The sequence below is a fragment of the Ammospiza caudacuta genome, chromosome 5 (genome assembly GCF_027887145.1).
Source record: "Ammospiza caudacuta isolate bAmmCau1 chromosome 5, bAmmCau1.pri, whole genome shotgun sequence".
Classification (NCBI taxonomy): Eukaryota; Metazoa; Chordata; class Aves; order Passeriformes; family Passerellidae; genus Ammospiza; species Ammospiza caudacuta.
Window position 1 is genome coordinate 42,137,266 of NC_080597.1, and position 288,358 is coordinate 42,425,623.

At 38.5% G+C, this 288,358-nt stretch overlaps 1 protein-coding gene and 1 long non-coding RNA gene across 2 annotated transcripts; both read right to left on the reverse strand.

The window, feature by feature from the left end:
- Nucleotides 1-21,502: 21,502 nt before the first annotated feature.
- On the reverse strand, nucleotides 21,503-226,596 carry TRHDE (thyrotropin releasing hormone degrading enzyme). Its single transcript, XM_058805431.1, has 19 exons — nucleotides 225,785-226,596; nucleotides 220,082-220,355; nucleotides 187,847-187,973; nucleotides 147,508-147,662; nucleotides 141,797-141,910; nucleotides 130,453-130,590; nucleotides 114,262-114,327; nucleotides 96,800-96,865; nucleotides 94,256-94,443; nucleotides 75,186-75,274; nucleotides 65,701-65,834; nucleotides 65,547-65,602; nucleotides 48,658-48,805; nucleotides 46,457-46,554; nucleotides 45,858-45,965; nucleotides 34,235-34,402; nucleotides 33,575-33,715; nucleotides 27,168-27,249; nucleotides 21,503-25,299 (listed from the first exon to the last, which is right to left on the reverse strand). The coding sequence occupies exons 1-19, from the start codon at nucleotides 226,594-226,596 to the stop codon at nucleotides 25,156-25,158; spliced, it is 3,108 nt and encodes a 1,035-aa protein (XP_058661414.1). The 3' UTR covers nucleotides 21,503-25,155.
- Nucleotides 226,597-284,648: 58,052 nt separating this feature from the next.
- LOC131558433 (uncharacterized) lies at nucleotides 284,649-286,614 on the reverse strand. The gene is made up of 3 exons (XR_009274815.1): nucleotides 286,505-286,614; nucleotides 286,038-286,090; nucleotides 284,649-284,824 (listed from the first exon to the last, which is right to left on the reverse strand). It is a non-coding gene; the product is annotated as an uncharacterized LOC131558433 (long non-coding RNA).
- Between the last annotated feature and the right edge of the window lie 1,744 nt (nucleotides 286,615-288,358).

The following is a 288,358-nucleotide window of genomic DNA, read 5'->3' on the forward strand; positions in this document are numbered from 1 at the left end:
ATAGCTCTCATCCTTGTAGATACACTGCAGACCATTAAAGCTGCACAGAAACGGGGACAGAAAAGGTGTTAACTCAGAACACACTGGTTGCTGGTGAAAATTTCCTACCTGGATTTTGTTAGCCAAAAGGGAATACAGAAGAGGGCAAACATCATCGATTGGACAGGGGAGCTTCTGAGCGCCTACTGAAGGAGCTGCTGTGCCATGGCTCTACTGGGCAGTGCTTCTATGCCCAAAGCCAAAGTGATTATCAGATCCATTACCATTTTAGGGCCCAAACTTCTTCTTTTAGTAGTCTTTCATAATTTTAAGAGGCACGACTATGAAATATTACTCTCTCCGTGCTTGGGTCACTGATCTGTGCTTCACAGCTTCCACATCAAAGCAGTCAGACACTATTTCAAAATATGTTGTTATAGTAAAATATACTTTCATCAGAAAAAAAGAATTTGTCTAAAGTTACAGGGACCTTTCAATCTGATATGCAGAGGTTTTGTGGAGGCATGGGAGTTATGTAAGTACAAATCACATATCATTAGAGTCATACATATATATATATGCACAGAGTCCATAGTATTTTTTAAAACCCACTCTTTAAACATGTCCTTTTAAAGTTTCTGCTCACTCAGGACAACGTGTACTGTTCAGCTGATAATTTCACTTTGATTTATTTGTTATTCTGCTCCAATCCACTGCTCCTCAATTGCCATGATATGCCTGTGTGATAATGCTGTATATCTGCAGGTTAGATAAGTTGTACAGTATATATCTTAAGGCATTCATACCACAGCACTCCTCTAAGATCATACAGCATCTAATCTAAAGTCTGGCAAAATCAGTAGGACTTTTGGCAATTAATTCAGTGAGGTCTGGAACAGGGAATAAGTACAAAGACTCTTTAAAAGATATATTTGCAAAGAAATTACTGAAGACATCCATCATAGTGTTTGAAGACTAGGCAGTGAAAAGATGCAAAATCTGTATGTTTGATGACACAATTAAGAAAAAAAATGCAAATAATAGAAAGAAACAGGGTATCTAGATTCCTTTAAAGGAGAAAACTTTTATTCAAGAGTGCAACTCTATCTAAAGCTATACTGAATTCATAAAATAGAAAACTGCAGTATGCATAATATTTTCATTAAAAATTAAAGTCTATGTCAAATGCATTCGGAAAGCATTTAAAAATTACATTGGACTTTCCCATCATGTCTGCCTTGTCTAATGCAACATGTATCATTTCATTAAAATTAAGCACATAGCCCTCCTCTCCCTGCTTTATCTCCTCCTCTCTGCTTCTACCAGTGTAGCACCACTCATGCTAAGATTTTCTGATCTAAGAGGACTCGAATTCAAACCTCCTTAGGGTATCAAATTAAAGAGCTGTGGTTGTAATTTCTCATTCTACAGGGGAAATAGGATCACGTCGCAAAGAGCATCCTTCTTAGCCTCTCATTAACACGCAAAGAAATACTTGCTCACACTAATACAATTACAAACACTGGCTAATCTGTATTATTGTCTTTCCCTTTCACATCTCCTTTGGGAAAGTCACTGTCTTATTCTATATATTTTTATATCCTGAGGGGTTTTTTTCTATTTAAGATGAGATTGAGTTCATCTTCTGCACAAACACTTTATTTACAGTATTTGCTCTCTTAGGAAATTATATTAAATTTAAGCTCTGTAGCTGATTAGCCCATATACACTGTAGAGTATTGCTTGATGTACGCACAAGCACACACTTATACACAAGGAGATCTTGGCTTTGCTACATATTGGTAGAAAAGAAGTAAATATTGACATTCTAGTAATTTCCCAAAGTGTCCAGTGAGGATTGGAAAACTGTTGTGACTTTCACAGTACAGAAAATAAAATTTAATTGCATCATACAGAAGAAAAATAATAGAGTTATCCCCCATCCTTTGGCATTATGTGTGCTGTAACTAAGCAAACGCATACATCACTGGGCTTTTTCATGTTTAATGGTGCAATTGCATCCCATACTCCTAGAAAGCATACAATTATAATATTGTATTTAAAAATCCAAGACATAACAAACAAATGAACAAATAAACCCAACCCCTACAAATAACCAAAAAATTCAAACAAAAACAACAACAACAACAAAAAAAACCAAACCAAAAACACCCCCAAACTAGAAAGAATCTCTTTTCAAAACCAGCAGCATTTTTTCTGTATTATGTCAGCCTTTTCCAGTATAAACGCATGGAGTCTTTATAACATGATTTTGCATAATTATATTGCTGTATAAAAGACCATACCTTCTTGCTGTGCCCTCCTGCTTTAAATCAAAGCAGAAATTCATCCCATGTACCTCACTTTGATGATACAATTTGTCATTACAGCTGTAACACTGCTGTCCTTCTAAGCATCCACTTCAATTGTTATCATAATTATCAGCCTTTTTTGTGCATTTTTCTCCTTGCCAAAAGTTATAGAACTGTCAGATAATTTACCTCCCCAGCTCCTGCCCAGGCCCCCAGATCTTGCACAAACTGTGTCTCTGTGCCTTAGGTCACTCTTTCCTCCAAGTGAAGTGACTCTGGAGCAGGAGCCAGGTTCATCAGCCTGCAGTTCATCAGCACGATCAGCCAGCTTTGCCTACCTCAGCCCTCAAATGAGGCTACCTGAGCTTTAGCTACCTCAGCTCAAAATGCCTTGCATCCCCTCAAACTCCTCCTGCATCGTCCTGCCATGCCGCAGGGCCCAAAATACACTAATGGGAGCGTGACAGAAAAGAAAATGAGTGGCCTGGCAGGCTGGAACAGAATCCTCACATTATTCCAGATATTTTCCTTGAACAGAACCAAATGAACAAAGCAAGCGAGGAGTTATTTCCTGCAGCCATTAGCATGCTACCCAGAGCCCAGAGGAGACATGAACCCAGTCTACAGAAAAATGAGAATGACTATAAAAATAGGTGGGATCTGGCCTGGAAGCTAGGCGCCATTCCCTGGTGCAAATGCTTTCCCCAGTGTGGACACAGCGTAGACATAGAAGATGGCTATACTCCATCATCCAAGATGTGAAGTTTTCTTGGAAATCAGGTTGAACTGCTGACTGAGTTATCTCCCACAGAGGCATTTTGAAACAACCTCAGAAGATGGCACATGTGAAGAACTGTATGGATTTTCTGCAAGGCCCTCAAACACCAGCAGCTTCAGAAACCCTCAGAGGTAAAATCTTTGGAAAAATTAAGAGCAGTAATGGAAAAGTCACTATTGGCCTTGACATCATTTATTTCCTCCTGAATCCTTTATGAGAAAGCTCCAAAAAGGCTCAGGATCTCATCTCCTCTATGCCCTCCTCCAGGGAGGTATCAGTCACGGAGATTGTTCCTGGTGGTGAATTGAGAGCACCTTTTGACCCAGAGTGAATTGTGGAGGTAATTCCTGAGTGTGTGTGTATATTACAAGAAGATTCAGAACAATCTCATTCCTAATGATATAAAAATAAAGACAAACACTATTTTTGTTATTATTTGAGAGGACCAGCAGCTAAAAAAATAGTCGTTTACATTTTTGCACCTCTCCTTTCAAGTGCTTAACTGAGGGAAAATGGATCTTGGGGTTTAATTTGAAAACTGTGAATAATGAAACAATATTGCAGTAGTTTGAACATAAATTAAATTTTTCTGCCCTCTATAATATTTCCATACTGGTTTAATCACACCCAATGTCAAAAGATGTTGTATAAATAAATGGTGACATAGACGTAGAAATCAAAGGGCCCATTACATTTACAACAAGCAGTGCCTATGTAAAACATATTTATATTCATCAAGGTAAGATCCAATAATATTCTGAATACTTAGGATATCGTAGTTGATATTCATCTCCCCACATATATCTGTATTCATCTGTTCTGTACCTTCCTGATTATCTAGTCTTTTCACACAGGCAAAATATATAAACATATATGAGCACCTGACCTAATTTAGATATCCACATTACAATCAGATGAAAAACACTGAATTTTTCTCATTTAACAATGGAAAGGCTGGATGATTAATTCAATTTTTTTAATTGTCCTGTTTGCATAGTATTAAACTCTAAGTGTGCTAAGCAACTTCACAGCACACAGTCACAACAAAAAATCAAAGTTTGATATTAAACTTTCTCTCTATATAAAATCAAAATAAGTTCTAAGACCTTTTTTATTATCAGTTTTAAAGGAGTTTCTGTGATTACTTATCCTATATAGATTTAGATCCTTAAATTTAAAAATAACTTTTAATTTGTGTTATTCTTGTTTTGGTAACTATGAATGTGACAGAATTGTTTTGTGCTCTTATTATCTTGCTAATATGTTGTGCCTTTTATGGTTTTAATTTTTCAAAGCAGTTGCATATGCAAGCAGCCTATGATGAGAGCCCTTTCAAGAGAATTCCCCATCATTTGTCTAAACTTTATTGCTCTTTGATTCATATGAGGGATTCATGTGGGAAAGCTTTCCCTGAATTCCTTCTGGAGAAATCTGAACCAGAAGATGCACTTCAGCAGCTAACAGGCATTTATCCCATGGGAGCAGACCTGAGCTACTCAGAAACAAATTTCCTGCTGCATAGGTCCAGTCTCTCTGCATAGAGCTGCTGCTCCTCACACACACCCACACCCCCACACAACTTGTCAGCCTTAGCCAGTGACTCACCGTGCCACATTTTAACACTCTATACCTCATGTGATGCAATTCTGGACCAAATCATTGTTCTCCCTTGTGTATGTCCCCGTGATGAACAACTCTTTGGCATTTTAACCTGACAAGACAGAACTTCAGTTTTGCTTTACCGTAAGTAATTTTCTACAATGTAGAATGGAAAAAATAAAAGGATAGCAATCCTTTTATGAGCCCAGAAGCCAGAATTCAACCTTCATTTTCCGTTGGTTTAAGTATTTTTTCCCACTTGTGTGCCAAAATAACTCATTTTGTAACGTGATGATAAATATTTGCAATGCATTCACACTTCTACCTGAACTTCTGAAACACTTTGCTTCTTCTTGCTCTGTTATCCTCCCAGTAGTGGAATATATTGCCACTGCTGCTGACTGCATTTTTATTCTCTCCTGTCAGGACTCAGATCACTCAAAATGTGGCACACTGCAGCACAAATTGTGTCTCCTTAAAGAAGTTGATCCCTGAAATCTAATTCTGCAAGCTGACACCCTTTTTCCTATGTTATGCATTTTTAACATGATGGAAAAAATGTGCAGTGCTGTATTTTGACAATATGGAGGTACGTTTATCCCACAGGTGCCTTCCTTTGGCACTTCAGGTTGTAATTTATCTCATTTGATTTCTTCTGCTCCATGTGATGGAGAATGTGAAATTTGATTCTTGAGGTTTAGCATTTTTGTTGCAGACAAGCTTGATAAAGACTGTGTTATTACTTTTAGCTTAGACTACTAAAAGGATTCATGTACAGTACTTCAATCACTCATTATTTTGCCTCACTCTTTTCTTTGATTGATTAAATGTCTAGTATTCAAAAATGCTACATTTTAGGCCTACCACTTATTTTGACTACAATTCGTTGTTAGGACTGATCATTTCATAAATATTGATTGAGCAAGCTGCTCAGAATTCACAAGTTAGATGGTAGTGGTTCTGTATAACTCTGCTTCCAGAGAATAAAGGTACATTTACAATTAATTTCGTTGGGAAAGAAGTACAACAAGCTTCACAACCTCTTTTGAATATCATGATGGTTTTGCCCAACAAAAGGCAAGTAAAGCACTACCTTGGAAAACTGCTCTCTTAGAGTCCCATTATATGGACAAAGAAGGAAGAGAATACATTGAGAATTCTGTGGAAAAAACTATGCAGGATCTGCTGCTGGAGTCCCTACAAAGTATAATAAAAAATGTGTCCATAGGCTCTTGTTTAATTACACCAATAATAGGAAGTAAGAGTATAATGCTAAGTGCTGCAAGGCTCAAGATTTCTTTTCATAAAAGTCCTTCTCTAGGGAAGAAGAATATAATTAAAACCTTAGTTTTTACAGAAAGTATGGAGATCTGAAAAAACATGGGAGTTGGAAGGAAAGTCATTATTCTTGATCAAAGTTATTTGATAGAAAATTACAGTCTTCCTTTGCTAAATGTGCCTGCTTACGATGTGAGAAAAATGACTATATTAACTTTTACTATGCCATCTTGGCTTAAAAGACAATTGCTTTCTCTATTGCTTGTGATTAAATATTCTAAAATATTACTCCTGGATGCAGATAATATTCTTTTGGTGAATTGGTTCTGTCTGGTAACGCCAATCACTGGGAACATTTTAATGACTGCAGATATAACATCATCCTCACCTGCAGAGGCAATGTCATCAGCTACAATGACATCTACCGACTTTGGGGAGTTTGGATTGCAACACATGGCCTTCACCAGGTGTTTGTTGATGTAGGCTATAAATATCCAGTGGGCTCTCTTGGTTATTTCAAAAAGAAAATGTGGCCTTGGGCTTTTCTGTACTTCACAAAAGGTGAATGAACTTCCTAGAAGACTAGCCCAAAAAACATACCTTTGAATTTACCCTGAAGCAGAAGTGGCATTAATTGAAATGATAATATTTGCATCTGAGTCCTCAAGGACAGTAATTTCTAGCCATGAGTCTTCCCCAGAGACTGGAACAAGAAGGATTCAATTAAGAACTTAAAAACTACTATAGTATGAAACTAGACTAGATTATTCTAGAAATATGAGCTAAAGATTGCAAACTTCATGTGAGAATTGCCTGTGAGCAGTCTGAAGATCCTTGGTTCCGAGGCAGCAGGCAGAAAAGTATCCACTTATTTGTTCTGCTATGAAAGTGACATAGTTAGCTTAAAGCTGTCTATAATAACACTTGTGTAGCTACAGTGTAAGCATACACTTTGATAGGAAGCCAGAAAGAGTTTTTAAATGAGGGAATTATCATAATTTTGATAATGCTTTGAAGTGTTTCTCTGATCAGGCGGCACTGCTCTTCCCGTGAGATCACTAACCACAGAAATTACTGCTGCTTTGTCAAGACACTCTGGCTTGAAAAAGAGAACCACGAGTCTGGAAGAGGTGTTCTACCATTGGATTTCTTTGTGTCCATCTTTCCCAAGGAAAAATGTACACAGATTTTGTAAGTATCTCCCAAAATTGTACTGGTTTCTCTTCTGCTGTAGGGACCAATTAACTCCTGGGAGTCACCCATGCCAAAAACTGTGCGAGTAACAGATGAAAGTGTCAAAAAATTACTATTAGCTAAGGTGAACCAGAAGAAAAGGTTAACTGCTATTTCCACTGCAGAAATATACCTCTGCCACCTTTTTTATTGAATTATTTGGCAAATTGTAGAGGCATCCAGCCCTAAGGCTGGGAAGCCAGTGTGCAGACAGAGAGCCACTAGCAAGCCCAACTCCCCACAGCACCCTGTGTCAATGACAGACACCAGCTTGTCTGTGTGCACACGCTGCCAAAGGCTCACCAGTCACCAGCAGGAACTGATGGTGGGTACTGCTGGCAGGAGAGAGGAAGAGGAGACTTGAGAAGGACGGTACTAAAGCAGTTGCTTTTTAATTCCATCTTCTCTCACAGCCTGGTTGGTGCCCTGTGCCTCTCTGAGGATACTGAGCATGAGTTCCCCCCCATCTGCAGCTAAAGCTTTTTTTTTCAGGCCTCTTCCAGCAGATGGAAACTGCAGTGGCAGCACTTTTTCCCAGCTTTGACTCTTCCAGAGACATTGCTCAGTGTCCTTCCCATCTTCCTTGTAAGGCACAATGAAAATCCCTCACATTAGAAGGTATCTGGGAAGGTCAACCATCCAAGTCAATTAAACTGTGCCGCAGTCAGCACAGCCACACATAGATCTTGTATGTTCCTCCTTCTGCTAGAGTTACATTCTCCGAGGCTAATGCCTCTGCCAGTGATCAAGCATGTGAATTATTTTCATTTTCTCCAGTGATTTTTATTGCACCTTCTCAAAAAATATATTACCTTTGGCTCAAGCTCTGGATAGAGTGTCAAAGATCACAGATCTTTTACAACAATATTTTGAAACATTAATGCTAAATACTGAATTATTACAAAAAATAAATGTGGAGAATATAATTACAAACACAGTCAGGATGTTATTGAGTTCACTCACCACACATCTGTCAGCCCCAACTCCATCATGAGTGAGAAATCTCCAGGGCAGCAGCTATTCATCTATCCATCCATTTTCACACCTTCTTTTAGCTTTCGACGTAGAAACAGCAGCATTAGCATCAGCTGATAAAGACATCATGATGGTGACGGATGGAGTTGCAGAAACTTACACTGGGAATTTGACTGATCTCAGACATTTACATTAATTAAATAAAGAGGCTGTATTCAGCCAATATCTTGATTTCCCTTACCAAAAGACTCTCACTGAACTATGCAGTCATTTATCAGATGATATGGTAATTGAAGTAGTGTCAGCAAGGCATCTTGGCAGTCTTCAATGAGTAGAGTTTGTAAATTTTTGCAGAAATCCTGTTACTGCAGCCAGGAATGCCCACAAAAAGGCTGTACAAAGCTGGTAGGCAAAAATATAATTTTTATTCAACCTACTGATGGATTTGGAGAAAGTGCCTAAGATTTCTGGCACAAAATCCCTTCTTTAATTTTGAAACAGAACAATTAGAGGTAAGTTTAAATTGCTGCTTAACTTAACTGTGCCAATCAGTGAGACTGGGGCAATAGAGCAGTTTGTACCTGTGGGGGAGGAAACAGTACCAACCACTCAGTCCCTTTGAACAGTGCAGTCCTTAAGCTAACAAACCCATTATAGAAGAGTGGTAAAAAAACAAAACAGGCAGTCAGGCTATGAGCTGGACTGGAGGGACCACAGTAGTGCACTGTGTCAACAAATGTGCCTCAGAGATCTGGGGATCCCACTAAATCCTTCAAGGACCAGTCATGTCCCTGTTGCACTGAGTGCATCCTTTTGGAGAACACTTTGCATGGACATAAAGAGGTTGGGGATGTGTCAACCTTCTGTTTCAAGGTATCAGTGACAGCTGGATAACAACTGCATCAGCGTCAGCCTTGCCTAGACACAAGGAAATTTCAGCAGAAATGAGCAGGAAATGGCTATTAAGAGTGGTACATAGCAAATCATCCTGCCCATCACAGCATGTTAAAACAAGAAAATTTTGAATTTGCAAACCAACTTTTACCAAAGACTCTCTGAACTCTTTCCCACCTTTCAACACTCAGATCTCCCAATATCCCTTGGGGATAAAGTATTATTATGCAAAGACTAAATGACTTGAATTCTGCTAGGGATAAATGATTTGCCTCAAGACAAAGAGCAAATCAGTGGCTTTGATTTATAGCTATGCTCTGTCCTGACTGCAAGGGAAGACTTTTCTGGATTTGCATAGTCTCACTGAAGACTCCAGCCCCAATGGAAAAGAACCAGTACAGGATCAGAATCCAGCAGAGTGTCAATACTCAGTTTAGGAGTCAGTGGTCACCTTTTTTCTTGCCCAAAGTTCTGTTTGTGGAGTAAAGCCTGCAATGTATTTGCATTACGCATTTGACAGGAAAATTAAAAGAATATAATGAGAATACTAAGATGTGATAATGTATGTTTATATGCATTGCCACTCTTCTTAAAATTGTGTTTGAGCAATCTAGCTCTAATATTTCTTTTTTTCTATAGAACTCTTTGCTGGCTAATTTTGCAAGTGTGTCTGATCAGGCTCATTTAATTAATCATTTTTGTTTGACTCATTAATCTCTGCCTCTCCTCTGAAAGATAATCTGCATTTAATGGCTATGTTATGTAATAGGCAGCAAGCCAGGAATATCTTGCACACTTTCAGAAGGCAATATTGTAGTGTGTCACCAGATTTATCTATGCATCTCGATCTCATTTTTAAGATGCTCAAAGTGCTAGCTACAATCCATTTCCAGTGGCAGATGTCAATCTACTCTGCTTTTAGCTAGCAAGCGAATGTGGTTGATGTTTTTCAAACATCTTTTAGAGACACAAACTGACAGCAGATGGGGAAATTTAAAGATGTAACTGGGCAGTAAATCTGACCCACTATTGATTTTGATTCACCTTTTATAATGTTCTTTAGACTGGAGAGGCAATAGCAGGTAGACCACTCACTTGGGTCTGGCATTTCTTTTTTTACCTTTGTCCCATTATTCTTTCTGGAAGATTCAGCCCATCTATTCTATTAAATTTTGGACAACTAAGCTAGGGGTGCCTCTCCCTTGCCCTTCTTATTGCCCCTAAAGGCCCATGTTATCATAGCAGATGTAAGGATACAAATAGCAAACACACAAATGATCAATGTACTTCAAGATAACGCTGCGAATATTCTTCCTATAGGTATTAGGATTCTTCTTGTCTTCAGATACAATCATAGAAACTTCCTCCACTTTACTGTACTCATAGGCTGTTTTAGTGATTGGTCTTTCATTTAAAATTTTCTAAATTTTCCTATATCTACAGATAAATACACACACATTTTATTTTCATGATCTCTTTGCCAAGGACTGAATTTCATTAACAAGTTGAGATATGTAATTGGAGGAATCAATTGCCATCTCTTTAAATCTTGTTTTATTTCTCATCCTGAATTCATTCCTATTTCTTAAATTCTTTCTGAGAATGACAAATTATATCCGATTGTAGTCAAACTAAAATTAGTAGACAAAGATTCCTTGCTCAGTGAAATTATGCTTTACAGTGTGATCTCATAAGGTACTTGCTCATTTTGCTACTACAACTCATTGTGAACTTGCACTTTCTTTGCTCTGACAGTTCCTCTAGACTGTGTTGCTCTGATACTATTTAGGTTTCTCCATTCTACAGAATAACTAAGTAACTGAGCTTGTAAATGGCTTTTTCCAGGAGAATTAGCCCAAAATTAGAGCCGAATTTTATTTCCTGTCCATTACAAAATTCATTACTTGGGGTCCCATAAATTTTCCCCATTCTCACAGTTGTTAACAAGTCCCTCACACTGCACATTTCATTAAAAGACTGGTTTATTCCTTCCTTTCTGAAAAATCATTAACAAGATATTAAAATTTGAGCAAATCCAGATATCCTCTAGATATCTCTCCCAAGTCTTACAGATTGACACTCCTCCTTATCTTTTGTTGACAGTTTTTCAGACAATTTCACTCTGTGTGAACAAGTTCGTTTCCTGGTCAAATTGAATTAATTTGGAAAGCTGCTGTCTAATGCTCTATGAAAATCTAAATACCTGATAGCTATTGGTCTGAATTCATCCAATAATCTTGCACTTTTATCCAAAAAAGAACAATCATTGGGTTTATCATGCAAGATCTGTACTTGGTAAATTCACTTAGTAAAAGCTACTTAATGTTCTTTCTTTCATTATCCACCCCAACTCCAGAAATGCCTTTTTTCCCCAACACTTTTGATTTAACAACCTAATCATCAATATTAGAGTTATTAAAGGGCAACACTCTGGCTATCTAAGTATACATAATTGTTCTGTATTGCCACCCACAATTTTCTGAAGCCCAGCAGTAGGTAATAATTGTTCCATTTCTATTCTTTCACTTGTCTACCTTGTTTCAATGGTTTGAAATATGTGTAGAGGCTGTGCAGCCTAAAGCGGCTTTTTCCTTGGACAAAGGCAATAATTTATCTTTATACATAATTTCCAGATTATTGACACTGTATTGTTCCACTTCCATACTTCTCTCTCTCAGTATCTTTCTTCACTAAGTAGTCAGCTGTCTATTGCCCTTTTCCTGTATCAGATTACAGTTGCATGCTAATCCATTTAAGTCCAATGCCTTTATTCATCATGATGAGTATTTCTTTTATTTGTTTTATATTCCTACAATATTTTCTTTTTTTTCTCTCTTTTCTTCTTTCATTTTTTCTACAGCTACCTTGTTTATAACTTATTGCCATATGGCTGCACTACAACGAAATCATTATGTCTGCGACCACAGAGAGCTTAAATACTACCTAGCTCTCTTTTTATAACACAAGACATTACAAACTGAAAAGACAACACAATATAAAGGATTTTCTGTATCAAATAGCATCTTCCCTTGCATGACCTCAAAGATGAATGAAAAAATTATATTATTCATGAATAAAGCAAACCAGAGCCTTGTTCAGTGACTGCATCTGCTCTCTGCCCTTGGAGCACTCCTGGAGTTACACTAGTCTGTTCTTGATATATATCATCAGTAAACAGACAAATCCTAAATACACACTAATCAAGTGAACAAAAGCAAGTATCTCACATAATAAAAAAGGTTTAAAAAAAATCTGGGTTTAAATCAGATTAAAACAAAGAATCAATTTTTCTACTCTGCAGCAATTATCCACTCCAGAGGATTGTCATCTGTCAGAACAGACAGTGTCTGTCTTCAAACATATTTTGATTGGGATTTATTGCTTCCTATCTAACACAAGTGACAGAGCTCTGTGAAAAAAATCCTAAACTCCTACTGAGGCTCCCTTAGCTTGATGGTTCGCTTTTTTCATTGAGGTTCTGTCCAACTCCCTGAGCTGGGCTTCAATTATTAATTTAATTAACAGTAAATGCTGTGAAGTTTGTCCCGCAAGCTCATCTTTCACTTCAGGCTATGCCTTAACATTTCCTACGTGCATTATCCTACTACCAAAATTTATTATAGTCAGCATTTCTATCCACCTTAACGCACTAGTTGCATATTTTATGATGAGATTTGTTGGTTTTTTTACCATGTTGACTAAGGGATCCTCAACAACCAGCTCAGATGCAGGCTGATCTATCTAGTAGACAACTAAACTTAGCATGTCTGACACACACTGCAGGAACCAGGCTCTTTGGAAGGAGGAGATTGCACTGCATTGTCTCAGCTGTTCAAATCTCTCCAGCTCTGCCAGCATAGGATTGGACAGTACATTAATTGAATCATTACTTTGAGGACACATGGTAGTCCCAGCTGTGCTTTCAGACCACTGGATGCAAGTCTTCTGCCACCAACTCTGACACAAATCAGAAGTTGCTAGCACAATGCAGAGGAAGTGAATGCACTGACTATTAGGAAGACAAACTCAATCTTGCCCAACTGAAAATGAGTGATCTCTGTTTATTTGAGCTTATTGCCTTGTCTGTATATACCTGCACTTTGTTCAAGTTTGTAGAGCAAATTAACGTGATGCACTTCCTTTAATCCCTTTGTTTTAGCCAATCTCTTTGTTTACACCAATTTCTGAAATGTAGCTTCTATATCAGAAGATGCAAGTTCAACATATGTAGAGGGGAAGTAGTAGAATTCTGTCCTTTTGTAAGCCTAGACAAATTATTTAGACCCTTAAAATATTTAGCACCATTTTATACCCAATTACAAAGTACAATTGCTGAATGCAAGTGAAATGCTTTTAAAGTTGCAATTGCATTTGCACACGTAATTTTAAAAATATGACTTTCATTTTCCCACTTATTATGTGTGTAATTTTGATTACTTAGCCTCCATAGAAATTCCATGCAGCTATATCAACTAAATATTTACCCATGTTAATTTATTATGCACACAAAAATAGTAAAATGCAACCCCCACCCATGCCTTTGAAGTTTTTATAGTAGACAAGGTCACAGAAGAATGAATTATGTACAGAGAGATGCAGAAAGAGCTTTTATGAACCATGATCCTGATATTTTGTCATTAGTTTTTTATTCATCTGACTATTTTTCCCAGGTTGAACTAAGAGTTACTGAAAAATATGCTCTACAATAAGGAGATTGAAAAAGAACAAAAAAAATTCCTGAGTCAACCATTTATCTCCTACTGAACTGTGTGAACTAAACTTAGTTCAAGCAACAGCTCTCCCTAAGCAGTTCATATATTTTAATATGGTACAAGCACTCTGGATACATGGTGCAGTTTATGGCTTAATTTGGTTTAAAACTAAAGGGAAAAATCCGCAGCTGCGGTGAAATTCTAACCAAGGCTTCTGACTCACCAGCCTAAACCAGGCACAATAAGGCAATGTGGAAGCCTTCACCTTTTACTGCTTCTCAAACCCTTCACATTTAGCTGTGACAGTCAACCAGCATTTCTCTTAAGCAGAAATAACATCTTACAGCTGATGGTAACTGCAGGAGGACTATTTTTGAAGTGCATGTTTCATTAATCTTGTCCAGTAAAAATATTCAGCTCTCTCCTATAATGGTGGAGATTATCATTAATTGGACCTGTTGATGTGAAATAACCCTCTGTAGATAACTTTTAGTCTTTTCATTCAGAATTTAGTTTTAAGTGCCTTCTCTGTCAGCTTTTCCCAGAGCCACAGTCCCCATTCTTGCTTTTTTGGGTTTTTTTTGTCCTCATTTTTGATCAGGATCTTCCTCTGCTTGCCCTTTATAGCTACACAGATCTTCAGAAATCAAGAAAGAACCCCTCCTCAAACTGCCTGCACTCTCCACACTGACATGGTCTCCTTTGGAGGAATGAACCTGTGTTTGGGGTTACTTACCTGCTAGGTTTAATCTACTTTTGATATCAACCATCTAAAACCCTATAGGCATTTTAAATGGACATAACTACTCTGATTTCCACTGACATACATATATGAAAATATATGCTGATTTTGTGGTAAGAATTACATAATTCTGTGATCTCCATGAAAATGTATTTGAAACATATCAATTAGCCAAGCAGATGAGTGGGATGAGAAAAGGATGAGTTACATACATGACTGTACAACAGAAACAATCTACACTTTTGGTATTAACTGTAAAGAGTTAATGGGTCTAAAAGTGCATCTCTGAAAATCGTAACATTTCTTAAAATCATTATTTCATCTTTTTAAGGGCCAGATTCACATTTGTGCTTGTGCCTATTGCAACCTTTTGACAGTTTTATTGTTGAAAAATTCAAGGTACATCTCATAATTGTACCAGGAACATGCATTTATCATTGGCAACAGCTCTGTGCCACATGAAATGAATTACTGTAATAGACATGTCATGTAATAGCATCTTATTATCCTCTCCCTCTTTCTCCTCACCTTCTGCAATGAGCAGGTCAAAAATGACTGTAAGTGGAACAGACAAAATGACTCCTGAAAAAGTTCAGTAAGCAAAATTATGCATGCTAAAAATAACGCTCCAGCAGTACAATGAGTAATTAATTCTAGGTCCAATACACTACATAATGAAAGCCCTAATGCTGCTGCTCAGCCCTAGCAGTGCAGCAGGGAGTGAGGCACTTTGGTGGATCAGGGAATGAAGGCCAGCACCGTGGAAGACCAAGGCCCTTTATATCCTTCTGCCCTGGTTTCCTCACTGCAGCCCTCTTATTACTGCTAAAAGGTAAGGTGATACAAAGGCAAAACATTACAAAACTCACCTGGGCTCTCTCTGCTGTTCCTACAAGTTGCTGTGGCCTGAGAAGCAGAACAACAGGACCATGCCAGACAGGCTAGGAGGTGACACATGGAATGCGTGCCACGAGGATCCATTGTCACCACGACCCTGCTGATGCAGTTCTCACTGAGCCTGGCACCATTAGCCTAGGTTCTAATGGGATAGCTTTGGACAAATCGACACAGAGAGGAGAGTATGGGCTAATTTGCTGCTTCAAACAATAGAGAGGAGTTTCTATAGTTTGGCATCAGCCCCATGAAGCAAACAGCCCACTGGTAGGGTGCAGCATGTCTCCTTTTAACCTTTCAGGAAATTTTAGTTTAATTCAATTTTGGCCACAATAAATGTGGATGCTAACTCAAAGATTGCATTTCAGCATAGTGAAGCTTTAATTTCCCAAGCATACCCTCATTACTTCACATAACTTACCTTTAATACAGTTTTCTTACAAATATCTTTGTGCTCATTTTCCCATCCTATCTGTAAGACAGCCTCAGTCACGTCACTCTCAATACTGTACCCCTAACATGAGGTTTATGTGCTCAATTCTCAGAAAAGATGGGACTGTCATCAGCTCACTGAATTGCTTCTTTCCACTTTCCTAGCAATATGCAGCAGAGTGCAACTCTGAGTGGTGGCTTCCACGCTGAAGCTGCTGCTTAAAGGAACTAGATATATTTTTGCTATGAATAGAAGGAAGTAGCAAATTAGCCAGCAAAAGCTGATTTTCTGTCTTTAAGATAGCAAATACTCCTAAGTCAATTTACAAGCCAAAGGCTCTAGGCTTCTTTTCCTCCTACACCCTGCAGCTCAGCTGAAGAGCTTCCAAAGAAAACAGGTCCCTTTAAAGTTCTGCTTTTACTGAAGACCCTGAGCTGAGAGCAAATAAACAGCTCTTCATTTGGTCATGTATGAAAATGTTCAACTTGAAAGCAGCTCAGGCAGACTGAAGTGCTGCTGATTGCAGTGGCCACACTGGGGAAGAAACAAGCATGTTCTCTCTGATGTTTGATTAGGAGATGTGCTGCCAGTGGGATTTCAGAGGGAAGTGCCATTTCTCTCTCCTCACATCCTTCCAGGGATGCCTCCAAGGTGGTCATGCCCTTTTTCTCAGCTTATTCAACAGTCACAGAGAGAGACATGTAGCAGAAAAGGGAGGGGCAAAGACCTTTCTTCAGGCAGTACATCCTAGCCTCTCATATTTCATCTTACATTCCACTGTCTCCTCTCTGCTGGCGCCAAGCCAACTCCTTAGGCCCACTGAACTCCTGATCAAGACCTTAACACAGGGAAAAAAAAAGGGCATGAAAGTTACATTTACATACTCTGCTGAAATACTGGATGTTTGAAATTCTAGCCCCAGCATAATACAGTGAAGTGTATAAAGGTGGGATACTATAAACACATTAATTTAGGCCACAGCTCTGCTTACCTCAGTTCCAAGCAACAAAGCTGCCTATTGTGCTTTGTGAAATCAGTACCTTAAAAATTCCCTTCAGCTTTTTCAGACTGAGATGTGCAATACAGAAAAAAAAACATCTTTATTGCTAAAGAAAAAAGGCATTCTGGCATTGAAAGCTGTATTTTGAAAAATACAGGGCTGGCTTTTACTCCCAGTGATGTCAATGTCAAAGCTCCAATTGACTCCAGTGGGAACATGATTGTATCCAATGGGTAAATAATTGCACATATTTCACATCTCATTGTTAGTGAAAACTGTTCTTCAAAAAAGGAAAATAATAGCCTGGATTCAAGGACTCTATTAAAAAGTCATTTGAACTGCATTCTAGTTGAAATCACTTTTACCAATGAAAATATCTTTTTGTTTATTCAAAATTTACATAATTAGAAAAGCACAAGAGACTTTTCTTTTTTCTCCAGTCAGTCCTGTCAGTCTTGAAGTGCTTAAGAGTATCTCCAAGCCCAGATTTTGTATCTTTCTTTGGTTCTCTGCTTTCTACTTGTCCCAGAATTTTAATATGTTTTGAGAAATTCCTCATGTCAAGAAATACCTTCTCTTGCATGGTTTTCATTGTAAAACATCAGCATATCTACTCAGTCATTAAACTGTTACCTGAATGAAATGGGAACACAATCAAAAGGTTGGGCATTATTTATCACAGCTATGTCTCCACATCAGAAAATTAAGACAGTGATGAATTACATATTACTATACAAAATTTTATTATCAGAGACAAAATTCAAATTTGTTTTGCTTAAAATACAGAAGATCAAGTTTCTCTTAAAAAGAAATTCCATTTAGTCAGTCCTTAGAGAGGAATAAAAATTCTATGTTGAACACACAGCAGTCCCATATTTATGTAATCATTGTTAAAGGCATGTAACAAAAAACACTGTTCTCATAAATTCATATATTTTATTTGGCTAATGGTTTCCATTTCTGATCACTTCTATATTCACTAATTAGCATTGTAAGAATAATTCTGCTTTTATTCAAAATGCCTAAAAGGCTCCAAAAAAAATGAAACTTTGTTCAGTGTGGCATTTTAGATATACTGAAAATCAGTAAACATCTCCCTTTGATATGCAAAATATATCCTTTTCTGTGAAAAAAGAAAAAAGAGAGAGAGTAGTTGGCTCTATATAAAGCTGTGATTTTAAATTCAGCAAAAACATATCACCATATACTGCACCTGAAACCTGTGCAGAAACAGGTTTTAACCTAACTCACATTCCAGAAACACTAGTTCAGTCATATGCAGGAGCGTATGTGAATATACATTAATTTGAAGTGCATGATTAATCCCACAGACATCAGTGGGACTGCCTACAGATATATATATAGTGGAATTTTGGTCAACACAGACTCACATCATGCCTTACATCCAACTGTTTTGCTGAGTTGAAACTGTTTGGGTAAGATCTATAAATAAAAATAACCAATGAATAATCTTTCAGAGCAAAATGTCCAGAACTAAAAGCTATACATGCATGTACACATGGTACATAGAAAGAGAAATGTGATATTATGCAATCATCTGTATTTTCTCTATATGAAAATGGCATTCAGATCTGGCAAACAGACATTTATGTGAAAACACTGGTGAACTGTATCTAAACAAAGTCAGTTTACATGACACCTCTTACATAACAAAAACCTGAACTCCAAAGAGTACAGATTTGAGAACTGATGGAAAAATATGTTTTTCTAAGTACAGTATTGAGAATTAATCTAAGGTTGAGAGAGAATTAACAGAGGGACTCATCCATTATAACCAGCATTAACAGCTGCAGGATGACTTCTTTCTTCTCAAGGTGTCAAAAGATCTTACATGTGGAGTCTTTTGGAAAAATAATGAAATTTATCATCAGTCCTTGCTTTTCAATAATAGGATTCATTTATGTCATTGCGTGTGTAGTTAGTTTTTCAGATAACTAGTTTATATTTATCTTCTGCAAAAATACAGCAACACCTTTCAGTAAAACATCAGACAGGGAGATACAATCTGTTTTTATAAGGCTGTATGTTTCACCCACACCAAAGCCTACTATCTCCCAAACATAACAATAACAGCAAAATTACATTTACACATATAATAAAGCTGTCTTTATACAGGATAGTTATACAGTAATTACAATGATTTTTCCATTAGGAATGGTCAGTTTGTTTTTTCTTCACTGAGTGTCTAAGTCCAGCAAAGTCCATCTCTGCTGAAATCTACTGTTCGCAGGAAAAAGAGAGGGTAGTAGCCACAGTCTTCACAGTACAGTATTCTACAGTTCTCCAAAAATATTATAAAGCTTTATCATGTTGGAACTAATCACAAAGTATTATTCTAATGAAAAGACAAAGGAAAATGTAAAACATTTGTCATGCAATATGTGCTACTGAAACCTAGATACAAATACGTAGAATATCCTGTACAGCAGCCGACGCGCCACCTCCGGGGCTGTCTTGGGGCAGTGGGGAAGATCCTCAGCTGGAATTCACATCAGTCACTTCAATGGATCTACCTCACTGTGTGCCAAGAGAGGCTCTGCGGCCACACACGCTCCACCAGTCTGGCAGCAGAGTATTTTGAAATTACAGAAACCAACATATTAAGTGGAGTGAAACGTATCACAAAGAACTGAGACTGCATCTTGGTTCCTGGCCTGGTCCATTGTACCATGGCTATCCTGATCAAGCAAATCCAAGTGACACTGTCCAGAAAACACTGGGACACTCTGGCAAGAGCCTCCTGGCACATGACTGCCTGCTGCAGTACGGCCCCTCTGCCCTCACAAAGCTGCTCACCTGTGTTCTCTACCAGCACTGCTGCGATGCTCTTAGGAAACGGTACACATGAAATAAGCAAAGCATTCTGAAATTCTGTTTGGCAAAGTCACACTTACTTCACTAGTTAAAAATCAGTCAAATATATATGCCTTTTCTTCTGAGAAATTACATTTGGTCTGACTCACAGCACTTCTCATGTGGGTGATTCTCCTTAAACACATCTCAATGAAACTGGCTCCCTATGTCGTTTGAATTCCAGCCTCAACTCTGTTACCATACACAGAGATCAAGCTCAGAACCCCCCTCCACTGTCAACATGGACACAAGACAGAGCTAAGTTTAACCAGGTTCTTCAAAATATACTTGATTTTAAAATTCTGCCCAATGAGGGCATGTGGCCTTACTTAGGCAAAAAATTCTTACTTCTCTTCCTGCCCACTGAAAACAAAATTACTCATGTCAGCATGGACTACTTGCTTAAGTCAGAGCGGTTTCACTGAGTTTCAGAGCTGGTATTAAGACTGGCAGAACCTTGCAGAATTGTATGAGAAACAAAGTGACCAATTTTTTACATTTCTGTATGCAAAAGGGGTGCTGCACCATCACTGGTGCCATACAGGTTTATGTAGGCATCTGATTGGTGGGTTTTTGGTTTTTTTGGTTTTTTTTTTTTTTTTTTTTTGGTTTTTAGGGTTTTTAATGGTATGAGTACAGTTACTATAATAACTGGAATTATTACCACAAATAATTTGTAGTACATCCTTCCAGCCCACCTGTTAGAAAAAAACCCAAGAAATTCTTGTTACACTTTCAAATATTAACAAAAATATCATAAAGAAACAGTGTCTGTGTTCCTATTCATACTTGAAAATTAAATATTTGACTGTTTGAAAATACTTCTGAAGAAGGGACACTATAATATTCTAGACCTTTACAAACATTTTGGTCAGCATTTTTCGGCTGGGGTGGCCAGAGCTCAGGGCTTATGTTTTTTCTGAGCAGTGCGGGTTCATTAGCTGGACCTTTGCTTTCTGCTAGCACAAGGCAATGGCATTCATCTCTGAAGATCACCCACAACCTATACTCAGACAACGGACCTTCTGTCTGTTCCATACAGCTGAAAAAAAAGTTGGATGGAGCCCTTCTGCATTTCAGCAGTTCCCAGCTGCTTTCCTAACCCGAGTGGTCTGGCAGCAGTGGCAGGTGATACAGCCAGCAGTGGTCTGACTGCTTCATCCACAGCTGTGCAAACAGACTCTCTTCAGGCTGCTCCACAGCTGGATGGTCCTTTTACTCCTTCATATACATACTGACACTGTGGCTATATATCCTGCTTAAGGCAGGCAGCCTGATATGGTGAGTACTCATAGCAAGAGGGAGTATAAGCTGATTATATACATTAGCAGTTTTCAAACCCACATCCATTTTCCTCTAAGAGGAAGTTGCACATTTTCCTAAAAGTCTATTTTCACTATCACTTATGATCATGTGGAAAACCAAAACCTTATTATCCAAGTGTCTAAATAAAGGCACCCTCTCCTGCAAATATTAGCTTTGCTTTAGTCTATCCAAATTAGATTTTTATGGGAAAAGTATCTCTATGGAGGATTTTAAATACACACACACAGACACACACACCCCCACACACCACACACACACTTTTCATTTTTTATTACTTACTACTAAAGACTTAATTGTATGCCTCAGGATCTGTGCTGTGGAAGCGCCCTTTCGCATCAGGGCATATTTCCTTTGGCACCCTAAAGATCAGTGGAATATCTACAACAGACCAAAAACGACACAAAATTCACCCTCAGTTTCCAGTGTAATATCAGAATTCGTGCTATATTCACTGAAAAGATAATCGAAGGTCACAAATTTAGATGCACTTGAGAACACATGCAGTTTTTTTTTAACATAATTAATGTCCAAGTACTCCCAGTGATAGCAGAAATGACATGTCATTTCAGAAGAATGCTTTCACAGTGTTCTGCCCTTGTCACAATTAGTAGCTAGTACCATTTTAACAGCTATTAGCAGTGGATACATGAATAATTCTACCAGCTACAAAGTAACAGGCCAGATACTTGTAGTGGACTATTTTATAAAAAATAATAGCTGTTTCGTTATGCTGGCATAGAATCATGTCTATTCATATGTCTTCCTATATGATTTAGGAAACCATATCAATTAATAACTACAAAGGATCCTGAGTCATACAAAGGCTGATTACAGATTCTACACTCATCAAATCTCTATAAAATGACACCCATGTCCATGCCCACACAGCATTCACATTTTGCACATTCTCCTCTCGCTAGAAAGGACAAAGTTAAACACTGGATTAGAAAATGCTTTAAAGTATGGAGTACTTGGCTTCCTAATCACAATCCAAATCATAAAAATGAGGACCATCTTTAGACATGGACAAGGAAAGAAAAGGACTGATAAAAGAGAAAGAAAATCAATATGATAAATAGATTTTTCTACTCAGGTTGTATTAGAACGTTCCATAAGGAATCAACTATTCTTTAACACACAGCTGTGTGAAACTTCTTTAAAAAAGGTTTCTAAAGACATGTAATAAAACGCAGGATGTTTGAATATTGCAGAAAACAGTTATGGGATTTTTTAGATTTAATCCATTTAAATTTAATCCTGATTCAGTGTGAAACAGCAAAATACAAAACATAAAAAATAAAATAATAGAGAATTATAATGGAAAGGCCAGTTCAACCTTAGAGCAATAATACTAACATTATAAGAATACAACCATTATATAAGCAACACATCAACAGGTATGTATAATGTATACACTTAGGACTTGATATCTGTGGTAGACCAGTTGCTCAAGGCCACTAAAATATCAATTTACATCCAACACCAGCTAAATGTGCAAGAACTTTAATCCAAATGAGCAAGAGCGGGAATTTCTGTGCAGTGTGCAGAACACACAGGCCGTAATGAACTTTTGACTTTGGAATATACTGTTATCAGTGGGAAGACCAGAAACTTTTATGTGCAAGTTGCAAGGTATGTGGTTCCATCTGTGGTTCTGGAAAAGAAAAGTCATCAAAGACAATACTGACTAAAATTGTAAAGGTAGAGACCATTTCACACGCTTCTGTTCTCTGAAATCTTCCAAGCAATTCATATTTGAGGGCTTGGCTTTCCGCACACTCTTTGGATATCACAATTTTGGCCTTCAGGGTAGAGGTTATATTAAATAGTATTTGGCTTGCCTTTTTATTATTAAAAAAAAGTCTGCAAGTGATTTTTCTCAGAAGAAATTAAAAATGTGACGCTACATACTGGCATTAAGGTTGAGTTTGGTCAACCACATAAAATAACACTTTTCACTTTTAAATGCCTTTCATAAGAAGATATTCAAGTGCTTTGCTAACATTAGTCAAGCCTCACAACACCCCTGTGAGGTAGGTAAAATACAAAGGAGGAGGAGGATTTCATTCAGCTTTAACATGATAATGTCTCTGGGCAGCAGGTTCACTAGCACTGCAACATAGCACAAAGGTTTAGGGCTTACTGCTATAAGGCAAAGAGTTAACAGTACAAGAGCACAGGATTCCCTCTTCTTTTGGTTATACATGAGTCAAGCTAATGTGCTACACAGCACTGAACAGCTGAACAAATGCCCACACAAAGATTTCATGCACCCAATCCACAAACAACAGCCTCCAAAAGTAAAGGGCACACAATGACAGGTGGAAGATCGGTACAACAGCTCTGTTTTGGGATGGGTCTGCTAGTTTTTGAGGAGCAGAATACCTTGGGAATGAGAGCCCAGAAAACAATACTGTCTCCACATAACTCTGAAAATATCTGAAGATGGTTAGATTTGGTTCTTTTCACATTAATGTTTCAATGCACAACTTACTGGGGATAAGCAACTGCAAGTGTAAAGTATGTTAGTTAATTTCCATGCCTTGTGGGGGCAACAACAAGATAGAATGGCTGCTCTCTGCTTTGGTGGGCCATTTGTTCCCAATGTACACAGCCATGATGTGGTCAGATGGTTGGGATAGCTTGCCCCCATCTACATTATACCTCTGAAGCTGCTGCAATCAGACTCCTGAAAACTATTCTTGTGGTTTTTTCCTCCACAGAGTAGACATGAGAGAGTATTTGGCCCCCACCAGTTTTATGCTCAGCATTTAGCTTCAGAGTGCAGATAGGCATTGTACAATTCCACTGTGTCACTGATCTTTCAGATTAAGGATTGAGAAGAAACAAGCTTGATTAAGAAAAATGTCATTCGTGAACAATAGTCTACGTGAAGTACAAGGGAACAGAAAGAAAACCATGTTCTTAGTATTAGTCAGTACAAATAAACACATGTACACCCCCCTCACTTTCTCCATATTTCACTTTTCAATGGTGACATAAATAGTACATTCTATATTTGCAAAAGTATTGCCCATATAGAGAATCTCACCTGTCTACCATAATAAATCACTACAGAGACTGGTCTACCACATGAAACACAGCCCTCTTAGGTAATTTTAAGTCTTTGCATGCAAGATATCTCCCTTTTTCCTAATTTTCATTTGAATCTTATGTTTATTTATAACACGTGTGCACTATGAGCTAAAAAACTTACTACTGCACAGGCTTGGTGACCTGGGTGATCCATTGTGAGTTTCAGTGCCTTGTAAAGTAGCTGAGAAGAGGTGGTTCATGGATTCTGTGATATCACTGCAAAGCTCCTGCCCCAGCAGGCGTTCACAGTTGAAACTACACTGTTTCATTGATCAGCAATGAACAAACGTAAATTATTATAATGTAATGATGATGTCCTTCTCATTTTCTCTCTCTAACCCTGCTCCTGGCCCTTTTCTATTTCTCCTCCCTCACTATTCTTCTATGCTTATTTAAATAAAGGAATGCGGAGACTGCAGATACAGCTGGTAACTTGAAAAATGAACTGGCATCTTTGTAATCATTAAGAGACAATCTGAGTGGTAGACAAACTGGCAGCAAGTGGGAAAGTTGATTTTACATCTCATACTGCCCCAAGCTGGAAGCCTTCTGCATTTCTTGTTCCTGGCTTTCCTTTTGTCCATTGAAACAGTGATTGTCGTAGAGTCTTTGTGCTTTGTATAATGCCCAACTTTGATGTAACCAGAACTCACATACAAAATGTGGCTGTTATACATAAGCATGCTAAAATACAGGCAGAGACAGTACAAGCATGCACAAAATAGTCTTTGAAGGGTTTTTGTTTGGTTTTTTCCCAACATTTACATGCACCACTTAATATCATGTTTGGTTGTGTACATTGAGGACTGGGTTTCACACGCATTCATGATCTTCTCTTCTGAAAATCTTCTTGACAATTTAACAAGATTTCAGTGTAAAAAGCAAAATCCACAATGAAAAAAACAATAAACCAAAAAACCTTATCCCTGCAATCTGATCTTGTCTTCATGATTTTCATATTGAACACTTTTAAAATGTCTCCTCTTCCTCTTGCAGTGAGTCATGTTAAATGATTGGCTAAAAAGACAGACTACTGTGTCAAGGATTTTCTTAGCCACTGGAACAGTTCTTCCTTATAAAGCCTTTGCCACCGCACATTGGCTTCCACTGTTTCGACAGCACGAGAGAAAGAGACAGCAGCTCCCCCTTCGTAACTCTTTATAAAGTTCTTTAGCTGGAAATACAAGTTAACAGGTTAAATTTGCAGCAACTAAAGAAAGCAAGAATTTCCAGTGCATACAAATAAGTCAGCCATTTAGGACAAACTTCCACAATCAATGTAGAAGCAAATGCAGTATCAGGTAGAAAGATTTAATAGGAAATATATTAAGACAGCAAACTGTCAATTAGATGTGATGCAATTGCTTCACATTGCACTGGAAGATATTGATATGTCAGTGCTGGATCACATTAATATAATTACCTCCTTCCCTCTTGCAGCTCAACTGCTGCACTGCGTAGATGGCTGCTCTAAACTTTTATTTGTACCTAAAAAACCAAACTGGGAACACTGGAATTGCTTCTAATTAAGGTTTATATGCAAATATCAGTAGAAGGCAGTACTGATGCCCTCTGGTTTTATCAAGCTTCAAAACACATTAATTTTATTTTGATGTGCAGATCCCTTTTGGTTATATAATACAGGTCAGTTGCTGAAAAAAGGAAGGGATGGTTACAGTGAGAAGAGAATGGCAAAATAGCAAGTAGGCATGCATTTGATCATCTTTGAATGCCTGAAACATACTCCTTCCCTTATATGAAAACTTTGACCTTTTTTTCTGCAGATTGAAAAGGCTCTTGTACTCTTCTTGTGTATACTCAAAGTACAGCACCGGCACTTGGATTATTATAACCAATGGTGCTGGCAGGTTTTCAATTATTGTTGTTCTTTTCAAGTGAAAATTGAAAGGCTGATCTGCACAATAGTTTGCAGGTTATGTTGACTCGTACAAAATTAGATGGTTTTAGCAACACTTGCGAATAACTAGTTTATTTTTTTCTCCTGGTGACACCAAATTCATCTCGGTTCCTAAACTCTGACTTCCAGCAACATCTCTGTGCCTCGGCTCAAAACTGAAAAGGTTGATCCTGCAACTGTCTCATTCCCATCACAGTTAAAAGCATGAAAAGGACCTGGAAACTATCAAAATCAGACTTTACTTGATCTCTGTACTTTTTATACCAAAATGTTTACAATACCAGTTTCTTTTAGGGAAGTATAACCAGGCAGCTTACCAATCCTGTCATGAAGGTGGAAACTAAGAGTACAGAACACTTCCTTGTGCAGGGCAGTAACTCAAATATGACAAACAGTGTCATTCCCACCTGAAGGGAGGAAATCACCTGTGGCCACTCCCTAAGCTACTGAGGCCACTAGACTTGAGTGCAGTCAAATGGTTGGATGCAAAACATCAGAGCACAATCAGAGTTCACATATTAGAGGTTGTGCTGCTTAAGAATCACTGTATCCATTTGGAGCAGCATTGAGTAGGTGCTAAAGAGGGTGCAGCACAACTGTACAACTACCTCAGTCAGAACCAGTGTTAAGTTAAAATGAGAAATCTTTCCCATCTAAATAAGAAGTACAAATTATTGTGGTGTCATTTGGCCAACATATTCAGTTAGCAGATTTTCTCACATGGAAAATACTCTGAGAAAAACAGAGAACACATGGGCAGCTTCTACTTTCAACACTGATGTTCTCAAGGACTGCCCTCTGCAGCATAAGCTAATGAAGATAGAAACATCTCATCTTCAGTTTCTCAACCAATAGTGAAGAGAAAAAGACAAACCTTCATATCCAGCCGAGCACATAAAACTGCCTGCACAGTACCCCTCCTGTGACACCAACTCTACACACTTGTGCTTTTGTGATCTGCTCCTCATCCTTGTGCTGCCCAACAGGTTGGTGCTGCACAGGCAATTGAGCCTTAAACTGCAGCAGAGAGAACAGAGTTTCTGGACAACTGTATTATTGTTCCTGCCCTGCTCCCTGCTTGCAACGAACACAGCCTCACATGACAGAAGTAGTTTAAAAATTACCTCTCTTAGTTCTCCTTCAGTATTGAGGAATTCCGTGACCCCACTGACAAGCTTTGAATTCATAAATAATGCTTCTCCATACCTGCAAGGGCAAAAAGAAGATGCATAGAGAGTTACTGCAAGAGCCAGGTCAACTGAAAACTAGGATGTAATCTTCTGTAATCAAGAGAGAAGGCATAGGACTGATTTTGGGAGATCAAGGGAATAGAACTGGAACGGGGTACTGGTATTTCAGGCTGAAAACCTAAACTGAGACCTTCTTCTAGGCTGACATGTTTCTAATTATTAAGTCAGATGCTATTAAGCAGAATGGCTATAACTACAGGCACAGATGAGTGCTCCAGAGAAGGAGAGGACCAAACCACCTCCCACTAAATGGAACAGAGGGAGGAATTCATGGCAGTCTATAACTTCCCTATGAGGGGAAGAGGAGCGACAGGCACTGATCTCTTCTCTGTGGTGTCCAGTGACAGGACCTGAGGGAATGGCCTCAAGTTGTGTCAGAGGACGTTTAGGTTGGATATCAGGAAAAAGTTCTTCACCCAGAGAGTGGTTGGGCATCAGAACAGGCTCCCCAGGGAAGTGCTCAGAGCACCAAACCTGTCTGAGTTGAAGCAGTGCTTGGACAATGCTCTTGGGCACACATTGGGAATGGCCCAGTGCAGGACACGGGTTGGACTCAATGATCCTTGTGGATCCCTTCCACCTCAGCTTATTCTGTGATTCTGTGAAATAAAGCTCAAAATACAGGTGCCAATGAAGGAGCGGAGCAGCAACTATGGAGAATTATTCTGAGGAACCCTTCAAGCTGTACCATTAAATCAGACTTTTTGATGTGCTGCAGCCTTCTGTGTATTTTGTATTCATCCATCTCATCTACATTACAAATAGCCTCTCAAAAACTGAACTGCATCAAATTTTCTTGTTCCACTACCTGATAATTAAAATAAATAATGCTGATAGGAATAATACTACTAAAATAATCCCCTGGGCCACAACGCAGCATTTCAAAGAACCAGCCTGGAATGAAAATTTGAAAGCCTGGGCAAGGAATATTTAAAGGATATGCAGAAGCAATCAGGAATGACATTTGGCAGGCAGTTGCTTTGAAACTGGCTATTCAAATCCTCCTTTTCACTTGTTTTTCCACAAGTTTTTCAATCCTCCATATGAAGCACTATAGCACCACTGACCTAGTGATCACTCCTTAAGTTTTACATTTTATGTTGGAAATAGTTTAGTTTGTGGAGTTTGTTGTTTTGGGGCTTGGGGTATAATTCCACTGGAAACCAGAAGTAAGTCAAGTTATATATCATTCAGCATAGTAAGAGGCACTTGACAAATAGTTACCCTTATCCTTATCTGCATGTATGTCCAAAGCAGTATCTAGCTAATCTAAACATGACTGGTTTTAAGATAGGGAATCCAGATCTCCTGTCAGACATGTCCAAGTATTACCAATAGACTTTACTGAAATTATGTTCATCTGGGGGAACAATTCAATTCATTGTCCACTTTTACAGACTGATTTATAGAAAGAGTTCAAAATTCAAAGTGAAACGAACCAGCACAGTCACAGCTTTCTGTTCTGCTTCTGTTAATCCCAAATTGATTACTCTCAAATGCTTAGGTACTCTAAGCCACAGTTCTTTCAAAGGGGAGAAAGAAAGAGAAGGAAAATCAAAGCAATAGGTACAGAAAGATCAAGAGGGATCTCTCTGAGAAGATTCTGTTTTAGGGAATGCTTACACTATATTGCTTGCTATCTTGAGCTCTTGTGAGGAGAAACACTGTTAGAGGTATCAAAAACTCCCTGACCACTAATAAATGAATTAATAATGGCTATTTCAGCAAGTACATATCTTTTCCCAAAATTTCAGTCACACTGGCATATACAGACATCCAGAGGGAAGTAGGGATTTCATAGTACTTTAAGTACATTTAGGCTTTCTAACAAAGCCCTTTATTACTACAGTCTCAGACATAACTGACTATTTGGAAAATGGGAAGCTCCTCTTGATGGGGTATTTTGACAAGGTTACCAATCCACTTTAGACAAGCAACTTCATAAAAACAGCTGCAGGAATTTTATTTTTCTTACAGTCTACTGTAGCCACCACAGTGCTAACAAGAAGTGACAGAATTCCTTCCACTAAAAATGATACCTTCATGCACACCTGTGCTGATTACTGCCCATTATGTATACTTGGTAAGAAGTCAGCCATTTACAGCAATTTCTACAGAAGCTCTGCTGATGAAAAAGCTAGAAAAGTCACATTCCAAAACAGTATTTTGCAGGTGTGAAACATAAGAATAAATAGGAAAAGTGTTTGGTCTTACAAGTGTCAGTCTTGTCATCCTTCACAGGATAGACAACAGAACAAGAGATTCAGGGCCTCACATGCCTGAACTTCAGGGAAACATTCTGCAGACACAGACTCTCCAGTGCACCTTTCCTTCTGCGGACGTAAACCCTCCAGTGCCCCATGTTTGTACAGGCTTTGCACTTGTGCAATCTCTAGAGGCAGCATAGTCCATTTACTTTGGACAGATATAAATGCCTTCCCAAATACTATCAAGTTCCCAAATGCTGACAAATGATTCAGCACTTGAGAATGAAGGAATTCTTATAGGCATCTGATGTATTACATTTTCACACACTGACACGTGCTCACAGGATGAAAATGCTTTAGGAGACAAGGTAGTGCATGCTCAGGTAACATGAAGTCAAGCACAGTATTTTCAATTCTCTTTTTCAGAGTTGTAGCACAGATTAGTCCCACAGATTTCTTACTGAAGACTTGTTTAGGCACCTCAATTTTTAAGTCACCTGTGTAAATTATACGAGTGACTTTGAGGACGTTATACATCATCAATATGCTCTGGAAAATGTGAATACAAGCATACTGGAAAATATGAAGGATTAAAAATATTTTGTGGCAATTCTAACTCCCTGACATACTATGTTTAAAAGAGGAAATAGAGTTGAAATTTAATCCCCCTCAGCTATTTCACTTTACTATCTGAAACATCAACACTTTTTACACTAAATTAAATGGAAAATACCACTGAGATATCACCTTATTAAATTAATGTTTTATACAAAGTATTTTAAATGTGAATCAAATTAAATAATGAATTATAATCATAGAAAAAAAGGATGCCTTGGGACAAAGTCTTCTTGAATCATAGAATCCTAGAATAGTTGGGGTTGGAACTAAAATCCAGTTCCAATCCCCTTGCTATGGGCAGGGACACCTTTCACTAGACCAGGTTGCTCAAAGTCCTATCCAACAAGACCTCACCACTCTCACAGTAAAAGAATTCTTCCTACAATCTGATTGAAACCTGCCCTCCTTCAGTTTGTAGCTTTTTCCCCTTGCCTTATCTCCACATGCCCTTGTAAAAATCCCTCTTCAGCCTTCCTGTAAGGACCCTTTAGGTATTGGAAGGTGCTGTAAGGTCTCCCCAGAGCCTTCTCTTCCTCAGTCTGTACATTCCCAACTCTCTCTCTCTCTTCATAGGTCAGATACATCAGGCATCATATCATCTTTGTGACTGTCCTTGGCACTTGCTCCAAGAAGTGCACGTTCTTCTTGAACCATAATTCCACAATAAAGCTTGTATTTTTAAAATACAAATGAGCTGTGGTGAGCTCATGTCAGAAACCTAATCACAGAATCACAGAACATTAAGGGATTAGAATGAACCTTAAAGATCATCCAGTTCCAACCCCCACCCTTCCATGTGCAGGGACACCTCCTGTTAGACCAGGCTCCTCAAGGCCTTATCCAATCTGGCTTTGAACCTTGCCAAGGGATGGTTGTCCAACCTCCCTGGACAACCAGTTCCAGTGTCTGTTCACCCTCACTGTAAAAATTTCTCCCTAATATGTAACTTATTTCTTCTATTTGTACCCATACCCATCCCAGTTCCTGATGAAGACTCCCCCTCTGGCTCCATGGTAGGCTCCCTTCAAATACTGGAAAGTTGCTATTAGGTCTCCAGACAGCCTTCTCTTCTCTGGACTGAACAACTCCAAGTTCCTCAGCCTGTCTTTGTAGGAGAGGGGCTCCAGTCCTCTTACCAACTTTATGGCCTTCCTCTGAACTTGCTGCAACAGCTCCATGTCCTTCATACTCTGGGGACACTTGAACAGTACACAGCTCCCCAGGTGGGGTCTCATCAGAGCACAGTAGAGGGGCAGAATCCCCTGCCTTGCCCTGCTTTGGGTGCAGCCCAGGGTTGGCTTTCTGGGCTGTGAATGGACATGGCCAGGTCATGTTGAGGTTTTTCCTCAACATCACCCCCAAGTCCTTCTCTTGAGGGCTGCTCTCAAATCCCTTCTCTGCCCACCCAGGGTGTGGGTGTTCCTGGGTTTGCCATGACCTTGCATGCTATCGTGTCACTGTTTCCCTGAACAGTTAAGGGGCAAGGTATTAACCAGACTCTACTCTCTCAAAGTCTTATCTAAAATGTTTTAATCTATGATTACAAACAACATTACTTTTAAAATATAACATGTATGTACAGCTTGCATTAACTGTTTCATTTCACTGCACTGAATCTTTTGGTCATAAAAGAAATTCAAGTGGATGTCATGTTTAGAAAAAGCAACAGCTACAATCTTTTTGGTGGCTCTGACTTGTGTTTGGAGATCAAACTGAATGAAGGTAACACAAAGAGAGTGTCGAGCAATAAGACAAACTCTCTGTTATTTTCATTTAAAAAAGGACAGTAACAGGTCTTTTATTAGGTCTTACTGATTGTTATGAATCCAGACTACACAATGATGCATCCCAAACAAGCAAAATAAGTACAATTCAAATTCTAGGTGAAGTTAAGCTATTTTAAATTATAACCCAAAAGATTTGGCATGTGGCAGTTTGTTAAATATTTTCTATTTGTGTACACTGCTTAACATTGTCCATATCTAAAATCACAGGTGTTAGCCAGGGTGTCAGATAAATATACTTACTAAGGCAGGACACAACTACAGCATATGTGTTTGTAGCAACACAAATTGTGATGGCTTTATGCCTAAACTCTGGATAAATCCCTGGAGGAACCTGAAAAATTATTTGCTATCTGAACTGGCTCGTGTAATAGTAACACATCTGCCATCCAGGTTCTATCTAAAAGTACAGTTCCTGGAATAATCACACCAAAAGCAGAGAATTCTTAATTTTTAAACTCTTCAGCACTCTTAGAGCTTTTTTGGAAATGGCTTTCAAGAAGTATGCTTCTTCAATATAAATTTCCAAAACCAATTCCAGCTCAAACCTATTTTCCTAGATGAACTTCTAAAATCTCACTATACTACTAAGTATTATCCAAAACGGCATGAACAATATTCTGAATTTTTAGGAAAACTAAACTCAGTGTCTGAGTTTCTTTGACACTTACTTTGATGCTGTAAAACCTGTAGGAAGTTAGCACCTGTACTCATCAAGCACTGGGATTTAGTTGCTTAAATACACCACTTTAAATATACCATTTCAAATATTCTGTGGTACAATAGTTGGCTCCTCACAAGTCCAGAATGGAACAGATCTGCAATGCCTTTCCTGCCAACACCAAAGGTGTGACTTGGCATGGGATGCCTTAAAATCTTGGACACCTGCCTTTCAGAATCTGAATCTCATCCAAGCTGTGGTCCTTTTTAATCTGTCAGTATCAGATGAGCTGCTGTGCAATCTTTCAGGCCCTCAGGCTGTCCCTACAGAACTACAGAATTTTGTGATTCATTGAATTAATATCAAAATCTTCATCAAAAAGGATTTTAAAATGTTGACTGGGCTTCAGAGTAGGCGCATGTAGCACTTGTTCAAAGAGAAAGAGAAGCAGGTGTAAGGAGCAATCTTGTCTCCTTTCTGTTCATCTATTTTTAATTCAAAATATTGCTCCGTTATTACATGAAAGTCACCTAAACACAGAGTGGAAAGAAAGGGGATGACACTATCTTAACATCCTTTTGAAAATGGAAATGTTTCAAAATGTGCATTTTTTCCACAACTGAAATAATATTTTTGAAAAGAGTATTTTTTCTATCCGACTTTAAATCAGAAAAATTTCTTGGGAACTGCTGTTTTTTCTCTGTATAGAAATAGGACTGCAGCACTTGACATATAGATAAAATTCATAATCATAAGCACAGACACAATACACTAGTATACATACAGATGATTGCCAAGAGACAAATGTCTCTATGCATGTGTGTGATAATCCATGAATAAATGCATTTATGACTCATATGCAGCTATTTCATATTTAGAGACATCTCTATTCATGGATTAAAAGAGAATGGACTAGATTCAGGAACTTACAGAAATACACACCTATACAATACTTATACATATTATAAAAATATAAGAAAATAAAAATAAATTAAGAATTTTTATCTATACCTAGCATTCAGTATTTTCCATTTCTCTCTGAAAAACTTCCAAGCAAGATCCCTTCCATGTGGATTTCGAGCTACGTGGATTATCACATCAATTGCATCCTGATCCAGAACAACTTCAGAGTTGAGAGACAAATTCAAAAGTCTAGTGGGAGAAACAAGAACATTTAATTTCACAAACACATTGTCCAACGTCAGTGCATCAGAAAACTTTTGGAAAAAGAAGATCTCTGCTGAATTGTTTAAGTCTCCAAGTGAGTTCAGTGGATTATTTCTATGATTCCAAAGACTGGACACATTTAGGAATCAGAAAAATCTTGATGTAAAAAAATTTCAGGAAAAGCTGAGTGCAACTTTACATGTGCATTTTTACTGATCTGTAAGATCAGATTGGTCAAGACATGGTAAATAAAGGATACGGTAACAAAAAAATACCCACAATTATTACAGGATTTAAAACATTTCCAATGAAGAAAGGAAAATCTGGAACTGAAATATGTGTCAGTTTTCATATGCATTAATGCAAAAGTGTAAGATGGTTTAAACAGACAGTAAGCCTGTACTTGAAAAGCAAATTTCTGTCCTTTAGATGAAAGCTCAAGTGATGATCCATAACTGTTGAAGTGATTATTAGTAACAGATCCAAATATTGAATAATTTTTACCTGTTAAGCAAGTTTCTGTCATCACTGCAAGTTAAGGCTTCTAATAGTATTTTCTTCTCAGACACTGCTGTGGTAGAATGAAATTTCATCCAAATGAATTCCCATACGTCTTCATCCATCAGTGAAACTCCTGTACAGTAGACAATGTCTCTCACATTGAGAGGGATTCTACAAGAGAAATCAGTATTAGCATTTTGGTAAACAAGCAGCCTCCTGATATTGGATACAAAGGAGGACCATTTCGGAGATTTCAAATTTATTGTCCAATAGTAATGGGCTTTTTAGAAAATTACATTTGCTTCTCTTTACTGCTGCCAACACTTTCCAGGCCATCCTAATGGGCTTTCTAAAGGGTAGCATTTTCTTCATAACACCATCACATTGTCAGAAGACTATAAAATATGGTCACGGAGTTCATCAACTTATAATGTGCCACATAACCTACAGGTAACATAAGCTCTCCAAATTACTATGGAGATTATCACTGCTGCTGGGCTCTGTGCCAAATCTGCTCTTCCCGTCTTTTCCACTGTTTTACAACAGGACCTGAGCAGCCAGAAACTCTTTCTTGCTTGGGCTGGAAAGGGCTTCATCTTCATATAGTAACATACAAGTAAGAAAGGAGGGGCTGTGACAATGATACTAAAATATTATATTGTCAGGAAGAAAGATTTGGGTGTTTTTTTTAGCATATAATACCAGTACAGAACCAACTGTGCCATAGAGAACTGTAATTACTGCTAAATTAGTATCAACTTAAACTACAGTTAAATTACCAAATTCCGACCTAGTGTATATACAGTATGTGCATATGTACAGTGTTCTTCTAAAAAGGTCTCATCTGGGCTTTCAATTTCCTACCTTGCTTATGTTTCCTATACAAGCATAGAAGCTGAAACATTTGTACCATTGACCCATTAATTCAGGTAGGAACTGTGGGCTGGAAGGACTGTCACTCTGTGTTTGGCTAGTACAGACACAGCAGCAGATGTACCAGAAGTGGATGTCTAACCCCAGAATGGATAGCACTCCTCACTTTCAAAATTTACAGTAAAATGTATCAATTCAATGGGCTTTCCCAGCTAGCCCTTTTTTACATTCTAAGGGCCAGCACCAGCAATTTTAGCAGCAGTGTAGTCAGTAAGCACAGGATCATTGGCATCTCTGGAAAGGAACGAGACCTTAAGACAAGGGATGGAGCTCATCCCATGATCATAGCCTAGATGTCACCACTTTCCTTGCTAAGAAAACTCTACTGCCACCAAATCAGTAGTACTATACTTGCAGTGCTGCAGCAGATCTAATCAAAATTATCCAACCAACTGCTCCAGGGAAAGTTTTAGGTCTGTACCTATAAGCTAAGTAATTAGGATAATGTGAAAAACTCAGCCCTTACAAACCAAGACATCGAACACAAATACTGCTTTTAAAAGGCTTACTTTCAGAAACTACAAAATGTACAGCTATGAAACACTACCAACTTCTCCTGTGAGAGGCTTGCAATCAGCACTGTAGACAGGGGGGTTCCTTTTGTGGAAATGAAAATTGCTTATGAAAGTGCAAGTGTCCCCAAAGTAATTTCTCTTTAACTATTGCTCCTACATAGAGTCCTCTAATTGAATTTTGTCCATTTGTGGGGATTTTTGCTTTCTCACTTGTCCAGTCATTTTGGGCGTGCATTCTATCATTATCTAAATATCTGAAATCTCTTCAGTTTACAGGTTTTTTAGTATTATAGATTCCTGGAAAATTGCAGTTCCAAGGCACTAGATCAGCATGTGGATGTTTGTCCCTTGTATTAACCAAATCAAGTGCATAAAATTACCGTTATTTTGGTACTGCTTGGGTCGTAACACTGCAGAACACATCCTGTCGTTAGTGAAACCTCATCTGTGCATTCAAGGCTGCTCTTTTTTTTAAAGAGCTAATATGATTGATGGATACTTCAGAAGAATAAAAATAAACGTTTAAGAGCATCACTTGAAATGGCTTTAATTTGAATACTGATCCAATTTATTAAACTTTCTTTTTCTTGCATTAGAGATATGATGGTGAGAATGAAATGTGTAGTTAGTCAAGCTCATTTAAAAATTAAACACTTTAGGAGAAAAAGTTAAAAATTAAACAGTTAGGAAAAAATGAACTAAAATTGTGCTATGCCCTTACAGGGATTTCTTTCTTTCAAGAGTGAATTATAAAGCTCTACAATGAGCTAAGAATAATGTTCTAAGTCATAATTAATTGGTATATATTTGCTCCTATTTAAAGTATGTTCTAACAATTGAAGATACACTTATAAAATTGGACCATAATTATTTATCTTCTGAGGAAATTGTGTTCTAATTTTTTAAATGTAAATGCACGCAGATTAGACAGTTCTTTGATTAAGTAACAAGTTTCAACACCATTTAGGGTTCTATTTGACAAAGAAAATTAATCAGGACCATTATTCTTATTTTTGCAACAATTTAACATTTAACTTAAGCCTATTTTTCTTGATGACTATATTTATAATCTTGTTTAATAGGTTACAAGGCTAAGATAAGAAACAAGAATGAAGTATTAATACTTTGTTGGCAGATCTGTAATACAGATTCTATTACAAAAAAGAGCACCATATAGCTTATTTTTAAAAACTTCAATCCCAAATCTTATACTCCCATTCTCTATTACAAACTCCAGGAGTCATGCTGCGGGCACCATTGTGCAGAAGGAGGAGGAGATGATCCTCTGCCATAGCACACACCCAGTCTATAGAGAGAGGGCAGAACTTTCCCTTGAAAATTGAGGTACAGAGCTGTGATGGGCTCGACATTCAGGCACCTGTCCCACCTAGAATTCAGGGGACATTAACTGAGGATGCGGCTACTCAAGGTGTCTGGGGCAAAGCTATGTACAGTCCCTGTCCTGTGCTCCCAAGTTTCAGGTATCACATGGGTCTGACAGAGGCAGGCAAAGAATACATCATCCCTCAAGTGATGGTTACTGCTATTGCTCCTTCCCATTCCCACTGCAGATCCCCCACAAGTGAACATGCAACCAGCACAGTCAAGCTCTTCAACACTGACTTTAATAACTGAGTGATGAGTTAAGTACTTCTTTCTGGCACCAATCCCTAAGTAGATATGTCTTTGTCCATTCTGGACAGTTTTTGCAACAAAAATATGGTCATTTCTGATCATAAAAAAAATAATGGTCATTTTCCAAAGTTGTGGAGACATCATCCCTGAATGAGAAAATTGGAAGCTAATCTATCGAAATTTTAAAGATTTCAAATTAATTACTGCTAATCCGTAATCACTACATATAGGGTCATTTTACTGTGGTGACACACAGAAGTCAGAAGACAAAAAATACTGTCTGAACCAGCTGCCCCATAATGCCCTGCTTCACCTTTTACAAGATGAAGTCCTCTCTCTATTTAGACCCAGATGGTCTTCCAGAGTGCTAAGTCCTTGATTAACTCATGCACTCAACAGTGAGTTTTTCCTCCTTAAGTTTTATTGACTTCAGTGCAAGATTCTACTCAAATGTTGTAACAACCTATTAATTACTAAATCACTTCAGCAACATTGGCTCACATTAGCTGGCAAAGCTCCAGAAACATTTCAAAATGCATGAATAGCTATGCCTGACTTTTTTTCAGTAATTAAAGCTTCTAGGGGTTGCAAACACAGAAGAAGGGATTCACTTTATTTTTTTACATTTATCAGACACTCATGTGTGAAAAACATTAAAATAACTCTCATTTTTTCATGTTTGCTGCTAACAACTTCCAAAAATAGCTGCTAGGCATCAATCCCTTGAAAGAATCCAGTGCCTCTTCCAAGAAAATAACAAAAGTAATTAACCTGTTGGCCATGTTCTCACAAATACTTATGTAGGCGGTTAAACTCAAGTATATTTCTACGTTGTTGCAAGACAGTAGCACTACTATGTCCACATGAAACACAGAAATAAAATTATCTATCACAAGTAATTACATAGAGAAATAAAGGAGAAAGAAAAGGAAAGAAAAAAACGGTTGTTTGGAAAAACTTTTGATTTTCTATCACCTAGGCCAGACTTCATTGAAATTACTTCAATTAATGACTGGTAATTTACTACTCCCTCAGATCTACGGGGAGTTTTGTTTAAAGACATGCAACACACTCCTATACATGCCTGCAATTGTTTTTCTGGTGGCATTTCCACTGAGTTGTTAGAGGTGCAGGCAATTAAGCACACTGCCAGCTCAGGCAGGTGGATTGATATGAATCCGTTATTCCTTGTAGAGGAAACACAAAATTTCCATGAACAAGTGTGGAGGTTCACAATGCCCAAATTTGGCTTACTGGTTATCACTGTCCTTCAAATTATGTGATGGAAGACATTTACTTCACTATTTACACCTTTCTTAAGATGATAAAGAATTAACTAATGTTCCTAACCATCATAGCAGCATGACAGAAGTGAAATGGAGAACAGTAGCCACTGAAAAAGTCCATATCTACATTTTTACACTTTAAAAGAAGAGATGAGGTTGTTTAGTATTAGTGTGCAGAGATGTAAGATCCTGTTTTCATTACTTAGTAACCAAAAGTGGTTCATTTGTAATTCAAACAACACACAGATGTGTTCTGACTTAAAACCCACAGACAGAACAGGAAAGTTCATCTCTTCTTCTCTTTTCAGAGATCTCTGGTCTGTAGCAGGGCACCTTGCCCCCCACAAGAGCTTATCTGTTGCTTGTTAACCAGTCAGGTAACTGAAACAGGAATAGCTGTCTTGTAGTGAGTCCTTCTGGCATCACAGGCTCCAGCAACTCACAACTGACACCTTAATGTTGATGTGAGATCCAGAAGAGAAGTTAGATTTTCACTGACAGACACCTCACTTTACAAACTATATAAACTACACCAAACTCCCACAAGGCAGAAATCCTCTACACATTTCATGGAAATGTATATGGTTTTTCCCATGAGAAGGGATGCATGCTTCCCTATTACTCCCACTGAGACTGAGTGAAGGAATCTGTGTACGTTGTCATTATTTCAGTAGTAAGTTATATTTGACTCCTAATAAATACTGTATCTTTTGCTAGTTTTATTATAGGTACCTTGATGTCATGCACTGGCTTATGTCATGCTGTAATCTACTAGTAGTTCCTTTTAGTTTTATACTGTGTAGTAACTCTGATTAAGATCTTTTGTCTTTTATCTCCTGTCTGTTCAATAAATAATTAATTTTATTAAAATAGATCTGATCTGCCATCCTTAGTACTTGTGGGCCAGAATAATGTCTTAATTGAAACTGTTGCCAAAACCTGAGGCTAAAACAGGACTTGTCTGAAGCTCCCACTGGTCCTGTGACATGGCTATTACAGTGACCTGAGGAGGTCTTCATGGTGAGAGAAGGACGAGAATCTTGTTTGATGATCAGAAGGCTGGATTTATTGATATATGATATATAATACATTATAACTATACTAAAAAGAATAAAGAGAGAAGTTGCAGAGGCTAAGCTAAGAATAGAATAGAAAAGAATCCATCACAAAGTTCTGTGTCCAGGGAATCTTTCCCCGAGCTGCTCCTGTGATTGGCCCTTAACTGTACACATGGAATATGAACCAATCACAGGTGCATCCTATTGCATTCCACAGCAGCTGATTATCATTGTTTACATTCTCTTCTGGGGCCTTTGCATTCAGAATGGTACATCAGTCTCTACTTCTTCCTCATTCACAAAGACAGACAAATGCAAACTTCATTAACCCATGGGTTACTGAATGGATGCTGGCTTAGCCTAATTCAGTGCAACAGCTTGCACTCCTCACTGCAAACATCAGAACTGATCAGAGTGATTGTGACAGAAGATTAATTGTACAAATAGTGAAAAATGCATTAAAGCTAAAATTACCCCAAAATCATATGACATCAGCATCAGTGAAATGCATTTACCCTAAGTTTTCTAGGGGTATTAAGGTGATTAATTAAGGCACTTTGTTTCCATGTAAATGACAGCAATAAATAGCAATGGGTATGTTTCTAAAGAAGTTAAAAATCAGAGCAAAGGAAAGTGGCTATGACTAGCTGGGGCCTTCCAATAGGTCTGGTATCATCTCACAGAACATGTGCACATAACTGTGTCCCATGCAATACTATCATCTCCCACTGTTCAGTGCTGCATGTCAGCACAAGAACAGTGTCACCACAGCCCTACTAACAGAACCAGCACTCCTTTTTCTGCTGAAGGCAAAATCAGCTGTCTCAAATTAAAGCAGCTCTCTCATATATTCATATTTACATCATCCTGTTTAACTTTGCCCCAAGCAAGCATACATCCACAGGCAACTTTGCCAGCAAAAATGTATATGTGGCAACCTGTAGCTGATGTATGGTAAAAGTAGCTGGGAGGTAACTGTGCCTGCACCCACAGAGATGTTTGTAAAAACAGCCTCATGTCTATTGGTAAGTTACACTTGGAGCCATCGTGGTGTGTATTTGAGTATTAACCCCTGTTATTACTTGTCAGGACTTTACATATTGCAGCTCTCCATGCATTCTTTCCTGAACTTCAGAAATACATGTTTACTCAACCTATCCAAAGGAAGTAGTCTGAAAATGCTAATCCTCTCAGAAACATGTTTTTCTTTCAGAATAGATGCAGTGAAGGTTAAAGGGGTTAACAAGGCTGATTATTAAGCTCAGGCAGGCATTGAATGGTAATTTTGTTAATTTTTTAGGCTGAACCACAATGCTGCTATATCTAAGGAGTGTGAATAATGTATTTCTTCACACATGAAAGCTCCACAGGGATGAGCTCAGTTAAATTAAGGTAGAAGCAAACATCTTTATTTTCAGCCAACAGTAGCTTCTCTTGTACAACATTCTGCTCTTGACTGAATCTCAGTAACTTTACATTCTCGAACTACAAGGGAAATTTCAACATGGTTATATGGTTTCTACTCTGTATTCTTCTGAACATCAGCATGGAAGTTTCAAGGGTTTTCATTTTTCCAGTACAGGAGCAGCATATATCCCAATTTAAGACAGTGAAAATGATTGTTTTAAGATCACCATCAAGTCAGAAGTAAATACAGCCCTTCAAGCAATGTAATTTTAAAAAAAGACTAAAACTACTTAAATTCATTGATTACAACACTGCAAGACCTACTTTGAGGTCTAACCCCAGATCTTCAGTAGAAAGAAATAATGACTATTTTTTAACAACTGCAAGGATTAAAACATACCAATTCCTAAACCAGCACAACAAGATGTGTCCTTACAATCTCTTCTGCTTCTGATGCTATGTGTTTGCCTTGCTCCTTGTACAAACAAATTTCTTTCTCAGACTTCTTTTTTTTCCATTGCATTTTGCCCTGAAAAAGTGATCATAAGCAATACCACCTAAAGCCCCTTGCACACTAAGTATTTCTGGTATTTTTGGTGTTTCTGGTATTTCAGGTATTGAAGCTCCTTGTCCTTCAGATGAAGGCTCTCTCATCTTTAGACTGGAGAGCTGTATCATTTCTCTTGCTAATGAAATAAATTCCAGAGGCTGATCTGAAGCCACAAGAGGAAAGTGTGTTGCAGTATCTTAACACTGTCCCAAACACCTCGCAGACAGGTCATCAGGCTCGCGTTCTGCATTGGCACATACAGGGCTGAGGTATAAACCAAAGCACAGCAAACTGCTGGAATCTCAGCACTACTGCTTGAAATGGTGTTGAAGAGCAGTTGTGCTGGAAAAGAAAAGGAGCAGTCATTTTCCTGTTTTTTTCCTGACAACATTGAAAGGCATCTTTTGCAAGGACCCCATACTCTACGATTGCCATTTATGTACTCATTTGATATAGGTATCCTTCCTACTACCTGTAGTGCTGGACCCTAAGAGGGCCCACTCACACTTCAGAATCTCATGTTAAGAGGCTCTTCACAGCACAGTGGCTGCTGCCAGCTGCACTTCAGAGGCCCCTAAATCCCCCTGCAGGAAGCATAACTAAGCATCTGATTCTGCTCTATGAGCCAAGCATTCACAAATGAAGCAATACCTAAGTCACTTTAAAAATTCCAGTCTTCACAGCCTCTCAGCTGACTTCCACTTTCATGAATAGAGGCTAGTGTTGTAGATCACACATAAATTGGGATTTTTCACTAATTCCAGAAGAAAATCTGCAGCACTATAGCTGGAAATCTAAGTACTGTTTTTCAAACAGTACTGAAAATACAAGAAGAACTCTGCTCTTGCACCAAGAATGACCATTATTTTACTTGGTGAACAGTGGCAAATTATTTGCACAGTAAAGAGTATATAATTACAAAATGCCAACAGTATCTGATATCACGATTACTTCACTTTCGTATCATGAAGAGTAGATGGTAATTCATTTCTGGACCTACCAGATTGAATGTAATTACTAAAAACCACAGCAATTGTAAGCATATGCCAGTAAAACACAGATGTTACTGTATTACCTGACATTTCATCCAAAACCAAGTATTACAAGTAAAACATTTCAAAAGGACATCTAAAAAGTCATAGATTATTAATGTGGCTAAAAAAGTTATGAATGTTAGGATTTCTTCAGTATTATTAATAGCACATTCTCTCTTATAGTTATTTCAGCTTTAATTGCAGTAAATGCCAGGGAATCAAAAACCTCCCTTATATGATTTACTGATTGTGCATTTATGTGGTATTTAATATCATATTTTAATTTGATACTCACTTAATTTTCACTTGATTAAAATCTTGAGACACAAACATAATTTCACTGTCTCTACTGCTTTGAAAAATTTCTGTCATCTTCCAGAATAAAGTTTCTGGGCGGGAGGATGGGTGGTAATGTTGCAAATTAACCTTTATTTTTACTGTCACAGTGACACTCAAATTGTTTCTATATATAAAATATCTCTGAGCTCTCTGGAACTCTGTTTTTGCACTCTGGCTATTCAAACCCACCAAAACCAGGCTTTCTGCAACCATCAGTCAATTACATGGTCTTGTTTCAGAAAAGGGAATGGCAAACCCAACATTATTTGCTGATAAGGAATCGAACAGGCAAGGATACACAGAGTTTCTGTATCTGTCACCAACTTTCCTCACCAGTTTTCAGAAAAGTCTGGAGAAAGAGGACAGTGAGTTTCCCCTTCTTTGTGAGGAAGCAAGGTCTGAGGGAATCTTACAGGTTCTGAGGAGGCTGTTTGCAACAAATTCACAAGCAGCTGTTAAGGGCATCAAATTGAGCAAAACACTTGATTGATGACAAAGAATACAAACTAGTACCTCTTAGATATGCTCTATGCATATATTTTGTACTTATCTTGCCCTTTGCACTTGAGCTAGTTATTGCCTCTGAAGTGCTGAAAGAGGCAGAAGCATGACTCAAACACCATGCTAATTAAAATCTGATTGTGGAATCATTGGTTTCTTAGTAAAAAAGCAGGAAAAAGAGCCCTTGCTTTACTTTCAGGTTTCAGTCTGAGTTAGCTTAAACCGAGTAAAGGTGCTGTGGGATAGTTCTGATTCAACAGGATCTGAACATTCCTGAGAACACTGACAAACCCTATGAATGTTGTTCATTGTGTGAAAAACAAGCTGATTTTATGTTTACTGAGCTGCTATTACTAGTGGTGTTTGTAATGTTGTTTCAATGTAAGTAGATAGGAAATAAGTTTTGTACATATATTAGTTACATGCAGGATGTGAGACTGTTCTGAGAAAACTGGGAAATTCTGGGGCGCAGGACAGAACAAATCCTACAATCTTAAAAAATAAATAAAAGTGTGTCTCTATCTTCTTTGCCAGTTGTGCCCCTATTTATGAGCTGACTGTCAATCTCTATTCTGTAATTACATTATTTGCTGCAGCCATTCTTCAAAACTGTGCAGTTCCTTTGAGAAACACATTGCTTTAACTTAGTAGCTATTCTCCTCTGCCCTGCTGTGGTGCTTTTATCATAATACTCATGATAGGCTGGCAACCACAATCTTCTGCTACCAAAAATGGCCCCATTGAAAGGCTAAGATGAATCTTCAGACAGTTCCTTAAATTTATTCCTTTTCTCTCTTGCTACTCTTAGTAAAGCAGTAAGCTTGTGTTTTGTTATGTTTTTCTTTTCTGATGCCTCCTTTCTTAATCCTATTGGAAAGACACAGGCAGGTAGCTTTGCAGGGTGACAGCTTTTTAAACAGTGAATAATCTACTGCTGTGCATGCTAATAGGTAATGCTAGGTTTGATTAACTAATTTTGCAAATGAATATCTAAGTAAATTACTTTTGCAGACTGTTTCCAATGATTCTTTCTCTATAATTGCCTCTTTAAATAGCTTCATACTGATTGTTGCTGCTTATGATAAGAATTCATATAAAACCCTGGGGTATGTATTTCATAGTAAATATATCTGGTGTCACCTTACACAAGAAAACCTTCCACCTCACACACACCTTACTTAAAGGTATCCAGTAACAGTTTCAAGCTACTATTTTTCCAGATGTTTCAAAGTCATATAGGAAAGTAATTTCCTTTCCTGGTTGGTTTTAAAAGACACTTGGACACTTATGTTACTGAGTATGCCCATACAGGATTTTTAAAGATTACAAAGACAGACAGACAGAGATAAGTTAATTGCAAACAAACACTGATAAGTCCAAGAAATCTCTGAAAAATCCTGCTTACTTGTATGGCTAGAGAGATCTGATTCTTTTGACAAGCTAATACAAGACTGTGACTAAAAATGAGAGACTTTTTCTCTTATTTTTTTCTTTTCTATTTGAAAGTATAATATTCTCTTTAAAACCAAAATATTACGTCACTTATAAATGTATACAGTGTAAATATTTCACATAACCAGAAAATCCACTATTCTTTCTAAAGAAGTCGTGATCTTAACCTATACTCCCCACCGACCTCATTGTCCACAGATCACTACTTAAATATTTGAAATTTCAGTTATTTCATATTTCTTAGATGCTTGCCTTTAAAACATAAACTTCATACACAATCCATGGCCCATGTTCCTTTACCTCAGCTGAATAAACCTGTGTCTTGGCAGCCTAACTTACACATTTGTTGTCAAACCACTGCAGTGCTGCTTATGCTAAAGGCATCAACTGTAATATTATCTGCCCTCTGAAATCTTATACAAGCTTTTCCATGTATTCCTGAATCACATTAGTTTTCAAGTCTTCACCCTTAAATATTTTGTAACATTTCCCTCCAAAACATCTCCTTCCTTATTTCTCAGTCCTTCTGTCTCTAACTCCCATCACTTCTTTAAATGTTTAGCACCTTCTGCTCTCTTACCTCAACACAGGTTTCATGTTTGTCTGACAACAAGGTGTTCGCTCATCTTTCTTCCTTTAAATCATCCTTAAAACTTGCCTTCTCATCTTCTAGCACAGAATTATCCAACAGTAATTGACCGGGAGTGGGCAGAATCCCCTTCACCCACTCATATATGCAAAGTCAAATAATTTGTTCTGAAACCCCACAGACATTTTTAAATGACAGCCAGCAACCTCTGCTTCCTCCAGTAACAAACTTTGCAGAAGAGGGCACAGCAGAGAAGGCAGGCAGGAAAGGAAGAGCTGCACTGCCTGTCAGTAGGAGAGCTGTGAGATACATGTCAGCTCCACTTACCGGTTCCTATTGCTGGAAATCCAGTCTGAGATTAACGTTGCAGCCTGCTGGTGACAGTGTTTGTTCCCGAAGCTGCAGGCCAACATGATGACTTCCCGACGCAGCTCTCTGGCCAAATTAAAGAAAGCAAGAAGGCTGCTTTAACAAATGTGTTTGAGTGTTTGAAAAAAATACTTCTTATAACAAGTGACAGCAACCAGTAGTTGGGCAACATATCAAAGACAATCTGGCTTTAGAAATCTCAGCGTTAGTTTAATGCCTGCAACAACTAAAGAAAGGTCATGGATCAAAACCAGCCCCCATTTACACTTAGGCACTCTTCCCGACCTCTGTGGACACATAAGTACAAGTTCTTAGAAATCCTCAGCAATCAGATATTAAGCTGGGGCTTAGGAAATCATGTTCTCCCAACTTAAGAAAGAAGAATTCATCTTACAGCATGTTTGTACTTTCCCTGCAACCCAGAATGGAAAAAAACAGAGGGGTGACAGAGCTAAGGAATTACAATTGATTATGCTAAACATTACTAATTTTTAGGAGGGTGCATTTCTATAATTATATTTCTCAAATAATCAATAAAAAGGTAAATATAACAGTACTCATGTTGGTATGATGCTTGAACAAGTGATTTGTTTAAATTGTTTGTTGGCCATCCAAGCTTCAGATACATTGATGCCACTTGTCTTAAAATATATTCCTGAGGAGAAAAAGAAAAGTACATTTAACGTTAAAAATAATTTATTTTACTTGAAACTGAAATACTGCTGACTAGTGAGGTCTGGTCTCTCTTTGGACCCTCAAATAATGTCCAACTCCAAAGACTTAGCAAAGCTACTTGTCCACTTACAATCTTCCTTCACTGCTATAGTAAGAAGCAGTATCTAGACGAGCTACTTGATTAGATGCCTAGTATAAGACAATTTATTGTTATAAAATCCATTAATTTATCCAAAAGTTTATCACATGCTACTTTGAACTCACAATGCACAGCTGAAAAATTACAAGGGTGTCAATAGCTTAATTTCTACTTTGTGGCCAATCTTGACTACACCTTACATGTTCACTTTTAAAAGAACTCTGTTTTAATATCCATAACCGTGGTCAAAACATTATGTGAGTACAGTCAATTGACTTCAGAATATGCAACAATGTGGCTGCAAATAAGCTCTGTAAACTTAATGACACTCTGCTTTAAGTTTAGGCTCCTGGTATGCTTAAGGAACAAAACAAGCACAAGATATATTTTAGCAACTTCTACTTTTCACACAGACAACATATTTACATATTCTGACCAGTTTTGAAGAAAACCATTGTCTGTGTATTCAGTGTAATCTTTTTCCAGTGGAATTCACCAATTTGAAAAAGAGAACTAAGATATACAGAACTGCATAGGAGAGCATCTATTTTATTATTACAGATGCATAGGCATGTATATATGTCAACACAAAAGAAGATTCATACTGCAGCTTTCTCTAGCAGATATGTTATTCTGTGACTAAAAAGACTTTTTATTTTCTCTGCTATCACCTCAGCTTTCAAAACTCCCATCAGTAGTGATAAAACATAACCCAGCTGTGAATTTTACTGGTTTTATTTATTAAAATTGTGTTTTCTTTATACAACCAGGTTTAAAAGTGAAATAGCAATGGCAGACTCCCAAGAATTTTTCTTTACAGTTAATAGCAGACTAAATATGAAAATTATTTCAACTGCATTTTACATTAAGGCTCTGGTTTATATGTAGGCCTTAGCATATGTTTTACAAAAATAATCTTCCATGTCATCAGGTAACTCTGTGTATATGTATGCGGTGTGTGCATGTGTGTTTATCTATATATCTACATTTGTATTAACATCTACATATATACATACAGTCACTTCTAATTTTCTTCTCTCTAAGCATGGTGTCTATGGTCACATACACACAAATATGCATTTAAGAAGCAAAAAGCATCCTTAGGCATTTCAGGCTTTAAAAAGCTCCTTCATTTGAAGGCTTTACAACATTACATAAAGCTACCGTATGCTGGCTGTTGAAAATATGTAGACTACATAAAATTCATAGTGAATAAAAACCCCAAGAGTTCATAATTGTCACTGGCTGCAGTCAAATCTGTGTACTTCATAAACCATGCTTCATTGTAGCTACAGCTAAATGTTAAAATATTTGCCATGTCTATCTTAATTATCTACTATGAGCTGTTACTGCTGTCCCTTTGGACACAATTATGAATGGGCTTTTGACTCAACGGTGATCTAATTCTTGTTAATTAAGGTAACTGCATTGAATTCACCATGGATTTTGGGATGAAATAATGACTGCAAATGTTTGCTTCAGTTGCATGTATTCTGCTCAGTTGTGCCTACATTTGCTGTTCTTGCTGATCTTGGGCATCCACCTAAATATCACCATGGGGCTCCTCGAAAGAGAAAATCTGGCAATAGAATACTTTGACTCTTCTAAGTGAAATACTTTATTTGTCATAACATTTTACACAAGGGATAATTACCTTTCCTTCTTCTAGTCATATATGCCTCAAACAACAGTTATCACTGTTCAATTGCAAATGAACCAAAGCTTGATAATCGCTATGTTTAAATAAAAAGTAATTAAGATGAAAGTTAATATCCCTAGGTCATTAACAGTATCTCCCTGGGGAACAGTTCAAATCTTGGCAATAAAATGAGAGAATAAGAGGCAAAAGGAAGAAAGGCAGGAAGGACAGACAGACGGAGAGAGTAAGTGGAAGAAAGACAGGAAGAACTGGAGGAAGAAAGAAAGGAAGACTGTATCTCTTACATTGAAGATATTGTAGTTTTCTGTACGGTCCAACAATTTATCTAGAGGATAAAGAGCTCGGCTGGCAGCATGCCAAGGCAGAAAATCCTTTTCCTCTGAAAGGTACCTCATAATCTCCAAAGGAATATTCTGAGGCAAATAACCAGCTCTGCACAATAAAAGAAGTTAGTACTAAATTGGTTTTCAGAAAATGAGCATAAACAATTTCTTTTTTCTCAAATGAAATTAAAATGAAGAAAAACATAATAAACTCATCACATTTTAATGACATAAAAATCAACCTTATAAAATACCAGCAACTTGCAGTCTCTCCCAACACAGAGAAGCATACTGACTTGATGAAGTAAGGTATGAACACACATGAAAGAAAACCAGACAAGCTATCCCTACTTTGAACCAATTCCTGTGGCTATGAAAGACATGAATGAAAAGTAATTGCCTTTAAGGAAAAGAAATCAAAAAATATCCAAAACAAAAGGAAGGTGCTACATTGTTGATTTGTCAGACAGAAAGCTGTCTGCATAAAATCAACAACCAAAGGCATTTTGCTTGAGAAAACATTTCTACTGACCATCAGCAATTGAAAATAACTGGGGCTGAAGAAAAAGCTTTAGTGTTATTCTCCTCAGTCTTTTCTCTCTCCTCTAGAACTTCCTTGTCTTCTATCCACCTTAAGTCACTTTGGAAGGACTTATCCAGTGACATCACTTTGGTTCAGGATGTTCCAGCACTTTGCATACAAATTACGGATTTTTTTTTTAGGTGTTTATAAATAAACCAGCTAAAATTTTGTCCCATTTTTGCAATCATAAAAGACCTCCCCCTGCATGGGAAAGAGTGTACAGGGGGATACAGGAAGGGTTCTGAAATAATAGCATTACATGTAAAATGCAATACAGACACAAGAATTTGAAAGGTACTTTAAAAAGCCAATACAGAAAATGCCTAGCTTTAGCTTTTGCTCTCACTTTTTTTTTTCAGAACAGCACTTTTTTCTTAATTATCCAGACTGCAGAAACAAAGTGCAACCCTGTGGGTGTGAACCTTCCAGAAACAAGTTGTCTATTCTTCTCCTAATGCAGGTGTTTAAATCCAAAAGGAGTTAACTGTCTGCCTAGAGAGGAGATATTGATTCTCTTTTCATTAAATAGTTAAAATCAGCAAGGTAGATTCCACAAAGTTCAATTTATTAGGCTACAGTATAATATAGCTTCATAGACTAGGTTTTCTCCTTCACTGCACATGTTCCCTTAATTTCCATCAATGTGGAAGAAATGCAAGCATATAGCAAACAAATAATATTACACACATTAGTACAGAAATTAACCATTTCATACATGTTAATATAATTTTTTATCTCTGCTGTAATAACATGTAAAAACTGCCTCACTGCTTGAAATAGTTTGTTTCCTTGCAATGTGCACCACATCTTGCAGACCTTCATTTTTTACACTCTCTGTTGGAAGAATTACACTCTGTTCCCTTCATGTTCTCAGGAAAAAAGTGAGTGAGTTCATGTAACAGATTTCAAAAGTATCTATCCCACCCTCCAGTCTGCTTTATGTCATTTTTGTCCACATTTTATCAGCTCTGTTTTCAACTCTGGTTCCAGCACATACTCAAGCACGAAAAACAAGATCACTTAAGGCGCCCACTGTGCCAAGTGAGGAACTGAGCAGATATGAAATGAAAATGGTAAAGCATCTAGAGTAGGCAGTGGACAAAGTCCAATGCATCTGAAGATAGAAGGCTACTCCATTTTATAGGTCTTGTTTCTGAATCAGTAGAGTATCATTAAGAAGAGTTCTATGTCTTAATACTTTGTAAAGATTTCTAAACATAATTAATGGAGCCAGAAGCGTATTGGACTGACTGCATTTAAAAATCTTGGAGGTAATGTTAGCAAAGAGGTACACTAGCCTAAAGTGGCATATACATCATAAGTTTCTAACAGAATTTCTGTTTAATTTACTGATAATGTGGTTTAATTAAAAAGTGTGGAGTAAGGAACAAGAGAAATAGCTCTAGGAAACATGCTGCTTAGGGAATAAATAGATTGATGTTTATTATAGCTGCACTAATGGACATTTCAGTTCATGTTTTGAAATTAAATTTACCTACACTAAGTACAGAAAGGAAATCAACACTGCGAAACAAACAGATAATTTCTTTTTAAGCTTAACTTCTCCATAAAGACATGAGTGAAGTCAGAGATTGATCTCTTATTCCTGAGCTCAGAGTTTCCTGGTGAGTTTCAAAATCATGATTCTTGGATGACAATAGTCACCCATAATCTTCACAACACCTGTTACTCTCATCTCTCACTCACTTATAACTTCCAAATTTATCAGACTATTCAATTATGTCTGTCTCACCCCATGACTCTCACTTTTCCTATTGTTTCCGTGAGACTACTGCGCAACTTACACGAACAGACTGTGGCAAAGTTAGCTTTTTTTCCTGTTTATTCCTGACCCTCCTTTCCTTTCTGGGTATGACCCTAGAAGAGCTCATGCCCAGTGTCATCAGGATCACCCTCTCAACCCCACATCAACCAATTGGTCCTAAGAGAAGGGATGGGGATGAAGGGAGATGAACGACTCTTGGGGATGAAGGAAGATTGTTGTCATTATTAAATAAATGACAACAAATTCATCGCTTCAGATAATGGTTTAGAGGAAAAGTGGTGATGGCTGCTCAACTGATGTTAAACTCTTGAGTCAGCACATGCTGGGCAGTCCAGATGCTAAGATGAACCTTTGAGAGAACTTTAGCAGAGACATTCCTCAAATCCTTTGACAGTGGCAGTTAAGACAGCAACTTTCCTGAAGAAAACGTAAGTGCTTCAGGAACATCGCCTTGTCAGAATGTTCTTTGTACTTTCCACTATTTTATTTCATGGATGCCCACAGAAAATCATGATAGCCCTATTCTTTTACCCTAGTCATTAAGCCACGTTTATGAACTTTTTACTCCATATACACTGCACTCCTAGACTATTTGGCATTAAATAGCTTCTGTCAAGAGGTAGTACGTACATTTATTGTTTCACCTTTTTCATAAAAAGTGGTATATAATAAATTATAAATTATTAACTATATACTACAGTTTTCATAACTTGAGGAGTATTTTCATTCAAAAAAAAAATCTAAAAAACCAAAAAGGAAAGATTTTAGTAAGGGTAAGGCCAAAACACTAAGGCTGCTAATTTTTACATTCATAGTTGAGAAAATAGGATATAAAGAAAAACTCTCACCCTAAACTATAAAAGGTATAAACTGTGTATAAGAAGTCCAAAAATTCAGATCACAGATCTAGGACCTGTGGGAAGCATCCCAGGAGGTAACATGACTACCATGACAACCAGGTCAGCAGAAGACAGAACCTCGATAAAGCAGTGTGACTGTGTGGTCACAGAATATTAGAGCTATGCTCTAATATTCTGCATCTTCACAAAGCACAACAACTGGTTTCTTAAATTCTGTATTTTAGTACAGCCTCAGTCTCAGTCTACACTAAAAGCTTGTCCAGTCCTAAGAGAAACTTCAAGACTCCTCTTTCCCAGGGAATACTGCATTCAGCAAGATGCACTGGGCTCACTTGAACAGTGGCAAACCAGACAAACGATGCTGGCATGATTCTAGGATTCTCCTTCACTAACCTCAAAAAACTAGGTTCAAAGATGGTTATATAGGATCTGGTCAGCAAAAGCATTTCTGGAGTAGGACAATAACCAAAATGAGGGTAAAAGGCAGAACAGAAAATGAACCTGTTCTATGCTTCTCTGTGAAATCTGTTTGAAAAACACCAATCTGTGGAAATGTTAAACAGAAATGTTTCACAATCATTTTAGCAATAATAAAAAACCTAAAAATATCAACCTTCCCATCAAAAGCAAAGCTGTAAAATAATTTCCCTGACACATAATTGCCTAGAAATATTCACTCAATAGTACTACAGAGTGTAAGGCTAGTACATACTGTACACATGCAGCTTGACTTATTACTCTCTCTTTCAAGAAAGTCGCTGGAAGGTCAATGATAGAAATCCTTATTTTTCTTGTGTCTTTTTAGCCATCAATCATATTGCTATCTTTAAGTCCAGCAAAATTACTATCAGATATTGCCTGTCAAAGTCCAAATGCGTAAGCGACAGGGCTAAGAGAGAAGGTTCTTTTCTAGCCTAGTCATCTTGGAGGAAAATCGAAATATTGTCTGTCATTAGGGGAAGAACTGATTATGAGCTATACTGAAACGAGGTGACAAGCATAAATGTCACAGAAATGCTGTGATGTCCAATCTTATGTCTAGTCTGAAACAGGCTCAGTTTTTTGTAGGTATGTCTACAGTAGCCAACTGGGAATCTTAGCAAGCATGTATTTCTTCCTTTAAAAAATTACATAGAGGAAGAATCTGGGATAATTTTGGCAAGCATTTTAACAGATAAATTAGTTAATCAAACAGTGTTTGTGGAGAGTTTAGTTCAAGCATGGCTTAAAGAAAAAGGCCATGAAGGCATACACTTGAGAGAAAAGTAAAAGGTAGTTGTAAAGCAGTTCCAAAAGCAGTTCCCAGGCTTGATTTCTATAAACAATTAGGCTCTCTCATGCATCACTTTATAAACAATAAGGTTCTCAGGCAGTCTTCCCATAACAAGCAAAACACCCTCTCTAGGAAAAGATGGCACCCTGGGAACAGATATGGAAGTTTTGGGAACCTTTCATATCACAGTGGGAACGCTAGTTCTGTTTTTAATAAACAATCATAGGTATTGTAAAACAAAAGGAGTGGTTAGAGTTTTCTCTGTTAACCTATCGTGAGCTTGGATTTTGCAATATGCATGAAGTTAATTAACACTGTTATATAAAGTGACTGATCGATCAATAAATCGGAGTTCGATGCATCAACTGGATGGTCATCTCCCCTTCACTTCAATAAGTGTTGATACCTAAACAGTGGCTGAAAGCATACTGATGTTCAGGTAAAACACTTCTCAAGGGCAAGGTTAAAAAGTTTACAAAATTTCATCTATAGTGCCTGGAATTAAAAGAGCCTTAAGAACTCATCTAGTGTCTTCCTACCCAAAGCAGATTCATACCAGTGCCATTCCTGACAGATTTTTATTTTTTTATATAGACCTCTAGCAATGGATATCCTAGGAACACTACTATTTCAGTACTGTTCTGTCATGAGGAGATAAGAATATCATAGTTCTGCTCTTTTGCCCTGTAAATATTCATAGAAGAGTACCAACAGATCTATTTCATGTTATATATAAAATTATTTGTGGTTTACATATCTTCAGTATAAACTATGAAAAGCAGACATCCCTCTTAACAGTATTTCAGATTAGAGAGTTTTGATCTGACATCATGGGTCATGCAGAAAGCAGCCTAGACTAAAAACAGCCTCTACAAGCCCTCTCTAATCCAACTTTCCCCATACTGAGTCATTTGAAACACATGACTACAAAAGCAAAATTTAACCAAAAAGATCACATTTTGATATGCTTCATTGCTTTATCAATTTCTACGTAACTGTCCTAACTCCATCAGTTTACCACCACGTGAATCATTCTGTAGCCACCACAACACACAAGAACATGTGTTAGAAACACAGCACCACATGAGTTTTGTCTTGCTATCTAAGTTCCTGATTTCATAGTTGCCTGCCAAACTGAACAGGAGAACAGGAGAACAGGAACGTGGACTGGCAAAAAGATCTGGTTTAGTTATTAGACAGATTACCTCTATATAAACATCCTGGTTCAGCAGGTTTTTCATGCCAAAGGAGACTGCTGATGAACTGTATTGAAAATGTGGTCTATCATTTTTATGGAAGGACAGAGGTGGAAAAAGATTTTCCAGAACTTATATTTAAGTATTATGTGGTTTATGATATCATATCATATAATATCATAAGCACCAGTGCTTAGCAAGGTACTATCCTTCTTACACTGAAGAAGTTGCTACAGTAGCCATTGCTAAAGAGAAAAGTGGTAATGAAGAGAAAAAGAAAGTACTGAACATGGTAGTGGCATATCCCTCACAAATAATTCCCAATAAAAATTTCATGGCAATCAAAAATAATCTTTAAATTACATGAGGTTTTAATGAGTCAGATAAAAGCAGAAGATCTAGATTATATTATGAAACATCAGTGTGTACTCAACTGCATTCTGACCTTGATTTGTTCTTTACACTGAGCCACTGAACTTATGGACAGATCCCAGCACATTCATTTTCCCCTTAGGGACAAAGTACCAAATGGTAGTGTAATTGCCAAGGGAAAATTATTACTCTGTTCTGAATTATTTCTATCATAAATCCAGCAGCAGTCAAACAGACTCTGTCACAAAAACGACAGGGTTGCCGTACAGTGATGAGAGTCCCACATACAAGGGCACCATAAATCCTTTAGTCCCACCACCCAACAAAGACATTATAAGTCATGTGTTTAAATCAAAATTAGAAAATCCAAGCTGGCAGCAAACTGGTCTGCATTACAGAAACAATGAAAATGAGGTGATTTACTTGCTGCTGGTTTAAAACTCACCCTGCCTTGTCTTGTTTCTCAGAAATGTGTAAAACATGACTAGCTTTTTGTCTGGGTAATTTTGAAGGGGTAAAATGCAGCTCTTCAGAACACAGATGTGCAACTCAGATTAACATCAGTTCTGTTTCTGTGCATGTGCAATATATGAATAATTAGACTATACTCATTAACTCCTAGAGACGGTTTAAAGCAAGTTAGGATTCTTAACAGTTGATTCATTCTTTTATCTTAACAGTCAGGCGTGTGGAATAGAATAACTCAGAGAAACTTGGCACCAATGAACATCCACATATAACTTTATCTGCCTTTTTCATTTTTTCAGGACCTATCAAGGACTAGTGTCTCTACCAATGTATTCAGGATATTCTTGTCCACAGTACTTTAACAGCAATTCCTTGATAGCTGAGTAAGAACATGTACGTTGAACCTTGACATGTCAAAAAAGCTTTGGGCAAGGCAACTCATAGAGCTGGGAAATTAACTCTTGTAGTCACAGACATCCCCTTCAACTCCAGCAGGGCTAGAAGTCAACGAATTAAAAAACTTAAGATGACTGGTACCATGTTCAAACACAGAAGCTGCAGAAAGAATGTTTTATCATAGAAATGGACAATCTGTAAAAAAGGCCCTGTGATCTCCAGTATCAAAGAATAATCTGCCTCATACTTCCCTCCCAGGACTGAGCTGACTTTACATCAGGACCATGTAAGGACTTTATTTTTCTAAGATGCCAAAGTGACTTGATGGAGACATTATGATCTGTACCAGCTATGGACCTCCACATAAACAGGAGAGGAATGCATATCTGCTCTTTGATGAATACAACAGCAATTTTTGGCTTACAAGATCATTTTAAGAACTACATTTAGTTAGCATTCAATGTCTCCAACATTAAAAGATTCAGAGAGTAAGACAGTTTGAAGTGAAGCCTGCTTCTTATTATGCTTTCTCACATGCTAAATATTTAAGGACTCTTCAAGTGACATTCAACTCCCCACAAGTGCATTTGAAGCATCCTACAAAGAATAGTTCAAATTCAATGCAATTATCGGAGTATTATGTGGCTTAAATTATCTTGCACAGTTTTAGAGTTGCCACATAAGCAAAGACTAATATTAATTTCAATTACTCACCTCTGTTGAAAACAGAAGAAAACCTCAAATTTAAACCCCTCTATGCTTGTAAAAAAATTCCTTCAAATTGTAGTTCACAATCTCTCCTTTCCTCTTCTTCTCCATATGAAAGAAAAATGAATTTAAAAGGAGAAATACAAGAAGAAAAGGAATAATCTAGCTGCTAAAAATTAAGGCTATGCAATAAGGTATGTCATGTTTTTCATCATCATGAAACCATGATTTTTGAGAAGTATGTAATTCACAGGGTTACATTAAGTAAAGAAATTTGAATCTATTTCAGGGGCTAATAGACATCAATTTCAGATGACTCAATTATTATAAATGTTATTTATTTTCTTTCTCGGTGATTTTTGTTGGGAAGGGTAGAATGAAACAGCTCTTCTATTCATTAAGTTGTCAACAGGTGATGATATCTATGAGAGCATGTTTGAGCAGAATCAAAATTGAATTAGTTTATTACTATGCAGAATACTTTTTCAACACTCCCTGTCTGCCTGGTCTAATGTTTATAATTTGCATATCAGTCACCCAAGTGAAATATGTGTTTAAAAGCTAGAAACTTCATATGGACAGCACAGAATTCCGATCCTGAAAACACACACATACAATCCATATTTTGTTTGCCACAATATCTGCAGAATTGGATATTCCTTTTCTAAAAGCAATTCCCAATAAACATATTTATAATAAAAGATTCTCTGAAATTCTCTTAAATCCTCACCTATTCTCTTATCTCCACTTTGCAGAGAGGAAGAAGACACAAACAATTTAAGTTATTTTACTAAGATGACCTAGGAAGACTACAGCAGAAACAGCATCCCAGGTTACTTCAGTCCCTATGCCTTAGTCATAACACAGTCCTTCCTGTCATTTATTGCTTGATTTCTGGATAGAGAAAAACACACTTCTAGCCAGATAGGAAGGTGCTAATCTATTACAACATTGCAGGAGACAGAGCATACATGAACAAAGACCAGACCTCCTCTAGACAACAATCTTGGTCAACAGCTATCAGATAAGCTCAAAAGTAGGATAATTTCTGAGAGGCAATGGTGCAGTCAGATCAAAACAGGAGGCAAAGCAGTGACTAGCCTGTCAGACTTCTTTCTTTATGCTAGTGAGGCATCAGTCTTGTCTTTTATAACTACAAAAGTTGGCTTATGCCTTCATTCATATACCCTTTGCTGATGCTAGGAAAGTCAAGGTATTTAGCACCTCCAGCTTCTCAGAGTGCCTTGATTTTGCTACCTTAACCAATGTAGCAGAAGGATCTTTTGCTCTGCACACTAGGGAGATATTTCCACTGTAGGTCTGTCAGACCCATAGAAAGGTAAGTAATCGGGTTCTGGCGTAAGGGGTCAAAAAGCTGCTTGTGTTGAGAGGACAGCTGAAGGAGGTAGAGACTAGGGCTGATCAGACTGCTGTGGGGAAGAAAAAGGGCTATGTAAATGATATGAAGTCCCAGGGAATGGATGTATGCTTGCTATGAGAAGATTGGGTTCCCAAAGAATGCAACAGGTTTTGAGGCTGTACAAAAACTTCCCCCTACCCCACCCACACATATTCCTCAAGCCAAGCCGTATTTGCAGCTCTTAGCTCTGTTTCCAGTACTTGAAGTTGCAAAGAAGCCTTCAGCAAGCTCCACTCATTAATTCCTCTTCTTCTTTAACCTCAGACTCCAGTGTTTTTTGAAGCATAATTCAGCATAATTCAGCATAATTCTGGTTCAATTAATACTCACAAAACAAATTTCAGATACTGTTCCCTTGCACTCTCACTACACAGCAGCCCCTGGCAGCTGCACTGCAAAATGATACATCCATACCAAGCTGACTCCAGAGACCAGCTTGAACTCTGAGACTAAGACTATGTGGTAAAAAGAGAATGAGTTAACACCATTAGCTAAAAATAACTCTGTCACTCCCTTGAAACCAGAGTCAAGTCTTCCTGATAGTTCATTCTGGGTTTGGCTAAGAATAGAGTTAATGTAGCTTACAGGACAAAACAATTACTGCTATAATTAATCAGAAGTACCAGAAATAATTTTGGCAAATTTTGCTGGGATATGACTAGACCAAGACCTTCCCTCTGCACCAAACACTTTGCAGTGAGATCTACGGGATTGGTTGTAGTACATGCTGAAGAGCCTTCAACTTCTTCCCTGATTCTCAGCAGGTATTTGTATCTTTCAAGACACTCTCACACCAACAGCACCAACGCTTTCCTGGAATGTGCTGTACAATTTGCTTTACTGCCTTTAGCTATGTAACAGGATCAGATGCACAAATTACACACATACTACAAAAGCAGAATTGGCTTTTAGTGTGCTTAGTTGCAGGAATTGCTTTGGTTCCTCTTGTTACAAACACATGCAAATGTTAGCTGAAATATGTATGGCCACATAAAGCAGATACCAATGCTGTGATATGTCACAAAACATACGGACTGACATGCAGCATATGGAATGAATTATAGCTACCTTAAAACAATTGAAACTTTCTATTTTCTCTAAAAAAGGCACATCTACTTTGGCCCATTGAGAGAGTATTTATGTCAAAAGAAACCAAACAACTTCTGTTGGAAACCATATGTAAATCAATTGCTAGTGAACCATCACCAAAATTTGCCTGACAGTGAATAAGAGTTACTATGGCATCTGCTGAAATAATTCAGATGAGGCCTCATTTATTAAAACAGTAAATCTATACCACTATTAATCAAGCGTGATACAAAGTATTGATCTATAACTCCCTTAGCTCATACTCAGAGGCACTAATTAAGGGAGCTGCATAACACATCTTGTTTTCTTCAGAGCTGAACTATTAGAAAATGCAATCATGAGTAAAGATGAAGGCTAGAGTAGAACTGCAGTTGACTAATTTAAATGGATCCTATATGACTGTTTCTGAATAGCCCAACAAAACAAAGTCAACAACCCTGAATGCGGCTGTTGAAATTTTGAAGCATTTTGAAGTACATTAATTGCAATGAGAATTTCTATCTTTGTCACCTACTTATTATCCAGACCCAGAATTTCACATGGACCCTCAAATGCCTTGACTTCTCCCGGCATTACACTGAACAGAACTTGAAGTAGCACAAACAAGCATAACATGGAACCAATTAGCCCACATATTTTGGAGGACTTAAAATGCTACAAGAAATGAAATCTTAATCTCTCTGAAGGGAAACAGCAAGGAAGATCATTTCAATTCCATAATTTAGTTTTGCAATACATGTATTTCCACCAGACATTTCAAGAATAATTCTGGATTTTTTATGGAAGTATATGAACTGCAGTCCTAGTGATGAGTTAACTATCATTTTCCAGAAATAAGAACAGCTAATCATTATGTGGGTTGGTGCTGCCTCAGGTAGCTGAATGGATTTTTTTTTCCTTAGTGTCAAGATTCCACAGCCAGAAATCAATTTTTTAAGAAACAATAAAATAGGGGGTACTAAAGACATGATTTTACAGATCCAAAAACTATACTTGATTAAGCAAGACTTACTTTTTAAATTAATTTCTCTCTAAAAGCTGATGAGAAAGTGATCTGGAGTCACCATTAGCTTACTTCAGTATTTTACTTCTGGAATCAATCTTGGAGTCAAATGCACCAGCTGTTAAAGATACATTTATGTGAAGGGAGATAACTTGGATTTATATTTTGAAAACTAGGTTGGCACTGCCTTTTCTCTTGCCCTCAGACACGGGTTTTATAGAGTCAGCAGAACTCACAGCTTGCAAAGAAACAAGCCACAAAGAATTGTTTAACAACAGGAAAACAATCATCATAATTCATCATTTATCTATTTGCACCAGGATCCTGGTTTTGGTCTGATGTAGGAAATTCTGACAGAACACTTATGAAGGCCATCTACAGCATGGAAGTCACTTAGTTCACAGAAAATTCTGAAGGTACATTTTTTCCTGTTGCTAATTTCTGATACAGATCTCTGTATTTGTGAAGCCTACAGGGGCTCTTTCATTGAAGAGAGTATAGCTCAACCTGCCCTTAATCTGTGCATGGCAATGGACAGCACTCCAACACAGTCATCCATCCTTGGAGCCTAAGAACAATTACCAACAACACCACTTTGTGCTTTCTCATTCAGTGCTTACAGAACTGGAAACAACAACAGTGATTTTAGATGACAGTAAAAGAGATATTCACAGTCACATCTGATTCAACACTGATTAACATTAAACATTAACCAGACCTATTTCTTTCACATAATACTAGACCAAGGCAACCAGTTTAATGAGAGAAATCTTTTATGAAGATTTAGAGCCCATCAAGGAAGAACCAGGGATGACACAACACTCCTAACATTAAGTGAGTACTTTATCTTATGTGGTTAAGTGGTTTTGAGCGGTCAGGTGTATGTTTCTTTCATGTCACAATTACAGGTCTATCTTCGGGATGTCTAAAGTAAATTGGGGGGCATCCCACCTCATATACTCACTAACTGACCCCTTATCTTAAGGAAAGAGAAAGACATGAGAAGTTGACAAGGTTATTCACACTCTTATGAAACAGTGAAACTTGTGTTAATTATTTTGATGCTGCTTATTGGAGCTACCAAACTTGCCCTCTGCTCTGTCTAACCTTAGATAAGAACCACAGTTCTGTTTGTCTTCTCATGGCTTCTGGGCTTTTTCAGTCAACATTTACTAGCATCATTTACTAGAATTAACAAATTTTTAAATTCTACTGAAACCTCATGCAAACAGAAAGATAAAGAATCTTCAAGAAGAAGGGAAGAGGGAGTGTCAAGGTGCTATTCTATGTTCTGCCAAGGATACAGCTTTTTAAACCATAAGGGTATGTGCATGCACTACAGCCAAGAATTATGCTTAAAAATCTGAAAAACAAACAAATTGTAACTTTCTTTTGTCGTTTTTATTCCACTCAACTCTCCTTGATGAATGTTATATAAACCAAAATACAGCAAGAAGGAAGATGAAGGAATGCATTTCCATATAAAATGGACCCAAGAAAATGCAATTAAAAGCTACAGAGTTTTAAATATTCCTTGGTAGCATCATTTCATTTATGTTGTTGATTTTCAAGAAATCACTGTGCTGGTCAGTAGAAGGATAATAAACATTTCAGAGGAATGAAATCAAAGACACCTTTAAAAAAATAAAACGTGCCATTCCAAAACAATTTATATGAGCATTTTCTTTCATTTTTCTCAAGTTTTAAATATTATTAAATTTTACTATAGAGAAGAGTGGCACTTGTTCCACAAACAAATCAATTAGCTGTATAATGACACAGAAATAATCATATTAGGACAGACAATATTATAACAGTGGAAAAATTCAGTCAAAATCTTTTGGTATTATCTGCATCAAGTAGGAAGTACTTTAGAAGTTTCTAAGGAGGACAGGGTATTTTGAAGAAATGCAGTCTCCACAGGACAGTAAAAAAAAACTGTTTACATTAGAAGCAATTTTTGAAAGGACCAGCATGAATTTAAGAAATTATGTTTAAATTTTTGCATTATTTAGCATTAAAAATGATAGCTAGGGATTAGAATTAAAGTATGTATTCCACAGTTCTCTTCCCTCTCTCAAAACATACATGCTTATAGTTGTAGACTACAACAAAACACATCACTGCAACTAGGGACCAAAACTGAGGACTGAATTACTGTTAAAAACAGCCAGTCTTCTCAGAAATCAGATGTGAACTACCAAGTACTACTTCTATGTCTGGTCAATAAGGTTACTGACCTTCTCTCACGTCACAGGCAGAGACAAGTGCACGTGTTTAATGTCCCCATCACGTAATGTCATACAGGCAGGGAGAAATGCTCACTGTGCATTGGACACGACACTGAACCAGCACAGCACATCCAACTATGGTACTGCTCCAAAATAAAGTGGGGCAACTTTCTGCACTGCACCTTGCAGCCAGGGGAGGGAAAGCTAAGCTGCTTTTAGGCTGATGGTGGCCTTTTGAACAGTGACTTTTTCAGAAAATTGAAAGAGTCTGTGTTAGTCTGATAGCCCTCAGAGCTTGTTTTAGGATCACTGCCGTGTCACATCAAAGTCCCAGATGTGGCAGGAGAAGCTACACCACACTGCAGCATCAGGGTTCAATTCCCATTGGCTCTCCTAGCAAGAGCTTTTCCAACTACTTTCTTATTCTTAATTCTGATGCTTTGACATCAAGGCCGGTCCTCAACATCCTGTTAAGTGTCTCTTAATGCCTTTCTAGTCCTATTCATCATAGAGGAACATAGCATGTATTAGGCCTGGTCTTTTTTTTTGGTCTGGGGAAAAGGAGAATGAAAATACAAAATACCAAGCTTTTCCTAAAAACTTACCATACTCTCAGCCAGCCAATCATAATAACTTCAGCATCATTATAATTGGTTTTGGTTTTTTTTTTTTAATAGGAAGATGATAGATAGTCTTAGGTTGAAAGATGTAGCTGGAGGTGTGCATTCTATTTGCCATTTCTTAGAGGTGGGGCAGTTATCTTCTGTTAATTGGGCAGTTTTCTTTGTCTCTTCCACAGACCAATCCTCCCTCCAGGAAGCATCTTCTGTTAATGGGCCACTGAGTGTCACTGCATGACTGATAAAATTACATCATCCCATTGGGAGCTGCTCCACCCAGGGGGAGGAGCCAAGCATTCCTGCCTACTATATAACCTGAGATCTGGAACACCACAGGCAGCCTTTTCCCACCGGATTCCCAGAGGAGCAGCTTTCTTCCCCACTGGATTCCCAGAGGAAAACCAGGCCCATCTACACCACCACCAGACCTTCAGAGGAAAACTCCACCCTTCCACAGGATCCGTGCTTCAACAGAACCACATCTGTCACTGCAGGAGGACTGCAGCCACCATCCAATTGGACTGCTACCAACACCCTGACCAAGACAGTGTCAGGTCATATTCTGACTCTGTCAGTGGTTTTTTTTTCATTTGTATTATTGCATTTGGGGCTTTTTAGTTTTCCTAGTCAAAAACTGTTATTCCTATTCTCATATCATTGCCTGAGAGCCTCCTAATTTCAAAATTATAGTAATTTGGAGGGAGGGGGTTTACATTTTCCATTTCAAGAGAGGATCCTGCCTTCCTTAACAGACACCTGTCTTTTCAAACCAAGACAGATTAACAATGTAATAAAGATCAACAAGAAGTATACCCTACATGGCAAGTTTAGCCAGGTCCACATATCTTATTGCTACTCTTGAACTACAGACCATAAATCTACTGTTTGCAAACAGATCCAAACTGGCTTGTAAGGCACACACTCAAGGTAACACTATTGACAGGACTCTGGAAACAGGAGTCTAGCTGCATGTCCCTATTGGAAGAATATTTCCTCTTAAGTGATATCCATGTATGCACATGTGTCTAGATATACATATATAGCTCCACTACTTTTTTCCACAGTGCATGAAGACCAAATGCAGCAGCAGTCTGCTGCAGACCATCATTAATAAAATAAAGTCAAGGGTTTTTTTAATGTGAAATCTTGTGAAAGACTTCATAAGGTTCTAGTGTAGTTACCTCTGAAAAAGGTGCTGGCTCTAGTATTCCCAAGTATCCCCATAAAAGTACTTCAGCAAATTAGTGGGGAATGCACTACTCATCTAATCTTTTGAGTGATTTTTAGGTAGATGAAACTTGGTCAGACGATTCAGGTTGGGTCTTTAATCAAGACCTCACCTTAATACTCTATGAACAAGACATCCTAGAGCACTGGCTCAGTACTGACTCCAAAGAAAACCACTCACCTACAAAAACTGGCTTAAGAAACAGCTTTTTTTAATGATCTAGACTTTCAGGGAAGTCTAGACACATCTGACTGCATTAAGTGCATGGAAAAAGAAGGTGATGTACTGGCTCTATGTAACAGCATACTACTTCTCTGAGGTTTCAAAATTAAATAAAATTTGAACAGATTATGAATTTACTCAACATCTGGTAGTTCTAATAGTCTAAATATTTCAGAATAATCTGCAATAGTCTTCTAGTCAGAGAGTACACAAATCATGACCTACTGAATAGGTCAAATAATGACCTTTTCATAGTTTTTACTGTTACCAATGGGAAGATGTCACAAAGCAAGAATGAAGGGCCATGCCAAAAGCAAATGGATACACCTCTCCTCATGATACCTTCTTCCCTACTACATCTCTGGATTGTTAAGTAAGGGCTAATCACTACTTCATGTCAGCAGCAGGAACAGAGTGGTAGGGCACGCAACTGTGTTTTTACTGCAGTGATGCTAGAACATCACTGAGCTGTGACACTGTGACTGAAGCCCAAACAGCCCCAGTGACCATTTGTAGGTAAATGTAAAGACACTAGTATCAGGAATTCTTTTCATGCTCCCTTTGACATGACAGCGCAAGTAAAATCCCATTATTTGCAATTTTACAATTAAATCTGTTATTATGCAATCAAAACCCTATGCTAATGCTATGTTCCCAGTACCTCAAAATCAAAAAGCTACAAATGTTCCACTATTTTCCTCTCATTTTACACTTTCACTGTCAACATAATTGCTTTCAAAATGGGGACCAATCCATTGCCTCCATTTATAAAGAAGGAACTACCTAACCAGCACTGTATGTGTTAATTATTAGCTCTCATCATAATAAAACAAAAACTGTTGCATAAATTCCAGAAATGCTCAATGGAACTGCTTTTCCATTATGTTTGAAAAGCACCACAGAGGAAAAAAGGGGTCTGTTCTAGCAGATTATAAAAAAAGAAAGATACTGGAAAAATGATATAATAGTTCAAGTTAGGGCAAAAAAATTACTGAAGCTTGAAGGTGCCTTCCATCTCAAATTAAATACAACACAAGGATCAGTGGTAAAAGAAAGGAGAGGTAGGACATCTGGGAGAAATGGAAGAAGAAACCCTCAGTCATTAGAGAAAGAGGAAAGAGATTATTTATCTGCAAAGTGTTAAATTGAACTTGCTGCAAAATTGATCAAATCTCTTCAGACTCGGAAATACCCTACGGCAATTATTGATCAAGAGTAGTGAATGTGCTACAGACCATTTTTATGAGCTACACAAAAAAAAAAAAAGCAGAGGAGGGAAACTAAAGTGTGTTTAAAACACACTTAACTTTGAAACACACTCAACTGCTAAGTTAATGGTTGCATGAGTTATCGCAGCAGTGTGTATGAGGATAGATGATCTTCAGGAAAACATACCTGGCTAGATTGAATGCATCATCAATCAAGCCTGCTCGATTACTGACAGAGATAACCTGTGAGGGGCAAGCACAAAAATTGAACAATTTAAGGTGATGAAACAGTGAAGGTTCATCGATGAAAGCAGATTTTAGGGATGAGAAGAGGATCTTACCTCATGGTTCCTTGTTAGCTGGTTAATTAGTAGCTTCCAATTCCTAATATCATAATTAACTCTGAAGTAGCCAGTCTGGTTGATGTTCCCCAGCAACCAACTTGCCTCTTCCAAAGCAGGAATTCTGTGGTGTTCTGGAAACAAAGAAGAAGAAGGGAAGGGGTCTTGGTTTCAAATTTAAAAATTCTAAAGGTGCATCTGTTACATTTTCTCCTTCTTTAAATATACGTGAAGGCAGTAAAATTAATTCAAAGACTAACAAAAATATCGTGTTAGATTAATAATTTCTTTCATCTGTTCTGACATAGAGAGATGCCAACTGACATTTCCATGTAAATGGGGGCCATTTACACACACAGAACTTCAAGTGTGCTTTTTCTTTCCTGGCAAGTATTATTTTTATGAGAGGTACCCGCTTTAAGTCTGGTACCCTTATTCTGGCCATGCTTAAATAGTTTTCTACAATTGTAACTCAAAAAACTCAATGAATGTGCTATAGAGAGAAGAGTAAAAAAATTGATTCTTAAGTGTTTCTGCATGTATTTGATTAAGTTTTTACATTGAATTTTAAATTAAAGTACTTCCAGTTGAACAGCTTCTACCTACTAAGCACTGAGAGCTTCCTCTTTAGAGCTGGACCAATTAACCTTATATCCCCTAAGCTGTTCTTCATCTTTCCCCTTGTTTTAAGTAATCACTTTAGGGCTGAAAGTCTAAATTTATTACTGTTTTTCTGCAGTCAGGCACTCCACAACAATTTGCAGAAATAGGGATTTCAAAATTTCAGCAACAGAAATGTCCTGAACTCACAACATGCCCTTCTTTTTTATCAGGCACAAAGCATCAGGCTTCAACACCCCTGGAAGAAGTCTTCAATATAGTAAATGATTTTGATAAAACTAACCATGAACAAGAACTCACTAAAAATTCAGAAACACATTTTTCTACCAATAAAATTATTTTTTACACTGTTGAAGGAGTAGTCTTGTCATTCATTAAAAAAAAATAAATAAATACATGAAATTTGGTATAAAATGCAATTCCATTAGAGAATTTTTTAGTGTGCTTGAACTCCCTGAAGGTAACAAATGGGAAAAAAGTTCGGAGTAAGGTCTTTACAATTCACTCATACTATCTAGTACATAGCCTTCCCAAAGAAATTTATTTGTTTTAGTCCTTCTTGTATAAAAGTAAGTTCTGAGGAAATTATAGTTAACTAGGGCTACAGATAAAAGTTGTGCTTCTCCCTTGACTAACAGCAAGCCCACAAATAACTACTACTTTAAAGTGCAATAAGTACAAAGATCAGCAAGACCCGAATCTTAAAAACACATATGTTTAAATTCATGGACCTTCATTATGCATATGGATTCAGATAAAAAACTGCAGGATTAAAATAGATAGTCCTCTTTTCCCCTAGGTATTTCTGAAACCATTAAAAAAATACACTTATTAAAAATATTAAGCCCAGAATAATTCCATTGTTGCCTGTTCCATTCAACTGTCATTGCTCTTTTATCTGTGGTAAAGCACCAAGCAGACACATTCTTTGGGATCCAATATACCCTGCAGAAATAGAACTGAGGAAATCTGAATTGAGTCCTACAACTCTGTGGACTTCCCAGGTGTTCGTACTGTCAAAGTACCTAAGATGCTTCTGCCAGACAATCTGATTTGGAACAAGGCTGTAACACTTGTGTGTCCTTTCCTCCACAAGGAGCAGTACCAATCAGTCCTAAGCAAATTCTCTTAGACTTGCTTGCTGCTCTATTTAAATCCTTTTTTCCTTGGGTCCAAGTCAGATCCAACCCATTGCTCCATCCTATTAAGAGAAGACTTGAATCCTGTTCCTCAGTAACCTTGTGCCACCTTAATGCAGTACGGCTTTCTGCCCATGCTCTTTGGTTGCAAACTAACTTTTAAATGCCACCAGTCCTGAAAGCAGCTGCTTGAAACTAGCTAATCTTTGCACCTCTACAATGCTACCCAAAAGCATACCAAATTGGCTATCAGCACACATTAAAAAACAATTGGGTAAATAAACACATTAAATAGAAATTTTCAAAATCTTATGCAATTAAAAAATTCATGCACCTTTTTTCCTTCGGGCATTTGTATTACATTTTCACCTCCAAAGTGTGGAAATTACTTATGCTTCAACAGAGTATTGAATGATACTTCCCAGCCAAATATGACAAGTTCAGAATAAGCTATTTCACATGTAACAGCTATGCAACACCCCCAGTATGTATCACTATAAAGGGAGAGAGTATCTATCCAAATCACTATGGCATTATTGCCGTTTCAGTCAGTTTAAATGCAACCATAACCTCCTGCTATTATTTTTCAATAAGACCACTCATGTATTGACCTTCTCCTGAAATAAAGGACAGAAATCTTTCACACTTTCCCAACTTACATAAAGAGGTGGCTATTTTACAGGACTGCCTGATACATGTTCTTCATACAGTTCTATATAATTTACTATAATTTGATATTTTTGTCTGTCAGTTCTCATGCTTTCTTACAAAAGAAATTATTTATTTTGGTAATTACAGGCACTAAACATTTCTATACCTGGGTAATGTTTCCACTCACAACAAAAACTTTTATTAGTTTTCTGTTAAAAGTATTATAGTTAGCAAAAAGGTAGTAACTCAGTGTTAAACCCTACATTAAACCATTCATTATTTTCTAAACAACAACAAAGATTTCATTTGGAATGAAATCCATCTGTGAAGGTTTTAGTTCACCTCTCAAAAGTCAATCAAAAATATATATCCCATTATATGTGAGATTAAAGGGCATTTTCTTAAATCGTCCTCCATCAGAAACTGTTTTTCCATGGTCATGATTTGTCTGGATGCCTCAGAAAATAACACGGCTCTAAAATTTCTAGTTTTGCCACATACTTGTAGGAAATATTTAGGAGGAAACGTTTCAACTTATTTGTTTTGAGGTAAAAAATTCAGTTAGGGTCTCATTTTTCTCCCCAGTTTTTCTGCTCACAAAGTGTGAGATAGTTACTCCAGCAGGCGCACGTAGCTTGAAGTTCTGAGCACTCCCAACAATTTCAATTCCATTAAAACCAGCATGTGGGGCAGTTGTGGGAGAAGGGCACCTTTCTGCAAGAGAGTACTGCCAAAAGTATGGGCTAAACACAGTTCCAGTACCATCTCAAGTCTTTTGACTCACAGTTGTTATTTTAACTCTTTACCTTATACAACTCCTAGCATACTAAGAAATTGGTCTAAGCTAGTAGAATCCCTACTGAGGAAATGAACTCCATTTTGCTGCAAAAAACAACTGCACAAGTATAGCACAATTTCTTGACAACAACAGCAAGCAAAATTTTGCTGACAAAAAAGTTTTCCATGAGGACTTTCATAATAATTTATACTGGCTTTACTAAATCCTGCATATCTTCTTGCAAGAACTTTTCATACAGGGAGAAGAAGAAAACATTCTATCTATCTCACTTGCCATGTTGACATAGCTCTATGCTGAAAGAAAATATTTTGGTATAGAGATTAGCACAATAAATGGAGCACATCAGGAAATATGATCATGTTCCATCTCACAAAACATTTTCTTCAAATTACCCTTCTATCCATTAATAAACCTATATGATGGAACTGCTAATGACTAAGGTGATGCACAATGTAAGCAGCAGTCTTCTGCTAGGATCCTCAGCTGTCAGAATAAGGAGAATGATTCTGACTCATTTTGTCAAAATTACACAAGATTCCAAGTCCTGTATCTCTGGTCCTAACTACAGCTGGCTGAGGCTCAAAGCAGGACCTGTATGTTGATCTTTTTTCACAGTGCTTCCCTTCTTCCTACTTTTGAAACATGAAGGAGTGGAGTCTAGAAGCAACACAGGTAAATCTCAGCAGCTGAGTTTCAGAAAAGAAAAGAAAGGGTATTTTTCTAAAGCTGAAGCTAATGCTCTGCTCCCCAGTAGGCAGCCAGCAAACCCCAGCTCAGAAGCGTCTGACTTCAACAAAACACTTCCTGGAGGAGAATCTGACTGTTGAGTGGCTTAAAGTAGAGATTATCTAGTAGGAGGTGGCAAAGTAAATTGGGACTTGCTGTTGGAAGGGAATTACCCTTCCAACCCTTGAACTTTCTTTCCCCCATCTCATGGCAATCCTGAGGAGATAGTAGGAGCAATCTGAACAGCAGTCACTTTAACTGCGGCAGGGAGGTCTATCTAAGGAGTGTTTCCTTGGAACATAACAAATCAGTTAATAAATAGGAGGTGGGGATGGAAAGGGCAGGGACTAAAGCTGTGTCAGCTAGTTCAGCAGCACTTGCTGAGTTGCATGGAAATGTTTCCTATTTGGAGACTGAGCACCAGAAAAATTATTCCCAGGGAACAGCAAGTATGTGTTTTTCCAAAGCCCTGCTCACCTATTGGAAATGGATGCTAGCTAAACCTCCTCACTTGAGGTTAAGGTCGGTTCTAGATTTGGAGAAACATGCACAGGTAAGCCTGTGCTTCCACACCTAGTACAGCTTCATCAGAAATCACCAACACATCCCCACAAGCCCTGCTTAGCAGTCATAAGCATGGAATGGGTCCAAAGCTGGTTCCTGGCTTTCTACCCACTACTGATTTTGAACTGACCCCAAAACGCTATGGATACATGTTCACTGATCATTATAGCAACTACAAAAGAGGCAACTTATCTAGGAGAAATAGAAACAAGCCCTGAAATATGACAGAGCAGAAGTTTGTAACATCAATGATTTCCACAATGCCAGTAAAATTTATCATTCAGCAGACCTGCAAGATTGAGGCACAAAGAGCACTGCAGCCATCTTAGCAAGATGTTTCCAACCTCAGCATGGATAGGAAGCTCTAGCACAAGATTTTCCCTTTGTGACTGGTTTACAGTTACCTGAAGCAGAACAGCCTCATCTATGGCCATGGGGAGAGAACAGGGAAAAGGTGGTGGTGACCTTTGTGCAGCACTCTGAGAGCAAATGAGACAGTTCCACTTCACACACCAGACAAACTGAACCCAGTAAAAGGACCATCATCTGATGGCTGGTATATGAACTGATGAGCAGAAATACAGTTACATAAATGATATGGTTCATTGGGTAAGGAGAAGAGAGACTGGCAGAAGCACTTGCAAAATGAAAAGCTTTCAAAACTATGCCTACATTGTGCCTTCCACAAACAGGTGGGAAGAGCTATATTAGATTTGAAACATCTTGGATATTATGCACTATGGATGCGACAGCCTGGTCAGAGAACAAGAAAACTAGATAATTTTTCCCAGAATCAGCTTGTGAGACTTTAAGGAGTTGAAGATAAACGATGATAGCCTGTTATTATAAACAACCTGCAGGTGTTGTTTTCCTACTCTGTTTTCCTATTTTCCTCAAAGATTGTTTATAAGAAAAGTGTCTTGTTAAATAACCAATCAAGTGAAAAGTATTAATTAATTGGCCAATCTAGTCTATCTGTATCAGAACAATGTGCAAAAAAAGAGAATCCAAAGTAAAACAACTATGCTTGGCAACAACTGGCAAACCAGCCTTCTAGTAAGTCTGTGCTGTTTCTTACTTAACAGCGACAACGCACCTTGTCAAACAAGTTGCCAAGGCCTGGCACTGTCCTCTCTACAGGATTTCCTGCAAAGGACAATGAACTGCGACTCAAAAAGACACTGTGCAGCTGTAATTTCCAGTGTGTTCCTTCACTTCAGTGCTGTGAAGAACGGACAGACCTAGCATTGTTGCCAACAACTGTGGTGAGATGCAGTTATCTGAACTGATCCTGCCCAGCATATTGAACAATCAGTGATCTGCATGCTCACTACCCCTGGCATGTAGCCAGAGACAGACAAGATGAGGAAAGAGCAGCAACTCAATCATCCTAAATTCATGTCAGTCTCACAGAGCTGGAGAGCAGCCTCATATCCTTTTGTTCATGAAAATACCAACAGGTATCCAAAACCATCTTGATGAGGTCACAGACACAGTGGCAGAGAGGATGCAAAAATCAACAATTCTTGCTTTTGTCTTTCTGGATGTACATGAAGGAAAAGCCTCTTACATCAGCAAATAACCATTCTTGGTGAGCTAGGGCAAGGCACAGGGTTAACTCCTGATGGATACTGTTATTCGAAATATCACCAAAAAAAAAAAAAAGGAGGAACATGTTTTGATGTATTTTTATATGTAGCTATTTCAAAACTGCTGTGGTTTCATTTCTATCAGGTAACCCACAGACAAGGTTAATTTTATTGGAAGATTTAAGTGATATGCCAAGATATCACAGTGGTAGTCATCAACTTGAATCCTTTTCCCTATTGGCAGCTGAAATTAGGTGTGTGATCAGTAATAATGACTATGTTGGGTTTGCATGGGCAGGTTTGGTAGCAGAGGGGAGGCTAGAGAAATGCCATAGAGGCGTGAGAAGCTGTCAGAAGCTTTTCCATGTCCAGCAGAGGCAATACCATCTGGGTCCAAGACGGACATGCTGCTTGCCAAAGCTGGGCCAACCAGAATTGGTAGTAATGCCTCTGTGACAACAGATTTAAGAACAAGAAGAAGAAAAAAAGAAGTTATTGCTCAGATGTAACTGTGGCCAGAGAAGAGCAGGGTGAGAACGTGTGAGAGGAACAACCCTGCAGACACCAAGGTCAGTGGAGAAGGAGGGGCAGGAGGTGCTCCAGGCACCAGAGCTGGGATTCCTCTGCAGCCAATGGTGCAGCCCATGGTGAGGCAGCTGTGCCCCTGCAGCCCATGGGGATCCACAGGGATGCAGAGATCCACCTGCAGCCTGTGGAGGAGACCCACACCAGAGCAGGCGGATGTCTGAGAGGAGGCTGTCACCCTGTGGGAGGGACAGTGGGAGAAACAACATGTGATGAACTGGCCATAAGCCCCGTTTGCTTATCCCGGCACCGCTGGGGGAGAGGAGGCAGAGCTAGGAAACAGGGAGGGGTGGAGAGCGGGGGAAGGCATTTTAAGGTCTGTTTTTACTTCTCATTACCCTGCTCCCATTTCGAGTCTGCTTTGCTGAGACAGTACTTGGTGAGGGGTCTCTAACTCAGGCTTTATTAAAGATCCATGAACACTTTTTTATATTCTGTCTCCCGTGTCCAGCTTCAGAGGGGAGTGATAAAGTGAGTTTGGTGGGTGCCTGGTGGCCAGCCAGAGTCAACAGATCCCTGAGTCACCAGAGAGCTGTTCATTAGCTCCTGTCCACTCTTCCAGTCACACTGGAAGCTCCTTCAGCACAACAGTTTAGTCAACAAGAAGGAATTGCCTACTCTTTCCTAAAAAGGGCACAGAAAACACCCTCATGAATGGCATTTATTCCAAAATTGATTTGCATATCTGCATTTAACTACACGCACTTGAAGAACAATGTGACCTCTTCCAATCTTCCAAATATCCTCTGCAGCAGCTTGTTTCACCTCCAGCTTGCAGACTTTTTCCAAGACTACCCACTGGGACAATACTGAAACTGTCCTCTGTACAACAGAAAGTCTTCAAAATTCTTCCAGTCCACAAGAATCAAACCTGGAAATTCTCATTTGGAGTCTCAGAATTCCTCCCTCATCCCCATGAAACAAACGTACCAGCTGCAGAAAAACTCCCAGGAATCATGTGTACCAGCCTCAATACATAGCAGCCTAGATCACAATAAGTAGAAGCAAGAGGACATTCTTGCTGTAGTCATAAGTTTACAGTCTCATTTTCAATGAGGTACAGCAAGTGAATAAGTGAGTGAAAGTAATGAGGAAGAACAAGGATAATGACAATAGATCACAGTGTCATTGATTTGCTACACAGGAGACTGATGACTCAGAAAGGTTCCTCTTTAATTTCTATATAGTAGCCAACCCAAAATAATTGCTCACACTGGCCATCATTAATTTGTTGATTTCTTGAAAGCATTCCAACAGAAGCAGTAGATCTTAAAAGAGTGGGTAGCAGTTTTATGGACTTGTTCCTCCACAGCACCCTGCAAGTAAAAGGCAGTGAGGAAGCATCTATGTAGATAATAGTAACATGCTGAACTTTGAAGGAGGGAGTGAAGGGAGGGAGACATGCATGTGCAACCTAATGAGATGGGATCATCAGCTAGCTCTGAAGTTAGTGGGAACCTTCCTACTAACTTCAATGAGAGTTCAATCAAGCCCTAAAAGACAAAAGTAGAACAGGTCATTAAGGCAGACTCTGATTGTGCAAACAGGTCTTGAAGTATTCTGGAAATGCTAATGTTAAAAAGTATAGCCAAAATAGTAATTTCTGAAAAGTAAGAGAGAACCTATATGCTTTGATGAGAGCATGTTCTCTAGATATGAAAATTGCTCTGGCTGCAGGCTAGATCTGCTAGATCATTCTACCACGGGAGCAGCATAAAACATGTTACTTTCTCATAGGCTGCAAACGATCTGGCTAACAGCACATACCTTGTACCACTACAAGGTTGGGGTACTCAGATTTCGGCTGACCATACACCATTCATTTCCAGTCCTTCTGGCTGCTAAACTCTATGTGACTAACATATTTTAGTAACTTAGGAAAGAGAAAAAACATCTCACACGGGCTTGACTCCCCTCTCTCCCATTTATTTTCTCTTAGAGGGAAATCTCTATATCTTTCTAATTATATAAGAAATGGTCAGTTCTCCCTCTACAGTCCACATGTCAAGGGGATGCATGCACCCTTCTTTTCCTTTCTATATAATAATTCCATTCAAGTTCCCACATGTCTTCCCTCACTCTCTTTAATTCTAGTCCAAAACTCTCAGACAATGTAGCATGAAGTGCTAAGGAAATAGATAAATATTTCATGAAATTTCTTTGGTGGGCTTCTTTTCTTAGGTGATAAAAAACCACTGGCATCTAGCACTCACTCTCCTCCAGACAGTAACTAATACTGTTACAATCATCCAGGAACTGAGGAGGAAGAAAATAACGTAGCAAGCACAACATTGCACTTTTGAATTCCAGCATATGGTTTTCTAATAGAGAGAACAAATATTTTTTATAGATCAATAAGGACAATTTTAATGACAGCAACCATTTCTTAGGCCTGGTTGAGACTATGGATCAAGTTAAAAATGCTAGAATTCTATGTGTTCTAAAGCATACTCATCATATCTGCTTCATTATACAATATTACATTTAACTTTTACCCATCAATAAAGTGAATTGCATTCATCAGTGATTTGATATGTTTTGCCAAATATAAAATACTTAGCACTTTACGTTTCTGTGTAAAAGCTTTACATTATACTGTCTAAATTCTGCAATATTATAAATCTAGATTGTTGCTTATCCTTCATCCTCCTCCCTCCCTTCCCAGCTCTGCTTTTTTCACAATCCATTTTAAGCAGTTAAAACTGGGTGCAGAGCAACTAAACAATTATCTAGGATCAATTCCAAAGATACATTTGAGGAAAACACAAGTATGCTTTATGAGATTCCACCGGGAGGAAAGTTTATTTTTACCTGATTTGTTAGACACCCATATAATTGCCTCTGATGAGATGTGGCTCGTATTTCCTACTGCAATTGTTAATGGAATCTGCCACAAGTAGCTGCAAGACAAAGGAGGGGGAATCTAAGAACAAAAATACTGAACTGATTCTTCTTACAGCAATCAGGGATCATGTCAAAGAAATCAAAACACAATCTCAGTAGCAGTGTAAAGATCTGTGAATTCTAACAAGTTACTTTGATTTTGAAATGCATTTGCATTAGCAATAAAACAAAGAAATATAATTTATTTTAAAAAAAAAACCAACCTAGATTATATTTCCCATTTTTTCACAGTCTATCATCATATGAGGACTTTTTAACAAAGCTTTTCCTAGTTTAAAAATCCTTTACAAAAGAGGAAATAATGATTAGTCATAAAAAGAAAAACACTTTTTTACATTTACTTAGAAAAAACCTCCACATAAGACATGATTTGACTTATAGGGACTTCAAAGTTAAAAATACCATACTCTTCTAGCAACTTCTTAAAAAGCTACAATGGGATTTCACTGCTGCTGGTTTAAAAAAACAAAATGAATGGGACAGATCTCCACTTCTTGGCACCATTTATGACCACCTATGCATATGCAAACTGGGCAAAACATATTACATGTGGGTTTGGTGATACACCGGTATAATCAGACCCCATCTTCCCTATAGAGTACTACAAATTGTTTCTCATTAGAAGTAAATGTTATAAATAACATCTTTATGCAAATAAACAGAAATTGACTGTATGAAGTGAATATTTTTTAGGGACAGATGGAAAGGATTATTTCCTTCATGTCTTCATCATCACCTCTACTTCTTAACTCTCAAAAGTAGCATTTCACCAGTCAGTGAAAAAGTAGGTATTTCCCTCACAGGCCTGCCGTATCATTTTGTAAATCAGTAAAGGGGAAGCACTCAGTAATGGTACAGGTAGTCCCTTTGCCTGAGGTGCCTTACAGATGGTCCTTGGTAGGTGGTCAGTGGTAGTATGTGTGCACTTAAGCAAGGCAGCATGGCAAGAGACTGGCCCCAACTCATATATCACCATATAGCACCACTTTGATACCAAGAATATAATTTTAGACTGATTGCATTAAAATGTTGAAAAGATGAGTGCGGGCCAGTTCTCTCCTGCTAGAACACAGCAGTGCAAAACTAGCCCACTGTACTGAAGAAAAAAATTAGGTATGTTCCTTTCCACTCACCCAGAAGCCTGCACCATTTAACTACAAACACCACCCAAATATTCCACAGCCACAGTCAGCATGGGCTGGCTTCCAAGGGTTGCCTTGCTGCCATGACTTGGGAAGCTGGGGGAGGGACAGAGCCCCGCCCCGCCACCACAGATGGCTCACAGCTCCCCACCCATTTGCAAAGAGCCCCCAGGATACACAGGACATGCACTGCTTAGAACACAATTGTGTGCAGGGAAACACTTGTCCATACAGCAGAGATTCAGCAAAGATGGGAGGTATTTGGACAACCATACAGCTGGAAGAGCTATGAGTGACACTAGAAATAAAACGTGGCATTTACTGCCATATGAAAGAAGAAAACACTTTCCATGTCATTTTACGTTCTCTGAATGTTAGTACCATGACACGAGGAAAATAATTAGCTCTACTGCACTGAAGATGAGCTCCACATAAGCACATACTCTGGCAGACACTTTTTGTTCTGTGTCATAATTAAGCTGTGTCATTTGAAGATTCTCTTGGCTTTATCAGTCTGCCTATTTCTTGGGCTGGATATTATCACACTCCACAGCACAGCCAGCAGAAAAGGATGTCCACTGGTGCTTTAGTGCAACAGAAAAGGATGTCCATTGGTGCCAGTTCCCAGTCTGGGGATGTTACCTTCATTTCTGGCTTAACTAATACTCTGGACTGCGAACTGGATTCTTAAGATACAGTGTGTGCTGTGTCCTGCTGCTTCAGCTGCGGCAGCAGTAACTCCTGGGTTCAACAGGTGAGGGCAGTCAGGAAACGCTGTGAAGTGATGCACTGAAGTGTATTCACTACTGCCCTAAATACCTTACATCTTACTAGAAACACTAAAACCTACCAGTGTTTTAGGGTCTGTCCATAAAAACCTCCTAGTAAATACATCACCTTTAGAAACACACCCAGTTCTAAATACTTGTCTCTCCAGAATGAAAAAGATCCTAGCAAACTATGATTGAGAAAAATAAGGCAAAAATTAGCATGGAGTTTCTACATTATGCAAAAAAAAATAAAACTGTATTTGCATGGAATTTTTATGACACCTCAACTCCTACCGAAAAAGCTAAACTGCAAAATAAAAGATGCTGTGAGCTGATTTAAGCACATATATGCACACCCACAAATATTCATGTATGAACAAATTCATGGACACCTGTTATTTTGAGAAGGAGCTTCACAGAATGGTATTCTGTACACTGTAATATCTACACAGAGAACAATTTTATCCTTCCTTATAATATTTTATATTGCCTCCAATTGAGGTAAATCCTGCTGAAGTAAAGACTGATCCTTCTCTGAAAGGGGATCTAGCTGAAGAACAAGTGTCACAAAATCTACCCACCAGATAACATGTTGGATTTAGTTGGGAATATTAGTACTGGCAAATGTAACTTTTATCTACCCAACATAAGAGACCTCCTGACATTCTTAGTGCTTTTCAGAACCTCCAAATCTCACTCCCTTGGTTAGTGGTTTCCCAGAGGAACCACAGGTGTCCTTTTAGCAGACATCCAGGAAAAAATAAACATTTTTTCCTACTTAACTGCTGCTGTTTTCTCTGTTTATCTGTCTTCTCCTTCCATTTTTCTTCATTCTCAGAGAAACTTCTGCTGCTGTTGCAGAAGAAGCTGTAGCTAACTTCTGTGTATGTGAGGGCTGGGAGCATCTGGCTCACCTTCCAAAAAGGTGCCTTCCATTCATTGTCTCTGAATGATCTGTATGGACTGTGTTCTCCAGGTATGAGTAGAAAGAAGCAAACTTTTCTTGTGCTTTTCTGTCAGGGGTCTTCTAATTTACAGAGCAAAGAGGAAAAAGGGGGCCCACTCTCCTGTTTTCCTCCTGCTTTGTCTGAGAGTTGTGCAGACCCTTTATTTATTCTTTGTATATTGAGAGCACCACCAACATGCTCTCAGTATGTATCTAACTGGGGAAAAAAGCATCCCATTCCACCTGGCCACCTGCTGCCTGCTGTGACAAACGAGCTGCAGTGACAATAAGAATCCAGCCTTGAGGGCCCAGTGACCAGGGCAGCAAGGCTTGACACAACCCATTTAGTCCTCTTACTGTCACGATTATGTCTGCAGGACTCAGATGCCTGTACAGATAGCCCACTCAGTCCCTGGGTGAAATTATGCTAATGAACTGTGTGTTCAGTCTGCCTGAGATGCTGCTCAGCTGCAGAGGTGTCCCTCATAATGCCTCTCCACAATCAAACCAGATCACTTTGACGGGCAGCTAAAGGCAAACCTCTTATTGGGGAAAAACTAAGGGCTATTTCAGGAATTTAAAAAAAAACATCTCTGAAGCTGAGGAGGAGAGCCACCTAAAACTAGAACAGACATGTTAACATGAACTGTGCTAAACATAACATTGTTCAATCTTCAAGAAATGTAAGGAAAGGGGAATCTTGTTGAAAGGTAGTATAAATATACCTTTTTTTTGCTGATCTACAAGTGATAAACTGCTCATGTGAAACAGTTAAACTCAGGTTGACAGGATAATGCACGAGGGAATGCACTGGTGGATTTTTTTGTAGCACTATATCAATGCATAATACTGAAGCTTATTCATTCTGCTTAAAGATTGGTCAGAAGGACTTGTTTCACAAAGTATCAGAATCTTGCATCAGTCAAGGTACATGCAATACTAGAAACTAGCTAATGCAATACTAGAAGCAAAGTAATTATGCACTGTGTGGATTATATAGATTTTTTTTTGTCTTAAACATTACATAATGACTAGGCAGGCAGTATTAGTATACGTTATCTCACTTGCAAAATTATCATATTTTTTAAAAAATTATCATATTTAAATTATCTCACTTGCAAAATTATTGTATGATTACTTGCTTACGACTTGATTTTCAGCAAAAAAGAACTGAGATCCCTTTGTGGGCAAATCCTGAGACCATAAAACACTAAACAATCACAATGCCTCACACTATTGCCTCTTATTAATAGTAATATTGTAGTAACATTGGGTTTTCAGTGGCTTCTTTGCAAAGAGCTATGCAAAGCCAGAAAAAGGGCAGTAGTTTATTTCCTCTACTTACAAAATAAAGATCTCAGGTAATTAAAAACAAGAAGGTAAGGTTCCTAGCATTTCAGATTTTGCACACCTTTTCAACTATTTTTTCATATTAATGAAATGTGAAATGTTTTTGCTGGGATGTAAATCCATACAATTTCAAGATTCATCTTCCCAGTAGCCATAATGTACCAGGCTTCCACACACTGCCAGCAGTGAATACCACATTCTTCCAGTGGCATTTCTCCCTTCTCCCCTACATTCAAAACTAAACAAAGAAGTAGATTTATTCCTAGTCATTACTCACAGAACAATGAAGGTACCTGCTCAATATTCAGAGGCTTATTATCCTGCATTATAAGGAGTATACAAGCAATGTGGCTGTTGCACATAAAGTGACAGAACATCTGTAACTGAAGTACCACTGTAAAGTTCAGCTTACCTACATTTGAATGGCAGAGAAAGTGAACAACCACAGTCTTCTTTTATTCTGCTTTTACAGATCTCTGGTTTAAAGACTTCTAATCTATCCTGCTGTTCTTTACAAAGAAACTGTACTTAATCCTTCTTATTGTCCACCTCTGTATTTTTTTCTACCTATTATTTCAGGTTAGAAAACCAAGCCTTGCTTCAGTGCTTTGAAGGCATATCTACAAGGGATTAAAACTGGCATAATTCTTTTCTTTTCTACACACTTTATCCTTTTAAAAATGCTCCTTTTCTACTAATCCTTACTGTCCTATTTACTTGCTTGACCATGTCTGGACAGTGAGCTGATGTTTACACAATATTACCTACCACAGGTCCAAGATCTCCTCCTGAGAGAAAATAGTTTCTTCAGAACTCACCACTGAGTATCTGAGTTAGAACTGCTTTCCCCACATGTATCACCTCATTAACAACATTAAGCTCCATCTGCCTTTTTATTACCATGTCAACTAGCACTAAGGAATACTTCTGTCATCTTGGTAAGTAATACTTGTTTTTATGACACAAAACTCCTATTACAGAAAACTCTTGACACCTAACTCTTCCACACCCTTTATCACATAGCTTAATAAGGAAAAAATTTAGAGCAGGTTTCTCAAGAATTTCATGGGCTGTGACCTTCCACTAAGAAATTCAACCATCTAATTTTTCACTTTTTGCTTGTATTTCTAAAAAGTTCTTCTCGCTTTTCCTGGTACAGATTAATTTCTTTAGGAATATGTAAGAAGGAAGCTGGACCTCAAAAACCACATAAAAACCCAGTTAAATTACAAGAAGCTACATACATCTATATTTAGAAGACATCCATTAATAGTCTTTGATTATATATTTAGCCAGGAAATCAAAGGAGAAGAACTATGGCAAGGCAGAAGAATAGAACAATGCACAGATTTAAGGAAAAAATTTACTTATTTAGTACATCTAACAACAGAAAAATGAGGGACAAAATTGAAAAGCTTTGCACAAAAGCAAATTAAGTGATTTGGCTCTTAGCAGGATATAAGGATAATTAAAGTGAGGTGGCAATCATAAACTTGAATTATAGAATGATTTAGGTGGGAAGAGACTAGAGATAAAGCCTTCTGCTCTAATGTGATCAGAGCACAGGAAAACAAGTCTCACTGTAGGTAGAACATGGTATCAGAAGAGCATATACAGCCTGTACATTCAATGGCATCACACAAAATCAATCAAGTCAATTGAGGCAAATGATTTGCCATCTGCTTTTTTTCCTAATCTCTTCCATTTCAAAGCTGCTACACAATTACTTTCAGAAAATCTTAACACCAAAAGCTGTATGTATTTTCAAATACCTCAGCAGGCTGAGAAATGAAATTGTAAGTTATCTTGGGCTGGAAGAACAGCAGTCATGTACCCATCAGCTGGCACAGGTGAAATCCCAACCACCACTCTTCCATGACTCAGTTTCTCTGGGATAAATTCAGTTGTTCAAGGTGATGGCAAATGAGAGGGTAGGGTATTTGAGACCTCTGCTATGGTCTGTAAGACAATAAGGATGCTCTCGCTGGTTGGCAGCACAAGGTAAAGTAAGATACCTGATGGCACCTTGAATGGCACCAGTCACACATGCAAGCAACTACATGGGCCTTTCCATCCACTCAGTGTTGACAAAGAGACATTCCATAATTAAACATGAGCTTCCCTATGAATTTTTTCATTTCTAAGTGAAAAAGGCAAATTTTCAAAACCAAGCTGCTTGTAAGAAAAAGAAGGATTCAGCACAGATTTTTGAACACAGCATTTTAAAAAGGCACTGCTGCAACATTTTATAAGTACTGTTTTAAAGAAGAACTTTCAGTTTGCTGATTCAAAAAATTGCAGGGAGAAGTTGGAATTATTGAAACTAAAATATAAGGTAGTTAAATTACAGAATTGAAATTAATGTTCTAAACCAATTTTCCCCCAATTTTTGCTTTGAGTTTTGTCCTGATTCAGTGCAGGGAAATGTTTTGATATGTTGAAAATTTCTGTGGGATGGGAATCCATTTCTTGTGCATTGGTAACACTTACTAATCTTTGTTAAGTATTTTGAGAGCATAACAATCTGAAATCTCATATCACTGAGGGATATGATTAAAGCTATTTAACACAGAGAGGAAGTGAGGCATAAAAATAGTTTTAAGAGTAAAAACCATAAAAAAGAAAATCCAAGATTAAAACTGACTGGTTAAGACACCTATCTCCTTATTTTAACCCACTTAATACCCAAAATGCTAACTCTGTCTCTTTAGTTAAAGATAACAGCGTGGTACATCCAGAGTGGCTGAAGATCAGAAACAACTCCTTGGCATTAGTTTCCTGTTCTCAGCACTCTCCAGATGGAAATCCTGAAGTCTCATGCACAAACACATATGCTCAGCTGAGCAGCCCTGAGTCTGAGAAGGGAACAGTTTCCCAGTGTGGCCCTTGCAAACACTGGTGATTCCCTGAACAGGTTAGGATGCTGACATTAGCATTTCTTATCAAGGGAATATATTGTTATGAGTCATCTACATGAACTCATATGCTTTGATTTCAGACACAAAAAAGCCACAAAAGCAAAGTAATGAGAAAATCTGACCTTTTGAAAGTAAGTAAATTTCACAGAACAAAAACTAAGATTTAAAGATTTGTATTTTTACTTCAGTTAAATACCTGACTGATCCTGGCAGATATATTTGTATATCTGAGACATATACAAATAGTGGCAAGTAAAAGAAGCATTTAGATGGATGGCTGCAGATGTTTCTGGCTAATGACCTTAATGCTTATTACAAATTAAAAGGCATAGAAAAGTTGGTAACAAACTAAATAAAGGATTGTGTGATATTTGGATACTAAATCGGTAGAGAAGGCAGACAGTAGGGATCTCTCACTTTTCTTGCCAAGACAAGTACAGTTTCTATTAGCAAGATTAGCAAGGTTTGGACTACTACTTCATAGTAGCTGGTAAGGGGCTATTGTTTTGACTGTTACTGAAAACAGTTTTGATAAAAAAGGGATATTTTAGCTATTGCTGAGCAGTACTTATACAGCACCAAGGCCTTTTCTGTCTCTCACCCCACCCTACCAGCAAGGAGGTTTGGAGTGCACAAGAAGCTGGGAGGACGCATGGCTGGGACAACAGACCCCAAGTGACCCAAGGAATGCTCCATACCATGTGACTTCATGCTCAGTATATAAAGCTGGGGGAAGAAGAAGGAAGAGGGACATCACAGCATTTGTCTGTCTACAGTCCCAAGTAACTGTCAAGCATGATGCAGCCTGGCTTTCGTGGGAATTGCTGAAAACCTCCCTGCCCATGGAAAGCAGTGACTAAAATCCTTGGTTTTCTTTGTGCATGCAGCTTTTGCTTTCCCTTTTAACCTGATTTTGTCTCAAAGTTTTCTCACTTCTCCAATTCTCTCCCCCATCCCAACGCAGGGAGTGAGCAAGTGGCTGTGTAGGGCTCAGATGATGGCTGAGGATGAACCACAACACAAGCCAAAAGAAAGCCTTTGTTTTCACTGTTAAGATTGTGAAAGTTCAAAGGTAAATTGTTAACAGAAAACCTTATGGTGTATTCAACTAATCTATAAAATCACGAGCCTTGTTGCAGTGATACCTGGAAGCGTTTCATCCTACGCTGAGAGCACAAGCACGTGTAAGGTGGTCAGTGGAATAGGAGTGAAAGCTATTAAACAGTAGAACAGCTTCAGAGCTTCCTACTACAGAAAAAGATTGTACAAGGAGCAGAACTCAGTAGGATACAATTTTGTAAGCCACACTTTCTTGAAAGATTGTGTTGGGAAAGACAATTTAAAAGTATCATAGAGATTTTCCCAGGTTATTATATAGTATAGTATCTCATTCAGTAAGGAGTAATTCAGGTTCCAGGGAAAGCTCATGTGAGTATCACAGGAAATCACACATTTTTATTAAGTGCAATTCTACAAGAGTGTTAGTTCAGTTTAATGTATAAGGAGCTGACAATATATTCATGTTGTGAGTATCATTCTCAAAAGACCGAGGAACACAGAGATTTCATTAGATTTAATACATGCCAGTAAAGTGATTGCAGGCTGTGCCCAGAGGCATAACACAACAGAAGATGTTATTCCCTCTTTCACAATTATTACACTTCCTACACTGAGACAGTGTGTCAAGGGATTCCTTGTACCCTGTGAGCATGGAAGATGGCAGATAGGAAGGGAAGATTTCACTAACTTTGTAGCAAAGACAAATAGAAATGAAAGATTGATAAAAAATAACTATTTGAAATAACGGAGATCCCCTTAACATAGCTTGAGGTACTCACTGGTCATCTGCATATGCCCAGTGTGACCTTAATTCCTGAGTTCAAATTGAGAACAAGGAGTTTAATACAAAGAACAGTGAGAAACACATGAGAAACACTGGTAAAGGCAACTGACTAAGCTGAATTCCCCTACAAGGAGCATGAAAAAGCTGTCAACACCAGACTTTTTCTTTCATCAAGGAAAAGGTTGCAGTCAGCTAACTTGAAACCAGAAAGGACAGTATCTTAGTTATACAAACAGAAGAAGGCCTCCTGATGTCTGAAATGGACAGGACTTTCACAAATCCTGTAGGTAGACAATTTCTGCCTGCAACACTGTGTGCAGCGCAGAAATGAAACAGCAGGGCACAGTAATAGTGATACACACCACATTAATTGTAGGATCCACAGTTTGCTGGGTTTAAGCAAAATGAGGAAAGGAAATGGTGCTGACATCAGGATTCTGGGGTTACAGGGGTTCTGCCCTCACCCAAGACTAACAGACTGGTCAACAATAAAAAGGTCAGGTAAGGAAAAAAAAAAAAAAGAGAAAGAGAGAGAAATTAATAACACCGACTACATTAGCAACTGGAAAAAGACTGGAAGAAAAAGGTTGTGGAAATGCTTATTCTAAGATTATTCTACACTATGCTGGTCAGGAGTTTTGTGCTCCTTTACAAAATTTTGGTGGACTTTGATGGACTCTGAATTAAAGACAGTGCTCCAGCATTGTCTTTAAGGAGCTCTATCTGGCTGTAATACAGACTAATTTTTTCAGTCAAGAGTCCAGATACAGTGAATGTACGGTGCAATATAATATGCTTACACTATTGTGTAAGCAGGTAACAAAATTCCAAGTGAGGCACACAGTATTACTCAGAAATTATTGGTCTTCTTGTTACTATCTAAGCCAAACACAGTCAAAATCCACCTGAGTTTTTTGTATCAGTTCTTCTCTTCTTTCTTCCTAATGCCCCAACTATGGAGTGATTAAATTTTTCAGCCAGACCAACCTACCATCCAGAACAACCCAACAGGGTCGGGTCATGATAGGTGCTGCCAGGCAGATAATGGCTCCACCACCAGGTGGCTCTGAATGGGATTCACAGCTGAGGTGTCAGATTTTGAAGAGCATTTCAGGTTTTTAATAGAAGTGAACTCAGAAGATGTCTCATGGATGAACAGTAATCAATTTCTAGAGCAGTCTTGCCTCTTAACTACTAAGATTTACCTACTTTGTCTAAGGCTTTGATTGGATGGGCACTTGAATATAGATAATGTATATTTCAAAGGGAAGCAAAACTCTGGGATTTGAAAGGTATTTGGAATTGTGAACCTATTATAATTTTGAACACAAATTATACTTAGCTGCACACATGAAGGAAACTATGAATAATCTTTATGGTTTGGAGAAATATTTAAAATTGCATGAGAGTGACTAGAAAGATCATATTCTAGTCTCAAAAGAGGCTAGCACATCTAGGATGACTTGCTTCTGATTTTAAGCTTCTTTATTTGCAGGTCTGCCTCAATACAGCTGCTAATTTTATATCTTTGTCTATTACATATGCTTTCATTTAGCAACATTATTTAAAAATGCAATCATGTTAGTATACTCTAAAGGAAAGGTTGACAGCTGCTTCTAAGAGCAACTACTTATACAATGGATGATGGATTGTTTGGGTTTTTTTCTGTATTTGGACCTAAATACAAATATATGGAGAGATAATATGTCCAATGTCAGTACAGGATTGCTGGAATGTATTTTAGAGGAATGAATTTTAGAAGCATTTATTTTAAAACAATAATTGACACTATAATTCATCTGTAGTCATAACAGTGATTAACATGTTTAATAGCAATGTATTAAAGATGCAGATTTTGTGGTTTTCCTTTACTCTGCCAGAGTCCTAATTCCTCTGGATTTTGCAAGAGTCTTTGGAATAATTTTTGGCAATAAGTAAATCCTAGAGCAGGAAAAGGGAAAAAAAATACATTTTCCAGGAGTATTATGCAAAATACAATGCCCTTACCAATGTAATGACAACACAAAGTTTCAGACATAAAAAAGATTCACTGCTGTAGCAGCAGCCCTAGCTTGAAAGAGCACCTGTGTGGCTCTGCACTGTGGGTCTGCCTTAAGATGACAACCTGCATATTCTGTTAGAAAACAGCTGTATGTCTTCAGCCATCCTGTCTAAACTTCATTATCCTTTTTTTTTTAAGGGTAGACACAAGGTAATTTAAATTACTAAATTTGATTTAAATTACCAAATTTGAAGGAAAAGAAAAAAGCATTGTCTGATAATAACATAACATAGCATAGCTAATATAATTATCTGATTACTAAACCTTCTATAAAATTTTGTTTAATATTAGCTAAATATTTCATCCAAAAATAAACTATAAATGAGACTATTATGAATATTGTGAAGCCATCTAAAACTGACTCATTTCAGTGCCAGTGCTGGCAGCATACCTTACCAAATTTAGAAAAATGATGCAGGCAAAGAACCAATACTACAAATTCTTTGTTAGCACACACTTTTTCCTCCCTGCCTAACAGTACCTTTTAAACTAAAACACAAAAGGCTTCATTTTCAGAAGTGACAAGCAGCTCTGAGTGCTGAATCATAGATGGACACAAAGAAGCTTTAGCAGTGTTAAGTGTCTGTCCCAAGAGCTGCCGCTTTACCCTGGAATAAAGGCTCTCAATCTCTTCAACATCCTCTGTTCTGCCTTCAACCAGTGCAAAACACCCTTGCAGAATTGCACACAAAGTGCTGATCATGCAAACCCCATGTCTGTGCCGTCCTTCACCCAGAAGCATAACCCCCTGACCAGAGCACAGATCTGAGATTTCTCTGAGCAGAGCACAAGGATGTGTTATGGACTGAGAAGGATCCACAGGAGTAAGAGACAGCACTTCAGCTATGTTTACAGTCCTCCAGTATGTTCTCAGAGACTTAGTACCAAATTTTTTCAACATATTCCAGTGCTCAGTTCTGATTTTTCCTTTGAATACTGTGAATTTAAGCAAGATTAAAATATAATTCCTATGATGTTTTCTCTTTCCTCAGTAAACTTCCTGAGAATCCCCTACCAAAGTATCTCCTCCATAAAACTCAAGATTCTAATATTGAGTGTAAAGGCTCATGCAAAGGGATAAGAAAAGAAAGCCATTATCAGTAACTTCAAAAAGCAGGAGGAAGAAGATATTAAAAATGGAGCATGTTAGAAGTTTTATCCTCTGATCTACAATGGTGAACTCACATCTCAGATTCTTCCAAAGCCGACAAAATACGCCATTTATCCAACCTCATCCCTCCTATAAAACTTCTCTCTGCCAATGCTGTCTGGGTCTTCCCCAGTCTGGTCTTTCCCTCACTAAAGCCCTCACTTTAAATCCCTTTTCCATTTCCCTATTCCATATTTGCCTATTCCAGCCACATAACTTTAATGCTCCAACTTTGGCTCACACTTGCACCCTGCCATGCCATGTTACGTCTCCTACCCCCTACAGGTCAAGCAGCTCCTTCCAAGCACCTCTATCCTTATTCTCCTCTTCATCTCCCGAAGACTCCACTCTATACTAAAACAGCACTGCCCTCAAGTACATGCTCCTTTCCTCAGCATGAAATTGATTTAATTAATGTGAGTCAATTAACTAGATTGGGTATCTAGCAATTCCTGAGAGTTAATGTTAGCAAATAAGAAGAGGAAAGTGGCACATTCTGCACTGACAATAAAATACAACAGCAGCTTTTCTCTGTCAGCCTAACTTCTATCAGGATATAAGTGCGGCCACCACACAGGAAGCAATGACACAACACACTAATTTTGTCTTCTTTAGCATTCTGCAAATTCTAACACTGAAAGTTGCCTGTATACTGCACACCAGAGTGTCCTGGAAGTTTCCCAGTGAGAAGATGTTCTTGCAAATAGAAGCTGTGAAATGGTTTTGGAAATGAAGTGTTAAATTATAATTGGCATTTCTGCTGTCTTTGATAGCAGCATAATCTTGCTGGAGACACTACCACAGATATGTACTGGAAGAGATTTTAAGAGTATTTTCTATTCTGATTTTTTTAAAAATGCAACAATCAGAAAAGCCTCTAAAAATGAAAAAGCAGGACAAAAAACCAGGATGTTCTAGTGGCTTTTACAGAAAAGAAAAAACCCTATTGCAACAGGGAGCACACAGCCCAAGAGCTGGGCTAGTAAACACAGCAATGTTCCATCACGTGCCCAAGGCAGGCAGGCTTGCTCCAGGTCACTCACCAAGGCAGCCCCTGTGCCTGTTCCTATGGAGAAGCAGCACTGAGCACAGCACTGTCCTCTCTCAGGCTGCTGGGATTAAGGACTGTCCTTATGCACATCAAAGGACAAGATCTATTGGTGTCACAGAGCTGGCCTCTACTCCAGTGTGCATTTCAAGAGAGGGAACACCCCACGCTTTCCCACTCTTCTGCAAGAACAAGTATTTTCAAGTCCCTGCTTGACTAGCTAAAAAAAAAATTGTTAAATCAATATCTGGCAGTGTTCACACAGAGTTTTGTGATCCACTGAGGACTCTTGATTTTTTTCATCTCATTCCTGTTAATTCCATTTTCTCTGTGCCTAATACACTGGTACCTTTCTTTCCTGGAGCCTGTTCCCTTCATCACCTTTACAGCAGAGAGACATTTAGGTCACTAGGGGTACCACACCCACTCCCTAGGTAACAACACAATAGTTGTTTCTCTTAGAAACACTGAGTTTATAAGAAAATATACAGGCACAATTTCAGGTATAGTAAAGATGAAAGGCATAACAAGAGAACACTCAAAGGACCCGAGAAAATGGAAGATGAGAGGATATTTCTCAGAGACAGGGAGGTAAATGAGCACTTTGCTTTCTATTTATATTTTGTTAGCCCTCTTTTCTCAGTTTATGGAACAATATTTGTCCATATTATGGTCCTTTTTTATTACATAATTAATACTATATATGCTACATTAATCTGCAATTGCTCTAAGAACATAGCAAAGATACTAATCAGCATTGTGCTCCCTTGTGCTCCTAACATTTTGGTTTGTGTTTAACCAGCTCCTTAGCTGGTAAGTGGACAGAGTAAGTTCCCCATAACTGCTCAAATAATAATGCTATACAACTATGTAAGAAGACACATGGCAATACCCAAGCACAGCAATGCTTTCACTATGAAAATCATTATCAGTAAAGGGACAAGCACAGCCCTTTTTCTGCAAAGCCTGAATAAATAAAGGAGCTTTGTCTAGGAAATTCAGAAGAGACTTGAAGGGAAATAAATTCTGCAGTTAATCATTCATCTTGGAGTGTCTGCTGAGCAGCTCTGCAGCCCACTCTAAAGCCTTTCAGCTGTGGCAATTACTACAGGGTGTTAGACCCAGGGGTCTGTACAGCTCTGGTTTTGCTGGTCATGTCCATGGCTTGCACTGTTCAACTGAATTTTCCCCAGCACAGCTACACAGAGAAAGGCACTCCGGATTACCACGCCACAGCATGCATGCATATCCTGTCCATATCCCAATCTGTACATCTTCCTGTTTTTCTCTTTCCACATCTAACTGTCTTCAGTGCCTAGCAAGACATTCCCCTTCAGGATATTGTCCTGAACAAGCAAAGATTAGCTATGCAAACTGCATGTTTGATAAGGACACCATATAAATGAATATTATTCCAGCAACATTAACTTAATTATTTTGATAACATTGGAAAGGTTACGTCTTGACTTTTACAGAGACAAGCTCTGTATATTTTCAGAGGGCAAAAACAACCAGAAATCTTTGGTCTGCTCTTCAATATAGTATATAGAAGGTTTATGGATTTCATCAAAACTGGTTAGTTTATTGTCTAGACCACAGATTATTTTTCATAAGATTTTTGTCATATCTGTGAGCTGTTTTGTAATGATGGATGAGACTATTGCCTTAAAATCATCATTTTCTCTAAGCAGGGAAACCCACTGAACCCTGTCAGATAGAATATCGCCTTCTCCCCTGGAGGCTTATAACTAAGGGCATAATCTATTCTCACATGGGTATACAGGAGTCCAGGACCAAGCTACACTTAACTAAAGGGTTTTTATCCAGGGATAGAATATGAATTATACAGTTATAATAGGAGTTTCAAAGTTTTGCTTGCAAAAGCTGAAATTGTTACTGAAACATTATACCAACCACAGGCTTTGGCACTCAAATCAAAGTTGGTGATTTCAGCCCTTCTAAGGAATGATGTTTCTAGAAACAGTGTCTTCATTGTTAGTTTTGTTTTATATAAAATAAGAACAGTGGATCATGTGAAGGTGTAAGTGTCAAGTAAAATCTATGCTCAGTTTACAAAGAAGCGAAATTGTGTCCCTTCTATAATTTCAGTCCAAATGCTAGAGCTTAGCAAGCCATACAGTCAATTATATGCACAGAAATAAATCACAGTTTCTACATGTACGGCTCTTGAAACACATTTTTCTTCAGGTATAATGACAAGGAGCACAAATATACAGGAGATTGGAAAACGTGTAATCACTCTCTTCTGTAGAAAAATTAAAAACACTTATAGTAATGGACTAGGCATCAACCACTGCCAAAGGTATCAACAATTTTCACTTTTATCATTTATCACTTAGAAAAATCTGCTCGCTGCTTCTGTCTTACTCTACATGACTTCAGAGTTAAAAATTAAATATGCAGCTGCACATTTCATTTTTAACAGTTAATTGCTGCATAAATACACAGCGTAAAGCAAAGACACTTTAAAAACCACAATGGTTCCAAAATATTCAGTTGCCTCTTTATTTACATTTCTTATGCAGCAGATACATTTGAAAGACCTACTCTGAAGTGACTCTTTCTACAGTAAGGCAAAAAATTTAAACTCCTCATCATTTTGAAAGCAATAGAATTGACATTTATTGCTGTGCCATACCTAACTACAGCCCCACCTCTGGATAACAAAAGACTACGGGTAGATGGATGCTTTAAGAGCCTTCCCTAGAGCCCTCCAGTGTGTACTGTGTTGTCTGTTTAGATTATAAACTCCTGAAAATGCCTGGACCTGAACATTTTTTCTGTGTTTTGTGCAGATCTACTTCTTATGGTGTTTAGAATGATCATCACGATTAATCCATAGATAAACTACCATAAGGAAGCCAATGTTGCCTGCCCTGCAAGAGCACGGCCTCAGATGTGGCATAAATACCATTTGCTCTCCGTTATTTACAGCGCCTATTATGGCTCCCCAGGGAGACATGAGTCCAACGCCCAAATTCATGGGTCATGCCGGGGAGGCAAGCACCAACTTTATTAGACTGTGAATTAGGCCACTGATCTGTAACACCCACAAAGCTTGCATGCTGATGAGATATATATATATATATCTCATCACCAGACATCAGTAAACCCTTGCCAACTCTCCTGACCAAAGCCACCCACAGAACAAGCCAGAACACTGCAGTGCTACAGAGGTAGCAGTGCTACCTCTCCCCTTGGTGAATCTGTAGAAAAACTGAGTCATGTCATACCAAGTTCAGCCCTTTCAATATTAAAAACCAAGACAGAGTAATGCATCTCAAATTATCTAATGACCACACACTAATGTGATTTTCCCGGTCTACTGCTTTCACAATAACTGAAGCAACAGTCACTTCAGCAATGGAAAAAAAAAGAAATAAAATAGCCAAACAACTGAAAAATATCTAGGTCACTACCAACTAAAAGATTAACTTTATTCTTAGTATCTCAACCTTTTTTTTAGTTAATTTGATGGTATGAAATGACATTATTGACACATGACCATTGTGCATACCCAGCCGCATGTGCCTGTGGGCAGTGCATGGATGAATTGCATGGCCAGTGTTATAACACTCAGACACCAACTTACAACTAAGCCATAGGACTTTAGTGTAAGTTGATGGATGATTTTTGAAAGGTGAATGGCAGAGTTAAGTTTCCCCTTTTGCTAAATATATATGGTTCCTGTTCTTTGGTATTTATACTTATGGAACATGACTTTCAAATAACTTCACCCGGGAAGCGGCAAATTAGCTCTGTGTCCTAACTGGCTGGAGTAAACAACCCATCTGTAAAGCTTTCCTTGAGCAAGGGGTTTCTTTTCTGTTTGTGCTTAAAAGAAAATGGAAGCATAGAAAAAAAACAATCCAAAGGGGGAAGAGACCTGCCAAAGGAGATACATATATGTATTGTACTGACTGTTAGGGTACTAAATTCCTGGCAGGGCTCACATGGATGTCTTTCTCTGTGCTCTCTCTAGCACTAAATCTTATTTCCAATGTTTAGAAACAAGAATTGTAATATAATTTGTGAATAAAATCTCCTAAGAAACCCAGTAGAATTTTCCCTGGTGGTATTGCCCTGGCCATTCCACATATGACAACATACAGTTTGAATTACAAATTAATGTCATGTATGAAAATAAAACTAAGTCTAATTCTCACCTGTATTGTGTTTCCATGGGAAGGTTTTGGTGTGTTACAGGGGTGGCTTCTGTGAGAAGCTAACAGGACCTTCCCCCATGTTCAGCAAAGCCATTGCCAGCCCCAGGAGAGACCCATTGCTGGCTAAGGCCAAGCCCTATCAGTCAGAGTCAACTCACCATATCACCCTGGTATCATTTACACACCCAGTAGTCTTTACTCATACATTACAGTAACAGTTACTTCAATCAATATTGAATACCTAAAAAATCTATTTTTAAAAGTCTCTACAACACTTAGAAGGCTTAACATATCTGTTTTAGTAAATAAAAAAAAATAATAATTGCTGTTCTGAGTAGTAAAATCCACTCGCATTACATTACACATATATAAACTTGCCCAAAAGAAATTTTCAAGAGAGGAAGGGAGAATTTCTCTCCTGCTGCAGAGCTGTGAGTCATGAACACTTCCAATAGTCCACATTCAGTTGTTTAATCTCTTTTTCACAAAGGAACTAATTTCAGCCCAGAATTTAGACAGATGCTTAATGCCCTGTTAGGTTGTTCCAATACAGCTATTGGAAAAACAACTATTTGCTCTGTGTCATGTTTGAGTTCCATAGTATTCAAGTTCTAGAAAAAGATAATGAACTTCTAAATACTTTCCAGTAAATGTTACTATCCTTTTAGGCCTTCTTCAACAGGAATATTCTACAAGCTCCAGATATGTCAACCAAAATTTTGTATTAAATTTTATTTTTCAACAATTTATATCTACTGGACTAACACAGAATATTCCAGGTTAATAGTGTACCCTCTTTCACACTGAGCATGAACAGGTCAACACAGAAACTTCAAAGGCCATCTTGAAATTCTCTAGCATCAGCTAGCAAGGGCTATTCTTGGCCTTAAAATATGATGCCAAAACTGCTCGAAACAATGAGGATTCCCCAGGATCAGGCAGGAACGTTATCTTGTCTTTGGGATGAAGGAAGCATATAGGGTCAGATGGGAGGAGGAACAAAACAATCTAATAAATGGAAAAGGCGTGGAGACAGGGACGCTGATTTCAGACAGTGTAACAGTTCCTATAGGACCAGTTCAGCTGCCTCCAAAAATGAAAGAGCTGGAACCCCTTGCCTTCTACAGAGGTCCAGTTCAGCTCCTGACTCCTTCCCAAGTCAAGCAAGGTCTGTAGCTGATATATATTTACATCTGCCTACGCAGTGTATGAGTGTCAAGAGGTTCATTCCACAAAATTTCTTAAGAGCTATCAGACCTACCAATCACATTCCAAATTACTTCATGGAATGTGAAAAAATCAAAAGAAAAGAGGAGGAAATAGATGAGTGATGCAAGACACTGCCACAGAGAATTGTCAGAATGGAACTGGGGATTTTTTTCCAATTCTTTTAATTAGCCTCAACTTTACTACAGTTCAAATTAAAGTATCACCACAGGCTATTGACCCCAAGCAAAGCTAAGATTTCGAAAAAAAAACATTTGCATAAAACTACACATATAAAATACTTACTTAAACAACTACTGCATCTTGAAAGATAATAATTGAGAAATACAAGTACCTGGTGTCCCCACGGGCAGGATCCTTGGGTTTAGTATCACTGTCATAAACAAAACGCTCTTGGGAGATGACTATGATGTTGTCTGTAGTTTCATTTCCCAAGATAGTGATAACAGGATAACCCATCTGTAGTGTCCACTGATCCATTACCTCTTGGATATTTACAGATTTTCCAACCCTTTTTAAAGCCTTGGAAAAAAAAGAAAAGTTTCAATACACTGAAGCAGTATTAATATGTAAAACCTTTTTTTTTTTTTTGTCCCAGGATCAAAACTGTTTTTGGAGGGTAAAATAACCATCACACATGTATGCAGATACACACACACACACTTACACCCAACACACAGACACTACATAATTGAACTTAAGGCTCTCACTACATAATTGAACTTAAGGCTCTGTGTATCTTTAAAATAAATGTTGAGTAATCTTAACAGAGAGGAGAGTGACAGTCAGAAAGTCATGTTTTCCACATCATTCAAATACATCTGCTGAAACAGAAGAAATAACCTGCTTTACAGGATTTTAACAAGGGCCACAGAAATACAGGGTAGCTATTCTTAACCAGCTAAGGTTAAAAAAGACACAATGTTAGTTGATCTAGGCACTTATTATAAGGCATATTTGAAGGGCCTTAATTTCTAAAAATATAGTGCTTCTCTGTTCTGAAAATCAAAATGACTAGTTATTTGAAAATACTGTCCCTTATATCCAAAGTGAGGCTATGTATACCAAGATATCCCCTGCTGCTTCATAAACTGCACCTGTTAGAACACATGGAGGACTAATGTGTTCATATTTGATTCCATATGTCAATAAAAAGGCTGTTTTACAAGTGGATTTTTGTCTGAAACACAAAGAGATACTACAGCATCGTGGGAGATGAGACTGCATATGAGGAGAAGGAGGCATCATTTGTTCTGCAGTGACAGACATGCTCCTAGCTGTCGAACAGTCCAAGACCACAGACTGAGCAATCTCTGATGAATACAAGCAGAAGATGTCTTCAGAACTGAAGCTGCAGTTGCACTGCCCTAGGAACAAAGGGGCTGGCAACAAATGCATTTACAACTGAGGCAAACAGAATTATTAGCTGCAACAGTAGCTATGAGCATACAGTATAGCTACAGTGGTTATGGACCAGAATACAGTCTCATTTTTGTTCCACTTCATTAGCTGCAGATTCTGCTGTTCTTTCAAGACAACATTCATTCCTCTGACCTCCCATGGCCCAGAACTGTCCCAGAGGCTTTAACAGAGGCTGGAAAGAAAGATTTCTTGTGGTGACATTCAGCTACAGATTAAGACACAGATTTAAAAGCCTGACTGTATGTCACTTGTCTCAACTCTCATTAGTAGTCAGTACAGACAGAGGACTTGGTTCAGTTGCCCACATGTATGTGAATAATGACATTTGACCTTTACCAGCCACTTCAGAAGAGCAGAGATTTCCCCATATATCTGATGCTAAATTGGTTAGACACACATGAATGTCTTAAACATCCTACTGTACCTAATCTGGCACTAGTTGCCTATATTTGAACAATTATCTCAAGTCTCTAGTCAACAGTCAGTGGTTCAGGCTTATTATAAAAAAATCATGTAGTGGCTAGCCAACTGAATTACTTTCTAAGCTCTGCTGACTATATTGACTAGATTTCTGGGAGTCCAGTTGTTCCTGTTCCTGACTAGTGTCAAATGACATGTCCTAAAATACTCAACGCATTCTTTCAGAACCATTGTATCTACAACAGACGTGCTTCTCAGCTGGCAGCTGGAAGCCAGGTAGAATAAATTAAGGTAAAAGCTTTTAAAAGTCTGTGATTCAGCAACTGAAGACTCAGTGAGAAGAACAGGATCTTGGACATCTAGTTTACATGTATACACCTGCTTGTCTAGATGCCTTGACCTCCAGCTAAATCCTAGTTTTGGTGTCAGTGGTTAAAACTAGATAGTGATGTTTTGTATGGCTTGAACTGGTACCTGTGTCAAAACTCTCTGACTGTACTCCACATTGTCCTCCACTCAGTCTATTTCTGGGGAAGACTCAGACTAGCTCAGACTAGGCCCATAGGGGAGAAATTCAGGGACACTTTGCTCATCTTAGAAATGATGAGCCATTGTGTAGCACTAGACCAGGTTCTAGAACTCAAGCCAAACCTGGATATATAAGTCTCTACAGCATGCCAAATATTACAGTAAATAGTTCTCTGTTTACATCATACTTTGAAGCTTTAATATTTTTGTCCTTCACAAAAATCTTAACTCCATACAAAATCACAGACGCATGTGATGGAAATGCCAAAGCTCAGCACTTTCATGTGTTTCATATATTCTAACATAACAAAGAATAGAAATGCTGCAGATCTCATCTTTTTAATATGGTTTCCTAGTCTAACTCAAATGAAATTTCTTTGCATCAGTTTTGATATTTGCTCTGTGGTTTGAAGATCTCAGTGTGCACTATTCACTCCTGATCTCACCAAGAAAAACACCATAGCAAATTCCTATTTCTCCCGCAGTGCAATAGATTAAAGCATTTTACCTTTGACAATGTGTTCCAGAGATCATTTCTGGCTGCATTGCCATACTTGTGAATGGTTAAATAGTCCTGCAAAAATACAATAAAAATAAAAATCAGTATTAAAATACATAGGCCAAACAACTGGAGCTGTGCAACACTGCTATTAGGAGTTAAATCACATCAATGTTTGCATTTGTTAGAAATCTAGAAATACACAATATGTTTATCCTAAGGGAATAAATAAACAGTTTCTTAAGCTACTTTGCAATGCAAAATTGTTGCTAAAAATTAAATGCTCTTCCTTTTCTGTGTAAGTCATTTCAGAAGCTAAATATCTTTAATATATATAACATAAAGCTCAATATCTTTAATATATATCTTTAGAATACATGTCTAATCTTGGGAAAGGTTCCTAGGTAATTTCCAGCAATGAAAGGAGAAGCTGTTAAAAGACAGTTCCAGTTGCTATTTTAGCTGGTCATTCTGCTTTGTCTAGTGTCAAAAATTTGTGCACTTGGATGACAGTTGGATTCATTACAGAAGATTTAACTGAGCAATAGTCCATCTGAACTCAAAACTCTCATCTAGGGAGATCCTGGCCCCCCAGTGTTAAAACACATAATGCTAGCAACTAGGGCTGCAACAGATTATCACAAAGGCTCTCCACAACAGAGAGCAGTGGAGGACATATGACAGGAATCTGACTCCATGCTTGTGCACAGGAACTTACATGTGTGTTTTCAAGCCACCTGTGACTCAGAGTCTGAGGGGGTTCTAAACTGAATGCATTCACTTATTCCACCACAGTTTCAATAGCTGAAGGTCCATTGTTCTCCCAAGAAAGATAATTCTCAATAAGCTTCCATCATATTACAATAACTTCCAAAATTAATAGTTTAAGCATACTACCAGCTTGGGTCTAGGTCTTTCACGCATAAAATACTTGCTTTTTAAAATGACTTCTGGAGAGACAACACTGTTGTTTCCCACTATCCCATGTCCCTTGATAACAGTTCATTCAGTTACAAAAGTGAAATTCAGCAGCGATTATTTGAATAATATACATTTCAAGCATTTGATTGGGAGAATTAAGTGAAAAACACAGATCAGAGGTTGTACATCAACTGGTTCTCCTACAATTGAATTTCTACCATCTTCACTTTGCACAATGGTAGAAGACAAACCCTAATTTACTGCACAATGATAAAACTAGGACAAATTTGCTGACTGTGTTATCTGTGCTTTGTGTGAAGTAAGATACTTTGGGAATAATTAGTATTTGGAAAGCAAATTTTCTGATACACAAATTGTAGCACCTGTGACAGATTTAGCTTTTGTCAGCCAACTTATAGTGAAACAAACAACAACTCCCATTTAATCACAGACTAAGAAGGCTAAATGAGAACACTGACTCTTTAAATGCAGTGCTGAGTCTTAACAATGTCATGAGACTAACTCAGAAAAAAGACAATATTATACAGGCTTCCCCTATAGCACACTGTGTTTCCATTTTGTCTAAAAATACAGAACCATTTAAGGCACAGTGAAACATTCAACAGCTTCCAAGGCTAAAAAAGCTGAATTGCAAATTAGAAAGCTAAAATGGGAATAAACAAAAGTGGGACAAGGTAAATAAATAACAACAGATATACAATCCACATTTTAAGCAATACTAGAAAATGCTGCATATATTGGTCCTTCAGAGAGATGCTGTTAGAATCATTACAGAGCAAAAGAAAATGGGTGGAATACTTGAGGACTTCATCCAGGCAATACCTTACCACTCTACCATTAGACATTATATTTGACTTCTACATTTTGTGTTCAGAAAGACTGCAGAGTTTAAATGCTTCTTCCTTTTCTTTAGGGTTTGGTTTTGTTCATTTTTTTTCCTCCCAACACATGGATTGGACAGTTCAAATGTGGCCTGTCACTCAGTTAAAAATTTATTATCCTCCAATCTAACATGTTTAGCTCAGAAAGAAAAACTAAAGCAATCCTAACCTTTACCATGAAATAAGAATACACAATAAGAAACACAATGTCTTGGTACGTTCCTTGTACCATACAGCCTAATCATCAATTTTGTCATTATTTCATGAAAGTTGCATCAAGAGCATAAACACAACATAAAACTAGGAGTGTTATCAAACACATGCACAAAAATCAGTCCTAAGTGACAGTGTGCATCAACATAGGCTTTCATTAGTAAACCGACATTGCAATCTCAAATCTGAGTGTGCTTTCGAAAGCCACAAGAGCATAAGGCTTCTGAAACAGGTCTCATCAAATATCCTCTTATTCCTAGCCTCATATATATTTTTTTCAACAATAACCAGTAGAAAACACCTGAAAACAGGATAAAACTAGAAAAGCATACAGTGGTACCTCCCACAACTGCTCTTCCATCACCCAGCACTTCACAGAACCAGAAATCCTAAGCAGATTAGTATCCTTGCATTTAATAGTTATCTTCTGTGAATTCGGCTGGTTGCTTTCTGAACAAATCAGCATTTGCAATACCTTATGAAAAATCATTTCTCACTTCAGTGATGTGTTGTGTGATACCTGTTCCAAATACCTGCCTGTCTACTGGTTTCGTCTGCTGTTTCCTATTTCTAGCATTAGAAGACATAGTGCATTACTGTTCCCCACTTCACTCTCCCCAAGCCACTCGTGTTTTTACAGATCTTTATGGAATGTGTACAGCCTTTATATTGAGAACTCTGCCAGATCCAACCACTCCCAGCTCTGCTGCAAAGTTATACTGCCACCTGAGCTGCTGACTCCAAAGGTAGTTTGGATAGCTTCTGACCCTGCCTGAACTTTCGTTACCAGATGATGAGTCTCACTTCCTCTTCCACTGACAGGCATTCAGCTTAAAAAGGAAAAGACATATCAGCATCAAATACATATCAGGAAATAGTAAAATAGGAGCCAAAGATCTATACATACCCTTCTTGTCTATTCTAAGGATGGAACAAGCAGGAATAGAATCCATTTTTCCATCTGGGGACACATATCTAAGTCTTAAGCAGCTTGCAGAGGGGCAGAATACACGCTCTCATTCACTGTAATTCTCCAGGGCTGGAGTATTAGCCACCCCTTTGCCTGTACATTTAGTAGAAAAACCAAAGCAAACAGAACAGAGATGCAAGCCACAGAACAGAAAAGGAGGATGACACTGAAAACACAGCTGTCTGAATCTAAGCTATGCTCAGCACAGCTCCAAAGGAGGTGAAGTGACTTAAAGCCACTTATTCATAAACACATATGCCCAAAACCATCTGGCTGCAAGGCTGCTTCCCGTCATAAACTTGCAAGTCTATCACTGACAAAAGCTGTTCCATTGACTGGAGTATGCTGGAGCATGAAGATATGCATTAGCCACCTCCCTGTCAGCTATAGCCCTACAGTGTATGTGAGCACAAAAGGTGGCAGGCAAATCTCTTTAACAACTCAAAGACTCAAGAGCGCTCTTCTACAACTCTTCCATTCTCCTTCACTGTAATGCTGCCTCTAAAGTTTTTCATTGTCATGAAGAAAGTAGGAAGAGTTCACAGACCCTAGGGCACTGTCACACAACATGAAAATTAATCAAAAACACACAACCAAATGTAATTAGCTGGGTTTACATTTTCAGCACGCATCCTCTTGTAATAGTCTTCCTAATATTTTCACTTTAAAACATGAAGCCACTCTTTGCCAAAAAGAATAATGGAATGTGATCCATTCACATCTATCAATAAAAAATTAATCAGACAATGCAGTTTTCTAACATGTTTTAGTAAGCCTTAACATTAAGGAAATAAATAAATAAATAAGCAACCAAGTATCCTGACTCTGTGATACCATGAAAACAAAGTCCATTTATTGCACATCCAAAGGATAAGATCCTTCCAAAAATCCCAACAGATTTAGACTACAGTATAATGTGTTATCAAACAGTAATCCTAAACCCCTCCCAAAATAGAATTAAAAGGCTCAATGCTTTTGAAATTATTTCTTGTAAACTGGAGAAGATAGATTGAACAGTAATAGGAACAGTGAAAAATGCTAAAAGATTTTGAAAGATGGTTTCAGTAATGCTGTAGTGATTAAGCTTTCAGATCTTTTATTGTATTAGATATTTCTAAGAAAAGGAGATTATTTAAAAGGGAAAAGTCTTTCATTTCTTTGCAATATTGCCTATTAAGAAAGCCTCTTGGTTGCAAAATAAATTAACTACCCCACTATCCAAACATGATAATGCTCACAACTAACAAAACGCAGTGACTGATAAATACAAAACAGTTAATACCAAAAAGTTAAGCAAGTATAAAGGAGGAGTAAGTCTCCAAACATGTGCCTTAGTTTCAGGGGAGATTTTACATCTATAAACAGAAACCAAAATATCAGACCTAGGACTAAATTCCTTTCTCAGTTAATCTGTATGAAGCTGATTGCTCAGCTGAAGGAACAGCTCCAGACTTACATGAGTGATGCTGAGATCTTAAACAGATTGAGAAACTTCATTTTTCTCCTAAAGAAAACTGGAAAATTCCACTATATGAGGGAGGGAAATGTAGCAAACTATTTTCATCTCCAATTCTTGGCTATTTTTCTCCATTCCCAGGGCTCAGGTAAAGCAGACCTGCCTCTACCTCCCGTTTTTTGTATTTCATTCCTACTTCTCAGTACACATCCTCCTCCCTTTGGCCTACAATATGTTCCTGTTCAGTGCTTTTATACATGACTGCTGTATATCACTGAAGATTTAACACTAAAAATAAAACCATTTTCTTCAGGTAGAAGTCAGTCTCTAAGGCTCCAGGTATCAAATCCAGCATGTTTGTTTTCCTAGAAATTTATATACCTAACCTTAAGCCAACAGACACCATCTGACAGATGCTGACTCTAACATGACCCTTTTTCTTCCCTTCCTTCACACTGTTAAAATCAAATCTGCTGTCACACATTATCTTAACATTGTCTAACATTCAAATAAAAAAGCTTGGGCCAGGATCAGAGTAGTGCACATGGCCGCAAAGGTGAGCAACAAACAAGAGGGAGTGTGAACCAGTGGTAAAGGACTACCAGCAAACTACAAAACTCTGAAGATTCCCATAAGAGAGGAAGCCTACTGAATAGAAAAGTTAAAATAGCCAACTACATTTGCAGTATTTTTCAGCTTTACAAGAGACTAATCCCGAAGAAACAGCCATAAGGAAGAGAAGTGATCACCCTCTCGGCTGTGCAGTCAGCCAAGCAACAAAGGAGTAGGTAAATTCACCTTACTGGTCATGGTCAACACTGTGTAAGGCAAATTAGTTGGTGGTTAACTCTATTTGTGTCAAGAATTAATTTGTACAGTGAGTCAAGCTGCAGAGGTACCTCCAAACTGAAAGAACAGCTGTTATCAGACCAGTTGTCAAAGCACTACTGCAATGCCAGCCAAGAAAAAAACTGGAAAACAGGTTTTTCCTGGACAAGTAAGCCAAACAACTGCTTCACTTTCAACACGGTCTTACTAGAAGTGCCCAAAACTACTTTCAGGCAGTCTAGTAAGAAACTGCCAACATACAGAATATACTAGAGTCATAGAATATATTTTCATCATAGCTTCCACCAGAGGATCAAAAATGTTGATTTTCTTCCTATACTTTAATCTATAATGGCATTAAAATGTTCTTCCTATGAAAACTAAAGTTACTCAAAAGCCAAGAATTTAACTAACTAAAAAACATTTCAACTCAAAATAACAAAAAGGCAACATCAAAATTATATTGAAATAGCAAGCTCATAAGGAATATAAGGTAATGCCTGCAGATAACAGGCCTGACTATGTAGATAGCCCTTACCTAGTATTAAAATTATCACATCTGTTACAGTCACAGCATCAAATGCATTCCTGTATCTGCCTTGAGCACCACAGTTTGATGATACTTTAGTGGTACAGCCAGACTAAGCAGGTCTCACAATCTTTGCTGTTCCTTGGACCCATGCCCCTGTTTCTGATGCTACTTTTCAGATTAGAACTCCAAAATGGCCTATATAGGAGTGAATCTAGCATTCCCCACTAATGACACCCTTCCTTCCTTGATCAAGCTTACCAAGGAGGACTCCAAACTCCACTGGAATAAATGAAGTGGTGTTGGGTGGCCATGAATGGAGGAGAACAAGCAGCTGGAGGCAGCATTGAGGAAAACAGAACAGTGGTTTCCTAAGCCAGTGGCCTGTCCAAGTATGTGCCAAGTATCATGAAAGAGACTGGACAGAAAGATACACAGTGATGATTTCAGAATATAGCTAAGAGAAAGATTATCAGTGCATCACATTTAAGAGGAACAAAATTTTATTTAGAAGTGTATTTCTCTAAAAGTGATGCTCAAATGTTCTTTTTAAATGTTTAAATAACAGTTGGTAGTGTCATTTCTCATCCATAAGCTAATTTTTATAGTGAATTAGTTAACCTTCATTAGAAATCATGTGTGGACGCTGCATTCAAAACTGAAGTAGACTAAACTCAGAAACTTAATAAAAACACTACAATCAGAAATCAAAGAAATCAAAGAAAGGAAATAACATTTAACTTCTGTTTTTAAAGTGTCCACATCGGGCTACCATGAGGTTCAACTAATTCAATTGTAATTACCACCCTCTGCAGTTTTGAATGAACTTTTGTATTACCCTGTTTAAAATGTCTACTACCAGGAGCTTCTTAGACAGCTTCTAGTTCAAACTCACAAATAGGTAAAAAGAAGCTTAAAAAAAGCCCAAAAGGTGTGCAACATACTTCAAAGCCATCATACAAAAATTCACTTCAGCTGTGTTTTGCCTTCTCTTTGGGTCACTATTTCAGGGAACACATAAAATCCTAGGGAAGAAACTCAGTGGAATCCTATCACTGTACATCTGCTGAAATTCCAGCCCTTAATTTCCAAAAGGTGCATTTAGACTTTTTTCACGTACAACAGTGATATCATGCTGACAAACCAGCAGCAACTGGAAAATATCCAGTCAATATGTAATATCTACAATTAAATCATTATGTCTAAACAGCAAGCTATAACTACTAATCAGAAAGAGTTAAACTGGAACCACACATGGAAATAAATCTTAATTCTCTCCGGAGCCAATGATGCTGAATGGGCCACATAATTATAGCATTTTATTTTGTCCTTTTTTCCTTTGTAATTCATGATACTCCCATTGATGCTAATGATAATCAGATCAGCAGAACTGACATTTCTGGCATTATAAGGGCCAATGGGAGTTTTAGCATTGATTTTGTGGGAGAAAATTTAGGGCAAGGTTGAGAATATCTCATCCATTATATTAGAAGTATAACATTCATTTAGAGGATCCAGACAGGACCTGTGCCCTGTTATATGCAGGCTGAGATACAGGAAAAGCCAGTAAAAGAAAGCAGGCAAGAGCCGTCGTTAAGTCAATGGGATTGCTTTCTTTGCTCTACCCACTGCTGGTTGATAAGAAACCAGTATTATAAATTAGAAATAAGCCAACTAAATTCAACATGGCCCTTCATTTTCATTCCAACACAAGAAGAAAAACTTCAAGTGACTGTAAAGAGTTCAATTTTTCAATTAATAATCTTCTGTAGTGCAACTCCATGAACCCAATGTAAATGGGGCATCTAAAACTGAATAAAAATCTGTATTCTGGCAAATTTACAGCTACTTTAAAATATATTCTGCTTTGCTGAGAATCCTTGATAAAATATGAGAAATATTAAATTGAGAGGTTTATTTCCCTTGTAAAATTCAACTTCACCTTTTAGCTATGAATATGAAGAGGAGGGTGGTTCCATTTTGAAACACAGCAGCAACAGTTGCAGTGTGGTGGCAAAGCAGTTTGTAAGTGAAGTCTAAAGGGAACAGTTAGAAGGATTGCGAAGTTAGTGCATGGCAGAGTCAGATGGTATCTGCTGTGCAGGGAGAAACCTGCTAGTATATGAAGCTTGGCTTTAAAGAAAAAATGTATTTGATATATTATTTGGTAGCAGTACTGAAATACTGAGCTAAGGACAAATCCTACAGAATAAAGCACTCTGAAATCGAACTGCATACATTTGACTGAATTTGTACATTAATTTAATTCTGTCTTGTCTGGTTGTATAATACACTTCAACCTAAAACCACACATTGCTCAAAAATTATACTTTCAGTGCACACAAAAAAAAAGATGGAAAGTTTTCCAAAGATATTTAGATGGCACATGCTAATAGTGACAGGTTGGCTGCTCATTCCTCTGCATTAATCTGAACTATGACCAAGAATTGCTAACCAGGCAAAATCTCTGCTGTACTTTTCTGTAATAATTTTCTCTATATAAACACCAGACTTGGAAAAAAGTTATTGCTCTTTATTATGAAAAGGTGTCCGTAAACCAATCAAGAAAACTTTCTGCAAGCATGTCACCGTGTCTAGACCATAAGGACCTGCAACACTCACACATTAACAGTGAATAACAGATAGAGAATCAATGAGCAAATGTTTCTCATTTTGCAAAACACCTTTACACAATTCAGTACCTAGAGCTGCACCTTTTTTTTTTCCAAAATATAGACACCTTAAAAATCATTAGCCTTTACATCTGGAGACATGTGTCAAGTTAGCCACAGTAACTTAGCTTTAAATGCATGTAGGGGAAGGAAAAGGAAGAGGAAGGGGAAGAGAAAAAAGGGAGGAGGAAGAGAAGAAAGAGATGATAAAGAAGAGGAGAAAGTTTTCACAACAGCATGTTTTGTCCAGCACAGATTCAGGATATTTTTTTCTGAATGTCCTCCACTAGACTGAAGTAGATTGATCTATTTGTTTAATTTCCAATATATATAACATGTTAACTAGGAGTTCAATCCAGCTGTATTTGTTCTGAAAATATCCTCACTGACTTCTAAAGACCTAATGGAAATTCTGATTGCATAAGAGCAGCAAAATCACGCACAAAATTATTCCCTTCCAGTGCCCTGTAAAATCCACTGAGCTGCCTCATAACAGAGGTAAGGCTGGCACTGAGCTGCTATCAGGAAAACAGTGTAATTCTATTCCAAAAGAAAACATTTTTGTAAATAGCTGCTGAGTCTGCTGACATTATCTGGAAATTCCTATCTATCACTCTTTCTCTTAATAATTCCTACAATAAAAATGAAAGAAAAAACAGTCATAACTGAATTTCATATGCAACAAAAAGAAGCTCACTGAAGTCACACCAAGTGAATAGCTATGCAGTATCTGTAACATGACTGACTCTAACATTGGTAATGCTGTTCCAAGAAAACAAACTTGGTTTATACACAGTGTGTATACTAATTTTTTCTTTTTGTAAAAGCTTTATCGGCACAGCAAATTAACATTTTATCCTAGCTGAAGAACACCATGACTTCCACCTAATGAAGGCAATACCATCCATAACCTTGCTCTGAACCCAGGCACTAGGGACACTGCTGGCTTTTGAGGTTCAGCAGCAGCCACCCTCACCACATTTTATGTTCTTTGCTGCGACCTCCAATGTGGGCAGAGTGTAACTGTGTGAACTGAAATCCTGTCTTCAAAGAGTACATCTTAGATAGAATTCTTCTCCAAAATTTTAGTCAACACCAGAAAGTACTGAAAAATACCACTTCTTTTTTTTTTTTTTTTTTTTTAATCAGTGTGTCCTTCCATCTGCTGTCCCCATGCACTGGAGCACAGCTCTAAAGGTCAGAAGGAAAATGATCTTGTTTCAGGAAAATGCTTTTTCCTAGCACTGATCACTTAGATATCCCAGGAGCAACAGAGACCCTCTCTCTCCCTGCACCAACCGCTCACAGCTGCTTACACTCAGAGGGAGACTCAGGCCCTGAAACAGAAAGCAAAGAGCCCATGTCTCCCTTCTCCTGGCAACTCCCACAACTCGGGAAGAAAACTGTCTGATCCAAATGCTCCAGGAACATAAAGCAGAGCAGAAAGATGGAAAGGAGATAATTTAACCTAACAGGAATATTCTGCTAATGCACCATTTCAGGAAAAAGCTCCCTTTGCAGAGCACCAACGTTATATGGGGCAAAAATCCACCAGCACACATGATGTGTGGCTGCTAAAATTGTGGGTGCATTGTGTTCAGCCTTGCCAATGTTCTGCTTTCCAAAAGGTTAATAGTTAAACTGTAGAACTGTAGATAAACCAAATACCCTCAACTGTGTCTGTAGATCAGCTTGTTGCATACCAGGACAGCACTGTGGTCTCATTTGTAGCAGAGCTGGACTCTGTGACTGATCCTGATGTGACAACTGTTCTGAATATCTCATGTGGTTTATAATGCTAAACATTTTAACAGAATATCTTCTTGGGTTTCAAAATAGATATCCAAATTTCATGGCTCTTTTTCATTTTACTCACATTGGTCCAATTTCCCTTCAGATGTACAGGCACTCCATTCTCATTAATCTCTTTAAAGAAATATTAGTTGAATGATCAACATTTTCTGGAGGCTCACCTTGGTGTCTTCACAGGCAGAGCAGCTGCCACATAGTTGACAATGATGGCAGTGGAAGCTGTGCTTTGAACACATAAATTCTTCTCCCTAAGTGCTAAGACTTGGGAGTTTTGCATACTTCACACCTATGTAAATTTTAACGTCAATTTCTCTGTGCCTAGATCTCCACCCTAGCACCATGCCTTTCTTCCCTATGAGGTTTCTGTCCTCTACATTAACTGTTGGTGATGCACCCTGACACCACACTGGATGACATTTAAGAAAATTGAATGTAGCAATTAGGAACTGGGCTACAAAGCAAATGAGAAGTATATGAAACTACTGAACAAAAGAACAATTCAGTTAGCATGGTCCACCCTGTGAACTGAATCAGACATTGTCCTATGTAGAAAACACTGGGTACTTGCATAATTAAAAAAGTGATAAAGGTGCACACACAGGAAAAAATAAAAAAAAATGGAAAAATAAAATTAACTTTAGCATTTCTCAAAAATTTTACATTTCAATTATGCAACTTCAAACACAATTTTCCTTTAAGCATTAGCATTTTGCTACATACACTATACTCAAATACTCTTGGAGTTAGAGGAAGAATTTCCATTTTTGGAGTGATATCCAAGTCTGGCCCTTACTATGCTATAAGTCTTTAACATTTTGAAAGGAAAAAAATATTGTGACACGAAAACTTATGGAAGTTTCTTATGCAAGAAACAGACCTACTGTCTTTTACTGACCTGTGCAAGTCAAAGTCTATAGAAATTCAGCTCATAACGCTGAATTCATTTAACAAATGTAAACTAAAATCCAGAGTGATGTAAATTAGAAGCAAAAGACATACTGAGGGGGGAAAAAAGGTGAAAGATGCTAACAATCTCATAGGACATTGCACTGTAGAAAAAGAGATGTCAGCTCCTATGAGATTTCCCATGATTTCTGAAGTTCTCCCTTTAACATGCTCAAGTTCTCCAGCTGACAATTCTCAGATAAAGGGACTGGTAACAACTACCTCAGACAGTTAATTGCCAGAACATCTATGGTAATACTTTGATGTTCACTAAGGTCATACACTCTGCTTTTCTAAACCAGAGGAGGTGGGTGCAGAATCAGCTGAAAAGTACTTTACTCAACACCTAGTAAATGCACCAGCTACAACACCAGAGGTACTGTAGATGTTAAGAGGCTCCTCCTGGGTGGCAAAATTTACATCCTTTGACTGAGCAAAAGAAGACTCCAGGTACTTCCATGTGCACTGGTGATCTGCAGGTAGCATTGCAGTTTACTGCTTCATTGACCTCGATCCTAAGATGCCTGATTTTTTGTTTGTCTTTGCAGATTTTTTATGCTTTTACAGAAAATTCTTGAAAAGAATTCTCTAATGATGTCTCATTAAAGACAGCAAACAACTAACTGTAATGAATTGATAAGAAAGATATAATAAATAGGTATTATTTGGGTACACTGTTTAATACGCTATGTAAAAAATAGATTATCATGTAATACCATGGAAATAGATGAAAGTATTTCATGCATTACTATTTCGTGCACATGGTCGATGTCTAAAAAACAGGAAAAAGCAGTGTGGATGAAAGGAAGTTTAAATAGCCAGCAATATGATACTAGGAAGTAACTGAGATCTGAACCTTGCTGTATTTAATAGCCTGAACACCACACTTCCCCAGACAGCTCCTGTGAAAGACCGACTAATTTGTTTCAATACAGTGGCCATTCTACAGCACCAAAAGAGACAGTGTCTATCCAAAGCACTGTATGAAAATCCCTCCAAATGTACAATGTGAAGCCTAAAAAGTAGTTAATTTATCACAGAAGCAGAGATTCCTACAGTAACTAATTCAAACTGCTGATGATGCACTAAATCAGGGTGAATGATGAACACATACATAGCAGCAAGTGAAGTTCAAAAGGATACAGATCTATGTGATCAATGAGCTGTCACACAGCAAGTGAAATGCAGTGTTGACAAATGTACAGTAATAGAGATGAAGCTCCAAAATAATCAAACCAAATATAAGAAAATAAACCAGTGCAGAAATATATCTCATTACAGCACTGGAGGTGCCTTTTAAAACATATCTACCAAACATTCAAATCACTGGTACTTCTCTCTCTATTTAATTTGAAAAAAATAAAAACCAAGCACTGATTACTTGAAGAGATGCATTGACGTAACGCGGTAAAATCTTCCCAAAAATGCAATCCAGTGACACCAGACACGTAAGAAACAATTTGTTTCAGGCACAGAGTTGGAACAACAGCCTACAGAAGAAAATCTCATACAGACCTAGTATCGTATTGCACATTACCACCCTGAGTGATGACTGAATGATAAAGCCAACTTATGGCTTCTACCTCTATCAATTTGTGTAGATCAGAAACATAATCAGAGCAAGTGGTGTTGACCAAGTCTCTTCATATACTAACCAACTTCTTACCTGATTAATAGCTTTTTGACTGAAAAGCAACATAATTTTGTAAGAAGAGTACTGGCATTCAGTGATGTGCACTTCTTGAATTTTCCTGGGGCATAAGAAACTGCACATCATGAAAGATGCCAGAGCCTTTACAAAGACATAAATCACCTGCTGTGAGAAGGAAGGATTTATTAGACATTTTCTACAAAAATAATAGCTGTAACTTTCTCATATGCAAGTGTTACCAGCTGTGGCTACTGCTGTCATTATTCAATTATTCATTACAGCCAATAGAAATATATTCTCTTTTGGTTTTGCCTGCAGAGTGGTACAGTGAGAATTTTCTGTCTTTAACTAAATCTCCTGTTTGAAATGCCATATAATTCAAAACATCATATCTTTGAAGGGCTTTTCAAAAATCCTGACTTCACTAGTCTCTTGGATGCAGCTTTATTGTATAATCAAATGCCCTTTCAAGTATATTTACCATCATAAGAACAGTCCAGTTATTTTTGACAGATATGAATCTCTACAAAGACATCTACACTGTAAAAATAAGCACTTCTACCAGAATTTTACTTCCTTTCAGACTCCTTAACAGAACAGTTTGCTAAACTGCTACAGATCACATGCACATTTGTACATTTCCATCAGATTATATTTATTGGTAAAAAATATCCACCAAAGAATCTCATTCTCCTCCATCAACTTTTCTCTGCTTTTTAATGCAATTGTTTTATTTGACAAATAAGGGATTTTTCACCCCCAGCCTGTCTCCACCTGCTATTTAAAAAGTTCACATGCCAAGTGAGTAAGAAAAAACAAGCAATTAACAAATAAGGTAGCAATCCTATTTGCTTCTTGTTCTAAACCTTATTTTTTCCTCTCCCTAACCCAAAGTTAAGTTACACCTTGTCTGTTGTAGTGTTTCCTATATTAAAGCTCTAATTCTTTAGCTCTTAATAATATGATGAATCATGCCTTGATTTGGATGAAACCACAAACAAATCCAACACAAATAAAGAACTACACATTTTTGTTTATGCTACTTTATAAGACCTCAGAATTACTCTTTTTTATCATCTGTTAAACAGTTAAGGACATAGGTAATACATTAAAAAGAATTGAAATAATACTGGAAATCTAATAGAGTGGAGAGGTAACAATAGAGAAGGTTCCTGGAGTGTGTGGAAGTTAACTTCCAGACACAGCTGCTGAGCAAGACAACTAAAAAAGCAGCCCCGCAGGAGCTCTTGTTTGTGAACAAAGACTGGTGGGTGATGATTGGAAGGCATCATGGGCTCAGCAATTATGAAATGACAGAGTTTGAGTTTTCAATTCTTGGAGAAATTCGGAGAGGGGTCAGCAGAAATGCTACCTCAGCCTGTTTATGACACTTTTTGAGAGAGCCCCTTGGGTTTTTGCCTGAAGAGCAAAGGAGTCCAGGAATGCTGAACATATTTAAGAAATCCTAAAGGTGCTGGAGCTGGCCATCCCCACATGCTGAAAGACAAGCCCGTGGGGAAGACCATCAGCCTGGCTGCACAGAGAGCTTTGTCTGGAGCTCAGATAACAAAAACAAGTTTATGACCTTTGGAAGAAGGGGCAAGCAACTCAGGAGGACTACAAGGGCATTGTGAGGTTATGCAGGCAGAAAACTTGAAGAGTCAAAGCCAAAGTAGAACTTTATCTAGACACTGCTGTAAAACACATTAAAAATATGTTTCTATAAATACATTAGCAACAGAAGGAGGGCTGAAAATCTCCATTTTTGGCAGAATATAGGGAATAACATTGTGACAAAGAATGAGGAAAAGGCTGGGGCACTTAATGCCTTCTTAGTCTCAGTCTTTCATAGTAAGACCAATTGTTCATTGGGTACCCAGCCCCCTGAGCTGGAAAACAGAGACAGAGAGCAGAACTAAAGCACCAAACATCTGAGGGAAAATGGTTGGCAGTCTTTTACACCACTTAGATACACAGAAGTCTATTGGAAAGGACAGGATCCATCCAAGGGTCCTGAAGGAGCTGGCAGCAGTGCCAACCAAGTCACTTTCCATCATTTACCAGTAGTTCTGGCTCACTGGGTAAGTCCTAGACAACCAGAGGTGGGCAATGTGACACCCATTTACAAGAAGGGCTGGAAGGATGTTCTGAGGAATGACAGGCCTGTCAGCCTGACCTCAGTGCCAGGGAAGGTCATGGAGCAGATTGCCTTGAGTGCCACCAAACGGCAGATGCAAGACAACCAGGGCGTCAGGCCAGCATGCTGTAAGAAAGGTCCTGTTTGACCTACCTGACCCCTTCCTGTGACCTGCTTTGTGGATGAGAGAAGGCCATGGATTTTGTCTACCTAAACTCACTAAAGCTTTTGACACCTTTTCCCACAGGATTCTCCCGGAAAAACGGGCTGTGTAGGTCTTTTAGAACTCAGTTACTCAGCAAGCCATTAGAATGACACAGGAGGAATGAACCATCAAGTGCATTTTTAGAATATTTGTTATCTGAAGAGAATTACAAATAGTAGTAGTATTCAATTTTGCTATTCTACAGAAATGACATTTAGTTGAATATTAGAGTTCCATGTTAAAACAGGATTCAAGACAACATAATTCAAAAACCCAAATGATGGTACCAAGCTAAAGAGCTAAAATGCCTAAACCAGTGTTAATTAATCCTCCGGTTTCCCTTGTCATTAGCAAAGATATGGCCCCCCAAATATACAGTGCAGGAACAGTATTTTGTTAATTTGCAAAATGCAAAATATTAAATGACTGACAGATATTTCCCACTGTATAATTTGTAGCTTATGAAAAACTTATGAACTTCATGTTTTATTTTGTTCACCTTGAAAACATACACATGGAAAATCTCTATCTGGATTTCAAACTGATTTTAGTTAAAATCATCATCTTCCTACTGAACTGATGCCAAGACTTGTACTAGTCAGACTTTCACAGTTAGATTTTTCATAGACTTTCATTAGTAAACAGAATGGTTTCTATTCAGAGCCAAACTACTGAAAAGCAGAATAAGAAACCATTCAAATCAAAAACCAAAGCTCCATTACAACTTTATGATAATTATGATTAATCCCTGCATAGCTATTCTTTGATCTGAGCTTTTTTCTCAGTCTATTTCAAGATAACTTGCACACTGTTATTTCTCAGGCAAATGTAGAAGAAAACAGAAAAACACAGTTTAAGATGTACACACTAAAACTTTTCCTTTCTAAAACCCTGAGTGACATACTCCACTGGGAAAAAGTGCTACTGAAATCTTCTATGTCCAAACAGAAGTTTCTGGCTGGAATATGGAGTTTGCTAGACTTAGGACAGAAGTCTTACTGTGTTAAATGACATGATGGTTTTACCCTTGACATACACAAGCCTTTATGAAGGAAACTTCTGATTTAAAAAGTTCTCATCTGGATGAGAAATTTATCTAATTGATCTGACCTGGTGTTACAACTAATCAAATGATCAAGGTGGTCCTATGAGTAAGTTATGCTACAAACCCTGATTGTACTGTAAATTGTCCAAAAAGCTGCATTTCCTCAGCAAGTTTCCTTTCATTGCCTTTGCACAGAAAATATCTCTCTGACATGACCAATGCATTCATTTAATTTTTGGTTTATATTTTATCTTCCAATTTATTTTGGTTAGAGGTAGAATTATTCTGTTAAAAAATGACCTGATCCTAGATGTAGTTTATTTAAATTTCAAAATGAAAAGCTTACTAAGAACAGATAAGATTGATTACTCCTTCCAACTTAGCATAATTGTATTTCAGGTGAACATCAATTTACTTTAAAGGACACTTCTAAGTAGCAGGCTGTATCATACATAATTCATCAATCACAGCTGCCTGTAACATGATTTACTCAAGCAGATTTCAATGGAATAGAGGGAATTGCATTGTTTTTTATGCTTTGGCTTGTTTGTTTTTAAATAGTTTACGAAACACTCCTTTGTCCTGAATTATTGCTGAAAGGAGTTCATCCTTGGTAATCAGCATGTTGAATTTCTTTCTCTTTCCATAGAAATGTTACCTCTTCAAATTTCTTTTAAAAGACAGAGTGAGTTTTCAAAACATCGTTAAGGCAGAGAGCACTCCATGCTTATTGAAGGTAAAAATAAAGCTCAAGGATTTTACTACGGAGGAAAGCATGGCAAAATATTTATCTGAAAAGCATTATTCATTTTAGGGCTGTTTATTTTCCAGCTGGCTTATATTGTTATTATTTGTTAGACCAGTGAAACGCAGGTGAAGAGAAGTAGTTACTTCCTCAGCTAGTCCTTCACATATTTGTCATATGGATAAAGTGGCTTTTATGTGGCACTCTACACAAAACTGTATGCCAGTTGAAGTACAATCACTTCATATATCAAGAAATATAGGTGAAACTGCATCTTCAATCAAATTCAGCTTCAGGGACATGGTGGTACTTCAGATGGTCCTAAGGTAAAGAAATATTTCCAGAAATTGATGCAAATATAGCTTCAAAAGAAAAAAGAGGGAGCAAGTGAAACTGCTAGAAATACACATCTACAGAAAGATGGAAATGCCTTTACTTACTTGTAAGCCCATTTGAAACACAGAGTGACCCATAAAGCCAGCCAACATTCGAATCAGAGCTGCACCCTATGGGAAATAATAGAGAAACAAAGTTACCAGTTTTGAATTCCAATATAACACAATAAATACACTCAGAAGCAGGCATTTCCACCCAACACTAATATGCCTGAAACCTGTAACTTATACAATCTTTATTTCTGCTAGAATGAAAGAGAGAGAGAGAGAGAGAGAGAGAGAGAGAGAGAGAGAGAGAGATAAGATAATGCAAATGCTTACTAGGAGAAGTGAGGAGGCAAAGTGATAATAAGTGTTAATAAGTGATAATAAGCATTAATATCCTGCCCCATATGTTGAATAAGGCGCAGGTCAAACAACACACTCTCCCTACTGCTGGAGCATGCCTGTGTCAGTTCCACTGGTCACTGACCCCAACCCTTCTATGCACTCAACAGAAAGGCCCAGTTTTAACTGAGAGCAAAGAAATTGTGTCAACTGCAAATTCCACCTCAGTGATTATCCACAATACTTTTATCTCCATTACACTATTGTACATCAGGATTCAGTGATACTACTTCCCTTTGTAACACCTTCAAGATCTGGGGACTAAAAGCAAATAATTTCCATTAGAATTTTATAAGATGTGGATATATATATTTGACCTATTAATAGTCAGGTTACTTTCCAGACTATCGTGCAAAGATACTCGTACAGCACTCTTTCTCTACTTATAGCAGTTCTTAGCCTCTTCCTCTTCAGGCAAAGCATAGAGATTTAAAAGACAAGTCATTCTAAATCCCAGTACTTACTGCAAGAAGCAGACAGATACTTGCAAGAGAGCTTTTTTTAACCATCCTTGTGTCTTCTCACACACTCTCAGAAACACAGTTGCTGTGTATTTTCCCTTTGCCCAAGTGCTCTATTTCAAGCAGAAATAACTTTGCAGATGTGATCATTTGGCTATAGTATCTGATGTGACCATTTAGCTATAATATCCCACTTTACAATATAATTTCAAGGCAACCAGTCTTCCAATCCCAATATATAAATGTTTTACTTTGTACTGATCACCATACAAGAGGGAGGACACTTGTGATTGCAAATCCATGAATTAAAGGCTTTAAGAAAACATGATGCTAGAACTCAACCACCTCATCTAGAGATGAAGGTCCATAAATTAGGTTAACACTCAATCAGTCAATAATAAAGAAAGAGGGAAGATTACTTAGATTCAAAAATCTACAGATTCTAAAGCCAAAATGACTTCTATAAAATTTGTTCTGCATTAATTTAGTTATTTAGGCAAAAAAACCCTATGGTTTCTCTTTCTATTTTAGAAAATTCAAGATCTGAATAATGTTTCAGAGTACTATCTAATGTGTAACAACTATTGTTTACTCTCACAGTAAAACTACACACCTCTTTACTAATTGGAAGATATCTAGTTTCATTTACTTGAATTTATCTAGCTTCAGCTTTCAAAACAAAACTCTATGTCTTTTCCTGCTAAATTAAAGTTCAGGATAGTCTGGAAATTTAACTTTTGTCCAATTTTTAGACCATTTTACACATGTTCCACTGATTTTTTTTTATACAGTGACTATTTTTAAATACTGAATGGATCTGTAATAAACAACACTTGAAATAATGACATAAATCAAAAATATTTGTAAATTATTAGTAAGTTGTAAGAAAACAAAGTCCTTGAAATAGGCAGCAAAACCCTACACTGTATAGGTTGCAGAGTAACTGAGCTGCTTTTAGGAATTGAATAGTGAATAAACCAAAAAATGATTTTTGCATTATTAACACTAGGGTATGTTGTTATGGTGGTATATAATCTTACTGGAAGACAAATCATGTCTGGAACACATTGCAGAATAGGAAGTAACACCTTTCAAAACAGATTATTACCTGTGCAGACAATACCATAGGTCAGGAAACATTATTGCCCTTATATTACTAGAGAAACAGATTGAGTGAAGTTCTCAGAGACATTTAAGTAGATAAACAGTAGATAAATCTGTTTAGGCAGATAAAGATTTTTTTTTTAAATCTCATTAATAGGTAAATCCTACTTATTCTGTCAGTAACTTGGTCAGGGCGATCCAAAACATCTGTAGCAGAAACAAAAAACCCATGAAACATACCAGACAAAATCCTCAACAACATGACATTTTTCCATTCATCCCACATCTTTTTTCCTACTCACTATTTAATATTCCAGGATGCCCTGGTTTCTTCCTCACAATTAAACTTCACATAGTAATGAAAGACATATATAAGCACCTTGACTCTACTGACTTCTGTAAAAAGTAAGCAAGCTAATAGAGTCTTTTTTTCTATCCAGAGACCAAGAACTATAATGTACATGTAAAGAAATTACAGAATTCCCCTCACAGGTAACATTTAGACACATGTTGGATGGCTGGTCATATTATACAGCAGACAAAATAAAACAGCAAGTAAAAACTGAATGGAGAGTCAAGGCACAAACACTGGACTATTCTCTCAAGATAGATCTCTTTTCACAGCTACTTTTCTACCAATTAATTACCTTCAGGAAACTCAGAAACCCTACTTAGAGCTTACAGAACAATAGGCTTGTCACAATTCTGCCATCTTCCCCACTCAGGGAAAGCAAATGCTTTCTTGACTTGTTTCAGGAAGGGAATGGATTCAAAAAAGCAAGGGAACCTTAAGAGGGGCAAAAGTGTCTTCAAGAGATGGGAGAAGAAACAAGAGCAAATGAAGCCCTTGGTGTGGAGGGCAAATAAATTGGAGAAAACCATTCATTTCATCTTTCCTGAACTTTTGAGAGTAGGCAGAACAGAGAACCATAATACATTCATAAACAGCACAGAAGCTCTCCAGAGATTCACAGCTCTGGAAAGCAGAGCAGGATAAGGCAGCAAACACTGGCACTCTGACTAGGGAGGAAGCAAAACAGGTTTGCAGGCAGAAGGATAAAAAGCAAGAGGTATAGAGAGTAACTGGCATAAAGAAGAGTGGCTTACTGAAAGGAGAAGCTTGGAAGATGACCCTAAACAGAGGGAGGTGGGAGGTGCAGAAGGTATGTGCAGTAAGTTCAGTTACAGGAAAAACAAAATACATAGATGGAGTGCCACACCTTCCAAAAGCTTCTTGACCTAGACCTAAACCTACAGAAAAATCCCAACAAATCTGTCCTGCTGGAGTTGATGCTCTTTGGAACCTATCGGCATCACTCTCTGAACACCCTGACATGCAAGGAGCCTGCTCCCCACTTGAATCTCAGAGCCACTTCTGTTTCGCCAACCTTTGTCCAATAGAGGAACAAACAACACAGGATGTCTTGAGAAGCGAACTTGCCTCTCCTGCTGGGCAGGATGACTGTTTATTGATGATTTAAGTGCTTTCCTCCAGGCAGTGGATGACTCAGTACCTTGTCAAGAGGTAAAGCACACTGGTTTAAGAGGTCTAGTGGAAAGCAATTCTTTCCTATTCAAAAAATGTACCTAGTTCCTGTCAGTGTAAAATCTGACTTGCCTTAAGCCATTGTACCCTATCTTAATTTGTCTACCCAGACAAATACACTAGTTATTCATCCAATGATTAATGGCACCACCTGGGTCTGGTGAAGCACTGCTCATTAGCAGATCTCACTAAGATTAATGCCAATATTCTGCAAATTAAAAGGAAACTGTGGCACACCCTAGTGAAATCACTTGCCAAAGATCACCCAGATCCTCATATAACCTATATGCTCCTTGTATAACCTATGATACAGCTGAAGCTTTCTCAGCCTCAGCATTGATATTCCACTGCTATAGGAAAGGAAAGTAGAACATGTTGGATACTTCAAGGAAATTAGGTACATAGAGCCCTTTTTTGCAAAGTGCTCTTGGGAAAAGGCTCACTCATGGACAGTTAGCCAACACTGCCTGAAGGGATGAAAGTTTATGCACTTTCTTCCTCTGAAGAAACTTGGATACTCACAACCTGGTAAAGACAAGCTATAACCAAACTTAAGAAGAATTCCTCTGTACGCAAACTGAACATGTCTTTGAAATCTAAAAAATGCAGAGCTGAGCTAAGGTATTCAGTCCAATTTTCTCCATGTAGCCTAATTCTCTCCATGCCAACACAAAATGATGTGATTTTATCCTTGATCTCAGATTAGTTTTAACTAATTTTTAAAGACCCACTTCTACATCTTGATCCTCTTATGTCGTTACAGATCACAATTACTGTAAGTCAATTTAATTCTACAACTTATTGAATATCTCAATTTTATTATACTTGAAATTCCTTAATTAATTGTTTCACTTGCAACTTACATCTTGTAAAAGTTTTTTAATACAAAAGATAGTACTGAATGGAATTTTATTTAACAGGAAACAAACTAAGTCTTATGCATGAACCCACAAGAACATGACTACTACTACAATACAGTACTGTGACAGAGCCACACAGGAAGTGATTCACTTGATTCAATGCAGGTATTTGTGGCACCTGTGACTATAATCACTTTAGCTGTTTAGACTTCCCTTAGAGTTGATGGGCTTTACGAGTCACCTCTGGATGCACTTTAGCTAATCTTAAAGTAAACCTCAGGTGGGGGGAATTGTACTCTAAAAGCACTCACCTCTTGTAATTCACTCCAAAAGCAGGCTTGAGTGACTAGCTCATATGTACACATCTGTGCTGCAGACATCTAAAGTGCAGTGAGATTCATTCAACTGCACTGTCCAAAAAGACCATACAGAGATTGATTCCATGTTCTGGGGGAACTCCTGAATTGTGGAGGTACAAAACCAGTGTGATCCTTTCATATATATAGTCAAATAACAATCATCTCTCACTTTATTCTACACACCATAAACTTTTACTTCAGAAGACTAGCAAGGGTAGGTATTCAACAGAAAGCCCTGGAGAGAGGGCAGAGTGCCTGCTAGCTGAAGGTAGATGCTCTATTCTGAACAGAAAGCAAAGAAGAGCACTTGAAATAAAGAACTGATGAAGCAGTTGCAGGGAAGGGAACAATAAAAAAATCAGCAAACCAGCACATAGGGTTATGCAGAAGGCAAGAGGCAGGGACAAGAGGCCAAACGTGAAGAGATACAAATAAGCTAGAAACTCCTTCAGCATTATTCTTTGAAGAAACAAAAATTATGTCATTATTCTAAAAAGTTCTCATGTGAGAAAAATGTCAGCAACACAAACCAGAAACCATGAACTACATCTGATTTTCTTTGTAAGTGCAAAATAATTGATTGTTCTGAAAATGCATTAGAGTGGGGGAAGGAAAAGAGCTCATAATAGGATGACCTGGAAAACACACAGCTCTTCCATCCTTCTTTCATTTTTTCATTTTTTCCTTCAATATCAACTTCTATTTCTTTTTAGTTGTGCTTTTGTGTGCTTCATTGTTTTTGTTTTAACCATAGGATTGAGATTCATCTAACGGAGTGCAAATACCTACATTGTAGCTAAGTGGTGCTTACTCAGTTGTACACAGCTGAGGCAGCTGCCCACACCTCCTTTAAAGGCAAAGGAGAGAGAAGCAGGAACTTAAGTTCATCCTGATTCATCCAAAGACATACATCTAAAATAGGACAGATGAATTTCACCCTGAAGATGCCTGTTAATCTTCACTGATGATACAGGGAGATGGGGGCTACTCAGTTGCAGGTGTCTACATGGTGACCATCTCAAGTGAGATGACATCAATCTCTCTGAAGATATTTTACCCTGTAAATTACAAAACATTAAAAATCATGAAAAGGTTAACAGTGGGAAAACACCTCATCGAGTTTGCGAGGGCCAATACAGCATCGTGCAGCCTTCCCTATCAATTATCTCATGTAACACCAAGTATCAATCATAGTAATTACACAGACCTCAATTTATCTCTTCTTCACTGAATGCCCACCTTGCCACCCTTCTTTAGGAATTGAAGCTGTTTGATTTAGTTCATAAAAATACTTTTGTGACAAAAAAACTAAAATCAGGAAGAATCCTGTTAGAAAACCATCCCCATGGCATCCAAGGTGCAAGCAGGGAGTGAGATGCTGAGGAGGGGAACACTGGACTACCAGAAAAATTACATGACTGAGGTTCTAAACCAGAAATTTAATACATCAATTTTCCACAAAATCTCTACCCATCCATTTTGCTTCCTCTTCTCATTAAATAAACATAACCAAAAACTAAATACAGGTGATTTATTAACTTTCTTCTACTGTGCAGTAGTCAATTCAAAATCAGTCTTGATTAATATGTAATAACACTACCTGTTTTTCAAATTCAGTGGGACACAAACAGAAGACCTACAATTATTTTTTTGTGCGCTGATAAACCTGCAATACAGGATTAAGGTTACCTTCCCTCTAGCTAAGAGAAATAACTATAAATAACTATAACTAATTCTCTATAACTATAGAGAATTACTCTATCTTCTGCCTCAATTACACTAAATTTTATTCATACTGTTAGAGCTACTGTTATCAATAGTAAGTTCTTATAATCAGCTTCCTTTTCACTGGAAGACTCAAGACTCAGACCACACACAGGCACACACAAAGGCATAATTCTTTCATAAAGACCTTCTGATTGAAGATGAGAATCAATATACAAAATTTCACGGCTAGTACTATATACCTGATATATACTAGTATTAGTGGTTTTTAATTAATCAGCCACAGTACACACACTTTAAATAGTTCTTTCCTTAAATGATTCACCCTGAGCTATAGGTGGTGTGACTTGTCAAAAACTTTTTTAAAATCCATTGTCTTCTTACTCTCCCCTCAAGAACTCCGGCTGGATAGTAAGAACAAATTCCCCTTTGCAGCAGTGATGACTAGTCGAGATCAACAGATTAATCCATGTCCTCACTTATCTTACCCTTTATACGCTATGGAGTCCCCATTTCATTGGAGAAGGAAGACAAACTCACCAGCCTACAGCTCCCAAGAAATCCTCTGGCATGGCAACTATTTGTTAGGATGGTCTACATCCCACTGCCAGAAGTTCTGCAGCTCCACATCTGGTTACCCTCAGAAGGTGCAAGTGGATGCCACTCAGATCTGCAGACTTTCTAACAACTAACAGTTCTTTTAGCTAGTGTTTCCCACACACCTACCTCAAACTGGTGGTTTCTGCAACCTGTTACGAAGAATAAACTGAGCATGGGAATTAACCTGTTCTTCAGCAGGAACGTCCAACACAAAAAATTCATTGCACTCCCCTGGTAGATCCTTAAAAATCTCAGTCCCCATTTTACACTTTGGCCATGATATGGTCCCTCACTACATAAGCCAGAGCTTATAAACAGCTTATAAACCTGCTGCATACAGTCAGTCAGGCCTACACTAGCTCACCAGAATCACCTCAGAACACAGAAAAACTTCCAAATTTTGGCTAATGTGTTTACAGATTGAAACATATCTTCTCTTCATGAAACACACAAAGAAGAATTTTCTTTTAGAACTGTGAATGTAACAGAAGCAGCATACAGGTTGTGGTTTTTTCTTTTAAATGTTGAACATATTTTTACAGTTCTCTGTCAAATAGAAGCCTAAGGATATCCACAATCAAATCAGCTTTTAAGTGAGTGAGTATCATTTCATTTCAGCTTAAATTTCTTAAATTCATACATTATTCTTTAGTTCTCAAAATCTGGGGTAATTCTGTGAGTCTAAGTTCATTTAAAATATTAGAAGAGCACGTTACCAAGCACTTATACAAAGAATGCATATTTGCACTTTAATTTTGCAATGTGAACACTAGCCAACAAGTAATATCCAAGTCACGTGTTTCAAAACAATCATTCTTTGTTGGTACTAAGCAACCACAGCTGGAAACCCCATGAAATTTAGCTTATTGGGAAAAAACACAGCATGAATTAAAGTAAAAGAATAATATACATCAAACACATAGCAAAAATGTGACATTTTAAAAAATACTTACTTTTTTAAAAAAAAAAAAAAAAACAAAATTAAATGTGCTGCATCTTGGAGATATCTAACAGAAAAGAATTATGTTTTGACTAAGTCACACCTGTGGAATTTGCTCAAAGAGCAGAGAGGTAGACAGAGGTACATGTATGTAAATGAATTATTTAAAAATTTGGTTAACTGATGTAAGTAGTGCAACGTGTTACACTAGATGCAGTGCACCGAATTTACTGAATTCTCCTGTATGAACTGAACACTGGGTCCACTTTCAAACATAGGTATTGCATTTCAGCTGCATTTCCTTAAGCAAACACATTCACTGTATGCTCTCCTTTTTTTTTATTTTCCCACAAAGGGAGAAGTTCAGCCATTCCTCAGCTCCCACTCAGAAGGTTATGCTGAAATGTATTTTACTTTCCTACCTTTATCACCTGAACAGTCTTTTATCTTATGTGGCCTTACTCTGACAATTATGGAACAAGAGTGTCCTATTCATGGCATCAGTTACAACATGATCCTGTTGCAGACTCCAGAGAGATCTTTGCTAAAGCACTTTTATCAAGCTGTAACAGCAGAGATAATTGCAAAGGCTTCTCTGGAATTCTTCAGCTGTCTCTATCAAAACTATCTCATCTCTGAGAACTGCGTAAGTACCCACTGAGAAATTCTTTTCAGGGAATTAATTAGATTGTATCATGAGTCACCAACACTAAATTCCTCTTTCATTTTCAGAAACTGAGCACTGTAATACAACAGCGTAGCTATCTTCTGTATTCTCCAATGGCACCTCCAAATATTACAAGAAAAAATGAAGCTTAATGCAAGTGAATTTGATACATGCAAATGCTTCCTTATTCCATTAGGGTAACAGAACATACTTGTTTAAATGAGTAAACATGTGCTTATATGATTCCCTCCCTGCGACAGAAATGTAAAATGTTTAACTTAATTCCAGAGGCTTTGTCTCTGGATAACCCACATAAAAGCCAAGGGAAGAAGTACAGAAGGAGATAGGTATATGCAGATCATGCAGCATACTGGTACCAAATGTCACAATATGAGACTATCCTGAGGGTCTCTGCCCAGGCAATCATTCAGTGATGCACTGAAGTACCTTAAGCATACAAGCAACCCAAACAAATTCCCCAGCCCCACACACATAAAGCTGAACATCTATGTACTTTGCTGATTGTGGCTCTCACTGGTTTCCCTGCACTTGGCAACACTTGTTAAACATTAAGGGACTATAAGGGACCAAACAAAACCATCCATACTTGATTTTAATGATACAGACTAGAAAAAAAAAATCAGTCATTTAATTAATCTTCTTTACTTTTTAAAGCAACAGAATTTCCAATTGATATTTGCTTATCAGGCAGTGCACACTCACAAATTAACATGTTGTTTATATTCAGCAATAAAACCAGGATATGTTTTAATAAAAAAAATTAACTTAAATGGCTTTTAAAACTTCATTAATAGCATGGGTAAACCACTATTTTTCAAATCAGCAAGTATACCCGCAAACCTGTAATGTTTCTTTTAAATCCTCAAAGATGCATAAAAGCACCTTACAGAATGAATTTTACAGAATGAAAGGCCATTTATCTGATGCCAAAACATCACTGAAAAAGCAACATTATATTCAAGGAGAGCTTTTCACTTGGAAATCATAATCATTTTCTATTCTGACAAACACAGCTGTTCTAGGGCTGGATAATACCAAAATGGTCAGACAGTAAGATGGCTTTGGCAAAATAACTGTCTTAGTCATAAATTCGACCACAAATTTTAGGAACATGACACAAAGAAGAAAATTCAGGGGTACATGACCACAACTAATCATATTCTTCGGCTGGATATTGTCACATCATTTTCCTTGAATAATAAAATATTATCCATTGCCCAGAGAAAATGCTATCGTGACTCAACTTACAACAGGAGTTTTACTTGGCCTCAGCACCAAAACCCCTCTTACATGTTCTGACACCAGTGACAAGGACAAAGGAACATTACACTTTTTTATTAACTGCCTTTATTAAAAATCTTCAAAAAAAATTACTATTGTTAGTTCACTAAATACCACATAAGAATCTCAATCCATTTGCCTAAGACTGATTTGCAACTATCTATAACTAAACCTGCCATTCTAATTTCCCTTTTTTGATACCTCCTTTACGCTCCATAAGTTATCCAGTCAAGATCAACATATCTTTATCATATCTTTAACCATATCTTAAACATATCTTTAAAAAGAACAGCAACAACAACAAAATAGTGTTCCAGAGGTTTTTCTAAAGAGTCCCTTTTTGAATAGAAATCTTACAGGATCATATTTTGATCAAAATATTGACCATATTCTTATGTCAAGTTGTTTGTTCCTTTTGTTCTATTACACAAACTCAAATTTATTTTCTATTTCTAATTCTTACAATTTCTTCCAAGTTACTTTAACACTTGTAACTTCCTCTTCTGTTTATTGATCTAAACCAGGACGTGTATCAGCAAAGTCAGCCCTTGTCTGTACACGGGCATATTTTTTGGACTCCTTCAGGGCAAAAAAAGAAAATACCTGTAACTTTCTGCTTTGCCCTTTGCTAAAAATGATCATTACAAAGCAGAAACAGAAAGGCAGAAAAGGCAAGTGCATGTCAAGTGCAAGTGCAACTACCTCCATGTACACCTGTCTTTATGAACACTATTTTAAGTCATGAAAATATCTGAGACACAGATGCACTATTTTGTTCCTTCTAATGGCTTTTGGGGAAGGAAGGATGGTAGGACATGGTGTCTAGACCTACTGTTGCCATTTCTGCTTTGATAATCTCCTCCAGCCCTTAGGAGCTGCCATTTGCCACAGCCTTTCCATGGGAAACAGGCAGAAGGCTTGGACCACAACAGGTTGTATCCTCCCGAAATCTCTGCCTTCATGGAGTGGTATAGTCTAATGAGCTCTTCTTTAAAATAAAATGCTTTTATTAACATTTGTGCTCCATCTTTATTATTTCCAGTCAAACCCATATGCAATTGTCCCTGGCATGTGGAATACATAACATTCCTGAATCACTGTCCATGTGTAGCTGCTTATATAGCACACACTGTAGTTTCCATGTTTCTTCTTCAGAAAATAGTAACTAGAATACACTAACCAGAGTAAAGGGTTAAAGACCATCTGCTCCTGTTTGAGTCAGGATGGTAGGAAGATGAGTTAAGATAAGTATTCCAAGTATCTTGAAGCACCTGCCTAGCTTTAAGCATTGGCAGCCACCAGCTAAACTGGGACAGCCTCCATACCTCAGGACAAGCACTCTCAGAGCTGCTCTGAACTTGAACCTGTTTGTTTCACTGACTCCATTTCAATGACTTTCATACAGGAAGCAGTAACAACCTACAGCCTTTTTATCTGAACAGAAAGACATTATTTTCATTACAAGACACCTCCTCTGTTACAATGCATTAGGAACAAATGGCTCCTGAAAGCACCTTCTGCAATCTGGGAACTGACCTGTTGCACTCACAAGTCATGGAAGAAAAATCAGCATCACACAAATGTGCACCCTCTGGACTTAATGGCATCCACAGACAACAGTACAGCTAAAATAGGGAAAACAAAAAGCTTTTCCTTTGTACCATGGCAAGTGAAGGGGTTCCAAAGCCATCTCTTTTGTATTGTAAGACTTTCAACTAGTCTGATATCACCTTATGCTACCAATTCAACTAAATAAAAAATAAAACCTATTGTACAATTTTTAGGGATTTATCTAGCATTTCTTTCATTGTTAATAAGCTACTCCCACTCTTTTGTCACATTCAGAGATGCACATCATCACAACTTCATTGCACTCATGAACTGGCTTTCTTATAAACTACTATTCCTGAATAGAATATGGGGTAGTGGTTTGGAGTTTTTGTTTTGGTTTGGTTTTATTTTGTTATTTCATTGTGATTGTGCTTCCCAGTGCCTGAGGAACAGAAGTAAAAAAATGAAGTTTTTAGAGAGCCTTTCCAGTGACTGTATTAGCCCTCCTGTTCTTCCACATTCTTGCAGAACACGCTACATTGTAAATTTTCAAAGAGAATTACACCCAAAAGGGTGAGCGAGCCACTGCTTTCAATTTCTTAAATTCTCCTTTGCCAGAACGCAGGGAAACTGTGCATTTTTCTTTGTGTAAAGTTTTAGTTGAACTGATCTCCTAATGCAGAATGTTGCTTTTGAGGGGAAGCAGTAAGCATGGTTTCCCTTTATTACTATCAGAAATAAATATTCCTTCCATCACCTGACACTGAAAGAAGAAAAAGAAAATTTTAAAGATGTGGAATAGAGTTAAAAACGAAAAGGAAGTTATACATACAAGGGTTTAGGAAATAATTAATTGTTTGCATTATAAAGTTGGGGTCAGTAACAGGTCTCGCTGCTGAGGTTAATTTAGCTTACATAGAAGGAAAAAATGAATATTCTTCCCTATTCCAGTCATCCTCTTCCTTGTTTTGATTATTGTTTGTCACTTCCCAAGGCATATTCTTTTGGGGGTACTTCTATAGCTACACTCCATCATAATGGTCTTGCCTGCACTGATTGCTGCCAGAATCTCCAACCAGCACACTTCAAAGCGTGCAGCAGGCTGACTGAACTGACTTCAGATATCTGGCTCCCTAGATGTCCTTTCATCCCTTCTCTTGTCTGGCTGCAGCTGCTCATCTAGGGCTATGACTCCTTTAGTTCTGTCTGAGATGGCTCTCCCTCAGGTTGCTCTGGCTCTGGCTGTTGCCTTTGAGATGCAGCTGCCTTGTTTCTCCATTTTATTAGAGTCGGTTTTTCCATGCTGATTGTTGCTCCTCATGTTATTCTTGCTGCACTCTCTCCTCTGATGCTGCAGCTCTCCAAGGCAATGATTCCTGCTGTCAGTTATTTCTGGTGTGGAAAGGCTGTCACGCTTTTTGCTTTATTTTAACAATTCTCAGTTCTACTCTTGTGTTCAACAGGCTATATTTTCTACTGCACTTGGGATATAACCACTTTTCCCGTCATCGTGGGAGGACACTATCTCACTTCCAGCTGCACTGGGAAGACATATGCACTCTCTGATGCAACTTGAGAGCCTTGAATCATCTACCAGTACTGTTTATTAATGAACTATCACGACTTCTCATTTTTTCTCTACTTATTTGTGGCCCTAGTGGAGGATGACATACTTCAATCTGAAGAATGACTAGCATGATGCTTTTCAAAGAGGCAAGCTTTACCCTCAACCATTTAAGTGGAAAAACATTGTGTGCTGCCAAGCTGTAGTGTCTGCTTCACTCTGCTTGTGGGATTACCTGAATGCCATGGGGTTTATGTCCTGGATTTCTTCACACATGCAATCACCAAGGATGAGAAAGTAGAAATGAAAAATATATTCAACTGTGAGGCAACTAAATAGCACATTTTCAATGGTCATTTCTGAAGTGTGTAGAAAAAGGCATGACTTTAGAATGACAGCTAAGTGTGTAGCAGAGATGGGTACTTTAATGGTGTCTGATTTATACCATATTGATGACAGTAAAGACAATGAAATAACAAGAACATTCTATGACTGTCATTTCACTGAACAAAACTCATATCAGAGAAATTTTCATCATTTCAATATCTTGTAGAAAATTGCGAAGAGAGAATAGAGATCACATGGGCAATCCAAGCACTCAGGGAGCACAAGATGGACATTTAAATAAAAAGTTAAAAGACCATGAAAAAAAATCTAAAATGCAGGGAATGGATGCTGCACATAGTGATAAACTCTTTAAAAATATTTTATTTAAGACAGTAGAAAAGTCCTCACCGATGGTCCCGACCCAAAGTTTAGTAGAGTCAAGAGAAAAAAATTCCTGACAGCCTAATGATTTACAGCAATTTAAAAAGTCACTCAATCAAAGACAACCAAAAAGTCATCCCAGAAACACCATTAATAATTTTCCTCCAGCAGGGTTCATTGTGTGTCAAGGGCTTTGTGGCACCTGAAAATATTTGAGCCCACACCTGACCAGGTGAGAGCCTTCAGTGTAATTTTACAGTTTGGATTTTACCGACACACTATTCACCACAGCATTTACACCAGTAGACACTAGAGAGCTAGAGGAATAGGCTCTATTCTGGGTATCTAATAAATAAACTTATTTCCACAGCTGATTTTCAGTGTAAGCAATGAATGCATGCATACAAGATTTTCTAGGAAAGAAACGATGTAAGATATGTTAAATTTGCTCTAATTTATCCTCAGAAGGAACAGTGTAAGGTTTTTCAAGGAAGGTACTGAAAAGAACAGCTACAAAATAAGTCAGGAAAGTTTCTTCCTATTAAACAATAGGCATGTATGCTGTTAATGAAACTTTTATGCTTCCTATTATATAATTAAGCTTGTATCTTAAACCAAAAGGATAAACAGCTACAGAGAATAGCAGACAGACAATTACCATACAGGAAAAAAAAAGACCTCGTAGGTGAAAGAGTGGTTATTTTAATCTCCCCACCTATGAAAGTGTGTAAGTAAATTCTGCTACTGCCATTTCCTAAGGTAGTTTGCTAGATTTGGTAACTGGGCTCAAAATTTACAGGATCATGCCCTGGTATGAACACATCCAATGTCACCTAAGGGGAACACCAGAGCAGCTAAGAGGAGAGATGCTGCTGTATCCACTGGGCATGGCCACTGTTACTTAAAAAGGAACATTTACACAGATAGATACAAGACAAATTTTGTACTGTAATCTCCACAAAAAACAGACTGATCCTATTAGCCTGCATAAAACAGCTTTCAGTATACAGATGTGTCCTATTGTCCTATTTGTCATTTCAATGTAAATGAAAATTACTCAATGGTTGCAGTGTTCATAAAATTGTCAGGTACTACAGTTAACTGTAAGATAGTGCTATTACTGTATAAATTAGCAAAAATAATTAGATTGAAATATGAAGATGCTCATGTAAGATAAGCCTCTGAACCTATCAAGGTCTAGCTATCACCAGAAAGCATATGATTGAAAGATTTAAACAATGGGAATATTCAGTATGCTAAAAGCTGCTGGCTGTTATAGCTTAATTGACCTAGAGCAATATTTTCCAACATACCTAAGGGATTTTTGACAATGTTACTTGGGCTCTTGAGCAACTGCAGCATTTTAAAATCTTGTCATAAGTAATTTGTGGTTTTATATTCCATCATAGGTACTTATTACATGGTCACATATACCCACACATACACACACACCGATTTGCCCATCCTTACAGACGTATGATCCTTTCATGGAAGAAGACCAAGGTGAAGTTATTGCAGTCTAGGAATAGTTTATGACTACAAGAGAGGATAACACTTCTTTTTCATCCCAGAATGAGCAGGTTCAGTCACCAAGTCAGTTCTATGCTGCTTTGCTACAGTCTCATGTTAGGCAGAAAATGATGCAAAAGAAAAGATAATTTGACACAAAGGTCACAGTCAAAAGACTCTTGCAACTGAATCATCATCAGAGAGCTCCTGCACAGAAAGGCTGCAGGCAGCAGCCACTGTGTCACACAGCAAGCACATATGGCCATGATACACAATTGTATATGTCATAGCCTGTAGCAGAGAATAAGCTATATGGTATGGTGGGAAACACCAGCTTTCAGGCCATGTGCTAACAGCAAGCCCAGTCATGTTATGGAGGAGGGAAAACCCTCTCACTCCTGCACAGAAGCTGCTGAATCCAGAAACTGGCCAGAAGACTTCCAAATCATTGAAATGCAATTCAAAATTGATTGAATTTAATATCTATTCTTTCACCAGACCAGAAGGCAGTTTCTCCACTCCCAGTGTTCAGCAATGACTTCAGAGTTTTCACTAGCTGACAGTAAAACTCTTATGCATAGAAAAAACTTTACATTTAGATTTAGCCCTTGGTAAGTTTTCTAGAGAGTTTCAATAGGACAAAAACTACATCCTTTTGCTTTTTAAAGCATCCAACACAATTCAGACCCAGTCAAAAAAAATACATAGTAATAAAAAGCCCTAAATCTTGTTAGTGAATTTTGACAGCCTCCCAAGTTTATTTATAACATTTACTAACACTTGATATGTTGAATGTAATTGGCTATAATCACTTTAGAACATTCCAAATGCATTCCACACAGATTAGTTTCCCATAAATAGTTTAACAATGGTATTTCTTTTACAGGTGGAACATGATCTTCTTATAGCTCCTGACTTATCTGTATCATATAGATAAGCTTAGTTAGTCTCACCTTTTTATAGGCAATCCAGTCAAACACCCTGTCGATGTCTGAGGCTTGCTGCACTTCCTGGGATACTGGATGTGAACTGGCCAACCCATCCAGCAACATCACTTCATGTAGGACATCTGTCAGAAATCTCTGCTTTTCCTGAAATACAGCATATGCAGTAGTATCACGGACAAATACATATTTACAGAAAATCAGAAATTATGCACAGTTACCAGAGGCAGTTGGCTACCATTACAGTTGACTAAAATCAGACCTTCTGCTTTGAATGTAAACCACCATGACCTCCCACAATCTTGAACAGGTATTTGGAATAGACTCAGACTTGAGATCCTTTGCTGCAGGGAAACTCGACTGAAATTAAAAGAGCATTAAATGAATCAAAATGCATCCATATGTGCAGACTGGAATTCTGATTATGATTATTCATACACACAAGGAGTGGGGAGAGAGGAAACTAGCAAAATCTTCAATCACAAAAATAGCTGTCCTCGAGCTCACTGCATATGCAGGTAAAAAATTTTTTGACAAAGATGGGTAAATACAATTACTACTTTTATTTAGTGAAGTTTAAGTTATTTGGCTCTTAGTGACAAGTTCACTTAGCAGATTAGTGTGGGACAGTACAATTAAGAGAGCTCACAGCAGTGTCACAGCAGATGCTTGCACTCTTTCATGACTCTGGTATAGAAATCCTTCCTCCTCAAGAGCTTGAGCCATCTACAGACTTTGTAATTTCCATCTGAAGAAAACCATTATCATGTCTCTTCACAAGTGGGAAAAGAGCTGCATGCAGTTTAAATGACATAGTCAAAGTCACAGCTACATCAGAGGCACGTACAACCCAAACAACATCCAACACAAGCACTTGTTTGATTACCTTCTATAAATATGGATAGTAGAGGTATTTCAAAACGGCTGCCTATTTACTCTGGCAGCAACACTAATGAAATGTTCATGTATACTCTATGCATTGTGCTGCAGTCATTTGTACAGTACAACTAGATGGGGCTTTTTCAGCTGAGAAATGACATGCCCTCCTCATATTGCATTCACATAGATGTCTTTTATCCAAAGCACTTTGTCAGGAAAGAAGAGCTTTATTTACTTGCTTTTTCAAGTCAAAAATAAATGCAAAGAATGAATTAAAAATTACATAAGGATTAAATAAGCTTTTTCACCTGAAATGGCACATCTCAAACTTTATTTAAATTATAACAATTCCTGAATCAATGTCAACCTACTGCCATGATATAAAGAAACTGGGGAATGCAGCATTTTTTTCAAAAGCCACCTTGATGTCATTAGGTAAAATACACACACAATTGCATAATAAATTCTATATTTAATTTCTTGGGTGGCAAGGTTTTGGTATCAATGTGTTACTTTAAATTATTTTTATAAGACAGCTGAAAAACTCTCCCAGTGTGGATCTATCTAGAAATAAACCTTTATGTTAAAATTCATTAGAGCACAAGAAATGTACCTTGAGCTGACTGCATATCCAGACAATTAAAAACACAGGGTGCAGGAAAGCCAATTACCTACACACTCTTAGCGTTCTCATCTGGCTGCATGAGGTAAGGTTTGTAAAACAAAAACTAATGTCTTTTTCATATCATTGTTAATTTTCTTAGGCATAAGCAGTTAGTAACTGTCCTTTTTTAATGGGAAAAAAAGTGTAGAGAAACAATTATAATGACAGTTCTACTCTGGAGGAAATTGCTGAGGTGTAAAAATTGTAGATATATTTGTTACACTTCACTCACATTCCTTATCAGTCAGTTACAAAGCCCCAGTTTCATCAAATGTATGATATGTAACAGATACAGGTGGAACACACCTGTCTCATAATTCAGGTTTGGGTCCCAAAAGACAAACAATTGTGTGAGTAGATTGTTACTGTTTGGAATTAACTCATTAAAAGGACCTTGGATAATCACAAATTAATACCTTAAATACAGAACCAGAATCAAGAAAATCAGCACATGACAAATAAAGCGAAGATGCAAGAAGAAAACTATGCATTTGAAAAGAACAGGATACATTTTGGTTTTCTCTTTGTTTCTTTGGTTATGTCCTGAAGGACTGAAAAGGAGAACTTCAGATTCATGACCATTCATTCAAGTTACGTAGCTGAAAAAACTTCCTTGAAATTTACGGCGGACTGTCACACTGCGATACAAATGGAATAGTTAGTATGCCTCCGAAAATGCAAACCTACAGGTTACTCAGAATTAAGAAGGCTTTTGACCTATAAAGCTAAATTTCTTGAACTAAAATGATTTCTGCAACATTCCCAGCCCTTCCCTTTAGAATAAAGCCCCTGAGAGGAGATTGGAGAAGCAGACTCAAATATAACTCCCAGGAGGCACAGACAGACTGCTGGTTGACAAGAGACCTACACCTTGAAGAGGTAACAAGCAGCAAACGTGCAGAAAGAAACTTAAACTGCCTTAATTATGTTGACAAAACACTACTTAAGCTCTTGAAGTCCTAATTAAGGGGAAAAGGTCAATATGCGTGACCAAACTGCTTATACAGATGGAAGAAGGGCTTCTATTCCCTAGTTATTTTACCCTGTGCATACAGTGGAATTGATCTGTTCTAACTGACACCTACAGGAGTAAAGAAACACTCATGACAGAAATGGTAAAGGAAATCAATCTTGGAATGTGTTTAATGAGACCAGCAAGCCAGAAACATGATAGGTGTCAGGTTTGCAACTACACATTGAAACAATGACAAAATGCTTTTAAAGATGACCCTTCCCTTAGGGAGTTCAACCGCCAGAAAAAAGGCGAAGACTGTGATCCAGCTGTGAGGAAAAGAGGGCTTCAGGTGAGTCCTGCAGCCTTGCTTGGGAAGTGTCAGTAGCCAGTGCAAGTGCCACGTGAACACAGGGCCAGGGCTCTGAGCAGGAAGGATATCACAGCAGCACAAGGTGAGTCTGAAATAAGGACAGAGCTGCTTCCACACAAATTTGTGGCTCACTTTAAAGATAAAGAGGAAGCTCCTCCACTCCCTGTCTTCCTACTGTGCACTTGGAATCCCAACTCTCCATCTCTTCTCCTCAGAGCTTTTCTTGAACTGTGTATAGTCATAGTCTGAGACACCAGACCTTTGTTGAAAATAAAACATATGACAATCATATCTGGTGGTTCTCTTTCTTATTCTTTAGAATGCTTCCAGGTGCAGGGACTGAAGTGCTGTTATCAGATGAACATGTCTTTAAAATATCTACATTTTCTGACTATTCCCAAACATCTGTGATCACTAGACTCAAGTATTTGTCTCTTCATAGGAATGATTTCTTTCAGTCTTCACCAGTAAGACCTTCTCTGCTTTGCACAAGATTTCCGTGAAAGACTTGTCCTTTTTCTGTGCTGTTCCCTCCCTAGCCAACACTCAAATTCACCTTGTTCTGAGATAGTGGCCACTCTTCATGTATAAATGTCCTGTACCTTCAAGAAGCATTTACCTTCAAGAAAAATGTATTGTGTATAACAGGGTAACAATGATGTAATGGAGAGAGGTTGCTGCTGGTGATTTTACAATATCATATTGAGGTATAATGTAAGAGCAAAAGCATGACAATAATGTAATACTTAAAGAAAGTCACGTAATTTTTAATTTCTAAAAAATAATATGAAATACTAAGGAAAAGAACTAAAATGCAAGAAAAAAAAAAGGAATTAAAGAAGCACCATAATGAAAACCCAAACTGATAATTAGTATGCAAAAGAGATCAAAGGCCTCAATATTAAAGACATTGCCTTTGTTCTGGGACAGCCATTTGAACACTTTATGGACTGCGAAATCTACATGAATAAAGCTTAACATTGGTGTGCAAATCTGAAAATGACCTTGCTGACAAATTTTCTGAAAATATCATCTGCACAAGAGCTTTAGTAGCCAACAAGAATACAAAGAAGATAAGTGATCTTTCATGCCTAAGAGAACAAGCATTTGCAAGACACAAATGGAAAGTGCGCCCTAGGGAAAAAGAAACAGGGGCAAATTTTTAAAGCAACCAAAGAACACCAGCATATACACTACCAGCAGTTGAGTTCTAACAAAATGTATTACAGGATGAAGCTTAAAAAAAACAGAGGAATATAATCTATGAGGAAATCTAAGGTTTGGTAAAATACATTAGGGCCAGATAAGATCCACTGAGAGCCGAAATCAAGTTCTTTCTGTCTACATGCTTACAAATCCTAAGTTGTCATAGCACAGGAAGTCTCCTGAGTACTTGCAAACAACAGCAATGTCTCCTTCTTGCTTGCCAATAGTAATCTTTTGTAAATACCTTGAGCAATTGAAAAACTGGGGTTTTTTTAAGTTTGCATCTCTGATGTGTGCCTCAATTATGTGTATAATTTACTGAAGGAGGAGTGGAACACATTCTATACTGATCACCTGTAAACATGTCACAGTTCCATATCTACCTTCATAACCCTCTTTTCTGCATTTCCTGTCGAAGATCTTGCAAAATTTATTGAGAAATTTTCACGCTGACGGACAAAAAGGCCTATTTCATTCTCCAAGATCATATTTTGCCACCATATATTAAGTAGCCTTCACTGAAATAGAGTCATTAAGCAAACAGATGAACAGAGTTTTCCTCATGCATTTGCCTTTAGAGCATTTTAAAATATTAGGCAACAAAGTATGAAGTTTATCCTCTAATTCAAACACCACAGAGGAAATTTGTAAAGGAAAATCACCTCAATTCAAGAAACAGTAAATAATACTTAAATGAAAAGTGGCTTTATGATGTAGTTGGCATACTAAGTCAACTTCCAGCAACTACTGTCAGAGGCTACCATTCATGAAAATACTTTTCAGGTATTGCACACCTAGACTGTGCTTCAATCTGAAAGTGATGATATTCAACAAGTTAAGTCCTGAAGGAAGCAAAGATGTTATGCAGACACACCAAAAATTACTTACCAGTTTGTGCTCCAACTAACTGCACAGTGCCACAACTTTAAAATAAAGAGGTAGCACATTCAGGATTGCTGAAAATTTGAGAATCGGTCTTTCAGTTAAGAATGCCCTCAAAAATACAACTGAACTTTTCTATTGAATTTCCCATATCAACCATACTTTCTGATGAAGTGCATATTCTTGTTTCAGCAGGGAAACCCTGTAATGAGTCCTTGCTTTGAGGCAAAAGTTGCTGCAAAGTTTCTCATCTTTACTGAAGATGAAGTGTCTACTGATTCAAAATTATGTGAAATTCAGACAGCTGAGTGAAGTTTTTTTCTGAAATGAAAGCTTCATCTAAACCCTGAACTCAGAAGGTTTGAACTCACATTACTCCAAAGCTCCCATCATAATGTCATTTAAACTGCTGTCTCAAGATGAGCAGAAAATGACACGAAGCTAGGAGAGGCTGACATTCTCCAAACCCCTACTTAATCTCCTGAATAAATGTTTCATCTAAATGTTGATCTTCACTTATGTCTGATCTCTAACTGTTAAGAGTTAACTACTTAAAGAATTACCTATATTAATCTACTTTGCCAGAGCATTAAAAAAATGCAAACCTGTCTTTAGGAAGTAAACATGGAAATGGAAATTCTTTTCTTAGTTATAAGCAAAATTTATTATAAGGATTTCTTACCTGGTATGCTTAAAAAGGCTAGTAATTAGGAATGAGACCATGCACCTTACCTTTACAATCTCTTTTTTTCCCGCCAAAGTCAATTATACATGAGATTCTAGTTAATTTTACACTGAAAGCTTCCCCCGTAGTCAAGTAAAAACAAAAAATCATACAAGGATTGACTTCACTGAGCAGTTACTGGAGGAAAAACACTCCATGTGGTATTAATTAAAGCCTTACTTTACACCAGTATGGGGAGCCTTTAACCAAAAAAAGAAAAGATGAAAGTAGTTTTAAAAAACGAGAGGCTGAATCCCTCTCCCTTAATGCTGAGCCAGCATGATATTTATGTTGGGTTAGAAGGATCAAGCAGGCTATAGCTCAGGTCTGAAATGCCAAAATAATAATGAAGTAAATCAAAAAGGTCCATATCTTAAGTCTACTTCAAAACTTGTAATGATTTTCTGGGTTTTCTATGAGTCCAACAATGGCTTAGAAATTTTTACTGATGGAGGCAAATGCATTAGGAAGCATGTGAGACAAAGCACTTTAAAGATATGCATGTGTCCAGTGGCTGAATTCACTCATTATTCCAACCAAGTCAATGAGAAAGATGGGCAACTAAGATCATTTATCTATTTCTTACTTGTTATGATACAGACACGTTGATACACAGCCTCATTATTACTTTTAGCTGTCTGTAGTAATAGCAGGATTGTCCAGACTGTGGAACCTAATAGTGTAAAGGAAGCACAGCTCACTTAAGGAAGGAGGAAAGATACCCTTCCATACAGGTAAAAAGTTTTCAATTTAATAAGAAAAACTAATTTAAAATTTCATTTTTAAGAAAAATTCTGGCAGATATGACCATCCTTAATTATAAAAGTAGTAAGCAAATAAGAAAGTAGAAAATCCTATCCCAAGGCATTAATGGATCAAGAAGACATAGGATCCAAAGCTATTGCTGGTATGCTACACCTTGACTCAGCCAGTGAAGTTGTCAGCAAAGCTAACTTTTATATAATAAAAAAAGGGAGAAGGCAGCTGGGCTCTCTGAAATGCTTTCTCAGCACCAAGCCAGGTACTGACTGCTAAAGTATTTGATGCTCATTTGATGGATGTATGGTCAAATTACATGCCAGTAATTCCTGCTGTCATAGTCCTCAAAATCTAACCCAGTACCAGAGACATTCAAGGACAAACATGATGGTTCCTTCCACCAGAAAATATGGAGGGAAAAGATCAGCCAATAAATTTCTGGATCTGCAAGCCTCAGCTGAATTCCTTCCTTCACAAAGCCACTTCAGGATATGAGAGAAACAAGGCAAGAGAAAGATGGAATATACAGCTGCAAACAGGCCTCTGAGAGGAGGAAGGAGAGCATGGTAGATGAGAAAAGACAGAGCGCTGAAGTGGAAATTACCATCATGGAGTTTTCCACTGTAATTTTCTCTGATTCTAAAACGAGCAAAGGCCCCTTCCACAGAAGTGAGATTACCTTGTATTGGTCATAAGATCTTACAGCTCAAGAACTCACATCCAGCTGTGGTTGCTTTTGGATAACATAGAGAAACAACCATAGGGGAAGCCTCTAAATCAGAAATCTTGCCTTTTTCTAAATCATGAAATAGCAACAGCCAGGGAATTCACATGCAGATGACTATTCTGAGCACACATGATCAAGCAAAATTTCCCGATCTCAGAGGAACACTTTGCAAACACAGCTTTCTTTTTAAATCATCCTGACAACATAGAAACAACTGTTTAAAGTTCTCAGACCTTTAAGAATGAAATCTAGCAGTAAGAATTTGAGGCATCTCAGAATCAGAATTTAAAAAAACTCTTAATTTGGGAGACAGGCAAGGCAAGAGGATGAAATGGGAAGAATGGTGAATTCCTTCCCATGGCAAATGTCTAATCACTGTATAGCAGAGAGAGCTTTCCTGCAAAATTAAACATAGCTTCATCTTCACAAGGTAAAAAGTAACATGCAGGGCCTTCTTTTTTTAGCTAAAGGAAGGAAATGAGAAATTCTAGCTTTAATCTGAAGCGACTTAGCTTTGGAAAAGGATATTAAGACACTGGGATAATAATTAAGAATCTCAGCACAGAAAGCTCATCTTTCCTGTTTTAAAACCAGCAAAATTTCATTCCCTTCCTTGGGAAAGTTCTGATGTATTTTACATTAATTGTAATGGATAATGGACACTTCCATCAGAATGCCTCTTCATTCTCTTTTTCACCCAAAATTTTAATCACAGAATAATCTGAGCTGAAAGGGACCCACAAGGATCACCGAGTCCAAGTCCTGGCTCTGGAGAGGAGTCACACCATGTGTCCAAGAGCACTGTCCAAACACTGCTTCAACTCAGATGGACTTGGTGCTGGGACCACTTCCCTGGGGAGCCTGTTCCAGTGCCCAGCCACCCTCTGGATGAAGAACCTTTTCCTAATAGCTAACTTCAACCTCCCCGGATATCTTCAGGCCATTCCCTCAGGTCATCAGGCATCACAGACCAGTGCCTGCCCTTCCTCTTCCCCTCATGAGGAAGTGGTAGATTGCTATGAGGTCCCCTCAGTCTGCTCTCCTCTGGGCTGAACAGACCAAGTGACCTCAGCTAGAGGATCCAGGACATAAGGACAGCAAGGGTTTAATAAGGACTAGATTTCCTCTCTCATTAAGATTATGCAAGCATGATGAAGTATGGCAGTAGATGCCTTCTGGACAACACAAGAAATTCCTGACATGCTGGAATGCTCAATAAAGTGTTGCAGCTCCATGGTAGTTGGCACTGTTATCCATTCATCTTTCCTTTTGTAAAATAGTCTATGAGACAATTAAAGAAAAACTGATAAAATGAAAAATGGCAGGGGGAAGAAATATTTAAGAAAGCTAAAGAACCTGGAGAAGAAGGAAAAGCCAAGACATAGGTTTCAGACAAGAATCATAGATCCCTGTTTTGTGCAGAACTTGGTGCTTTTGGTTTAAGTAGTATTGGTATGAACATGCCTAAAAGACAGCTCTTCTCAAGAGTCTCAGGTTCAGCCATACCAAGGCTGTGAATGCCTGATAAGATGGAAACTGAAAAATGCTCAGCTCTGCTAAAAGAGAAACATTTTCAGACAAGTCATATCAAAACTTTAGTGGTTTATAATCCTTAATGGTGAAAGCTTACATTCCTGTAGCCTATAAATATCAAGAACTTAGAGAGGAAGCTGCGGATAGATACCATTTTTTCAGGTGTATCCATTGCCCAAGTTGCATTTCCAGACAAAAGTGCTTTTTCTGGAATGCACTAACAGTCTTCTGCTTCTACAATTATCCAAAAAAGAATGCGACAAAAAGTCTTTAGTAAGCTAAAAATAAGCTGATTTTGACATTTTAATCCATGGGCATCTTGAGCAAACCTTCAAGGTTAACATTTCAAAATTATGAGGAAAAGAAGTTAGCTATCTGACTTTCCCAATTCTTTAGAAATAAAGAGGATTTTAGTTTATCACTGTTTTCCTGACACAAAGAGCTGTGGTAACATACATGATACATTTTTTTATTTATAATTCATAGGTGTGACTTACTACTGACAAAACACCAAACAGAATATTGGAATATTGCACTATTTGGCCATCATGACAGAAAATAAGGTTTCTAGTTCTTGTTTTTGCAACTTGTACTTCATCCTTCTCTTGTAAAAAACAGTAAGTTGCTTGGAACAGTTTCTCTTTTTACACATGATTGCTTTAATTTTTTCAAGTTTACAAATGTCAGTCAATATGTTTAAACAGCAAATGCACTTTATAGCAATAACAAAATTTTCAGCAAGACAAATTTCAGTAACTGTAACTCTTGCTTCCTCTTCCTACAATATGTGTAGTCAACATGCTGATACACAACAGTATTGATTCCTACTCTAGTAGTCTGCAAAAGAATGAAGTATGATTAAGCCATTTTGAGTTTCATCTCATTTTGTCATCATTTAAATATGTCAATATGATCATTTTTATATCAAAGGCCAAAGATATCCAAAGCCTTATGAACAATATATGTCTCTCTTTTTTTTTTAATTTAAGGAAAAACTTGATAGATTAATACTTTTTCAGGCACAGCAATATTACGTAGTTAATTCTAATTTATGCAGCACATTTCTGATTTCCCAGTTTAACTGCCATCCCCTGCTCAATCCACTCTTCTTGCTTGTATTCTGCTAAAATGCCAAGATTTCACATGATGGGCATGTTATTTGCATAACAGTGAACATTATATTCATTCCACAGAAATTTCAAGCAAATATACTATATTCCAAATGACTTCTTAAGCATAGTAATTCTGAATTTGTTAGACTGATTATGTGAAGAACAAATGACTGATGATTTGAAGATAAAATTCAGTGTATAAATGTTGTCATCTATGACACTTCACTATGCTAAAAACACAAAGGCCTGCCAGATTTCATTGCATTCATAATTAGAATCATTACATTGTAATTCAGGTTGTGTTCTTTATAAAGATGAATAGAATGAGTTTTAATATAGCCAAACCCAGGGAAACCCAACAAGCCTACCTATGCAACAAAGTTGTCAATTCAAATAAAGGTTTGTTTTCCTTTTCATAATGAAATTATAAATCATAATTGACACCTGAAAGAAAAAATTAAAATACTACAAAGAATTCAAATTTCACAAGAAGCATAACTAACTCAAGAGTAACCTGTATACAACTATTTTTTTTAAATTGGTTTTAACTCATAATTATAGCATCTTCATTTTATGGTGCCATAAGTTAATGGGATAAGTATACTCAAGAAAGCACATAGAAATGGAAAAAATATTCAAACATTAGTTTTTAAGAGCTTAAGCAAAATATCCAAGCCCCAAAAACTCTGTCAGACAATCATGACCTATAATAAATGTTTTGCCACATAATCAAACATATATAAGCACAAAAGGTTAGCAAACATTAGCACGCGTCCAAAGGACAATAAAAATCTCTATTGGAACCTTCAACACGGTCTCATATATGAATTCCTTGCACTGAGGTCTCATCTCTCTTATTTTTCTTACAAATATAATATAGCTAGACTACAGCAATTCATAAAAATTCTGTCAAGAAACAATATGATATAACAGAAGGACTCCAAAATAATGTCCCATTATGGAATTCCCAGTTCCCTCAGAGAGTTCCTGTATTTGCACACTGGTTGAAAAAGCATGTCCCACTGTGTACAGCTACAAACCATACCAAAACATAAATTCTCAATTTATGCAACCAATGTTAATTTAACATTTACTTTAGATATGCAAACAATAGCAGGAAGATTAAAAGAGTATATTTAGGGAGACAAGAACAGAATACTGTAAGAAAAAATATGCTCATTTTCATAGAATGTTTTAGCCAAATATTTCTTTCCAATTTATCTTGTGGATAAAATTCAATGTTCTCAATGTTTTAAAAAATAGTCCATGTTAAATCATAACTGCTTTAATCAAAAATATTTCTAAGCAGAGAGACAGTAGCTATTTTAATGCTGGGTTACGATAGACACAACATTATTTCTTTTGCAATAAATTGCAGATTACACTTTTGCAATGCTGTAAAATTACTTCACACCTTGCAATTTTGCTTCATTCAACATCTGATGCTTGTATGCATCATTTGGTACTTTTCAGCAGTCCCTGTCTAACAGCAGAGCAACTTTTCTGTGGAGTCTCCACACTAACAAAATAGAACTGACTTACCATGTTCCACCCTGGGTAGAGGTAGTCTGTCCCAACAAACTCAAAATAGTGAGCAAAACCTTCTTTCAACCACACATCCTCCCACCAAACTGGAGTCACAAGGTCACCAAACCACTGGAAAAACAAAAAGTTCACAAGAACAACTTTAACAACCTTTAGGAAACCATGTTTGCATATATTTCACCTAGACAAACACATTCTCCACTTGTATTAATAAAACAGTAGTTTTTACCTCACACTGAAATTCACTAACTGTATTTCCCCTGTGCTAATTAATTCAACATTACAGGATGAACAAGTTAATGAAGTAAAACATTAGAAAAGAACAAGCAGGGCAAAAGAACCATTGAGGACAGTATTCACAGTGTCAAGTTTAGTTCTCTGAAGTAGATGCTCACCTAGGTTTAACAGACTAACATACACACTGGACAGAAAAAGGCTTCTAACTCAAGTAATCTGATCCATTACATGGGAATTTCATGATGCATAGTGTGAATAAAAAAACCCATATATATGAGAATGGGAACACATTCTCCACCCCAGACCTAAATTTTAGCATTTCTTTCTCCCTGCTCTCTGCCCACTAACATCTACCATACTACTGATGCTCCTCTCCTTGGCAGGTTTCTTAAAGAAAGCAGCTTTACACAACAATGCCAGCTCTCTGTGGGTAGGACTCAGAAGCTAAAAAGCAGGAAGTTGATGGCATTTACAGTAGATACTAGGGTATGTGAGATACCCACAAAGGCCCAGGAAATTTCAGACATGACTTAAAGGACAAGAGCAGCCTTCACAAACAGCCATCAGAAGCAGAGGTATCTGAAATGGCAGGGCAAGGCAGGAACACAACCTGTTCACAGAGTATACCTCAACAGACACAACTCTCACTCTCACAAGTACAGGACTTGTAGGTGTCAGAGGGATTTTACACAGAGCTAGGATGATCACTGGAAAACAGATGAGGACTGGAATTCATAGGAAACCAGATGTCATATATTCTATCTGCTGATGGATGATCCTGTTCAAATTATTATTTAAATGCTTGTAATATGTAACCTGAATAATGTTACACCGGTGGTAAGAACAAAAACATTGACAGTATTATGAAAACCTATTTCATACTCTCTGTAGCATCTCTTCTGCCAAAAAAATAACAAAACTTTGTTGAAGTAACATTATCTTCCAGTTTTCTCTTAATATTTATAAAAATATTAGAGAGATAATTTTGAGCTTTCATGTGTAAGCAAGCTCTAAAAATACAAAGAGGGAGCAGAAAGTATTCTAGAGGGAAAAACTCAGGTCAGAGCAGAGGAACTGATGCTGAAGTGTAATGAGAGTGAGGAAAGAGTGAAAGCAGAGATGGCCCATAAGCAGTTTGATTTCATGACAGCTGGCTTGTTTGAAGGGTTTGTCTGGGACCTGAATGAAAGATGTCACTTCTGAGCATGTCTTTGTGGAGTGAGAATGACATGCACAGAAGGATCCGTATTGATGTGAACACTGGAGCTTCAAAGGACAGACTAGCAAGCAAAGACCAGACTAGCTGGAAGATTACCAGAAATCCACATAAGGTTCAGCAAACAGAATTCAAATGAAAACAATGAATAAAAAAATGGCAATGAATGTCTCTGAATACCACCTTAAGAATTTAGAGAAAAAAGATGAGGTTGCTAGAAGTCATGTTCATACACTATGTGAAGCTAAACTTAATGCACACTCAGTATGCATAATGTAGTTGAAGGCTATCAATAAATTAACTCTCTACAAAGCCACTAAACATAGATCCTGATCTTAAGAACATTTAACTGAAAAGACAAAGCAATGCTAGAAATATATTCATATAGCTTCTGCAGAATTTAAAACAATAAAATGAATATAACTTTCATACACCAAGAAGTATGGAAGCTAAATTCATACCAGAGTAGGCTGCTTAAATGATTTCTAATGACTAAACATAACAGCATTTATTATAACAGAGTTTATTTCCTGAATTACAGGAGTACTACTGAACAAATATGAAACCAGTGGTACAACTGTCATTTTGAACTATGACTAGTCAGAGAGACTTTTAGGAAATAAAGGTTTTAAAGTCCATAATACCTCATCCTGTAATTTGAATTACTAACATTAATTTATGGTGCTACAAAAGAGAATTTCTTCTACTCCTTTTTGAGTTTTCTGGGTTCATTTGTTAATGATATAATTAAAATTATTTGTTTAATTATCCACCTAAAGAAAGAATTGTTTTAAAGGCATTAAACCGGTATGTGATATCAATATGACAATGTAGGGAATTCACTTAACTACTTTTGAACAGTATCAGAGAGAGTTATGGATGTCAGAGACAGAGCAGTACCCAGAGGCTGTAAGCAAGAAAGCCAAAATTTTCCAGCAGAAAGGTGCCATTATCTTCCTAGGTGTTACATGTCTCAAAGGAAAACTGTAATTAAATTTCTTTAAGTAATTATTTATTTATTTATGTATTTGACTATAGGCTCTATCTCCCTGGAGTGAAGACCATCACTTCATTTTGAAATGTATTGATCACATAAATTTCTATTCTCCTTCAGGTATTATGTTCAACCTGATATGCAGAAAGTACTTAATTTACAGATACACTGAAAGGACACTCTTTTCTATACTTTTTTTTGGAGATTATTAAAAAAAAATGTTGATTTAGAAGTTTTTAATTTTCTTTCTGCTTTCATGCTTCTGTAACTCAATCTGTCACACCAAGTTTTGTGCTCAGGTGGGAAAACTATCACAAAAAATAATGATGCATAAATTCAAATTACTCTTTCTTCAAAGGCTATAGGTGGAACTGATCTACGATATGCAAATAAAACTGATTACTACCTTAAAAGAATTATTTTAATAAATTATGGTAATTATTTCAGGCTATCAAATTAAGCTGGTGGAAATACATGTGTTTTGACCAACTCATCTTTTGGAGCTCGTAGGACAAGATTTTATGCCAAAACACTTATGACCAATTTTCTTTTTAATTAAACAAAAAGTGTTCTGAAAGAACACTCAAGCTGAAATATCAAAAAATAGCACCCTACAAAACTATTGAACCAACACTACTGAAGTAACTTTATTGCATCTCTCCCAACACGTGTACCTAAAATACCTGGTCAAACATGAGAAGTCAGCTATGAAGAAACTGGACACGAAATCCTTTCTTACACACTTTTTACTTGGCTTTTAGCAACCACTGAATTTTTCCTTTTGCAGCGCTGTCTCTCATTTTTATCTGTCTTGAGGACTGTGCTCAAGCATTAATACAGAGCAGGTTTGGTAATTACAATTTTTAAAAAGTCAAATCTAAAGGCAAGAATACAGATTTTTAATATTAATCTGGTTTCTCTAATCTTGGAAACATTAGCAAAGAAATTGCTGTGTTACTCTAAGTAACAGGTCTCTCATACAGATCAGTTTACTACATGCTCAGATATGTTCCATAAATCTTGAAGTCATGGATTTAAAGTCAGGGAAACTGGACAATGACACAATTAAAATAAAATTTAAAAAAAAAATCCACACAAATTTTAGAAGAGTTTCATTTTCCCCTTCCCTGAAATCTAAAAAAAGCCCCAATAAACAAAAACCAAAACTGGCAATGTGGATTCCAGTTTTGCTTGCACCAGAGAGAATTTGGTTAATTTTTGTTATTCTATGTGTAAAAATGAGTGAAGGGGAAGAATATTAATGCATCACCAGAGGCTAACAGGTGATATGATGCACAGCCAAAGACAATGAAAAATGCCGTGAATAAATAACAATTAAACAGCAGAGGCAAGAGATCCTGGACCTAACCTGGTCTTGGTTCAGTACATTTTCATCTAAGATTGTATCATTTAGAGCTCCTTGAGGGGCTTCTGAGTATGGTAAGATAAAGATAGAAAAAAGGGCTAAATAAAGACAATGTGATGAAGATACTAGACAGTGGTTTTTATGTTATATTTTTTTTTAGTTTTCTCCCTTTAAACTTTATTTGCAGGTGAATAATCCATATTCTGTGTGACAATTCTGCATCCAAAAAGTAGAAAAAATGGTCCTTTAACTTCAATTTTTTCTGTCTTGTCTAGCTACCCAGTGAAGTAGCTGAGCAAATACCTAATCTGCATGGTACTGAAACAGAACCAGCAGCAACAGGAATAGAGGAAGTTACTTTTAATTAAGCAAACAGCGCTGGAAGTAATATCAACATGGACATCAAGTAAACCTCCTCATCTGCAGTTTTACGGTCACTTAAATGCACTTTATGATCATATTTCTACCTTAAAATAAATTCACCTATAGTTTTTGCTCACTTCATGATCCTCTAAAATTCCCACAACAATGCAAAAAGGCTTCAGTGTCTATGAGAATTAAATAAACAAACTTGGCCAGTTACTGATGTGATAATTGCCCATATCTGAAGTACAAATTGCTCTGGAAGCAGAGGAAATTATCAAAGCAGTGCAAAGAATAAATGGAAGTAATGAAACTATTTCAGAAAAACCAAGACTTAAGGTGAACACTTGGGAATAGTTACTTACTATCAGATTTAATCAAAAGCTTTTAAGGGAAGCCATATAACCCTGTAATCAGGAGCACAGAACCTGGCACTACAAACACATCACGTGGAAAAATCCAATACTCACAGGAGCTGGGACTTGATGACCTAATGTATGTTTTCCACACATGGTTCCTAAGGCACTGTAATTTTTCTAGCTGAACTGTGTACTACTCTATTACACTGCACAGTGAAGAGCTTATAGCAAAATCAGGTGATAGTATCAAGATCAAACCAGCAGTAACTTTCAATAAAAATTTCCTGTTTTAGTTGAGGACTTCATATTCATTGACCAATGAGCATTATTTTCAGGTTCATCTCCCAAAACGCCATTTCAATGACTTCCTTTCACATGGTACTTTTTATTTGCAGAAAGTGTTAAGAATTTGCATTGCCTTTAAAGAATACTGTGTAAATTCACAGATGTAAGCCATGGTGATTACACAGTAGGATTTCATTCATTTTAACCTGAAGGCTATGATTATGCCTCTTAGGAGTGTAAGAAAGCGTTTCCTGCCCCTGTAGCAAATTTCTTCAATAACATTTGCATTCAATTCAATATTACTAACACTTGTAATGTGTTTAGCTTGAGATAAGAAGATGGGAAAAATGTAAAATAAATTGTAATACGGGTTTATTATTTTAAGTTTTCTTATTGACACAATAGTTTCTGTACACATAAAGACTCACTTATCCACTGTTGGTGAACAGAGAGGGTCAATACCAAACTGGGGAAAAAAAACTAAGAAAGAGAAAATGGATATATGTATATACCACAGAAGACAAAGACTACTACTAAATTGATTTCAGCCAAAATATTTTTTGACATGAACATGAAACTTAGCATGAATCTGCTATCAACAAATTTATTCTACATACCAGTAACAAATACAGTGACACACATCACACAGAATATACTGCTACGGAAGACAGAGAAGCTGTTTATTGCTACCAGTTTTCTCTTCTAAACCCATTTTGAGTCTTCACAGTTTCTGTGTTGGAGGGATTTGTCTTACAGATCTCCATGTTCCATGGATTCCAGCTACAACAGAATTCACAACCATTCATATGTACAATACAAATTCATTTTCAGTTCTGAAAAGCACATGCTTTCTGACATTAAGCTCAAATATGTGAACACCTTAAATACCTGATGACATAGCTCATGTACAATGACCATGGTGACATCCAGTAGGTATAAAATAGAAGAAATGCTTGGATCTAGCAGTATCCTTTGCTCCACAAAAACACTCAGTCCCCAGTTTTCCATAGCAGCATATGGATGCTTAGGCACAGCCAACAGATCTAGAAACAGAAAATATATATGTTAACTCCTTGTGGGAGCTACTATGCTGAAGAGCTATTGTAAGAAGGACCACAAATCATCACTAAAAGCATTTTATATAACATACATGGGGAAAAAAAAGCACTCTGGTAGTATTTCTTAGGAAACATTAATAAAGTATTCATTTTTATCTTATGCCACTATCTGCTCACAAATGATAACCATGTTATTGATGTAATACAGTACTAAGTATTTCTAACGAAGGTTTTTATATAGAATCCAGCTTATTTACAACACCTTGTTGATTTACTTCTGAGTTTGATACTGCTTCAAATGTTTACTATACCATATCAGCACAGTAACACAGACTCTTACTACAAGCATTTTTTTATCTTTTCATTAAAGCAACTCCTTTATGAACATCTTACACATCAAACTGTATGTAATGACTGACATTTAGGGGTGCACTGAAGAAATATCGTTTCATAACATCAAGAAAAATGGCAAATGTTCAGAATCCCCAGTTCTTACTGAACAAGGCATTTTACAATGTACACTGTTGCTAGCATGCATTCTCTGGGAGCAAGACTGCTGACAGCCACCTCTCAGCCCTGCCAGCTGGAACAATGGAACCATATGCAACTTAAGGAACTGTAGTTCAGTTTTGTATTTATTGAGAAAATATTAGGAACAATATGGGATGGTCCTTCATCGAGTAAAAAAAAGCACCAAGGAATCTGTCCCTGTGGCATGAGGCTGAACAACTCAATACTACAATACATGTCTTATAAAAATCTTACTGCCACGATTGAAAAGGAACTAAATTGACTACCAGTCTGGAAAGAAATCTAAAATTGCAGTAAATTTCCTTAGGTTCAATATAGGTTTATAAACGAACCAATACACAACTCTGCTTCATGGCAAAAAATTTCTGGAAGAGCCCAGAAACAACTTGTTTGTCTATTTGAAGCCCAGTACAACCCATGTGCAAATCAGACAGCATTTTGGAAGCTGCAATGTGACATCAGCATGTTGCTCCCTCCAGTCAAACTAATTAGCCTGACTTCTTAATTAATTAGCCTGGCTGCCACACTCCTCCCTCATTTGTCTCTACTACTTCTGCTTCCAAAGCTAGTTCATTGGCAGTTATCACAAGTCTGTCTAGGTGGTCCTTCACTGGGTGACTTCCTAACATGAACAAGTGAAATTCTGACCTAATTATTCTAAATAACACTATAAATTGTATTACAGCATTGACACTTCTCCTAGGTTTGTCTGTTTTGGCTTGCCAATGCATGTGCTGGAATTGGCTTGGAGAACAAACAGAAGTCCTGCTCCAAGATTCAAAGGAAGTTGCCACTGAAATACTGGGAAATGAGAATTTGGGCATATTCTGGCATTCCTAAAAAGGGCCTGCTTTAAGAAGCATAAAAATACCAGCCTCCTAGTGAATTCAAGGCAAGTCTAGTAGCTACTTCCCAATACATGCAGAAAACATCCAAATCACAGAGACACACTTCAAATGTTAAAAAATAAATATTTTATAGAAAAGCAAACACTAGAACACAAGCCTAATTAAAGAAAAAAAGGAAAAATCCAAAACATGGTGCTCAAAATAAGGCACGTAAATTCGAAACTACATGTTTTCCTTTTCTTCTTCAGTTGAAGCTTGAACTGTACTATTTTTTTAGAATAACTGCAATTTTTTATACATTACATGCAAAATGAAAAGCTCCTGTCTGCTATACAAAGAAGGAATAGGGATGGGAGTGAAAAAAAAGACACAAACATTACCACGTGGAATCACTGAAGTTAATGGTAAGTTTTCATTAACATTAAACAGGGATCTTTCCCATTCTCAACTCTCTAAAGGAAGCCATAACTTCTCTTACACCAATTAAACTTTCCCCCAAAAGGTGTCTTCAGAAGATGAATACTGTTCTTATTTACCCCAATTAAGTTTCCAGCACTTCCCTTTAAACACAGAAAGAACAAGCACAAAAGTAAAACCAAGTCCCTATTTTTCACTGGTCCTTTCAACTCTTTATTCTCCTTTTGGTTCATTTGTAGTTTTTGGTCTTTCTTTCCAGCCAAAATGGATAGATTTTGTCAGTGTCATCCAGTAATAAACTGGAAAAACTCTTGCAGAACTGGGAAACAAGGGTGAGGTCTCACACTAAACACATTTATAGGCTAATTACAGACTGTCTTTCAGTGTTTGTGTCATTGTTATTGCTTTTCTGGTTTGGACTGATACTTTACAACACTGACACACCAACAAAACCTTCCAATCTGATGGACAGATAAGTGCCTTGCAGGAAGGCAGCCACAGAGGGATATTTTAAATCACTTTCATCCAACGTAGCCCCATTTCTCTGCAAGCCTGAAAAGTCCTTTCACGCACTGGCTACTGCTGAAAGGGCTTTTTTGAGAGAGAAAACAAAACATATTAGATAACCCTGTCAGTTTCCAGAATGGTAATCCCTGCAGGTACCGATAATGTTGAGTGAATATGAGCACACTATCATTTCCTAGTACAGAGACTGATACACTACACTTTAATGCCAAAGAGACTTTCTTAATCTCCACTGACTGACAGAATGGTCTCTGAAAATACTCGTCGTCATGAAATTTTTTGCTTCTTATTGTCTACATCTAAATTCTGAATATCCAAGTCTCAATGTTAATTTTTCAGTGGTTGGTCTTTGATAGCTTCAAAAATTTCTACAACCTTTAAATAAAATTCCAACCACGTCTAGTTTTGTGGTAAAAGACACAATAATCTGTATCTTTCTCTGGGGAGTAATAAACGCTTCATTTCAGAGGAACAATGTGTGATGTTCAAGTCTCAACATGAGAATTTGTATTTCCCTGTTTATCACACCATTAGAGCCCTGAGCAAGGTATCCTATGATTCTGGAGGTGACATCTGTTAAGGTTTTAGTGTCATTTTTAAGGAGTAAGGTACAAAGGGAGGAGTGATAATGCACATTTTGATGGAAATATCATTCAACATATTACTGCACAAAAGTGTTCTGCACTAACTGCAAATTGGGAACTACTGAATATCTAACAGCTTGTGTACATGCTGCATCCAGTCACTCTGCACACTATTTAATTAAATTCTTTGTAAAGCACTTGTGAATGTTTGATTATGTGGATATTGCTGGGGAAATAGAAATGTGTGTTATTGCTTGCAGAGAATAATATCCTCATGCGTCATAAAAGTGTTACTTGAGATTTCCTGATACAGTAGTGCAGAGTCCCATGCAGTGCTGGAATAATAAAGGGTTTCTACCTCCTGGCTTCCACAGAAACTAAATTCATGACCAACAAGTAAAATTTATACATCTAAAATAAAATCACAAGACACGAATGTGTTGGAGCTTCACACTAACATGCTATACTGGTACAATTATTTGAATAGAAGGACAGCATTTGGATTAGATTAATAGATTTAATAAATTTTTAAAAATCTATTTCTGTGTGACTTTCATGAAAAAGAAATTAAGTTACAAAAATTGTACATAGCTCAACAACTTGTTTTATTTCCAAACATTTAATTAAGGCATCATAACTATGTGAGCTTACATCAAAATATAATCCTCTGATATTATCAGCAAGCTATCATCATACTGCAAAATAGAAATTAGCAATTTCACACTTAAGTTGGCCACAAAGAAAATACACATTTGATGGGGATTTTTTTATCTATGAACTTAGTATCTGTGCAATTTGTACAAATGATACTGTTTTTCAATCTTTGTCACTCAGTCACGGTATCTTCTAGGTTCTGTTAAAAACCATTATATTCCCCAAAGCACAAACTGGGAACATCACTCTTACTTTAAATGATAGCAAGGTTAGAACAGAAAAGGATTAAATGCAAAAAAATCCAGCTCTCTCATGCAGAGTGCCATGGATCTGTGGGGCCTTTCCCCCCACCCCCCCTTAACCATCCTACTCTCTTGCAAACATCAAAGCATCGTCTTCATCACGGTGATTCTACTACATTTAACCACCTCCATTTGAAGCTGGACAAGTATATTGCACCCATGCACACATCCTCACTCTACATATAAATATGAGTGCATGAATATACACCAACAGACATCCACATTTATTAACATTATGCACTGCAATATTATTTGTTTTAGCTGTTGGTTGTAATGTAACCAAGGGCTAGATACTCCAGAACACATGACAGTATTAAATTTCTAATACTCATGACAGAAGTTAAAAAGCACTAAAGGGGAAAAAAAACCTAGATGTATGAATTATTTCTGCACATTTTCTGTTAGCATACAGGACAAGTCTCCCAAATAAATAGCTGAGACCCTTGAAACATCACAAGTTGTAAATGAGAACAAAGTGAGAGACGAGAATTTTCTGTCAAGCGTCTTTATGCATACATTTTCCTTAATAAACCCAGGAGGCATGCAGGGATAAACTATTCACTCCATGAACTCCATGTTTTTTCCTTATAATCCCTACTTTTATTACAAAAAATGACACTACAGAAATAATTTGAATTTATCTATGTGCCTCTCACAATGTTATTTTCGTTCATTTCTTCAAAAACTTTCTTCAGGATATTGGTGCAGGTATCTTGCTCTTGGGATTTCCACTTTTTTGGCAGCAAATTCAACAAGTTAAGAGGAAGCATGGACTAATATCAGTTTATTTAAGTCATGCCATAAGTATGTTTTTTGCTCTTTCCTAGTACTGCATAATGCAATCAATAGCTTTATTAAAGCTCTCTAAAGGCCTTGCACAATTTCCTAAATGAATGCTACTGTACCAATAGGAAAAAAAAAAAGAACTGTTTACCAGAAGAGTGTATATTTCTGCCACGCAGATTCCTTAATCAAAGTAATTTGTTTTACTAAGTAGAAGATGCTTTTCTGTAGCACAATACCATTTCATGATTTATACAGATTTTTAAGGAACAAGCCAAATACAAAAAGTGACAGATCTCATTAAAAAACATGAAGTCAAACAGTAGTTATTGTAAGAAATATTCAAATTTTCTACTGATAAAGAACTACTGATAATGGTACTTATAAGAAATATATAAATTAGCTGCTGATTTTTTTTTTCTGCACTGTTTGATTAGTATATGTCAAAGAAGTTTGTTCTGGAAAACCAAGTCACTTCATTATATAATTTCATCCCCTTAAAATATGTGGGGGAGGGAGGAGGCAGGCAGGGAAATGATACAGTGGGATGACACACCAAAAAACCAAACATCCCAGGGTTGGTAAAAGCTCTATCAAGCCCATATTTACCTTGAGACAGTTTGAAACACTCTATTTTCAGAAAATACTAAGTGCATGTTTCCTGAAAACTAAATCAATTCAGTATTTCACTTTTGGCAGTTAGGACCTAAATATCCTGAATTAGCTGTCTTTAAACTTAATAGTATTGCTCTGCCTTGTCCCAGTACACATTAAGTATTCAAACACACAGAAGCCACAAACAACCTGGATGACACTCCCACAGGAGAGCTTCAATGAATGCTTCTGTTCAGCCAAATGCTTATTCTGGCACCCATCAGTTTTTATCTCCAGGACTATACCACCACCACCCTTCTGTAAGCTTGACACTTCACAACCCACACGGACACTGGCCTGCAGAGTTAATGAACAGGTCTAAAAATGTTTGCTGTTATTCTGGTCAAATCAAATGGCTTGCTGCAGGCCCTGAGGAGAAATCACTACCACACAGCAGTTTATTGCTGGGGCTTTTATTGCTTCTTATTGCTGTACAAAGTATTACTTAACATTAACTGATATAAACAATGGATGGATTCTCAGAGCATTTGATACGTATAGCAGATGTTTAATGCAATGTGAATATTAAAGGATCCAAGAGGGAAAAAAATGTGGGAGAGAAAGCTGTGGAGGGAAAGGAGAAAGAATATGCAGAAACACAGAAAGAAAAACTGATATGTTTTCAAGCAACTGAGCCTTGACACTGGGTGACAGCTAGTTTATAGTTTCAGAAAATAAAATAGAAATCTGTTGATTTTATTTGACTTGCATATCATTAAATTTCTTTCAATTTTGATACCCCCAGTCCATAGATCATTGCTTTGTTATTTCAAAGTATATCAAATGATTCAATGTTAAAATGAAAAATGAATGCAATCGCCCATTGAGGATGAATTGTGCATGATCCAGGTTGTATCGATCTGCACAGGAGGAATGCTTTTCTATTAAAATAATACCTGGACAGATCATTATGAATTTCTGCTCAGTATTAAACAAGGAAAAAAAAATCTTTCACAAAGTTTCTTTATAAATATAAACTTTTTTTTCACAGTTTCAGCCTTACGTGGGAATTCAAACAGGGAGCTGTATGGCTCAAACTGGGACACAGGCTGAAATGAGCTCAGGTTTCTGTTACTCCAGGTAACAGGGGTAGTACTGTATATGCATCCTCTACAGGATGTAAACAACAGACAAACAGAGAAAATACATTGCCACTCCCAACACGGAAATATCCAGAGAGAGGAAAAAACAAGAAATTCTTTTGTTGCCTTCATAAATACTGTTTCTAACGTAAATACTAAGAGCACTGACACGATGGAAAATTGCCAACAGCCATTTTCCTACCACCAGAGTTAATAGAGCATGAGGATTCTATGGTTGAAAACAACACGACACTGATTACTGAGCACTATCAGTATGAATGCTGCTGCAAAGAAAATGATCAAGTGCCACTGCCATATTCCTTCTCTTTGCTGCAAAATCAAGGTGCAGGTACACAGAAAACTCCAGAACTCCATTCTACTTAAGAGTAGTAATGAGATTTATTTTTTTTCATCTGGCACACATTAAACTGATTTGCACCACAGTAATAAAGAGATGAATGTCTGCATATGTGCAACACTCTATATACCAAGATTTACCTCTTTTATGTTTGCTTTAAAGTGAGATCACATTCACAGGTGATGGGCACAGTTTAACAGGGAAAGCAGAAATAGGAATTTTGCAAAGACAGGCAGTTATTTAGCATTAGCAGTATCTTACATTTCACCTGGAGATAAAATTACAATGTACCTAATCATATTCACTAAATCTGAAGGCAATGTTTTTGTGAGGACTGTATCTATTTATTTTCTTTTCCAGAGTAAGATGAAGAAATGCAAATGGACTGCGCTGTATAGCTCCTGAGATACTGTTTTTAGATCTTGCTGTGTATCCTAAGTCCTAGAATAGAGTTTATCTTACATTCTTATGCAAATACTTTCGATATAGTAGATCAGGATAAAACTTTACTATCTCAACACTAAAAATAGCATTCCATTCATCACTTTATTTATTAAATTATGCTAATAAAAGAATTAGTATGTTTCTATGACATATCACAATAAAAACCTATCACCTTTAATTTTAAAGAAACACAAGTAACAGAGGACTCACTTTGTCCTCATGCAAGTCCAAACTCCCTCCTTCTCACTCATAGCTAAGGATGCAACCATAAAAACTAAGTCTTATCACAGAATCCATATTCACAAGAGGCTCAAATTACACCCTGATGAATTAGAATACAGAAGTCCAAGGTGAACTCCTTTATGCATTTAGATTTCCTAGAGAGATTTAACTAAGTGAATTTACTACTTCACTCTGTTACCTATCAGCATGGGCACAGCCTGCCAACCATGAGCTGTGCAGCTCCTCACGACAGGCCAAAAAGTCAGTTAAAAATCACATATGCAAGACTGTGACAGAAAAAAAATCATGCCTCTGCACAGTCACCCTGCATTTCCCACAGTAAAACGCAGCACCAAAATCTGAACCATCAAGAAGCTTCACTTTCAAGCTGCTGGAGAGCTGAGTGGTGGGCTCCACCCTGTACCCACGCTGTTATGCAGAGGCAGGCAGTAACATGTCTCCAAATAAAGAGGGTCTGTGCTTAAGCATCTGAGCCCAGACTTAACCCCACATGGTTATCTGAGGGGGAGGAGAGAATAATTAAAAGAAATCAAAGAAATTAGCAAGATGGAAAAGCAGAATAGCTTCACCACAGCTGAAAATCTCTCTGAGCATGAAAAACAATGGGAAGAGCTGAAAATGGTGCTTCGTTCTGCACCTGGAAGCAACTGATACTAGTGACAATAAAGGCAACAATTAGAAAGTAGCCTTTTTCCTGACAGTTGTGGTTCCAGACACACTGCAAGTGTTTAATAGTTTCAGTTAACTCAGAGAGTAGAACCCAAACATGAAAATCTGTCACAAAAAAGGAATACTGCAAACTGTAAAAATAAAATACCCTAGGAAAGACATATTTGTTATCTGAAGTTACAAAAGAATAGTGACATACTAAAGAGTGACCAATACCAAATGAACTGTACTACTTAGTTTGGCAAGGAGCTAACCAGAACTGACAGCAAAAGAGATAGGGACAGGCCTGGGACAAGTATTTCAGTCAGACTCCTGACTTCCTCAGAAAAAAAGGAAAAGCAGAGCCTGGCAAACAACAGGAACCACCTAGTCCAGAACGAAGTTTACAGAGATCAGTCAGGTCTCTGACACAGAGAGTAAGATTGATAATCCAATATCCGACCAGAAAATAAATTCAAGACAGAAAATCATCCACCAATAACCCACCAGAAAATAAATTCAAGACAGAAAATCACCCAGAGCTCAGAGAACATGTGGAGCTGCACACAGTGACAGTCTGGACAAGCAACAGTCCTCATCAGAGTGGGGGATGAAATTCTGAAAAGGTGATGGATTACAGCTCTCCACTCCACCAACAGAGTGACTATACTGACAAGGGGGATGATGACAGCAACACTTACTCCTATTAGTATTTCCTTTTTACTTTCATGACACACAAATGCCCTAGGGTATGGCATTGCTATATTTTTATATTAAGCATGTCTTCTTTGTTCCCTTAAATCACATTTAAGCCAAATTCAGGTAAAAAAATCAGTCATACATTTTATCAATAACTTTCAAATCTGACAACATTGCTGAATGCTTACTAAAGTTATCACCAAACAGACAAAATCTATGTTTAATGTAGTTACACTGATCTGTACCTACATCCATATTGAGCTGGCACAGACAAGGAGGTAATCACAGCTCGGGTGCTCGTGCACACCTTATGTTTCACATTTTCCCTATCATCAAAAAATTATTCACAAGTTCTGGTCTGAGAATTCATCTGCAAATGATGAATGTCTCACTGAGTACCTTCAGGTGCACTCCTCCATTCCCTCTGAAATCTTCATAGTCCTTTGTCAGTTAAATCACAACAGGCTTTGAAATGTTCCTGGGATCTAAATGGATTTACATCTTTCATCCTCACTCCTTCTGTTTCCTCCTTTTTTGAGATGAAGTCTGTCCATTTTTCTTAATAGTGCTTGTTCACTTCCTTAGATATGCAAATATCTGTTTATTAGACTAAAAGACATCTTCCCTGCCAAACTGGCTGGTAAGCAGCTTCTTACTTCAGTGGGGGAGAACAACATTTTCCTCTCACTTTAGTAATTCATTTGCATTTTTTCAGTGTCTAATGTGACCTCCACCAGAGTTTACATTCTGTACCAATCTTTACTTGCATTATCCAAAGATCTAAACAAACACAATGTACACAGCTCATTGCTGAGACCAATAATCCCAACACACTAGTAACAAACCACTATGGGATAACAGTGGGCTTGCAGCAACTGAATCCCACTGCAGCCTTGCTATTCTCAAAGTTACAGCAGAGTAAGACAACTGCAGAATATAACAAATAAGAAAACAAAGTAGCTACATCATCCCTTGCTTTTGAACAAGGATGAATCTGCTTAAAATTGGAACTTTTTTACTGCCTACAAAAGGAAGTAATTTGAGAGGCCACTGATATCAGGTATTCCTGTGTTAGATGAATGTGCAAAATTCAGGCAGATGCCATTTGAAAAGGTTATGCATTCATCTTATGATGGCACAGACAGGGTATCAAGTTTTACAGAGTAACATTTCCTATGAGAAAAAACAGGAAGAGAAAGCAGCAAGAGGCATTCAACAACTTTGGAAAGATGGGAAAAAGGCCAAGCTAAAAACAAACACACACACACAAAAAAAAAAGCATAATGGATATACATTGGAAGTATTGTATTGGGAGTACAGAGAGCTGTTAGTGCATTGAGATGTGCAGGTAGAGTACAACAGCATTATCATCATGTCTAGCCAACATAAGAGACACTGAGAGTCCTTGGAATAATGAATTATATAACCAAATTTCTGCCAGATGTAGGGGGTTTTTAATCAGCAATTACTGTAACCATTACGGAGAAATCCTGTTTACAGACATCATAGAAGTCTGAAAAGGCAACAAGAACTGAGATAAAGAGATCTCCCTGTAATCCCACAGCCAATTCAGAAACAGGATGACAGAAAACATAAATCTAAATTTTTTAAGTACCTTTAACGTGGCATCAGGGCAGTCCTCTAACAGATTCACACAATGGTTGGGACTGGAAGGAACCATCAAGGGCCATCAAGACCCAGGGTACCGAAGACTATATCCAGATGGCTTTTGAGTATTCCTAAGGACTGAGACACCACAATCTCTGTGCTCCCTGGGCTTTAGCAGATTATCTTTCCAAGTTTAGTAGTCTGTCATTCTTTAAGATTTCATCAAACAGTTTGAATATTACCTCAAATTTAAATTAACAGAATAGAACAAAGATCAATCAGGCCTACATAAATCCACTACAATTTACAATCTTAGTTCAAAAGAGAGATTTTATGCTAAAGTCTGATTTAAAATATGTTTTAAATAACAGCATTTTGTACACTTTTACTAATTTATTTCCCGTAAAGTATTTTTCTGTTAGTGTCCGTGTTTTACTTAGAATACTACTCTGTGTAAACAGAGAACTTTTGTCATGGCCAAATGAAGAGTATTTTCAGTACTCAAGAGCCAGAATAATTGCAGACAAAGAAGTATATCTACTTTTTTTCACATATTTTGCATTTCACAAATTGCAGGGTGATGACCTTAACAATTCTATGAAACAGCTATGAAACAGCTTTACATGGTGCAGTTGTATTTGAGAGAAAACTACACAAAATGCAGTGACACGGAGAATTGAATGACCACATGAGTATCAAAGATGTGGAAGGAAAAACAGCAGTTAAGCTGAACAAGTAAAAGAAGCCATAAAAAGAAGTTTGAATAAAGTGAACATAAACCAGACAGAAATTCAGTTCAATCAGTTGCATCTGACAGGTACAGAAGCTGAGAACCTTCCTGATCTGCCCCTGGCAACAAGAAAGATACCAAAACAGATGTAGCACGTTCTTCTCCTGAAATAGCACTATTTGTCCAAGTGCAATCTTGTTTATGCCCCATGTTATACCATGACATTACAAAGTCACGGAGATAGATGTCTGCTCCCAGTACTACTAGCCCAATGAATATATAAACTTTTCCAATTATACAGAAATCAGAATTGTTTCCCTGAGTAGAATTCCATTCTCTGCATCACAAATTTAAACATTAAAGTTATATTAAAGTTATATTAAAGAATCATAACAAAGTTAGGTTCACAAACCTCATCAAAACTTGATAACCAATGAATAATTTACATTAAGATAATACAGGTCTCATTTTAAAATGTTTCTATTATGACTTTTCTCTGTTAGAATCATAATTTTCCCAAACCATCCTGCTTCATTATTATTTACAGAAAACACAATTTCTGATCATTCCTCTTAAAAGTAAAAATCCAATTAAAGATTTTGCTGCATCAGTGATGTTTGATGTTTGACTGAGCATACAGGCTTTTCTTTTCGGAAAATGTAAGAATAACTTGCACAAAACAAGTATTGTAATGTCTGCTAGAAGAAAGAGAATAAATTGCTAGATCTTCAGTATAATGACAGGCACAAAAGAATGCCTAGTATGGAATGAGAATTTAATAGTCCCTGAATTTAGGAAGTCTTTGGTCTGACTCCTACCTACACAGGGTACACAGCTAATTCAATGTGCACTATAGAAGCATTCCTAAAGATCTTAGTAATATTATGCAGAGGACCATTGCAGTTCTGTAGTGAACCTAGTAAGCCAGGACACCAAGTCAACAAATCATCTGCACTGGAAGTATGCGAAATTCACATGGAAGACTTTGAACCAAGTTCTCCTTCACACCACAGGCAGGACCTCTTCCTCCTAAAAGACAGGCTATTAAACAGTCTGAATGAAACACTGTTTACAAGTGGATCATGGGCCCTTTTCAACACTGGAACAATATAAATCAGATGCTAGTTCAAATGTAAAACAGATTCTAAAGGACTAAGACTTGCTTAAAGCGAATTATTAAGTATGTGAAAGATCAAAGTCAGCGCCCTACTGGCATCTGAGAATGCAAATGAGACATGCAGACAAGGCTGAAGAAAAACAAAGGAGAACTGAGGGATTCTTTCTTGGTGCAAGCATTAAAAATCTACTGGTTTAAATTAAACAGTAACAATTATATCAGTGGAGGAATCCTCTCCTTATCTCATCACTTTACTTGATGGAAGGCACATTACAGGTATTTCAATAAGAGGCCAATTTGGTTTGCTTTTTCGCGCTAGTATTTTGATACTTCTCAACATCTTTTACTCCTTAGGCCAGTTTTGTTCTGTCACTTTTAGTAAACACTGATTTCCCCCCCCCCCCCCCCCCCCCACCCCCATCTGCATTTCAAATAGAGCTAAAACAAGCAAGGGTGGTTTTGCTTAACACGTTCAAAGGTGCTGAACCTCCTCTGGCTAGGTGCAATAAAAATCCACAGCTGTAACCAGCTCTTTATGGATACCCCAATCCAAATTTCTTCTTTAAAGCTTCAAAAACTGTTTAAAGTAAGTCCAGTGCATTCTTCTTCAAAGATAACAGGAATGGTACTGTATTTTGTATTACCGTACATAATCTCAGTACATTCCTTGCTGTCTGCGCTGACTGGGAGTTCAGCTTGATGTCAGCTTGAAGGTATGGCAGTGATGGCCAAAGACAGTCATCTACAGAGACAAATTACTAGTGCCTCCAAGAATACCAGCTATCCTGCCAGCAAGAAAAAAATTAAACACATATTTATTAAAAAACACTTTTGTCCCTTGCCACAGCCATATGCTGCACAAGGAACTGCTATTTCATTTACAAGTGAAGGGGCAGTGTTGCAGTGACAATGAAAACTTCAGCGAATGGAGTACTATGCTTGACTAAGTGATGAGGTACAAGATTATTACCTATCCTTTCAAACTACAGCACTTGAAGTAACCAATGGAAAACTTTAGAAGCATCAGACAAAAGCTAAAAAATCCCAACCATCACTTTAGAATCTAGAGGAGGACATCCTTCCATTTGGTATTCAACATTCTATATACTCAGCTTTTTCCACAGACATTCTCTCATCATTTTAAAGTAACTATTTTTTATAAAATACTAAACTATTTCATTTATTTTTGTAATAAAAAAAATATTTTTGTAATAAAATAGCTTCAATTGAAAACAAATGTCCAAACACAATGAATTAATTGTATGCAATTGTATGCAATTGTATGCAATACAGAGAAATGCATAATTATAGAAATATATTCTAGCAACTAACAAAGAAAGACAAGGAACCCTGATGATGAAAGTTATCACAGAATTCTGCTACTTAGTCTATAGAGTATTAGTCCTTCTGACACTAGCAAAGTGTCTTTCCTAGAGATTTCAGCTCTTGAAGTGTTTTTCCATAGTCAGAGAATTGACTTGCATCAGCATGCCATCTGATTTACAAAAGTACTGCTGAAATCACAGCTAAGAGAGCACATCTCCAGGCACATGAATTCCAGTAATGACTTGGCCTGGTGAAAATCCAGGCATTCTGGCCTTCACATAACTGTCACTGTCAATTCAGCATACCTCTTCTGCCTCATTATATTTGTTAACTTCTCTCCTCTCCTAGTACTGTAATGATGTCTCCCTTCCTCTTGATCAAAACTCTTTATCTTCTTTCTGATTATATTAGATTACTGCCTTTCACACCCTTAGGTACATTTGCAATTTTCAGTGTTTGGATGCTGCAAAGGAGTAAGAAAAACTCAAGAGAGAACTGAATCTCATGTGACCCCCCCCCAAGAAAGAAAAGTAGTTGTGTCATGAATCCTTGAAATTCTTTGGGTGCATGTAATCAAAGACCAGAAAGAATCTCTTCACCAGCCTTCCTTATGCAGAATCAGCAATTCTACCTTTTTGACACCCTGTTAGTGTCTCACACTGACATCCCAGAAACTTTCCCCTGCATCACAGTGGTACAGGTCCATACTTATACTGGTCCAGTCTGTGCAGTAATACATGGTCAGCTTACCAAGCTCATACAGGAAATTTTATTTAACATATTTCCGAGCACAATGAAAATTTAGACCTCTTGGTCTCCCCTGTTTTCTTTCCAAATTTGAGGCTTTTAACTTTTGTACTAAAAGTTTTAAGGATGCTGCAAACAGTGGGGCAGTATTTTGTGGCTCCTTCTGAACTAAATTACTATTAAGTAGGCATCTGCAATTGAAGGTGACCAGATTTTGTTTTTCAATTGTTTTCTTGCAAGTCTGGTAATTTTCTATCCCTCCCTCTCCCACCAGCACAGTATATCAGAAAACCCTATCTGTATATCTCTGTGATCAGATGTCAGGTTGAAGGTAACATACTGATGTCAATATAAAATTGTAATAACCTGGTACTTCCTAGACTTCATACTCTGTTCAGGTCCACATTGTTTTCAGCACACTACTGACTGAATTTGCAGGAGTCTGTTACTTTCACTGAAGCAGGACCACTGATCCTCTTGCTTGCAACAGAATGCAAGAGGAAGAGCAGATCTGCTGCAATGTGTTTTTTCTTGACCATGTCAAGGTTCTGTATGGGTATATGAACAAAGACAGTGCTGGTAAAGCACAAAATGCTCAGGAAAAACACCAACTTAGGGCATACGTGAAGCAGCATTCTTCTGCACAGTTCCAGACTACATCTATCTTCCTTTGCCACTTGATGCAAAGCTGTGTCTGCCAGCCCAAATAGGAAATATGTTCGACGTGATTGAATGGCTCATCCAAATATGCTGAAGTGGCACACACTGCCACCTCATTGTAATTTTGCACCAATAAATCAACAGTTAAAAGGCATATAATACAAGGTGACTTGAAGTGACTGTCATTAATTATGTTCTATCTTTTGCTTAGTAACCACCACAACACAGCCTTCAATAAAACTAATCCTAATTACAGTCTGACAAGTTTCCCAAATTATGCTTATGATTTATTTTAGCATGACAGTTTTGGAAACTGCAAGAGCTGTTCACTTCCTTTTTATTTCACAAGTATATCCAGCAGTTACAGTCAGAGATAAACAAATATGTAAAAAGTGACATTTCAACATCGAGGAAGCAGCAAAGTCAGTGACAGAAGATGCTAGTGTACCGTGAAAATACTAAAAATTAAACTTTTAGTAACCACAGTATCAGTTTCAGAAACTGATAAAAAGGTGGCAACTTCCATCCAATTCCTTACTGGAGCAAATTAATCAAAAATTCTCTCCTGCACTTCATTAAAGACTTAAAAAGTACTTTCTTCTATCTATTTCGAACCAATCTCCTACCACTTTTGATGAGCATGAGAGGTAGTAGTGTCCCTTGCAGGACTTGATGAACTATAGTTCTGCATGAATTCATTTACAGTTTTATCCTTCTCTTTAATAAACTCTCTGTGAAAAACCCTCTTAATAATGTATTTTTTACTCTCAAAGCCAAACTGTTTTGGATAAAAATAGGGGAGACTAGAAAGAAGGGAGAAGGAGAGAAATTTTTAATTTTTAATTCCACCTTTCAGAATAATTCTCATCCAAATAATTTCAACATTGTGAAATACATTTTTCTTTGTTGTTACCCTCCTTTTCTCCTGAAAACAAGGAAATAAAAAAACATGTTACTGTTTTTGCCCACTTTACAAAGAAAATTCAGGATGAAATGTTACAACAGGGGAAAAAAAAATCAGCCTTCACTACTGAAACATATAGCCAAATTCAAAGAGCTGTCTTTATGTAACATAGCTTTATAAACTTTTAATAGGTATCCTATCAGCTAGCTTTCTATACCCCTATAACCAGGACAGGAACCTTCACTTCTGCCACAATGGCAGTTAGAATTAAATTTAAATTCATGTGTTACAGGAAGGACTTTATAATCACCCTTCAAATCATGAGTATGCAGCTAACAAAGGAAGTGTCCTATCTCCCATACTCTCAAGTCACTCATACCTGAACTGTTTCCAAGAAAGGCAGAATCCTTGAATTGGCCACACCTGTTCCACCTCAGCTTTGGTGAAAAATTGGTTAGTTAATAAAAAATGAAAGATCGAATATCTTCTCTGCCTTCAGTCTGAAGTGTACATGCACCAGCCTTTGCTATACATTTTTCCCTTTAGCTGACATTAGTCCTAGAGTGGAATATACTAGAAAAAATTACATAGCACTGCTAGCGTAACTTTAACCTTAAAACTGATTTCAGAGAGGTACCAGCCTCAAAGAACACAATGCTCTTACTGCCTTGCCTGCAAGACCAGGCTTCTTTTTTCAGAAACTCGTTCATACCAGTGCAAAGACTCCAGGTGTTGCTCCATGCATTGATCCTCGGCTGATAGCTGGGACACTGCAGATAATGCCAATTATAGGGGTCTCGGACACTGTCAGCATTTATAGAAGAGCCTCTGCTTGATCTCACTCCCAGCACAAGGAAGCTGGCACACCTCGTGATCCAGAGTGAAGCAACAGATGGGAAGGAGGGGAGAAGAAAGAAACTCAAAGCTGTTTCATGCTTTTTGCTCAGAGGTTGCCAAAACAGGCACTGACAGCAAGTAGCCATAGGGAATCCAGGCGAGCTTAAATTCTAATTTCTCAGCAGGTGCAAAGCAAGGAGATAGCATTTTAAAACAACCCCCTAGGAAACCCTATCTTTTTCCCTCTATCCCTTCCTTTCTTCTTTCTTTTCTCCTAAACAGTTTCATCCTCTAACAAACAAAACTGCCAGTGGCTTTCAACTTACAGCAACAACCTGGAGGCAACTCATGAGTACTTTGTCAACAATGCTAATCCATAAGCCAAAGAAAAAAGACTTCCATTTACAGTTTAAAAAAATAGAAAATAGTTGTTTTCTCTGCAAAACAGGCTTAGGAAATGTAAACTGATACAATCAGGTCCCTAGGGCATTCCACAATACAAGTTCCGCCTCTCTTCCAACACTGCAGATCTGTCTTTCTCTGTCTCGCTCTCTTACACATCCATATTTCTATTATATTACACTTACTCTTGTATTTATGTCACAGAAATCACACAGAATGACTCTGTATGCTCTGGTGTGCAGACATTCACTTAACACACATTAGCAACCACGTGTGCTAGACTTTCCCTCATTATCACTGGAGGACACTTCTCCAAATCAATGAATTAAAAACTATTCAATGCCACTGAAGGGGAGAAGTAGCTTCTTTTTATGCCCTTGAATTTAGAAGCAGGATATTTAGTTAATATAGTACTCCAACATTCCATTTTTAAAGAGCATTACAAGCAACAGGAAGCATATTAAAGTGAACTAGTTATTTTTAAATCAGCCCTAAATTGAGTTAAAGTGAAGCAAACATACTCGTGTCCTAAACACAAACAGCAGCCTGCAGTTAAAAAGAAAAGTATGATAATTTGGAGAGAAGGAAGAACTTTGAACTTCAACCAGCTTTAGAAGTTTCTACCACACTCTATTATTTAATTAGTAAACCCGTAGTTTTGCCAACTAAGAACTGTTATTTTCACCATATCTCCTTCACCTACTCCTGACCAAAAAGGAGTCCAAATAACAAGACATTTTTCCTCCTATGACCCAGATCTGTAATTCTAATTCTTCACTTTTCAGTCTCTTTCACTTCCACACCTTCTGCCAGAAAAACTCTTATTTGTATGCATCAATCCAGGCTGAAAGAAATTTAATATTTTCACCTATCTTACTGGCATATTCTGCCTTGGTAGTGCTAATGTGAGAGGTGACACCCAAACAGTGCCTGGACTGACAACAAGTGAACTTTCAACAAGTTATTTTCTACAAGGCATGAGACTCATTCCACTGAAGACTAAACATTGCATATTCATAGCCTGACACTGATTGAAACACATTAGTCTCTTATTTTATAGAGAGGTACACAGAGCACATGTGTGACACACACAAAAAGCAACATAGTCTTTTTACTGAGAGCTACTATGTTGGTAACAAGTGCCTTTGGGATGATAATAATTTTGAGATGAACTGATCTCAATCCTGTCTGGAAGGGAACATAGATAGCCTAAAAAATAACTTAAAGTGACTTTGCACCCAGAATTAGAAAATACAATCTCTCATCCCCTCCAGTAACCATGTAACCTTTGCATCTTAATTAACCCAAATGCTTTAGTAAGTAGCACCACTGCAAACGAAGAGCTGTAAAAAGCCTACAGCACAACCTGATCCTTTTTCTCATTTGTTAGCCTCTCTCTCTCCTGCCCTTCCATCTCTGTCAATCAGCAGGTGTACTATGTGCTAGAGCAAGAGGGTTTACATATCTCAAAAAGTCTCAGATAATCTACTGTAAATTAATACTTTTATTCATCTGACTCTTTTCACAAGCCCTGCAAGGTTTTGGCCTTGATGAGAACTGGAAACACCAGGTTTTACAAATTAATCTGCCTCCCCAGGCACAGTGGGGATTTTCTAAGACCCGGATCTGGGAAAGAATTGTCTGAGTAAAGCCAGACATGGCCCCTTATCAATACATGAAATGGAAACTGAATGGATTTAGGAAATATGTAGAAGTGACAGCTTGAAAAAGAGAAATAATAGCCATATGATAGTATCCCACAAAACAGAAACAACATAAACGATCCAGTTACTGTTACTTCTGGACCTCAGTAGCAGCATCTGACAAAAGCGCCAAACCCAGGACATCCAGATTTTCCATTCTTCATCTTTTGTGAAGTAGCTAGGGGTCCTAAGAGGAAACAGGGTCGTGCCCAAATTGTCAGACCTTCCCTTGATTACAATGAGCCCTTTTTCTCTGATTTGTTTCTCCTCTCTGCTCCAGGCATAAGGTATGACAGAAAGTCAAAATGTTTTCTTTCAAAGCAATGAACTACACATAAGATCTAGATTCAGTCTTTCCTACTTGCACATTTTCCTTACTGCATACTCTTTATAGACCAATGAAATCTATCAAGTCCAAGAAGGACACAGCTATTTGTTAAAAGACAGCTCACTCCTTCTTTTACCAGGTCAGGACACATTTACCGTGGAAGAAACAAAAAACTTTATATTTAATGTTCTATATGGCAGGCTTTAAAATCAATGCTTTCATTTTCTTCGGAAAAGTAGTGTAAAATGAAGCATTTGGCCACCACAACCAGAATTCAGACTTCATGATATGCAATTCTTTCAAGAAATTCTGAATCCAGAACATTTTCTGGTATGAGTATTGGAATCAGAAGACTCTAGACATATTTAAACTGAAGTCTGATGAGTTGCTGATATAGCTGGTTGTCAAACACAGAAGTAGGACTGGGTGCAACAACTCGGGAGGTCCTTTTCCAGGCTGTGTCCCCAGCTACATGATGCACTCTCTTAACTTGGCTCTAACAAACGCTGCATTTTCTCCTCTTCAACGTGGTCCCACCACAAGACATTTTTACTACTGTGAAAATATTTATAGTAAGTGTACAAGTTATCTGTCTGGGGCTGTTGTCCAACAGCATTTTAGAAGAAATGTCAGACTGGGGAAAGAAAAAAGCAACTAGTGGCACTCAGAGATATGTAACTATTTCTGTTTGCCTGTGCTTCTTTCTTGGTCACTTAGTTGTTGGATGCCATTATCACTTGTGTGCCAAGCCAGAGTTAACTGAAGACATTTTTAGCCCTTTCAGAAGCCTGACACCAAAAGAACAGTTCTGTATGTTTCTTTTAAAGTACAATACAAAAAGTAACAGCTTTGATTCTGAAAAGTCTGATCCACAAAACAACCAGCATACATATACCACATGTATGCTATGAAGAATACATGGAAAGCAGACAGAAATATGACTTAAATATGTTTCTATCACTTGACATTTCCCACAATAGAGATGGAGAAAAAATAAGTCCCTTCATCCCTGAGAGAGAGCTTGGGATGCTCATACAAGCACCACAGAAGTGAAATATCAATAGCCAAAGTAAACTCTACTTTTGCCTTTTTATAAATTATTTTCTTTGCTGTCCTCCAAAAGGACACTACACTGAAGGAAATACACTCCTTGGTGCTCAGAATGAAGTGTTAGCTAGGAGGAAGAACTTACTCACTCAGCACTTCCCCAGATAACACAACATTTGACCAAAGAGTTTCCTTCTAGAAATGCTGATTCACCAATGAGTGGGATAACTGAGCAACAACAGCAGTGATGTACACATGTCATGGGCTTCATCTCCCACAGTTCAAGAAACACAAAATGCTACCAAGAATCATGCTGTTGTAGTGCCATTCTTGTCCCCATTTCCTCAGATCAGCCTGTAGCCAGAACATGCAGGTGATGCCGTGGAAGAAAAAGTAGTGATGCCATGAAAGAAAAAGTAGCGATGCCTATGTATCTGAAACCAAGGGAAGCCTTGCTGCCAATCTCCTACAGAAACCAGGTGTGAAGTTCAGCTCCTTGCCTTGAAGCAGTGAGTAGAGTCTTGCCTGTATGCAACTCAAAAACTTGACTGGGGCACATGATCCGCAAAAGCTCTATGCTGCAGACAGATTTCTATGCATTTACTTTAGGCCATGCAGAAATCTGCAAGCTTCTTCTCCAGTCCAGAAGGGAATACAAATTCACAGCTACTAATCCATAAACTTAAATCTGGAGTAGATTTTTAGTGAACAGAAATTCAGTGAAATTTGAAGAAGCTTCTGCCGTGTGCCACATGATCTCCCCATGTTTCAAATTCTGTCTTTAACACTGAAAGCAAAATATCAGTTCCTCTCTCAGTAGCCACCAGGCACCTCACTTTTGCAATGCTGCAAGCCTGTCTAAAACAAAAAGGTGCACAAACCTCCTTCACATCAACAACATCACTGGTTTAGGAAGACCATCCACCAGAGCATCCCACCAGAGTGTGTATCTACTCTCAGGAAAACACATATATTCATTCTGCTACTGCACAGAGACTCTGCTGTCTTGAGAATCTTGCCTTATGGTTTTGACACAGGAGGAAAAAAGAGACAGCTTCTTTCTAGAGATTTAGGTAGTGTTTCCTTGCAATAAAGATTCTTTCTAGCCATAAAGGAAAGCAAGAAAGGTCAGGGAACATACTTTGGTCCAAAGCCTAGAATTAAGAGATGGATTAGAGCTTGTGAAGAAATTCTGAGTTTATGAAATTGCTTGATAAAAGCACAATATAGCTCTTTACATCCAGAAGAGGGACAAGAAATGAGGGGCAAGAAATTGGCTTCCTGATTCTGCAGCTCAAAGCTTTGAATCAATATCTGTGGAAACCATTCCAGGTTTCTCCCCTTGGCTCCTCTGGGCATGGAATTATGCTTCAAACAACCTGTATAGCTGAGGCTCCAATTATTTTGCTGTATCTGAAGATTATCCCTTGGGCTTTTCTCTGTGGTTATTTTCTCCAGATGCTTTTATTCTATTTTAGAAATCATTTAACAAATAATGTAAATTGTCCACAACATGATAGAAAAGACAATTTGCTTTGTCAGCCAGTTAAAAAGTCAATGCAAATTATTCTGTCTCTTTTTACATAATTTACTTGGGTTATAGCATCTTAAGATGCCAGTGTACAGGGCTCCCTATACTAGTTCTTCAAGGGAATACAGCCTGTTCTTCTCAACAACCTTTTTCACTACTGTCTTGTCAACATGAGCTTGACAAAAGATCTCAAAGAAAGAAACAAAAACAGAGGTAGAGCAATTCTTATCCGATTAACAACTTTTTAGCAACAGTAACAATCTGCCCCAAACCTCTCCAGCTACTTTTAACATGATCCCAGAGACACTGAAAACTGGTGACTCTATTCAGCCTCATTTGCAAAGGCAAAAAGAAATTTTTAGCTGCCCAAGCAACTTATGAAAACTACAGAAAAACCTCTGAAAGCTAATAAAATATTAGCTTGTTGGCAGAAAGCAAAATTAAACAAACCAATCACAAGAAAAATATGACTCTTATAATAGGGTCAAAAAAAGAACCACACAATGATTATAAATCTGGTTTAGAGAAATGCTGACTTCTGTCCATTGCTTTTGCATTTTGAATAAGTGATTCTGGGCACTCTTTCATGAGGTATTCCCTCATATTAATACACAAGATACTGGGAGGGGTAGGTATTAATTATTAGATGTAAAGTGTCTTCTCCCTTCATGTATCTTTTAAAAACTGAATGTTTATCTCCTTAGAAGATCCCAGGGTCCAGGAGAATCCTTCCTAGCAGCTTATTTTTACTTGAGTCATTTCAATAGGCTGATTGACAGCAATATTTAATAACCATTTTAATGGCCCATGAGTGGAAAAAGTGTGAACAAGCCGTAACAGGCAGAGGTGCTTCATAATCCAGACTTTTCTGGCAGCTGTCAATGTATAGTATAATTACATTCCAAAATAAAATCTGAGAGGACCCAACAAGGAAAACTTCCCAGTTTTGTAGACACAAAGGAGACCACGGATTCAAAAGCACAAGTGAAGAGTACTTCTGGAAAGAAAACTGATTTTTCTTTAATTTGAATTTACATTTGAGTAACCTAACATTTGGTCCTTAAGGCAGTAATTTCAAGGAAACCCGAGTGGCATTGGAAAGGCTTACTGCTCTGTTACTCTTGCTACTGATATTTGTATTTCCAGGATGGGAAAATCCTAATGCAGAGTGCTGTATGGAGCTATACTACACTGAAGTGTTGCCCAAATGAGCCAGAGATTCCTCAGGCAGATGATGGGTGAAAAGGTGACCCCAAGCAGTTCTACCATGTGCCAGCACAAATGTTAGTACTCCTGGAAATCTAACAGTATGATATATCAATTAGAAGAACACCTTTTCATGAATTGTACATGCACTTTAATATAATTTGTAGTTTACTTGTCATGCACACAATGCAGGAAATCAGCTACAAATTTGAGAGGAAAGGATTACTTAAAACTGAAAATCTAGGACTGAAAATCCATAGCAAAAATTCCATCAAACCTAAATGAAAGCAGACTTTGTCTGAAGCACCTTCCATTAACTGAAATATTCCACAAAATTCTTCTTTCCTATTGAAGGAATTTGAAAAATGCAACCTGCAACCAGGTATCAGGAAAAAGGTGCTTGAAAATTTGTTCTAAGTACTGGTCATATTGTTGCCATGAAAGCTTATTTTAGCCAATTGCAAACCATTACTTACCACCTGAGGTTTTTTCCATTCTTATGAATTATAAACCTCAGCACAGTCAATGCTGAAAAGGTCAGTTTACATGTTTGTTCAAAAGTAAAGTCTCTAGCAAGTAAAAAATATGCATTGCATCTAGTTCAGCTTTTTCTTCATTTATATTTTATTATATGAATCTTAAACATTTATTCTGTAAGCACATTGATATTGACATCTGTTAACTACCAAACATTCTCACGTTTAATACCACTACAGATACAAATCACCTGTTAGCATCCCCCCGTTATGTATTGAAAAGTTCAGGGGAATGAGGTACTTAATTACATTAGGTTTGAGTCAGCAAAAAATAATCATGCACTTAAATTCAAAAATGACTTGTTCAATAGCTCCTGGATTGAAATCTCCATTGAGAAATTATTCATTTGAATCTATAGGGCTGCACAACTCTTCTTCTTCTATTATGTTCTTACTGAAAAAAAAGCTATTTTCTATGTCCATTGAGGGCATGCCAGTTAACAGGCCTAAAACACTGCATACATTTTAAAACCACCTTTCTTCCAAAAATGTTTACTGCTATGTGAAAAACAAAAATCAGTAGCATTATTTTTAACCACAAAATACAATAATTTTTTTAATAATTCCAATTATTATTCAGTGGGAATGTTTTTAACATGTTTGGATATCACTCTACACTCTAATGTTGCCTATTCCAGAAAATCCCTTTAGCAACACTGTTAATCTTTTTATAAATCTAATTTTCAAGCCCTTATAAAATCTGCAATCTCACAGCCATTGTACTTTATAATGCCAAATATTTCTGGTCACATAAATATTCTTCTGTCCTTACGCATCACCATATGAAAATATATACAGCATGTAATTTATTCTGACATTTATAGTACGACACAAGACTTCCATTTCATACTCTATGCTATATATATTCAAGAGACAACATACAGAAATTACGGGCATCTAACAATAATATTTCATTGAAGAAAAAGTAAGGATACAAATTATATCTTATCTGAACTATAGAATTTAGTGGATAATGAGTGATGACAGATTTTATAGCACTTCAATAGTGACTTAATCACTTCACTTATTATTCAGAAGTGGTTTTGGTTCAACGGGGTTTTAGCTGTGGGAGAATCATTGTCACAGAAACACAATTTACACTATGGAGAAATTTCACCAAATGTAACTATCCATATGTATACTGCACCAAATGGGAAACTGTTTTAAGGCATTGATGCAGTGAAGGATTTCTTTGGGTTTATTTCATCCTACTGCAAAAGAAGAATTGACTTGGTCAGAAGCAGAACATCAACTGAATTAAAAGACTGTATTCCCAACGAGACAGCCTCTATACAAACTCTGGTCATGCCTAGCCATGTTTGATTGATGATAGCTGATGGGATTACAGCCTAGCTGAGGCAGCCAACAATACACAAATGTGCTATTAGTAGTATCATACATTAATCAATAGTGATGAGTACAAAAAAAATTTAAACTACTCTGATCTCAGTATGTTTTACTTAGTCTTTATATGCAGTAATGGGAAACTTAAGCACAAGCCCATACTGATTGTACACTATACCTTAACTGCATATTCAAAACTCCTATTTTAAAAAGTTTTTTGTCTACATAAATACAGCCTACAAAAACTCCCCAATCTCATCTTCTAAAATTGTACTATATTTTTGCTTTGGGCAGAAACAAGAAAGGAAAAGAAATCAACTTTTGTTAATTACATCAACATCTAAAAGAAGCATAAAAGAAGACAATAAAGTTTGATCCAATTGAATAAACTGTCAACTAAAAACATTCTAAATCAGATTTATGATAAACTCAAGGCCTAAGTGAGGTATCACCTTTTAAGAGCAAGCATACAGAACATTATCTTTATGTCTGAAACCATCTTCTTAAAACATATATTTTGGTGCCATCCCATTTAGAAAATAACTTAAGTGTGCACACTGAGTAGCAAGGACAACCAGTTAGTAGCCCAGAGTCAGGCAGTCAGGCAGTTCATATTGATTCTTAAATCTGCAACTCATCCCAGCTCCTGGCAGCTCTCCAACCATATACTGAATTTCTAGTCTAACTGCACCTGGGATTCCCCATCTCAGTGCTTATCACAATGTATAAAAACATGAAAGGAAGATGTCAAGCAAAGATTGCTATAATAGAGTTTAAAGAAGGAGAGATGAGTTCAATGTTAGAACAGCTCCAGTGGACATAAAAATAATGTCAAGAGCAGAGAAGGTAAACAAAAAGTTATTTATATGCTGTTAAGTACTACAACTGTACTGCATTCACAAACATGTTGGCAGGGATGCAGAAGTTAACACAGCAGTGTAGAGAAGCTAGTAAGCACAGATTCAACTGTCCAGTCCACCTCACAAACCAAACTTTCCAAATGAAGTCCAAGTAAATCCATAATCCCAACATGTGACTTCAGGTGACATAAGTAAAGAAGGGAAAAAATCCTTTTTCATCTCTATTTTAACTGATACAGAAAAAAATCTTTTTCAAGAACACAAATCTTACTATGCTGCTAAAATCCATCACATTTCATTACATGTAATTTTTAAACCTGAAGTAAATCTCAGAGGGTAGTTTTAAGCAATCAGGTACAGGATTCAGCTTCAGCTTCTTGCTAACTGAGTCTGGAAAACACAGTACACCACAGAGGCATGTGAGGTACAAATAAGAAAACAGTTTGACTCAAAGGCCACTGCCATCAAAAATGGCACACACAGAAAGACCAGAAAAGGGTAACAAAGGCAATTAGCACTATAATAATGACACTCAGCACTCAGTCTACACAGTCAATCCTCCCCAAGACAGCAGAAATGAGAAAATATTATTATTAGATTTTGAAGTAAAACTCAGTGATCAGCAAAAAGAAAAGTGTAAGCCAAAAGTTCTAATATTTCTTTATTATAAAATCCAATGTGTGCATCTGCTCTTCCATTTTTCACTAAATCTTCTAAGACAAGAAAGAAAAAAAGTTGCACCAATGAAGATTCTAATATGGATTATACCAAAAATGCAACTTATTCATGCTGAAAGAAATGCAACATGGTCTATGCTTTTGAGAATGTGTCCCCTCTAAGAGATTTGTGAGAGGATGAAGATGCCTTTCCTTTACTGAGGTATTTCACACACACCTCTAGAAAAGTGTCAGTCATTGGAAAAGAAGGAACTGTATATGAGATTAATGCACTCATACAATTTCTCCATCAGAGCATGAGACACAGAGCTACTGAAAAAAAAATCATAAACATGTATTGAGAGAACAACACCAACAAATGGAAATTTACTGCCTTTCTACAACACATCTTTCAATAGCATGCTTAGTTTAGGAAGAACAAGTTGCTAGAATATTAGGATAAAGGAAAGATGTCTTACTGAAGAGACCCCATCTGCATGTGAGTGTTTTTCTAAATCCAGTTCTATACAGATCTGCATAACAAATGAGGCTTTAGCAACTTGAAGAAAGGCATTATCCCTTGCAGGTGGTGATAAATGGATAAAGACATTCAAAAAAGCTTTTAAATATACCTGAGTGGTTCTGCGTTTTAATACCATGAACCAATCAGAATTTTCCATCTTCACACAAAGATGGAATAACACTGTGCCACCTCGACTTGCTCATAATCCCTAGGTCAAAATGCCTTGATCCTGGATGTGCAGGGAAGGCAAAATCCCAGCTGGGAGTTTTAAAATGAGTTTCAGTGAAGCTCACCAGTCTCACAGATCAAAGAATATACTGTCAAAAGACTAGTTCTGCATGGAATTACCTTCCAAAATATAAAACAGCTTGCTTGTCAAGTCAAAAGTTTTGATATGAAGAAAGACATTTATATTATCTCTAGTCTTATTACCTCTCTCTATAGGAGCCCCACTCCTAAATGTGAATATTGAAGGGAAACAATTTTACAGCTTCTCTGTCTGTCAACTTTTACTTATAGACCACTTGAATAATGGAAATAAGCTGCTAGTGGTAGAGTATAAGACAGTTCTTTTTCTCTAGGTGGGTTGACTCTGCCACCTTTATGTTGCTTTATGTTGAAATCAGGGGCTTTCTGATGCTGAGGTCCCTGATTTTGATAACACACACAACATACACTAGAATGTTACAAGCTACTTTGGAATTACACTTAGCTTTATGCTGCTGTACCATCTGTGACTATAATCTTCCAGGGTTACAGATTCATGCATACTGGCAGCAGACCTGACTCAAGAAGTTCTGCATAGACCAGCCAGCAGCAGCTTCTCAGCACTGCAGCTGAACTGTGGGACCAGCCTGAAAAACAGTTCTCTGGAAGGAGCTGGTTAAAAATAACCCCCAAAAAATCAAAGGGAAGAAAACTACTTTACACCACTGAAGTTAATGTCTTATAAAACTGCATCTAGGACAGTCTGCTTGCCTGATCCTTCTTGACTCTGATGAAAAAGAACTGCAGTGATGATTTCTAAGTGGAGGAGGCAACTGAAAAAAGGTCAGGAGACTTCTGAAATGAGGGACAACTAGTTCACAACCAGTGAACAGGACCCATCTTCTCCATGGAACCCACAAGACAAAAGCCTGAAAACTGCCACAATGTCAAGCCCAAGCAGCAGCCAAGCACCACAGAGTAGCTCACTCCCCCACCAGTGATATCAGGGAGAGAATCAGAAAAATGAAAGCTGGAAAACTTGCATGTTGAGATAAAGACACTTTAATAGGGAAAGCAGGAGCTGTGCACACAAGCAAAGCACAACAAGGAATGAACTCATCACTTCCCATGGGCAGGGAGGTGTTCAGCCATCTCCAGGACAGCCCCATCAGGACCTGGGATGACAAACACCCTCACTCCACACATCACCCCCTTCCTCCTGCTTTCCCCAATTGATACACTGAGCATGATGTCAGATGGTCTGGAATGCCCCTTTGCCCAGTTTGGGTGATGTGTTCTGGCTGTGTCTCCTCCCAGCCCCTGAGGCATCCCCAGCTCCCTCACCAGTGTGGCAGCATGAAAAGCAGCAAAGGCCTTGGCCTGGTGTAAGCCCTGCCCAGCAATCACACAAACATCTCTGTGTTCTGAACCCTGTGTTCAGCACAAATCCAAAACACAGCCCCACATCAGCCACCAAAAGAAAATTAACTCTACGCCAACAAAAACCAGCATGTCCAATCTTCTCATTATCCACATTTCCAAAATCATCACATGCTTGTAAGATGTTCCCAGATTCCTTATCCCATGTGCACACTCCTTGATTCCATGATCAGACTTACACCTCTTACATATGACAGCAGAAAGGTAGGAACTATAGTTTGGGAGAGTCTCCATAAAAGTCTGGAATTTGCTGACTGAAATTTTATCTACAGATGTGTTCTCACAGTCTTTATAGGCCTACCATTGTAAAGTACAGCCAGGATGTATGGTTGGAAAGACAGATTAATATTAAAGGAACATCCAAAGACAAGTATATGTAAAATTTCAAGAGGTTAGAACTACTTGTAGGAAGATTTGTTTTTAATGTTTAAAATTACATTTTACTCACTTGTAATGTTATTTTTTTTGCACTTCACTATTGAAACATTAAATTATCCTTCAGCTGTGTACTCAGATTTGACCATTTTATACTCCACATCAAAGCTGTCACACAGCAGTTGTATTTTGATTGCAAAGAGCAAGTTATTTTTATTTTTTTTTCAAGTAATAGACTGACAAAGATAAAACAGTGAATTTTTCTGGGCTGGACTTCCATCCAGCTGCCCCCAAATACAATATAAGCATTACAAAAAGCTGTCTGTTCACTATTACTCTGAATGACTTAGAGCAATTTCAAATATCCTTCAGTATCACTTGTCAACATTCTTTCTTTGGCAGGTTTTATTAAGAGTTACATAAGATCATTGCGTTATCAATCATAACTCGTACAATTCAGAGACCCTTTTAATCACTTGGAAACTGCTGTAGGTTTCTACAGAAAATCCTGGAGATAGAGCATGAGGCATAAAACTGCATTTCTAATGCATCTGTTTGATACTGAGTAACAGCCAAATAAACAGCCAGTAAAATTCAGTTCTCTGTGATTACCTTAAAAGAGGAAGCAAAGCTTAAAACACTTCAAGAATATGGAGAAAAGATGCCTCGGAATCAATTTTTACATTACTAGTGAAAAGACATATAATGCTTTTTTCTATGTATCTAAGTTAGGGCTGACAGTTTTGTGAAGCTTTATATATTTCCACACCTGAGAATTAGCACCCTAGGAAGAACACCTCTCAGACCAACTTTAAAGCAGGAAATATTGCAGTCACCTGTATGTCCCTCACATAAATCATCAATACTTAACCATGAAAGAATGCAAGTTCCAGCTGCCTGTCTCAATGCATACTCAAATTCTATCTCACAGATAGAATTTATATTATTATATAAATTATATTATTAGATATAAATTATATCATTAGATAAATTATATCTCTTTCTCTGAACATTTTATACACACCTAACCAGCAAAACATCTGCCTGCCCTCACTCTTTGGCTTTCAGCTGAGCATCTAAATACGACAACAGAACTGTGGTGTGGAAACATCTCACATAATTTCTTATGAGGAATTCAACCACTGACCTCTGTTTGTGTTTGGGAGTCACATCATAAAGAGCCACGCATTAAGTTCTGTCAAATTACCTGTGCTTTTACAACATGACTTCAAAAGAAAACCTAGTGTCACAGCAGTGGTGACAGACTAAAGCCCCTGCTAAATAAAAAACATATCAGGACCTCTCTTGGCATGATCCGTTACACGGGTAAGTTCCCTCTTGTTGCAGAGCTCAGGATCAATTACAAAGACACAAACTCAAGCACTATTTGGAAAAAGTTTCTAAAGATTTATCTAAGCCTCCCAGAGAGACAGCAATAGCTGCAGAAACGTCCAACAAGAGTCTCCAAAGTACACACCTAAGTTCTTTCGTGCACTTGTCCCTTCCCTCCCACTCCCACCCACTTCAGGATTAAACTGGCCAGTACTTACGAAAGCAGAACAACGTGTAGCAGTGCTAAACACTCCAAGAAGAAAAAGCAACTGGATTTTTCTAGACTACAATGTTGCCCAAGTTTAATTTCGGTAAGCAGTAGCATATGACAAGGAACATATTTTTTAGTTGAACAGTGGGAGTTGTTTTAGCTTAATACACTTCCTGAAGTGTGCTATCACTATGACAAATATGCATCTTCACAAGGACAGCTTTGTTAGAAGTGTTACTGATAAGAATCAGAGAGAGCGACAGAAATCACAGTCTTCACAGAGCTGATCCTGAATCTGGAAATGTTATGGTTTAAATACATAAGCAGATGGCAATTAAATAAATTAGAAGAAAAGGAGAATTCACATACAACAAGAGAGAACAGAGAAAGCAAGTTTAGCAGTACCTACCAAAGATCTCCACCAAATTTTAATTTAGTGATTCTTTCAATGTCCATATACCATTTTAAGAAGCTTGCTAGCACCCAGGAAGCAAGGTGGGGCAAGGGGAAAATGCACAATGGTAATTCGCTTGTTTAATTTAAAGTTGTTCAGCCATCTTAATATTTTCATTGTTACACTGAAAATCATGGGTTTCCATAATGTAAAAATGAAGTTGCTTCAGGCATGGAACTGCAAATGTAGCATAATTCATTGTGTTAGGATATTTTTCAGTTACAATATCCTTAGCAAAAGCAATAAAAGGTGAGCACATAGATCCCTTTGAATTTCAGTAGCTTACAGAAACTAGCTAGTACAGGTGGAAGGTTTATAACTAAGCCAGCAGAATCTAGCCAGCAGCAATAGGTTTATTCAGCTCAGTAGCTATACACTTTCTTACATCTTTTGTATGAACAGAAATCTCTGGCCTACTTAAGTCCCACTTTAATGTGTTACTATCTTTACAAGACACTGTAATAATCTCTTGAAAGAAACTTTGTGTGCTCTGTGCTGATACATGAAAATGTATCTTCTTTACATCTGTATCTATAGGGTTTTTTTACAGTTCATAAATAAGATGTGAAAGCTCATTTTCAAACATCTACATAAAGATTTTTAGCTGCATCTAATACTCAGGATATTTGGAGTAAGTGGTAACTTTTTCCAATTCTCACTGCATCAGTAATGCATACCTTTTAGATTTACTAGGAAGAACATTAATTATATTATTTTGAGTTACTCTGTCTGCGTGTGTGTGTACTTCCCTCATCTATTTTCTTTATGGCACAAGGTTCATAGTGAAGAAGAATGCTCTTAGTAGGGACAGAGTTTTCATGATGTTGGCATTACATTATGTCTGAATGGATAACATTTTAGAATACATCGATTCTTATTTCAAAACAAACAAAAGAAAATAAGCAAAGCCAAATACAAATCAGTTTCAGTGAGGCAGTGGGCAAAGTGCTTTATCATCAGTTTTGCCTAGTGAAATTTCTGTTTCTCAATGTAATATATTTGCTGCCCTCAAATCAGCATCTAATGGAAAGTGAACTTTGTCACAATACCATCTGCAGAGCGCAACGAACTACCCCAAAGAAGCACAATCCTAAAACTGAAAACATGGAGAGTTAACAGGAACATTTCTTCAGTGCTGCAGGGGAAAAAAAAAGAAAACAAAAAATCAAAACCGATTGTTCTTCTTCTCACTCACTTTTAGCAATGATACTGATGTGAAAAATAAATAAATTCACACACTCCTAAAGGTCCTAATAGCCAGCCTGAAACTGATGGCAGGACTTTTGAAATTGCTGTGAAAAAAACTGCTACCTATGCAAAAGGAACAACACAACGCAAGTATTGTTAAAATCTTCTTTTAGTCTTTCTGCATGGAAGTTTTCATCTCAGCCATTCAGAGACTTTGAATAAGTGACAGAAGGTACAGATTAGCTCTGAAATTAAACATCCTAAATCAGTTTTCTAACTCCTCAAACAGCAGGCTTACCCCCTAAAGGAAGGAAGGCAAGGAGTTATGCAAACCCCAACAGCTCTAAGTGCCTCCTGTGAGGGAGAGATGCAGGACAAATATCTTTTAAGGCTTTCTTGCCTGTCTTGACCAAGGAAATAGGCTATAGTACAACTTTCAGGCTAAATAAAATTGTGCTTCTGAAACACAACTCTGAACAGACTTCTGAAAAAAGACTCTGAACATTGTCATAACATTACCTCTTCCAGAGCTGGAGATCCAATACAGTAACCATAGGGTTCAGCAAGCAAAACACTAGGGCTAAAACTGGTACAGAACACATTTTCAGACAGGAATGGCAAAACAGATTCCATTGTATTGATTTTTATTTCCTCTTAGACTCATTTCAACTTGTTTCTGAGTCCAGCCAGACACTGAGCTGTCTTCACTTTTCAAATCAAATGTGGGAGGCCAAAAACCACAATCCTGAATGAGAAGAAAATACTAGTGGAGGTTATTGCTGCTGTTGCTACTGAAGTATGTAAAACTACCTGTCTCAATCAATTCACACTAAAATTCTTAAAAAATAATAGAATTGACCTGTACTCAAACTGCACATGTTAAACAAAAAGTCTGAGTGAACTGTGTCAGTGTTTGATGTGGACAGTCCTATAATCTGCCTTTTTTTTTTTCTCACCAGCACAACACTTTGATTGTGCTGAGTTTCACTCTTCAGGACATCCTCTACTTCACATGCTAAATGCTAAGACAGAAAAAACAGGAGTCACCATACTATCCTTGTTCACACTCCTTCCATTTGAAACTGCAAGGTTAAATGAAAACTGGAACCTTAATAAATGGAACTTGAAATTATTTCAAGTTTGTCATATGACTATGAATCAAAATTACACATGAGCAAGTCAGCTGTAAACTTTCATATTTACTCAAATACCGTCATTATGAACACATTAGTCCATTACATATTACTCCATTAGCTCTGTTTGTAAATATACAGTTCTCTTGAAGGTGCTTTTTAAATAATGCCCAGTATATAAGACTACATTGGGGGACTACACGTTTCAGTAAGTCAACAACAGCCATTTCCTTTTCCACCCCAGGACAACATACTTGAGTAGATTGTGTAACAATTCTGTCTTATTTTAGATATAGATGGTGTCAGGTTTCTACCTCAATTCTGAGAGAAAAGGCCATTACTTTGTCCTTGGTACTCTAATTGATGTAGATCAACAGCATTACCTACTTCATTCAAACTAAATGCTATAGGTACAATTTTCAAAAGAAAAAAATCATGGTTTAGCAGATTCTACTGAAATCCAATCTTCCTGAACACTGCCCAAGGATTCACACATCCCTTTTCTTGAGCACCATCTAAATCTACCACAGTATCCTCAATGATATAATTTATCTTTTATCCAGACGCTTTTGTATTTGTTTTCCTGCCACGTAGCTCTGAGCTTTGCATGGTAACTTTCATATAGTGTCACACCATGCACAGAAAGTAACTCTCACAGTATCCTAATGACATATAGACCCTGTCCTATAATAAAAACTACCATTCATGATGCCTATACAAACATGAAGTTCATTGTGGAACAAAGACCTAAGCTATTCCTAGACACAGTCCTTTAAACTAAAGCTACAGTTACTGGTATAAAAGATCTCAGCTGCTGGTCAGTCTCCGATGAACCCTCTTGACTCTCCAACAGGTTATTAAAATTGTTCTGTAGCCTCTCTTAAAAATAAAATTAGTTCAAAAGCTGGACATGGTCAATCAGGTATGAGGGCTCTGCTCAGGCAAGTGAAAGGAACTATAATGAAAACTACTCCAGTCACAGCTTTGTAAAAAGCATTTTGGATTCATGTGCTTTTTAGGCGTTTAACCATCTCATACCAGGTGGAAGTTCAAACAGTTTTCTGGTGATTCCCATAATTTCTATGGGGTTTCTGTGCATCCAAGATCTCACTCCATTTCATAAATCCTACAGAAGTATTCACTTCATCTTTTATCAATCTAAAAATCAGAGATCAAATTTAAACTATCCAGATTAGTCTCCTCTCTGTGTAGCCAAAAGAGATACCTTTACAGGTACCTTCTCAGCCAAAATTTCTCCTAACTCACCATAAAATGTATCATTTTCTGAAGGCATCTGTATTTTTCACAAGGTAGAGAACTAAGAATAGACACTGCTGAAATTCAGTGCACCCACTTCTACACTGGTACTAACTGTTCAAATTACACATACTGAAGAGTAGCTTGGGAAAAATCTATTTACATTCAGATGAAGGAGTCTCCTGGCTCAAAAACAGCCCTGACATTTCCAGGGAATCTCCCACAATCCCACATGCTATTACCCTCTCATAATAGCATCACTCTCAGGTGTTGTTTTTTTCTTTTTTTCTTTTTTTTTTTTTTTTTTTGATTACTCATTTAAAAGCCAAGCTGATTTAGCAAAGTAGCCAGTGGGGACACTGTCAGACTGGGTCACCTTCTTTTTACTCTGGGATGACTGAATTGCTACTGGCAATAATACTCCTGGACACCTTCCTTATCTGAGAGGTATGGCTTCTATTCGTGTCACAGTTAAGAGGGAAGGGAAACCACAACATAATGAAAACATTCCATTCAGAACAGGATTATTTCCACCAGGACATTCATCTTTATTCTATATAAGGCTACTTTATTCCTATATGTAACTTTTCCCATCTCCTGCAAACAGTATCACACTTGCTATGCTAATGCAACAGAGAGATCAGGTACCCCTTAACAAACTTCCAAACCTGTTCAAATGCCCATTGTGAGCCATTTTAAACTCACTAATGGAAATAATTAGTTTATCATTTGAAATAGCTTAGAGCAATATAGTAAGTTGTAAGTGATGACTATTTTTTCCCTTCTTTGTTAACATTATACTATGGATTGATTTCCTATGTGGTTTGTTTCAGTTTAGTAATTCACAGTTCCTCTTCTAAATCAGTGCATTGTTCTGAGAAAACACATTGCTTTTCCCTATGGCTGGAGCTGAAATTTTTCACCCTGGTGCCCTGACCAGTTTCTGTTTTGAAGTGCTCACAGCTGAGAAATTTTAAAAAAGGGGAAAAAAAAAAAAAAAAAAAAAGCCCTCACATGCCAAAACCACACCCCAAAGGGACTAAGTGACACAGTTTCTCTGAGTAGGAATGATCTGTATCAACAACTAGTCCTCCATGGGCAGAAGCATTATGCTTTCTTCAAGTAGTTGGTCGAAGAAAATAGCAGGCTTCAACTGTGATGCCTAAACATGGGTGATAGCCCTAAATGAGATTTTCAAAGCTATTAAAAGGTAATAAATCCATGTTAAACTGTCAGATATGGGCCAGTCATGGCCCAATAGAATTTCATCTGAAAGCCAGCAGGACATTAGCTAAGAGTTCTCACGATACCCCATGGCATTTAACAGTACCAGTTAACTCTGTTTGGGCACATGAATCAAATTTTTAGTGCCTGCTATACTAATTAATGCTTTAATTTTATAGACAGAGAAGAAAAAACAAGCTATCATGCTTGGTGTTGTACAATAATTCCAGTTCAGAGCTGGTCAGGCGGCAGGAAGCCTTGCCTTGCTAGAGAGAAAGCATGAGGGTAGAATTGTGAAACATTTAGCATAACTTTAGCAGAGAATGCAGGCAACAACATAGAGGTTCACCCTACAAAGAGCAGCAGAGACAGAAGGAAGGACAAACAAAGGGGAAGAAAGCAGTAGCACAAGAAGTACTGATGAAGATGATGGAAGATCAAGTAGGGCAGAAGGCAACATTGCAATGAACAGGTCAGGAGCATGTCCAAGAGTCAAGCTAATAGTACTTAAGCACTTAAAGCAAAAGGAACAGTTAATCACTATCGCTCCCAGCAAGTCAGCTGGTTAAGATAACAACAACATCTCAACACATTTTCTCTGGCCTGCAATGACTCACACTGCATGAGGCAGCAGCAGTTCTCTCTCACCAAAATGTTCACTGTCAACCATGAGGGAATGGAACAGAGGTACATGAGTTTCTCTTAAAAATCAGAATGGAAACATTCCCCTGCTAAACTTCTTCAGTCTAATGCCTGAGTTATTTTCTATCTCATAAGAAAGAGTTTAAATTCTTCAGTGACATACTTTAAAAACTGATTCTTCCAAAAATACTGCATGAGCAAATGTTAATGGTCAAATCTAGCCTTCCATTGTGCAAATCCCTTGGATTGTGTAAATCCCTTGGAAAATCCTTTTCTGAGACCTTGCATTCACAATATCAAAGTGTTTTATGCAGCATAATGAAAAAAACCCATAAAATTTTTGTATGAAGTAGGTAATTAGTACCTCAACTACAACTGCAAAGGAAAAAAATCCCACCAAACAATAACCACATAAAATATATCAGATGGAACTACCAAGTTTACTACACAGCAAATCTAGAGAAAAAGACTTTCAGAAGTCGGAAATATATTTCACTTAGGGGTGTTGGTGGAGGAGAGGCTGGACAGGAGCCAACCTGGGCTGTATCAAAAGCAGTGTGACCAGTAGGGTGAGGGAGGGGGGAAGGGGATTCTGTCTCTCTACTCCACGCTCGTGTGACCCCTCATGAAGTGGAGTCTCGGTTGGAAAAGTCAGTCAGCCCCTCCACCTCAAACCATTTACAACTAAAGAATCACAGCTGTCCACATAGCAAGAGGGCTTGATTACATTTTCATTCCCCATAGTGTGACTCTGACCTTTGAAACCTCTCTTTTAAGGTGGTTTTTCTGTTTGTTTGGTTTTGGGTTTTTTTTCTTTTTAAATTTCTAAGCTCTGTGCACTTCAAAACATTAACTGGTCAGGGCTTCAGGGTGAAAAATTCAAGACCTCTCCAGTTGAAAGACCCTCATAAGGAAAAGCTCTATGCATACAAAGCAGTTTTTCGTGTAATGCAAACAGGATTAAAAACAACTATGTCACATAAATACAGAAATATTTTGTATTCACTAGTCATAAGAATATGATTAAAAATCCTTCTGCATATCTTTTCAGATTAAATAAAATTCCATAGTTTAGCCTGCGCCACTTTAACCAATGTTTACAATGATAGTATTATAGTCTTCGGAAAATCTATGTTTTGTTTAAAAGACACGATTTATTTTTCATAAATGAAATTCATATAAAAATTATTGGTTTAAAACCCTACACAAGCACCTTCCAGTTCAGAGTATGAACTGGAGAATAGAAAAAAAGCTACATGGTATGTAGAAGTTTTAACTGCGGAAATTGTGAATTCCAGTCAGAGAAATTCCCAATTCACATTCATTACCAGAATTCATATCAATGGGAAAACAAATCTACTTTTCCAGTGCATTCAGAAGGCAGTACAGATCATATAGGATATAAAAAACCTTAGCCACAGCCATCTGATTGCATGCAAGCACAGCAAAAAACCCTGGTCACCACCAGCCAGGTAGTCAAGATCAACAGGAGGAATTGGTTCCTGTAGAGAACACGGGCTGATGTATTACAAACTCAAGTAAGGAGCACTAGTTTCAAATGCCTTGGAAATGGACCCCAATGACTCAGAAGAGAAAAAATGAACAGAGATCTTCCTGATACATCTAAAGAGCCTAAATGTCCTCATACTCCTACCATATAGAGAGCTCAAATGGACGACCACACAGATGACAAAGTGCTTTGTGGGTGGCAGGTCCCTTGTCCAGGGAGAATCACCTGTAGTTCCAACTCTAAAACACAGACAGCCCCACAGACAGCACCGACACCAAAAAGGTCTCACCCAATAGCCAGTACAGCACCTCCATAGTCAACTGGTCAGTATTTCAACAAAATTATTTTGTAAATATAAACTGCATTTTCAACAAAAATAATTCCATTTGGTTAAGTTTTTTCTTGTTAGAACTGAAAAGTACGTGAAACATTTTTTTTTAAATCTGTTTGAAACAGAACATTTTCCATAAAACTGTTGACATTAAAAAGCTTTCCAAAGTACATTCCTCATTTTTCACTCCCACTTTCACATTTAGAAGTGAAATTAAAGACTTCTGAAATGCCCTGCTGAAGAAAACATGCTCGTTTTTCTTAAAACCATAATAAAGTACTCAATCCTTTGCAGTGCTGACAGCAGTAAATCAGATGAGTCCTAAGTTTTTGGAGAGCCCAGGTGCAGTTTTAGTATCAACACATCTACCTGATGCACATGCTTTTTCCATTGCTGTCGTTAATGCTGTTTTGTCTTTTCAGTTGGGAAATTCTTCAATACTACTGCAAAATCTCTATCATAGACAGATTACATTATTAACATTTTTAGTCCTTCTATTCACCCATCAGACTACTGGTCCCTAACTTTCTAAACTTTGATATTTTTTTTACAAGTTTTACAAGTCTTCACATAATATTTCCTATTAACAATTTTACTGCAAATATTTGATGAAAAAATACAACTTCACTTGTGACTATTCTTCCTGTTCTGTTCCAAAAAGATCCAAATTGAAATATATTCACTTACAATTAGATATTTTTAAAAGATATGCCACAGCACAATGACAATGGATATAGCATGTTGGTTTTAAAGACCATATGCTACAGTTCTGAAAGATACTCTGAAGCAGATACAATTACTAGCACTGGTGCCAGCTGGCATTCCCAATAAACTACCTGTAGTAATGATGTTTGGATATTTAGATGACCTTTAAGATCCCTTCCAACCAAAACCATTCTATGTTCATCTTTTCTATTCAACAAGTTCTTGATTATATTTTCTCCCTCTGAATTTATGCCCCCTGTAAGCCTAGTACTTCCTTTACAAAGCTTTATTAATATGTTTGAAGACATAAATGAAAGTATACACAGAAAGTTTGTGTATACTTAAATAGGCCTTATGCCTGTAACCTGTTATTAAAAGACACCAAGGAATAAATGCCACAACATACTTAGAAAAATATTCATGCAATACCCTCATCTAGAAACATCAATTACATTATCTATCTCCTACACCATTAGCTGTAAGTCCAATAAACCTACTCAGCAGGTAAGGGATTTAATGAAATAAACCCCGACTTCCTGGGAGGATCACCTGTGGTTCTAACTCTAATACTTCTGATCAAATACATGCTCTCTTCCTGCTGCTGAGCAACAGGCTCTTCTGAATCTTTATCAAACATGCTCCAAAGGAGGGAGGGCGTAATACTGTGGAAAGTATTTAAACGAGTAGGAGACCAACTGATTGTGGTGAAAGGGAGGATGAGAAGAAGCTATATTTTAAAAATAATATAAATTCATGGGGTTTACATTTAAAAGATCACAGTAAAACAAAATCACAGCACTTTTTTCAACAAACAACAAGACAATAAGCTTCTCTACTAATCATCATTATTAAGCCATATAAGCCATAAAATCAAAAAAGAAAAAAAACAGGACCACAGTCTTGCACTGCTACAGGTTGCCAGTTTCCACAAATATTTTCACTTCTGTTCCCCATTTAAGGCTGAGGCACCAAGGTGCAAGCATTACAGAACAAACATCTTCCAGTGGCTATCTCAGAGGAGTAAGGACCTAAACTGACAACATCAAAAAAACTAAGAAAAACTGAGCCCACTTATCAGTGAAAGGTCTCAGGTTCTCTACCCATTGTCTAACAAATGTAAATACTGACTGCTTCCTGCTCCTTTCATTTCCAGGTTGGAGAAAGCATATTTTGGTTTCCCTTCCTCCACAAGGAAAAATTTCTTATTTACTGATCCTCCTAAATTAACCCAAACATTTAACTTGAAATCTAATACATTACATTCCTTTAGCTGACTTAATCCCTCATTTCTGGGTTAACTTCACATTCTTTGGGAAATCTTACCCAATTTTGGCAGGGAATAGGGCACTTTAAAATAATCTTCATAAAACTCAATGAGTCTCCTTGTAATATTTAGAGCATAGTCCCCTGATCCTCTTCGGATTGCATCAGGCCTTGCATATAACCGTACCTGTTAAAAAACAAAGCAAAAGTCCAATTTCAGCATCTGCCTTTTACACCTATCCTACCAGAAGAGGTGAATTAATTACTTTATGGTCGCTATAAGGTGGCAGGATTATTCCCTTAAATGTATGACAATCATTCCCAAATATGATTGTCATACATTTGTCAAGTCATATCATAGTTGAAAACCAGAACTACCACAATTAAAGTTACAAAGTTCAGAAGTCACAATCTCCTACTTATTTGTGTTGCCAAGTAAAAATCTTGCACTCTTGTATCAAAATAAATATTCGAAGAAAATACGTGTGTTTGTTAGAGATATGATGGAAGAGTGGATTAGTATAATGGTTCTCTGCCTACACTGAATGTAGGCAGGATGCAGTGACTCAGTAGGAGAGAAGTTCATGGTCTGTTAAAGGCATATTATATCAAACCCTGGAAATATTAGCAGACTGTGAAGAAAAAAAATAATCGTTCTCTTTTCTCCTCTCCAGCAGTGACACTGTTACCCTCGATGAGCTATGGGAAGACTGCAAAAACGACCATTTCTAAGCTCATTCATGTACACAAACAATTAACATTCCTGAAACCTCCATGACTGCTTCAGGCTTCTGTTTCCAGAAAGCTGTAAATTAAAGCTGTTTGTATAAGCCACAGACTGCTCTGTTCAGTACAACACAGCTCACACATTTTAATACCTGGAGTGAACCAAGTGAACAGAACTCACCTTCATAATTCAGCATTCAAGTGTGGCCCTGATTCGGGACATAGCAGAAATTACTGCCAGGTTATTATTTCTTCCTTGTCCTTACAGTCTGTAGCAATTCCTTCATGCAAAGATGACACAGAGCCTACAACTGCTAATCAAGATGGGGACAGAAAGGAGAACCACTTTTTGTCCTCTCTCCTCATACCCTGCCTGATGGAAGCAGCACGTCCTTTGTCTCTAGTGACTGTGACAGAAGGTCTCTCCCCACAGTTCATAATGACCTGATGTAAATGAGACTCTCCCAAAGGTCAATCCTAATAATAATATCTGACTCGCCAGTACTTTCTGTGGTAGGATTAAATCCCAGCCAGGGCTCCCAAGGAAAGCAGTAGTGCAGAAATCAGAAAGTAACAATGCAAACATGAAGGAGAAATATCAGCTTTGGAATGTTTCTAAATGCTCTACTCTGGATTAAGAAAAGCCAATGGGATTTTTGGCTTCAGTGAAAGTATTACCAATATCAAGTATTGCTTTACTGCTCTTTTCCTGAAGCAGTTCAGCTATCCAAGTGGAAACCAGATATCAAGCCTAAGTACAGTGTACCTGCAATTCTCTTTAAACCCACTGCCTCTTGAGTTTCAGTATGGAGACACATTATTTGCTTCATTACAATGTCTATCTTCATATTTAATCTTTGTGTTGTATTAGACTCAATGTACAATCAACCATATAGTTATCATTCATAACATAAAATAGGTACTGGTGTAACCTGATGAGATATGTAATAAAGCAGACTCCTTATAATCACTACCTGAAAGCACATAGATCATCATCTGCACTCCTCCAAATACTATTTTTATTTATTGCTTCCTTTCAAAGTTAACAGTAACGTGTACATTGAAATGTTCCCTTATCTACTAAACTAAATACGGGTTTAAAAAACAAAACACGTATTAACCACAGAGTTTATGGAAGGATGTTAAGAATCACAATTAGATTTGTGATGAACACTGTTTTGTATCATTAAACCTTTATACACAATTTTGCATAATTGCTTTACTGGCACAGTTGACTGTATCAGCAAATTAGGGAAAAAAAGAGTCAACCAAGTATGCAAAAAATCATTCAATTTGACAGTGGCCAAATCTGTCCATAATAAGAAAGAGGACAACAGAAGGGAAGAAAATAATAAGGAAATAGAAGAAAAATCAAGGTTCAACTTACTGCATTACAATGAATGTCTCCTGGCAAATATAGAAAAGGCATGTAATGGTGTCTGAGATGGAGCCAAGGTACAAAAGCTGCAATGCTGCAAACTCTCATTTGTCTCCTGCCTAATGCTGAATGTAGTTTTATTTTGCCCATAAAGTTTCCCTATGTGCCCCTCTGCCTGCCCAGAATAGCTCTGGACTGCCAGGCCTCCATGGCTCACACCAAGGTCACCTATAAGCTGGAACACAGTTCAGAAACTACCCACACCTTTGTCCAGGTCTCTCAGGGGCTTTGAGGCAATAGATATTGTCAAAGCAGTCAACCATCTTCAAACACTGGGTCTTGCTTCTGCCTTTCACCCAGCAACCACCGAGCATGAAACGTATGGAGAACCTTGGACACACCACTACAGCCCTACCCCGGCCTCAGAAATTCCCTCTTGGTCAGCAGAGGGCTACCACAGGCAACAAACAGTCTGTGACACTGCCTACCTGGCTAGCTGCTTTGGATGGCACATTCTGGTCACATTAGGTGCCATCACAAAGTGAGGAGCTTGGTCCAGAATTCAGTCTAAAGGTTGGCACCTATAAGTTTGAAACTGAAGCCCCTAACTTTCACACACTGATGTTTCTTTAATGTATTTGGGCTTATTTTGACCATATCTTACTTCCAAATCCATCAAATAGGGACTATATTATTTCCTTAGTTTATAAGATTTTCAGTCAAAAGTAATTCAGTTTTTATATTGTACTCCAAAGAGGAACTTAAGTAAACAGAATGACAATTAAGACATGAGATTTATTTACAATAATTTGTTTGCTTCCTACTTGCATTTCAAAAGACAAGTGGGTAGTGTTACTTTAAAACTACATTGGACTGAACAACAATGCCGAATTTTTATTTATTTTCCCACAGGCTGTTTGACCACTGTCCTAAGATCTTGATTTTACAGTAATTTAAATAAGAGAAAAAACAAAGTTTTCCGCAGGGTCGGCCTAAATATATAACTACAAAAGGCAAACAGGTTTCCAGTATAAGTGCATCATTCATCACTCACCACAATGGCACCTACTGCCCTGCAAATAGTATTAATGCTCTTCTTCATAATCTTTGCAAGATTAGGTTAGACTATTATTTTCATGTGAGAAAGTGGAGACCAAAGAGAGACTAAGAGTAATTCTGGGTGCCTATCTTGACACTTGTCAATGTCAAGTCTATTTAACAGTTTTATTGCACTTAAAGCACTGTTCCCATTATATCTTACTGCAGTGGTGAACACTTTATCAAAGTTTTGGCCACAGGTGCTTTAGTTTGGGCATTCATGAAATCAGCAATACATGATTAATGACTAAATGAGATTCTGTCAGTTTATGTGATTTACTTGGCATCCCACAGCAACTCTGGTGGCAGAGGCAGGGAAGGAATTCAAAGCAGGCATTCATGCTTGTGACCACTTAACAACCTGCACCAAGTACCTTCCACATCTGGGAATTAATAAGGTAGGTTCTGTTTGGACAACAGGTATATGAACAGAACACTGTTGGTCTTCTGATGCAGTCATAAGCATCCATTGAAAAATATCAGAAAAATGTTATGAAGAATCATATTTGTAATGACACTGCAATAATACCTAAAAATATAACAAAGTTTACACGTTTAACTCAAATTCTGAGGGTTTTTCTTAGCTCTCTCACATCTACATTTGCAACCATTACCAATTTTTCAACAGGAGTTTTGACTACAAAGAAAAAAAACCCAGCCCTCTCATTTCTCCCTCAAATGGAACCAAACTGACTGTCTCCTTCCTATCACATGTTTGACCAACTAGGTTTGTGCCTGCAGCCCTCCAAACCAGATCTCCTCTTTATAAGATACTTGTTAAAAACTCTGAAAGTTATTAGACATTCTAAATGAAATCTCAGCAACATAAATTTCCTCATTCTTTTCTAAAGTGGGCAAAAATGCGAGTTGTTTCCCCTTGTTTGCCTTCCAGAGGCCTGGAGTAGTTTCATAATAACTTTAAATAAACTCAATATCAGCCACACTTAGACAATATCTAAAAAAAAAATTCATTGTGAAGTATTACTTTAAAAATATTAGTAACCTTACTCAGGTTCTTAGAATTATTTTGGAAGCATTAGCAGAAAAAGTACTAAAATATTCCTGAAACTTGTATGGTAAATTCCTTGTATTTCTTATAAGTGATCAACAGCCTACTCCTCTATAGTTAGTCAAAATTATTTGCTATAAAACAGCATACTTTTACAAACAATTTGTAAATATTGCAACATTTTCTCTAGTCTGTCTCGGTATTTCAGCATCTGCTACATAAAATAAGTTGAAGAAATTTTAAAATATTGGCAATACCAGGTTGCCAGAACAGATAAATGTGGTTGTAAAATAAAAACTGTTTCCCACAGAGAGTCATGATATATGCTAAGAAATGTGCAACATACTTAAAACAAATCTCATCTAACTGAAGTCAGGTTATTACAGAGCATGAGAAAAATCTTCCTATCTACAACAGGTAAAAATTATCCATCAAAAAGAAAGCTAGCACTTGAAAAGAGAGATTTTCTTGTCTTATTACCTCAGAGCACTTCCAAAAAATATGAACTAGTAACTATATACACTGGGTAAAATTCTGAGAAGTACAACTCTAGACAGCAACACACACCTTAATTTCTAGAGAATAGCAGGTTCACCAAAATTGTTTCTGTTGTACCAAAGACTAGTGATAATTTTACCATGTAAAAAAACAGAGGAACAGAATAAAAAGAAATAGAATTGTTCTATTTTGAAATTTTAAAATCACTACTTTTCTCTTTCTCTTTTTTTTTTTTTTTTTTTTTTTTTTTTTTTTTTTTTTTTGCATTAAAAGTTAAGTGAAAAGGAGCAGAGGATTAAACAGATGACAAATGGTAAGGAAAAACCTGCAGTAATTTTTTCACACTGTATGAAATACTTTGGATCAAACCAAAGGGTTTGTACAGTTCTGTAGGTTGAAAGAATATGGAATACATTCAGCATTTTGATCACAGCAACAAAAATGGAAAATTCATTATTTACATGTGTCTAATTGCAGAAAGACTGTGTTCCAACATTCTCCCATACATGAATTCACTGCAGATAAAGGAAGACCGGAGAGAATGGCACGATGTTCTTCCTCTGGCACTAGAGGAAACCTTTGCCACAAGCCTGCCAACCTGCTTTCCCAGGGAATTAAGGAAGTTGACAACCAGGCAGAAGTCAGCATGTTACAGTAAGAAGTCTGCATGCCTGAAGCACGCCATACACCAGAGCCCACCTCTTACTGTAGAATTAAATATGCACATCTTTGAAACCTCTGTTTTTGCAATGGTGCTATGTTTTTAGGGGAGCATCACCTTGCTTCATATCAAGACATTTGTATTCTTTTATTTATTGCTATAGTAAGGTTTACTAATCACAATAATCCTAGTAAAGTTTACTGATGACAATAATTCTCTACAATAGTCTGCATTCATTCTGCAAGGCATCTTTTCTTTAAATGTTTAGCCATCTTTTCCATGTCTTAAGACCACTCCAATTGCCATCACTGTCATCCCCTATGCCCTGGGGGGAATCACAGCTCACTGGATGAAAAATCCTGCTCCAAGGAAATAAAGTGGACCTCTATTTTAGCAAGGAAAGGCTTGTGAAAGCAGATGGCTCATTGGGCTCTGAAGAGCTAAAACAACATCTGCTGACTTCAACTGAATGACTCCTGTTAACTACAGGGGCTTTCAGACATTATGGAGACATGACTGGTCCAGCCTCTGGGCTAGGGACACTTCTACCAAGGCAATCTTCACCAACAGCATCTGCCATGTGTACAGTCCCTGTTTTTAGATCACCACTCAAGCAGTCCTTGTTAGTCAGTTGCACAGTAAGAAAAAAAAAGGAAAAAAAAATTTCTTTACATACAGGACTGTGCTTGGCTGTGGCCACTGATAGTTCAGATCATGCAAAGCAGGACTGGATCTCACACTTCTATCTCGTGCTATAAACAGCTTTCTGAATCTTGAAAACAGCCTGATGCAGGATTTACACAGGGGTAACTACTGCTGTATCTCTGTCACAGAATCAGGTACAACAAGGTCAGCTTTGAGGCCGACAAGGAGAGAAGAGGCATGTATAATCCTAACCCTTGGATGACACCATCAGAATTCACAGATATTGCCAACCATCTCACCACACAAAACCACTCCCAAAGGTACCCACATAGAGAGCCTTTTCCCACCCCTGAATGCTGTCACATCACATAGGCATGTGGAAGCAAAAGAGAGTTGAGCCTTGCTCTCATTTAGCTTCCCACAATTGGAGAGATGCTGATCTCTCCAAGCAAACAGGGCTAATGTTCCAAAGCTAGCACATACCTGTTTTGCTAATGTCTAGGTGTCCTCTTCTCCCTTCTGTCTTTGATCCATCTTGTTACATGTACTTAAGTCTGAACAGACAGAGCAAATGCGAGCATGGAAACTGAGCCTAAGTCTGGTGACAACCATAAGTCTTGTTTTCTCAGGCAAGCACTGATTAGGTAACCTTGTATCAACACAGGAATTCACTTCACAATTAACGATAGTTATCCCTTCCACCTACTGCCCACAGAATTAAAAGTAACTTTGTCAGGTGTTTCAAAGGAGCTTGGAGTGCTTTCCCATTATGAAACAGATGTTTCTGCTCATCAACTGGTGTCAGCAAAGCCATCCTGGGAATAATGTCTCTTCTTTAATCCCTTCCTCAAAGCCAGGAGGCTCCACACAAAGCACTGCTCTTGGGAGGCCCCTCCAGATAAGCTCCAGCTCCAGATAAGCTCTATGCGACTATACCCCTAGGCTTAGTCCAGCACTGGTACATTTGGGATATTAGAATGATTTTAAAATCTCAGTTCAGAAAGGGCTTATGTGTTAGTTTAATTTCAAATACATGTTTAACCTCAGACATACCTTTACATGTTATAGATACAGAAGGCCCTAGTATTACAATAGAGCAGCACTTAAGAATTTTATAAAGGCCAATTAATAGTGTGTTGCTCTTTATTTCATCTGCAGCATCTTCAGCAGTGACACTCTCAGCTAAAAAACACATGCATTGCCTCTGTACTTAAGTGCTTCGATTTACTTGATAATCTGAAATCTTTTATAGATATTTTGCTCACTGACTATTTTAGGCACAGGTATTGTTTTTACCATTGTTACAGAGATAAAGATAGGGTCACATCACACATTCAATACAGCAGACACACGTCTGGATCCAACAGCCATGGCTGTGAACTCCCTGGATCACTTCTGCAACCAAGGCATTGCATCTCAAATGGGCTTTTAAATGTAATAAATTCAAAATAAATAACAGTTCACTACACACACAAATAAGCTACAGGCCAGGTTCCACTAAGAATACGTATGAATTGTTCCACATGTGCATGCACATATCTCCACAAGTTTTGTGTGGTGCAAATGCAATAAATTTTACAACACTGATAAGTAAAGGAAAGAGAGAGAGAGGTAGCTGTATTGAAATATCAATTCTGCTGTAGTGAACATAGTTAGATGTGATAATGGGAAGAAATTACCGAAGAATGCCTTTTTTCAATCTCCTATTCATTATTCATCATGGGCAATACTCAAAAAAGACTGCACGATAATGAAATGTGCTTACTGAATACCGAAGGAACAGCTCACCTTTAAAAGATGATTTTACTCCAAACTGAGCAGTCACACACAGCACTGCATTGAGCCTTTTTTGAATATAAATAAAACAAAACATGTTTAAAAATTTGAAGAATTGTCTTAGAGTTTGCTGAAATCAATGAGCATTCAATGACCAGATACTTAGGAACAACCTCTGCAAGAGACTGGATGGAACTCTTTTTTTATAGTAAGCAAACACAGTCTTGGAATCCTTATTCCAGATTCAGTTAACAGACCAGTTAAAATAAGAGAAGCCATTACTAAAGATAAAGTGTAAATGAAAGAAATGGTCACTGAGGGAATAACAGTGGTGGAGAGATGTCTCAGGGCATTAGGGGGGCCAGAACATTGTTGCAGGGCAAGGCAAAGAGGCTTTGAACAGAAATAATTTATATTCCTGGACAAAAACTTGTAGCATGACCCTGAAGGAGAAAGAAGTGAGACAAACTTTAGGAGTTCTAGGTGACAGTGGGCAAATGAGGAATATTAAGCAAAAAAGACTGCCAGGTATTTTCAGAGTTGTGAAAGAGGGAGGATAGTTTTGTGCAGCCCCTTTCTAAGTAAACATGACCACATGGGACAAGCATCTAGTTGCCTCATCAATTCCTCATCTGAACCAAAACAAATGCAACTGCTCCAGCCAAAGGTGTAACAATATATTCTACCAGGAGGCAAAACTGTCACGCAGATACGCAGCAATTTCTAACTTGAGATCATAAAATACTTTGGAAAGTTAACGAGCTGCACTCACATATAAATCCAACCAGTGCTCAGCTGGCATACAATAAAATACTGGCTATGCCACTGACCACAGTGCCATTAAGATTAATTTAGAGCACTTAGAATCTCTATCATCTTGTTGAAATGGCTCAGGGACAGAAACTGAACATGTTAACAACTAATGTAGAACAAATGTAATTACAGACACAATTTCATAGCCATTTCAGCCAACTAAGACTGCCACAATCTCACCACCACATACTCAGTCATTTGGGCTCAACTATTCCATCAGCACTGGACTTCATCTCCTCTCACATGAGGAGAACTGTCATCTCTCAGATGAGTCAGCTAACTATGACAGGTGGGTAGTGTCCACATAGCCCAGCTTACTCACCTGGCCACCACAGGTTCAGTGCTAGAAAAAGCATGAGAAAGCATTTGCGGAGAGAAGAGAGGACCGTGACAGACTGCTTACAGATTAATTCAAATTATTACAGAACTTCAACCTACAAACAAGGTTCAAGTTCTTCCAAAGTGGTACTGTAGGGAATTCAGTGTCTAAACTGTTGAGATTCACAGTGGTTAAAGCTCCTTCCAGTCCTTTGTAGTTGGTGAAAAATCAGCATAGCTTCAGTTAACAAAGCGCAAAGATTCACATTTTTTACCAATTACACAAAGTTCTATATCACAAACCCAGTGGTAAGATGATGTGAGAATGGCTTTTTCCTCCAGAAAAACATATTTGCAGTAGATGTATCCCAAAAGTTAACACCTATTTTGATTTCCATTTGTTGGCCAGGGACTGACTGAATTGTCTTATTTCAAGTACTATTTATTGCCTCTTTTATAGTCAAAGCATTCGTATCACACATCATTCACAGATAATATTTCACCTACTCTTGGTTAAAAAAAGAAGAGCTTAAGAAGTACACAAGTTTAAAGAAAATGCTAACAAGGGGCCTACAATGTTCAGCAGCCCTATAGCATGCCCAATTTCACCTGGCTAGAGACTGCTTTGTCACAAGCACACATATGTTACCTTAGAGTAATTCCATTTGAAATGATAATGTGAAAACCGTAAGTGCTTATTTATATTTTGGCATTGCCTAGAGACTGTCAATATGACAGCACAATCCTTTAGTCAACTTAGTGCTTAGTCAACTACATAAATAGAAGTAAGAGATGTTTGTTATTGTCAGTCTCTCTGCCTAAAGACTAACAAGCAAAACATGGGGAAAATGAACTGTTATCATCCTCATTTTATAAATGAAAGTTACAGAAAGATGAGCTTAATATCAGGAAGAAAGTCTAAAAAAGAGACAGAAATAGAACTTGAATATCACTTCCCTAAACTGAAGAATCATCTTTTCATCATAAATCAACAACTTACTATTCCCAAAACACATTTTCTGAAAAATACTGCCTTTTCCATCACAAATTAAAAAAAAAAAAAAAAATAAAAAATTCTATTTTTAGATTCCTTGGTCACAACATTTTTTTTCAAAAACCAAACCTAAACTTCATTCCAAACTGTAGACCTGTATCCCTGAAATTGCTTAACTTAGAAGCATTCTGAACACTGGTTTCTCACACTAACTCATGTCTAAGAGTAACCATCCCACTCCCATAACACCTTTTGTCAAGTGGCTACTATGCTGAGACTTATTTAGGTTTGTTTAAAGGCAAAGGTTATTTTATTATTCACTTAAAAGTAGTTACTTCAAGAGATGTCAATATAGTGGTCCCCTACAAAACGGCTACCGAGTAAAGTGATGTACCTGTCCAGAGCATAACAAAAAAAGACAGGAGGAGACAGAGACAGATTGTTCATGACAAACCAAAGATGAATGCAAGGACATGTCAATACTCTCCTGCTCCACATAAATTCTGCACAACCATAGTGGAAACCCAGGTCTGGTATATATCTACTTCACCCTACTCATCGTATGTTTGCAGTAATCCTGACCAGTATTAGGAAAAAAAAAATAAATAAGTTGTGGTAAATAAAGGGAAGCACTGACAAAATGCAACCACAAGAAAAGCAAAGGAGAAGCACAGCTCACCTGTAACCTCAAGAGCATTTACTCAATGCATCGCTTTGTAACAGCGGCAATAAGCAAGAGAAACACAGCAAAGTATCTTGTGAGCTACATGTAAACTTAATAGAAAAACTGCTTGCAAGGTAAACAGATCAAAGCTATAAGGTGCTAAATTTTAAAGTATCCTTTAGAGTTTGTTGGCATTGAGGAAATACTACTTTGTAGACAAGTCTGCACTGCGCTGGATTGAGCTGGAGATTTTGTGAAAAATTGCATGTAGCTCTTAGAAGGGAGAAAAATATGCACATGGGAAATTTTGTGCTCTGGCTGGTACAAAAGCCATAACACAACCAAAAACAGGCTACACCAATACGAGCAACAACCATATTAACAGTGAGAGCTCCTTCAGGCTAAAAGGAGCAAAGAGACAAGCAATTAGGCCAGTGAAAACAAAAGCCATAAACCATGAAACAGGGAATCAAGAAATCAAACATTTTGTATGAAGGCACACTAAAATCCACTAAAAAGCTTCATTAGGAGCTCTGGTTCTCACTCTCAATTAATGTTTCAAATCTTTTTTTAATCTCCAAATTGACAGAACAATATAAAAATAAAATACAAGCTATATGCACTAATAATATTCAAACACTTTTGCTCAACTAGCCTCTAACAAAACCATGGGCAAATTAGGAGAGAGGTAGTTATCTGTCATTAACATCTCCAACTGGAAGTATTTCAGCCCCCTTCTGAGAACACCAATCTCAGTGTAAAACATGAAAACTAACAGAGGAAAAAAAATTCAAAGGCAAATTACAATTGTAAATAGAGAAGTGAAAATAGAGGAGTGAATCAATTAGAACATTATTCCTGTGTCAGGACTCCCATCTGAGAAAGATGAAGGCCACAACCAGGAAAGAAAGTGGCTCACCACCTAACCACTAGCCAGGACACACAGATAAGTACCAAACTGAAGATTTGCACCTTAAGACAGAAGAAGCTGAAAAATTTAAGTACTCTGACACATACAAACTTAAGCTAGTAAAGATGACTCTGAAGTATGCTGGTTTTAGTCTGCAAAATACACATTAATGTAATGTGAGTTGTTTAAATTAAAGTAGTATAAAATGTTTAACCATGGGGTTATTAATCAAATCCCTTTGATTAAATAAATTTCATATATTTCCAATATATGAAATACTCAGATGATTACGAAAAATATTTTTGCACACTTTATCATTCAAATTACTTTCCTCACCTTAAAAATTGCACTACTCAGGACATATGTCCTGTCAGAAAGACATGAGTTAATCAACAATGTCCTCTGCATGCCTATGAAAAAGGTCAATTTGCTAATGCTTGCTCATCAGTCACAGCTCAAACACCACATCTGGTTTACATCCAAACAGCCAGGCAGTCAGCTAAGCAGCTGAGGTTAAACTAGGTCTGGGTGACTATCACAGAAGTTTCCTAAAACAAAACAATTTGCTGAGAGCTGACCTCTTCATTCATATCAATGTGCTGGCTGCCATTAGATTAAAATGAAGTGTTTAAGACAGGATCAATTACAAGAAGAAACCCTTCCTTACAAAAAAGTCAAGGCAACTCCTTTCTCAGGAAGGTAACTAGCACAAAGCAACAATACGGTCCAATGGATTATGGGAAGATGGAAAGAAGAGAAAATTTTCTGACACCTGGTATCAAGCACAGTGACATCTCAGGCAAAACTGAACTTGCACTAAAGGTTTAAGTCTTAAATAGCATGTCAATTAGGGAAATAGGAATACAAAAACATTTTTACCACCATCATTACTTCAGTTCCTAGCATAAAAAATAGACTGCACAAATATGTTTCTTTGCTGACAGTGGAGCAGATCACTGTTACTTGAACAGTCCTTCCTTCTCTTTTTTCTAGCTGATGAAGAATGCTATTCCCTTGCTTAGCTTCCAGCTGACACTCACATCAATAGAACAGCTTCATTAGTCTCTCTAACACTTTCTTATAGCCTAAGATAGCATCTCCTCTCATGAGATACCCTGACTGCGCAGTGCAAAGTAAACCTTTAAAATGGCAGCCTTTATTTGCTCCTCTTGTATCCCTACCCATAGCATAAACTGTGTCTACAACTAGAGGATCTGCAGATTACAAAAGATTACTGCAGCAATATCAACAGTGCATGGGCAAAACCAGCATTTGTGCACTTAAGCAAGTAGACACCAAAAAATACAAAATTTTTTGGAAGCTTCCATAGGATAAAAGCACTAGAAAGGATAAAACGGGACCTTGCAAGGAAGGCTCCTCTTAAGTTTAACATATCAGAACAGCACATCAAATAGCCCTTTTCCCCAAAGTTTCTGGTGTTTGGGTGTTGTTGGCAGGACAATGAAAGACAAGACCCGTCCCCCAGTTCATGTACTCTTAATATGTGCAACAAAGTATCAGTGAGGACTTGAATCTCTGAGCTCGAAAATTTGATTTCCATAAGAAACAAACTGTCACTAATAACACACCTAAAAGACTATTACGAACAAAAGCAGACCAAAGGAGCTAGGCTGAGAAAATTAAGAGAGTCTTCAGATGAGTCTACAAAGTAAAGGAAACTGCTACCAGAAGCTTCTATGAAAAACATTTGTATAAATATCATTGACTAATATTCAGCTGCCAGTTTTGCCTAAAGCTCTCAAGCAGAGGCTACTGCCTCTAAAGTATCTACTATACTTTTCCCATGAGAGTGTTCAAAGCTGCCATTTTCTATTAGGCAGAGCAAGGGGAAAAAAAAAGATGAGGGAAGAAGAAAGAAATCCCAGGGAGAAGTATTGCTGCTGGATTGCCTGCTCACAGTGCTGACCAACTCATTCTTAAATGGAAGGCCAAAGCTTAAAATGTTCCCTGGTTCAAGGACCAGTCAATCTCATTAACCCAACCCAAGGGATTAAGGCTATGAGACAGCCAACTTTAGCTGCTGTACTTCAGGGCCTCCCAAATGCTACCCAGGCCATGCACCTCCATGCATTACATCTACAAATCTATACAGGTCTCCTGACTTTTACTGTATTTTACTGTTGCCCAGCTTGTTCATGAAAAAAATAATAAAGGTCAGTAGTCACAGATTATGTTAAACAGTTATTAGAAAACTGCACCTCAGTTTTTTCCCTAACAAAATGAAAGGGTCTGATTCACTCACAAAAAAAAGAGAAACCTAAACTAACCACAAGAACACTGCAGGCCTCCAGGTGGTGAGCTTATAAAATGGTATGCTTTTGAAAGAGAAGACACACAGAGATGAGAGCAACTTCAACTGACTTTATTAGTGAGGAGAGCTCCTCTCAAGAGCACAGCATGGCACAAAGAGCTGGCAGGCACACCAGCATCACTGGGCATTACAATCCAGCGCCACTCAAAGACACGGGCATGGCAGAGGCAGAGCCGTGTCTGAGCTAATAAATCCTGACTTGCAAAACAGCAAATGACCTGGGACACGATGCTCTGCTGACAACGCTATCCCACTTTCTATTCTAGATCCCATTAAGGGATCCTCATACTTGTACTTGCTCTGTACTCCACTGAGAATTACTCATCTCTCCCTAAAAAGAGCAGATGATCTTCATCTTCACAGGAATGGGGTCAAGTATGGGCCGTGAAATAGCTGTAAGTCAACTGAACAGCCATCATTCTCCACACTCTTCTCCATTATTTTCTGTATCTGGACACTGTAACACAGCAGCCAAGGCCACTCCAATGATCTTCTCTGAACCAAGTTTCACTGATGCACATTCTGCAAAGCACACTCAAGACTGAGAAATGAGTCTTGTTCAATGTTGATTTTCACTGCCATTTGTGCTGAAATGGCTAAAGGCCTTTCAGACTCTTGAGCAATAGGCATCCTGAAAGCTCTATGAATGTTAAAAAAAGAACAGTTTAATAGGTGGTGGCTTCTGAGCTCATAAAAAGCAAAGCATCTTCATCATACTCACAGAAGTGCAGATATTTTGGAACAAACTCCAACTCCTAGATCACTGAAGGCTTGGGAATTATGGAAACAGATCAATTTACAAGGTTGCTCACATAAGAAAGCCAGTAAGCACAGTAAGGAAAAAATGTGGTAGCATTTCCTGCCATTTTGGTCCTGTAGCTTCAGAAGAAAAGTGAGATAAGAGAGCAAATACAAATTTAAGGGTTTGTCTACATTGAACACTGCAGTGTTTTAGGAGCTGACCTGCAGTGCATTCAGTCCCACATTACACAGCATTGTCACAATTATACAGTCTCTCCAATTAAATTAGCGGTATTTCTAGACCTGACCTTAGTGGGTATGTTACCTAGCCCTGCTAGTTTATATAACAGCAGCTTTCCTAGCAGTACATTGCTCTGCATTCATATGAATATAACCAGGATTTAAAACTTACAACAATCAATATCAACACAAAGATTAACAAAGTTAAGGAATGGATGAAACAATGACACCCTGTGAACATTTCTGACTCATTTAACTCCTGTGATAAGAAAAAAATTAAATCATTCTGTGGATACAAAACTAGAGTTCTGAATAGGTTTGTATATCTAATCTGAAAAGAAAGAGAACTCTGGTTAAAAAGTTTCCTGTACCCTTGTGGATTCCAAGATTCATTTATTGAAATGAAGAAGCTGGAAAAGAACAACCTAGAAAACAAATGTATTTTCAGCTGTACAAGGCGTTTAGAGGGCATTTGCAGTAATTTTGAGTCATCATAAACAGCCAATAGCACATTATACTACTATGAAATGCTACCCAGAATGTTGAATTTTAACTGGGAGGAAAGAGATTTCATTGTTGCTATTATTATGATTATTATATTACTATACTGCAAATAGGTACTGTGGAGACATAGCATCCATGATTACAGAGCCTGTGATTCCACAGTCAGCTGTGGAATTCAAGAAGAAAATTCTAGCTTGCAAACAGTTTGCAGATGTTCAAGACTTCATTAAAAATACATTGTCAGACCCAATCGGGAACAAAATGCAAGTTTGCAGAAGTCTTTCAGAGTTGTTGCGGATTCCTTTCTGTGCTTTGATTCCAGTGTAGGCATATTCCCAAATGAATCCTGTTTCCATTGTGAGTTTACCACAAACAGTACTGCACTGTGCTAATGTAAAATAACTTGAAACATTTTATTTGGAAATAAAACAGAAAATGCACTTTCATTATTTCTTTTGACAAAATGAAATTGGTAAGTTTGCAAAAATTAAGTATTTTACTACTACTACAACTACATTCAATTCCAATGTAACTTGGTCATGTAGATATCACCACTACAGCCTATAACCCTAAGTGGCAGCTCTGCTTTCACAACCCAGAGGTTCAGCTGCCTGCCCACTCAGGTCCATTTCTGGTATTGCCTAGCTCTATAACTACTGAAAAAGAGTTAAAGGAAGTCTGGAAGGAGATAAGAGTTACAGACTGTTGTCAGTACAGAAAGTTACAGACTTTAAGATTATTGAGACACCATCATTAGGTCAAGGATTCAAGAAGGAAGTACCAACACAAAGGTATAAAATCATAGAGCATGGTTAGCTGGTCCCATTGGGAATCATTAACTCCAGTCATCACCATCGACAGTGTTGACAGAGCTGGTGGAAGATGGCAGCTCAGCAACACCGATTCTATAGAAAGGAGCCACACTGGACAATCCTGTCCAGCCAGTGCCTGCCAGGCCAGCATGGATTGTGAGCAGTGGGGAGCACAGTAAAACAGAACCTGGCAGCTCATTAACTCCTAGATATCTTGTGTATGCATTATCAAATAAATAATTTCTTTACACTTTTAAGACGAATGTATCCTATACACAGAATCCTTTTATACCCTGCCAAAACAACGTAACAGTGGTTGAAACAGGCTTTGCCAGTAATGGAATTTTGTTGTTGCCAAGGTAAATCCAATAACTAAAGAGGTTCTAAACATGTAAGTCATACTCATTCTTAGGATTTTACAGAATCAGGGAATCTATTTCCCCTACAATCAACTAATAATGAAGTAATTTTTCTTTATATAAATACAAGAATAAAATATAAAAGGCATGTACTTTAAAACACGGTCTGGGGTTAGCCATACTGGGCAATTGTGCGTTGCCAGGCACTGATTTGATTTTCATTATACTGCACTGACGGCAAAGTCATTTATCTTTTCTGCTCCCAGTCTCCTTTTATCTTTTCCGTATGCTTCTGTACTTTTCCTCTATCCTGCAGGGTTGCTGAATGCTGATGAGCAGAAAATGGTACAAAGCCACAGACAGCCTCTTTCAGATTAAAAGTTCAGGTATGGAAGGTCCAACTTTTTCCATTTTGGGGTTTCCAAAGAAGCTGTATATTTGGCATTGTCAGATTTATAAAGATCAGTTAAATACTTCACTGGCAGTCATTCTCTAGAACAGACAGACTTTCAAACAATGAATGATGTTTCACTCATAGTTCTAGTTCTTTCCCATTAAAAACAGAAATTATACTCCTGTCACTGTAGTCTTGGATATTTAAACAAATAATGAAACAAATTAAAATTAAAAAAAAAAAGAAAATAAAAGCAGTTTTCCACATACCAGAACGATGATTTTTTAACTTTTTTTTTTTTAAACTTTTTGTTATATTCTTAGATTACTAGCATTCCATAAAAGTCAGGAAATATGGCAATATAAAGAAAAGTATCTTCCTAGCCTTATGGTACTTATCCTTTACGTGTTAGGATCTCACCGGCGATGTGCATACAACTGACAACTATCAACGCACCAGCTGAACTTGTCATTATTGGTTTGTTAGTACCGAATCAGGACTGCTGTAATCCTGTTTCTCACCAAAACAAAACCTAAGTGTATAATGTCATGAGAGACAATACATCCCTCTTGAAATAAAGTGGAATGAAAATTTGTTCAAACAGAATTACAGTCGGAACTCGATAGCTGATGCTTGACAAAGCAGACACTTCAGTTGCATTTCAGATCCCAAAGGTCTCTATGCTGTTCATGTCTGTACACAAGATGGTATCTGTACCTCTGCTGTCAGGCAGTGGCAGTCTGTTCAACAGGGTTAATAGCACCTAAAGAAGGATTCAGAATACTCCTGAACAGATACACAGGCTAAAATGCACTCAGAAGAGTTGAAGATGTTGGTCAATCTCAGCACAATTTTCACTGCTAATGTTATCAGACTTCTCACATAGCAGTGACCCAAACCATAACTACCCATGACTTCTAACAACAACCACCTTTATATTCTCTATTCACCTGATTAGGCATATATATTATCACACTATCTGCATCTTTTTCAGCAAGACATTTTAGTCACCTTCCATACAAGTTCCCTGCCACAAAACAGAACACACAATTGCTATCTTCTTGTAGGTCATGAACTCTTCTGAGTGTCATGAACCCTGCCACAGCAGCAGAGATAAGCAATAAGGAATGTGTCCAGAACTGATGTGGACAAATAAGAAGTAAAGCATTCAGTCTACACAGAATTATTCAGAACAGTCATATGTACAAAATGCTGCAGGTGAATCTCATGACAGCAAGTGGCTGGTTGGTAAAACAGTGGAAGAAATTTAACATCAGTAAGTGCAAAGAAATGTAAACAGAAAAACATAACCCTGACTATGCATACAGATTAGCAGTCTACATTAGCTATAGCTCAGGGAAGAATTCTTGGGAATCTCTGTGGCCAGCTCTCTGAAAACATCAGCTCAGTGCTCAACAGATATTCAACAGGCAAACACAAAGTTACAAGTGATTAAGGAAAGGAAAAAAACCCAAAAAATTATTATGCCACAGAACAAACACAAGCATATCAACTTTGAGCATTGTAGGCAGTTGCGACACCACCCCTCTCTCTTGTTCATTGTTTCAAACAGACACTATAGAACTTAAAATGCACAGGGAAAGGTGAAAAGAATAGAAAGAGATGGGAAGTGAATTCCGTGCAAAGAGAGATTAAGTAATTTTGAGTTCTGAAAAAGAACAGCTAAACTATCTATAGACTCAGGACTGGTACATAGCAAATGGAAAACAATCAGTCACTGATCATCACAGAAAAAAGAGAGAGAGGACAATGAAAATGTGGAATAAATGCATTTAAGTAAATGAGACATGTAAGTAAAATACAGATCTTGTTGCCACCAATTGTCAGAGTGTGAAGTTCAACAGCTTCCAATCCAGATAATCCACATTCACAGAGAGCAAGTCCTTTGGCCAGGGGCCCATGTACAACTCCAGGTCAGGGGCACTGATAAACTAGAGTTTAGGAGTAGTACTCCACTGACTGTCTTCTCTAAACTGGTCTCCATATAGAGCATAGGAAAATATTTTCCTCTGTGTCTGTTTTTATATTCGCTGTGCTGTGTTTTTTAATAAATACTGGGGGAAAAATATCTCAGTGTAAACTACTATGACTCAAAGACCAACTCTGGCTGTGGGTCCTTTACAGACCCCTTCCTTGGATAACAGGACTTTTCCCTTCAATATTATTACCAAAACAGCTAGATTTCAGAAAATAAATGATAACGGGTTCTTAATAATCAGGAAGGTGAGTACAGATAGAGGAACAGTAACATCTCACTCTTCTGAATGAGCTCTTGTAATGCCAAACACTGGCATTAACTTCTCCAACTGAGCAACAGCTTGGTTGTCATTGATTGTCATCCCTCATGGTTAGAGGGATGCTTCACGAAGTTAGAGAGTTAAGGTTAGTCATGTTTCTCAATGACACCTCCACGAGTCATCAAGAGTGGCAAAGTTTCTTCACAGAGTTTTATATTGTTCTTTCTCCACATTTATGACAGCATATCACTAAAAAGGACAGCTGTGTATTTCCTTCTCCTCCCAAATTAGACCCACAGACTATCCACATATTGGATGAGAAGGTTGTCAAAAGGGGTCATTAAATTTTTTTTAGTTTCTCATTAGACAATTCCAGGCTCACTGTCCAACCACAGATCACTAGATTTGACAGAAATGATACAGCAAAGTGTGCAGGCAAAGGACAGGAAGGAACAACACAAGTCTATTCAGTAGTAACTTTCAGCTACGCTGCTTCACTCACAATGGTGAAATGCAATCCATGGTGTTGGAGTCCTGGATGCTGAGAATTTGAGACTTACTGTGCTGACAGACTCTGACTCCCAGGAGGGCACTGCGTTTGACCTCCCCAAGCGTGGAGAAGGCTTCCAAAATTGACTGATAGCACTGGGACTACTGTTAGTTTGATTAGAAGTGCGTAATATCACAGGGTGGAAAACTTAAGAGTTTAAGGTTTGAGAATATAGTAATATTTATAGAGCAAGATGGATGTTTTAGGGTGGAGGCTGGTCCTTCTTTACCTTCTTCTTCCTTCTTCTTCATGGGTTTGGGTGGTATTTTGTAATTGGACAGAAAAGTCTGCATTGCGGACTTTGAGTGATTAGTTATTCCGTTAAAAGTGAAAATAATTTAGGTGTCATTTCTTAACTGGATAGTTTAGCCTTAAAAGACCTTGTAACAAAAGATAGCCATTTTGTACCTTGTTAGTGAACTACTGCAGAACTCACTTCCCATGAGACTGTAGCATATATAAGAAAATAAACATCTAAGCCTAAACATGAAATATTATCTCGAAAGTTTCTATCCCAACCTTGACAGAGATAGAGAAAAGAAGCTGAAAACCAGCACTGTGTTTAAGCAGCACTATTTGAACTTGGTCTGCTGAATGGAAAACACAATTCCTTGAACCTGAAAGATGGTGAGCCTGAAGTGACTAGAAACCACAAAGCAGTTAACAAAAAAAATCAAGAAAAGGTGGTAAAATCTGTGGTTAGAGGATGTTAGATAAAGCAGAGCTTGTTCAAGTTCAGGTGACAGAACTCTAAAAATATGAAAAACACTTCAACTTGTAATTGTAATTACAACAACAGCTCAACTTAATGAAAACATCCCAGCATCAGTAAATCATGACTGCCTTTAAGAGGAAGTATCTTTCAGAGCAGATAGATTCTGCTGGGAAATCAGTTTTGTTCTTTTCTGGACTTCCTCATGTAGGTACTGCAAGGTGTAACTGTACTGGTGAGACCAGTTACGGAACAGAATGTATAATTAAATGTATTTAAATACTTCAAATTCTGCTAAAGCACAAATGTACATACAAAACAGCACTCAGGATATTTCTTCAGAGCCATCAACCCTGAATAACAGAACTGTGAAGCCAGACAACTCTACACTACCAGCTGCACTATGATTCAGAGATCCTTTTTATCCTCACAATACTTCATGGTAGTATAATCATTCCTAGTCATGTGTGATTCATCAAAGTATTTTGTAGTAAAGACAAATGTTATAATACGCCCTATTGTAACCATGCAAATTACTGATGTTCATTTCCATACCTAAATTATGCTTTTGCTGAACTTTTTCTGCAGCTTAAGCAGCTCTCATGTTCCAAGCTAGTTCAGCATTTCAAAGTTGCTTCATAGCAAGGAGTCCCAAGTTTTCTAAGAGGTGGCCTTCTTCATCCCCTTTCACTTTCTCAAGCCTCTTTATGCTTTACACATCACTGTTTTGAAGAGGTTTGCACTAGGATCTTAACTCTAAGCTATCACCCAATCTCCTCTGTATGCCTCACGTTTCCTGTGGACAGAAGTTACGTAAGCTCACTTGGCAGACAAACTATACAGTACTTGCCTCAGCAACTGGGAATGACAGGTGTTCTGTACATCATCACAAGCCAAGCAACACAGAGACACAGGGAAAAGTTTCAACCCTCCTTTTTTACATAAAGATGCATCTTCGCAAAGGATTCATCTTTCTGCTCTCCTGGGGTTTTTTTTTTTTAAGTGATCATCAGGGTCATCAGGTGACTGCAAAGCTATTTTAGAATGGCTCATATTAACTGCCTAAATTTCCACTTCAGACCTGATGGTCTTGTCTTAAGAATAAACATTCAACAGCCCCAGAGGAAGTCAAATAGAACACAAGTATAAACCACCACTCCACATTCTACAGTTATAACAAGAAATCACAATAAAGATCGAATACAACCTGAGCATGGCATGATAGGAGACTTCCAAAGAAAGGCAGAATGCTACTACAGTAAGTTACCTCTCCTGGTGCTTACTGCAGGAAGGTTGTACAGTAAAAATATTGTGGACTGAAACAAATCAGGTATTTCCTGTGATCACTCTGTTCTTTTACTTAAGAGCTGCATATTTAACATTTTAAACATATAAAATTGCTAAGGAATAAACAGCAAAGGTTAATGATACGAAGAAAAGCAAGTTTGAGCACCACACACAGAATCACACAGAAGGACAAGGCTGGAAGAGACTTTCAAGATCATCAAGTCCAACCCACACCCTATGCACCTTAACTAAACCATGGCACCAAGTGCCATATCCAGTCTTTTTTTGAACACATCCAGGGATGGTGACTCCACCACCTCCCCAGGCAGACCATTCCAATATTTTATCACTCTTTCTGTGAAAAACTTCTTCCTAATATCTAACCTATATTTCCCTTGATGCAGCCCAAGACTGCGTCCTCTTGTTCTGACAGTTGTTGCCCGGAGAAAGAGACTGGCCCCTACCTGACTTTTCATCCCCCAAATCCTGTTAGTAGAATTTCAGTAAGAAACTGAGAGAAGATTGAGAAGAATTATTCATTTAGTTTTGTGAGAGGAAAAAAAAAAACCCACTGTATGTCATCTCTGATTCAGCAGTGGCCAAAAATCTATTTATGAATGCATACACATTCATATATATGACTTTGAATAAAGCAATAGATCTTATCACTCACTTACATTCCCACATGCAGATTTGGGCTTCTACCTGAAAAACACACATCCAACTATCAGACAAAAAAACTAAAACTATCAAACTTTCTCATCAGGTATAAACCCTTTTCTCCATGGTATGTAAAGTGCAACAATGAACTTACAACAACATTATCGAATTTCAAACATATAGGAACACTTTCCAGTAAAACAAAACACAGCGTGATCTTATTTATTGTTCAACAATGGTCTGTGATTTATTTAGCCAGGGGATTGAAGAGCTACAAGAAACGCATGTGGTATGCAAATGATTCAGTAGGTGTACTTTCTTTGAAATTATTCTCTAGGAATCCATTTCCCTTCTTCCTCCTCCACCTTTTATTTCCTTTTACCTTTATTAACTGAGGTACTGCTTGCCATCCTGAGGATATGCAGGAAACTCTTTAACTGAGGTTCCAAGCTGCTGTGACTACCAAACTATCACCATGCTTGGGAAAAGGGAGGTGAGAGGGGAAAAAAAAAAGTGTGAGTAACCCCAGAGGTAAATGCTAATAATCACCTTTTGCTTCTTATCCTCTCTGCCACCCAGTAATTTCAAATAAATAAAATATTAGTCTTCTTGTTCTGTCCCACATTGCCGCACAGCGCCACTGCATGCTATGAAACAAAATGCATTGCTAAACATTTTCATGATAATCCACTGTGGGATAACTTTTTAATAAACTTTAGGTCATTTACCCTTCAAAGATAAACATAATCTGCTTTCAAAGTATGCTGTTCCAAATACAAAGATAACATGCTCAGTTCTCATTTCTAACTGCTCTTGCTAGGTCTCAACAGCATGCAGCAGCCAGAAAGCTGCCAGGCAGGAGCAGCAGAGGATCTCCTAGGGGTACCATTCAGTGGAACCAGGCCAACAGAGCTGGTTCTCTGGCACCTGTCCCCACCTAAGTGTGTGAGAGGCATGCCAGGGGATGGGGCCACATGCAGAGCTCGAGCAGTTGGACAGTCACAGCAATCACTATGAGCTGGAATAACTTGAGAATGAGAGCATTGCCTACAAGGCAGTCAGTCAGCCTCGCTATTTCCACTGCAGCAGTTTGCCCTGTGCAAACAGCACCCCTGGAGAATAGCAGGAAAGGACATGTCAAGCCATGGAGGCTAGACTCTGGAAAAGCACATTTACAGATTCACAGAATATTCTGAGTTGGAAAGGATCCATCAGGATCATCGAGTCCAACTCCTGGCCCTGCACAGCACCATCTCCAAGAATCACTCCATGTGCCTGAAAGCATTGTCCAAATGCCTCTTGAACTCTTGACAGGTTTAGTGCTATGACCACTACCCTGGGGAGCCTGTTCCAGTGTTCAAGCACACTCTGGGGGAAAAACCATTTCCTGATATCCAGCCTAAATCTCCCTGACTCAGCTTCATGCCATCTCCTTGAGTCCTGTCACTGGTCACAAGAGTGAAGAGATCCATACCTGCTCCTCTGCTTCCCCTCATAAGAATGTTGAAGACACAATGAGATATCTCCTCAGTCTCCTCTTCTCCAGGCTGAACAGACCAAGTGACCTCAGCCACTCCTCACAAGGCTACCCCTCAAGGCCCTTTGTTGGAATCCATAAAGTTAGAAAGCTTTTAGGAAATAGTTAAAAAAGTATAAGCCTCAGACTGAAGTTTTGTTAGCATTGCAGATACAGCAGAAAAGTTTCCCAAGCAGTAGAGCATACGTGACAAACAACAATAGGCCTCTGTAGAATTGGCTTAAAGATAACAACAAGGTTATTTAATGTATATCTTTAGAAAGTTAGCATGAATAGAGCTCTGTTCTTTGTCTCTTATGAACCAGTCTTTGTTCTAACTACCATTACGTGTGTTTTATAAGATTGGATAGAATGCTTGTCAATATGTGTTGTTCTATGTATGATTAGTTCAAATCTAGACTGAGATAGTTTTATGTCATTCTGTATTACCCCACCTTCTCTAGCATTCCCTGTAGATCAGCGAGCTGTTAACATCCTGTCTCCATTGTCTAGCAATGTCCTGAGACTAATGTGCTGAGAAAATAAAAGCAAAAAGCTCTTGTCACTAGTCTAGTTTGTCCAGTGCTGTCCATATTTAGACATTCTACCGCAGCGAGTTCCTTTTTTAAAACGTGAGTTCCTGACACAATTGAACATATATTTTCCCATATACACCTAAACCCCACACCCTTCACCATCCTCATGGCTCTTTTCTGGACACTATCTAATAGCTTATTATCTTTTTGATATTGTGGCACCCAGAACTGCCCCCAGCACTTGAGGTGAGGCTGCCCCAGTGCAGAGCACAGCAGGACAGTCCCCTCCCTTGCCTGGCTGGTAATGCTGGGCCTGATGGACCCTGGGACAGGGTTGGCCTCTCCTGGCTGCCAGGGCACTGCTGACCTATGTTCAGCCATCAACCAGGATCCCGAAGTCACTTTCTGCAGCACTGTTCTCCAGCATCTCATTCCATTCCAGCACCTGATTAAAAAAAGCTTTCAAAAAAGGTATCTGAAGTGTGAAAGCACCCCACTGTAAGAGTAAAAGAGCTCTGTAAACCCTACAATACCTTAGAAGAAAATCGAATTGACTAGGTATTCTACTAGTAAAAATGGGGGCAAATACCATAAACCTTCAGGCAGCAAAAAATACTGGGACAAAGGCAAAAAATAAGGTGGCATTTGTGCAGGTTTTCCGACACAAAAACAATAGGTCAAGGCAAGCCTAAAAGGTGAACATTACAGACATCTGACTGTCTGTCCTCAAAAAGGAGGCTTGGACCAGCAACAGGCATGAATTTCCAAAATAAGAGGTTACTTTCTCACCATTGGCTATAAAAACTGGGAACAAACAGGCTAAGTTTCTCATTCCTGTAAGAAAAATACAATTTAAATTTACCTAAACCCTGGAGGAGACACTGGTCTATAAATAAATATAAGCACACATCCCTCTCCTCCATCAATGAATACTGTATCTGTCACTCAACTAGATGTCAGCTAAGTCTATAATCCATTTTCACTGCTAGAGCACAGTTACTACAGTAGGCACACAGGAAAGCACTGGCTTGACTGACAGATGTTCAGGCTGGTGCAGGAATGTGTTCACCTTTATGTTGTTCTGGCGTGAGATACCTCCTACAGATTATTTGGCACATCACTTTTGCTTTTATAGCAAGAGTATGACTCTTACAGAAAGACACTAAGACTTGTGCTACTTCTTTGGGTGTCAGAGAGCAGTATTCATGCTGATTCTAAGGACAGACGAATAAGTTAATGAAATAAAATATGACAGCACAACATAAGAAGCATAAGGAGACATGAAACAACATAGTACAGAAAGCAGAGTGCAGCTTGAGTGCTCAGTCTTGGCTATGAGTTGCATTGTCACAGCACATACTACTAAGCATATGTTCATTAGCACATGAAAGGGAAGTCTTCTCTTACATCTCCCTCCTTTCCTTGTTTGTAATGTGGGAAGTAGGAGGAACTGCATGCACTTCACTCTACTCTCCTCTGGGCAAATGGCAGGGAAGGAGTGGGAAATACTGTCTCAGACCTTTCTTTTCCTTCATTAGCCAGCAGAGACCCCAGATGAAGTGCTACAGGCTGAACTGCTCTTGAATGTACAGAACTACAATTAGGAAGCTGCTCTGACAACCATCAGGCCAGGAATCATGTGCTGCCTCTCCCTCTTCACTGTAATTGCAAGCAAGCCATAAACCTACAAAATAGCCACAAATTAAGAAACTGATTTGTGCTTTTCAACGGTCTTCTTGCTACTATATACGAAGTACACCACTGCCCTCAGATACTGACAGGTGATCTTCCTAGCCTAAACCAAAATAAAACAATGCTTCCAAACTCAAGTTTTTCAATTTAATAGCATTATTTGCAGAGTGCACCTGGGCATTGACATTAGTAAAACAAATATCACATTTAAACACAGCATGTACTACAAGTGCTGACAGAGAGAAATTTTTACAGGAGTAAGCACAATAAATGTACAGTGTTTTCCTAGTGCATTCGACTTGCAAATTCAACCAGAAATCAATAACAATGGATTGCAAGTTCGCAATTTATGTTTTTAACAAATTCCCTGGCATATTCAGTTTAGCATGGATGCTGATCACATAGGCTTTTGTTTGTTTGTATCATGTTTTGTAGCTACAGTATTTAAAAATTAATAAACTAGAAGTTATTTTCAATATACAAATCTGAAATAGAATGGGTAAATACATACTGATGCAGTGAATCTGAAAAAGCTACAATTTCTTTGGATTCCTATTGCATTATAATACAGCTTCCCACTTAAAGTAATTCACACTAGTAAGCACTGAACTGAGTAAAAGATACTTGCAGAATCAGCCTATTGTTACTACAGAGAAACACTAGCAAAGAAAGCACAAACACACCTATCTATATCCATGTGTGCTTTTTTAGCTCAACTTAATTGCATACTTTCCAATACACTCTTTCCAACATGCATTTTATTTTTAACTGATGAAAGCTGTTCTGAAGATGGCAAGTGTGGGACATCAGTGGGAAAAAGCAAAAACGAATGTGCATCATTGTAAGATTCATGGACATATAAGGATTAAATATTACAAGTCTGCATTGTACCAGGCTTCAGAATTATGCCTGGTGCTTCCTGTGTTAGCTGTTACCTGTTTATCAGATAAACGTGTGGCCTCCCAGTGGTAAGTGATGGGCTAACAAAAGTTACTTTGCGGGGCTTCAAAAGTAGAGCACAACTCTGGAGCTGGACTTAAATTCAGGCTGCAGAGGAAGAAAATTTTAATTGAAGACAAGTACTACTTTTGATAGCATTACCATTCTGCCGTAACCAATATGCTCACCCACAAAGAATTATCTCACATATAATTGCTTTAATACTGATGAATAAATAATAACTGATGAAGAGACTTTGCTGGCAGTTACTACCATTAGCTGAAGAGAGGGCCTAAGGAAGAGCCTCAGGCCTTTAACCCAGCTAGTCATCAGCTGACAGAAATTGTCTGGTCTTGAGGTCATTCTTGCTATTAGACAAAAGTATTAATACATTTTTCAAATACAAAATAATTTTATAAAAGCTACTAACCGAATTGCATAGTAAGTGCATAGTTATTTTAAACAAGACTGATATTTTCAGTTTTTTCTAGTGACTAGCAAATGACAAAACTCACTGGGAAAAAGTTATTCTGCTGATCAACATCAGGTTTTTTTCTTTTTCTTAGACTATTACTGCAAGTCAGCTCTTTAGTCTCCTCAGACTGATCACCACACTTCAGGTAAGGGAATGCCCAACACAGCTGTCCAGCTGGAAGCACTGTACTATATCCAGTCATCTTGTCTTAAGGACATGAATAAAACCATGGTCCCATGCTGGAACTAAATGAACATGAGCTGCTGGACATGTACTGATCCTGACCTAAATCTGCTTATGTGACTCTATTCACTAGCTCTTCCTGAAAAAAAAAAAATTTTCACTTTTGCAGATCAAGCAATTATTACTACACAGATCACATTCTTGAGATCACTAGGTCTTTCTTAGTTGTATTAAGCCAAACTGAGTGAGCCCCCCCAGGCACATGTCTGAGGGAATTCAATGCCAGGACTTCTATACAGGCTCTCTGCAAGGCAGAAAGCACAACAGAAACGCTTACTTTCTTTATCTTACTTTCCTTTAGCCAGATTATTAGAGCTCCTCCTCATTAGCCAGAGTAAGACTTAAATGTACTGTACAGCTTGTAAACATTAATTACATCTTAGATAAAGCAATATCAAAACAAAAGCAGTGCAATAAAGGTTGACTTTATTCTGGTGTAATTCTAATAGTAAGAGCTTTCTTAGCCTTAAGGTCTTTGTATCATGACACAGTACTCAGCGCTGATGGCACTACAGTAACACTTAATACAGCTGAAACCAAGACATATCTGGTCATAAAGGTCTCTTTAGAAAGGAACGTGCATGGGTTCAGTCAGTGGAGGTCCTACCCTGAGCAGCTGAACCAGCTGTGGTCAGGCAGACACGGCCAGCCCTGCAAAATGTGCTGCCACCACTTTGGAATAGAAGCAGGGGTAGGAAAAGTGAAACCACACAAAATTCTTCTTTGGGTACTGTCTTCCCTCAGCATTTCTCCTCCCACTCACCACCACCCAGCTAGATGGCCACTTTCTTTCACAGCTGCTCATCCCATCTGCTCTGGTACTGTCTGCACTTGTCTCTTTAACCCTGCATCCACAATTGCTCCTGACTTCACTTCTTTCCATACACTTTCTTTTTCTGTTCTGAGCAGATACTCCCCCAGACAAAAGAAATACTTTAGTGTTGCCAGTTGGCATTTTATTTCTATACCGATCTCCACATCCCATCCACAGGAAAAAGGAAGAATAGGAGAAGATGAATCTCCCAGAAACATCTTTGCCAGCCATACATTCATCTCCACTGATACACTGTGTGCTCCCTCCTTCCACTAATTCAAAAACAGAAAGAATTTACAGGAGGAAAAATGAATTAACTTATGAGACACTGAAAAGCCATGCAGAAAATAGCGAGTTTTCCATGTTCACCTGACAAAGGAATGAGAAACAGAGGGTTTAGAGAACAGAACCACTAATCCAAGCAGGGGAAAAAATAAAGCAACAATAGTTGGAAAAGGCCTGGTGGATTGAAAGCACAAATAAAGACACCAATGAAGGAAAGAAACACAGAGATGATGTGACAGAAGGAATACAATCCAACCAGCAATATTTTGCTTTTAAGAATAAGTTCTTTAACAAAGAACTTATGATGCATGATTAGGAAATGCAAAATAAGACAGCAAGCATGTGGAGGTAAGTGGAGTTTGCTGGATTATTGTACTGTGCAAAGATGACAGTATACAGATCCCATGATTTTCCCCAACTGCAGCTGGTACAACTGCTAGAGCCATACACTGATCAGCTAAGCCTGCTTGCAAGGGCCCCCCTCCTCTCCCTCAAAACAACATTACCTCAGGCATCACCCTCATAGAACTACACTGCTCCCTTAGTCCGTAGCAGCACAGATGACTGCACCACTGTCCTTTACACAGGAATAAAGTCCCTGCCTGAAGACAAAGGCAGTTGCTGTGATCTGTAATCCCAGCTGAATCTGAACAACATATTATATACCTGTAATACATATAAAAAATCAGGTCTGCTTTTAAATTACTTAATCTGGAAGGGATATGGATCAAACCCACAGGGACTTCAGAGTTATGCTTGTGATAGTGATTCACATCCACTATAAGATGCTCCTCAAAATAGCTGCTTGTCTTAATTCCCTTTTTCCAAATAATTTTAATGAAATACAAAACATCTTCATGCAAGAATTATATATGCTATAGCCACATAAGTATTCTGATTGGCTACCTAAGCTTTCCAAAAGGCAGTTTCTATTTAGAACTTGACTTGTATTGAATGCCATGCTTAAGTTTAAACTAATTTGGAGGTCAGTCACATTCTTTGAGAAAAAATGAAAAGTCAAGATTTAAGTAAGTTTGACCAAAAAATCTGCTTTTCATCTCACAGCTAGTTCTATTCCTCAGAGTTTATCTTCCTTTGACCACAGTATTTTATTAATACTGCTCAGCTGGAAAAGAAGTGATATTATAATCATTAGCATGCTGTCAAAATTTGAAAGGACAGCCCACTCCCCCCAAAATGTTTTGTGAACTACAATGAGGTTCACAGAACTGCCAAAAGAAAAGCATAAGTATATGCAAGCTGTGGTCTTTTAAGTGTCTACTAACAAATATAATACACACTGCATTAACTAAAATGAAGATTAACCAAGACAAGAAAGAGCCTATCAAGATGCTTATGCTGAAGGTTTGGGTAATTTTCATGAAAATCCATTCATTTTTATAAGCAAATTTACTTTAATTATACATTTAACTTAACTGCCATGGATATTCCTAACAAAAGAATACTTGGATTTTCTGTTCAGATTCCAGGTAAATCGAAAGTCTTGAAAGCAGTTTTGAAAAAAAAAACACAAGAACAGCAGAAAGCTATCTGTTGTTTTACAAGACAAGTGTGCCTCTGTTTTCAAGGCATCAAATGTATTCAAGCAGCAAAAGTCTACAGGATATGAGCTCTAAACAATACTACAATAAAATGAGTTATGGAGGAAGTAGGTTGCATGCTTCAAATTGATGGTCCTAAGTTCCATCCCCAACCTTTCAATATCTGGTTATGCCAATAGTGGTGATAAGATGAGGAGTAACAGTTTCAAAACAAAAGGGGGCAGGTTCAGATTAGGTGTTATGAAGAAATTCCTTACTCTGAGGGTGGTGAGATACTGGAACAGGTTGCTCAGAAAAGCTATGGATGACCCATCCCTGGAAGTGCTCAAGGCCAGGTTGGATGTGGTTTTTGAGTAACCTGGTCTAGTGGAAGGTGTGCTTGCCTGTGGCACAGGGGTTCAGAACTAGATGGTCTTTATGGCCCTTTCCAACCCAAACTGTTCTATGATCCTATGACGATTACTTAAGTCTGAGCAGTTCCCATATCATTATAGGTTAAAGCACCTCAGGAGAACCACTTCCTAGTCATACTTCCTCCTTGTGTGGTGCCACAGAGTACTGTCACAGTCTGCTGGTTAAGGCAGAAAAGGGCTGAAGAAAGGCCTCCAGTGTCCTACTCAACTGTTCCAATAACAAAAATAAGACTTATTTGTTGATCCCTTCAGAACAGCCTAAATGAGCCTAAATGCCAGTGCTTCCCGGGTCTGCCTTCCATCAGCACAGCCTCAAATCCATGCTAGGACTCTGACAGCAGAACAAAAAGCCAGATCAGTGAACTGTTTTGGCTGAAAACTCACCACATTTCTGGTTATTTTTCAGGTCAGTTTTCAGCCAGATCATATGGCTGTACAGAGCTGATGGCTGGCACAAGGAAGGCCAAGAACACCTTTGGCTCAGGGAAGGTGGATCAATCAGCTCCCTCCATTGCAGCACAATGCGCAGGCTGGCTCAAAGTGTCTAAGGAGATATTTCCTGATATGAACAGTCTGCAGCCCTTCCTCAAGCCCCCAGGCTACAGCACAAAATCATACAGCATTTGCTGGAGTATAAGGTGAACACTCCTTTGCCCAGGCTCACAGCTCAAACTGTTGTCTGGCCCTCTACTTCCAGAACTGGCTCTGTTTTGTTATTCACAGCAACTAAATAGGAAGGCTTTCTCTGTATGTTCACCTGAAAATCAAGATGACAGTGCTGTAAAATATTCTATTGAGCTGACAGCATTTCTCATGTATGTTTTGGTTTGTTATACAGTTCTGAGCTTGATATTTGTACACAAAACCAAAACTGACATAAACAAATAAAGGATTTTCTCTCTTGTTTGTTTCTTTTTTTTCAAGGCATAACTCCTGGAATCATGCCATAGTTGCAAAAAACACCTTCAGAAACTTAGGACTTCCATCAGCCTCAGGAAGCAGATAGGTTGCAAAGTCCTGTTCCTGGGCAAAAGATCTAAGAGAGAAATTACTATATCAGCCTTCTGAGCTACTATACAGCACACCAAGGGACACATCAGTAGCAAAGGAAGGAGACTGGAAACCTTACCAGTATTGCCACTTTAATAATCTCATGAACGCTGGTAATGAAAAGGCTACAGGAAAAACAAGAAAAAACTTCCCAAAAAAAAAAAAACAAAGTGTAGTTTAACAGCATATTTAAAAGTTTAAAACTTCATCAGATAACCACACCTACTAAGCTAACCATGTACAAAAGGCACAAGACAAACTAAAAATGTTAGACAAACCTCCAGGAAAGTCCCAAACAATACACATAATCATTAAATAGACAAGCAAATTTTTAAAATATTAATCAAGAATATATTTTAAATATTTGCTGGTACAATGCCTTTAGGGTTTTCAAAGTAATGAAATGTTTTTGGTATGTTAGAAATACTTACAACTACTCCACTCTTGGTGACAGTTTCCCGGTATGTAAAATTGCACACTGCCCAAGCCAGGTAATAGGTGGACATGAGAGGGGTCTGTGAAAAGTGATCTGTAACCCATCCATCTTCTTCAAAAACAGAAGTTTCAACTGGCATGTTGGACAAAGATAAGTAAGTAGCTTGATGTCTGATGCTGATTTTGAATGTGGCCTTGTAGATGGGCTCGTCAAAGCAAGGAAAGGCTTTTCTGGCATGAGTAGGAGAAAACTGTGTAACACCAAGAAACCTAGAAAAGCAGAAAACAAAAATAAAAATTGATTATTAATTGTGCCTAGCACTTGATCACAGACATACCAAATAAGACACTGCTTAACCATTGTGGTTTAAAGGAGGAAATAATTACAACTGTAATACACAAAATATATAGTGTTTGAACACTGCTTGATCATTTTCTTACTACATCTACTGCAATGCAATAGATACAAATTAATGGTCTACAAATTTCCTATAAATTTACAGACACCACACTAACACTAAAGAAATCAACCCTCGCCTTGCATCAAACTTCAGGTTCTCGCAGTATTGTTCATCAATATGTGGGGAAAAAAGCAAGCCACTGTTGGCTACACAATGCAAAACAAGCACACTTAGTTCAAACCAGGATTTAAGAGCCTTCAGGGAATTCACTCTGCCCTGAGACACTGACAGGGCGCTTTACCTTTCTCTGGGCATGAGAACTTACGGTCACACAGCGCACTCAGCAGGGTCATTGTTTTCCACAGCTGATTACTTCTCTACCAGCTGCATGTAGGCCTGGGACACAGTACTACATATCACTGCCGTGTCTGTGCACCTCCAAAAAAACCATTCTGTGAGCTTAGCAGAATCACAAATGAAAGCAAATTATTAAACCCGCATAAAGTATTTCACCATTCTTCTACACGTGTTTTTTTTTTTCCTGGTGTACTTTATAGAGAGCAAATCCATGTTCTCAGTTAATGGGCCAAATTTTGGAAAGATCTTTGAAGGAGGTAAAGGTATTTATTAAGCATGAATGGAAAGAATGGGAAGGCTTTAGCTTGACAATAAAACCTGTACCTTTTTTTTTTTTTTAACTAAATAAATTTTGATCCAGATACAGAATAGGAAGCCTTCTGAATGGAGACATGTATTTACACATTTGGAAAAAACCCATGAAAAAATAAGCTAAACTTAAAAGGTTGAAATATGGAGTTTGGTAAGAGTATTTTCTGGAGGCATGTAGAATAAGAAAATTACCATGGGCCAACCATGTAAATGTGAAGGTAGCATGCATGTAGGCTTTTTGATTCATGTCTCACCTTCCAAGGTTTCATCTGTGGAAATAACTGCGCAATTTTAGATACCAGGCAAACATTTATCAAGATTTTAGAGGCTGGCTGTTATTCAGCTGTTATTCCTCTGAGGGAAAAAGATGGGTGAATAGCTTTGATGTAATGAAAATGGTGATACCTATTATTAATCAGTATATAACTATTAATCTGCAATATGATACTCTAACATTGATAAAACAAAAACATAGGTACGCCATAGGGAAAAAAAAAGTATCATTAACTTTTTTTAAAACTTTTTGGATTTTACACATATTTTGGAGGCAATGAAGAAATAATTTTATTGAAACATTACACCTTTTTCTTGATAGAGTGCCTGATAGAACTAGATATATGTTTTCAATAAGGATAACTTTTTTAAAACTTGAAAAAATTTTCCACCACTGAAGCAGTTACCATTGGTCTTCTTTTTAAAATAAAAAGCCTTTTTTGGCTAACAATTATTGAAGGTATTCACATTTTTCTTGCCTCATGAAAAAACATGGATTATTAAAACCAGCATTTTGGATAAGATTGCTAAATCTAAAGTAAAAAGTTAGTGCCAGATATCTCAGTGTTAATCCAAAAAACTCCCATATCAATGGATTTTTACTACTGCAACAAAGCCAAATCAGCCAATTAAATGAAGCAAAGCAACTTAATTTATATGCAAAGTATTTCAAGTGGACCTGATTCTGCATTCTAGGCACACTCTAAACAGCTACAGACATCAACAGAGGCTTCAAGTGAGCATGGAAAACTGTACTGGCCTGTTATTAACAAAGCAAGAATGATGAACTTTCCTCTGCAATTAACAATTTTAATGAGCTCCGACACACACGTAAATGCGTACTTAGGAAATATTGATCATACTGTGATACCCTCTAAATAAGGAAGCTTTCCCGTGCCCTCTCTCCACATCTTCACCCCACTTCTCAGAGATCTTATCAGTCATCTTTAGTACATATTAGGCCACTGAAACAATCCCTTCATCAGGCTAATAATAAACCCTGGTAAACTCTTCATCTTCTGTGTTTTCAGAGAGACAGATATATCCACATAGACATAACTGGGCAAACACAGAGCAGTCAATATTTCATGCTAAAAATACACCAACTACCAATAACAGTGATATCTACAACATGTGCATTACTATCAAACATCGATTTGCTTGTTGTGCCAAAAAGCAAAACAAACAAAATCTTAAAACTGCTTTAAAAAAAACCCCTAACCATTTAAAGAAAACAAACAAGCTAAACCTAAAACATTGTTTACCTCTTTCACTCTGTGTTCAAGTAAAACAAGCAGACTTCTACAGCGTGGCAAAAGTGAAGGGCAGTTTGAGTATTTCATCCTTCCCTTTACACAGCTCTCTGGGTACCAACACTTTTACCTCCTGTTCCCAAAAATACCACCACAAAAGGTTGTACTTGAGGGCATGATGGGCTCACAGTCTGTCTCCTCAGAATACCCATGGCAGTAACTTGCAGGTGTTTTAACTCTATCTTGTCTATTAAAGGAAGATGTGTTTCCTCAATAACCTATTTTGATATCTTAGTTGTTAGAAGATTAAAGAACACGTCTTTGTTTTCTCTGCATGATATAAGAATTTTTTTTCCTTTTCACTTCCAAACTTTGATGTTCATTTATATTATGCCTGCATACTCCTCCTGTAGCTCTGTATTATATTGCTGTTGATTATTGTCAGTAAATTCTAGCACATAATGCAAAGTAAATTTGTAGCATATCACTTGCATTTTACATTTCAAGTACAGTAAGAAAGATTTCAGTCCAAAAATAAACACTTGAACATAGCTTTTACCTTTCAGGCTGATTTACAACATTCACCTGTGAAGGCCAGAGAAACTAACTTTTGGGGAAAAAAATCATAAAGTGAAGGCATTAATATGTTTGTGATGCCTCCCAGCAGAGTTATTTGCTCCTCATGTACAACAAAAGTGAAAAATGATGGTTTGGACCCTTTTACAGCAAGTACTACTCCAATGAGGCTGATGTACTTTATTTGAATATAAAGTTGTCAAAAAATAAAAGCCCTGCTGGAACAGCAAGGTCTCCCAGAGCATACAAGTCTCTCTGTCTATCATAACAGAAGGTGTCTGTGTTTGAGGACTAAAAACAGTTATATGTATCATATTAAAAAATGGGTTATTAATCGGAATGCAAATTGTTACTGTAAGAGCACTCTCTGATCAAAAAAGTTCCCTGGTTTAGAATGGGTATTATTCACTTTATACGATAGTGAGTTATTAAGCCTCTGACAGATGAAAAGGAAAAACACTTTTTCTATTTAACACCTTAAACTACAACCAAGCAATGACTACAGTTATAAAAATATTTTACTGAAGGAAATATAAGTGAGCTGGTGTAAAGGAAAAACATGCCACTGATTTCAATATAGCAATGCTACCTTACATAAGGTAAGTAATTTGCCCATGACTATACTTAAGTGTATTAAAAACAAAGTAATTTATATCTGAAAACTTACACACGGAGCACTGCGAAAAACATTTTACCATCACCTTCCACTCTGTGTCTTAAACTATCCTGATGACTGAAGCAGTGAACAGACCTTTTTTTTGTTGGTGATGGTTTCTAAATCTCAACTAGGGGATCAGTATTGAAGCGTAGTACAGTAGCTCTGGAGAAATGTCACTGCCACACCTATTTGACAGTTCAATTATTCCTACACAAAGTCAAAGTACACGAGAATAATAACTGCTTAAATAACTTCTCAGATTTGTAAAGTGAATTATACCCCCTGCTGTTAACAGTATTTTGTTTTCTCATTTGCCCATTTCAATACAGGTCTGTAAGAACTCCCTATTACCCCAACCATTCAGTCAACTGTGACAAAAGGCATTTTATCCGCATCTTTTCTTACAACTGTGCTTTTTCAAATTTCCTTTTTATTTCACTCTGATGACAAATTGCAAAAACTTAATTTCGATCCCGCTTGAGGTTCTAATATCAGGCTTTTGAAAATTGTCAGTAATCATAGTAATGAAAATATGTTTTAATAAAAAGGCTTTTGACTTAATTGAGTTGGTGAGGATGCTTTTCATGTCTTAATATTTTTGCCCGGTTCTACCAACTATAAAATCTTTGTTTCATTTAAATTGTTTCCACAATCGAAAACACTAAGATTCAGGAAAAGAAAACCTGTCACTGCACAGATATTTCAAGAAAGGACAGCTTAAAAAGAATCCAATTCTAAAATTATAAACCATGCCAGAACTATCAAGAAGTCCATCCTTGCCTTTCTTTTCCATTACAAAGCCTCAATGTGGTGAGAAAACACCTTCTTTATAAAGAAAGCCTCTGTAACTCAACGGGGCCCTCCACAATAACCCTGCCCACCAGAACAAGGGCCCAGACAGGAACCCAAGGGGCTTTAACTACGTGAGTAAATACAGATCAAGACTGAATCTTGCTCTGCCCGCAAATGAAGCAGGTTTGTCGGGTCACAGGGTGTAAATCTGCCGCGACCCAGCTGTACTGTAAACGCATTCAGCATATGTGAAAACTCATCCCACCACGTTTTTTGCTTTACCAAACAGAATAAAAGCAAAACAGAAGTCTCGCTGCCCTACACGCTGCTATTTGTAACCTGACGAGGCTCCGTCATACCAGGGCACACGGCAGCCGAACAGTGTCTTTGTGTGAAACAGACCCGGAGCCTCTGCCTTGACAAGGACCTAGCGGACGTTCTGCCTCACTGGCGGCACCCTCGCAAGTTTGCTCCTTGCCACCGTCCGTCCCCAAGCTGCGCCGGGCCATCTCCCGACCCGGCGGCCGCTCCCCGCAGCCCTGCCCGCGCAGGCGGGGCGTGCAGGGCGCAGGCGGAGCGCTCCGCTCACCGGCGGCGGCCCCGGCTAACCCCGGCCCGGCCTCCGCACGGCCCAGCCCGCACCGCCCCGCGGCAGCTCCGCCCGCCCCCGCGCAGTCCCGCAGCCTCGGCCGCCCTCCAGCCGCTCTCACGGCTGGCTCACGACACCGGCCGGTGGCTTGGAGCGGGCCAGGGCTCGCGGTCCCCGAGAACGCCCGCATCTCTGCTCTGACAGCCGAGCCCTACGGAGATGACCTGACAGAGGTGACGAGGGGATGCGAGGCCTGGCCTGCGCTCAGCAGCCGGCCGGCCTTGGCGGCCGTAGCCCCCTCCCGGGCAGCCGGCCGAGCCCCGCACCCTTCGGCGGGACCACCGGGGCCGAGCAGCGCGGAGCCAGCGGCATCACCCGCCTGGCGGCGCCGCGGCCGCCGGGTCCTAGCGCCGCCCTAGCCGAAGTTGGCGCGGGGGCCGCCAACTTCGGACAGAGTTGGGTTTGAGGCGACGCGGCCCGTCCGCTACCTTCGCTCGCCGTGGAGGACGTAGGAGCTGCGGAAAAAGCCCAGCAGCTCGTTCTCGATGAGGGCGTTGTAGATGATCTTAAGGTTGTAACTTCTCTGCACCTCCAGGCTGCGGTTGAGGACCACGACGAACACCTGGGTCTGGGGGTAGAAGAAGGTGCGGGCCACCCTCACTCCGCCAGCCAGTTTGTCCTCGGCCACGCGGACCGCCTCGATGTGCATGCGGTGGGCGTGCAGCACGATGTAGCGGCTGGCGTTACGCACCTCCAGCTGCACGTTCACCTCCCCGCTGAAGGTGAAGTTCTCCATGAAGGCGGTCAGCATCAGGTTGTAGTGCAGCGGCCGCAGGTGCCGCGGCAGCCGCGGCCGGGCCCAGGGCGGCAGCTCCCGCCGCCGCTGCCACTCCTCCTCCTCCTCCTCCTCTTCCTCCGCCGCTTCCCCGCCCCGCGCATCCTCCTCCGGCCGGCCGGGGGGTTGCCCCGCACCGTGCGGCTGCCGGGCTACCCCCGAAAGGCTCCCGTTGCCGCCGGCCCGCGGCGGACCGTCGGCGGCGGCGCCGCACTCCTCGAAGCGGACGCTGAGCAGCACGGCAATCATGGTCACTGCCAGCAGCGCTAGGATGGAGACAGCGAAGCCCAGCACCAGGCGCTTGTGCACGGCGATGTGCCGCTCCGTGGTGCGGGGTCTTGGCCCCGCCGCTTCGGCCCAAGGTCCCGGCGGCAGTCCCCGGCTGCCGTTCCGCAAGGCGGCCTCCTCCTCGATCATCATGGGGGTGACGGGCGGGCGCTTCTCACGCTTCTCCTCCAGGGCCATCACGGCAGCGCCGCCCCCGCCTCCCGCGGGGCCGCCGCCACCCGAGGGGGCCCCGACAGCATGGGAGACTCCGAGGCAGGGGGCCCTCGGCCCGCGTGGGACGCACGGTCTCTCACTTCCCAACGAGCCGCATCACCCTGTCCGCCGGGAGCCCCGCGTTGGAGCAGCCCTCAGGGAGGGGAACGGGACGAGGACGAGGTCGGGTCGGGTCAGGCTAGAGGCGGCGGGCGCTCCCCGCCGTCCGGCCGCCGGGCCACGGCGCGCAGGCAACTTGTGCGGCTTCTGCGGGGCACTTCAGCACATGCCGCCGAGCGCACCTCGGCGCCAGGGGGGAGGGCTCTGCCGCCCCGGCCCCCCGCTAGCGCCGCCGTCCGCAGGGAGCTCTCTTTCCCCCGCGTCCCGAGCCGCCGAGGCCAGGGTCGGGCTCCTCGCCCGGCCCCGGCAGCGCCCGAGCCATGCGCGCCCCCGGGGCGCCGCCGCGCAGGTCGGCCCGTCCCAGCGGGGCTCGCCCGGCACCGGGGGCGGTGGCACCGGACAGCGGCGCGGGCCGGGCCCGTCCTCCTCTTCCTGATAGCGGGTCAGGCTCCTGAGAGTCGCTTCTCTTATTTTCTCTTTCCCGTCTCCTGCAGGTACAGAGCAATCTCCCGGCTGGCTCGAGCAGAGGCGGCTATATATAGGCACCGGGGAGAGGCGAGGGAAGGGAAGGGAAAGGATGGGAAGGGGGGAGAGGCGGGCAAGCCCCGCCGCCCCTCGGCTTCAGCGGCTGCTCCGGCTGCCGGCGGTGACGGCGGCGCCCCGGGGGAGCGGGCGGGGGCGGGAGGCGGGGGCGACGCGGGGACGAGGGAGGCTTTTCTCCGGTGTGTCACACGCGGCGGCTCCGAGGGAGGTCGCTGAGGCGGCGGAGGGAGCCCCGGCCGGGGCGGGCGCAGGGCGAGGGCCAGGCTGCGCCGGGAGTGGGGAGGCTGCAAAGCCTCCGAGCCGCAGGAGTGCCCGGGGTTACACACGAATGCGTGTGCTCTCCACATAAATATTGAATGCCCTTACTGTGCCATATTTATAGAGACTTAATAAAGAGCCGCCGACTACGTGTTTGAACGACAATAGTGCTGTCATACTAACGTGAGGATGGAGCTCAGAAAAGGATAAATACTCCTACTTAAATCGATAGGATTAATATGCCCGGGAAAAAATCGTGCCGTAAGCGTTGGCTGGTACTTTCAGAAATCCCCCTGCCGTAACTCCGCGGCCCAAGGACTTTCTCTCTTGCTCTCCTTGTTGTCAGTGCTGAACCCCCGCTCCTCAGCTGGAAGGATTTAAAGATGTGTTAAATGCTGCCTGCGATAATACAGCAACACTTGGCTTGAGTACCCCTAGGAGTGAGTCCCTGTGTGGAAAGCCGAATCAGCCTACTTTTTCCAATTGCACCCAAACTTTTGTACATAGGATCTGCAAACACACAGAATTAATATATACAGCAAGGATCTAGATCGATGTCTGAGAGCATCTCTGTTCCCCTTATTTTGCTTGCATACTTCAAAAACTATCTCTGTTCATTTTCACTTTTGAAGCTCTTCAGCTCCAATCTTGTAAGCAGTCACAGATGTGTCTATCTTTGGCATTCAGTCCTGTGGAATCTATGGGAATATATGCTGTACATCAAGTTAAATGCATACATAACAATTCACAGGATAAATGCCTTACTTTCCATAGTGAAGAGAAAAGAACAAAAAATAAAGTCCTGCACTTCTTTCATAAGCAAAGCAAATCTGAAGAGTTTCATTAAATGTGATATATTAGCCATTTTACTTCAAGAGGAAATGCCTAATCTTTCTTTGTCCTGAATCTTCGACATCTTCAAGAAGTGTTACATCACTTTGCATACTGTTGCAGAATACAAATGATCATTTATTGACACTTAAACCAGATTAAGGATTACCAGTTTCAGTATAAGGAGTTTGCTAGCTTCCTTATATATTCCTATAGAAGGATTGTATTCAGGTCTACTGTCTCTGGAAAGAAATTAGCCTTTATTTTTATCTTGCAGCACAGTCTAAAAAAGGTTTTTAATCTTAACAAATTTTAATTAGAGGTATGTTGATACACTTTCTCATTGTGTTTGTATGTCCTAGGAGGACTAAGATTTTGCTCAATAATGAGTGTTGCCCTGTATTTCCTGTGGTGATATTTGGCTGCCCACCTGTTAGAACAGGTCAAAGAACAGAAACATTTTATTATCTGAAAAGAGCCTTCATTATTTGTTGACTGAAGTTCGAAGCAGAAAGGTAGAAAACTATTGCTGTGTGATTTGGAAAAAAAAAAAGAAACTGACATGGCAAAATAACATCCAAAGCTACAGGTTTAAAATGTCAGTTTCTATATGTTTCATTAAACCCTTTAAAAGTGGGCACAAAAGGAAGTGCCTGAGTGCTTTTAAGATTTTGTGTACAGGCTGTCAGCATCAGGCATTAGTAAAATAGGCAGTGTTTTCCTCTGTCACTCTCTGAACTGCACTTTCAGTTATGTTTGTTCTTGTCAGCGGTGCAGGGACATGTTCAGGCAAAGATGTAATCAAGAGTAGAAGTAACCTGGAATGAAGTAGTACATTATGCCCTATTTATAAACATTTCTGACTTTTAATAATTTTAATTAAATACAGTTCAATAGTTACAAGTTTCACAGGTTAAGGTTTTTGTGAAGCCTTTTCAGAAAAGCAGTGAGTAGTTGGGCAAACCAGATTTGCCACTTTTAGAGAGGAAGATACAAGTGTGTGTGTGTGTATGAGAACACAGGAGCGTGATTCTGGCCATCTTGATGTACAGATAACAAATACATAACTCTCCAGGCTGAAATCTTCCAAGCCCTGCCAAGGGAGTCAGTCGTGTGATTTAGCTTCAACAATAATAGGCTATAAATTGTAGGGTCAGTATGAGAGAGGGTATGTAAAAGGTTTAAGTTGCATCCTTATGAGGAGCCATGAGGCTGATTCCTTTTAAGCCAGGTTGGAATAGCACTCCAAAAACTGGCACAAGGCATGAGTGGTGGGAATTAAGGCTGTCTAGATTCCCCTCCAAATTTCATCATTGCAGAAGCAAAGTATTGAGAGGCTTGCGACCCCTCCTCTTTGGGCTTGTCAGTCTGGAGACTTACAATAAGAAGGTGCTGCTAGGTATTGTGTTAAATAGCTCATGAGCCTTAACTCATCCATCATTCTGAAACTTCATATTACCAGATTAACCTCTTCTTCATATTAGTAATGACAGGTTTCTAAAATATAGCTTGACCAGATACAGGTCAAAGAAGGTATTAACTTGGTAATTTGTTCTCAAATGCTACTCTCTACAAGTAGTTTAGTGTACAGACTGTTACATATAGCCATTTTGCTGAAGAAAATACAAAGGCATGCAGCTCCCAAAAAAACTTGTGTGTACATCTGGGAAAAATTCTTGTTTTTTCATCTGTCCATGGTTATAAACATAGACATGGATTTCATGGATTTTGCCTCTGAAGCTTGCAACTCCTTTGGCCTTTCTGCAAAGGCTGTTTGAAAATATACCAGATCATAGTTCATTTTTTCCAGCAAAGTCCTGATATTGACTTCCTGTTGTTCAAAACTTCCCCTAGGCCATCAACATCTTGTATGCAATCTCATTTTATGAGCTTATAGCCTGGGTTTTCAGGTATTCATACAAAATAAAAGAGAAGGTCTCACCTTAACTCAATTTCTATGGAGATGGCCCTACCTAGACAAGTATAAGAAGAAACATGGATAAACTTCAGATAGCACAATTTCCAATTCTATACCAGCTTATAGCATGGCTCCCAAAGAGCTGATGAGGGACCCACATAAAGCTGTAGTTTATGTTACATTAAGATTGCACACAACACCTCTCAGTATTCACACTGGTGCTTTACAGTCTTGGAAGAAAAGCACTATAAATGAGTAACTTCATTGTATATCATGCAGCTGGGTACAGTTCATCCAACCCAAAGATTGGCACATTATATTTTTCTGAGTCTGCCTAAATATGGCTGCTTTTTAATCCAAGTGATCCATCCTTCATTTATCTGTATATAGCAGAAGTTTACAGACAGACTTTATCATACTGACACTACTCACAAAAAAAAAAAAAAAAAAAAAAAAGAAAAAAAAGGAGGTTCAGAAAATGTCCTTCTATGCAAAGCGCAAAATCAACAATTTATATTGGGAAAAATTACAGGGGAAAAAAGACTGCAGCAGCCCCTATCAGTCAGTGCTCCACTGACCCTTTCAGCCTCAGTCAGGCATTTCTCTGGTCATAGCTGGATTCTCCTTGCATACTTTAAAGTCAAGTCAAGACCCATAGGTCTTAATCCCTCCTGTTTAAGTTCTAAAATGGACTACACTTCATACCCTACTAATATATTGGCCAAAAAACATCAACAAGGTGACCTCTCAGAGTGTTATGAACTACTGACTCCCCACAGACACAGCTTCTGTCTAGCTGTTACTTACAAAGACCAAGTGGGGGATGACTGTTTCCAGCCACATAGGTTTCCAGTGAAGAAAAAGAGGAAATTATCAGTCTATCATCCACTGACTTTTCAGTTATAACTAATTCCTCAAAGAATTGATACTGCCTAATGGGATAGCTGTGTGCTCTTGAGGCTTACAAGTAGGCCAAAGAGAGTGGAGTGGGACAGTGGTCCTATATTTAGTGGGTTTTTAGTTGGTTTTGTTTTGCTTTGTTTTTTCCAAAAGACATTTTCAGTAACATGTCAGGTTTAACATATGGCACTGGGGAATACACCTTCTGTTTAGTTTAAAAATTGCTGCTAAGAAAAATGCTAAGGGAAAGACTTTCTAATTAAAAGTGAAAACACTGGATTGTAAAACAAGCTGACACATGGTGATTTGTGCTGGCTTAAACATCCCAAGAAAAGGAACATGTTTTCCATTGTTTTCTGCTCCTTCACCCTCATGTCATCTGTATAAATGACCTTTCTTACTTGAGTTCATTGACAGTAAGCGCTATTTATGTTTAGTTTATAGCTAGAGATGTCCAGATGTCTAGGTATGGCTTTATCATGGACAAGTTTTATGTTTCCTTTTTTTAAAGGAGTAGATGCATGAGGAAGGGGCTTGGTGCTGTGGGCAAGGTCCTATGGAGTGAGAAGATAGAAGTTTGCCACAGGACAGAGGCTCTGTAGTAATCTCAATCCTTCTCTTCCCCTCCTTTTTTCTCTTATTATCACCTCTTGCTTTCCTGTCACCTCTGGAGTTGGAAGGAACCTCAGAGGAGGCATCAATAGAGCATTGTCTGGGCACCACCAGGCCGCAGTGACCACCTGCTGCTTTCCATTCATCTTGTGCCTTGAAATCACACCATCGCCACCCTTTGTTGGGGAATTTACTGCCTTTATATTCCAGTCCTTTTAAACTACTCAGTACTACCCTACAAAGTCATAATACTTTTTCATTTTTCAAAAGTCAGCATTTTCTTTCTCAAGTTTTAGGAATAGAGTATCTACTTTCATATGAGACCTAAATATTTTAAATTTTCAATTTGGGTGTATGAAATGTATTCTTTTCCCCAGATGTTCTGTTTTCATATTTATCCACATCTAATCAGCAACTGATTTTTCTTTTTCTTCCTTCCATTTCTTTTTCTTCATTACAGCAGTAATTTAAGAAGGAAAATAAGTGTCCTCATTCTCCACCAGCAAGTTTTAGTTAAAGTATATTCCAACTTATCTATAAGGGTTTTTTTCCTCAGTGTTTTTAAACACAGCTTCTTGAAGATACCTTTTTTCCAAGCATGAACCATTTCAATTCCACAAGTTCAATAATGCCATGGTTTTAGTAGTGGAATGTAGAGCATAGATATAATAGTGTTTGTTTCTTTCACTGAATAATTACACTTAAAACTGGCTAATTGGAATCAATTAGTAGTAAGAAGTTAGTCTCAGGGGGACAAGAAGAATTATCTGTGGAAACTCCAGATTGTGTTAAGAACCAAGATTTACATGTCTAGATTGTGTCTTATCTACTGAACCTTTTTCATTAAAAATACAAGGAACATTGTAGTGGGCAAGGCAAGTGTTTACTTCCATTAAAATTTAGACTAATCCCCATTTTTAAAAACATCTGTGGATAATCTCTTCATCCTTTAAACTCTACAATAAATATTCACGCTTCTGGAATTGGATTTCAAGACATTTTGTAACATTACAGTAATTATAAACATAATATGCTCTTTTGTTTCTTTCTATGTCCCATTTCCATTTTACAAGGCAAAAATAGGGATATTTCCTTGTGGGTCTCCTAATTCAGCTTATCTAGATAGTCCCACTTTATGCAAGAATACTTGTGCTTTACCATCGCCTGCCTCAGGCCCCATATTTGTGTCTAGTAGACATTATATGAGAATATGAATGTATTTTGTCAGCTCCACTATAATCTTTCGTATCCTGCTATGAGCTCCCTGAGAAAGGATATGTGCACTGATGCTCACCTCAGCCTTCAATGATCACCTCCCTTGATCTTCACAATCTAAATACCTTAGAGATTTTTGATTTGCCAAATGTCCAGCATAAGCATAAAATAGGCAATATTTTCAGAAATGTGGCCAAAATTTTACAGCTGAGGAAGATCAGCCCACAGTAGTCCTTCAGGAAGAATGATCTGCTAGAACAATCACCAGCATCTACAAACAGAAGCACTGTGAGATCCCTCAGTCTAAATGCTGATTGATCACAAACTTTCTCTGAATAAGGACTGCAAGGAAAAAAGTCAGTGTGTTTATGGTTGCTGTGATTTTATAATTCATTCCAAGAAAGCACTTTGGTATCTTCCAGAACATGACTTTCTTTTGGTTGGCCTTTAAAATGGAGCAAGTGCAGAAGAGTCATAAACAGGGGACACAAATTATGAAAGGGAAGATGAGTTCAGTGACTGGGCAAGATTGTTTGCTCTTTTTAGCCAAAATTATTCTGGGTTTGATTTTACTGGGATCCTGAGGATTAGATGATTCAATTCTCTCACAAAATGAATAATGTGAGTGAATCAAACAAGGTCTTTGAATGTAGAATACCAGCTATTGATTTTTAAAAAATGAAACCAAAAACAAAATAAGTAACTACTTGTAGTGATAAAACTATTCTAAATGCAGCAGCAGCAGCACTGACAATTTAACCAACATTTAAAATACTTTAAAATATCCTACTTAGTAATAATTCTAGATTCAAGCCTTTCAAACTACACATAGGTGACTCCTGATTTCCAGGGTGGTTGTAAAGTTGCAATTTCATTAAGGATCAAAATACATTACCAATATATCTGATCATTTGATGGGCCCCAGAGCCCACTACCAGGTATTCTGTAACTCTGCTCAATTCAGAGAAAAGTATTTCATAATAGTTTAAGGATTTTCTTCTTAATGCATTAGTACTATTTTGAGTTTGTTTCTGCAAGTAAACTCCTGCCCCCTATCGCCCATAATAGTGCTGATACCATAGACATGCATCTCAGGAAAATTCAAAATATTATAACTAGTCTGGTTTTAAAGGTCTAAAATTGACTCAGATACAACTTTTTCATTATTTTGTAAGCTTCACGTCAGCATTTTACAGAGTAGTCTACAGCAGTCATGGCTCCTACTTTCTTGTTAGAAAAGTGTTAATCTAACTACTCACGTAAAACTTGGATCTCAAAAAGAGTTTTACTAATAAGATGGTCTTGGTGCGGATTCATTTTCATCATCAAAGTGGCAAGATTTAAGCCCTGTTGGTACATAATTCCTGATCACAGAACCCAATTCTTCAAATAATTTGCTTATGAGGTAAGACCAGAGCACTTAACAACAAAGCCACAAAAATTAAACAATCAGAACATTCCAGAAGAAAATGCATTTACATTGCAGGTAATACACAATTCCTGATATCATACCTCTTACCAATATGACTAATGACTCAAAAGTTTTCAGGTTGTAGTTCATTTGAATTCCTTATTTCCTAGAGAAGAAAATTAATTAAACTACATTTTGATCACAATCACCTTAAGATTCTGGAGCTGTGATAAGCAGACAGCCTCTGTCTTGCTCATTCTTTTAAAAACTTAACTTTTGATGTGGGATGGGGGCAATGAACCATCCTTGCTGCTGTATAGCTTTAAGGTTTTTCAGAAAATAAAATTTAACTGACAATAAAGGAACTATGCTCCAAATTAAAATAATATTGATTCAGCATATGGTATTTTGCCTTTGGTTTTCACTTTTTATTAGCCAAGTTGTCACTTTTCTCTTTAGTGCCACCTTGTGGGTCAGCCAGTTATAAAAGCACAGAAATATCTCCTGCACTAAGAATAGTCTGGATCTGGCATTCATCACATCATAGGGAAGGGGGAGGTTTGGTTTAAGAGTTTAGGCCATCTATTTCTTTAATAAAAAAAGCAATAATTTATGGTGAAAATGTTTGCTATTCATTTATAATAGGTATGCAAGAAGACAGAACAATCTCTCTGTATTGAAAATAATGGGATCTACAGAAAAAAAATCAATGTTCATTTAAAGGATAATCATCAAACTTACCCTGGAAAATGTAAGTGGCAAACTCTGACTTGTGTGATTTTTGCCACAAGAAAAATGGTTTTGTATCTTAGTGACATTAATTTTGCAACACCTTTTCAAGAGAAGTAAAGCTAGATAATTGTAAACTCCCACTAATTCCACTTTTGGAGAAGATGAATGATCAGATACAGCATCATAGCATACTTGCCTAAATTCAGGATGGATTTGCACACACCAGCTTTTCATTCTGCTGATAAAACACAGAAATTAAAAAGTATTTATAAAAATTAAAAGTGTCAGGGGATATGTACTGCAAAGGACATTCAGATGAAAACTTAGCTGGAGTGTGGTCACAATAGGCATTGTTTAATACAACACTAGTGACTTAGCTGTCCTCTCATCTTACAGAACAGCTCAAACTCTCCTCATTCATTACTTGGACAACTGTGGACAGTGAAATTATGGTCAGTCTGTCTTCTTGAAAGGAGCAGGGAGAATAGTTCTGGTGCTTCTAATTTTTAAAGAGCCCTTTTTGTTACTTTCATTTATCCTTTTTGTTACTTTTCCCAATGCTGACAGTTTTGGAAGCTACAAGAAAAATAATTTTTTGTACATTATAGGCCCTCATTTTGTTCTGCATTAAAAGCACTTGAAGCTTGCAGATTCTGGTTTTTATCTAGCCAGCTCCTTTGCATTCTTTCTTACTAAAATACAGCTTATAAAGAAAAATAATTCCTCCCTGAAAATCTCTTCAATTTAATCAAGCAGTCACATATCAGGTAATCTTTCTGGTAAGGAGAGGGGTTATTTTAAATAGTAGCCTTGGGTTTTACTGAAATTAGGTATCATCCTTAAAACACATGATCAGAACAAATGACAAAAAATATAACACAGAAGAAAATGTAGTTTCCCATGATCAGATATAGCTATTTCTTAGATGGAGAGAGACTAAGGATGTTCACAGAAGCATATGCCACAGCAAGCATTGAAGTTCAAGGAAACTTCCCAAGCATGAAAAGCCCAGTAAACTCCCCTACCAACAAGTAGGTGGGTGTCCAGCAGTTTCTCTGAGCCTTACATAAATTCAAACACAGTAAATTCAGGTCAAGCAATAGAAAGGATGGTTCTCTAGCCCAGACTGGAGAAAACTCAGCAGCTGACTTCTGAATACAGCCACAGCCTTTTTCTATAGCCTCTTTGCTATCTTCATCCCTCCAAACACTGGAAAAGCTTTTGAGGAAAAGAGCTATTGATGACTGTATGGTGCCTAGATGCTGCACCCCATGGAAACACTGAAATAGCAACATCTGGAATAGCTGATCATGTTCCAAAATTCTCTGTGAGTTGAACAGCCACCCACTGCAAAACACCAATGGGAAAATGCTTCTCTACTGAGAAGACAGGAGGAAAGAAAGGAGTTACAATGAGGTTGAGCAAAGAATGGCACACAGCAAGGGAGAGAGCTTTCACCCTGTGCTCACATTTCAGCAGTTGAAGAGGATACAGCTACAGAGAGAGCCATCTCTGCATGACTCCACCATGCACGAGTTCTTATCACTTTTTCCCCATTTTTCCTCCCCAAACCCCAGACTACGAGTTACCAGGTGCTTCTACATAATTACCAGCACTAGGAGACAGACTGGCAACCTGCCTGTTGGAACATTGCACTTACTGTACTGAGAAATGGCTCCATGCTTAAAAATGAGATATGAATATATGTTTGGGGGGGGGGGGTTACAGGCTTGAAATCCTGGCATTCTGAAAAAGTATTTAAATGGTGGGAGTGAGAGTAATGGCACAAAACAAGTAGTCTAAAGAAAAAGTAGTGGGATACCCAGGACTGCAACATCGTAAGTCCTTGTGTAATTTTCAGGAAGTACTTAATAGAACTGAGTTCCATTTCTTATGAGGGGTTTCTAGCTTCTGCTTTATCAGAAAGAACAGGCATACATCACAAGCTATGCTTCTGCCAGGTCAGTCTCCTGCCAAACACACCAAGCATGATGCCCTTCAGCCCCAGCTGGGTGCACTCTGACCTTCTCACTGGCAGCTGTGCTCACATATAGCCAGGTTCGAGTCAGACAGTGACAGAATACATACCCCAGTTTTGCAGGGATGTGGCCTTCTAGCCTGCCCCCCTCCTGAGACAATTTTCATGTAGCTCCCTTCCTAAAAAAGCTGCTAAATTTGCTTATGAAAAGTTACGTACATAAGTAATTTCCCATGGTTTTATTTGAAGTGTAAGTTCTTCAGACCCCAAGAAATTCCAATTCTAAGATTATATGAATATGCAGACGGCAAACTTAATTTTCCTTAAAAGTCTGCAGGATAGAGAAGACTAGTAGTGTCACCCTATTTCAGCAAACCCCAGAGCCTTGCTTTTGCAATATTTTTACTCTATCTATATAGCACAGCATCACCTGGAAGAGCTGTGATCCAGCTGGGGTTAAGAGGTTTAGCTGCTTTAAACACTGTGCTGTTCAGACTGCTCCAACATGTTTTCCAGCAAGATCACCTGTGCAAGAGCAAGCACGACAAAGTTGTCACACCGTGCTGCTGTCAGAGGTAGCCTCAGGGTCTCTGCACAGCACTGAGCTGTATTGTACAGCTGAATCTCCACCAAGACAGCAGATGCCTGCTCTACAGGCTTGCAGCAAAGACAAGCATCCCCATTCCATGCCACCCTACCCAATCATAAGAGCACCACCCTGTGACCCTGTAAAAGGGCTTGCAAACTCAGTTATGAGCCCTTGCTTTAACTTCAAACACCCTAGGCCATTCAGGCAGGACGTCCAGAGATGCTCTTTCCTGACAGCTTTAGAGCAAGCAATAGCAGATCACCTTTCCCTACCTCTCCTCTTTCTGTTGCATCTTCCTATCTCCCTGCTTGGCAGTTTTTCTCTCCACATAGCTTTTTCTACCACTCCTGTCAGCCTGTATCTCTGAAGCCTCCAGGGCAGCCTGCAGCTTCACCATTTGCTGCTCCATAATGCCCAGGCAGCTGTCTCTTACAGCAGCTGGTTCAGATCCTCAGCTTGATCTAAGCTAGGGGAGGTAATTAAGCCATTAACCCTTCCTTGGGCTTTGGGCAGGCACAGTGTACCTACCCCATCTCAGTAACTGTGGGGTGCAGTAGCATCTCTGGGTTATCATCCTGCCTATGAACCAGCACTAGGGAGCCCAGGTGCCAATCAGCTTTACAGAAACATCTTTAGCAATAGCAAAAAGGTTAAATCTGTGTGAGAGTTTGGAAAGAATGTGTTCTTTTATGAATATCCTTCTGTCCTCCCCTCCTCTCCAAAACTGATGCTTTTTGCTTCAACCACTTCATTCTACTTTAACTCCCTTGTCAATCCCCAGACATCTTGCCTCAGTTTTAGTCTCCATTCCTCAGGCTCCTCATCACAGCATCTATCTCTTGGAACACCTCAGTACTGAAAATCCTGACATGACATTTCTAAATACAGTTTTTATGTGAGATTGCCAATAAGGTCTCAGATTTCACCACAAGGCCTAACTGTCTTTGTACAGCTGAAATTTAGCAAAGCAAAATTTCATTCCATAGTTTTGGTTCTGAAATGCATCATAGCAGAGTACAGATTAAATATAAATAGAAAACAGTGCTCAGTTGTAAGGTCTCTCCAAATTAACTTCCTCAAGAAATATTTTTAAGGCTGACAAATCATATGCAAGGTCTTTTCCCGCAAGAGAATTTTTCTTGGATTCATTTAGTAGTTGAAGGTTGTGTCATATGTCACTGGAAAGGTAATTTTTCCTAGTTTATGAAAAATGCCTTGAATTTGACTTTGCTGTCACAGGGGAATAATGATATCTCTACAGGTAATAAACTGGCACACAGAGATTGCTATTGGTATCTTTGCAAGAGGTGTACTATCTTATGGAGGATGATAGGAAGTAACAGGGTAAATTAATATCAAATATGCAATTTATTTCTATAATGTCTACATGACTCAGGTTACCAGCATTTGTAATATTCTTTTAAATATTAATGTGTAAAGCATAACAAACACAAGATCATTTTAGAGGAGCTAATGCACAACTCTGTAAATTCAGTAAGCGATGGCCATTAATGTTCTCTTTCGTCTTCCAGACAGAAAATCAAAGCTATTTAAATTAAAGGATGTGTATAAAATCAATGTATGTTGATAAGATGTGCACATTAACTATAATGTTTGCAAACATTCTTTGTAACTTTTATATATAATCTTTTTCTGGATAGGAAGCACATTAGCTAGCATAATCAGGAGCTCTTTAAATTAATTTCTTCCTTTATTTTTTTACATTATTAATTTTAAGCCTGTATGGTTGCAGCCTAAGGGAGGCTGTAGTGGTGCAGGTGTTATGGTGACACAACTGCCTGTGCTCTTGGATGAGTGAGATGTTCCCATACAGCCTTTTTGCCCAGGCTGAGGCTGGAAGCCAAGGAAGCTGGTTTGTGGTGAGCTTGGATTTGGACCCAGGCAAGCCCTGCAGCCAAGGTCAGCCAACCTTGGCCCCTCTGCCAGGTCCTGCCTCCCAGCTGAGATCCCCACCAGCCCAGGGGATGATTCCCAACACAGCACCCCTCAGCAGCTGTGACCCATTGGTCAGGCCCTCATAGCTTCGCTGGAGGCAGCTGGTCACTGTTCATATGACATGCAATTCCAATGGCACAAGCATAGGACATTTTGTTTCCTAAGCTGGATTGAGTCCAGAATGAGGGGAGCAAAGTGTAGGCGCTAACTGGGTGGAAAAACAGGCAATTATGAGTATAACTACAGGCTGAGACTAAGATCAAATGTGCAAAATAGGCTTAGCTTTAGCTTAGGAAGTGATTATTGAAATCCTGAACACGCAGCTTTGGCACATGACAGCTACAGTAGAGATTTAACACACTAAAAAGAACAAGAATAAAATGGTGTCTATTTTCAAATTATTATCTGTGCATTCATCATATCCACACTTGCATCCACATTTTGTAATTAAAACTAGTTAGAGAAGGTTTCATGTAATCACTACTTATTTCATGTGGTATGGTCCAGCTAAATATTGTAGCTGGTTGCATAAACCTCAGCCTTAACATTCATCGTTTAGCTGTGATCTATATAGGTATAAAATTCACCCCACACCAACTTGCAACCAGGGTAGAGGCCAAGCTTCCAATGCAGAACGTTTATGCCTAGGCCTTCTGCTAGCAAAAATGTCTTGGAAAGGATGAAAATAGAGTGAGATGGCCTTTTGTTCCTGTAAGTCACTGAATCAGAAGAGATCAAAAATGACTTGGCAAGGCAGCTTGACAGAATCAAAACAAAGGCCATACAAGGCATCGTTCCGCGAGAAAAGGAGCTCCGTTGGCTGTGGGCAATGGAACTGCAGGATGTCATTTCTGGGTGCGCACAGAAAGGCACTGGCACTGAGATAGCTCCTCAGAGCAAGGAACATCCTAACAGGTTTTGAGGAGGGCTGCAGCCCAAATATGTAAAAGATAAAGACACCAGATATAATCATATTAACATGAAGGACTTTTTTTTTTTCAGCTTCTGCATGGGCTGAAACCCTTTTACTCCAAAGCAAATGGTTTGGAGTAAAAGGGTTTCAGCCCATGCAGAAGTTTTTCCCCAAACAAAAACCATCAGAATTGATCTTCTGAAAAGCTTTTTTATATGAATAATTACACCTTAAGAAAACCATGGCAGGTCTATTTATCTGTGGTCAAATTTACTGGAAATATTTGAAACACAATATATTTTTCAGTAAGAGATGCAGGAACAAAACCCCATGTTCCAATGTCAACCTTAAAGCTTCAGAATTTTATTTCTGGAATAACCAGGAGCGCTCTGTTGCCTTCCAAACTTGAGCCCAGACACATGAGCAAAATATCAGATCTCACTTTCAAAGGTGCCACTTTAAAAGAGACGGTTTGACAGGAAAGTTGAATCAGCCTTTCTCTCCTTGGCAAAGTGCCTAATGAGGTACAGAAAAAAAAGGGTTACACCTGTTTAGAAGCCAAAAGCTTTTTACAGAAATAGAAAGGGATGCTCAATAAGAATGAGAACCTGAATCATTACTGTCAGGAGCTTGACTGGGTGGCAGGAACGGGGGTACAATGGAAAAGTCACAGCCGCATAATCAATGCCACATCTAAGGCATACCACAGACTGTGGTTTATTTTATTGCCATCTTCTTGTACTACCTTCCCAAACTGAAGATAAATGTAATAATCATCATCAAAAGAGTATATTATCCAGTGCCAAATTTTGAAAATAGTTTCTTACAAATGGCTTTTTGCTCAATAAAAATTAATTAAGCAAATTAGGTAAAAATATATCCTTGGGTAGAATATGTTCAACACAATGAAAACAATCCATCCTTTAGAACAGAATCTGTTGGCAATAATTCTCAACACCACTAATCCTCAACACCATTATTCCCAGCAGATGTAAGACCTGTCACTTACACAGTAGCCGCTATAGGAAGTTGCAGATTTGTCCATCATCTGTTAATATGTAGATGTAAAGTTCAAAATCAGTTTGAGCTTTGCCAGTGCCAAAGTGAACAGTCATGCACATAACTTCATATAATTACTTTTAAAGTGTGCACAGATACATACATCTTACATCCACTTTAAATCTTGTATTTAAAAGGAGTTGAGGAAAAATATTAACTATTTCATATATTTTTCCAAGACTGCTGCAAGAAATAGTGGACAGTTTAAAGTTAAAACAAATTATTATATTATTTTATTCACAAACCAGGAAATTATTCACATCATGTGAATATGTCTATGGACAAAGCAATATTATTGTGATGATTATTGTATTTAGCATGCAGTTACAATTTGTGTGCTTTTTACTCTGAGTACACTGTATAAATGGATATTTTTGGGAAGGAGGGAGAAGAAGGGAGAATCAGAATGTGTCAAATTTAGTAAATATAAAGGATTAGACCAAAAATGTTTCCAGTTTTGGTCAGTACTTATTTGAGCTACTGCATGCATGTATGTAAGTTAATAATGCTAAGGAATAAGAAAGCAAACCTATAGTACCATTCATTTTCTCTTTATATATTGAAGCATTTCCTCTCCAGTTCTTTTGAATTTGGTTTTTCATACACCTGTTCTGAATATCTGAGTGGATTATCTGTGTCCATTAATTTTCTAATTTTATCTGTCAAATATGCTCTCCAATTTCCTTTACTTTTTAATAAGACTGTGCACGAAAACATGGCTTACTGGAAATCGCTTCTGGAGAATGCTATAATAGATGCTTGTCAGGTATATTATATGGGAAAGGCTTTGTTTATTTCTCCATGTAATCTGACACAATTAGGATATAACCAATTAGAATATAATTCATGTCCTGTGTTTCATGAGGTCCTTTGAAGGAGCTGAATACTATGTAACTCTTTACTTTCCCCTAAACACAGAATCTGCCATTTTTTTCTGAAAGAAGTCATTACATCTTGATTATTGAAAAATAATGCAGGACAAGTATTTTTTCCTCAACAGGGTTAAACCTTATTAGCCTTTGGTAATGCTATTTTCTAAAGGGTAATTAATGTGTGACCAGCAGCTGCTCCACGGAAAACTGGACAGTGTTTTTTATGAATAATTGCAAAAAAAGAACCTTTATCTTTGTGAGCAGGTTTCTCATCAGTGTGCATTTCACTAACTCTCAGCACCCCAGACATGTCAGCTGGCCATCAATCATCCTCTAGCACAGGCTATCTGAGGCCCTTAAGATGGAAAACCTCAATAGAGCTGTTTTAAAAATCCAGAATTGTGATTATTAAAATCTTACAGATTTCAGTAATAATGAGTCACAAAGTGGTAGGATCTGGGATCAACCACCCTTGAGCAGTAGAAGGGATAAGTGACAAAAATTAAGTCTTTCTGCATAGCTGCTTGGTCCAAAACTTCCTGTGTCAGAGGAGAATTATTAGAAATTGATCATTGTTTCTTTGCTCTGGCATTTGTTTTGTTGGCATGGCCAGCTGTAGGAGGGCAAGCATGAGTCACACGGTTGAACTCACCAAATTACAGGGCTCAGTGCTTAGTCTGGCCAACGAGGAGTGAAGGTCAAAACTGTGCTTAGCATGGCTGACTCCCAGGTCAGGTGTTTGGGAAAAGGATGATATCTTATGGAGGGCAACCCTGCTCATTCATCTGGGCTACCAAAGCTTCATATGCCGCTGAAGACATTGACAAAGAGCCACAGGGGCTTACTCTCTGCTTTACTTTTGTGACTTCGATCCACCAAGCTGGACGAAAATTGATAGTAGGTTTCTTTTACTTTCCAGATGAAAAGTCTATGTAATTATGTTGGCATCCTTGAAAAGTAATGCTTCAGTGTTATACACTATTTCAGAAATCTGAGGGTTTGAGTCAGTTGGACCTTTACAACACCCACACTCACCTACCCTGTTATCTGCTTGATAGAGTAGCTGCAAAGCAGTGTAGGAAGACAGAAACAAAATTGCTATTTATTCTGCTTACTCTTAATTGATTTTTTCTTCTTTATTCTCTGTGTGTTACAAATGAGTCTTTTATGATTCTGGGATATGATAATCTAGTTTTACAACTTCATGTCACCTCACGCCTTCATGCTATTTCCTCCCTCCTTTGTAATATATGTATTACACAAATAATGTGCATTACAGAATATTAGACAATTCTCTCTTTCCTTGCTAGGTTAAAGAATGATATACTTTTTCAATTTATTTTCAATGAAACTTAGGAAATGACAACTATATTTGGTTTTTATTATGTAAAGTGAATGATAGTGGCTCACCAACTGATTTATTTATTTCTGTTCTTTCCACACTGTGCTACAATTGTAAAATACTAGTCTGGTTTAGCTTGGAAGAACGATACTTGACTATAATGAGTCCTTTGCTTTTGAAATTCAAAAATATATAAATAAATGTTAGTAATTCTGGGCAGAATAAACTCTCACAAGGGCCTTAAATCTACACAGAATTATCCTAATTATTCCTTACAGATCCCTGAGAGCAAGGATGCAGCGAAAGAGGTGTTTTACAGGGGTTACAAGATTACAGAGAGGTTGCTCATCTTTCTTCAAATACATAGGCATTATTAAAAGGAGCTAAACTATTCCTTTATGTTTAAGAAACGGTTTAGAATTTTCTCTGTAATTGCCTTAATGTCAATCAAAATGATGTAAAAGTTTTGAAAGGAAAAATGTATATGATCTATTAAAACAACTCCATTTATAATGTATGGGTTGACAGAAGAGGACATGAGGAGGCTGAGGAGGGACATTACAATTTCTCATCAAAAACTCTTCCTGCACACAGTTATATTTTTCTTGTCATATACCAAAAGTTCCTTCTCTTCAACAGCTCTCCCAGAAGAGGTGTCAAAGGAGGTAAGACAAGTATACTACAGTCAAAACCATAGATTTGCTGCAGTACTGCTATATCAGCTTAGCAACTTTGCCATCTCTGTATTCATGGGACTCTGGCCTGGGTACCCACAAGGTAATTAAAGTGAAGCCTATATGCTTATACTCAAAATTTCGATGCTAAATGCTGCTCTGAAGCAGGTGTTGTCCAAAAAATATTTAGATCCATATCTCCCAAAATAAATCATAACAATATAAGAATATTCTCTCCTTGCTTATGAAGATGTGGCTTTCAATACCTTCAAAGGGAGGAGTGGTGTTAGCCCTCTGTTTCACACCTTGGCTGGAGACTCTATCCTTTTTTTTTTTTTTTTTTTTTTTTTAGTGTTTAGTTTTTGGTTTTAAGAAAAATAATGATCGACAGAGCCATGTGATGTAAGACATGTGCCATTTGGACTGCCCTCTCCTGCCCAATTCCTCACTTGCTAACTCCACATTCTAACCTGTTTTCCATGAGGTCCTCTCTAGTTGCTGAGAGCTTATCCTTTTTATACTGGCCTGAGCATCTATCCAGAGCATTTGTGTAAACAGATATTTGTAAAGAGGCAATACTTCTCTGTATTACTTTTATGGCAATTTTAAGATATGATACACAGATCATGAAATATTCCAAATTTCAATGGACCCATGCAATCATCAAGCCCAGCCCTTAGCTGAATGGCCTGTACAGGGATCAAACCCACTGCCTTAGTGCTATTAGCACCATGCTCTAAACAGCTGAGCTAATCTCAGGGTCACTTTTATCCCTAACTATTTTCTACTTATCACTGAGTGGTTGCACATACATTATTGTCAATTCCTTAGCGTTTATGTGAATTAGAAGTTGGTGAACATTGCTGATCCCTATTTGCCAGAAAAGTTTTCATTAGTCTTCCCCTCACTCAGGTGACAATGTGGTTCCGTTTAAAAATGTAAAAAGGGCTCCATGATCAATACTGAATGCAAAGAATAGTCAGAAAAACAAACTCATGCTCAGGAAATGATAGCTCAACACAATTATTCTCAGATGTGTAAATAAAGCACAGAGTTTACTGTTGTAAGTATGCCAATAGTCTTTCAGTGGTGATATAAACATTGTTCATGTGATGTGATAACATACAAAAATACCTTGAAACCATCTCACAGAGTTAAGTACTTCAGGAACAAACTGCTCCAGCCTGAGTCCCTCACAGTTTCACTAGTCATGCCAGCAAACCTGCTCTGCTGTGGGCTCCTCTTTCCACAGGGTCATGGGTCCTGCCAGGACCCTGCTCCAGCATGGGCTTCCCACTAGGTCACAGCCTCCATCAGGCCTGTACCTGCTCCACTGTGGGGTTTTCCATGGGCTGCAGGTGGATATCTGCTCCCCTGTGGACCTTCAGTGAGGACAGTGAGACAGCCTGTCTCACCATGGTCTGCACCACAGGCTGCAGGGGAATCTCTGCTTCAGTGCCTGGAGCACCTCTTCCCTCCTTCTTCTCTGATTGTGGTGTCTACAGGGCTCTTACTCTCACATTTCCTCACCCTGGTCTCTGGATGATGATGCACGGGCTTTGTTTCCCCCCTTATTAAATATGCTACCACCCTCACTGATGTGCTGGGCCTTGGTCCATCCTGGAGCTGGCTGACATTGGCTCTGCTGGACACAGGGGAAGCTCCTAGCAGCTTCTCACAGAAGTCAGCCCTACAGACACCCACTACCAAAACCTTTCCATGCAAACCAAATACACTGTTGGTCAAGAAATATGTGCTAAAACCTGTGCTGTCAAGAACGCCTTTGCACCACCACAGGTTTCATCCATGTTCCTTCAGAGATGTTGTGTGACATGGGCTATACAAGGAAAGGGATACAGAAGGAGTGAAAATTCAGCACATATTCCTTTCAGGTCTCCCAAATACAATAAGAAAGACTTCAGGGAGTATTTACAAGAGCTGCCAATGCTGTTCTGCCCCCATAGTCTCTGCAGACCTTGCACAGAGGGACGCAACCCCCATTCTGCCCCACAGACTGGTGCCTGCTCTGACTTGGCTCCTTGAGCAGCCCCTTTTGCCCTTAGACTTTAAGCAGTAGCTGGCTACCATTATCTTCATCAGGCTGCTGATGACTGACACAAACCCCCTGTAAGGTGAACAAATCCCACAGAAGAGAATGAAGAGACCAGAGATTCCAACTGGATAGCCAAATTCCAGTCATGTTCCCAACCCAAATTAATCACAGTGGCCACTGCACAGATGTAATAATTGAAGAATAGGCCGCATAAATATAAAGGTGTGTGATTTTTATATTTGCCACTTTAAAAACCAGTGATAGTCTCATAGCGAGGAAAATGCTGCATTTTATGAGTCATTAGCCCCCTTTATGAGATACATTTTGGACTGTATATCACTGTATTGGAAGAGAAAGTATTTCAATAAGATTAATTAGCTGATGTTTGTAAAACATTTTGAATCTGGGAAGCATCGTATAAATGTGAGCTATTATTATTGTTATTTATTATAAGGGAGATGCAAATCCTCTCTAACTGTTGACTAAAGCCTTGCAATTTTTATGGTCACAACTTTGTCAAAAAGATTTTTATCTTCCTAGCAGCAATGCGCTCCCAAAGATGTTGAGTCTTTAATCAACAGCTGTGATACCTCAAGCAAGTTATGAATTTTACTTGATTTACAGCAATTGGGTCTTTTAAAATTTATTTTAGGGATGGGGCGGGGAGAAGTGTGTCCTTTTCAAAACATGTAACATAAGGCCAAAAGCTCCTTGGAGGAAAACCACATCCACCACAGCGAGAGTATTAAATTCATGTTCAGGCACTCAGTGAATGACCTGATTTTCATCGCACGAAGGAGGTAATGATTCCCTCTGAACCTGCCAGGAGCTGTTCTGGGATCATACACCCTAAACAGCATCACTTACTTTCTTGTCTAGGTCTGGCAGGATCCTCTGTTTAGACATGACTAGATTGTTTTTTGATTGTTTTTTCTGTTTGTAGCTACCTGCTTGTTTGCTTTAAATCCTGGTCCTTCATACAGAGAGAGCTGTGCAAATACCAAGGGAGCTTTTCAACAGTTGAAAAGGGAAAGGAAGCTCCCCCACAACTTCCCCAGAGCCCTGATAATTATTCCACATGGTAAGAATTCCTGAGGGAATCCCTAAGGGGAGTTGTCAGCAGCCTTTTTATACTCTCTTAACCTGATGCAAACAGCAACACATGTGTAAGCCAAGGACAGATAGAAACTGACTCTTCTGTCAGATTCTCCCTCAGGGTGTCATCCTGGGCAAAGTTTACTTTGGACACTGAGGACACTTGTGTGAAGAAAAGCTATTCTCTACCTTAGTATTTTTGAAAAAACACCTGGAAGAAGCAAAGAATTAATTTTGTGGTATTCAACCAATAGGATCACTTAGAAAGGAGTTCTGGGAAGCTGTGATTCTCCTAGAACTGATGGCAGTGTTTCACATTTTGCACATGCATACACACAACCTACTGTTTCAGGTATGCACTTGGATCAGAAAAGTTTTAAAACACTGCCTTTTTGCACGCCCGCAGTGTGGCAATTACAATACTACAGGCTTGATGCAGAGTGGCTGGGGAGTTGCCTGGCAGAAAAGGACCTTGGAGCAGCGGTTCACAGCAGCTGAACACGAGCCAGTGTGTGCCTGGGTGGCCAAGAAGGCCAGTGGCATCCTGGCCTGTATCAGCAATAGTGAGGCCAGCGGGACCAGGGCAGTGACTGTCCCCTGTACTTGGCACTGGTGAGGCCACACCTCGAATATTGTGTTGGACCCCTCACTGCAAGAGGGGCATCAAGGTGCTGAAGCAAGTCCAGAGAAGGGCAACAAAGCTGGTGAGGGGTCAGGAGCACAAGTCTGATGAGAGGCAGCTGAGGGAGATGGGGGTGTTTAATCTGGAGGAAAGGAGGCTGAGGAGAGAACCTATCACTCTCTACAGTTGCCTGAAAGGAGGTTGTAGCCAGGTGGGGGTTGGCTCCTTCTCCCTGACAACAAGTGACAGGACATGAGGAAATGGTCTCAAGCTGCATTAGGTAGATTTAGATTGGATATTAGGAAAAATTTAATAAGAGACAGGATTGTCAATCACTGGAACCGGCTGCTCAGGGGAGTGGTTAAATCCCCAAATCTGGATGTATTTACAAGATGTTTAGATGTGGCACTTGAAGCCATGGTCTGTTGGTGGACTCAGCTGCGCTGGATTGATGGTTGGACACCAAGATCCTAAAGGTCTTTTCCAAAACTAAATGATGCTGTGATCATTTCCTGGGGAAAATGCTGTGATTATTGTCTAGGGAAGATGTACATCATACATGATACATGAAATCAACTTTAAATTGTGAGTCACACATATACTTTCCAATCATATCTGGTTTTCTGCATAACAAACATTTCTGTCCAGCAATTCTCTTTAAAGACATCAGTGGAGAACTTCACCAGATTATTGCTGGAACAGGTTAGGTCACTGAGAGGGCCACATCTCTTACAAATGCCAGCCAAATCCACTGTCTTATCAGTGAAATACTGCATTTTGATAATAATATTTAAATCAATATTAATCACTATTACATTTATTTTATCATTTGGAACATTCATTGTCAGGGATATGTGTGCAGCCTTCCGTTTGCCTTTACAACATGAGTCCACCAGGAGGTCCATCTCCCACTAACAGAATCTTCTGCAGTCCCATGGTAACCTCAATCCTGATCCAAAGCTCCATGAACCCTAATAATTCATCTGTCCACAACTGAATGCAAGTTACAGGCACCTACTTACACACAGGCAGGTTATTGCACCAACTGTTTTGGGCCAAACCCTGCAAATCTCTTATATGCATGACTTTAACTCAGTGGCATTAAAATGCACGTATAAGGTAAGGCAGAAAAGGTTTTGTTGCTGGTTTTATATTGAAAGAAAATTAAAGCTTTTTTAATGAAATTATGTGAATATGTGGATCAACCAGCCATTCCCCACGGGAGAAAAGAAGGTGGCATTGAGAGATAGAGGAGTCACATGTGGATATTACTTTCTTCTCCCATCCCACAGCACAACTCCTCATCCACAGGGATCTCCTCTAGTGCTTCTTGAATTTGACCCATAAATAGTACTTCAAAGCATACACACAGTAAAGGTGAACTTCAAAATTCTGTTGCCTTATTTATTTTGCCTACATAGTGTAGCACTGGCATATCAGGACAGATGCTTTTTTTTTTTTGTTTTTTTTTTCAAAAAATAAGCATATTTTAATTAAATCCTGCAGTAAATAATTACAATTTAACTCCAGGGCTGTCAAATATTTCATTTAAAAATCAACGTAAAATAAATAGTTCTATTGAAAATGTTGTTTTTCCTTAACTCCAGTTTGACTCTATATCCATACTGAAAGACACGAATATGTCTCTCTGACATGTATTTAGCTGAGAGGGTTATATTTTGCTCTGTTTCCCACTAAACATTGTGACAAAGTTATGTGGATATTGCATGGCAATTTGATGTTTCAACTGAAATTTAAAAGCTGCTGTATATGCATACCTTTATGCTTCACTAGATTGTGACACGAAAGCCCTCAGTATTCTATTGAATCCACAGCTACCTTAAATTTGTAGACATTGTTATCTGTTGGAGAATTTTGCTCAGAAATGGCTTAAAAGGCAGCTGCGAGGAGCAAATTCTCACAGCCTGTTTCTGTAAACAGCTAAGTTCTCAAGCCTGTCTTCAATAACATGGAGGCCTTGAGAACTTTCATAACAGGATGAGAAAATAAATCTTGGTTTCAATAACAAACCACAGGTATTGAAAACAAAAGGAGGGGTTAGTGTTTGATCTGTGCCCTATGAGGAGCTCGGGTTTGCAATATGCATGAACTTAATTAACACAGTTATATAAACGTGCCTTTTGGATCAATAAAATGGAGTTGGATGCTGATCAATAAGGGTGGGTCGGCTCCCTTCACTTTCAACATAATGGTGACACCCGATCGTGATACGGCAATGCACCATGAAGAAGCGAAGAAAACGGGTCAGGTCCTAAGCAGCGGGACGGCAGAAACACGATAAAAGGGATAAAAAAGAAGTTGAGTCGCGTTGTGCCTTGGGTGTCGTACAGGCGAGCCCAACTGATACGTGCTGCACGGACCTTGAAGAGGCTGCATTCAGCGCTGACAAATTAGGTATGAAAAGGCAAGCAGCATATTTATAAAAATGGCAGGTTAAGGGGATGAATTGGCAAAAGGATTTAACAGGACTTTGGACTTACAGCTATGGTAAAGGGGTTTTCCTTAACCCCCATATGGTTTATGAGTTAACGGAATGGCGTAAATTCGGTGATTTATTATGGGAGGCTACTTTAGAGAGTGATAAAACTGCCAAGAAACCGAGCAAGCCATGGTGGGTGATATACAATACACTGTTTCAGCATCTCTCTGAATGCAAAGTAGCAGCCGCAGCTCGTGGCGCCTGTAGGGCTGTGCTACTCCGAACTCGGCATGAGCGCTCCGCCATGGGGAGCAGCCGCGGCGAGCGACTGCCTGAAATGCTGCGCTGTAGCGGCGGGAGCGGAGGCAGCGGCGGGGAGAGCGGAGCCGCCGCGGGGAGGGAGAGCCGAGCTGCCGCGGGGGGAGCCACGGGTACAGCACGCAGTGAGTCATCCCGCTGGCGAGTCTTGTGAAACGAAGAGCCCAGCGCAGGGCGGGGGGGGGGTTCGTTGCGGCACTGGAGCACTTTTTCCAGCGGGAGCGCTTCCCCCTCCACCCCGCAGCCGGCAATGTGACTTTTGTCAACAAAAGGAAAAGATCCCTGCTGCAATTGAGAAACCAGTGATGGTAAACAAGCGACATCAAGGACTATTGCTGTCAAGACGTTTCTCACCTAAGTTAAAGGGACTTTTGTTCTTCCTAGCAGAGACTGTGAAACAGGAATCAGCATACTGAATGCATGGGTCAAATTTCAGCCGGTTTGGCTCAGCATTGGTTGTGCTGTCTTGAAATCACCTGTATTGACGGGGACTTTGAACATCAGAAGCCCAAATAACTCAGTCGATAGAACATCAGACTCCAAAACTGTATTTTGAAAAAATTTAAAATGTTAAGATATGTTGGAATGATTGTATGAGTGTGCTTTTTGGTATAAATGCTGCAGCAAACACGTGAAAAAAGTTGTTTTAGCTTGGTATTTTAGAATCAGGCCTGTAAGTAAGTTATAGTAAATGCTATATTCTATTTTTATAGTAAGTTTTATTTGTTGCTAAGTAGTTTAAGTTAAATTATCTATTAAGTGTTATTAAGTTTAAGTTAGATTCTGTTGAGTTTGAATTATATTGGGTTTAAGTTGTGTAGAATTTAAAGTCAGTTAAGTTCTGTTAAAATTAATTTCTATTAAGTTTAAGTGATGTTAAGTTCTATTAAGTTTCAATATTTTAAGTGCTTTAAGTTTAAATGCTTTTGCTTATTTTGCTTTGTATTTTTGGTTGTGTTCAAGATATGGTCAGTAGAATGATAGAAAAACCTGGCATACTAACCTCCTTGTGCAAAAAAAAAAGAAAAAAGTGGGAATTGGTTGGAGAATTTTGCTCAGAAATGGCTTAAAAGGCAGCTGCGAGGAGCAAATTCTCACAGCCTGTTTCTGTAAACAGCTAAGTTCTCAAGCCTGTCTTCAATAACATGGAGGCCTTGAGAACTTTCATAACAGGATGAGAAAATAAATCTTGGTTTCAATAACAAACCACAGGTATTGAAAACAAAAGGAGGGGTTAGTGTTTGATCTGTGCCCTATGAGGAGCTCGGGTTTGCAATATGCATGAACTTAATTAACACAGTTATATAAACGTGCCTTTTGGATCAATGAATGGAGTCGATGCTGATCAACAAGGATGGGTCGTCTCCCTTCACTTTCAACAGTTATCCCTGCATAAGAATCACCCATTAAAATTGGGATGATTGGAGAACTATTTTTGGGCTTTTCAGAGATTAACCAGACTTTACTTCCCACCATTGAAAATGTTTCTGCAACATGCTGTGCATTGGCAATGGAATAAGATTTTGACAGGTGCAACAAATTGCTACGTCCCCTCAGATGTTCATTGGGCTTTTAGAAGATGATCTCTCAGAAAGCTGCTGGGTACTGCTGTATGGGAGCAGTTACTGTGAGTACTAGAGAAACGTGTTAACTAGGCAATCTGCATATACTTAGCAGTAGGGACTCCAAGGGAATGGAGCTTCTCCAACAAATCTCAAGGAACAGAGTGTGCTGTTCCCATCCCACAAACCCGGGTGTGCAGGACAGGGGAAGAGGCAGGGAAGAACTGAGCCACTGTCGTTTCTTCTTCATCCCCCTCATCCCATTCAAGTTCATGATAGTTTAAGAAATGGGAATGAGTTTGGTAGAAGCAAAAGCTTCCCTTCTGAAGCTAAACTCATCTTACACAGTCAGATATTCTGTGTTTAACAACACAGTCATGCAGTGACTGGAAGAAAGGTTTTCTGTGCTGGACAGGCACACACAGCTAATTTATCTGTGAAGATAGCCAGCCTCACTGCATACAACTTTGCCAGAGGTGCACTGAATGAGTCCGTGCACATATTTTGTACCTCTCAGTATTGACATTCAGGTAGAAGAATACAAGCATGTATTCTTCCAAGATAACATCTTTTGCATTTCTTTTTAAATTATAAAAATACCTTTGCTGAACATAAACAGTGTGTTCACGTGATGTGTTGTGTGCTCAAAATTTTTATTGGCATCCACTGTGCTGCAGAAAAGTCTTGCACTGAAGGAACCAGCTCTTTTCTCAAAACGCTTGTGTGACTCTGTGCTGAGACTGTGACCCAGGTCAGGATAGCCCTTGCATGTAACTGGTTATTTCCCATAAGGTCTGGGCTTGCAATGCAATTTCTTGCATTCACAGTCATGAGTCCCAGGCAGCCTACTTAGATCACACCTGCCTGAGTAACCCCTCTTTTCCCAATTCCCCCTGACCACCTGCTTCAGCACCAATGTCTGCTTCAAGTACCCAAAACAGAAGAGGGAAAGAGCAGGGAAGAAATAGTCCTTCTGATTCCCCTCTTTTTCCTGGACCGCAGAAGGGGTCAGGGACACATCTTCATCAGCAGAGATACTAAGAAATTGGCTGGACGAAATCCTGAGCAGCATGATTTCAGTGGACCTGCATCAATTCACGGCTTGGACAAGATAACCAGGTGATTCACCACAGGTGAACCGAACTACCCTATTGCACTCTGACCTCCAAGGGCACTGAAATAAGGGGAGTTGCCACATATGCTGGGTACATTTAATACTTTATACAAATTTCTAGCCCCAGATTGGAGTTATCACTTGGGTTTTATGTCTGATGGGGATGTGCCTCGGCAAGCATCCCAAACTCATGCTGATAAAGGTTTGCATGCATTTGTTCTATAGCTATCTATCTGTCAGAAGACTTATGTGGTAATTTAATGCTTGATGGCAAGTGTCTGATAGTAAATGAAGCAATCAAAACCCACCAAATATTCTGCTAGGTAGTAACAGGGAAGAGTTACCAGGGTCTTGTGTGTCATTATCTCCCTCACTGATCCTTTGGGATTTCTTTGTACCATTTCTGTCTCCATAGCAAAAACATTGTCCTCTTCCTACTATTCACTTCATTAGTTACCACTGCACCGTCACAGCACTTGACTATAACAAAATTAGGGAAGCAACCTTGTCCCCCTGAATGTCATTGTGCTAGTACAACATCCTTCTGCAAGCAGGATGACCTTACTTCCTATGCTTGTGATCCTAAAGCCATCAAAGTATGCAGAGACGAGTCATTGTTTCCTTTGAATGACATACCACTGGAACAAAACACCAAGCATTTGTTTGTCATAGGAAATGCACCTATCCACGATGAATTAAATAGCAATTTACTCAATAAATTGCAGGGATTAATGGAAACCTCAAAACAAATGTAAATGGTCCTGGTGGGAAAACAAAAATCTGGAAATCACATTGCCTTTAGTTAATTCAAATCTATCAGCATTGACTGAAAAACATGTGCAAATATGCATCACTTAAGTAAATTCATCCTTCCCCACTAAAATCTATCAATCACAGGAACAATTAATATCTCTGGATGACGACATTTTGAATGTTGAGTGCATTTTGTACTAATTGTATTATTTTATTATGTCATCAAGTGAAGGAAAACTGCCAGTATTCTCAATAGCTGTACACAATAAATGCCTGAGAGATTGTTGCCATGAGTATTATCTGTCAAGCAAATATCTGTGCCTCAATTACAGTTTCCCTTCAGCAAATATAGAATCAACCCATGAAGAGTGACAGTGGAAGAGCACTGTCACATTTATAGTTCTGTAGCTGTGCCAGGGAATGATTTAGCCAAATAACCATATGGTGTGAATCAACACAGCTCCAGAATACTTCAGAATTAAACTACTTTAGACCATCCAAAAACATGGAAATCACCAGTAGGTCTTCCAGTCACAAAAGTGTGGAATTGTCTACTGCACTCTCAGCATTCCAGCCTCTCTTATACTTAGCCTAAATCTCCCTCCATCAGTGCCACCATTGACAGGGAATCTCAGCATCCTTGGGAAAAAATAATATGCTGTTGGTAGCCTAAATGCTTGAAGAAGCTTAAGATTTTTTTTAATCGTAAGTAATAATAAAAAAGAACATAAATCAAAAGATTAATAAAATGGGAATTTTTAGCTACAGATATTGTCTCCGAATTTGTAAACCACATCTCCTCATTTTTTTGGACATTACACAGCCCTGCTAATATGTTTTGATCGGTTACGATAGTAAGACAAAAAATACTACTGCTTTCCCATTTTCTGCAAGAAACCAACATGTAATTGAACCTCTTCCTTCTTCAGGATGTTTTTCCTTACAGTGTCATAATTTTCTTCTTCACAATTTCTCTTCTCTAAGCAATTGGGAGCATTTCAGATTTCAGGCACTTGATATTACCTTTTGTTTGAGATTCTCTTTCGGAAGTTGATTGCAGTCCATTTATTGGAAAAATGGACCAAGAAAGGAAGTGCATTCAAGAAAAATCTTCCATGTCTAGAGTTTTGCAGAGCTACAAATGCATCATCCACACAGACATATAACTTAATCCTCACTTGTAATGATTGCAGTAGCTGGTAGTACTGATCCACTTTAAACTCTATCCATTTTCAAAATCTCTATGACTTTCTTCTATGTGCAATATCCCCTTTCACAAAGTCTTCAATTTTGATCAAGTTGTGTTTACGAAAAGAGAGATGGCTCCTAAAATCAGGAAACCACTTTTTAAAGTAAATTCCTCTGTCCTCTTCCTCCTACATAGGCTACAATAAAACAGCCTTAGCAGGGTTGATTCCTACTGAAATAACATAGGAGAAAATGTAAAGCACTGAGAGGGCATTACGAACTTCTGGTAAATCTGTCGCCCCACATGGATAAGTTTGCAAGATGGCTTTGCAATAGTTTGGCTCAGTAAAAAGTTCTTTGACATGTTAAAGAGCCATTGTTGTCTATTTCAGTGGTTTTCTGGCATGTTATAATTAATGACTTTCTGTGCTGATTCATTTTTTCTGTATTCATTAAAATGATACAATCAAGTCATTTGGGCAAAATATTTAATAAAGTTTTTTGAAAGGGAATTTAGTCTTTAATATTCATGCTATTGAATAATTACAGAGAAAAAATCAAATAAAAGCTTGTTCACATGAAAAATTAGAACAGCTATTTCACTTTAAAGTCATGTCCTTCCTTAAGCCTAAATAACTCTCAAAAAAGCCTAATTTAGGGATTGGGTAGAACAATGAACTTATGCCTGTGTAACTTGGTTTATACACAGGACCTAAATTGCCTCCATTTGTCAATTTTAGTGAAATGCTATTACAAATAAGAGATTTTCTAGGCATATGCTCCCAGCCATGTGCAGGCCCATCCCATCACCATTTTTTGACTCCTATCCTAGCACACTGTGCCTTTGTATATATGTGTGAGTATACACAGAGCATTCCTATTGCCTCAGATGCCTGGTATGCACTTTACATATCTGACTGTTGCTAGATATGGGGCAACATGCTGTGGCAGCTAATGAATTGTTTCCTGGTCAAGGGATTGTGGGGTCTTCTCCAGCAGCAGGTTTTGTGCTAACCTAGGTTATGCTAATACCACACAAAACTAGATGAAAGACTCGGTCGCTGTATTTCAAGTATTTCAAGAATACCTTGGAATACCTTTGCACATTCTTTCTCCCTTTAATGTATTTAAATTTCTGTCCTGAATGATTCAAGAGCAACCTCTGAATTCAATTGTATCCTTTCAATTGATTCCCAGTGTATTTCCAACCCTGCTTGAGGTCAAGTTCAAATAATGGGCCAACAGAAGCCTTATGAAATTCAAAAAGGACAAATGCAGTGTGGTTCTCCTGGGAGGAAGAAGTCCTTGCGACAAGGTAGTCTGGGGAGCAGCTCTGCACAGGAGCTCCTGGGCACACCAGGGGTCAGCCCAGGCCAGCATTGCCCTGGGCTCCACCGGCAGGAGCACAGCCAGCAGATCAAGGAAAGGGATTCTTCCCTGTACCCAGCAGCTGTTGGACCACATCTGGAGCCCTGTGTCCAGTTTGGGGCTCCACGGTGTGAGAAAGGCATCGACAAACTGGAGCAAGCAAACTGGACGCTGTGGTGGGCAGGGATGGAGCATGTGCCCTGAGAGGACAAGCTGTGAGGAACCAAGGCGTGCTCACCCAGAGAGGAAATGTCTCTGAGGGCACCACAGAAAAGGCCCCAGCACCAGTGAGGAGCTTCTCAAGGACATGGAGCCAGGCTTCTCCCAGTGGCATTTGTCTGGAGAATGAAAGGCAAAGGACATTAAGTGAAACTATAGAAGTTCAGAACAGACAGAAGAAATATTTCCTGTGAGGATAACCAAGCAGAGGAGCCAGGTTGCCAAAGGAGATCTACAGTCTCTCTCCCTGGAGGTACAGTCCAGAGCAATCTGTTCTGAACTTTCGAGCATGGGCTTGCACTAGAGACCTCGTGAGGCCCCTTCCAGTCCAAATTACCCTGTAATCCAACATGGGCCAGAGAGGAATTAAGCTATGCAATATATTCCCTTTGTGATTAGGGCAATATGAAATGTCACCAATGTTCTTCTCCCCCTCAAGACATGCATTGTTTCAAATTCTGCAGGCATGTCACAAAGCTTACCTAAGCAAGCCTAGGAAATAAGCTGAAAAAAATCTTCTTTTTTTTTTTTTTTTATTCTGAAAGTTATGAAACATGAGAATAAGATGAAATAATGCATTGCTAAAACCAGAATAATTTGCAGCAGCATTCAATCAGATAGTTTAGAGGAAATAAAGCCCTAGTATTAGGTTATGCTAAATATAAAGAGCCAAACTAAGTCTGGATGTAACTCTTTAGGGTTTTGATTCAATAATTTGATACCTGAATGGAATATGAAAATACTTTTGAGTTTTTCACATAGCTAATGCCCTGATGGCCTGGAAAAGGGATTAGAAATTCAAAGACATAAGAAGAATTGTGTCAGAGCAAGAATTTGGCGGTAGGGAAACCTCAGAGTATCTCATAGATGCTTTCACTTAGTGATTTGCCTATGACTAAATGTCTCCCCCAAACACAAAGAGCAGAGAGGACATTGCATTAAGTATAAATTATTAGAAGTATTATCTGGCTGACCTGACTTGGATTTTTAAACTGAAAATTTCAAACCAGTCAAAAAGTGAATTATTATTTTTATTAATTATTAAATGTTATTAATTATTATGCATTATTAGCATCCTATAATGCTACTATTAATTCTTATCTTTTGAACTTTAGGTGTCTTTTACCTAGCAAGACTTCTGACTCTCCACATCATTGAGAAGGCATGTAAACAGAGCTATGTAATTATACTATAAAATCATCTCTATACTTCATTAGCAAAGAAATAATTCAGTGTAAACTATTGGAAGCAGACCCTTTCCTGTTAGTACCATTAGTATTGCTACTACTTAGAAAAATATTAAAACAAATATAGAAGTACCTTGGCCTGAAGTGAGAAAAAAAAATTATATTTAACAAAAAGCAATCTTCTCGGGTTCTTGACATGTCAAAAATAGTTAACTGCTCAGCAGTCCCAGCCCTAACTTCTAATGGGATAAATCTAAAACCTTTGTCAATTAATTAACTTATCCCCACATGTCAAATTAAGAAATCAAATAAAAATAAACATGTAATTTTCTTTTCTTCCATGCTTCAGTTCCAAAAAGTAATGCAAGAACATTTTCCATGAACAGCCTTAAATGATGCAAATGATGCAAAAGGTACAGTAGATAAATACAGACAGAAATAAACCCCTGAAATGCTGTTCTCTATTTGTTTAGAAGAAAAAAAGAGGAAGTGTTGAAGTACAGAGGTGTTCAAAAGTAGGTGAATAAGACTCTGCCTCTGAAAACTGACTGCAAAATTCCCAGTGAAGTTTCTTCTGCACAGAAAAGGAAGCAGATACAGAGGACCCTCTAGTGCCTGCTTAATAAAATGTCAAATGGGGCTCTTCCTCCTGTTCATTTCTAACAAAAAGATAAAGAGACACTTATTATCCTCTTCTTCAAAATCCTTGTCAACTTAGGATGTCCTTACTCAGAAGTGACTTGTGTCCACATCTGCTGCAAGAGTCCAAACCAACAGTTTTTCAGGGGAGTTGAAAAAATGTAATGAAACTGGGACATTTTCACTTAAAAAGGAGGAAAATAAGTGTTGCTATCAGTGGATGTTCTGCTGCTCTTCTCACGCAGGTAGGTGTGTCATGGAGCCAGCAGGAAGAACTGCAGGGCGTGGCAGTCACAGGGATCTTTATGGTGGTGCAGCTCCGTCCAGCCTGTAGCTCTGTGCTTGGGACCTTCAGTCCAGAGAGGCCATTAGTTGGACTTCTGATCCTGGGACTTTCTCCTTTACACAAATGTCTCTTGTTAATTCCAAATTTCAAGGAAAGAGAATTGTTAGTCCCATTCGTTGATCAAATGGGTGTCAGAGAAGACAGACAGATTTAGGCTGAGAATGGTGGTGCATTTCTATCACCTTGAGTTCAGCACTGGAGCTCCAGACTGATGTTGGAAAGCAATTTTGGATGGGCTCCTCTTGTATAATTCTGAACTAGTTCCTGTGAACAATTGCTTGTTTTTCCACTTCAGTGAAGGGATCTTCATTTACCACTACATGGCGCATGGCATAGGAGTTAAGGACTTCACTTCAGGAGCTGGTAATCAGATACCCAAACAGATACCCAAAAAGTTGCATCTTGGCAAGTGACTCTTTACTGGTCATGTCCGCTGCTGGCAAGAATATATCCTTATTCATATCCTCCATATGAATTCTGTCCCTAAAACATAAGGATCCTACTTTGACACTGGGGAGTTCAAATGCTGTGATTTTTTTTTTTTCCCTAAGACAAAAAGAAAGATTGTGGAAAGGAAAAGTATGGGGGAAAGGTACTTGCTTATGAATGAATGGATAATCAAACAGAATATGTTTGAATGTGAAAATACAGCTGAAATAAATAAATTCTTAATCTACCTAGTTTTAACAAGATGATAGTAGTTTTTATAGGTTTCTTTTGTCTTCAGGGAGCCCATTTGCCATTTCTTCTGCACACCAGAAGCCTCCATCAACCAGTGGTTGTTCTTGAGATATCTCACTATCTCAGAGAAAACCCTTGTTGCAATTTAAGTCATCTTGTCTAACACACAGATAACAAATCTGAAGGTGAGACTCTTCTATTTCTCAGTGTAAGATAAGGATGCAACTAATTCATGTCAGCAGTCACTATATAAAACAGAAATTATTTCAGATTATTTTAGGAATTCTTTAAGCCTAAGCCTATCAGCCCAGCAAGGTATTTGGACATCTCAGCTTAAAGCATATGAGCTACCCTAGGATTTCATGTGATTAAGATAACTTGAGTTCATTTACTGAATCAGTTTTGCATGAAACACTAATCCTTCTCTTGCCTCCCTCTGACATGTATTACTGTGGATGGCAGGTACTCCAGTTTCAGAATGGGCACACAATTTCAACAGTAGTTGTGGGTTTGGGGGAAATAGCATTAAAAATTATGCTCAGGAACAGTTTTACCTGTTACTGTATTCCAAAAAGGTGACATACAATTATAGGATTTATACCTAGTGTAAAATTGTACATGCATTAAATGTTTATAGAAGAGATCATACTTTCTAGGTATTCAACAATGACTCATATCAAAAGCCCTGCCACCCAGTGTGAACAGACTCCCTCAAGTTTTCCAATGAGAGACCTTCAATTTATGGCAGAAATTACTCTTAAGGCCCCACTATCTTGACAGATCCCATAGACTACAGCCCTACCACAATTTTTCTTCTCATTTTCTTTTTTGTTTTGTGTTTTGGGTTTGTTTTTTTTTTTTTTTTTTTGTTTCATTTGTTTGATGAGATTTTTTTGTTGGTTTGTTTTGTTGGGGTTTTTTTCTTGCGCTGTTTTGGGTTTGTTGGGGCTTGGAGTGGTGGGGTTGGTTGGGGTTTTTGTGGTTCCAATTATGTCCCAAGGCATAATACTGCAGAAATACCTACAGAAAGAAGCTGTGATGATGGACACAATGGACACAGCCTGTGTGTTTCTTCAGGCACAGCATGCCTGGGGAGCTTGGCTGATATCTGAAAGATGAATGAAGCTGCCATCTGGGAGACTGCTGCTTCCCCTCCCGGCCTAGCGGTCAGACAGGCTCTTCTGGGTGCTCAGGCTGGCACAGGCCAGGTAAGCAAAGGTGCAGTTAAGCAGGGAGACATTTTGTGCAGGGAGTGGGTGGCCCTCACTTATCTCCATATCTAGACACCCATTTCTACAAAAAATGGGTTTTGATTGTAGCCTGTGCCTACCTGAAGGTGTGATCTGCAGGACATTTTTGATGTCATTAATGATTAGATTTGCTTGTGTTGGCTTACACCAATATACTCACCCCACGTACTACCACATTGATATAAATCTGGAACACATGCCAACTAAGGGTCTCCATGTGTAAAGTTTTCTATTATGTTTATCATAGGAAAAGGCAAGCTGCACCTGACAGGTACATTGGAGATAGCAACCTCCAGTCCCTATGAATGATCTGTTTTAATGCAAAAACTGAATCTAGCCCAAGACCTGATCCCATCCCTTCTCTTGGGATATCGAATTGTTTTGCCAGCCCTGCTGTCCTCTTTGCCCATGGCCCTGTGCCATGTCTTCACTAGGCCAAAAGGAAATGCCTTCACCACATAACCAAAACACCACGGCTGGCTGGCAGGTGCCAGCTCTGTGAGCTCTCTGTGGCCAGTACTGTGTGGTGGCAGGGGTGGCATCCCCTCATCTGGCTGGAAACACAGCACTCCTGTAATGAGAGTACATGGCTGAGGTTGGGGACGTCTCTGTCATATGGGCAATGATGACCAATCTGCCCACATGATGGAAACACATCCTGGCCTGTGATAACAAGGGGCTGGACTACTCCACTAGGAAACCTTATCCAACCTGCTCCAGTTGAAATATTCCTGCCAATGATGCACATCCTGATGCATTTTTTATTATTTTGTCAGCTCCTTCTAAGCCACTGCTTATCACATACTAAGTGTGTCTTTAGGGGCTTGATCCTGCACTCAAAAGCCCATTTTTGTGCTAAAATCCTTGTTTAGTCACATGAGAATCAGGCATGAGCTCAGGTCATTGTGTGAATGAGATCATGTTGTTAAGAGAGAGCAGAATGACCAAATCCTACAGAATTATATGCCCAAGCCACCCTTTCCAGCCTTCTCTCCACAGAAAGGAGGATGCATATTTGCACTACAAGTCAACGGGCACACGTCTTTTCATCAATGGACCCAGTTCTTAGACAGAATTCAGCACAGGCCACAGGCTTCACACCATTCCTTTAACAAGTGCAGCCACTTAATCTGAGAGTTTTAAGGATCAAGCAACTGAAGCAAATTTATTGAAGTGAAGGCACAAAAATTTCAATTAATGATGGTTGACATCACACAAATTGCTCCTTTTATGAAATACACGTTAGAAAGTGTCTTCAAAGGAATTATTTGACAGTTTCATTAATACATTTCTATGATTATAGCTCCCAGACTTATCTCTCAACTTACTTTCTTTCCATTCACAACAAAAAAAATTAAAAGGTTATAGGGGTTTTATTTTTTGCAGAGGAGTAGAGTTTATATCTTGGAGTGTGTTTTGAGAGAATAAAAATCAGGGTAAGCCTAATAAACAATATAAAAGAGTCTTGGTTTTTGTTCATAGGAGAGGAGGTTCCACTTGTTAAAAAGTGGCAATTATACGCCACATGAATAAATTGACTCTGGATACACCATGTCGTATACATCTCCTTGTCAGATACAAGTAAGTGCTTACTTCTTCATGCACATGAAAATCTTAAAGCATTCACTTTTAGTGAAAGAAAATAATCTTGCTTCTAAAGCAGGTGGGTTGTGGTAGCCTAAAGTAATCTGCAAAGCAGAAAATGCCTCGGGTTATTAAGTATTTTGTTATTCAATGCATGTGCATTGTTCAATATAGAATTATAGACTATCTCATATGTACTAAGCACATAAATATTTATTATAGTTTTATAATTGCACTTTTACTGCTTGGTTCACTGACACAGGGCTTAGAAATTTTCTCTGTTTCCTAGTTTTGCATTTAATAAAATGTACGCCAAAGTCCAATTCTCAGATCGAATAGTGCTGAGTGAACTGAGATGTACAGACACTTATGTTTGGCTCTCTGTGCACTACATAAAATTGCCAAAGTGTATTTACAAGACAGAAAGAGAGCATCTCAGAGGAACTACTCTCACGCCTTCTAACAACACTGCAGATTTGTTTCAAGTTGAAACCCTTCTTGCTGGCTACTTCTTCTAGAACTGTAAATATAAACAAACATGTTTAGTAATGACAAATGCTGCCTTCCACATACCAATCATATCTGTTGTTAGTTACTGCAATTTCTACCAAAAAAGAAGTGCCCACAAACCATTGCAGCTATATAGACACTTATCATTTTTAAGACCTGGAGTAAAGCCAGTCACTTGAATTGTGGATATGTCCATTCCAAGTATATTTTCTGTAGTGATCATTGCTGACTCGTCATCAAAATCTAATGGCCTTCTCCAGTTTCTTTACTGCTGAAAAATAATTTTATTTTTCAGTATTTAAGCTCTTCCTTTTATAAGCTTTCTGCTTTTGTTCACAATATTATTTAACTTGTTCTCCTAAATAAATCTGAAGGAACTTTTGCTCAAAATCACAATGCCAATTTTATCTCCTTTAGCATCCTTTCAGCTTTCAGACTGAGTCAAATTCCCAAGTTTTCATGGCACATTGAACTGTAAGTTCTTAATTAATCTCTTCAACAGCAAGTGAAAAAAGAACTTTAATGCAATCCACTCTGACACATATTCAGAGAATAGTGTGCACTCAGCTCAGAACTGGTCTGAAAAGGGAATCAGCAGTTTCCAATCTTTATACCTGAGTCCGACAGTTCGTGATTAATGATAAGCAGCAGAAAGGCCTCTGCTTTGCATCTGCACAATGACAGCAAGAAGGGAGATGTCCAGGCATCTGGCCATCACTGCAGCATCATGAATACCCACCTTTACAAGCAAGTTAAAAATCACTGAGCACTGAAATCCTCAAAATACTCAGTGAACAAGAAAAAGGATGTGAAAATGGAAGCAGTCACTGTGGCCCTGACACTTGGGATCCATATGAATGTTTAAAAATGCAAGGCTTACATTTGCTGTAAGGCAAACCTGTGCATAGAAATTGCTATTTGCCAAATACAATAAATATATCTTCAGCCTCTGCCTCAGTTTTCTTTTAAATTAATGGAGTGTTTCAAGAGAAAAAGAAGTTTTAGGGGCAGAATATATATGCTGTATCCAGAATGCCCTTAAAAACTGAGATATACCATGTCCAAAATCACAGCAAAGGACAGCAACAAAAATTCTCAACTCATTTTGAAAACGTTATTGACCACAGTATATCTTTTGAAGAAATACACCTGCTTGAGAGGGGATCTATGTCAGTGAAGGAACCGTCTTCTTTTGACTAGATAGCTATATTCTTGATAACAGTGTATCAAAGAACTTCACCTCCTCAACTTCCTGTTAACATTTTTTATACATAGATTAATATTTAGTCACTGAGAAAGCAAAAGCAACACATGCAAGCAAAGCACGACAAAGAAAGGGTTCATCACTTCCCATGGGCAGGCTGGTGTTCAGCCATCTCCAGGACAGCAGGGCCCCATCACCTGTGACAGTTACTTGGGAAGACAAAAGCCACCACTCCAAATGTCACCCTCTTTGTCCTTCTTTCGCCCGCTTTATACACTGAGCATGATGTCAGGTGGTCAGGAGTATCCCTTTGGTCAGCTGGGATCACCTGTCCTGGCTGTGTCTCCTCCCAATCTCCCACTCAATCCTCAGTCTCCTCACCAGTATGGCAGTATGAAAACCTTGACTCTGTAAAAGCTTTTTGTGTTATGATCACTGTGTTCAGCATAAATCCAAAAGGCAGCCCCATACCATTCACTGTGAAGAAAATTAACTCTACGCCAGCCTAAACCAGCACAGCACCATATACAAACTGCTACCCCCTCTCCTCTGCACGTGGGTGGAGAACAGCAAGTGGACCAAATAACACGTCAAAAAAACATCAAAAAGGGAAGGTACACGATTTTCTCTTCCTTTAGAAATTTGTAAACCCAGACAGTGACTGTGGATCTCCAGGAGATTATTCATTAAATCAGACTACAGCCATTAGCACAGCTTAAATAGACTCCAAGCAAGTTCAGTGTAAAAAAAGAATAAAGGGTTGAATACAAACACAGGAATTCAGCTGCCATCAGATAAGAAGAAAGGGAGCACAGCTCCTGCAGTGACTCAGCTCTGAGTGGGGAGTGAGACACAGCTGCTGGATCTCCTTTTCACTGACAATACTTATAACAGTTTGCTATGCTAATTTCCCGCAGGTCCATCTGGATTTTATCAGCCTATATATTTTGCCAAAAAACAGTTTTTACTTTATCTGCTTTACAAACATTGTGATTTACAGCAAGTGGCTTTGTTTCAATCTAGGGATTTCTTAAGCCTTAACTTCTCATGCTTCGTCAAATAAAGATTCAGTTCTCCAACCAAATAAACATATAAATAGTGCAGCTTGTGGTCTGGTGATTGCATTGTCACAAAACTATTTCTAAAGAAAACAAGGAATCATTGAAAATCATATTTTCCCTTTAGAACCAATTATTCTTTTAGCTCTGCTCATCCCAGCAAAGAAAGCCCTTTTATTTAAGACAAATCACATGCAAACAGCATGATCTGCCCATGCTATGTTTTTAACTGGAAAGTGTTTACAGAGGGTATTTTCATCCCTCTCTTCTTTCCTTAGTGTTCTTTAGCAGTCTTGTCCAAAACTAGCACCAACTTTAGTAACTCACTATACTGAGAAGTAAATGAGAGTCCCACTCAGCAGCAGAAAATTGATGTGCAATCCCATCTGACATGTTTATAGCAGCATTTAATTATTTAATCAATTTAATAACAGAATATTTGAACCACCATTAAAAAAAATCACTGGGCATAACCAATTCAGACTATAAATCAGACATTTTGCTCTCTATTTTCATTCTCCAATTACATTCTGTGAACTAATCGGCAACAGTTGATGGGAATATAGGATGTAGACAGACTATAACAGGTGGAGCAATCAGCTCTTCACAAGAAATTAATTTGTACAGCAGCTATTACTCTCTCATACACACAAATTCTGATTTGCACACATAGCCAAGCAAATAGCTCTGAGTATTGCTAATTGTGATTACAGCCAAAAGTCGTAAAACACATTTCATTACATTCAGGAGAACGATAGCTGTGCTCATTCATTTATCTTTCTGTTATCTTTGAAGTTATTTTTGTAATCATCAGATATACTTTATTTTCTTCCCCATTTTTGAGCAAAATAATTGTTTTGTTTCCCAGTATTCATACTGGGTTTATTTGAACTTCATTAAAACCACACTGTTAATTTCTGAATTGAATAAAAAGTATGTCAAAAAGTATAATGATGGTTCTCTTGAGACTTGATGAGCCAGTTCAGTGCAAAAAGCAATAAAATGTTTATAACAATATTCCATCAAGGCATTTTTTTTCCCCATCATGTATCCTCATTCCAACCAGCTAAAATTCTTACTTTTATTAAAGCAAGAGATTCTGGCCCTGGGAAACACTCTTAGACGTTAAGATTATCTCTCTTCACCTTTCTGAAAGCCCCAGGTGCCTCTTCATTCTCACAGCGCGTCTGCTACTTGGCCCTCCAGCAAGAGCTGGTGCCTTGCCCGTGGGCTGGACCTCCTCCAGCAAACATCAAATCCTGGCAGGCACTGGCCTGTAAACACTGCTTGAGAGGCTTCAGCAGCTCAGAAAAAAGCCTCTTCCAAGGCAAACTGTAATTGAACCTCTTTTTCAGAAAGCTGTTAAAAACAGCACACAAAAGATAGCGCTGCATGCAAGGTGTCCTGTGCTGGGTTTGCTGTTCCCAGGAATTCACACTTCATGAGGTCTACTGGGATTTTAAGAATTGTCTGGGAAATTTAAATTTTAGGGATGACTTGAGGAGTAAAGTGGTTAGTCAAAGAACCTTGTATGGATTGGCTCCTCAGAACTTCAGCACAATAATCTGCCAGCCAGCCATTCAGTATGGAATTATATGGGAATGTTTAAATCTCTGTTCTGAATAAAAACTAGATATCTCCTTCATGCAGCACCACTATGCTGGAGCAGGGCTGCTGCAGAACCCTTGAGAACCTTATAAAAAAGAACAGATACAAGATGTACATTTGTAGCCCAGACAAAAGGGCTGGAAACCACTTGTGGTTTCTAACTCCCACCATCTCTTGGGCTCCTGGCATCCCTTCTCAGCTCAGCCACACTGCACCTCTCCATTCCCAGAGGGGCTCTCTAACAGAAGGGTTCGCTGGGACTTGTGGACATCTGAAGGGACAAAATCCTTTGCAACCTGTGTTTGAATAGTGCCTGGCCCTCTGCATCACCCAAACACATCTTCTCTCCAATTTATCATCACTGTACAAGAAAGAAGGAAACATTTACCTTATAATCAGCTGACTGGATAATAAAGAGCCACATCAGTCATCAGTTTTGTATCTTGCATTTCCACAAATTTCAAGTTGTAAGACAGCTGAGTGCCCAGAGACTCTTGGTTGGGGCTTATCTTTCATTCTTTCAACCTACCATTAAGAAAAAGAAAATAGGAGAATATTCTTGTGATCATTAAGTCAAGAATGATACAGACCCCAAGTGAGAAGGCTAAGAGACTAAAAGCCCCACCTTTATTGAAACTCCTTTTATACCCTGGTCTGATAGAGGTGGACCTGACTGGTCATTTAATCAACACATTTCACATGATTGGCTAATTAAGACACCCTTTGGGGTAAAACATCTTACAAGAAACAATTTGTTACAAATACCATCTGCAGATTGTTTACAATTCTTTCTCTCCAGCTCCCTAAAGCCTCCCAGACCAATTAATGGAAAAGCTCATTTAGCTTTCTCTCTCTCTGACCAGACTGTCATATCCACGTATTCTAATATTCTGTGGGTAAAAGGAAAAAAAGGAATAAACCAGAAAGTGACCAAGACACTTCTGACACAACAGGAGGAATGGGAAGCAATGCTCAACAGAGCTGCAGAAGAAAAAAGCTTCTTGCCATGAAGATATGTGTCTATCTGAAATCCCAGCAGAGCAGGGACATGTTATCAGGAGAGTTGTGTCACGGGATGCATTGTCTAAAACCTGTGCATGTAGGTAGTAGTAGCTCACATTCAGCCTAAGGTTTGTTATAGCTGCAGCTCAGCAGGATGCTCTGTCTTCCTCTCCCATTTTGGCTGACATTACTGACATTTCCAAAGTAGTCAGAAGTACGGATAGAGCCTGGCTGCCAGTCAGCTCCAGTTCCAAGAGATACCTTTGTGCTGAGCATGGTCTCCCAGAGGGCCCTTCCAGCAGGGCCTTCTCAACATTGAATGTCACTCTCCCATCGTTTGGTAGTCAATAGTTCATTGTTCTCCAAAGCATAAAGAGAAGCCCATATGTCTGCTGTCAGGGGGGGAAAAATGCCAGAATTCTCTCATAATACCACCCATCCTCATGGCTATGTTACAATACATGCAGCTTATTTGTTAAGAAGTAATCAGTTTTTACAACCAGGTCTATACACAAGTGCTGGAGCACCTATAGCAGAGAACTGAGGCTGCCTGTTTCCATTTTATGAGTGTGCAAATGCAAAAAAACACATTTGAGACCCAAATTTACAGCAGCTGCAATAAAGGCCTTTTGTTTTCACTTTCAACTAAGCTCAACAGGGGACAGAGCACAGTCAAGCTAACTTACTAAAATAACTATTGCACTTAATTAGTAGAAAACAGAGTGGCTGCAAGTGATAAATCATCTAGACCCAGGGATGCAGAGTGAAGTCTGACATGGTGTCTCTGCTTCACACCATTAAGCTTTTGTCACAATTTGGGGGTTAGAGACAGAGATTCAGTCTTAGCTCTAAAATAGAAAATATATCTCATTCTTTCCATTGTTTCAGTTTAGCCTTTATATTTAACTGTAGATTACCCTTCTCATGCAGAGAGCTTATTACAGTTTTTATTTTCTCTTGTTTTCATATCAATTTTTTCTCACCATTCTGCAATTTAGAGGATGTTCAATGACGCTAATGTTAATGGCATATATTACACTTCTGTTCCACCACAGTGCATGTTTTTTAAAAACATGAAGTGCCCATTCTGCAGATGCTCCAACAATTTCATACTTTTATCCCTGCCTCCACTCTGCGGTTATAAAGAATCTTGACTTAACCAAAAGGGATGTCAAAAGATCAGAAATGTCTCAATTAATTCCATCCAAGATCTCTCACAATCTCGCTGCTCAGATGGAGGGTGGTTATCCACAGCTTCGTTGGTGCAAGCAAACAGCATTCAAAGAGCTAAACAAATGTGGAAGAGCAGCTGTCAACAGGAGGAATTGTCTCCCAATTTATAATTGAAGAACTCTCCAGTGTCAGGATGTCATTGGAGATCACAGCAGAACCACGAAGAGAATAAGATGCAGGCAGAGCATCTGCCTTCATAGCTTAACACCCTGGCAAGTCCAGGTGGGAAAGGCTATAGTGTTTTCAATAAGGAGATTAAGACCTTCCCCACTCAACCTGAGTTGAGTATTCTCCCTAAACAAGCCTGTGAAAACAAAGAGATTAAAATCCCACTGTGCTTTATACCCCAGAGTGAGAGCTTTTCTTAAGTGCTCACAATGGCTTTCTGAGAAGCCATTTCAGGAAAGATCCTCATTTCACAGGATTTTTTGAAACTGCTGTGTGAGGCCAATACAAAGACTCTACCCAGTAGATGAACAGGAGAACTGTAGCTATTCTTACTGCTGAACACCAGCATTAGATCTGGTCACAGTGAGAAACTATCCAGAACCTATTCCGAGGTAAACAGATGTTCACTTTTATTGCTCTTTTACATAGCAGTGGTCATATCTGGTGGCTGAGGTTGTTCCTTCATAGAAACTAAAGTTCCCACATAGGTGTGTGCAAAAGGGCTTGGGAGGGAAATGTTAGGGGCTTTTGTGGGAAGAAACGTGTCATAAAACTGCTTCTTATTACAAAGTCAAAATCCTAAACAATTAAATATTTTGTATCCAAAACTAAGAAATAAAAGGTCTGTTCTTCTTATGCCTTTCATAATGTCCCCTTTATCCCTATCTTTTCAATGTGTGTGTGTACGTGTATTCCTCCCCTTCCCTTATATGCTCATCAGAATAAGTGGGTTCACAAGAGACTGATTTATTCCTTCACATAGGAGATGGGCTGCAGTTTTCCCACTCCTGCACCTTAGAAACCATTTGCAAATGTCTTTTGTGCATGTCACATGGGGTATTTTAGCTAATAGATTCTACTGGCTCTCTCAGGAATATCAATTTTTTCCCCATTTTTGAGGAAAACTAGTGGACTACATTAGTGGTTCAGACTATGATGTATATAACACTGTGAGGAAAGGGATACAGTGTGCATGGATGGACCAAATGTTCTCCAGAGGCTTGATCTCACCTCTCATTAATGAAAATACAAGATCCCAGCTGTGCTAGCACTGACCAGGTCAAACAGGAGAAATGCTATTTGCTGGTTTGCTGGTTCAGTGGCAGATTTTTCAAGGTATTGCTTAAAGTATGAACAGCTGCTTACACACATTCACAGCGGGCTTGTCCCTGTTTCTCACTTTTCCAACCTGCCTGCAGCTGTGGAGACACAAACTATGGGTTTTTCTGTTATTTTGCACTAACCTTCCCCATTTCATCCAGGCAGTTTCTCCCTTTTATTTATTTTTTTAATTAGTTTAGAGTTGGTGAGGCCCATTAGAGGCAATAATTAAGGCACTCTTATTTTAAGGTTATGCCAGATACAGGTAACTGGCAGAGCTTTAGTTCTTTTAAAATGAAATTTAATTCCTCATACTACTACCATTGAAAAAAACATTTGCTATCTCAATTTTTTTCAAATTCCCATTTTTTTTCTTGCAAAACTACCAAAGGCAAAGACAGCAAAGTGATATTCTGTGGTCCACACTGCAGCAAGATATAAACACTTGATTGTGCCCGATCAACCAGGCTATTTTAGGCTTTAATTATATGAGTTGTCCTTGCTCATTAGCCATATACTACTGAAGTGCAACAAAAATAAGTGATTCATTGCTGACACATGGCATTTCATGAGCAGTCATTAATTAGCAAAGTAGCACTTGTATATAAATTGGTGAAGAGCATCAGCGAATGGAACTTTAATCAGAGATCACCCTTAACCCTCCTCTTCGTGTGCACCTCCATGGCATCCAGAGGCTGATCTCCAGTGGAAGCACAGCACAGCCCCCAGCAGCAGAGCATTCCTTGCAAATCATCACCAGTGCTGTGAGCTCCAGCTGCAGCTGTGTTCACATACATCAGTCAGCACCAACACCTGCTGGAGTGGGGCAAGCCCACCAAGCAGGAAAGGGAGTGTTTTCTTTCTGAAATCAAGAAGAAAGGAAATTTGCTCCTGGTCAAAGGGCTCCTAGTCAAGGGCTTGCCTGCTGCATGCAGTCCTTTCCTTCTCTGCAATCCTTCTGAAGACTGGCAAACATGTTCATTCAGAATTGATGTATTTGCAATTTTGACATAAAGTGCATTGAGTGCAATGGAAAAGAAGCAGCAGAAGGCTTCACAGTAAACCACTCTAGGTTCTTTACAAGATACACAAAGCAGGCTCCTCTGCCTAAGTGGGGGTAAAATAGTTCAAACTTTACCCTATTTGCATCAGTGGACATAGAAGGGAGGTCATGCTGCTTTTGCTGTTGAAGAATGCTGAGGCCAGACTGAAAACAACCCCAAAGTTAAACACTTTGAGAATGTGAAAAACAATGTATCCTGACAGGAACTTTCACTGGGGAGGATGTGACAGACAAAGTTCCTGATAAAGGAACCAACAAGTGATAGTAGTGATAACTTATCTAGAGCTGCTGAGCTAAAGGCTGCAGAGCTGATGTAGCTGGCCAAGAAACACATGACTGACAGTCAATCACTTCAAATAATTAAGGTACAGTCCCAGTTTTTAACAGCAAGGACTTCTAGCATACTCCTGCTAGGAGTGCATGTGGAGATTGCTCCCTTGGGAGGGGATGCCCCTCAAAGTTACACCTCGAGGCTGAATGCAAGATATTTGACCACAGTCATTGGTAGTGGTAAATCAGTCTCTCTTAACAATTATTTTGCTAGCTTATAAATTATTTATTTAATTAATAGTTTACTATACTTGTAACTATTACTATCTATACTGTGGTAACTTGTTCAGACTAAAGTCTTTTAGTCAAATCATTATTATAATCAATTTAAATAAACAATTCATTGGTTTGCCATCCTTAATCCTGAAGGATGAAGTAGTATAAAGGCTCAGTTATGCCTATATAATCCTTTAGACATAAACCATTGACCAAGTCTGGGACTAGAACTGGATCCAGCCACACACAGACTGCACTCTGAGAAGGAGTTCCAAAAGCCAGGGGGTCCTTTCTGCACCTCATGACTCAACAGGAGTTTCTCACTGATAATCTTTGTCTGAAGCTTCTATGAACAAGACAGTACGTAACAGTGCTTTAAAAAGAACAAATAAATAACGTGAAAGTATAAAAGCAAAAGCATGAGAAGAGACCTTTCAATGCCATGACTTTGCTAATACAATTGGACTTCTGTCTGATAAATTTCGCTACCATGGAAATCAATGGAATTAATGCTTTGTCAATTCTGCCAGAAGGCTAGGACAAGTCTCTATTCTATTTTCCAGTCCCAAGAATTGGAAAATCAAACCTTTACAACACCAGAGCTTTGTAGTCCCCTCACAGTTAGTGAAAGAGGCGTTTACTCACATGACATTATAAAACTGGAGAATGCAGTTTACTCAAAATAACTATACTTGAAAGGGTTTCAGAGTTTGTAAGTTCATGCAGTGATTTGGTGTATTGCAGTTGGGCAACCAGCCTTTGTAGGAATTATATTTACAAGAGAGATGTGAAAACTGTGCTGGTTTCAGCATAGGCTGATTATGTATTCAGGATATATTTGCAGATACCTAAGGCTACTGGGTATTGAACCAGAAGAGTATAAAAATCAAATCCTCTTTCAAAAGTTACTGTTATTTTTCTCAGCTGGAACATCAATTTAAAATTTATGGGGAACTGCTTTCTTTTTAAAGTGATGCTGTGAAGAGAAATTTCCACTGGTAGGTGACTGAGAACAATTTATTCATCCTGTTGTAGCTATGCTAAATTCTATCATAGATGAAGAGTTATTAGACAGCAGAACCAGGCAACACCCTTCCTGCAATGGTCCTACTCTCTCTGCAGGAACTTAGCACATAGAAAACCTCAGGGAGATATTTTAGAGGAGCTGTGAGGAGCAGGCATTCCTTTAGAAAAGAACTATAGGTTCCACTAAAATAACAACAAAACAAGGAGAGATCTTATAATGTAAGTAGGGAATTTTGGTGGTTCCTGCCCTGAGCTGATCTTTAAAGTGTTAATCTGGACTAACAGAGGAGAGAAGATGTTTACAGATGCCACAGCCTACTAAGTCTACAGGTAAACAGTTTGTTATTTGAGAATTCATACTTTTAACATCATGGCTATATACACAAACAGTGGAATCTAAAGCAGAGACACCTGAAAAGGATCCATGCAGTAGGCACTGGCTCATGGGTTTCAGCCAAGGCAGCCCCAGGTGCAGTTTGGAGAACAGCCAGTCTATCCTGACAGGGAGGACCAGGAAAGGTCAGAGGCATGAGGTCCAGCTCCCTCAGCTACATCAATTCAGATCCATAGCAAAGTTTATCCATCACAATGAGATGTGGCTCAGCTGGGGGGATCAGGGGATCAATAAGCAAATGCAAACCCCTTTACCCTCAAACAACCAGTTAAATTCTTTTTCTAAACATTGTCATCACTTGACCCAAGCCTTTCATTTGCTTTCTGGGCCGGTGTGAGGGTGTTTTGAATTCAGTTTCACAGACATATGCAATGCCATGGCTGCAGACCCTGAATGGCAATAGTAAGACCGAGACCAATGATTTAACAAGCACAAAAACACTTCACTTTCTGTGGTGGATAATGAAAAATAAAGGTGATGCTTATAGAGTCAGGCATGGATTCAAATTTGGCTTCCTTGCACAGACACCCTTCTTTTCCAAACTGCCTCACAGTCCAATTCCTCTTTTACAAATCTGGAGAACAAACAGACCTGCATTTCCAGCTCTCCAGTATTCCCTACAAAACCCAAAGCTATATAAGAAACACTGGTATGGAACTCTGCAATATTTTTATTCAAAACAAACTGCCTGAGGAGTGAAATTTAATTGCTACATTTGCGGCAATGATTCATCAAATGGTTGCTACTTACTTCTGTGCAAGAAAAAAATCTTTTTACTGTGTGTTATTATCCTTTAAAACTAAATAGCTTGCAAGAAAAAGATACTTTTTTTTTCTCCAACATAATGATCAATCCTGTAAAATCCCAGGGAGGACTACTATTGAAGTTTCACACTAAATGAAAAGTATACCGTCTTTTGATACAACTTGAGGCACATTTACCTCACCATTAAAATGGACCAGGAGTACTATCAGGTCAGTAATTATTTAGACAAAATAATAAGCAGTATAGAATTTAGTAGCCATTAGGTCAGTTCTAAATTTTGCACTAAAATTTTAGCATACAGCTAAGTTCAACCCCTGTGTTTCCTGAAGACATAGGTCAGCCTCTGCAAATTAATAAGAAATACACTTCATACTCAGTATGTGCATATAAATTATAAAGTTTGTTAGTTTATGAATGTCTCATTTAAAATCATGCTTAGAACACCTCTAAGAACATTACTACTATTCTGACAAACAAATCAATTCCAGGTATCAACTGGAATTGATCAACTTCTAGAGGTATCAACTGACCTACCTAGTTTGTATGGGCTTCTAATGCATGCTGCTAAATTGTATTTGTGATTTGGTTTATGATCTAGGTATTTCCGTGTAACAAGAAATTGAAGACATTTTATAAAATAAAGACCAGGGAAATTCAGCACCTCAACCTGTAATTGAGGCTAAGCAAATATCACAATTCAAAACTTATTTCTCTATGAGTTTTTAAGGGTGTTGCTTTAAGATCATGTAGATCTCTATTTGAGATCAGATGCAATATCACATGGAAGCCAAGTCCTGCACATGTTTGATACAGAATTGCTTCACCTGCTTTTAAGGCACAAAAGACAGGACACAAGACTGTAAATCTATATTTAGATATATTCTAATATATCTATATTCTCTTATATTATTATGATTCTCAGAAACTCATTAATGGTTTCCGCAAATGCATTGTATTATCATGTTGTAAACTAGTGTTCAAACACACACATGCTAAACCGCAAGTACCCTCAAATTTTTTTCTTGTTGGTTGCTGGCAATCACAGACATATATCTAAAAATCTACCAAAGAAATTCACTGCAGCTCCTGTGCCTGCTGAAATACCACATATGACTTTAGGGAACTCACTTACTGCATCTCAGTTATTGTGGTCTTTTGTGAGACTGAGCAGAACACCCCACCCAGATGCCTGGGGACTGCACTCACTCACGTGCTGTGCGTATTGTGAGTATAACCAAGAAACAGGGAATGGGTAGATTTCAGTATGACAGCTTGTCCAGATCTAAGCATGACACTTAGGTGAGTACCTAAGCCATTGCAGCCACACTCCTGAGCTTTGCTGCTCACAAACAGGCAGGCAGACAACAGGCAGGCAGAACAAGTGCACCTGAACAGGCAGATGGAATGATACACTTGTAAGAGCCACAAACAGTTTAAAACAACAACCCCTTCTAAAAACTTTGAACACTATGACACACATCTTTGTTGAAGAAATGGGCCAAATTCCTTGTACTCTGTGTCACCATGTCCCCTCGCCACCACCTCATGGAGGATGGAATTATATATTAGCTTAGCACTTGTCATGTCTCAAACGCAGTGAACTCTGCAGCTGCTCAGCCAGAAAACACAGCAGGCAGAGGAGGAGACTGAAAATGTGAAACAGGACAAAAATACAACATGAGCAAAAATTGTGCCAAGAGCTCTGACTCTGAAATGCTCCTTGTCCCTGCATCTGAGCTAACAATGGTGAGTTTCAAAGAGAACAGCATGGCTACTATGGAATGACATCAAACCCCAGAGAAAGGAAATATGAGACCAATGCTGATACATCCTAGATATATCTATTTTATTTCTCTGATGGAAAGCTGTATTCCCTGAATGTATGAAGTATTTTCTAACTCTCTTGCAGACAACTGATTTGAATTATACAGAGGTCTCAGGGGTATATGTATTGTTTCTCTTCTTTATTTTTGATGCATATATCCTTATTTTCATCTGTGATATAGGATCTATTGTTCCAAGAAGGCAGATTTGCCACTAAGTCTCTACATATTTACTAGTCATATCCTAAGAAACTAGCATATATTCCCCCAGTTGCATATTTAAGAGAGATTGAGTGTGTATTGTTATTCATTGGTCCATTTTAGGTTTTTTTCTTTTGCCTATTTTTATGACATTTCATTGTTAAAAGAAAAAGAAAAAAAGATACTACCAGTAAATCATCTGTTACCATTTACATATACATAGCATAGCTGCAGATAAGTCTTCCTTTTCCTTCTGGATTTCAGATTTTATCTTTCTATAACATCTGTACATCCTGAATTCAAAATATAACATGACCTTTATTTTCTTAGTCTGCTCCAACCTCTGGGATAGAACCAATAGCCTTTTTTTTATAAAAGCCAATTCAGATGTTAATTTAGCTGGATCCAGCAACTGGCTGATTCATATTAGTGAAGTGAACATACAAAGCTCTCAGTCAGACCCATTTTATGAGTTTACAAAAGAAAAAATACTGCAAAAATTATACACATCTATTACTGAAACCAGAACTGCATTCATGAAAATGAGTACAGTTAACAGATTGGATCCTAGGTTTAAGAAGAGTCCAGATCTAGACCCACCAGATGTGACAACCTGGAAGCTCTCACCACTGCCCCACAAAAAAACCGACAGATGCTCATCAGAATCATTACAAAATGTTCTGGCTAATCCCTAACAATTTCAAAACAGATGCTTAAGTCCCTACTTTAACTCAAGCTGAATCCAGCAACTGAGGACATAATGAAACTGGATCAGGTGGGTTTTTAAAAGTATAAATCATAAAATGTTATGTCAAAGGGCTGTTTTCCTAGTGATAAGAGAGTAGGGAAATATAATAGTGGATAAATGGTCTGTGTGGGAAGAAGATACAATACATTGTAGCCAGCTTCACGTTGATGTTAAAAATGAAGGGCATTGAATTTAAACGAGAGGCAGGAGAAAATACATCTTACAGGGTTTAAATGGCACATTCCAGAGACCATTTCATTAGCAGTTTTGAATAATATGACACTCATTTGCCAAAGTTTATGACTAAAAAAAAAATCAAAATAATTTATGAAACAATTATTAAAACATTTCAGCTTCTGAAAACTTCTTTTACAGGGTATCTCTTTTTCTTTTATTAAACCATAAATATGTCTATGCAATTTCATTAAAGCCATAATGAAAGACATTACTAGCAACGGTGGGAAATGGATTCATTTGACAATTTGCAAAACAAGAACTGTCAGTATTCCTCTTGCTTTTCCTAATGACACTTCAGGTATTTGGACTACTTTCCCAGGGGAAAAAGCAGATAAAATGAATAAATGGCTTCCCCCAAGTACTGTGAAAGTGTGTTGAATGGCTTTGTGACTGGGTGCTTTCTAGGAGCAGGCATTTGGCACAGTGGAAGGCAACAACCTCTTCTGAAATAAATCAGGTAATATTCAGGCCCCAAAAGGGACTTAAAACCTGCCTTCTCTCCATGCAGCTCCCCTTCAGGGGGGAAGCACAGCAGCTCATTTCCAAAGGCACAAGGAGCTCTTGGGTAGAGGAGTTCCACGTGGGCAGAGGAAAGAGAGGTTGGTGAGTGACAGAGGACACAAAAGGCCAACAGGCACCCCCAGATGAGCTCCCCAGGGAGGAGAGGGGCTCCCCCCAGAGAGGCTGAGCACCAGGAGCTGGGCCACTAGAGCTGCGTGCTGCGAGCTCTCTGGGGATCTGCCCAGCTTCTTTTGCTCTCTCCCTGAGGTCTCACTGACAGCCAACAGCAGGAACAGGCTATTTGGCACTCTTCACTTCTCACAGGACCATGGCTTGGTAAGGCAAACTGTAACTTTTCCATTTCTGAATTCAGAAACTGTAGGACGTGGCAAAAGCAGCACAGAATTGCTAGAAAACATTTTTTAAATAATCTCTATTGAATCCAGTGCATTTTAGGGGTCTTGTTTTGACCAAAATGCTCTTAAAATCTTGACAAACCATCTCCTTTTTTAAATATGCTTCTTCTTCCCACTTCCCCTACCTCCCAAGGGGGAAACAGTCTAGGATATTAAATGGCATGGACTGAAGCTACATTATAGATATAATTTTTCCTACCAGCAGAGGGAAATTAGAGGAAAAGAGAGGAACACATATTAATTCACGATTCCCTTAGGAGAAATAGCTCCAGCCTCAGCCTCCCCCATACATACTATTACTCCAAGGGTTGCCTTCATTAAAGAATATTCCAAGGGTAAACAAGTCTCTATTTCCTCAATATTGAAAAAATCACATTTTAGCTCTGATTCATCTGAATTCTTCTGGCCTCTTCTAACCTAAGGAAAATCAAGCAAGAAAGCAGCAAACAAACATATCATACTTCTGCCACCTTTACACTGTGCATTTTAATCTTACAATCACTAAATACTTGAAACCTGTCACATCATGAAGCACTACAAAAAGCCAAGCAGAATGAAAATACTGTCACTAGAGATACACAGCTCAAGCTCAGGCTCATGAAGGAAAATATTTTTACATCTTTTCCTGAAAAATTAGACTTAATTGGATAGCCCCTATAGCGGAGCTGCCTCTTTCTCTGCTGGGACTGAACAAACCACTTGCTGCAAGGGATGACTTAGTGTCTGGCAGTGGGATTAGCAATACCCTCTCTGTGTGCTGTGACTGAGATTGGACATGGCCTTTGTGTTAAGACATCTTGTGTTTGAGCTCCTGCAGTCCACATGCAGGCAGTTTTTGTGATGGAATTCATTTACAGGAAAGCACAGTCTGGGATGGTTAAGGGTTTGCTTTATGAAAGTTCTCTATTACCACTTACTATGAAATATATAGAAATTGCCTCAGTGCTGGTCAGACCATTTAAGAATTGACTGTTCTTTTTCCATGAATTTAAAAGTGGAACCATTTTTGGAAGGTTTTCTGGTCACATACAGGCAAGATATGAAATTAAAGTGGAGAATACTCCAAAGGGCCAGCAAGGAGGTAACATGAGCACTTAGATTGTGGGAAATCTTCAGAATTGTTTGAAGACATTGTCAAAACACATATTAGTCCAAAAATACCACCCTCTGCAGCCCAAAATGTGCCAGACACACATTTCAAGCTATTGCTTAATCCAAGGCAGCCCTCAGAGATCAGTCATCCTGACTACTGGCACACCTGCCCCAGAATGGAGATGCTGGAAGCTGTGTGGTCCCTCAGCTGGAGTCAGTCTGCTGGTGGATTCCCTCAGAGTCCATTTTGGAGGCAGATGCCAGCAGCTGCAGAGGGAAATTGGCATTGCTGCCCATTTGTGCTGGAGGTGGCAGTAAAAGTGACAAGAACATCAGTCTCAGTGAGCCGAAATGCCCTGTCCTGGGAGCTTTCATTTGGCACAAGTTTCAAAATCAGAAAATTGCTTCTACCCCAAATAATACTCAGATTAAACTCAGAGAGGGAGGGAAGGGGAGGTTATTTCATATTATGGAAGCTTCTCTTTTAGGTTAGAACCTCTCAGGGGTCGCAAATATCTCTACAGTACCTGTAGTTTGCAAACACGCCCTTTACCTGGCTCCAAAACTGCCATGCTATCTTTCAGTTCCCCCCTGCTTGCCTCCTCCAAGGAGTAAAGAGCTTTCCAACTCATCCAAATTAATTTGGACACAATGAATTTCAATCAAACAAAGCTTCCAAAAATACATTTTTAACGCTTCTGATTGAACAATGCAATGAGTAGAAATGGTCAGGAGGACCGACAGAGACCTACTTGGGGAATTTCTCCTGCAAAGGAAATAACTAGAAGGTTGTTAGGTACTTTTGAAGTGCATAACCAGTTTGCAATGCTAGCATCCCCAGACAGTGATATGTGTACAGAGGGTGCTGCATTTGGGATCATTACTCCTGGCTGGCAAAAGCTGCAGCAGCATCTTTCTGACACCAGTTTCCTGCAAGAGACCCAGAGGACGGAACAGCAGTAGATTATAAAATTGCTGTGAGCATAAAGTTATTGTCCTCTCTCCAGAGTCTAACCTCCACAAGCAAAAGGTCCTGAAGGTGTAGTTAATAAACTTCAGGTCTCTGTCCTGCCAGTGAGAATGCTGTCCTGGAAAAGGAGACTTGGATCCTACTCCAACTCCAAGGATCATCCACACATTTTACATTAAACAGTCATAGGGTAAAACAAGCAGAATGACAAGGTGCTGCCAGCCAGGAATCCCCAGAAGTCCACTCTCTTCCCTGCGCATCTCCCTCCTGCCCTGCAGAGTCCCCAGTGCACTCTCCTTATTTTAGTACCAGACTGTGGCCTCCTCCACTCTGGAAAGGTCTCTCCTGATATTGCACCCTGTTGTGCTGGGCTCCTCCAGGAGGAGAATGAGGCACTCACTGGGAATATCCTGAGTCCATAGGAAAAGAATTCTTTTGCTGTAGCACAGCCTGAGATTTCAAAACAGAACCTCTTTCTGTAGCAGAGTTAAAGCAAAGATTGGAGGATTTTTGTGGTGCAAATTCCTCTACTAAGTGGAAAGCACAGAATGGGTAGGAGCTGGGTCCAAGTCTTTCACCATCATACAGAAAAATAAAACCTCCACAACAATATTCCATATCTATTATGTCATTTTCCTACATTTGCAAACTGCTCCCACTTCATGGCATTTGAACCATGTCGGTCTTCATTACAGAGAATTCCAATCTTCCACATCAATACATTTAATTGTATTGTGTTCTGGTGTCAGCAAGGACATTGTTTAGAACTGTTATGAAACAAGTTAGTAAAACATATGCCCATTACATAAATTTCTATGAATGCAGCAGAACTAAAACTGTGCCATTATGCTAATACATTATGCTAATAGAAAACATCTATCTATATGTATATGAATAGATATATGTATGTGTGAGTAGCTATGAAGTGTATGTGTGAAATCCAGCCTACTGCTTCCAGCAGCAAAATTCCTGGTGGATCCAAATTGCATAGAATTTCATCTTACTTCCAATAAATACATTTACAGGTATCCTAGCTGAGATTTTGAAGACCACTGGGAGGAACTGCCATCCAAATTCCATATGGAATTTTAATAGTCTTCTCTTTGCTTTAAAAATTTGTGTCTGTGTAGTCAACTGCAAAGATCAGTTGTCGTATTCAATTCCAGGTTGCTGTCAAATTATTGTTCAATAGATGCAAAGAATTTCATGTGCACATTTGTATGAATTTTACTTATGAACATGTTTTCCCAAGAAGCACAGCTGTGAGTGCAAATGTGCACATCCTGTCCTGACAATTTGGTCCTCATCTTGGACCTGCAATTTAGCCCCTCAAAAAAACCCCATAGCAAACAAACAAAAAAGAATTTAAAAGCCTTTCCTTAGAGTTCCCCTGGAGTAATATCCAAAATATACTGTTGGGTTTATCCCTGATGAAATCTCAAAACAAAACAAGAAAATCCCTTAGATGAACTCCCTGGGCCTGAGCAGATTTAGTTTAATTTGCCACAGTCCTTTGTGGAGCTGCTGTTCCCAGGGAAGCAGCAGGTCTTGATCTTGGCCTCTAACAGATGGCCCCAGCAATATGACAGTAATAGCATCTGACATGTGTTGTTCCAATGATCTCCCTAACTCTCGGAGAAGTATGCAAGCGTTACATACCGGGTGCTGCTTCAGATTGCTATTTTTGGCATACTTCTGCTGGCATATGTTATGATGAACCATTCACAACATCTTACATTTCCATCATAAAATAAAGGGGAAACAAGAGAGTAGGTCCATAAGCCTATCATTTAACCTTGTTCCCAAGGTAACCTTTCCTCACATAAGGATCAGCGCCACCGAAAGCAAAACCCAAACTGCATTTTGAGGGGTTACCTGTATTGCAGAAGTGGAGTCTGGGGGGTGGAAGTGACAGAGGTTGATGGAAATATTTATGGCCCAGCTCTTTCAGCATTTCACTGTGAAATATAATCAGAGTTTCCTACAACACATATTAAACAGAGCCAATCTACAATCTAAATGGCACCTAGTGATTAAGGAGCTGTGAGGAAGGTAACTAGAGGGGACTGAGTACCCTGTCAAGATGAAGTCTTCCTGCTAATTACAGGGGTAATGAACACATCCCTTTACAAGCCTAGAGGATTTTCTTAAGGAACTTGTGATTTTACTGATTGCCAGGTTTAACAAAATAGGATTTAAGACAGGGAAATTCTTTCAGCTCTGAGCAGAAAAACCTAGCTAAAGGAGAAACATCAAGGATTTTCACTGAGTGTAAGTCACTGAAATATCTTAGCATCATAAACTACTCTTCACTGCTTTTTTCACAAATGAGCTGCTGCCAAATAGAGGACAGACGGCAACAGGGAAACCCATCTCAGCTGCTTTCCTCCTCAATTTGCAGTTACACCCCCTACCCCTTAAAAGCATATCTAACTCCTCATAAAATTATTTATTGTTATTGCCATGTGGGTTATTTATTGGGTCAATGAAGGACAGGCTCCAACAGCCCTCACTTCCCTATTCCTCCAGGCCCTTACCTCTCCTTGACTTCAGCTGATGCTGCCTCTTCCTCTGCTTTGACTCAGCCTTGCTCAACTCCATAGCCCCATCTCCCCCTCACAGTCCTGTGCCTTTTTAACAACCTCTTATCCAAAGAAGTAGGAACTCCTTTTAGTGCTTCTGAAGGAGTTCTTCAGTGGAGAGGTGTGAAAAAGCTACAGCACAGAGGGAGAGGAGGAAAAAATCATGGGGTTTGGTCGTTAGCCTTAAAAGAAGAAAAACAGTTTGTAGCATAGCCTTGAATTTTTCTCTGTCATGCATCCAGAACAAAGTACCAAAGCTGGAGCACACAAAGTTACAATATTCTCCACCTGAAGCATTAGAGAAGAGACTAGATTAGTGTAGCCACTTATATAATTCTGGGTATAGACTGAGTGAACAGCTTAGAAAAAAGTGGAAAATAAAAGCAAAGGGTCCCATTCAAGTGACATGGAGAAGACTGTCTGACTGCTATGTATTGAAAACCCTCAGGAAAAAGGTGAGGGAAAACTCAGAGGAGAGTGGGGAAGGGGAATTTTTCTGTAGAAGAACCTGGGCGGGAAAAGAGCCACTGTGATGGAGACACTGGCAAATGCAGACTGCTCTTTGGATACAGGGAAGACTGAAGACTTGAGCCTCCAGGGAGCTGCTGGGTGTCACTACCAACATCTCTGGTTAACAGCACTCAGGGTATTCACAATACTCACTGATGCCAGTTTCTATGATGGCTCAAATTACAGCAGCAGAAAGAGTGGGACAAGGCAGAAGGGCAAGAGACAACCATCCCAGATTGCAGGAAGGATGAACTCAGCTGATGTTGGGGAAAGATTTCTACCTTTAACAGCAGTGGAATATGTGAAGGGGCTGCTCTGAGGGGAGGTTGTGATGGATGAACTGGTCAGAGCTCCAGCCCCCATTTGTTCTACTGTCACCAGAGGGGCTTAATCCATCAACCACATGCGGAGGATGGCTGCATGGATGGTCTTCCTTTCCATGGCATTGCTCTTCTTTCCCACCCTGCATGCCCTCTAAACCTTCAGATAAAACACCCAGCAATACAAGTGGCACGGATACTGAGTGAAACCAGTTGAGTGAGAGGTTGATACTCCACTGAGATGAATGGTCTGGAAAGGTTCACCCTTTTCTGATGAGGCTGTCTGCAGACTCAGACAACATTATGTTAGAATATGGGGAGATTATCTTGGCAAACAAAATGGTTAGAAATTCACTTGTTTTAACAGAAACTTAGGTTTGGTGCTCTGATGCAGTCATGTCAGCCTTGTTAACTCGTCAAATGTTGCTGATGGACACATTGCAGTTAGAACATCCAGAAATTTTTAATTTTTTTAATCAGGGAAAGATAATGTCCATGTTAATTCAAATTCCCACTGTACTTCTGGGAGGAATATTCACTCTAAACAGTGATAGTTAAGGTCAAGCAGAAGTAAAATTCAAGTAACTCTGTCCATACATCAGAATTCAACTTGCTCCCTCCAGTTCTTAATCCACAGAGCCCAAGTGCAGGGCAGAGATTGGTGGCTGGGATCCCCAGCCCAGATACGCAGAGCTGGGTTCTCCTCCTTTAGGCAGAAAACTTCTTATGCCTTTGGTCAATTCTGCTTCCAGACTGCCACTGTATTCAGAGGAGGAGGGAGATTTTTCTGCACCTGAGTTTTAAAAAGGAACACATTCCTAATTTTGTGAAGTTGGTACTCCTGTTCCAATCAAGTCATTCATGACTTTCAGGAGACTTGCTAAGGGAGAAGCCTGACTGGAAACCCCATTTGAACCTAAGCAATTTCCTAGTCCTAATAATGAGACTTCTGGGTTTTTCCAGAGATTTAGGCATTGGAAAATACCAGAGTCAAGCCTTAGGACCCTTAGGGAATTCAAACACCTTCAGTGGGTAAATTTGAAAGGAGGTGGCATTTTCCATGCTTTTTGACTTAGGTGTCTACACTTCACTTAAACTACACTTTTGCATCCTCTGTTTTGACATTGATGAGTAAGTTCAGGGAAAGTCCTGTTGAAGAAACAGCTGTTCTCCTACAAATGGGCTGCCACTTTAGCTCTTACATGAACAGAAAATTGACAGCCTGATGTCAATGCTGTTGATATTAAGTATGTCTTTCCCTGTTCCATAATGAGATTGGAACTTCACTGCCTCATGAAAGCAATGGCCAGCAAGATTAGGCTGATGGAAGATGAAAATTTATTGGTAGAAGCAATCAAGAAACATTATACACAGTCTTTGAGTAGCAGGAACATTACTTTGGTTTACAACTGAAAGGCCTGGTTAGCTGCTCAGCCAGCACCTGACAATCATGTAACTGTATTAGCTAGCATGGGGTCTTTCTACTCCAGCTGGTCAGGATCTTGCAAAACTACTGTCCATTACAATTATTATCTCCTGATTATTCTATTTACAAGATGCTCTCCCCAGGGGCCCCCTGGACAAGCTGCTGCAGAAGCACTGAATGCAGCAGTTGTGCTGGGAAGGCTCCTACTGTAAGTACATGCCTTGGGCACTCAGGAATCTGCACTGGCAAGCTGTTAGTTTTCACCTATAATTACTAAAATGGCTTGGGATCTGCCTGTCTGTAAGACACTACTCTCCCCAGGTGATGAGACTGTCACAGTGGCACTCAGAGGATGAGCTCAAGCTGTCACCATACCAATTTAAGAAAGGGCAGGACCTGCTTGCAATGATTTTGCTGAAAAGGGCTGCAAGCTTTGATATATTTTACCTTAGCTTGAATAGAAAGGTAAAATTCTCTGGAATCTCTTGACTTTTACAAATACCCCATAAAATCTAACAAAGCTTTTGTCATGAAGTTCTAAAGAGCAGCAGCAGTAAAGAGGAGGCATGCAAAACAGTACCTGTGTGTTGGGCAGATTATTGTTTACCCACATTTCTCTAGTCAACACCTAGTCTGTAAATAAAAAGAACATCACTGGATTAGGCACCCAAATTGGTGAAACTGAAGGCCTAAATCTTTTTGCAGAATTTGAGGGAGAGTTGGTAAGGAAGGAAAAAGAGAGCGTTGAGAGAAATAAATCTAATCAATGGTAAGACTTGCACAGGCAAAGATTTTACATTTAAGAGTGGGACAAAAGAGGCCTCCACATTTTCATTAACAAAAGAACTCATCATCTACTATTTCCAAACAATCTGCCCACATACAGACACAGACCAAACACTCAAACTATCAACACAATGAGAAGAAAAAAATTAGCTTGAGCTTAATTTGGTTCAATTTTTTCCTTTGTAAATCACCACACATCTTAGCCTGATATTCGTTTTGCCTACAGCTCTCTACCTAATTTACATTCACATGCCAATATACCTGCTATCAAATTTGCTCACACCATTTCCTTGCAGACCCCAAGAGCTGAGCACAGAAAGTTAATGTTGGTAGTTTAATACCCTGAGAAGGGGAATTAAAAGCTGTTCTCCTGTTCTCCAAATTAACCCCAGGTTGTTTGAATATAAAGTATATAGCAAGGGGTGTGTCCCTTGATCCTTATCAGATGGGTGAAATATGCCCACATGTAGAGAGATTGAGATTAGCATGAATTTACATAAACCAATATGGCCCTCTGTGGAAGTGTGGGCTGTAGGAGGGAATATAAGCACACACACACTGCCCACAGGCAGTTGCTATTCAGTGGGAGCAGTCACATTCCTGCCATGTGATCCATGAACAGCAGAGGGACTGCCTTGTTCCAAAAACTGTGTTTTGGAACAGACTGGCTTTGGAACAGACTTTTGAAATTAGCTGAAGTCTAAATAATGGGGTCAAACAGATTGAGGATATATGAACTTACTGACTTCGGATAATAATTTTTTAATCAATAAAGCCATATCCTTGCTGTATATCCTGCTTCATCACCTCCAGAACTTCAGGAGAATGAGGTTCCATCTCTGGCTTTCTGGGAGCCCTGCTTATCCAAGAGATTTGAACTATCTCAGAGCAGGACAAAGTGACCTGGCCTTTGGACTTCGGGCTTTAACACACAAAGCACTAAGAAAATTCTTCTGAACTTTTTCACAGTGGGAGAATTTTCACAGGATTTCCTTGCTAAGCTGAAGGGGTTGTTAGACTCTCAACTCAAAGCTGCAGTGCACTCTTAGGAATAAACTAGCACCAGCCCTATAGAATTAATGAGCTTTAACTTGCTGTTTTCTTCTGCAAAATTTTACTGTTCCACACAAAATTTTGTTTCAAATAAATTTAAGTTTTCCCACATCCACATGAGAAGGAGGAAAGAAGAGAAATGTCCTGGCACCACCTCGAGCTGCAGCCTCTCCTGCCCACTCCTGCCCAAGCAGACCAGACAGGGAGCAGGAATTAAAAGGCCACCCACCCTTTGTGCAGTTATGGTTGTATTTGATGGTTTCACAATAACAAAATACAGGCTCCTTACACCTTCACACATGCATCAGCCCTGTTCAGTCAGCTAAATATTTTCCTCTGAGGATTCCCATGGGGAGAGCTCCCTGGACACAACCCAAGGACATGAGCCACTCTCTGTCATCAGTGGTTCCCTCAGGTTAATTACCTCCTTTAACATAGAGCTCTCTAAGATCTTCAGGATTATATAAACAATGCCTCTCTCCTTATCTATTGAAGTTCCAATCTAGCCTCTCATCACTGTACTTTCCAGGCTGTAATTGTAACACTATTATTGGTTATCACTCTTCTGTGAAGTAAAGTAATCTTGACTGCACCAGTTAATCAATACTTGGACCAATGAGCTGAGCCTTTTCTCTGGGCTAGGACAGCAATTGTAATTATGACACGATCAGCTGGCAAAGAACAGTCACCAACACTTGCATCTGACAGAGAAATGCAGTTTTAAATATCTGTCTGAAGACTCTGGTTTCACAGAGACAGTATTTCTTTAAGTCTAGTTAACTACTTGTCAGAAACCATTAGCTTTAGCTAATCAGTTACCATCCTTCTGAGGAATGACAAGCACAGTCTAGTGGGCTGGCTCTTGAGATTCCTTGTTGGCACCACCGTCCATCTGTCCAAGAGCACTGAGCAGAAGGCATCGCATTTGCAGTGAGGTCACAGGGCATCAAAGGGAAAAGCATCAGAAGGCAGAGTGGAGACAGACCAAAGAAAACTGTATTTTACTACAAGTCCTGAACACTTTGAGGCATCTGGTAGTCAATATGAGTTAGTTACATTATG

Excerpts from the sequence above, each read along its gene's own strand:
- TRHDE (XM_058805431.1), bottom strand. The coding sequence starts at position 226,596 with ATGGCCCTGGAGGAGAAGCGTGAGAAGCGCCCGCCCGTCACCCCCATG. Across the intron at positions 46,555-48,657 it reads AAAACTACAATATCTTCAAT|GAATATATTTTAAGACAAGT; the intron begins GTAAGAGATACA and ends TTTTCTCCTCAG. Across the intron at positions 27,250-33,574 it reads TGGAAAATACTGAATGCTAG|GTATGGAGAAGCATTATTTA; the intron begins GTATAGATAAAA and ends TTGCCCTTGCAG.